Source organism: Phascolarctos cinereus, unplaced genomic scaffold (genome assembly GCF_003287225.1).
Source record: "Phascolarctos cinereus isolate Bilbo 61053 unplaced genomic scaffold, phaCin_HiC Scaffold_4;HRSCAF=312, whole genome shotgun sequence".
Taxonomy (NCBI): domain Eukaryota; kingdom Metazoa; phylum Chordata; class Mammalia; order Diprotodontia; family Phascolarctidae; genus Phascolarctos; species Phascolarctos cinereus.
Genome location: NW_027555847.1, coordinates 645,168,867 through 645,407,356, shown reverse-complemented (window position 1 = coordinate 645,407,356; position 238,490 = coordinate 645,168,867). Strand labels below are relative to the sequence as shown.

General features: G+C 37.8%; 2 protein-coding genes and 2 pseudogenes across 2 annotated transcripts; 3 read left to right on the top strand and 1 right to left on the bottom strand.

Moving 5' to 3' along the window:
• Positions 1 to 17,192: 17,192 nt before the first annotated feature.
• Positions 17,193 to 18,038, top strand: LOC110194593 (mitochondrial carrier homolog 2 pseudogene; annotated as a pseudogene).
• Positions 18,039 to 23,148: 5,110 nt separating this feature from the next.
• Positions 23,149 to 23,387, top strand: LOC110194594 (cytochrome b-c1 complex subunit 7 pseudogene; annotated as a pseudogene).
• Positions 23,388 to 70,290: 46,903 nt separating this feature from the next.
• On the top strand, positions 70,291 to 227,416 carry AGO2 (argonaute RISC catalytic component 2). Its single transcript, XM_020967055.2, is given in 20 exon segments — positions 70,291 to 70,741; positions 136,980 to 137,178; positions 149,027 to 149,147; positions 165,691 to 165,796; positions 165,799 to 165,874; positions 169,489 to 169,625; positions 170,763 to 170,897; positions 172,208 to 172,295; positions 174,313 to 174,460; positions 175,585 to 175,704; positions 175,875 to 175,997; positions 176,894 to 177,027; positions 181,996 to 182,180; positions 184,965 to 185,124; positions 195,360 to 195,450; positions 198,718 to 198,912; positions 203,586 to 203,720; positions 206,194 to 206,295; positions 211,407 to 211,606; positions 213,452 to 227,416. Coding segments are annotated over 20 exon segments (2,586 nt in total). The 5' UTR covers positions 70,291 to 70,719; the 3' UTR covers positions 213,561 to 227,416.
• A 5,971-nt stretch (positions 227,417 to 233,387) lies between these two features.
• CHRAC1 (chromatin accessibility complex subunit 1) lies at positions 233,388 to 237,707 on the bottom strand. The gene is made up of 3 exons (XM_020967068.2): positions 237,467 to 237,707; positions 234,774 to 234,900; positions 233,388 to 234,183 (listed from the first exon to the last, which is right to left on the bottom strand). Exons 1-3 carry the CDS (start codon positions 237,611 to 237,613, stop codon positions 234,032 to 234,034), a joined length of 426 nt encoding a protein of 141 aa, XP_020822727.1. The 5' UTR covers positions 237,614 to 237,707; the 3' UTR covers positions 233,388 to 234,031.
• Between the last annotated feature and the right edge of the window lie 783 nt (positions 237,708 to 238,490).

Genomic DNA, 238,490 nt, shown 5'->3' with positions numbered 1-238,490 from the left:
GAATCATATCTGGCTCTTTGGAATCACCACTTCTTTAATATCTATGTTATCCAACTATCTCTTTAACGATATGTTCTCAGGAATTGAAGTAAAGTTCAATAACCTGTACTTTATAGATATTCCCTCCCTTTTTGAAGAGAAATCAAGATAACATTTTCCCTTCTCCAATTTCATGGTACGTCTCCCGTTTTCCATGATCTTTCACAGATCACTGACAGTGCCTCAGTAATCATATCTGCCAGTTCTTTCAAGACCTTAGAATTCATTTGGGCCAAGTGTCTTGAACTCATAAAGGGAAACTAGGTACTCTCTGACTATCTCATCAACTCACTCTTTGTCATTTTTATTCTGCACTTTTCAATGTAGAGGTCATTCTCTTCTGCAGATAAACACAATAAGAATTTAACAAAAAGCCTTCTCTCTGTTATCAAATAATCAACATTTATTTATTATATTTATTATTATATATTATATTTATTATAATGCCTACTATGTGCCAGGCACTGGGCTAAGTGCTGTTATCAGTTATCATAGTGCCATCCATCCCCAAGCAAAGGTCCTTTCCTTTCCTTGAGCCTCCTTTTTCTCCCACTATAACTTTGAAAAAAACTGGGTTTGGCAAAAGATAATGATTTTTGATTTTTGAGTGTGATTTTTACAAGTTTATTTTGAGGTTCCAACTGGACATTCTGTTGGAAACAATCTGCTAACAATTGAAATTTATGATGGAGTTTGTAAGAAGGGTTGGGTTGGGGTCAGAAATAAAGGAAGTTAGGGGCAGCTAGGTGGCACAGTGAATAGGGCACCGGCCCTGAAGTCAGGAGGACCTTAGTTCAAATGTGACCTCAGAACAAACACTCAACACTTACTAGCTGTGTGACCCTGGGCAAGTTACTTAACCCTAATTACCTAAATAAAAAAGAAATAAAGGAAGTTAGAAAGATGAAGCATTGGTCTGTGAACAGTGACCCTTTTATTTATAAAGGACCCATGCCAGGTGATAACATGAAGAGCAGTGCTACAGGGGAAGAACCTGCTTTGTTTACTTCTGGCCTTACTGAGCTCTCTGTTTCTACTTGCCCTCCATTTTTCTGTGATTGCCCTTCCCTAATTTTTGAGTGAATCTTTCCAATTAATTTCAACAAATTTTGATAAGTATCTAATAAACACTGTATTAAATTCTGGGGATAAATGATAACCCCCCCCAAAAAAAAAAAGTCATCCTGTTTTTCCTTCTCTCCTGATTTTTCTTTCCTTTTTTTCTGACCTCTCTCTACCTCGGTCTGTCTCTACTACACTAACTAGTGCTAGAGATGCAAAGACAAAAATAAAAAAGCTGTCAAGGAGTTTGTGTTCTTTTCTGAACTTTTATTCAATTAACAAACATTTATTTTCTCACCTTTGAAAAACAAAACCTTTGAAATAAATATGCATGGTCAATCAAAACAAATTCCTGCTTTGGTCATGTCCATAAATGAATACTGCATTCTGCATCTTGAAGTCCATCACTTCTTTGTCAAGAGATGGACAGTATGCTTCATCATTAATTCTCCGGAGTCACAGTTAGTCATTGGATTGAATGAAATTCTTAAGTCTTTCAAAGTGGTTTTTCTTTACAATGTTTTTGTTATCATAAAAATAGTTTCTCATAATTCTACTCACTTCACTGTATATCAGTTCATACAAATTTTCCCAGGTCTCTCTTTCATTTTTATTTCTTATAGTTCAGTAATATTCCATTACATTGACAAACTGTAATTTGTTTAGTCATTCACTAATTAATGGACACCAGGAGCTCACATTGTAAACAGATGACATATATAAATATATATGTATATATTATGCATATGTATGCATATAATAAAACACATATGTGTGTATGTACACACAGGATATACACAAAATGAATACAAGGTAGTTTTAAGAGGAAGGTATCTCAACAGTTGGGGGAAATCAGGAAAGGTGATATGCAGGAAGTGATGTATCAACTGATACACTACAGATTCCAAGAGATGGAGATAAGGAGAGTATGAATTCTGGATATGGCAATGCAGAAGTATAGAGAGGGAAAATTGAGCATCCTGTTTGAAAAACAGCAATTGGCCACATGCAGAATACAGTGATGTGAAAGTAGACTAGGAAGGTCAGAAGGCACTAGGTTTTGAAGAATTTTAAATGACAAATAAAAGAGTTTAGACTTTATTCTAGCAGTAATTGGGAGCCACTGGAATTTATTGGGGGTCTAATACTGTCAGACTTCTGCTTTGAGAAAATTACTTTGGTGCCTATGTGTAGAATCCATAGCGCAGATACCTGATCCAGGAAGAACAATTAGGAGACTATTTCAATACCCAAAGCAAGAGGTGATGAGGTCCTGAACTCAGGCAGTGGCTGTGTGTGTGGAAAAAAAGAGAACCAATGAAAGATGTTTTAGAGAAAAAAACAAGATTAGATACATGTGGTAAATGACAGTGAAGAGTGAAAGATAAGCCAACTGTGTCTGGGCAGTCATAGGAATAGATATTCTAATGCACTAGAATTCAGAAGCAGCAGATTGATATTTTATGATATTTTATGATAATCAACAAACATTTATTAGGCACCTACTATATGCCTGGCACCATGGTAGTCACCATGGATATAAAGTCAAAAGTGAGAAAGTTCTTGCCCCCAAAAGAAGGAAGAAAACACATCAGGTGCCTGCTATGTGCCAAGCACTGTGCTAAGCACTTTACAAATATTGTATCATTTGATCATCACAACAACCCTGGAAGGTATGTGCTATTGTCCTCATTTTACAATTGAATGAGGAAAAAAAAAGTTAAGTGACTTACAAAGGATCACACAGTAAGTATCTGAATCCAGATTTGAACTCAGGTCTTCCAAATTCCAGGCCCAGCACAATATCTACTGTGCCACCTAGCTGCCCCCTCAATGGAGACTACATTCTATTGGGAGATACAATATATTCACAGATAAGTACATTCGGGATAGATACAAGATAAAAACAGTGATGGAGTAGGGGAGGGCAGAGGATTCAGGAAGCCTCTTGAAAGAGGTGGTACTTGAGTTAAACCTTGAAAGAAGGGGAGTTTCAAAAGGTAAAGATGTGGGGGGCAAGCTTTCCAAGCATGGAGAAAGGCTCAGAAATAGAAGACGGAATCTTGGGGTATTGTAAACAGCAAATAGGCTTACTTTGGATAGATTGTAGAGAGGATGAGGGGAGTACTGTGTGACCAACCTGGAAAGATAGGTAGGAGCCACACTGTGAAGAGTTTAAGTGCCAAACACAGAAGTTTGCATTTCATCCTAAGGGCAGCGGAGAGTTCTGAAACTCCTTGTGTGAGAGCGTAATGTGGTCAGACCTGCTTTTTAGGACTATCAATATGACAGCCACATAGGAGAAGAATTAGAAAGGGGATTGCCTGGAGGCAGGGAGACCTATTAGGAGGCTAGTGCAGTAGTCCAGGTAAGGGGGTAAAGGGCCTAAATTATGGTGGTTGTGTTTTAAGTAGAGAAAAGGCAATAGATGCAAGATATGTTGAGGAGATAAAATCAATTGGACTTGTCAATTGATTGGACGTAAAGTTTGAAAAGAAGTAAAGTAGTAACTCCTACATTGTAAACCAGGGTGATTGGAAGAAAAATGCTGCCATCTAGAAAAAATGGAAAAATTAGCAGTGAGGGGTTTAAGGGAAAAGGTAATGAGTTTTGTTTTGAATATCTGGGGGTATGAGATGCTTCTGGGATATTCAGATGGAGTTTTCAAGCCAGCATTTGGAGATGTTGATATGAGACTCATCTGCATAAAGATGATAAATAAATCTACAGGAACTGATAAGATCATGAAGAGAGTTTATAGAAGAGAGAAAGAACCTTAGAGCATGCCCAGACATAAATGTTGGGACATAGATGATGAACTTGGAAAGGAAACTAAGAAAAAATCATGAAAATTAGGAAGAGAGCTATGACAGAGGAGTGTCATGAAAACCCAAGAAGGAAGGAGTAGAAGTATACGGAAGAATGAAGGGTTGAACAGTACCAGATACTGCAGAGATGTCAAAAAGGAAAAGGACTGACAAAAAAACACCGGCTTTAGATGTTGTTAGTAACCTTGGAGAGGGCAGTTTGAATCAAGAGGTGGAAAAGAGATAACATATCATAAATAGGGCTGACATGTGAGTGGGAATAGAGAAAACATTCATTATAAAATTAGGAGAATCAGACTACGTGATCTTTGCTCTGATACTTAGAGATTGTAATTAGACCCACCTCATCGTTTTAAACACTCCTTCCCATTGCCTCCTCCTTTTCCTCATCAATTTCAACAGCTTTCATAGACAAAACTGCATTTAGAATACAAGGCAGAAACCAGGCACCAAGTTCACCTAAGTCTTGGTGCCTCTTCCAGAAAGCTCATAGTCCAGTAGGGAGGTAGAAATATATACAGACAACTACAAAACAAAATAAAGGAGCTTGCTCTGGGTTCCCTCACTTATGCAGGAATAGCCTCTGCCAAAGATAAGGACTCAGGCTCTATTTGAATCAAGGATGACAGAGTCTAGAATAAATAAGGCCAAATATAATAGATCTCAGACTCTGAGCAAATAAAAATGCCAATAAACAGTTTTTAAAATACCACCATCATTCACCATAAAGAAAATTAATACCTAAGATGTTCCTTGTCATCAAATGATTAACTGTCTCAAAAATATTGCTCTCCCTAAGACATCTGGATTTACCTTGTAATGGAGGGAACCTCCAAAATTTCTTCCAGACTGAGGGAAATTTGGGGTCAATTCAATACAACAAACTTCTTTACAGTGTTCACTATATAGAAAATACTATGTAAGGCACTAAGACTATAAAGATTTTTAAATGACACAGTTCCTCCCTTATACAGCTTACATTTTGGGGATAGGAACAAAAGGGGAAAAAATACATGTACATAATTAGGAAATTATGATAAGTGAGATGTATGGTATGTGGGATGTGAGGAAGAGAAAGGAGAGATTTAGGAAATTTTGAGGACGAAGTAATTTTCAGGTAGGGATATCAGGAAAGCATATATAACTATAGGACAGGTTCATCTTTCTCAGTTGCCATTGTGACATACAAGGTCCTGAACTACACACTCCAAATAATGTTAATCTGGGCACTAATAACTTTTCAAGAAATCAGGTACTAGTCACTTAGCTTATCTAAATTGAAAAGAAGACTAAAGTCAATACTAAGCAATCCCTAATCTACGTTATGGCTAGATTAATTCTCTAGATTTCAACTTTCCATGGATACTTGAACCAACAGGAGATAATATGGTAAATCATTTTTTTCACTGTTAACCCTGAGTTCAGGCTCATATCTTGATGGCTCATACGTTAAAATAGATATGGTTGATACGAGAAAACTATGGTTAAATGGCTACCTTAAAGCAGAATTTTTTTAAATTATAGGAATTTTAAGAGGTTGCCCAAAGATTATATAGGTAACAGGACCAAAATCTGAAACAATAGGTCCTATTACAACCCAGAGTTTTATGACCTCATGAGAACAAAGATTTGAGTTCCATATTATGGTCCAGTCGTTGTAAAAGCAATCAACAGCAATAATTAAGCGAGTATTCCAGAGCTACTCTGAATAAGGCCAGTGGCCAGAAAATGGGTTCTCACTAAGGATGGAACTGGTCAAGGTCAACCTAAAACTAAAATGGCTTCCAGAAGTGAGGCAGAGAGAGAACATCATTGACCATAAGTCAAGTTGACTCATGACATTGGGTACCAACTAGTTCCTAGAACAAGATTTGCTAATGATAATGCAAGATCACCTTGATCATAGAGCACTAGGTTGTCCTGTAAATGTCAACCATATATCAGAGAAACACCTTAGGGGAACACTGAAAGAATACCCTAAGGTTACTTATAGTCAATCTGTCCCCAAGCATTTCTAGGAATCCCACAGGGTTCAACATTAGATGCTTGGAACCCATGCATGGAAAGACATAGTTTGTGTCCATAGTAGAGCAGATTAAGACAGAGAAAACTATTATCAACATATTCATAGAAGCATATTGAAGGGGAAAGATGGGAAAGAGATTACGATGGAATACAGAATGATCTGGATTAATTCAGGAAGGTTTCCTGGAGGGCTTTGGGTGTTTTTTTATCAAGACAAAAAAAATTCATTAAAAACTTAATACGTGCCAAACTTGCATTTAGAAATTGTATAGAAAGCAAAATGTTTGAGGAGATATTTCAATGAAGATACAAAAACAATATAAAAACTGTCCCCAACCTAAAAAGAGGTTTACATTCTACTGGGTGATATATGTTCACAGATAAACAAAGAGACAATATATATTTACTTTAAAATACAATGATGGGGTGGAGGTACTCTAATAACTAGGGGAGTCAGGAAAGGCCTTAACTTGAAATAAACCTTGAAAAGAATTATGAGTCACAAAAGGTAAAAGTTTAGAGGGAGAACATTCCAGGCATGGGGAAAAGCACAAAGGTAAGAAATAGTGTGTCATATTTGGGGAAGGGCATGTAAGCCTAGCTTGGCTAGAATATAGAATGGGTAAAGGGGAGCCATGTGTAACCAGCCTGAAAACATAGTCTGAAACCAGATTGTGAAGCACTTTAAATGCCCAAGAAGCTTGTATTTCTTATCTTCTACAAGAGGCATCTCCCATTCCCCCTCAATGCTAATGCCTTTCCACCAAAACTACCTCCAGCATTCTTTGTATATATCTTATATGTACATAATTGTTTGTAGGTTGTCTCCACCATTAGAATGTAAGCTCCTTGGGGCAGCTAGGTGGCACAGTGGCTAGAGCGCCAGCCTTGGAGTCAGGAGGACCTGAGTTCAAATGCAGCCTCAGACCCATAACACTTACTAGCTGTGTGACTCCGGGCAAGTCACTTAACCCCAATTGCCTCACAAAAAAAAAAAAAAAGAATGTAAGCTCCTTGAGGGTAGAAACTATTTTTGCCTTTTTTTTTGTACCTTCAGAACTTGGCATAGTTCCTGGCATACAGTAAGGGTATAATAAATGCTTGTTGACTTGACTTAAGGTCTTCATTAAGCTCTGAAGCTTTCTGAGAGGTGGTATGATAAGGTCACCCTGCCCTTTAGGAATACTAAGTTGGCAGCCATTCAAAGGATGGATTAGAGAAGGGATGGACTGGAGACGAGGAGAAAAATTAGAAGGCTATTGCAATAGTCCAGATAAGAGGTGAAGAGGACCTGGATTAGGTTGATTCTATTGTAAGCAGAGAAAGGGGGATGGAAGCAAGAGATGTGGAGGAGGTACAATCAACAAAACTTGTCAGTTGGTTGTATATAGAATTTGAGAAGGATTAGTAGGGGTGACTTGAGCTTGAGACTTAAGCCAACATTTTTATAAGTGCTTTAAGGTTTGCAAAGAGTTTTATAAATATTATCTCACTTTATCCTCACAATCCTAGGAGACAGATGCTATTATTACCCCTATTTTACAGCAGAGGAAATTGAGGCTGAGAAAAGTTAAGTAATTCCTAGGTTATGAACCTGAGTGATTGCAGGAATGGTATTGTCCTCCACAGAAATAGAGAAGTTAAAAGGAGGTCTGGGTATAGAAGCAAATAAAAATAATAACTCCTGTTTTGGACATGTGGGTTTGCAGACTAACAGACATCCAGTTGGAGATGTCAAGCAGGCAATTGGAGATCATAGGCCAGAAGAGAACTTAGAAGGCCACCCCTTCCTTTTACAATCCAAACCCTGCATTTTATAGATGAGGAAATTAAGACACAGAGAGCTTAAGGAATTTGCCCAAAGTTACACAGGCAGTAAGTGCCTGACCTGGGATTTGAACATAGGTATTCTAAAAATGAATTTCTATGACCTTCCAGTTTAAGAGAGGAGTTCAACACAAAGCCCTGGGATTTAGTGATAAGCTGGAAAAGGAGACTGAAAAGGAATGTTTCTGACAGGAACTGTAACAGAAGTGTCCTGGAAACCCTGTGAGGAAAAAGCATCTAGTTGAGGGGGCCTGTCAACAGCATCAGCAACTGCAAAGGGGCTCTGAATGAACTTAGGCTCTAAAGGGAGACATGAATGTTGCAGAACAATGCAAGGTCTAAGTGCCACTCTATATTTATTTCATATCCTTGCCTTGTTAGGACAAAGTAAACCTGCTCCTTTGTTATATGTTCAGTGACTTCCAAGTACCTTATTTGGACTCAACACTAAACCTAAACTAAGAGGGTTGCCTACAACACCCCAGTATTGTTGTTTGTCCTTCATTCTCAAAGAGCCAATTACATCAGAAGGATAATGTCTTGACTTGCAAGTGAATTGGATTTAGTGAGGCAGAGCTGTGCAAAGTTGTCAGCCTCACTCTCTCCTCTAGAGTCATGGGAGTCCAGTGGCAAGGCATAGGTCAAGACAAATGGTGTTGACTAATATGGAAATGTTTTACATAATTACACATGTATAACCTATATCTGATTGTTTACCATGTGGGTGGAAGGGAGAGAGGGAGGGATAGAATTTGGAACTCAAAACTCTAAATAAAAATGTTTAAAAATTGAAGGAAAACAAGACAACGATTGGTGGTGGCCCCAGATGCAGTGGGAGATGATGAGCTTTTTGAGCTAAGGTCTTTTCCAGGTCTCAGTTTGTCTGAGGCAATGCCCATTCAATAATTAAAGGGTAGGTGAGAATTGAGGCAAAAGATGGCCTAGTTTGCCTTCACAAAGAATCAGTCTGGGAGGGGAAGATCCTCAGAGTTTCTGGCCAGAACAGTATTAATGTGTTGACAAAGTGTGAATCCTTTGCTACCACCTTATAAAGTGTGAAATTTAACCTGTTAGATGCAGGTGGATCAGTTGGTGAGTGGAGTGGGGATTGGAAGGGGCAGCTAGCCTTTGGAAATTTCCCTGGTTAGCTTTTTAAGATAAAAATAATTAATAAACTATAATGGCTCCTTCTTACTTGAAAGAGCAAATATGCACATCACCTTTCCAGTCCTTGCCCCTTATTCTACCACGTGTATTCTTTCTTTGATCCAGTGACACTGACCTCCAAGCTGTTCCACTAACAAGATGCTCAATCTCACAGCTCCCAGCATTTTCTCTGGCTGTCTCCCAGGCCTGGAATGCTCAACTCTGTCTACTGACTCCCTGGATTCCTTTAAATCACAGCTGAAATCCCATTTTGTACATCTTAATTCTAGTGCCTTCCCTCTGTTAATTATTTCCTATTTGTTTAGTTTAGTTTCCTTTGTATATATTTTGTTTGTATGTTGTTTTCCCCCATTAGACTGTAAGCTGCTTGAGGGCAGGGACTGTCTTTTGCCTCTTTTTTTGTATCCCCAGCATTTAGCACACTCTCTGGCACATAGTAGGTGCTTAATAAATGTTTATTGCCTGACTGACTCCACTTCTTAGAACTCTGAGATTCAGCTCATGTTCCACTTTCTATAGGAAGTTTTTTTCTAATGTTATGAGACTTAGAGCCACTCTTCTAGTCTACACTAGCATTGGTGGGTTAGGTTCAAAGAGCGAAGCCTACTACTGCTCTACCTCTTTTCAAGGCCCTTGGGCATCCACCTGAGGGGCTATGGAACTCTAATGTAATTTGTTTGAACACTCGTTCCCAGTGTATTCTCTCCAATATATCAATTACTTCTAATTATTGTCCCAATATGTTTGCCAGTGCCAATTAGCATCTCCCTAGAATAATTCAACCAATTGATATCTCCTTGATATTTGTCAAAAATCAATATCAATTTACTTTTACAAAGGGATATTTACTGAGAAGCTATAAGACTCAAAGTACAAAAAAATTTCCCCTCACAAACACAATAGAGACAGTCTCCTGGCTTTTCTGGCTTCCTTCAAGTCCCAGCTAATATACTACTTTCTACAAGAAGTCTTTCCCAATCCCCACTTAATGCTACTCCTCTAGTCATTTCCAATCTTTCCTGCATATACAACTGTTGTTCACTCATGTCAAACTGACTCCGTGGACCATACAGTCCATGGGATTTTCTTTTCTTTTCTCTTTTTTTTTTTTTGGCTAGGCAATGGGGTTAAGTAACTTGCCCAGGGTCACATAACTCGTAAGTGTCTAGTGTCTAAGGCCTAATTTGAACTCAGGTCCTCCCTACTCCAGGGCTGGTACTCTATCCTCCACACTACCTCGCTACCCCTAGGAGTTTTCTTAGCAAAGATACTACAGTAGTTTGCTATTACCTTCTCCAGCTCATTTTGCAGATGAGGCAAACAGGGTTAAGTGACTTGCCTAAGGTCACACAGCTAGTCAGTGTCTGAGGCTGAATTTGCATTCAGGTGTTCCTGACTCCAGGCCTGGTGCTCCATCCACTGTGCCACCTAGCAGCCTGTCTATATAATTGGTACACAGTATTTCCATGTTCTCTCCCCCATTAAACTGTGAGCTCCTTGAGGGCAGGAACTTTTTTTTTACTTTTTTTGTATCCTCAGCTTAGCACAGTGCCTGGTACATAGTAGGCAACTAATAAATGTTTGTTGACTTAAAACAAGAGGAGCTGAACATTCACAGACCACAAGGTAGCCCACATGGGGAGAGAGAACAACTGAAATGACCACATGGAATCCTGGTTCCACAGTCATTTTAAAAGCTTTTCATTATGAGACAGTCATCTGACAGGAAAACAGCAATCCCCTGCATAGGAACAGGGCTCTCCCTTTCACATCATTCAGCAGCATTTCCAGGAACCCAAATCCCAAGCCTCCAATGGTTTGGCACTGGGCTGAAAAAATTGCATGTGCCATACCCCTGTTGGCACAACAGATAGAGCACCTGGCCTGAAGTGAGGAAGACATGCATTGTCATCTGGCCTCAGACACTTCCTATCTATGCAACCCTCACAACTGCTGTCTGCCTCAGTTTCATCATCTATAAAATAAGGATAATAATAGCAGCTACCTTCAAGGTTGTTGTGAGGATCAAATGAGATAATATTTGTAAAGCACTTAGCATAGCACCTGGCACATAGTAGGCATTATATAAATGTTAGCCATTATTATTATCATACTACTCTCTCCAGGTGCTAATGTCCTCCCCACCCCTAATTACTTTGCATCTATTATTATATACCTATATATGTATCTGATATCTCACCAAATAGAATGTTCCTTGAACATAGGGAAAATTTTCTTGTTTTTGAATCCCTCTCTCCTAGGACAGTACCTGGCACATAATCAGCCCTTAATAAATGTTTGTTCACTGATTCATGTGACTTGCCCAGGGTCACACAGCTAATAAGCCAGATTTGAACTCAAATAGATGAGTCTCCTAATTCTAGAGCCAGCATTCTATCCACTGTGCTGCCTAATTATCCTCACTTTCTATTTATTATTTATTTGTTATTGTATTAATTTATATGTGTGCGTGTTGTTTCTCTGATATAATGTAAGCTCCTTGAAGTCAGGAACTGTCATTTTTATCTTTGTGTCTACCTCCATTGCCTAATGCAATATCTACTACAGCAGTAGATGCTTAATAAATGCTTGTTGATCTAGAAAGGAAATAAAGTAACAAGCTTTTATTAAGTCCCTACTATGTGCCAGGCACTGACTAAGTGCTTTATAAATGTTATTTCATTTGATCCTCACAACAGTCCTTGGATCATCATCTCTATTTTACAGATGAGAAAACTGAGACAGAGGTTAAGTGACTTGCCCTGGGTCTCACAGCCAGTGTCTGAGGTAGGATTTGAATTCAGTTTTTCCTGATTCCAGGCCCAGCACCTTATCTACTGCACCATCTACTTTTAGAAAAGGAAGTAGTTATTCCAAAAAGCCCAAATGACTTCTTCAAGAAAATACCATGTCTGGCTTTAAATCTTTTTTTGACAGAGTGGCTAAACTAGTAGTGAGGTGAATGCTATAGAAATCATTTCAGGGCAGCTAGGTGGTACAGTGGATAGAGCACTGGATAGAGCACTGCCCCTGGGTTCAGGAGGACCTGAGTTCAAATCTGACCTCAGACATATAACACTTACTAGCTGTGTGACCCTGGGCAAGTCACTTAACCCCATTGCCTAGCCCAAAAAATAGCAAAAAACAAAACAAGAAATGGTTTACCTAGATTTTTAACAAAACATTTGATAGAGTCATTCATACAATTCCTGTGAAAAAGATGAAGAGGTGTGAGCTAAATAACATAACTAGATTCAGAAGAGGCTGAATGGCCAGACACAAAGCATAGCTTTTTTAATGGTTCAATTTCAGCTGGATGGAAGGTCTCCAGAAGAGTATTCTTGACCCTGTGCTATTTCACATTTTTATCAATGACTTGGACAGAGACAAATGTAGATCATGACTATCAAATCTGCAGATTTCTTAGACTGGAGGGATAGTCAATACACTGAGTTGCAAAATGAGAATCCAAAAACACCTTGAAAGACTGGTTATCAAGATATTATTAGGAGATACTGTATTTTCCAGAGTTAAGGCCCAGCAAGCGAGCTGTGCCCTGTTCTTGGCGTAACAACAATCCTTTGTGCTCACCTTCTAGTTGAACTCTGGGGCAACTAAGTCACAGGACTGGTAGTCCCAGAGCTCAGGCAAGCACCAATAAGCTCATACATAAAGCCCTGCTACAAACGGACTTTTTATCGTCAGACATCCTTGCCTCACTGTTACTGTTGCACATCATCACTGTTGCTACCGTACATTGTTTGCTTGTCTAGCTGCAGGTATATAAATCAAGGTTCAGCCCTACTGCCTCGGGTCCCCCAACTAGGGGCGGGGCCCCAGCACATGTGTGCTTGCTTGCAAGCTATTTACCTCACTTTGAAATTAAACTTCTGTTTGACTCTTGACTCTCCTCCCTCTAGCCTGCTCTGTTCGGCTCCAGGCCCCCACAGGTTAGAGGCTGGTTGGGTCCAGGTGACACTAGAATAAGGGTTCTTAAACCTTCTGATCTTGGGACCTTTTTTATACTCTTATAAATTATTGAGGCTCTCCCAAAGAGTTTTCCTTTATGTGAGTTATTTACTGCATTAGAAATTAAAACATCTTAGTATATAATTATGAAAACAGTTTTGACCTGAAAAACATCTTAGGGACTCCTAGACCACACAATGAGACCCACTGGCTTAGAGCAGGGGTGGGGAACCTTTTCATGTTGGAAGGCTGCATTCATATTTAGTTGTAATCAAATAAGGCTGCATTCAAGAAATTTCAATTAGATATACTTAAAAATATATATTATTTTGTCAAAATCTAACTAGTATGTACTTAATAATTTCAAAAATGAAAACTATTTGTTAATTTTAAAGTTAACTAACCTTTTAATGACTTGTTATCGGCTTTTTGTTGGAAAGCATTTGAATATTTGGTTGCAGCATGGAGGTCTGCAGTTTTCAGCTGATCCTCTAGATGGGTCTCAGTAATTTGTGACCTTAAGGGTGTCTTGATTTGGGTTAGGGAGAAGAATGTAGATTCGCAGTAGTAAGTGGTTGAAAAGCAAGAAAGCATTTTTCAGGCATGTTGCTGAAGGTGTGGGTATTCTAATGCATTTTTCCATATTTCATGGGGCAGCTAGGTGACGCAGTGGATAGAGCTCTGGCCTTAGAGTCAGGAGGACCTGAATTCAAATCCAGCCTCAGACACTTGACACTTACTAGTTGGATCTTTCTTAACATCAGACAATGACTTTAAAATGTCATGTACTGAGAGCTCAATCAAATCTGTAGTTCCTTAGGTGCCTTGGTGATATCAACTAGGTGAGACTGAAATGCTAATTTGAGAGTGATGTCATGATTCCCAAAGTCAGTGAACCTTTCATTATATTTTCCAATTAATAGGTCTATGACAGCTGTGTAATTCTTCAAATGATTTGCACATATCATCCTGCTCATCAATGAGCTTTGCTAACTGGGGAAAACATTTGTCTGAAATTTCCTTTTGAAGAAGTGTTTTGAAAAAAGATAGCCTGTTTTTCAAAATGCTTGGATTTTTGCCAGATAACATATATAGACTTAAGTTTTACCTTGCAAAGAAATATTCAAGGCGTTTTGATTTTGACATAATATCACACAGAAATATAGCATTCCTATAGAAATCTTCTTTCAATAATTCACATTGCTGATTCTGTTCTTCATAAAATTTAACTATCTGTTCTCACAGAGATAAAATTTTGGCTAACACCTGTCCCCTATGATAGCCAAAGCACTTTAGAGTGATATGGCAAATCCACACTGAATACCTCATTCAACTTTAGCATGTTATGAAACTGACAATGCCGTGTTGCATTTGCACGAATATAATTAACAATACTTTTAACTTGTTGCAAAGTGTCACTTAAAATAGCAGCATTAGCACAGAGATTTTGCTGATGCAAGGCACAATGAAAAGAAATGAGGGCATCTGGATCTGTTAATACTTTTTTTTTATCTGTGCAATAAACCTTTCACGTTTTCCTGTCATGGAAGGTGCACTATCTATACATACACTCATTAAATTTACCAAATTCAGTCCAACTTCACAACATTTATCTTGAAAGTTATTGAAGATATCTATTCCCCATGGTGTTTGCAAGAGTGCCCAAAGTGAGTAACTCTTCATAGCAAAGAAAATCTTTTGTTATGACCTGAATGAAGCAAAAAACATGAGCTGAGTCAGTAGTATCAGTTGATTCATCCAAAACGATTGAGTAATATGTATATATTTCCTTTTGAAGTATTGCATGAAGTTGTTCTGTTAAGTTGAAGGCTAATTCATACTGCTGCTCAGTTATGGTTTCCTTGAAAGAGGCAGTTTGTACCTTGAAATGTTATCAGGGTCTAAGCATCCTACAACTTTGACAATGCATTCCTTCACAATTTCTACATCACTGAATGGCTTCCCTTTTTTCCCCAAGTATATAAGCTACTTTATAAGTTACTTCAATGGCATTCTTTCTAGATCTTATTGCTGTTTGAAAGAATTGTCTTTGCTTTTGCTTTTCATCTTTTAATTTCTGCAATACATCCTTTTGTGCCTCTCCCTCAAATCTAAAATCTGTGGTCCTTATGAGTGTTATAATGCTGATAAGCACTGAATTTCTTTAATGTTGATATTGGAGTATCACAAAGCAAGCAAATCATCTTATCTTCAGCAGAAACAAGATAACATTGCAGTTTCCAATCCTCATTAAAAAAATCTGTTTTATTCCTTTAGCATTCTCTTGGTCTTCTTTGACATGACGGGCTATTGAGCAGACGGAACTAAAAAATACTGTCAAACTGTGCAACTATTCATAAATTCCACTTCAAAAAAAAATCAGAGTGCACCATTGTCAAAAGCTGATAATAGACTGGCATACTCGACCCCCATAGACTCTCACCAACCAGCCTCATGCCCTAGTGGCACCAGTTAGGCAGGGGAAATTAGAACTAAATAGAGTGTAGTAGTCATCAATTTAGCCCTTATGACTTACAAATGTTCTAATTGTGCTAGTCAATCTGGGAGGATTATTTTGTTGAAAATTATTTTGCTCTTTGGTATTTTAAATACATTCATTTAAAAAATAAGATAGAAATGTAAAAGTTGAACAAAATGTATTAATAAAAATTAAAGGATTTGCTCTGTAAAATTTAGATTCAGTCAAAAGGCTGCACTTAAGAACCTAGAAGGCCCCATGTGGCCTTAAGGCCAAAGATTCCCCACCCCTGGCCTACAGCATTGTGTTGGATCTAATAAGATGAAATTCCATAGATAGGGATAAATGTAAAGTCTGGGTCCCTTGGCTTTGATTGGCTTCTGCACCCACCTAACACCTTGCATATCCTTCTCCCACACTTTACAGCTCTCCTTATATGTTGTCTTCCCTTATTACAATGGGAGCCCCTTATGGGTAGGGATCAGCTTGCTTCTGCAATATTTAGCAGGTACCTGATATATAACAAGTGCTTAATAATTGCTTGCAGGTACCTGATATAGAATAAGCACTTAATAATTGCTTTATCTATCTTAAATGATTGCCATTTCCTTTTTTTTTTCATCTATGCCAATCTGAAGAGTGTCAGGTGGAACCCCAAAGCTGTTTTAATTTGCATATCTCTCATTATTAGTGGTTTGGAACATTTTTTTCCTATGGTTGCAGATAAGTTGCATTTTTTTCTTTTAAGAACAACCTATTCGCATCCTTGGACTATTTATTGCTAGCCAGGAAGACCTGAGTTCATATCTGGCCTCAGACACTTACCAGTTGTGTCACACTGCACAAGTCACTTAATTTTTATCTGCCTCAGTTTTCTCAACTGTAAAATGGAGATAATAACTTCAAAGGATTGTTGTGAGGATCAAATGAGATAATATTTGTAAAACACTTAGCATAGTGCCTAGCACATAGTAGGTATATAATAAATGCTTGTTCCCTCCTTTCTTCCCTTTCTCCCCTTGCTAATTTACCATAGCTAGGAAGTAAATGAATTAAAGAAATGCTTTGATCCCAATGTATGTTTAGAGGTATAGAAAATTAAAATTATTGGTGCCCCAGTAATTTAACTCTCCATTCCCACAACTAATCCTAGTTTCCCAGTGCCACCTCTGAGGGAAAGAGATGTGCCAAGCCAAAACTTGGAATTCATTCTCCTATAACAGTAAATGTTTTACATGGTGGTTAGGTGTAGGTGAGATGGTACAATTAATGCTCTGCTTTAAGTATGTGATGGATTAAACAGGCTTTGATAAATTGGCCCAGGACCATAACCACCCATTGTTTCTATGGAAAAATATGGTCCCAATTTCAAACAACTGATTTCCAAATCAACTTTTGGAATTCAATCCATATGCTATAAACATTCTATAATATATAATATCTGAAAAGACTTTCAAAACTACTAAGGATTCAACAAGACACTGCTAGAAAGGAAACTGCCCACCTCCCAGCAGTCAGGTGTGGTATAAGTACCTCTTCTCTTTTCTCCTTTCACCCTTCCTGACCGTTCCTAATCTACTATCTTCTAACTCTGCATTCATCCATATTTTCCAAAAGAATAGCATGGGAGACTTTTTAAAATGTGTTGCTCAAACCTGAGTAAATGATATCTCCAGCATTCTTGTGATCTAGTCAAATAACCCTGTCAAAAAAGGAATTGAGAGCAAAGCCATTGGTTCTAGCATGAGATCCAGGACCCAGTTGGTTGCTTGCTCTGAGCATCCACGAGTGCCACCATGGCAGGGAAGGCCAGTCAGGTGTTGCTGGGCATGGACCTCATCATCCTCTTTCAGCTGCTTATGTATGTGAAAGTACTCATATAGATGGGATATGAGCCTTTCCCTCTAGCTGTAGGTAATGGAATCTGTCAACTCCTCTGGCCTCTTTTGTTATGTCCAGCATATCATGAATATCAATAGTAAATATGAGCTATTCAAAGGCTTAACTCCCACACTGAATTCTTGAGCCACTGGAATTGTGGTCCATAGTAGAGTTTTGCTTTGATACCAGGAATATGACAAAACTGAGGAGTTAAAACATGGATTTTCACCTCCTCCTACATAGAAAGATACCCCATCCAGCTTTGACAAGGTTGTCAAGGAGACTGCTCAATAGGTGATAGCTCGTTCTGCTGCTACCCTTGTCACACATTCCTTCCACATGATTACCCTGAGGTCTATAGTACAATTCAATGGAAGAGCGCAAATACTACATGACTCCATAATAACTGGGAGGAAGGCTGCCTAGGATTCTTTGTGAGTCTTATTCCTTGACTTTTGGGTAACATCATTTCCTTGTGGTTCTGTAATTCACTGGCCTACCTCCTTAATACCTATGCACTGGAGAGAAGGGTTTCCACTATGAATGAAATGAAGAGTTATTCCCAGGCTGTCACCAGATTCTTTGTCAAAATGCCGATCTATACCTTTGCGCTTGTCTTCAACTTTGTGGCTGTCAACAACTGTCAGCCATTTTTGTCCTTCCCAGTCCAAAGATTATTCTCTCCAATTCCACGCTTTTCTATCATGAAGATGTCTCACCTGACTTTCTTGCTCTTCCTCCTAAATATTCTCACTCTATAGTCCCAGGATAAGGACCAGTTTGAAACCTACAGAGCTTAGAGATTGCTTTTAAATGGTGCCCACAGTTAGCCTCAGAGTAAGAGAGTGGCTAATGTTCTTTTTTAGGGATATTAGCAGCAGCTCATGGCCTTCCCATCTCCTCAGAGCAAATAGCCTGCTTTTTGATAGTGAGAACACAGAAATACATAAAGCAATTTTTTTAAAAAAAGACCATAGTACAAAGGGAAAGAAAAAAATGTTTTAAAGTACAAGAATGAATTACTGAAGCCAAGATCATTTTTTAAAATCTGACCATTGTATCTGAACGGATGTCCCAGTCTCTTTTTTTTTTAGGTCAAATTTATTTTAAAATTACAGATGTATTTAAAAGCTAGTTTAACAAACACAGAATGTACAGGTCAAGAAAAGGAGGATTCTTCACAATCAGCAAGAATACTACACCCCCCCCCCAGATCCTCCCTCCCAAGTCACTCACTGCTCAGGGGCTAACAGCTAACGGCTAATGAGCCAGACTCTTCAGAGCATAGACTTCATGGCCCTACACCAGTTAGTTCTTCCCAATCAAACTGCCCTCGTTTCTTATTATTCTGTGAAGTGGAAAGTCAGAGTCTGGCAAACAGATCTGCTTGGTACCCAAGTCTTCACACATTTCCCTGTTCAGAAGCTTTGCTCTCTGTTCAGTGCTAAATCACATCTCTTCTCAGCCATTCACCCAGTATTCCACACTGGAAACTCTGGAGTTATCTTTGACTCTTCCCTCTCCCTCACATTTCATATCCAAACAGTCAGCTAGAAAAGTCAATATCATCAAAACTCACTTCCTCCTTGAAGTCCTTAATTTAATCTGAGAGGCAGCATGGTATAATGGTTAAAGAGCTGGCCCTGCAGTCAGCAAGACCTGAGTTCGAATCCTGCCTCAGACACTTGCTACCTGTCTGACCTTGAGCAAATCTCTTAACCTCTCTCCGCCTTAGTTGCTCATAATTGAGTTTCTTATTGTTGAGATCATAATAATAGCTAGCATTTACAAAGCATTTTAAGTTTTATAAAGTCCTTTACAAATATTATCTCATTTGATCCTTACAACAACTCTAAGAGGTAGGTGCTAATGATAGTCCTTATTTTACAAATGAGCAAACAGAGACAAACAGGTGAAGTGACTTGGCCAGAATCACACAGCCAGTCAGTAAATCCTAGGCAGGATCTGAACCAGATCTTTCTGACTTCAGGCCCAGTGCTCTACGCACTAGAAGTCCTAAACCGGTCTTTACAGTGAGACTGTAGAACTAAGTAGTTTGACAAAGGAGAACAGGAGTCAGGTGAGGCCTCTTCATGCCACTGGGGTGAAGGAGGGAATACTCTTTGTATTCCTGGAAACGGAGGCCCAAGGTGGATAAGTCACTTGCCCAAGGTAAGAGAAGGACCTTGAACCCAAACCCTCTGACCACAGAGTCACTATGCCATGTTGATAAAGGAAAGTGCTTGGCAAACCTTAAAGAGCCATACAAATGTTAACTGTTAGTTTTATTAATTACTACTCAACTGGAACCTTTCCATTTAGTCTAATATCCTTCCCTACATTTAGCATATAGTTCTAGACAACTTAGGTTACCCCTGGGCCAGTTAGCACAGCATGATGCTGAATGAAGCCGAGATGAAAGGATTACTCTTTACTTGCATGGTTGGCACCTCTGGTGAGAGGACTTGCTAAGCCCTTTTCAAGGCTGCCCATCCACCTTTGGGTGACTCACCCAACTCTCCCCTGTGGCTCCAAGAAGCTGTAGCATGGGCAGTGGCCACACCCTGGTAAATCATCTCAGCAGACTGGCTAAACCCGGCTTAGGGTAACCAACAGGCCTCAGAGCTGTTGGTGAGTTAGGGGAATGTCTACCTCAAGCATGTGAAGACTTTCCCTGGTAGAATGGGCAGATGAGAACAATCTGTTTCAACAGCAGTGAAGGCAGCTAAAGCAGAATGCTTAGAGCTTGGTTAGACATCAAAGACACCAAGGTCATCCACTGCATCCTGGGCCATCACCAGTCATCTTGACTTTTGTCTTACCACCGATTTTTGATGACTGGAAGAGAGAATGAGGCTGATAGCTTTGTACAATTCTGCCTCACTTAAATCCAATTCATGCATGAATCAAGACATCACCCTGTGATATCATTGGCCCTTTTCAAAAATGAGGACAAATAGTTACTTTTTAAGCAGAGAAATAAACAAAACTGTTCTGCATCCAGCCTACCATCTTAAAAATTTATGCTGCTAGAAGACTAAAGAGCAACTCAAGGTGTAGTCCCCCTCACTTAATTCAATTTAATTCAACAGACATTTATTTCGTGACTGTGTGTAGGAATCCTATGCCTTCCACTGGATGAAACACAAAGCTTAGATAAGGTTCAGGCCCTCTTAGTCCTGGCCCTCATACTCAGGCAAGAGAAATGAATGCATTTTCACCAACCTTAATAGTAACAACTCCCCAGAATGGAGGTTCCTAAAGGATATGGTATTTTTTTTTTCTGGGCAATGCCTCACATACAGGAAGTACTTAATAAGTATTCAGTGACTTGAGTTACCCAAGGTCACAAAGGTGATAAGTACCAGAGCCAAGATTCCAACCTAGGTCTTCTCATTCTAAATGCTTTGTCCCCCACTATGCCACACCTCTTAATTATTCAGATACTCTAAATTCAAGGTATTGTCATATAATTTATCAGCTGTTCTTTTCTAGAGACTTGTCTTGCCTATAAGTGAAATCAGATTAAGATCAGATCCAATTGGCAGCTCCTACCTAAAGGCAAGCCCCTGCCAAATGACTGCAGCTTCCTCACTAAAGCAATATCCCTTCAGACACTTAGGCAAGAATGTTCCTATTAACCTGTTCTCTTTATTCAGAAGCTCACCTAATTAAAACCTACCTCATTAAAGGAGCAGCCATCTTAACATTAAGTTAATGAATTTCAAAGCCCTTAAAAGATAGAAAACTTCAAGGCAATCAAGTATTATGTCTGATCCTTTGGTGCAATTGGAAAAAATAAAATCCTATCTTTTCTCTTAAACTGTTCACACGTATCAGGAGAGTTAACTCTTTAAGGTACTTTCAGAGGCTATTCAATTCATCATGTAGCACCTAATCCAGGGTGGATTACCCAACTCTCACTGTATTTGACAGCAGGGTCTCCCCAAAAGTAGCTACTTCTGTCCTCATTTCTAGGCAGGTTTATAAACCCAAATCAGCATGCTTGCCCATTGATTATCAACCAGAGTTAATTAGATTTTTAGAAAAGGTATTTACCAACCTGGTTTAGAAAGGAGAATTGTTACAAAAACAGCCTCCTAACTAGGGGTACACTCTCACCATGGAGAAGTACCCAGGTTTGGAAGGCACATTTAGCCAAAGAGTAAAGTCAAAAGTTTCTGATTACAAATTTTCTCTCTTCTTGGAGTCTTCATGAATTTCCCCTTTAAGTACAGCTTTCTGCTAGGGTTTGAGTGGCAGTGCCCTTGTAGAGTCCTGAAGCTGCTTTTCCTTGGCATGTTTACTTGGTCTCTCTGCCCTTGATGTAGCCTCTGCCAACAGCCACTGTTGTTCTGAAGAAGCTGCTACCCAATGACAGTGGGTGGGGAATTCCAACTCTTCTAACCTTTAGAAATTCACAGTCATCACCAGATCAATGGTGGGGGAGGGAGATCAAGGCAGAAAAATTCAATCCTTTCTCTCAAGGGCATTTCCTGCTTAGAAGAATTTCACTAGTGAATTTTACCAGCCCACCACCCCTCTGCTGGCATGCTGCTAGAATTCAGTATTTTGAACTGGCCTGTTGTATTACAGACATGGGCCCAGAGGTGTGCCTGATTCTTTCAGCCAATCACCAAGACATCTTATGTAGCTTCATCTGTCTTCATCCAATGATCAAAGCACTTCACTCCTTCCAAACTGATGGAATTATTTGTGTCTACTTTACACCTACGATCGATAGATTCAATACAACCCAATACGGCCCAATTTGTCTGGGCTTTCTGTGATTATACTCCCCCTCCCCTTCCTTCTATCCCCCTCACCTTAATCTAGGATTATAGATGAGAGCTGGAAGAGACCTCAGGGGTATCTAGCTAATCCTACTGTAAAATGGGATTGGTATAAGAAGTTCTAAACTGGTCTTTATATTAAGACTGTAGAACTTAAGTACGTTGACAAAGGAGAAGAGAGATCAGGTAAGGCTTCTTTATGCCAGTGTGTTGGAGGAAGGAATAATCTTCGTATTTTCATAAACTTGTCCAAGGTCAGAGATGGAACTTGAACCCAAACCCTCTGACCCCAGAGTCACCAAGCCACGTAGAAATGTCTACTCTCTTAAAGTAGTTAACTGACACAATTATCTAGGTCATCCAAAACCCTTCATGTGCAATGCAGGTAAGGAACACTAGGCTAGAAGGATGAATAGCCTCATTAACTCAGAGGAGAATGGGCCCGGTTCCAGGGCAGAGGGTTCAAATAGGGCAGAGAGGACTTCCAGAAAGCAAATGCAAAATGCTTTATTATATATCAGAGATAGGGATAAGAGCTGTAATTTCATTAGTGTGGGGATTGCCCCAGGAAACTTTTTCTTCAAAAGAAGACCAGCACCTTCTCTGCAGTTTAAGTTTTAGGGAGTTGCCTAAGCTATGAAAGTTTAAGTGCCCAGGGTCACAAGGCCAGCATGTGCCAAGAGGCAGAATTTGAGCCTAGATCTTTCTCTGGGGCTGACTCTTTATTGACTGCACTATGCTGTATGTATACATTTATATCTATCTATATAGATAATAGATGCATGCACATAGATTAAAACTTTTTGTTTCGGTGGGGGTTTTTTTTGAGGCAATTGGGGTTAAGTGAATTGCCCAGGGTCACATAGCTAGTAAGTATCAGAGGCTGGATATGAACATAGGTCCTCCTGACTTAGGGCCAGTGGGCTATCCACTGTACCACTCAGCTGCTCCCACATAGATTAAAACATCTCTCCAGATCAAGGTGGCGACACAGGTACCTACTATAGAATTAAGCCGATGGCTCCAGAGTCTTCGAAAGTGGCATTACAATGCTGCCGGATTCAACAAATTTGGATTAATGCATGATGACACACTTTATGAAGAAGAAGATGTTAAAGAGGCTCTAAGGAGGCTTCCAGAGAATCTGTATAATGATCGAATGTTTCATTCAAGAGAGCTCTGGACCTGACCATAAGGCGGCAGATATTGCCTAAAAACCAGTGCACAAAATATGAAGAGGACAAATTATACCTTCAGCCGTATCTGAAGGAAGTTATACATGAAAGAAAAGAGAGAGAAGAATGGGATAAGAAGTAATTACATCAAAAGAATCTATCAGTACGTTAATTTTCAAAATGTGTTCAATGAGTATGTTTGTGCAAAAGATGAGGTTAGCTAACCATTTGTAACTGTGTGCTACACACACATTTAATTTAAATACATGACTATCATAGGAACTTATGAACTAGAAAAAAAAACCTCAAGGCTACACTAAGACTTTTGAGAAGCCGGGTGGTGCAGTGGCTAGTGCACTGGGCTTGGAACCAGGCAGCCTCCATCTTCCTGAGTTCAAATACAAACTCAGACACTTACTAGCTACGTGACCCTATACAAGTCACTTAACCCTGTTTGCCTCAGTTTCCTAAACTGCAAAATGAGCTGGAGAAGGAAACGGCAAACCACTCCAGTATCTTTGCCAAGAAAACCCCAAATGGAGACTCGAAAGTTGGACACAAACTGAACAACAAGGAGAAGACTTTTTTTTCCCCAGGCAATTGGGGTTAAGTGACTTGCCCAGGGTCACACAGCTAGTAAGTGTCAAATGTTTGGTCTGAGGTCACATTTGAACTCAGGTCCTCCTGACTTCAGGGCCGGTGCTCTATCCACTGCACCACCTAGCTGCCCCAAGAAGAAGACTTTTGAGACACTTTTTGTCACCCAAAAGGCAATAAGCAAACTGTCTCTAATTAAACACACACATTATATGTGTGTAAGTAAATATACATCTGTATGACGCATATATTTATATACACATACATACAATATAATGTGTGTAATTGGAACCAGTTTGTTCATTGCCTTTGGAGTAGTAATTCTTTAGTGATTTTTTTTCTTGTCATTTCTTTGTGTCTAGAGCAATGGTAGATTCAGAGGCCTATGGATCTCAGAAAGCTCCCCCCCCAAACATACACACACACACACATACACACACACACACACTCAAAGCAGAGGTTTTATTTGGAGTTTTTTTAACTACCACCAAATATATTTAGCATCAAAGGCACTGATCTCCAGCAATGAGGAGAGAGTCCCGTACCAATGGGCTTTGGATTCAAGTTAGATAAGTGGAGTATTTGACCCTCAAGATCTCTGGAATGATTGTTTTCTCATTCAAGAGCTTATTTTTTCCTTCTTTTAATAAAATTCCTTTCTGTAATTTACATGTGGTAGGTTTTCTTGTTTAGGACATACAAGTCAGAGAGAAAATACCCCCCAAGTTCCTTCATGTCATGAGAATCTCTGCCATACAGGTTACACAACAGAAACTACTGGCTTCAACACCAGCTTCTCTATCAGCTACCACAGTAACAATGTTGTCTCTTCCTACCAGCTCCAAACAGTCACCAGCCAATCAGACCCACAGAGGCAGCCATAAGTACCCTCAACTTGACATACTCTCACTTCCTTGCTCCAGTCCCACTCTGTCTACGCATATCTTCCATTCTGTCCTCAGTATTCACTGCCCTCTGCTCACATCTGGCAATGCTGTGATTGTCACTTGCTTAAATGATCCAAAATAGAGTTCTAGGAGTTCTGTCCTTACCTTCTGTCAGACCAGCTGGCACCTCCACTTCTCACTGTGGTTCTGATTCTCTATAGAAATCCTTCCAAGATCAAAAGCCATTGGACATTACGAGTCTCTAAGCAAAACCTGCATTCTTGAGGGCAGACACTACCAGCCCACCAATTCTCCATGGTAATGACTTTAAGGAACGGGAATCTGTGCTGAAAAAAGGGTTACATTCAAATAGACTACCTGATTTAGTCCCTTTCAGATATTAATATTCATTCATGTCTAATTTAGGATTAGAGCAAGAAAAATGGGGAAGTATTGCTCAAAGTAGTCTCACAGAAGTGAAGCAATGTTATTCTATGCTTCCAGAAAGAGCATTTTCCTTGGGAATGATGTTCACAGTTGTGAAAAATCAAATTCAGATAAAGTCAAATGGTGAATTTTTTCCAACTAGCCACATCACTGTGATCATCATATAACCCAAAACCAAATTCTCACACTTGGAAAAGATCTCAGAGGCCCCATCTAGTTCAGTGTATATCTAAGCAAGATTCCCTCTAAACAAACCCTTTACTTGTACAAAAATATTTTTGTGATGGCTAAGAATTGAAAATTGAGGTGATGCCCATCAATTGGGGAATGGCTGAACAAGTTGTGGCATATGATTGTGATGGAATATTATTGTGCTATAAATAATGACAAGCAGGATGATTTCAGGGGAAAAAATAGACTTACATGAACTGATGCAAAGTGAAATGAGCAGAACCAGAATATTGTACGTAGTAACAGCAATACTGTATGATGAACAAATGTGAATGACCTAGCTATTCCCAGCAATAAAATGATCCAAGATAATTCCAAACAACTCATGATGAGACATGTTGTCTGCCTCCAGAGAAAGAACTGATATTGTCTGAATACAGTCTGAAGCATACTACTTTTTACTTTCTTTTTTTTTTGTTCAAATCATTTTATACAAAATGAATAATATGGAAATGTTTTACATGATTGCACATATATATTGAATTGCTTACCATTTTAGGGAGTAGGGAAGGGAGGGAAAGAAGGGGGAATAAAATTTGTAAACTTAAAATTTTTAAAAATGAAATGTTAAAAACTTGTTTTAACATGTAATTTGAGAAAAATAAAATACTACTAAAAATAAAATAAACAGACTTAAAATGTGGATCATACAACTTTTGCTCAAAGACCTCCAGTTATGGGGCACTCACCAACTCTCGAGGCAGTCCATTATACTTTTGTATAGTTCTGATTATTAAGAAATTTTTCTGTACCTCAAGCCTAAAACAGATGCTTTGAAGCTTTTATCTAATGTTCCTAATTCTGCCCTCTGAAGCCAAGCAGAGCAAGTCTTCTTCTACATGAGAACCCTTTAAGTATTTGAAGACAGGTTTCATGTCCCCTCTGGGTCTTCTCTCCTACGGGTTAAAACATCTGAGCCTCTTCAACCAGTCCTCATATGGCACAATCTCAAGACCCTTCACTGATTTGATCACCCTCTTCAGAATCTGGTCCACCTTGTCTGTGCCTTTCCTTAAAACGTGGATCTCATTAATGGACACAATATTTCAGAGGAAGGCTAACTATGCAAAGTACAGTGGGACCATCAATTCCTTAGTCCAAAGCTAATCAATGCAGCCAGATTGCATCAATTTTCTTGCATCAATATTACCCTTTTGACTCCTATTGAGTTTGCAGTCCACTAAAACACTAGTTGAGACAAACTGCTATTTCACCATGTCTCCCCAATATTGTATTTGTGAAGGTGAATTTTAAACCCAAGTGTTAGATTTAACATTTATACTGATTCATCTTTTTAGATTCACTCCAATGTTCTAGCTAGTCAAGATTTCTCTACATTTTCCATAAAAATGGTGTGAAAGACTTTGTCAAATGCTTATCAGAAATCCAGGAAAGGTGTATCTACTCCATTCCTCTGATTTACCAATCCAGTGACCCTGTCCAAAAAAGAAAGTAAAAAAGAAAGATGAAGAATACAAGGAGAAGGAGAAGGGGAGGAAAAGAAAGAGGCGGAGGAGAAAAAGGAAGAAGTAGGAGAAGGAAAAGGAGGAAGAGAAGAAGAGGGAGGAGGAGAAGACAAAAAAGAAGAGGAGGAAGAAGAGGAAGAAGGGAGGAAGGAGGAAGAGGAAGAAGAAGAGAAAGAGAAAGAAGAGGGAGAGGGAGAAAAAGAATAACTAGGATTTATATATTGCTTTAAGGTTCGCAAAGTGCTTTACAAATATTACCTCATTTAATACTCACAAGAACCCTGGGAGTAGGTGCTATATTTATTCCCATTTCACAGATAAGGAAAGTGAGGCACAGAGATGTTAATTGACTTACCTAGGGTAATATACTTGGTAATATCTGAGACACCATTTGAACTTAGATCTGCCCTGACTCTAAATCCTATGGCCCGTCTTTTCACCACCAAGCTACTAATGATCTCAATGTTCTCAATGAAATCGAGCAGGCTTTTTGTGATCTTTTCCAGAATCAGAGTTTCACCTGTTAATATGAAATTAAGAACATCAGCTTAGTAGCTTACCACTCCTAATAAGATCTAAAATCTTAACCCCCACCTGATGGGGTGCTAATGATGAACCTCTAAAAGGCCCCAAACTTTCCCATAAATTTCAGGAATCCAGCCCCTGAACCCATATCTCTGGCAAGCATCCCAAGTCAATAATCCTTTTAACTGCCCTTTCACCTGTGGCTGCTTGCCACTCCTTAATCCCATCCAGATCTTCTCACAGTCTTTCTGTATAAAAATCCTAATTTCATCCTCATCAAATTCTTAAAATCTGGCCCTCTTGTATTGATATCACAAATACCGAAGACTCACTAGTATTCTGGACTGCTTCTATTGGTGTTACAATAAACTCACTACTTGGACTAAAAGAAGGCTTCAGTGGTTGAATTCTTTTGAGGCAGACCCCCTCTGGACTCTTGCCCTTCGGGGTTCCTAGCACCCCTAGACTACAACACACCCAGTTTTTCCTGCCTGGTGTTTTTTCAGTTGTACCTAAGTAACATGTTGAGTAGGGTATTTCCCCCCAAGCATTTTGGTCTTGAAATAAAAGGGGCCAGGATGATTTCTGTCTTAGCTTTACTGAATTCACTTCCATCTCTCTGGACCCTTAATGACCATCACTTATCTTTATAGGCTCTGTGATTGTCTCCTAGCCACTTAGTTACACATCACCATTGCTGGATACTTCACAAGCTGGGGACCTGAAATCAAATGCTGACTTCACACTTTCTCCTGCACATCTCCATAGTCTTTTTTTTTTCATTTTCTCCTCTAGCATTTTTCTATGAAGCACAGTAATGCTCTTTTCAAATTTCCGTATCAGAGTGTAACATAAGAACAACTCTAGACAACTGCTTTTATGTCAAATGTCTTAGACAATTCATATCTACATTCTGCATATTTCTCTTAAGTCTAGAGATGGAAGTGAATTGCAGACAAAACAAAACAAAAAAATTTTAAAACAACACCAAAAAAATCTAGTAGAATCCTAGAAAATGCTATCTAGAATTCTGCCAGAAAATTGAATTCAATTTTCTAACAGGAGACTCCACTCTTCCCTTTTTTGAAAATTAGGCATTGACTCTCCTCTAATGTTGCTATATTTCTTCTGTCCTTCACCATCTTCCAAAGATAATTAAAAGTGAATACTATAAACCTCACTTCTATTTTCTATTTTTAGCGACAAATTTCATCTTTACCATCTTTACCTAAACATGCAAACCACATTGAAATATATTTCAGTAAAGCAGGTAAGTAAAACACCATAAAAGAGCCTTGGCAATTGGTAGGAGATAACAACAGCACAACTTTTGCAGTTTATCATTTGTTTAAAGAAATAAAAGGTTAATTTACAAGTTTTTTTTTAATGACTAAAGGTAACTCAGCAATATCTAGTTCTTCCAGCACCTGATACCTAGTGTCAAGCACATAGAAGACACAGGGATTGGAATATAGTAGGCACTTAATAAATGCCTTTTGATTTGACAGCCTGAGGATGGAGTTCATCTGGCCTACTGGCTGGAATTTATCAAACGCAGCTAAGTGCTCTAGTATTATTTCCCTATTTATTTGGGATATCAACTCCCTATTAGTCATTTTTTGTTCCGTCTTTTCGAAGTGAAGGATCATTTTCCTTGATGAAGAAATCAGTATCAAAATAAAATTTGCATACTTCTGCCTTTTCTCCATCATCTGTTACCATCATCCCACCTACCCTGAACATGGTGCTGCTCCTTCTTCGATCCTCCTCTTTTATCTTTTATAGTTAAAACAGTACCAATTATTGATGAAAGGGGAATTTAAAAAAAAACTTTATTGTTCTCATTTTTGTTACTAACCTAAACCTAACAAAATTTTGCTTTCTTTCATATGAATAATTATATAAGTTTCCTTAACTTATGTTTCCCCTTTGTCTGTGACGTGAGATTAGCTTTAAGATTACGCTTCCTTTCCCTTCCTTAGTTGCTGTCTCTTTTTGTTTTCTCTCTGTTCCTCTGAAATGCCTTCCTAAAACACTAAATGATTTAGCTAGGAAAGAATGCAAAGAGTTCTCACATTCTGTTAGCAATTTGTTTATCCTAAATTGAGAAGTACAAATTGTTCTAAATACTTATCTTTTCAGCTGGGGGGCTTGACTTCAAAAATTTCCCTGAAATGCATGTTTTTCTGTAGACTTTTCATAGAATCACAGAAATTCAGTGGCTAGGAAAGGACTCAGAAGGTCCAACTCAGACCTAAGCAAAAATCCCCTAGACAACATCCTCAGCAAGCAATAGCTGGCCTTTGTTGGAGAAGCCCACTTCATCCTACCTAGGCTATTCCACTTATAAATAGTTATCATCCTTTAAAAGTTTTCCCCAACATTAAGCCTAAATCTGTGTCCCACAAATTCTACCTGATGTTTGTAGTTCTTCCTTAGAGGACCAAGGCAATTCCTTTTCCAGGTGACAGCCCTTCAAATATTTGATCAGAGCTCCATGAGATGCACTCTCTCCCCTCCAAATCCCCCACCCTCGCCAATCTTCTCAGCTCCAAAATCTGAGTGTTTCTCAAATATTCACCTTTTGCCTTCAAAAAGGCTTCTAAATTTCACTAGGCAGATAATTCTGGGTTTGTGTCCTGTCCCCTGCTACTTAGTTATTTTGCAGTATGTACAATTATTTCTTCTTCTCCTTGAAAAGTTTACTGTGATTGTGATTATTGTTCCTAAGTCATTTATGCAGTTCTTTTGACAGCCTGAAGTATTTTTCCCTTATTATCATAAATTTAACTATGAGTCTATTAAATATCGGGATCTTCCTTGTTGGGGTCCTGTAAGTTCTTTTTATATTTTATCACTTTTTTTCCTAATTCTGGGAAATTTTCTTTGAGAACTATCTGGAATATAATGTTCACATTATTTTTTCTCAATATTCTGAGATGCTAGTCACTAATAGCTACATTGTGATGTTTCCCAAGCCCCAAGCATGTCATTTGAAAATCTGTTTTTTCAGTCGCATAATTCTATGATTTTTTTTGAGCCTGAAGTTATAGTTGTTCTGTGTTGTATGTGATTTCATTTTCTGTTGTGATGTCTGTAGTTGGTTGCTTTTATGAAATTCTTTAAAATTTTTATTTTTAGCCTCTATTATTTCCTTAACATTTCATTTGAGTTCATCCTGGGATTTTTAATTTTTTTCAAGCTCTTCTTTTTTATGATTTTCTTACTAGGAATGAGTCTTTCATCCATTTGAGTATGTTTCTTTTTTGTTGCCATGTATCTTTTCTTTTTCCATGTGTTCCTTCTGATACTTTTTCATTTGCATCATAGTGGTTTTTTTTATCATAACAATACTTACCTTTCCTTGTTTACTAATTTTAATTTTGTTGATGCTTATTTTCTTATAATTTAATTTCTCTGCTCAAGAACAGTTAATGTTTCCCTATTGCTTACCAAATGAATATGATACTCTTTGGCATTCAAATCCTCAGCCTGTCTTTTTAGCCTTCCTTCCTGATTACTATCCCTCAACATATTCTACATTATAGCAAACCTAAGTTATAGAATCAAGAGTTGGAAGGGACCTCAGTGGCCATGTAGTCCAATTAATCACCATTCCCTGTGCCTATCTTGAATTACCCTACTTCCATACCTTTGCTAATTTTGGTCCCTATATCCATACCTTCTTTTCTACCTTCCCCAACTGATAGCTTACCTGTCTTTCAAAGCCAAACTCAAATGCTATCTCCTCCATGAATTCTTTTCTGAATCTTTCTGGCCAGAAATGATTTCTCCCTCAACTGACATGGGTATATTATACTCCTCTTATTTATTTATCAGTCTAATTACATCATATTGATCCCATCTTTATCTACTAGAATGAAAATTCCTTGACAGCAGGGAAGTCCAAGTCTTAGCTTTCTTTGTCTTTCTTTTTCTTATTTTTATTTTTTATTATGAACTTAAAAAACAAAAAAAGGGGGAGGGGGCATTTCCATATACACAGCAAAACACAAAAAAAGGATTCCACGTGAAACTGTGAAACTGCATGTTACACTGCCTGCTTTTTTTTAAGTATATAATAAATTTGGCATGTTACTTCTAAAACTGCCCTGTGTGTCTGTGCTTTCTTCTAAACTTTTTTCTGTTCTCTTCTATGCCTCTCTTTTTAGGGGCATCACTACTGATAATCCTCTCTCCTCCGATCTGCAACACACACACACACACACACACACACAACACACACACACACACACACACACCCCAATTAAGTGTCAGAAAGAACAGCAACAACAAAAACCTCATAACAATAATAAGTATAGTCAAGCAAAATGAATCTACTTGGTGACCATGTTTGGATCCATCATTTCTTCTGTCAGGAGGTGGATAATATGCTTCATCATAATTTCTCTATAGAAAGGATTGATTTCATTGCATTGATCAGAGTTCTAAGTCTTTCAAAGTTGTTTTCTTTACAATTTTGCAGTCATATAAATATTCTCCTGGTATTCAATTTTAAAATTTAATTTTAATTTTCATTTCTGAATTCTCTTCTCTCCCCCTGCATACACTGAGAAAGCAAGAAAAATAAAACAAATTACTAATATGTATAGTCATATAAAAAATTCCTGCATTAGCCATGTCTAAAAAACAGAAGAGAAAGAGAAAGATGGAAGGAAGGAAGGAAGGAAGGAAAGGAGGGAGGGAGGGAAGGAGAGAGAAAGAAAAAGAAAGAAATGTGTAAATAAATACTGATTCCATCAGTTCTCTATCTACAGATGAATAGTATGTTTCATCTTGTGACTGATCATTTTGTTGATCACAGGATCCTAAGTCTTTCAAAGCTGACCATCTTTACAATATTGTTGTTCCTGAATAAAGTGTTCTCCTGATTCTGCTCACTTCGTTTTGTGTAAGTTCATACAGATCTTCCCGGTTTTTTCTGAAGCCATTCCCTTCATCATTTTTTTTAGCAAAATACTATTCCATCACAGTCATATACCATAACTTGTTCAGCCATTCCTGAATTGATGTACATTCTCTCAGTTTCCAACTCTTTGCCAGCATGAAAAGAGTTGCAATAAATATTTTTATAATATGGGTCCTTTTCCTTTTCCTTTGATCTCTTTGGGGTATGGAACTAGTAGGCTGGGTCAAAGAGAATGTGTAGTTTAATAGCTTTTTGAGCATAGTTCCAAATTACTTTCCAGAATGGTTGAACCAATTTATGATCCATCAATAATGCATCAAAGTACTTGTTTTTTTAAAGCCCTTCAAGCATTTACCATTTTCCATGTTTGTTAATTTAGACAATCTGACGGGTATGAGGTGGTACATCAGAGTGGTTTAATTTACATTTTTCTAATTATTAGTGATTTAGCACATATTTTCATATGGCTGTTGATAGCTTGGATTTCTTCTGAAAACTGCCTATTCTTCAAACATTTATCATTTAGGCAATGGCTCTTATTCTTATAAATTTGACTTAGTTTTCATACTGCTAGTTTTCATTGCACTTTGTGTCAATTCATACTGTCTAAGATTCTTTGAATTCATATCTTTTGTTATCCCATTCATTTGCCACAATTAGTTCAGTCATTTCCCATTTGTTTGATGTAATCTAAAATATCTCCTTAGAGTTCTTTCCTATTCCTCTCCCCTTCCCCAACCCTGTAGGATTATATTCAGCTTTACAAAATAAATTATTTTTGGTTGTTAGCCTATATCTTTTGACTTTTGGAATACTGTGTTATAAGATCTCTTCTTGATTATAGTAGAAATAGCCAAACCTTATGAGATCCTAACTATAGTTTCTTGGTACTTAAAGTGCTTCCTGGATGCTTATAGTCTTTTTTTTTTTTTGGTTAGGCAGTGGGGTTAAGTGACTTGCTCAGGGTCACACAGCTAGTAAGTGTTACGTGTCTGAGGGCAGATTTGAACTCAAGTCCTCCTGAATCCAGGGCCAGTGCTCTATCCACTGCACCACCTAGCTGCCCCTAGTCTTTTTTTTCCCCCCTGATGTGGGAGCTCTGGACATTCCTGGTACTTTAGGGTTCCTTTCAGGAGGTAACTAGTGGATTCTTTTTACCTTCACACTATCTTCTGGTTCTAACAGATCTGGACAGTTTTCATTTATGATTTCTTGAAATATTATGTCCAGGCTTTATTTTAAGCATAATTAATTATTTTAATCATTTCAGGGAATATAATAATTCCTAAATAATCTCTCTTTGATCTGTTTGTAGGCCAATTTTTAACTATCAGGTGCCTTGCATTTTCTTCTATTTTTTTTCAATTTTTCTAATACTTCTTGCTCTCTCATGAAGCCCATGATTTGTTGGTCAGTTCTAGTTTTTAGAGACTATTACTTTTGTAAAGTTTATAATTTCTTCTTCTAAGCTATTTATTCTTCTACTAATTTTTTTCCTCTAGAGCTTTTAAATTTTATCTCTTGCTTCAGTTCTTCTAGATATTCTTACAGTCATTATGAAAAATACATTTTTTTTTACTTTGACTTATTGACTTTTGTTTTTATAGAATTACTCATTCCTTCTTTTGGAAGATCTCTTCATCTGCAATAATATTGGATATTGGATGGTGTTTTCTTTGATTTATTCATCTCTCTAGCTTTAGTTCTTGAATTGGGACTTTGTATCAGGGTAAATCTCTGCCTCCTCATGCATTTTTGGGTGGAATAGTTAGCCCTGTGTGGTCTTGTTCTGGGTCATCTGGGTTTTTTCCTCCTGGAGGTAGAATCCCTTCATCTGCTCCAGATCTTTGAGATGCATATTACTGGATCTTCAAGGTCCTCAATGGTATTTCAGCACAGAATGCTAGAGACCACAGAGTCAGTGGATTTCAAGTATCCTGGTTTGAGCTCCATTCTTTGGGATTTCCAAGGTCCCCACCCTGAAGCTTTCTGACCACTCTAGGACTTTTTTCAGGAGAGGCCTCTGTTCTTCTTGCCTCTGTAAATAGAGGATGGCAGGCTACACATGGCTCTGACCATCTCTGATCACTGTAAGAGGCTGTGGGCTAGTTCTGTCTGACATTTGGTGTGGTTTTGTGGTGGAAATTAGGTATTCCATTGGATTTCTTGAACACTGAGTGCAAATTTTAGGTTTCTTGTTAAGGCAGTCATTTCTGCTGTGATCTTCTGTCTTTGTCTTTCCATCAGCTGTTAACACAGTGCGCAACGCACATACTTAGTAATCATTTGATGAATTATGCTACCTTGTCAAATATATTTTGTGGAACCCCTTCTGGCAGCCTTATTCAAAGATAGTAAGCTAAATTAGAAAAATTAGAATAGAGGCCTATTTATCTAAATCAAGCTGTACATAGAAAACTAATAGATTTTTTTTAGTCTAAAGACTTGAGTCAAAAAGTGTTGTTTTATACATGACTATTATTTAATGTATATATGGTAGGAGGAAGGAAATTATTTTTTAAGTAAAAATATTTTACAGAATAAAATCAGCATTGTAAGTGATATCAAAATATTATATCATTATGTTACTATCAAGGTAAATATTAATTCAGATCATAACATTTAAAAAATATATTCTTTTTGGAGACTATGTAAGAATATCTATTCCAAAAAGCAGTAATTGAGGCATTTGTTTGTTTTTCACTTGAAAAGTCATTCTCCTTTTAGGATAAGAACTAACAACTATAAACATTCTCAGGACCACTAATGTATTTGGATTTATTTAAAGCTGATAGAAGTAGAGTTGTGCTGGAGTCAGCTCATGCCAGCTTGCAGAAACTTACAAGAGCTGGTTGTTAGATTTTCAGTGTAAGTATTCATACCTCAGAAACTGGAAAATGCTACAAATCAGGGCTTGAGTTGTTTTGTTGATTGCCTAGACTTAACATGGTGATGGAGAAAATGTTAATAATATCAAAGTTTAAGGTGCATTATGTGTATGTATTTTTTTTTAGAGAGATCTGGTTGTCAAACATTTACCAGAATGCCCCTGGATAGAAGGATGCATAGCCAGGGATGGAATTAAAAGAACACACACATTCCTTTATGTCAGGTCACATGCTGAAGCATTTTAGTTTATCCTGGATGAAATATAAACCTGAAGCTCTGAAGACTCAAAACTTTTCACAAGAGTAGGAGTGTTAAACCCCACTGTTCTGGCCAGAATCCAAGTAGGATAATTTCATGCTGCTCTACTTTTAATTCCCAGCTGTTATCCTAACTGAACAAATTAATCTTTACTACTTCTACTAGAAAGAGAGAGGGGGTAGGAGTAAGGAAGAAGGGAAGGGAAGGAAAGGGAAGGGAAGGGAAGGGAAGGGAAGGGAAGGGAAGGGAAGGGAAGGGAAGGGAAGGGAAGGGAAGGGAAGGGAAGGGAAGGGAAGGGAAGGGAAGGGAAGGGAAGGGAAGGGAAGGGAAGGGAAGGGAAGGGAAGGGAAGGGAAGGGAAGGGAAGGGAAGGGAAGGGAAGGGAAGGATTGGGCATAGCAGAGGAGAGGAAAAGAGAAAAAGAAGAGAGGAGAGGAGAGGAGAGGAGAGGAGAGGAGAGGACAACTCCCTGAAGATGTAGTTGGATAGCTATATCTTTGCAACTTCTCTGGGACAGATATAATCTGAGATTTATGACTTAAGATTGTCCCCAGATTATCTTTCTCTAAAAGGGAATATTGGATTATCTTTGCACAAGACTTGTCCTGTGAAGCTATTTCCATTCTAAGGAGGGATTTTAAAGCCTTTTTATAAGAATATGTTCATTCATTTATTCATTCAATAAAAATTCAATAAGTGCCCTAAAAGTAAGGCACCATTACAAGTGAGGTATACAATCAATTAATCAATTTATTAAGTATCTACTATATACCAATCAATGTGCTTAAGTGCCAAGGATACAAAGGCAAAAGTAAAAATAGTCCTATTCTCACAGAATTTACATTCTGATGGAGAAAACATACATATATGCATATTTATATAAAAGGTATATAAGTATATAGATATAGGCTGGGCTTTTGAGCATGCTCAGTTTGCCTAGCATGGAATCCACTGTGATCCCTACCATACTTATAGTGATAGCCTTCTTGATTATCTGCATCTTTAAAATGGATAAGACCACCTCAGTTGCCATGTTTTCTGCTGGCACACTATTTGGCAGCTCTTACCAGCTGTGCCCAGCCTGGATGCCATGAACTAATGGACAAAAATGGAAGACTTGCTTTTCCCTTGCTTTTTATCCCAGCTCTAAGAATGAGCATGGGGATGTTTGTTTCCACTCTGTGTTGTTTACCCTCAATTTCAGATGCTGGAAGTGATCCCTACTGGACCATGGGAACCTTGGAGCCAGGCTAGCAGGCAGATTAGTTTAGCCAGTCAGCTTAGCATAGAAACCCTAAGAAGCCATGGTGCCTGGGATGCAAGCCTGAGGCATGGGTTTGGACTTAGAACTGAGACTGTGCTGTACAGGAACTGAGCTATGTTATGAACCTAATCTTCCTCCTCATCTCAGATATTGAGATGGTACAAGGAGGGAGAGGGATCATGCCCTCTCACCTGCTTGGGGAGTAAGTTGGTATATTTATAAATATAATGTGTGTGTGTGTGTGTGTGTGTGTGTGTGTGTGTGTGTGTGTAGACTAAACAATGTTTTGTTGGGAAACCTTATGAGTGTGAATATACATATATACATATACAAAATGAATACAAGGTAATTTGGAGAGGGAGGGCTCTAGCTCTTCTTCCCACTGATTGGAGGACTGGAGGGTGGAGTGCTAACCTCTTCCCAAAGCTTACCTTCATAGAATGCTATACCTAGACTCTAACCAACATTCCCTGTGTGGGGTACCCTTGGGAAGGTCTCCCCAGTTCCAACTTTCTTTTGTGCATTATCTTCTCCATTAGATTGCAAGCTTCTTGAGGACAGGGGCTGTATTTCTTTTTCTTATTTGTATCCCCAGCACTTAGGACAATGGCTGGCACATAGCAGACACTTAACAAATGTTCATTGAATTGAATAAATTAGATTAGAAAAAGTATCATGTAGAAGATGGGGCATGAGCTGTCTTTTTTTCTTTTTTAAATAGTATTTTTTTTCCAATTACACATAAAGACAATTTTTAACATTCTTTTCTAATAAAATATTGAGTTCCAAATTTTCTCCCTCCTTCCCCCTCTCTTCTCCCTAAGATGGTAAGCAATTTGATATAGGATATATAAGTGTAATCATGTGAAACATACTTCCATATTAGTCATGTTGTGAAAGAAGAAATAGAACAAAAGGAAAAAAAACTATGAAAAAATAAAGTGAAAATAGTATGTCTCAATCTGCATTCAGACTCCATCAGTTCTTTTTCTAGATGCGGATAGCATTTTCCATCATGAATCTTTTGGAATTCTCTTAGATCACTATATTGCTGAGAAAAGCTAAGTCAACCATAGCTGATCATTGCACAATGTTGCTGTTACATCTACAATGTTCTTCTGGTTCTGCTCACTTCATTTTGCATCAGTTCATGTAAATCTTTCCAGGTTTTTCTGAAATCCACCTGCACATGAGTTGAGTCCTAAAGGAAACTAATAATTCCAAGAGTAGTCTCCAAGTGGAGGTGAGGATCAGAACATTCCATCCACAGGGAACAGCCAGTACAAGGGTACAAAGACAAGAGGTGGAATGTCATACGTGAGGAAAAACAAGTAGGCCAGTATAACTGGACCTTACAGAGTGTGGAAGGCAGTCATGTGTAAGAAGATTAGAAAGGGACAATTAGGAAGGGATAATGGTTGTAAAGAATTTTAAATGGCACAGTTAATTTTTTTTTATCCTTGAGATAATAGGGAGGCACAGGATTTTATTCATTAGGGGAATGGTGCACTCAGACCTGTGACTTAAGAAAATCTCTTTGGTGCTGTATGGAGGATAGATTGTAGATGGAAGAGACCAGAGACAAAGAGGAGGCTATTACAAGAGTCCACACAAGAGTTGATGAAGGCCTGTATGGAATAGAAAGTTCCAGCTGACTTTGAGCCGACACTCAAAATCTCATGTCACAAGACCTCTAGTCCAGTTAGATACCATTCTGAATGCTGCCCAAACAGCAGTACCTAATACAGCCTTTTCACTTTGCATAGGTAGGTGTAGGTGCCACAACACATTATGAAGTTTCACTATTAAATTTGTATAACAGACTTATTAAAAAGAGACATCTGATTATTGCTTTGGACTCACAGAACTAACTGACATCATAGGAGGTGTCTCTGCCATACCTATGGCATCTCTAGAAGGTCTACCTAGAATAAATATATACGTATACATATACATATACATGTATACGTGTGTGAGTGTGGATTATTTTAAAATTTAGCATTGGGATTAGTTAAAATAAAGGCAGGAAAAATGTGTTGGGTTTTTTTAACGTGGAAATGTGTTCACATGTGGGATACTGATCTCTCTTTCTCCTCTGTTCCTTTTTGCAGTCCTTGAAATTTCTTTGTGATAATGCTTTGTGCACTCTAGCACCCACTGCTTCATCCTCTCAGCTATGTAAATAATTCATCTTCAGCTAAGATCCAACTCGAAAACTTTATATCCCAGGATAAGTAGAAAGTTCTCTTAATGGCTGCCATGCTGAACCCTAAAGCAGTGGCATAATTTCAAGGATAATAAATGCAATTTAATCCTCTTTTTCTGATCCTTAAATAACTCACTGTGGAATTACAGAATTTTAGAGCTGAAAGTAATGTTAGCATCATCTTTCTAGACCAACCCACTCATTTTACAAATGATGAAATTGAGACCCAGGGAAGTTCAGTGATTTGTTCAAGGTTTTAGAAGTAGTTAATATATAATGGAACCATGAAAACAACAACCTCACAAGCGAGGTATGAATGAAAACCCAACAGTAAGCACCTTGCCTTTTATGTGTCTGCTCATTCCCATCTGGAACTATGTGTGGCTCTAATAGATAAGCTTCTGCCATAACTTGCAAGGCTCCAATTCACTTTCTAGTCATGTCCAAACCATCTAGCTTTGCTTCTTGCCTTTCTAGTTCCCTTTATGTATGGTTTTAACCCATTAGAACGTTAAGTTTCTTGAGGGCAGGAACTTTATTGCTCATTTGTATCTGTATCTCCAGTGCTTACCACAATGCCTGGCATATAACATAAACACTGGTTAATTTAAAAAATCTATTATCTATAACCACCAAACTTCCAAATCTATTTTTTCCCTATGGGACAGAGGTTCTTAACCTTTTTTGTGTCATGCACCCATCTGACAGTCTAGTAAAATCTATGGCCCCCTTCTCAGAATAGTGTATTGGTTTTTTTTTTAATTCATAAGAGGAGAAAATACTAAGTTTCATTATGAAGCTAGTAAAATTAAAATTTCCAACTAAATTCACAGACCCCTTGAAATCTTAACCCCAAGTTAAGAATCCTTGAATTAGAATAAAATGACAATAACATAGCCATGTTCCAAGAACACGCTCCTAATTCCTAAACACCAACTAGACAGATAAAATTGCAAAGTACTTGTGTGTGAATAGCTACTGTCTTTCTTTCTCCTGCATCATCCAATACCCCTCTTTCTGTCCTCATGCTTTCAGTCACGGTCTGGACTTTTGGACCAACCAGACCTACTTTCCTGGAGCAGCCTCCTCCATTCCAGACCTTTCTGAAAACCGTCCTGGGGGAAAAAAATTTACCTGTCTGATAGCTTACTTCAGTACCCTCCTCTCAGTTGGCTCAGATTTGGCTGATCCAACAAATTGATTCATACTAACAAGGTCAGAGAAAGCATTTCCTGGTCTTCTTAGTCATTGGTACTCCAGTGTCTCACCCTATAGAAATTACTTTGTATTTATCTTGTATATATTTTGTATTCTTTTATATCCCAAGCACTCTAAGTAGAGTGAGTGCCTGGCTCAGAGGAGGGGCTTAATAAACACTTGTTCATTGAGTAAATGACAATAAATAGCCCTACATGATAAAATTTTCACCCACTTTCAGTGGATAAAAAGTACCTACAGAGAACTGAAATGCCTATGAAAAACTGTAGTAAATAAAGGCAATATCCCAGACTTCCAGAAAGATGGAAGCTTGGATCCTGGCTCTTCATGATCTTTCCTCAAAAGCAACAGAAATGACAAAAGGAAACCTCACAAAAGAATTACAAGTCACCAAAAAAGCCATGAGTAAAATGGTGAAAAGTTCCAACTAAAAATACATGCTAACACATCACATAGATGTGAATGCAAATGTATATGGATATGTGTGTGTGTGTGTGCTTATGTATATATACACAGCATGGTGTGATGGGTAGAGAGCCAGCCTGAGAGAAAACAAGAGTTCAAGACCTTTCTTTCACACATATTGGCTATGTGACCATGGGCGAGTGAACTAACTTCTCCCTATTTCAAGAAATTGTCTAAGACTATAAGTTGCAGACCAGTAAAGGAATTTCCCTCACCGTAACTTCCTTATGCCAATGAAATCACAGATCCAGTTCAAATATGTGTGCACATGTATACATACATACATAGGTACATATGTATGTGCATGCATACATACATACGAATAGGAGTGGGTGAGGGAGGGAGAAACGAAATGAAACTATTTCAGAAATAATACAAGAAGTAAAGCAAGATAAGAAATCCTGGAATATAAGATTAAATTGATAATAGACACACCTAAGGAATCAATGGAAGAACTGACTAAAGCTAAAAAATATTGGGATGATTAAAGGACATTAAATTGAAGAATAACTGAAAGCAGATAAAAAAACAACTCTAGAAATGAGATGACAAAACTCAGCAACATAGAAAGTAACAGAAAAAAAATCTGAAATTAATAGAGGAGTAGAAATCAGAAGATTAGATAATGCAGTTCAAATGGAGGGAAAAGCCAAGCTCAGAAAATAACAACTAGGAAAAGGCTAGGAAGTAGTGCAGATTACAGTGATGGATTTGGAGGAGAGATCAAGAAGAAGAAATCTCTAGATTACTGGAGTCCTACAAAATACCAAAGAAGAAAATTCTATAATCAGTATTTAAAAAAAAAACTATGCAAGAAAACTTTCCTAAACTATTAGAATATAAATGACTCTTGGCAAGCAAAAAGAAATTTCATACAATCCCAATAAAAAGAAACTCAAAATTCACCTTACTAAGGCACGTCATCCTCAAGCCTCAAAACTATAATAGGAAAAAATCATTAAAACTACAAATAACAAGATATTATTTATCATTAAACATCAAGCAGGGTCTCATAAGATCTAGAAAAGCCTAGATCAGTTACAATATGATGCACACATATGATTTTAAAGCACCCCAGAATTGATTTCCCAGCAAAATCTAATGATTCTCTTTGAAAATGAAGATGGACACATGACATTTTTTTTAAGTTACTAGTTAAAAAGTACATAAGTATGCTTTTCTGCTAGGCAATTGAGTTCAATAACCCAAGTTCAATAAATTAAAAAACATAAATTATCTAGGAAATAACTCCTTATTTGATATGAACTGCTGGGGAAACTGGTTAGAAGTCTGGGAGGAATTGGGCCCAGACCAGCATCTTATACCACATTCCACAATATATAGATAAGTGAGCTAGATACTAAAGACCAGAGGTGTCAAACTCACCTCCCACAGATGCACCCTAATACTAAGTATAGCGGAACCAGATTAAAATATAATTGGGAAATCTTTAGCAAAACAAAAGCATAAAACATATTAATATGTAGTTTTTAAGTTAATATGTGTCCTAAAGACTACACAATTAAAAAAATTAGAAGAGTAGCAAACCATATAACTTTCACAGTTATGGCTAGGGGAGGAATTCTTAGCCAAACAAGAGACAGAAACAATTACAAAAGATTAAATAGATAAATTTTATTACATGAAATTAAAAAGCTTTTGGCCAACAAAATTAATACATCTAAGAACAGAAACAATTGACTTTGTTAAAAAAAAATCTTTTTATCAAATGCCTCTGATAAAAGTTTGATCTCCAAGACAGAGAAAACTAACATCAATATTTGAGAACAAAAGCCATTCACCAATAGAGAAGTAGTCAAAGGAGCAATTCTACAAATCTGGACTTGATTGGCCTGGGGATGGTGCAAAATTCAAGCTCTGCCTCCCTTGACACGATTTCCTGGTGGCCACTAAGTATATTGACTCTGATTCTTGGTCACCTAGGGGCACAAAGGTCCCACCCATATGGGGTCAGTGCCCTTCAGATGGGGTGGATGCCTTAAAGACCCCTCAGGTTACCATATCTTACCCTGCTGAACAGATGCTTTGGGGGAGGACAAATGTCTACCAAAGCTCACTGCCATCGTAGCCTTGTTGCCTATCCTTGCTATGTTGGGACTAAATAAAACTCCTTTTGTAAACTGTTCAATGACCTATGTATTCCTCATTTAATCTCATCATCAAACCTGCACTAAGAGGGCTCACTCCAACACCCTACTCAGGGGTACCTCTAGAATCATGAGAGGAAAGATATTCTTGCTGTGAGAACTGAAGCTTATCTGTGAGAGGAATAGTTATTATGACAAAGATCTTCAGAGCTTACATGAACTATACTGTCCTCCTATATAAGCCCTTTGAATTTGGGTGCTATGCAAATACCTTAGTGACAACCAGACCTGGATTTTCAGCTTGCTTGCTCCTCCCCCAACTCCAATTCATTTATTCATTTTAAAAGCATTTATTAAGCCTCCGTTTTATGTAAGGCCCTATGCCAGCCATTAGAAAAATAAATGCAAAAAACCTAACAAAAAACCAGTTTCTGCTTTAAGTAGCTTACTATCCTGGGGGACAACTTAAGCTACTTAAAACAATATGCATATGAAGAATTCAATTTAAAACACATACAAAGTAAATACAAAGTTATTTGGAGAAAGGAGGGCACTAATGACTATGAAGTTCAGGAAGAGACTCATGTAGGAGGTGGCATTTGAGCTCATCTTTGAAGGAAATAAGGGATTCCCCAAAGAGGCACATGCCTGATGATTCAACCAGTAGACCCTGCCTTGGGCAGGATATAACAACATAATTGGATATGTAGACAATCCAAGGGATTCAATAAGTAATCGAAATAATTGCTTTAACATGATAATATAAACCCATAAATCATCTGTATCTTAATATATCATTTACAAAAAATCATGAAAAATTAATAGAAAGATAATTATACAGATGAAAAGAAATATAACAATTTGACATTAAATACCCAAGATAAATAGGAAGCTTTTATAAAGACAACTTTAAAGTTATTTTAACAAAAATTAAGGAAAAACTATTTTAAAGATATCTATTATACATGGTAGCTAGGTGACACAGTGGATAGAGTGCTGGGTCTAGAGTCAGGAAGATCCAAATTCAAATCCAGCCTCAGACACTCACTAGCTATGTGACCCTGGACAAGTCATTTAACCTCTATTTGCCTTAATTCATTGGAATAGGAAATGGCAAACCACTCTAGCATCTTTGTCAAGAAAACCCCATCCGAGGCCGTGAAGAGTAGGATACAACTAAATGAATGAACAACTATACTTGGGTAGGTAGTGCTAATATAGTAAAATGTTGCTATTTTCCCAAATGACTTACAAATTCAATGTGATACTAATCAAAATACCAATGTATACTTTGGAAGTAGAAAAATGATCATCGAATGTGTCAAAGAAAACTTGATGAAGGAGGCTTGTCCCAACAGATTTCCAAATATATTCTGAAGTGATAAACAAAATGGTCTGATTATAAATTTTTTTAAAATGATAGATCAATGTTATAGAATAGAGGCCCAGAAATAGAACCTTATATATAAGAGATTAAAATGTTTTCTTATGAAAGCAATGTCATAAAATATCAAGAAAAGCAATCATTCAAAAAATGAATTTTATTATAAAAAAGGACAGTACGGTGAAAAATAAGTTTGACTCACACGTCACACATATGCCACAACAAATTCCAGTTGGATCAATAATCAAAAATTTTTCATGTAAAAAGTTAACAGTAAAAATGATATGTTCATTAGTTGTGGAAAGAATAAAATTGTTTCTTTAAAATAAATGATTAGAGACAAAAATAGGTATATTTTAAAAGGTTTTTTACATAGACTAATTTAGATAGACTCTTTGACACTTCAGTGGTTTTATGATGTGAATACTCTCTCTAACAATGCACATAGAAACCCATCTGTGCCTATTAATCCAATAAGACTTTTGTTATTTATTCCCACAAATCCTCCATAGGAAGCACCTACAGTATAAGAGGGGTCCTTCTTCTTCTAGCTCTACACATTGCATGGATATCAGTTGAGCATATGAGCTAGATATTGGTTATCTCTCACTATCAGTACATGACCAGTCTATCATTTCCCCCCCAATCATCTAGATATTTGATGATATCTTTTATGATGCTAACTTCTCTAATATAATTCTTTTCTGGTAATATTTTGTAGCCTGCTCACATGTACCATATAGCTTTCCTGCTGTCTTGGTGACCCTAAAATTTAATTCCTTAGAGACTATAATATTCTTTTTTTCTCTTTTTTTGGTGAGGCAATTGGGGTTAAGTGACTTGCCCAGGGCCACACATCTAGTAAGCTTGACTCCAAGGCCAGAGCTCTGTCTACTGTACCATCTAGCTGCCCCTGAGACTATAATATTCTATGACACATAGTTACACATATATGCATTTGATCATATGAAAATAAAAATATTTTATACAACAAAAGGCAATATAACTAAATTTTTAAAAACATATTCCTAAGAAAACATCTATATTCCATAAAAAAGTTGATACAGTTTATATTATTATGTATTCCCAATAGAGAAAACTGTTCAAATTCATAATCGGGTTAACTGTTCTCATGATTTAGAACTGGAAAAGACCCTAGATACTGAGGACTAGGGAGGTTAAATGTTTTAGCTTACATTTCTATGGAAACAAATCACTTTTGATGCACACAAAGTTGGCAGAAATATTTAAAAACAGTAAAATTTACTGTTCTTTGGGTTGTGAGGAACAAGGAATGTCATTTTTTTTGTAAAACTGTAAATTGATAAAAAAAAAATTTTGGAGTACAATCTGCCAGTATTACAATAAAAGTTACAAAAAAGTAATTATATGCATTGATCCAGCAATCCCACTAATTAGGATGAGATAGTAATGATGTTACTTATTAAAAGAAAAAGAACAAAAGAATTCATTCACACAAAAGTATTTATAGCTCCTTTATTTATAATAACAAAATATTGGAAATAACCTATATGCTTGATGATTGAACAATAACTAGAAAAATAGTGTTATATTAATGCAATGTAATAGTATTTCCCCATAAAATTATAAACATGAAGTGTATCAAAACATCCAAAATAATGCAGAAGGAAAAAAGTAAAATAAAGAGGAAGTGTGATGTGGTAGTGGGAAAAGTCCTAGATCTGGAATCAATTGACCTGGGTTTAAATCCTATCTCTGCTGTGTACAGCCAAATCATTTCATCTCCCAAGGACTCAGTTTCCTCAGCTGTAAAATGAGGGTGCTGAGCTAGATGATCTTCAACATGTTTGGCATGTAGTAGGCACTTAATAAATCCTGGTTGATTGAATGATTAACCTTCTAGCTCTTGATTCTATAATACTATATGAACAGTAACCACATTGATCTCTGCTGGATAAAAGAATGAGAGCATGGTATAGTCTCAAAATCAAAACAACCTGAGTTCAAGGACAGTCTCTGACATATACTGGCTGTGTAACCCTAGGCAAAGCACAACCAGGTGGTGCAGTGGATAGAGGGCTGGGCCTGGAGTCAAGAGGACTCATCTTCCTGAGTTCAAATCTGGCCTCAGACACTTACTAGCTATGTGGTCCTGGGCAAGTCACTTAACCCTGTTTTCCTCTGTTTCCTCATCTGTACAATGAGCTAGATAAGGAAATGGCACATCATTCCAGTATCTTTGCCAAGAAAACCCCAGATGGGGTCACAAAGAATCTGAGGTGACTGAACAACTCTAGGCAAGTCACTTAACCTCTTAGTGTCCCAAGGCAAGTCTCTAAGAAAAAATTGTGGAACGGTTGCCTGTTCATCTTTATCCCTTATGATTTTAAACTTTGGTAAAGTCTAACTAGGGCACACCCTTACACATATCCCCATTCACACAATGACATGAAAAAATATGTATTATATATATATACACACATATACACATCCCTATATACATATACATACATACAAATATATGTATACATATAAACATATGTATACTCATCACATGCACATACATATAGGTAATGGGTGTTCAGCACATGCTTAAATTGCCTAAGATGATGTCACTCACATGGAAGATGCTAGGTGACTACTTTCAGGAGACAGGGGAACTGGAGGATGTGTGGACATTCTGCATTGATTAATATGATTACAAACAGTCTTTTTCCATTAGCTGCATAACTGAAACTGTCAGCATCTTTAAAACCTGCCTGACTCAGGAATGGGCAGGATTCAGGGATAGGTTTTTGCTGCATTTGCTCTGAGGGTGAAGGACTCCAGCCATACCATGTGGTAAGGGGGAGGGCTTGAGGGCCCATCTTCCCTACCCTCCCTTAGTCCGAATGGCCCTGAGGAACTAGCTATTGTCTTCAGACCTTTCATTTGTTGTTTTACATACGAGGTGAGGGCTTCTGATCTAGACTAAGCATGAATTATGGGTGCGTGGAAGTCCAGGAAATCAGGCTGGATGTTCAATGATGCCCTGAAGAGCACTGATCTGGGAGAAGCCTACTTCCAGCTTTGGGCTTGAACTTGAGAGACTAATGCTATGGAGGAAATGAGCTAAACTGTAAACATAATTCTCCACCCCAGAGGTGGGGGTGAAGGGGAATTTTGTCTCTTAAGGGGTGGGGAAAGTGTTTATGTGTTTGTTCTTGCTATATCTTTGAAGAAACTATCCCTTTATAACAGCAAGTCTGATATTAAGTGGTTAAATGAAATTGAAGTAGTAGTCACTAGCCCTAAAAGTGGAGGGAACACAGCCAGTAGGAATCTGAGCCAATTGCAAAGGAAATAGATTCCTCAACCCCCTCAGGGTACTGGAGATCCCTGAGAGCAGTAAAATGTGACAGACCTGACTGAGAGAGTGGGGCCAGAGTCATTCATGTTCTACGCATATTCACACACATGTATAATAACAACAGCTAGCATTTATATTGCATTTTACAATTTACAAAGCGTCCTACAATTATTATTTTCTTTTATCCTCATAATAGCCCTAGGAAGTAGGTGCTATTATTATTCCCTTTCTACAGATTAGGAAACTGAAACAGGAAGACATCAAGTGACTTGATCAGGCTTACACAGCTAGCAAGCATCTGACGCCAGATTTGAACTCAGGTCTTCCTGATTCCAAGTTTAGCATTCTTTCCACTGCATCATTTGACTGGATATTTATATATAAATATATTTACATAGACATGTTATTACAAATAATATTGTAACATTTATTATATAGTGTTATATATTATATATGCTATAACAAAAATGTTGAGTGTTTGGCAAATAGTTAAAATATTTGTTGAATTTAATTGAATAAGTTAACAGGTAGAATAGACACTGTAACGGGACACAGAGCAAAAAAGGTTGTTATTATTTTGTTTAAAATATGTATGTATATATAATGTATTCTTTTTTATCTAAATGTAAAGATTTCAGATTTTATTGTTTTATGTGAGATTTTGATAGTTTATTTCACTGTTCATATCTATTAAGACTATTATTAAGTTTGCAATAAAATTGTTTAAATAAAAAAAACAAGGTGCTTGCTATTTTATTACATAACAAATACAAACTTTTAAAGGCCTTGGTTTCCTGTCTACAAAAATAAGAGGTCATACTGAGCTAATACCCCCTACTCTACCTCAAAAATCCTGATCTGATGAACAGTAAAAAAATAAAAATATCAAAAGGCCAAAGTTCCCTGTCACTTTTCCCTGCCACTTCTAATTCAGCATAATTCGATGGGAATACAAACAAGCAAAGGTTGTTGTGAGAATCAAATGAGATAATAATTGTAAAGCACTTAGCATAGTGCCTGGCACATAGTAAGAACTATATAAATGTTATTATTATCCCTATTATTATAGAGGGCTTAACTATATAACTCATCAGGTCCAGGTGGCTCTAGCCAAGCCCAGCATATTGTTTCCCCCTGCCCTGGATCCTGCTGGTGCAGTGATGTCTGAATGCTGTCCTCTACTGGCAGAAGTGATCTTTCTATGGTTACTTACTCTCCAGTCTATCTTGGGTGTCTACACAGAATATTAGTCAGTCTGGGAGTGTAATTGGGTAATCAGGGGAGAAAGAACTAGCACCTCTGGTGTGAGGGCTTTCTGAGCTCCTTTCCCAGCTGCTCATCCACCTTTGGTGTCCACCTGGTACTCAGCTCTCATCTGTGGCTCTAAGAAGTTGTAGCATGCATAATGGCCATACCCTGGTAAGCCTTCTTGGCAGATGGGCTAAACTAGACTGAGGGTAACTGACAGGCTACAGCTTCAAATCTGTCAGTAAGTTGGGGGATATATTCCACAAGCATGTGGAGACTTTCCCTGGTAGAATGGGTAGATGAGAACAATTTGTTCCAACAGCCATGAAGGCAGCTGAAGCAGGCACTGTGGAGCACTTAGAACTTGGTCAGACATCCAAGACACCTAGGTCATCCACTGCATCCTGGGCCATTGCCAGTTATCTTGACTTTTGTCTTGCCACTGGTTTTTTGATGACTGGAAGAGAAAGTGAGGCTGACAACTTTGTGCAACTCTGCCTCATTTAAATCCAATTAACGCATAAATCAAGACATCACTCCATGATGTCATTGGTCTTCAAAAACAAAGGACAAACAACAACTCAGTCTGGGTAGGCTATGGGGCTTCTCTTATTCATTCATTGCTTTTCACAGACATAGCTTGATATTTGCAAGCAGACTTACTAGTTCCTTCTCCTAATCTATCTAGTGACTAGCCTGCAAGCACTCTCTGCTCTTATTTGAAGCTGCCCATCTTCCTCACCCTCCCACCCATCCCAGCTATGGTTGTTATGGCACAATGAAAAAAAAACACTGGTTCTAGAATCACACAGGTCCTAGATTAAAATCTTACTCTGACCCTGACTCTCTATATGACTTCAGGCATACCACTTAACCCCCCTCCACCTTGACACTCAATTTTCTTATCTGTAAAATGAAAGAGTTAGACCGAGAAGACTTCTCTGTTTCTCTCCAGCCCTAGATCCAATAATCCTGCATATTCTGACCACACCCAAAGGACAGTGTTCCTACATGGTATTAAAATACCTTTAATGTAACTACACTATTTCTATATTCAACTATTAAATTAAACAAATATGATCCAGATGTCTCCTTGCAAGGAATATGATCCATGGCTCCATGCAGCTGCACACAGCTCTCCTTTGGGGCTCACTCGGCTGCCTTAAATCAGATCAATTCACTGTCTCTCACTCTTTTAAATAGGTCGACTAATGTCCTGGTGTTCTGTTAATATACCTATAGTGAGTTTGGGTTGAACATCCCTTCCCCAACGTACTCCTACCCTGACTAGGTGCCATCAGATCACCCAGTTGTTTCCCAATACAGACTACTCTCAATAAACAACAGGAACACATAAACAAATTGCACTGGACTATTAATCACAAATTCTCTGAGAAGCTATCACCCCTATCCAAATGGAGATACATTTCAAAAATAATCCGAAAGATGAGCAATGCTTCTTTTGCTAATGTGTAATATATTGGAAGGTCAAATGTTCAGAGAAATGGATTTATACCAAAAACAACTAAAATAAATCAGAAAACAACATACTTTGTTTTAAAGCAAGATAAAAAAGTATTCTTTGAAACAACAAGAAAACACCTCTAGGAATTATGCTCTGTCTCATGTGTGATTGACTCATCTAACTGATTCATTTCTCTGATATTCTCTGCCTGAAATGTTCTCCTCCCCCTCTTCATTATTTGAATTTTTACATCAGAGAGAGACAGAGAGAGAGAGAGAGAGAGAGAGAGAGAGAGAGAGAGAGAGAGAATTTATTAAGCCAGGCACTGTGCTAAGAGGGAAGGGGGAGGGAGATACAAATAAAATCAAGCAAGATAACCTCTGCCCTCAGGGAGTTTACATTTGAATGGGAAATACGACACATAAAAGGGATATTGAAACTCAGGGGAGAAGATACACTCAAGATGGCATGGTTCAGGGAAGCTGACTGGTAAGGGAGATGGAGGCTTAGTTCTGGACAATATAAGACAAAGGCTCATCTCTTTAACAGAACACAGGCTCTGAACCCTGGTTCCCAGGGTGGAGTACTAGGTTTTGGCAGGGAGAAGTTAGAGATGAGGGTGGAGTGGAAACAGTATGGTTTGGCCAAGAAATGAAGAGCAGGTTTGATTCCCAGCAGAATAATATGAAAGTTCAACAGCCACCTCCTCTATTAAACTTTCCCTAATTTCCTCCATTCAGTAATGACTTTCTCCTCTAATTCTCTTATGAAATATTATGCATTGTAGCTATGTTAGTGTCTTATCCCCTACTGAACTATAAAATCCAGGAGGGAAAGAACTTTATCTTGTTGAAATTTTGTATCTCCTCTAGTGTCTGGAATGCTTTTTTTGCTTACTGTAAACACTTCATAAATGCTGAATGAAGGATAAATGAAGAAATAAATATAAATTGAAAATAACCTTTCCTTTCTCTGTGCCTTGCTTAATGACACTACACCTGTCTCTAAGTATTCGAAGGGTTGTCATTTAACAGAACAGACAGACATTCTACCTGGCCCCAAAGACAGAACCTATGATCAGTGTGTGGGAATTACAGAGGAGCATGTTTAGATTTAATGGAAGAAAAAACTTCCTAACAATTACAGCCTTACAGAACTAGAATGGATTTCCTTAATAAATAGTAGGTACCTCTTAATTGAAAATCTTCAAGTGCAGACTGGATGACCACTTTTGTAGGCTATTTTAGAGGGGATTTCTTTTTCCAAATATAGATCTGACTACATTAATTTTGAGGCTGCCTTGCAACTCTGAGATTCTCTGATTTTCTTTTTTTATGTTCAATATCTTTTTATTTTATTTTATTTTATTTTTAACTTATGGAATAAAACAAGCAATTCCCTTTACCTTTTTTAATTAATCAATTTTGATTTATTAACAATCGCTTCCATAAGCTTTGGAGTTTTAAATTTTTCTTCCCCTCCCTCCCCACCTTCCTCTCCAAGATGGCACGCGATTTGATATAGGCTACACATATAAATTCCTATTAAACATATTTTCACATTAGTGATGTTGTAAGGAAGAATTAGAACCAATAGGAGGAACCACCAGAAAGAGGAAACAAAACATAACCGAAGGAAAAAAAAATAGCAAATAATATTCTTCAATCTGCATTCAAACTCCATAACTCTTTCTTTGGATGTGGAAAAACAAGCATTTCCATAACATAGTATAATAATAACAACAACAAAAAAAAGATGATTGCACATGAAACTGCAGATCTATTATGTATAACTTGCTATTCCTTTTAAACATATAACAAAGTTATCATGTAAATTTTTTCTTTTTTTGTCTTACCCCCCCATATCCTCTGATTTTCAAAATTTTCATTTTACATAATTATTTGTGTGCTAGAATCTATAGTCTTTATGAACAGGAACTATTTTTTTAAACTCATTTGCTATTTTTAAAAAATCCCTTGAAGGTCCCTAATATAGTGTTTTACATGGTAGTCACTTGATAACTATTTGTTAAATTAAATTGTTGTATGTGAAAATAGAATACTTATTTAAAATATTTACTAATATATATATTATATATATATATAGTTATGTAACACCTTCTTCCAGAAAACTAGTGAGAACTCTGATTGCAATAACTATTGGATCATCTTATTGCTTTCCATTTATTGAGAAGATCTGTCTGGTCAAATAATATTTTGGGGCTGAATTTTAGCTCACTATATCAAACTGCCTATCCCCATATATGGTAGGTCCTTAATTTCCTGAATGAATGATTAGAAAGGCAGCCTGTTGTAGTAACATGAACAGTGAACTGGAAGTTAGGAATCCTGGGTTTGAGTCTCAGTTCGGCTATTTATTAGCTGTGTGACTTGAGACAAATATATTCCTCTCTCTGGATTTCAGTCTCCTCATTTGTAAAACCAGGGGACTTGACTATTGATTGGTCAACAAGCATTTGCCAAGCACTTAACTTGTGTGACAGGCACAAGTGCTGGTCATATGAAGAAACAAGTGAAAGTCTCTGCCCACAAGGAGCTTACATTCTAATAAGGGACAGAACAAGTATGTTTACAAATATATAAAGAGTATGTAGAAAATGAATACAAAGTAGCTTGTCTGTTTGTTTGTTTTGGCTGGGCAATGGGGTTAAGTGACTTGCCCAGGGTTACATAGCTAGTAAGTGTTATGTGTCTGAGGCCGGATTTGAACTCAGGTCCTCCTGACTCCAGGGCCTGTTCTATCCACTATACCACCCAGCTGCCCCTACAAAACAGTTTTTATAGGAAGTGCCCTAACAGCTGGGAAGGGGATCTGGAAAGACATCATTAGAAAGTGGACTAGATAATTTCTAAGTAATATTTTGTGATTTTCAAGGCATATATACAAATAAGGAAAGAATGGTTTTGTAAACTTAGAGCTACAGACTGAGATATATTGAGGCTATTTGTAAATTCCTTTTACACATAGGAAAAGTTATAAATAATAGTTACAAACAATTTACAATAAAGAATTGAAAGCTATTTTTAAATTATCCTAACTAGGCAGATCATTTTACAAGGCACTAATAGGTAAAGAAGAAGAAAACCAAATTCAGAAGAACAATATGTTCTTTGGAAGACTGGCCAACTTGTCAATACCAACAAATCAGATTGATTTGGACTAAACCAAAGGTTTACCATAATTTTCTTTCTGGACTACCTCCCCAATTCAACACTCTCAGGTTTGTAGACAGTGTCTTGAGGACAGTGATTATCTGTACCTTAGGATTCCAAGGGTACCCTATAAATCTGAATTCTTAAAACTATAACTCATAATCCCCCACCACTGAGCTTGTCTTTAATAATCAGCCAGTAGACAAGATGGCATAGCAAGGACAGTAGGTATAAAACATCCTGCCAAAAAACATAGGGTACACTCTCCCACAAACACACACAGTGCCCAGTGAAAGAATTGGCACAAAGTGCAATGATACTGAGGCACACAAGGAAGATATGGCCAAAGAAACTCATGCCTATGGTATTGCAGGGTCTGGATGATATTTCTCTTCATTCAGTTTCCTCACACTACTCTCCCTCAGCACAGCATCTCTGCTAGGTAAGTCACTTGACTCAGCTTCCTGAGCCTACTTCTTTCCACAGCTCTCTTCTTTGCTTTCAGAAATCACCTTCCTTGAACCTGCCTGCTACCTTGAAAACTGCCTTTCTTTGCATCCATCTGGAGAGCATAACTCTACTTCCTGCCTCAAAATGAACTGAACTTCTCTCTGCTAGATTTAGCATTTCTTACTGTGTGAGTAATTCTGCTGCAGGATTCCATAGCCAATTAGGGAAGGAGAGAAAATTCTCTTACTCCACCCTGTTGCCCTCTGTTGGAGTTGCAGAGGTCATATTCCACAGAGCTACTCCATACTTCAAACTCTAGAACTGTCTGAATAACTATGGGGCTAAACTTTTTTAAAAAAACCATTGGAAACATGGCTAATCTTTCCCCAGCCAATGGCCATCTTCCCTTCCAATTTAATCAGAGAACTTTTTTACACTGCATAGAGGGATGACAGTACATAGACATTTTTTCAAACTTGGTTAACAATGCCTTTTTATTCTCTATTAAGTGTGCCTAACTTTCTATGATTACATTAACTGGCTAGTGGTTGGGGAAAGAAGGACCCCTGTTATTAAAAAAAAATTGCTTCCCCCGGAAATCAGCTGTGCTGGTACTTTTTGACAATCTTTATTCTCAGTTCTAGATAGGTCTCTAGTGATTTAGGGAGGCTCAAGTATTATTCTTCCAAGAGCCTTCCCAATGCCTTCTACTAAAGGATTTCATTAAAGTTCATGCTGCAAAGTTGTTCTTTTGTTTGTTTTGCTTTTTTGCTTTTTTTGGTGAGGCAATTGGGGTTAAGTGACTTACTCAGGGTCACACAGCTAGTAAGTGTCAAATTTGAACTCAGGTCCTCCTGACCACAAGGCCAGAGCTCTATACACTGTGCCACCTAGCTGCCCCCATGTTGCAAAGTTTTAAAGATAATCTGGAAATTAACATTCTTCCATGAGGGTCCTTGCTGGCAGATGGGTCTGGAAGAATTATACTTATCATCAAACACGTGGGCATATAATTTAACAGAGACATCATATGACAAAGTTCTTATAGGCTATTGCTTATCTTGGTGCTTAACAAGGCCTGCTCTAATCTCAAAACAATAAAGTAAAATCAAATTACCCCCTTCAGAGGGAAAGTGTGGTTCCAATAGGGGTCCCAACAGAGATGGTAAACTAGGGTTTATTGGAAATCATCCAATCACTTTCAAATGAGAAAACCACCTTCACTGGTTGAAAATTGTTCTAGATCCCTAAAACACATAGACCACTCAAAATTTCCCCAGGCATCTTTGTAACACTTAGGGCAATCCAGATGGAGGTCCAAACTCACCTCTCACTCAGGCAAACTTAAAAAAAAAAATCAAACTTAGTAAAGCCCTAAAGGATTTCAGAAAAACTCCCAAAAGGGATTAAGCACTTAGGGTTGATTCTGAGGAGTTTCTAGGCCATCAGGGAAACCTTATCTTATGGAAGTACAGTCTGTAAGCATCTCAGATAAGCTATCTAGACTCATGTTACAATTAGGCAAGTAATTTAGATGGGCTTTAAAAAAGTGAACACGAAGGGGCAGCTAGGTGGCGCAGTGGATAGAGCTCTGGTCTTGAAGTCAGGACGACCTGAGTTCAAATGTGATCTCAGACACTTGACACTTACTAGCTGTGTGGCCCCCTAGGCAAGTCACTTAACCCCATTGTCTTCCCAGTGTATTTTATGCAAATTGTTAGGTACCAGTATTCTAGGGATTCAATGTTCATACTACTCATATCTGCTTTTATATTCATAAAATTGGGTACAGTAATACAACATATATCAGCACTTAGGAATTCACTGATTTTTTAAAGCTCTCTTGAACTGACTTATAAAGGAAACCCAACAGAACATCTGCTGTTTGATCATAGCTTAAAACAATAGAAGGAAAAAAATGATAGATTTTTCTCCAGTGGATCTGATGAGATCACCAAGTGATGTAGTACAGAAGAGAGAAGAGAAGAGGGCCCAGGCAAGAACACTGAAGAAAGCCTATAGTTGGGGAATGTGATCTGGAGGAGGGTCCAGTGACGAAGACAAAGAAGGAGTGGTGTGATAGGTAGAAGGAAAACCAGGAGAGAGTGGTGTCTAGAAAACCTACAGAGAAGACAGTATCAAGGAAGAGAGAGTGACAAGCTTACAAGGGGGCATCAAGGAGAATGAGGACTGAGAAAAGGCCAATTGTTGTCTTCCTTGACCTCTATACAACACTGGACACCATCAACTCTTTTAAAAATTAAAGAAAAAAGTTTTTATTCATTTTAAACTTAAATACAAAAAGACAAAAAAAAGAGAACATTTCCATGTACACAGCATAACATAAAAAAAGGATTCAATACAAAACCATGAATTTCCCTTTCATATTGTCTATTTTTTAAAAACTATGTAATAAATACTAGACATTGTTTTTAAAGGTACACAGCTTTTCTGGGCTTCTAAGTTTTCTTTTGTTCTATGCTGTGCACTTTTTTGTTTTTTTCTCCCTTCCTCCCCACCCTAGAGAAGGCTACCATTACACACTAATATGTGTGTATACATATATATGCATATTATATATATGTATATATAACTCTACTACACATATTTCTATTTATCTATTCTTTCTCTGGATGCAGATAGTATCTTCCTTTATACGTCCTTTGTAATTGATTTGAGTATTTATAATACTCAAAATGACTTAGTCATTCAAAGTTGTTCTTAGAACAACATTGCTGTTACTATGTAAAGCATTCTCTTGGTGCTGTTTATTTCACTCTTCATTATTTCATGCAAGTCTTTCCACATTTTTCTAAAATCAACCAGCTCATTGTTTCTTATAGTACAGTAGTATAGTATTCCATCACAATTATATACCACAACTTGTTTAGCCATTCCCCAATTGATGGGGATCCCCTCATTTTCCAGTTCTTTGCTACCACAAAGAGAACTGCTATGAATATTTTAGAACATGTAAGTTCTTTGGGCATAATTCCAAATTGCTCTCCACAATGGTTGTATCAGTTCACATTTCCACCAACAATGAATTAATGTCCCAATTTTTCCACATTCTCTCCAACACTTGTCATTTTCCTTTTCTATCATTTTAGCTAATCTGATAGGTATAAAATGATATCTCAAAGTTGTTTTAATTTGCATTTCTTTAGATACCATCAACTCATATTTTGTATTATAGCTAACTGTATTAATATCTTATCTACCTGCTACACTATAAGCCTTTCGAGGAACAGTATCTTACCTAGTACATAGGTACCTAATAAATGTTGATGTTGTTCTTAAAAATACTCCTTTGGCTATAGTAATGGCCCTATCTGGGTTCTCCTCTTACTTTTCTGACTAATCTTTCACTCTCTCCTGGCACTAATTCTGCCTACTTGTTCCCAACTGTGGGTATCCTCCAAGGCCTTATCTTCATTCTTTTGCTATTTTATAGCCACATTCACTCCTTCATTGAGCCTTATCTACAACCACCACTTCAACTATTACCTCTATGTATTTTATTTTTTTATTTTTCTTCAACCTTGACTTCCCCTATGCATTTCACTTTCCTCTCTCCAATAACTTATAAGTCATTTCCACTTGAATATATTGTTTATTTTTTACCATAAACTTAGTGTATCCAAAACCAAAATAATTTTCACTTTTGAGAGATTAAAGTGTAGTCTTCAGTTATGTAAAGAGCTGTAATTTGGAAAAGGGCTTAGATCTATTTTACTCCAGAGAGGATAACCAGGACCAACTAGTAGAAGTTACAGGAAGGCAGGTGTTGGTCCAGTCTAAGAAAAAATATTCTAATAATTGGAGCTGTCAAAAAATGCATGGATGTTAGAGAAGACATTCCTACATTAGGTAGTACCATTGAGGTCCCCTCTAATTCTATGTTGTTATGATTCTCCTAATTTGCGTTTTTTAGACTCTGACAACAGCAAAGCTGAGTGGTATGGTAGAGGCCATATGATCTGGAGTCAGGAGACCTAGGTTTGAATTCTGGCTCTGAATTCTTACTAACTACGTGAACTTGGGGAAATCCCTTCATATTTCTGAACGTCTGCCTCCTAATCTATAAAATGGAGATGATGATGATGATGACATTATAGAGGACATTTGTATAGCACTTCAAGGTTTGCAAGGCATTTAACATAACTCATTTAAGCTTCATGATAACCCTGTGAGGAAGATAACACAAGCATTATAATCTCCATTTTACAGAGGAGGTAAATGAGCAAGTGCCTTGCCCAAAGTTATACAGCTCAAGTTGGAGGCAGGATTTGTAGGTCTTCCTGAGGTAAGTCTTCCTGATTTGAGGTCCATCATTCTATTCTCTATGCTACCCTGTCTCTTGACAGTGATCACCAAATTCCTGAAGAAAGTTTTTACCTATTTCTAAACAGAATATCAGAGAAGTAATAATGACATGGACTTACTTAGTCCAATGCTGACTAAGTCACTTCAAAATTCATAGAGACAAAAAGAGCTCTCTAATAGATTTGGTCTGGGCTATGGAAGTGATATTGAGTGAGCTATATATGTGATCTAATTCAATGAAGTAGAAGTGTTTATTGAGCATCTATACTATGTCTAGTACTAAGTAGGGACGTAAGGAGGTATAAAAGAATTGCTATATTCTCTCTCCATAGTTGTCAAGATTCTATTGTTGTTACTTTTAAATCTAATAACTATGGTACATTTGGGTCCTTTTCCTTTGATCTCCTTTGAGTACAGAGCTACCAGAGGTATTGCTGGATCAAAAGGTAGGCACAGTTTTGTAACCTTTTAGTATAGTTCCAAATTGTTCTCCAGAATGGTTGGATCAGTTCACAGCTCCACCAACAGTGCATTAGTGTACCTATTTTCTTATATCCCTTCCAGTATTTATTTTTCTTTTCTGTCATCTTAGTCAATTTGATGGGGGTGAGATGGTACCTCAGAGTTTGTTTTAATGTGCATATCTCTAATTAATAGTGATTGAGAACATTTTTTTCATATGATTATTGATAGCTTTGATTTCTTCCTTTGTAAACTTTGTAAACTTTGTAAACTACCTATTCATATCCTCTAACCATTTGTCAGTTGGGGATTAACTGATGCAGAGCTCTTAAGAATGAAATGGTGTAAACAAAAAGAACAGCAGTTCTCTTAAGAAGGGAGTTAATTAAAAGGAACATGTTAATGCACAAAGAACTCATTAACGATGTTAGATTTTTATTTTTAATATATTTTGCTTATTTTATTAACTATTTCCCAATTACATTTTAAAAAAATTAACACTTATGTAAAAATTTTTTGAGTTCCAAATTCTCTCCCTCCCTTCCACCCCTTCTCTACCCATTGACAAGTTAAGCAATGTGATATCGATTATACATGTGAAGTCACACAAAACATATTTCCATATTAGCCATGTTGCAAAAGAAAACACAGGGGGAAAAAAATCAAGAAAGTAAAAAAAATTAGGCTATACTCAGAGTTCATCAGCTCTTTCTCTGGAGGTAGATAGCATTTTTCATCATGGGTCTTTTGGAATTGTCTTGGATCATTGTCTTGATCAGAGTAGCCAAGTCTTTCACACCAACTTAGATTTTTAAAAGATGTACTGATAACAGAAGCAAGTAAGAGTAATGGAGAATGAAGGTAAAAGTGTGGTACAACCCTAAATAAGTATAGACTCTTAAAATGAGCTGAGACTGTTCAGTAAAGTTAACAACAAACCCCACAGATTTTTTAAAAGATAGATAGATGGATAGCACTGATTATGTCTTTACCATGTACCAGGCACGGTACTAAGTGCTGGGGACACAAACAAACAAAACAGCCCCTACTATTAAAGAGTTTACATGTCAATAAGAGAATACAAACATAAAGGAATGCTGGGAAACAGAAATGGGAAAGTACAAGGGCAGGAGCAAGGCTTGAGAATCACAAATCAGGACAGCAACCTCCCAGATGGAAGTTTTTCAAAAACCATACTGAAAATACAAGAAGCATATTAAAAAAGGGATGAATGAGATGATGATAACAAATGATGGAGAAAAGGCAGAATTATTCAGTTTCTACATTGTTTCTGTTTTCTTTTCCAAGAAAAAGAGAGGCTGGAACATGTATGGCTAATAGTATCATGAAACTTGAAATAAGCAAAGAGGTATTAAGAGAGTACCTCACTATCTTGATGAGTTCCAATCAGGAGGCCCTGAATCACTTCATCCCAGGGTGCTTAAAATAAATTGTAAACGTGATTAGTGAGACACTGTCAGTGATCTCTGAAAGACTGGAGTAGGTGCCTAGGGACTGGAGGAAGGAAAAGCATTGCCCAATTTTCAGAAAAGGGAAGAGAGTAGAGTCTGATAACTCTAGGTGAAGTCAAGTAAGTTTGACTTCAATGCTGAACAAAATTTCAGAACATATGATTAAAAGGATGGAGAAGGAAGTGGTTAGCACAAAGTTCCAGCACGGCTTCTTTAAAACAGGGCATGCCAGACTAACCTCATTTCCTTTCTCGAAAAGATCATTAAGCCAGGAGATTGGAGATGCCACAGAAATAGTTTATCTAAATTTATTTTTTAACTTTACTTTGAATGCTTTACTGATATCCTTTATAATTATTATTTTTAACACCACAGTCAATTCAGGATATACTACCCTTATCCATACTGATTCCTCTCTGATAACAAAGTATAACACTCCATCCAAGGCTGCTTCCCAAATTGCATGGGTATTAGCAGACCAGATTACCAGAGGATGTCTATCTCTCCTCTCAATGTTCTAGGGGGAACCCTGAGGGATCAGGATTTCTAGTACTGTAGCTCTTTGTCACCCTGTCCAGCATGCTGTTCATTAATTATCACCTAGTTAATTAGCTTTTAGAAAGGGCATCAACTAAAGTCATATACTAAGGACAATTGGTACAGAAATATCTCTTAAAAGTCTGGGGCATATTTTCTCACAAGTACACACAGGTCCATTGGAAGAGTGAGCTCAAACTTAGAGTACGATGATGGTGAGGGACACGTGTGGGATATATGTGAAGGCAAAAGAATAACTCACAGCTCCAAGTTACTGGAAGTTCTTTTCTTTCTTCTCCGAATTCTCATTAGATTCCCTTTAGATGTAGCTTTCTGGACTCCGAGTCAGTACCCTTGTAGATTCCTGAAGCTGCCTGTCTTCAGTGTGTTTATTTTGTTCTGCATGAGTTTCTCAGCTCCGAGTTAGATGCATTATCTCCTACTGATCCAGTCTCTCTGATAACATGGTCAATGGAAAGTGGGAGGTGCAGGGTGAGGGGCATGCTTCCTCAACACGTTCCTGAAAACTCCTGGAAACTCCTGAAACTCAACTATTTCACTGCTGCACTGGCTAGCTGTACAGTATTTGTTACATATAGGACCAGAGGCGTGCTTTTTTCTTTTAGCCAATAAAAAAATATTTACTGCGTGGCATCATTTATTTTCATCTAGTGACAGTTTGCTGAATCTTCATGCAAGTCATGCCCACTAACTGGAGGTATCCCTTAAGGTTCTGTCCTGGGCCCTTTAGATGATCTCACTTGGTGATTTCATCAGTCCACAGGTTCAAGTATAATCTCATCTCCATGAAGAATGATTCTCAGTTCTACATGTTCAGTCCTAAATTCTTTCTTGACTTCTACTCTCATATCACCAACTGCCTCTTGGACATCTTGTTTGGTTGTTTTTTAAAAAATTATTCTATTTTTAATTTATGGTTGTTTTTAAAGACAAGGTCTCCCTTCTTCACCTAGCTACTCCTGAGTCTGATCCCATCTATCCATTTATCAACCTGTGCCAGTCAATTTCATCTTAGGCAACCTGGTGGTCCCCCCCATTCAGGGGCTCAACATATTTTTGTTGGACTTAGTACAGACAACTGATCAGCTTTGCCAATTACATCTTAGAATTTCTGAACTCCACCAGCCTTAGCCTCTTCATTACCTGGGATTACAAGTTTGTGCCACCATGCCCTGTCCTCTTAAATATATTGAACTGGACATCCTTATGATGAAGTCTACAGGTTTAGGGATGCTGGGACCCCAAGATCATTGCACGCAGGTCCTGTCCGAAAGAATTCAACCCAAGCTTTCTTTCAGTCAAAGACAAGGTTTATTAAAGATCTGCCATATTAGCCAGACTCTTGAGGAATCTGAGAGTCCATGAGGTATTGGCCAGATCCTAAGAATCTGAGCAAGTAGCTAGATTTTAAGAATCTAAGCATCTTAATGGAGACAAGATGAATCTTATATACAGAAAGATTATGAGAGGGATCTGGAAGTGGCCAAGTAGTCTATGAGGTAATAGAACTCCAGGGACCTGGACCACATGGTCAAGGGAGAATGGAGCCTAGATAGGAATAAGGGTGGGAAGTGGCCTGGGGCCATAGGGAGGTAAGACAATGGAGGGCTAAACCAGGTTAAGGGTAACAGAATTGAGAGATTGAGTGTAGCCACAATGAAAGGTCAGTTGCTGGGATTATAACCTCAGGCAGAGATTTGGCCATGTGGGAAAGTCCAGGGTTTTTCCTTTTTGGGTGTAGCTCCCATCCTCATCACTATAGGCATCTCAAACTTAACATGTTCAAAATACAACTCACTATCTTTACCCCTAAACCACCCCCTTTTCCCAACTTTTCTATTATGTTGAAGACATCCTTCAGTCACTTAAGCATGTATCCTTGATACCCTTGAGTCCTTTCTTACGTTCACTTGAGAGAAATGATTATTAATAACTAGTGATTTGGGGAAAGTCAGAGTTTCCCCTTTTTCTATTTTCAAGATCTCAGTCTCTGAAAGTTGAGTTAACCTTCTCTATCTGACCCCATCCAACTTTACAAGAAAACCCTAGTCTAGGGTGAATTCCATTCAATAGAGCTTGAGTGGAGACAGACCCTTTTGTCTAAATTGCCCAGGGCTGGGAGTGATCTGAGTCTAGAGATAAGTCTCTCAGTCCAAGGGTGACACAATGTCACTCTCAGCCTCTTTTTGTAATATTCATTCTCTCACTGTCAACCAAACAGGGTTGATTCCCATCCTAGGGGACACCTACTCTTTGAAGAATATGTAAACTGTGAGCCTGCCATCATGACTGTGTTCTAAGAGAGACTGCCAAATGACATCCTTTTTATTAATAAACATGCTGACCCTACTAATAAAATGATTTAATTACCCAGAAATTATGTCTCACAAACCTTTTTAATCACTACACACTCCACATATCCAATCTGTTGTGAAATCTTATCTTTTCTGCTTTCACAACATCTCTCATCCCTTTACTCCATTCACAGAATCACAACTCTCATACAGGTTCTCATCATTTCAAGCCTAGACTATTTCAATAGCCTTCTAAATGGTTTGTCTGTCTCAAGCTAGGAGGAAGAGATGAGGAGGGAAAGAATTCAGGTATAGGGAACAGTCACCAAAAAGGCTGAGAGTCAGGAGATGGAATGTCTTATGCAGGGAACAGCAAAGAGGTCAAGTGTCACTGGATTGTAGACTACTTGGAGGAAAGTAAGGTGTAAGAAGACTGGGAAGGCAGGAAGGGGCCAGGTTATAAAGAGCTTTAAATTTTATATTTGAACCTGGAGGTAATAGGGAGCCATTAGAATTTATCAAAAAGGGCAGGAGGATGACATGGTCAGATCTGTACTTTAGGGAGATCAATTTAACAGATGAGCAGAGGATGGAAAATAGTAGGAAAAGACTTGAGGCAGATCAATGAACCAGCTGTTATTGAAATAGTCTAGGTGTAAGGTGATAAGGGCCTGCACTAAGGTGATGGCAATGTTAGAAGACTTAAAGGAGGGCATATACAAGAGATGACACAAAGGTAAAATTGATGAGACTTGAAAAATGATTGGACATGATGAAATTGGTGAAATAGAGTCAGGAATCAAGGATGGTATATGTAGGTTGCAAGTCTGCAAAGATGGTGATAGCCATGGTTTTAGAGGAAAGATAATGAGTTTAAGATGTCTATGGGACATTCAGTTTGATATTTCTAACAGAGGGTTGAAAATTATAGACTGAATATCAGAAGAGAGATCTGAGTTGGGTAAATAGATCTGAGAACCATAAGTATAGACATGATGGTTGAATCTTTGGGATCTCATGAGATCTACAAATGATAGCATAGAGGGAGAAGAGAGGGCCCAGGACAAAGCCTCAGGGGACACCCACAGCCAGCAGGCTCAAATTGGATGAAGATGCAGTAAATGAGACTGAGAAGGAGCAATTGGAGAGGTAGAAGGAAAACTAAGAGAGAATATGAAGATGAGAGGATGATTAACAATGTGAAAGGCTGCAGAGAGGTCAGGAAGATTGAGAATTGAGAAAAGGTCATTAGATTTGAAAATTAAAAGATCACTGGTAACTTTGGAGAAAGTAATTTCAGTGGAATGATGAGTTCCAAAGCCAGAATACAGAGAGTTAAGAAGAGATGTGAGGAAAGAAAGTGGAGGCATAGATTATAGAGGGCTTACTCAAGCAATATAGATGTGAAAGGGAGAAAAAACATGAGACAATGGCTAGTGGGGAAGGAAAGATCAAATGAGGGTTTTTTGAGGATAGGGGCGACATGGATTTGTCTCTAGATAGAAGGAAAGCATCTAGTAGAAAATTAATGAGAGAATGGGAATGACAGAGTGGGGATGTGGAGGGATCTGCCAGAGAAGATGGGATGGGGTAGGATCATTTGTGCATCAATACATTGATCATGTTTGCCTGAGGAGAGGACAATAGCCACTGACCCTAATCTCTTGCTTCCCTTCCTGGCTGGAATCAAATTTTGCCCTAGATACTCTAGAGGTATCTATTTGGGCCTCCCTTCGATCAACTTCTAGACAGACACATGTGAACATACATATACTACATGAGTAAAATACAAAACAGCATACTCCCTTCTACCTCCATTTTCAACTCCTCTCTCTCTCTCTCTAATTTTCAATCTCTCAAAATCTATTGGTTTCTTTCATAACAGGACATCAGGTTTACCCCATACTTAAAAAAAACAAAAAAAAACCTTTACTAGATTAAACTATCCCTGCTAGCTATCATTATATATCTCTCCTCATCTTTTTAGTCAAACTCCTAAGAAAATGTTATCTACTTTCATTGTCTCCATATCATCTCCTCTTGCTCTCTTGAAATTGCTTACAATTTGGCTTCTGATTTCATTATTCAATTGAAATTTTTCTTTCCAAAGTTACCAATTATTTCTTTATTTAAAACCTAATGTCCTTTCCTCAATTCTCATCCTTGCTGACCTCTCAGCAGCATTTGCTACTATTGATTATCCTCTCTTCCTCGACACTCTCCCCTCTTGGGGTTTTTGTGATACTGCTTTCTCTTGGCTCTCCCTAACCACTCGTTCTGTTTCCTTTGCTAGATCACTATCTGTATCAATCTCTCTAAACTTGGGAGACCCCCAGTTTTCTGTCTGGACCTTCTCTCCTTTCTCCTCTGCTCTTTTACCTCTTCAGCTCCTATAGGTTCTATTATTATCTTTATGGACATGACTCACCAATGTATATATTAGTCAGTCTCTCTCCTGAGCTCTAGTTCTGAATAATAGAATTGCAACCAGTTGACAAATCTTGGCAACTCATATTTGCTCCTTTTCACTTACATAGCCAGCAGCATAAATGAGGCTCTCATTCCCTTTTGTCTGGACCTTTTCTAATAGCTTATTAATTAACTGTTTTCCCTGCCTTCTTCCAATTCTAATCCATCTTCCACAAGCTGCCAAAGAGATTTAATATAAAGCATAAGTCTGACCATGCCACCTCCTCCCTCAAGATCAAATATAAACTTCTCTGTTTGGCTTTGATAACTCTTCACAAGCTGGTATTCTCCTACCTTTCTAGTCCTCCCTTTTACACATTCTTTTCTTCCATACACTCTGTAGTCCCGCCACAGTGGACTACTTTCTTGTACATGGTGCTCCAAGAAGTAAGGTGATGAAATAGATAGGGCACTGGACCTGGAATTAGGAAGCCTCGAATTTACATATGGCTTCAGACACAAATTGTTTGACTCTGGGCAAGTCACTTAACCTGTTTCTCTCAGTTTCCTCAACTGTAAAATGGAGATAATAATATAGCACCTACTTCCCAAGGGTTGTCATGAGGACCAAATGAGGTATTTGTAAAGTGCTTAGCACAATGCCCGGCACATAGCAAGCGCCTAATAAATGCTCATTTCCTTCCTTCCTTCCTTCCACTTGTTTCTATGTCTTTGCACTGACTGTTCCCAGGGTCTAGAACGTTCTCCCTTTTCTCCTCAACCTTCTGGAATTCCTAGTTTCCTTCAAGATTCGGCTCATCCTCCACCTTTTTCATAGAATCTTTCCTGCCTCCTCCCCAACTCCTAATGGCTTCTCCTCCAAGGTTACCTTGTATCTACTTTATATGCATTTTATATGTATCTACATATTGCTATGTTGTCTTCCCTGTTAGAATGTAAGCTCAAGGAAAGCAATGACTTTCCCTTTTGCCATTGTATCCCTACGTCTTAGCAAAGTGCCTGCCACATTTGTTCAGTTGTTTTCAGTTGTGTCTGCCTCTTTGTGACCCTATGCTTTCTATCTCCCAGTTTGGCAATCCTAGAATCATCCTTAACTATTCCCTCTCCCTCAACTCCCATATCTAATTAGCTACCAAATCTTGTTGATCCTGCTCCACAACATTTCTCACATCCATTCCCTTCTCTTCATTCACACAACCTCTACCCCACTTTAATACTTCACCACCTCTGTTCTGTGGTAGGCTCCTAATTGACTCTCCTATCTCCAGCCTCTTCCTTCTCCAGTCTCTTGGAGTGACGTCTTAACTCATGAGTGAATTGGATTTAAATGAGGCGGAGTTGCACAAAGTCATCAGCCTCACTCTCTTACAGAGAAGGGCTATGGCCCTGGATGCAGTAGATGACCTTTGTGACTTGGATATCTGACCAAGCTCTAAGCATTCTACAGTGCCTACTTCAGCCATTTTCATGACCATTGGAACAAATTGTTCTCATCTGCCTATTCTGCTGAGGAGTCTTCACGTGCTCAGGGTAGACACCTTCTAACTCACTGATGGGTTTGAGACCTGTGGATTACCCTCAATTTGGTTTAGTGCATCTGCCAAGACAGCTTACCAGAGTGGCTACTATGCATGCTACAGCTTCTTGGAGCCATGGGTGAGATTTGGGTGAGTCAAGTGGACACCAAAGCTGGATGAGCAGCCCTGAAAAAGGCTCAGCAAGCCCTCACACCAAAGATCTGTGAAGAGTTGTAAAAGCCAAACAGAGAAGTTTACATTTGATCTTGAGGGGGGAGGTGGCATGGTCAGAATTATGCTTTACATTAAATCTCTTTGGCAGCTTGTGGAAGATGGATTGAACACCCCATCTACCTTCTCCAATCTATCTTCTACCTAGCTGCAAAACTGCTATTCCAAAACCATCTATAATCATCTCATTCCCTTATTCCCCATTTTTTTAGCTTTGGGAAACCGTAAGCTCCTTGAGGGTTTTTGCTCCCAGGCTTAGCACAGTACCAGACATAGTAATTATTTAAAAATGCTTATTGACAGTTGACTTTTTATTCAATACAACAAGTGCTTACTACCTGCCTGCCTAGTGTATGCTGTGTAAGTTACCAAAACATGACAGTCCTTATTCTCAAATAACTAACATTATGGCTAAGGAAACAACAAATGAAACAATTGCAGAACAGTATAAGTGGTAAATAAATATACGCAAATGACAACAGATATGGTATGGACAATAAATTCTAAGGATGGTCAAGGAGAGGAGAGTCAATGCTGGTAGAAGTTATTGAAAAAGACTTCATGGAGGATGTCTTCAGATGAATCTTGAAACTGGTAGGATTTGGATATAATGCTATCAGGACTTTCCAGGCAGGAAAATTTCCAGCCAAAGTAGGGCTATACACAATATGTAAGGGGATCACTAAGAACATCAGCTTGAGGGACATAGATGATAAAGAGACTTGAATGCCAAATTAAGGAAACAGGATCCTCGAGCTGGATTTCAGAGCGGAAGAGACTAAGAGTTTGGATTCTATTGAAAAGGTAGTAGGGAATCATTGTGGGTTCTTGGAGTAAGATGTAGGTTGCAGAATGGCATGGAAACTGACACAGAAAGATTAGGCTAGAGATGATGTGCAAGGTAGATCTGAGGAAAGAGAGACTATAACTAGAGAGAAGCTATTTTTAATTAACATTTTTTTCAATTAATAAGCATTCTTTTTTCCCATCTTTCAAACCCCAACTCAAAAAAAGGAAAACAAAACCTTTGTAACAAATACGAAGTTAAGCAAAACAAATCTTTTTATTAGCTGCATCCTAAAATGTATGTTTCATTTTGCATCTTGAGTCCATCACCTGAAGAATAACATCCTTCCTCATTGGTATTCTGGAATCATTGCTAGTCATTCCATTGAACTTTCAAAGGATATGAACAGATAGTTTTGTTTGTTTTGTCTTTTTTTTTTTTGCTTTTAGGCAATTGGGATTAAGTGACTTGCCCAGGGTCACACAGCTAGTAAGTGTCAAGTGTTTGGTCTGAGGCTGGATTTGAACTCAGGTCCTTCTGACTTCAGGGCCGATGCTCTATCCACTGCAGCACCTAGCTGCCCCAGAACAGATAGTTCTTAAAGGAAGAAATTCAAGTTATCAAGAGGGGATGCCCATCAATTGGGGAATGGCTGAACAAATTGTAGTATATGAATGTAATGGAATACTACTGTGCTATAAGAAATGATGAGCAGGCTGTCTTCAGAAAAACCTGGACTGATGTTGAGTGAAGGGAGCAGAATCAGAAGAACATTGTACACAGTAACAGCCACCTTGTGTGATGACTAACTTTATTATTAGACTTAGCCCTTCTCAGCACTGCAAGAATCTAAGACATCTCTAAAACCCTCGTGATGGAAAATACTATCCACATCCAGAGAAAGAACTATGGAGTTTGAATGCAGATGGAAGCATACTATTTGCTCTTTTTTTCTTCTGTTTTGTTTCCTCTTTCTTGAGGTTTCTCCTATTGGTTCTAATTCTTCTTTACAACATGACTAATGTGAAAATATGTTTAATAGGAATGTAAATGTAAAGCCTATATCAGATTGCATACTGTGTTGGGGAGAGAGAGGGAGAAAAATTTAAAACTCAAAAGCATATGGAAGTGATTGCTGAAAACTAAAAATAAATTAACAGAAAAATGCTCCAAATCACTAATAACGAGAGAAATGTATACTAAAACAACCGAGGTTCTACTTCACACCCACCAGATTTAAGTTGATTTTTTTAAAAATAGGAAAATGGGCTATTTTGGACTTCGCAGCAGGGTTAAGTTCTTAAAAGTCATTTGAGGTTGGTCCTATGAGAGATCCTTATCAGTTAGGCCCACAAAAGCCACTGCAGATCTGGCTTGGACTCTGCTTCTGAGTGTCTAAGGTGCTAATTTTAGCTTCTGGGTCTTCAAGAGTGGATTTGGGCTGAACCAGGAGGTGGCGTATTGGTCATGTGTTTGGTTGAGCAGGGTGTATGTATAAGTTAAAATACAGGACAGTTACAAAGCTTTATGACATCAATCAGCTCAGTGCATTTTCCAAGCTTGAATGATGAGCAGGAAATTACAGTTTGGGCTGTATACGTTTACTGTGAATTTTAGTGTTGCCTGCATTTGTGATTTTAAATAATACAGAATATCCTGAGTCCTCAGGTAGTTGGCTTGCCTAGTTGGCCCGAAGCTGTCGTTGTCTATTTCCTGATAATTCACTTCCCCAATCACCATCCTAGCCCTCCAGGGTCACATTAGACCCGAGCAGGAATGGAGGGGGAAGGATACTGGCAGAAACGTAGACTCCATAAAAGAGGCTCTACAGGTTGCAGGAAGACCCCAATTCTCTTTGCAGGAAGACCCCAATTCTCTTTGCTCTGCGGACTAGCCCAACCCTGTATCTTCTCCAGCCTTTTCCTCTCCTTCTTTCTCCATCTTCAAGGACACGGGAAAAGAGGTTACCCTTTCACCTTCCTACCTCATAACCCGCCGAAGTATTTCCCCGCCCCCGACCAGTCTTCCCCGCCAAAAAGGAAAAAAAAAATTCCAAGCCTGTCAGCTAACATTTGTCAGATCGCTCGGCGCGCTAACGTAAACCTGAGCTTCCATCAGGGGTGGCTAAGTTTAAACGTCTGCTGGCTGTAGATATCCTTTTTCCCTCTGCCCTTTCTCTCCTGCACACAACCGGCCCCCCCACCCCTCCCCGCCCCAGCTGCTTTGGGCTTTAGGCTCCTCCGCCTCCCAGCCTAGACCCAGCGCTGAACCTGACGCCGAGCCCCGCCTAACACTCTCGTCACTACCCCAGCCCCTCCTCCTTCCCCCACCCAGGCCTCACTCCCCCCTCAACCCCCCCTCGCGGTCGTCCCCCCCCCCCGCCTCCCGCCGTCTCCACCCCCGTATGGCCTCTGTGAAAACCCGGCGGTCTGTACAGTATAGCCCGCACTGCACGTTGCAAGCTCCCCTTTCTCGTCAGCCGTCACCACTGGGCATGCTCATTTAGTCAGGGCTGGGTTCCCCCCCTCCCTTCTTGGTCGCAAGTAGCTTTCCTTCCCCCCCCCCTTTTTTCCCCTCTTCTGCACTAGAACGGCTCCCCGGCTCCCGGCGGCTGGCCGGCCCTCCCTCCCTCCTTCCTTCCCTCTTCCCTTCCCTCCCTCTCTCTCCCCCTTCCTTCCCTCCCTCCTTCCTTCCTTCCCTTCCCCTCCACTCCTCTGCCGGCACAGTGTCGCGTAAACCTGTTTGGTGAGGCGCCCGCCTGAAGGCGCAGGGTCGGACCGCGCTCGCGGCTGCTGCGTTGGGGGGGCCCGATTCTCACTCCTTGGCTCCCGGGAGCCCCCCTGCCCAGGAACAAACATGTATTCGGGAGCAGGACCCGGTGAGTACTCTTGCTTTTTACTCAGGTTCTTAGCGTGGTTACCGGTTCGGGGTGGGGGGCTGTGGGGGCAAGGCCGTCTGGAGATGGAGGGGTGGTTTTCCCTTTTTTCTCACCCCCTTTTGAAACGTGTGGGGCTGTTGGCGGCTGGGGCTAGGAGGCTGAGAGCGGGACGCGTGCACTCACACTCACACATACACTCACACCTCAAGGGAGAAGCGAGGGGCTAGAGGCGCTGGCGGGGCGACTGGGGCAGGGGCTGAGTCTGAGCGCGCGCTCCTCACTCCTCTCGCTCGCGCACACCCCGGGAGCAAAGCGGAGGGCGCGAGGCGCTCGGAGGCGGCGGCTGTGGTGGCTGTTGCTGGGGGCTGAGAGCGGGGAGCGCGCACTTAGACACACACACATACACATACACACATATACACACGCAGGGAGCGCGAGGCGCTGGGCGGCTGCTGTTGCTGGGGCTGAGTGCGGGGCGCGCGCACTCATACACACCCCGAGAGCCAAGCACACCCCCGACTTTCCTCCTCGCACGCCCCAGGCCCCTGTCTCCGCTCCTCGCGCTAGTCTCGAGGGTGCGGCGGGCCATCCCCAGTTTTATGGGGTAGTCGGCTGAGGGTCGTCTTCCTACCTGGGTGGGGGGCGACAAGTGGCGGCCGCTGAGTCTCACATCCTTTTCCAGTCCCCAGGTCTCCGCCACCGCCACCACTTAAACCCACAGTCACTCATATACCTCCCTCCACTAGGCCGTCTCCTCCTCCCCTCTCCAGTTGCCTGGACTCCCTCCTTTTTAAAGTGCTCAGTAGCTGGGGAGAAAACTACAACAAATGGAGCCAGCATTTATTAAGCGCTTTCTATGTGTCAGGCGCTGGGGATACAAAGACAAAACCGAAATAGCCCTTTCTCTTACTCGAGGAGGGGACTCAGTTGTTTCTCCTCGCCCCACGGTGAAGACCTTGCACACCGCCGCCCGCCCTCCCGCTTTCTTCGCCAGACGTCTGGCCGTAGGGGGTTTGCAGCCCCCGCGGCTTCTGGGACTGCGCCTAGGCCCCAAGAGGAGCCTGAGGGGCTGAGGCAAGACTTGGGGAGAGCTGTATCCCTACTGTTGTTTCCCCTCAAAACACACAAACGTTTGGTATATCCTCCCTCCTTCCAGATGCCTGAACTTCCCCCCTGCTCCCGCCATGGGTCGGATTATATCCGTAGGCTCCGTATTTGGGGGCTTTTGGTCGGGGATCGGGGGAGGGAGGGAGTGGGAGGGTGGAAATTCCTTCTCCAGCTTTACTCAGGGTTTCCTTCCCGTCGCTGCATTACTATGTTGGTTCAAGTTCCTGTTGGGGGGGGCATAGTACTAGATTCCCAATGCCCTGCTCGAAGGAGAGAGAACGTATTGATTGTGAATCGTGATCTCGCCCTAAACCCTCTTGAGTGAACTCAGTTTCATGGTCTTTTTTGCAAGCGCTTTTCAGCTTCCCCTGTGAGGCAGGTCTGGAAGGGCTGAATTGTGGCTGATTCCTGTTGGTGGAGATTCAAACTTTCTCCCGATAGGGATTTGAAACCCTTAAAACGTTTGTCTATGTTTTATATATATCATCATAGTTCTAAATTATCTTGCGTTCTTCCATTAATGTGTTGCTTTTCCTTTTAGAATTTACTTGATGAAACTTCCAAGGCCTGATGTTTTCCTTTAGCGCCTCCTTTTCCTAGTTAGCCCTTTTTATTTTGTAGACAAGTTCTCAGAAGCTTGAAGCCATCACTGGCGGCTTAAAAAGGGAGAAGTAATGGGGGGTGGTGTTTAAAACTTTGATTAACAACTGGGCAAGGTGATTGTCAAGATTCCTTGCCTTCAGTCACCTTTTAAATGTCTTAATGCACAGTTCTGTCAAGTGGATCCACCAGCCATGTCCACTTTGTCTTCTCAGAGATGTTAGATCGTTCTCACCATTACCAAGCAGAGCAAGGATTGGTTCTGAGCCTTCCTCTATCTGCTACCACCTTAAATGTGCTTCCTGTTTCACTACACCTATTTAACACCCTATATACTACAGGTAGATTTTCTTGCTACACCGTGGCCTTCCACCTTAAAGCTTTTTTACTCTCTAGCTGTTTTTCATCCTTGCCAAAACGTGCTTCTTCCACCTTCAGAGCCCCACCTCAATATTTATAGCACGTTATAGTTTTACATATAGTTAGCCCTACATTAAAAAAATGTCGAATTTTTGTCTCAAACCTGCTTTATCTTAAGGCACCATACTAAACTTTAGTAAAAAAAAAAACCAAACCAAGAAACAAAACTCTCAGTAATTAATTATTGAAGGAATAATGATTATTTTGGTTTTAATACACTGGCATTTTTTTAAAGGTACATTAGATAATATCATGAATTAGTCATGTTCCAAACTTAAAAATGTGAAGGCTCTTGGAATATCTAAGAAAATCTTAGAATACTAAGATTTTAAATACTGCACTTCTCCAGAGATAGTCTTGAGACAACCCATAACATTGATTTGCAAGTGATTGTAATGTATGAAATGTTAAAAATTCAGTGTTTGTCAGGGAAAAAATTAGAAGTTCTGTGTGATGCTGTCTTGGTCAGTAGTAGTTTTGGGGAGAAGCAGAATTCAGCCTGCAGGTATGCATACCTAATCAGATAGCTGTAATTCAAATTATTTAAGGTATATGCTTTTAATTAAAGTAAGGTAGGGGTTTTTTAAAACAATTTTCTTGGTAATATACTAAACTTAGAAATTTGAATTATGAAAAAATGATATAACTTTAAAGTTTGAATTATGGAATAATTTAAGATTTAGTTTTATTTCTTCTACATAGACTATAGTTATAGATAATTCAACAAACTCTTGTCAAGTACCCCTGCAAAACAAGGCTAAGACTACAGTGGATATTGAAAACAAAAAGAGATCTTTGCTAACTTGGATAGAATAATTTCAGTTATAAAACTAGGAGTTAATTAATGAAAAACATGCAAGAGGTTTTCCTTCATAACATCACAGTGAAGTCCTATAGAATATAAAAATCAATTGTTGGACACTGAAGGTGAAGTCCACTCAGTATTTACTCTCTCCTTGTTTGGGGTGGGGGGAAGGAATTTCCTTACCCTCATTAAAGACAAAATGTAAAGTAAGAAAAATTTATGGAAGAATTTATTTTAAAATTTTGCTCAAAATAATTTTTTTCATTCTTATAAATCAGTCAAGTCTGATAGAATAAATAAATATTGTATGGCTAATTATTGAATATTTGCTACAAATAATCACTTATGATATTTGCTACACTTGGAAGCAGTCTAAACAGGATTATATTTTTTTGTTGTTGAGAAATACTGAAACATCATGGGTATGGTAGTGTAATTTAAATCCTTCCTTTGTGACCCATTCTGTAAAATACCCATTCCTTTAAGTTGGTGTCTATAAAAGTAGGAATGGACCTTTAGTGTTACAGATTTCCAGTGTGAGATTGTATCTTACCTCCTGTTACAGTGAAGCTAGTCTGAGAGGCACTTCTAGTTTCTAGTTGCCATAGTAAACTTTTCCTTTGGCTAATAATTATTTTGCCTCTTTGGTCCAGATGTAAATTTAGGGAGAAAATGTTGAGATGCAAGTTTAAATTGAATGGTTTGTATATTTCTTAGTATGCTAAGAGGTTTTTGGTTGTAGATAGCAGATTTTTCTCCCTGATTACTAGTTGTGTGGCATAAAGTAAACAGAGGTTGCCAAATTTCATTGATTGTATTGCTCATAGGTGGGTTAAAGGATATTGTAATCCGTTGTGTTGGCTTGATAAAATTTTGTTACTAAGAGTTTAATGTTGTGAATCCTTCTAATGTAACATTTATTATTTACCTGCTTTGCTTCAGATCTTAAGTTCTGTTTTTATGCTTTAATTTGTGCTAGAAGTAGTATTCAGATTTCATTTTTCTTTGCTTCTCAATTAAAATAGCAAAGGGAACAAACATTTGTTATCCATCACCTATTATGTGCCAGGCACTGTGCTAAGCATGGTGTAAAATTTACAAATATTATCTCATCATCATTGCTTACCACAATAGGTTTTTTAAAATTTACTCCAGATTTTTCTTAACATGATATTAACTGGTAATTTTTGTGGTATAGTAATAACAATAATAGCCAGCATTGTATAGTACCTACTACATGCCAGGCACTGTGCTAAGTGCTTTTACAAATAGCATTTTATTTGATCTTTAGAACAACCCTGGGAGGTAGGTACTATTATTATCATCTACATTTTATAGTTGAGGAAACTGAGGCAAATAGATTAAGGAACTTGTCCAAGATCAGCTGTTATCTGAGGCTGAATTTGAACTCAGTTCTTACTCAGTTCAATTTTCTGATTGTGGAGAATATCATTTTATTTAGCATTCTTATCAGCTAAAATGCTAGCTTTACAAGGTAAATTTGAGCAGTAAAGATTTTAATACTTATAAGCCTTGTGAATTTTTAAAAAATTAACTATTCAAATGTAATTAATTGATTTGGGTTTTTCTTATATTTTTAGGTATATTCAAATGTCTGTTTGTCTCACTAAAACTGCCTTCATATCTTTTTGTGGTGATTTTCAGGCTTGTTTAATTCGTTGAATACTTACCTCCCCTACTTCATCCTTATCCTCTATTCTTTTCCTAAACCTAAGGTTTTGTTATGAAGTAACTAAACTTGTTTTCATTCAGTTTGCAAAACAATAAATGCTTACTTTGTGTAGTGCATAATATTAGGGGCTTTGAGTTACAAAGACAAAAAAATTAAATCTCTGCTCTCTAGGAACTTACTTTTTACTGGGAGGGCACAAGTTTGAGCATTTTTAATCTTCTCTGATTGTTTTCCAATCTGGTTTATTTTAAAGACTTGTTAAGTACTCTTTTTTTCCCCGATGTTTCAGTCAGTAAAAACCTACTGTGTGCCTGGCACTGTGCTAGACCTAGGGATGTTAAGACAAAAGAGGTGAAGTGTTTACCCACTAGGAGCAGCTGACCTTCAATCTTTTCAAATAATATGTACCAAAAAAGTACAGGATATATAGGTTAACTAAATTCTAAGTAATTTGGGCAGGGGCACCACTTGGGGGTCAGGGAAGGGTTCTTCTTGAAGGAAGTAGCAGAGAGGCAATGGAGATTTATTAAGAGCGCAATATGTTCCAGGAAGTGTGCTAAATGCTAGCGACACAAATACAGAAAAGACAGTGCCTATCCTCAAGGAGCTTATCATCTAACAGGGAGTAGACAGCACCCAAAAAGAAGCTGAAAATAAGAAGAGGAATACAGGTGTCTAGGAAATAAAAAGATGGTTGGCCTGGGCCACCTCCTTAAATGGAGGTTTTGGAGCTTATGGGGGAAGGGATTAGGTATTTATATAGAGCCAACTATGTGCCAGTTATTGTGCTAAGTGCTTTACAGATATTAACTCATTCTACAGTCAAGGAAAGTGAGACAAACAGAGGTTAAGAGACTTGCACAGGGTCACACAGTTAGCAGGTGTCTGAGGGTGAATTTGAACTTAGTTTTCCTGACTCCAGGCCCAGTACTCTATCCACTTGTACTACCCACCTAGCTATAGCCTCAGTGGGGCAGAGGATATTAGTGAGGTGTGAGTACCAAGGCTTATTCAACTTATAGGATAAGATTCCCCAATGATGAGGTCTCTTCACTGAATTCTCTTACAGTAATTCCTATGCCTTTATTAGGAATGGTGTCTAGACCTCTGATTTCCTTGGTACAGGGAACTCTTTGGTAAAGAAACTCCCTTTATCAATCCAAGTTGATTAAGTGACATACTTAGAGACACACATCCAGTATATGGCCAAGGTGGAACTTTAAGGTCTGCTTTCTACCCATTGTCTATCAAGCTGTCTCTCTCCACTCTATTGCAAGCTCTTTAAAGTCAGAGACCCAAATAATTTATGTCACTGTCCCACATAGTAGGTACAATAAATGCATTGCATAAGTATGAAGCTTATAATTTTTTAAAAATCTGCTTCATTTCTTTTTGACCTAGATATTGGTTGGGGTTATGGAATGGTCCTATGATTTTTATGTTATATGGGGAACTCTGTAGTGAAGAAATTCCCTTTACCAATGCAGGCCATCACTTTCTCTGCAGTTGTTATGGTCAGAGAGTTTCCCTAGGTCATACAGCCAGTGTGGGTCAAAGGTGGCACTTGACCCCAAATTTTCCTGGTTCTAAGACCTTTCTTTGTCCACTACCTCCACAACACCTCTTTTGTTGAATGAAATTGATGACTGGTCAATTATTTGCAAATCTTTTCTCCTGTAGAATTGTCTCTAGAAAATCCATCAATTTCATAAATACTATCATTCATTATGATCAAGATAGTTAAAACATTCTTTGTAGTCTTTCTTAGTGTAGGCTTTGTAAGTTGGAGTATCCATGTAATGGAACTTGAGACATAGATTGTAACCTTGGAGTCTGTCCTGGGCCCTCTTCTCTTCTCTATATTACTTGGTGATCTCATCAGCTCCCATGGATTTAATTTCCATCTCTATGCTAATGATTCTCAAATTTACCTTTCCTGCTCCAATCTCTCTGCTGACCTCCAATCTTATCTTCAATTGCCTTTCAGATATCCCAAACTGTATGTCCAGTAGACATCTTAAACTTAGTATTTTCGAAACAGAACTAATTATCTTTCCCTCCAAACTCTCTCCGCTTCTACCTTCCCTATTACTGTAGAGGGAAAGACCATCTTTCTGGTCCCTCAGGCTTGAAACCCAGGAGTCATCCTGGATTCCTCACTGTCTCTTACCCTCCATATCCAAGCTGTTGTTGCCAAGGCCTTGATTTCACCCTTGCAAAATCTCTCCAATACACCCCTTTCTCTCCTCTGACACTGCCACTACACCCAATGTAGGTCCTCATCACCTCATGCCTGGATTATTGCAATAGCATACTGGTAGGTTGGCCTGCCTAAAGTCTCTTCCCACTCCCAGTCTATCCTTCATTTAGTCACTAAAGTGATTTTCCTAAAACACAGGTCTAATCATGTTGTACTCTTACTCAATAAACTCCAGTGGCTCCCTATTGCCTCTAGAAGTAAATGCAAAATGTTGCTTGGCATTCAAAGCCCCCTTTTACCTTTCCAGTCTTCTTATACCTTACTCAACCAACATGTGCTCTTGGATCTAGCAACACTGGCCTCCTGGGTGTTTCATAAACAGCATATTCTATCTTTGGCTCAGGGCATTTTCTCTGGCTGTTCCCCATGTCTGGAACACTCTCCCTTTTCTATTCCAACTACTGACTTCTTGGCTTCCTTTAAGTTTCAACTAAATCCTACCTACTACAGGAAGCTTTCCTCAACCCCTCTTAATTCTAGTGCCTTCCCTTCCGTTAATTATTTCCTATTTATCCTGTATATAGCTTGCTTCATAGAAATTTGCTTGTTGTCTCCCCCATTTGATACTAAGCTCGTTGAGAGTAGGCCTTGTCTTTTGCCTCTTTTTGTGTCTCTGGTGCTTAGCACAGTGCCTGGCACATAATAGGTGGTTATTAAGCATTTATTAATTGATTTAGAGCTTCATTGCTTTTTCTTGCACATTTGTAAATGTAGGTTGACTTCAATTAAATTGCTCTTAGCTTTTTCAGAGTTAGTGAGAAATGGTGTGAAAAAGCACTAGAGTTGGCTTTGGTGCATTGAATGGATCAAATGACAGGGCTGTATTCATGGAAACTGAATTAGGCACTTAATAAATGCATGTTTTCTTCCTTTGCTACTGAGTGATTTGTGTGGGCAAATCACTGAGTCTGAGAATGTTAGAGTTGGAAAGAACTTTGAGGATTATTTCATCCAACCCCTTCAATTTATAGATGAGGAAACAGATGAAGAGAATAAAAATGATGGCCTAAGTCACATAGCTAATTAATAGAGTAGGGGGACTAGAATTTAGGAGCCATTCTAGGCCTTTTGTCTTTGCTGTAATACCCAGTTATTTTTCACTTCTAGCCCTTATTTGCAAAATGAGGAGGTATCTTGGTCTATACTAACTCTGACCCTTGCAACATCTGAGCAGGTAGCTTCCTAGTCCTAAGCCTTAGTTTCCTTATCTGTAAAATGAATAGACTTGTGAGGATCAAATAAGATTTAAGTTTTAATGGTCTCCTACTATTTTAGATTCTGGTTAGACAACTTTCCTTGATTACTATTAACAATGAAGTGTATCTACCATATTTATCTTTTTCCCTTCTCACATGCTATTGTCTTTCATTACTTTCTGTTTGTTTTGTGTATTCTTATGTACTTGTTGCCTCCCCAATTGAATATAGGCTCTTTGAGGGCTGGTAATGTTTAATTTTTATGTTTTTATCCCCACTTCCTAGCACAATAAAGCTATTCATAACATGACCTCATCCTGTTTTTCTCTTCTTATATATTACTCCCTTCAATGCTATGGTCTAGCTAGCCGTAATTGCCTACTTGCTAGTCTTTCCTCACACAAGATTGTTCATCTCTTTTCTCCATGCCTTTGCATTAAATGCCCCTTATGCTTGCTATGCCCTCCCTCACTTCTACTTAGAATCTCAGACTTCAAGTTTCAGCTCAAGGGTCCTTTCCCAATCCCATAGCCGCTGGTGCTTTCCCCTTGAAGGTTACCTATTGTCTACTCTCTATGCATAGTGTGTGCATTTTGTGTGTGTGTGTGTGTGTGTGTGTGTGTGTGTGTGTACATGTACTTACTAATGTACATTTTGTCTTTTCTTCCCCTTGTATTTGCTTCTTGAGGAAGGGATTGGGCTTTTTTGTTTGTTTTGTTTTGTTTTTGCTATTTCTTTGTATACCTAGCTCTTAGCACAGTACTTGGCACATAATAAGCACTTAAATGTGTATCGATTTTTATTTCTCACTTATGCATCTGAATAGAAAAGAATATTAAGTTTCTGTCATAGCAGTTTTTAATTTGAACAATTTTATTAGCTATTATAGTTTTGCTCAATTTTTAAATTGAGCTTGCACTGTTTACTGAGTGCTAAATTGAATATCTTAGGCAGATTTTAAAAAATTTGGAACAATCGATGCTAATCTTGAAGAAGCTTAATTTAATTGGGCAGACTGGTACAATAGATAGAACCTTGGACAGGGAGTCTAGAAGAGCTGAGATCAAATTCTTCCTGTGCAGATTTCGGCAAGTCACTTAACCTTGGGCTGCCTCAGTTTCCTCATCTGTAAAATGGGGATAATAATAGCACCTATCTCTCAGGGTTGTTATAAGAATAAAATAAAATTTGTAAAGGTCTTTGTAAACTTTAAAGTGCTATACAAATGCAATTATTATGTCAAAATTAACATAAGGGGGTACAAATTAAATAATTCTCATTACGGTGGATTGGGGACTTTTTGTTTTGGAGTAAGTAGTTTGGGGCTAAAGTTTTGAATGTTGTGTCTTAAGTGGAAAGGAGATAAAGGAACTTCCCTGGTGAAAGGAAGGGAATATTCAAAGACACAGAAGATGGAATGAGGAAGTCACCTATGGGGGTGGGGATGGGGAATGATACTTTTAATACTTTGCACTTTGGTGGCTCAAATGGATAATTTGTACCTTGAAAATGCTACATAAACCTCACTTGTTATTTATCTAATCAGTGTGAGCATTCCCTCTGTGTGTGTGTGTGGGGGAAGGGATGATAAACAGTTGGGTTAGTGAGATTTGGGTAAGAAAGAAGAGGATTTAATCTATCTGGTAGAGGAACTCACATAATGAAAACTGAAGAGTCTTGTAAATTCCTTTTCTAGTTAGGGCCTGATGAGAAGAAAGATGAGATCTTACAGATATTTATTTCATAGTAACTTACTGCAGTTCAGTTACTGGTTATGTTTCACATTTTGAATTTAATAGGTTGACTGAGTGACAAGAAGGGAAAGAATAGGAGAAGAGATTCAACACTAAAGAGTGACTTTGAACTATCAAAAGCAAAACTGGTGTGCTTGGTATTTCTAGAGGAGGAGAGGCATGAAAACTTAAGAATTCTGGATGTGGCTAAATGGAAAATGTTTGTAATATGAATGTGATTACTCCTCATTTTTCTATTTAGCTGCTCTCCCCACAAGCTTAGAGCTCTGTTTCCTGGCATTCTATGAGGCAATCTTGGAGTCAAGCTGTTCTGGCCAGGTCCATGATGATACGCTCTCTTCTGTATATCTGTATATTTCAATTAGGAGGTGTTGATGGATATGGGAAGACAGATTATTTTTTACCTTATCAGTATGAAATAATATTTGAGTACTTAGTATAAACACAAAGCTTATGTGAGGTGTAATATCAAGCAAATGACTCTTGACAATTGTTAGCTTTTATTAAACTATGGAAGATTATATAAATGCTGACATAAATGTAATTCAGTGCAACATATAGATATTAATCTAACCATATTCATGGTTCTAACTTACTTTTGTTACTGGGATAGTCATGATGTTGGAATAATGCTAAATTACAACCACTGATACCAGCTGTTGGAACTAGTTCAACAAATTCAACATTTGTTGACCAACTGCTGTGTTCTAGCTAGTTAGAAAAGCTAGTGTTACTGTCAACCAGTTTAGGGTGTTGTGTTTGCTTTCGTTTTCTTCTTCAGGAAGATTGAAAGTTCTTAAATGTGGAAAACATTTCTCTCTGCAAATAAATAATAATAATAATAATAATACTACAATGTATTTGTATGGAGGTTTATGGTTTACAAAGGACTTGAATACTTGAATTCTGCCAGTGAAGCACTGCAATAACCATGTGAGGTAGGTAAGGGGGATACTATTATCTCCATTGTACATATCAAGTACAGATTTTTGTATAGCTGTATGGGCAGCTAGCTGGCTCAGTGGGTAAAGCATAGGCTGGGAATCAGAAAGAGACTCATCTTTATGAGTTCAAATCTGGCCTAAGACACTTAGTAGCTGTGTGACCCTGGGCAAGTCACTTAACCCTGATTGCCTCAGTTTCCTCAACTATAAAATAAGCTGGAAAGGGAAGTGGCAAACCACTCCAGTATCTTTTCCAAGAAAACCACAAATGATGTCAGAAATGACTAAAACAACTCAACAACAAGAACAGATGAAGAAACTGAGAATCACAGATTTAATTTAGTTTAATCAACATCTGAGACCACATCTCAGACCAGTGCTTATTCCACTATAACATGTGAAACATGAATGCTTTCTCAGATCTCCGACATTAAGGGACAGAATTGAGCTGTCTTCTGACCCCTCATTTGACTATTGAGATTTTGACACCTGAAATTCCTGCTCACTGGCGGGCTTCAGGCAGAACCTGGATGACTACTTGAGGATATCCTAGGAGTGATTAATGTAATTAGATAAGGGTTTTTGGAGACTCACACTTAAATAATTTCTGGGTTCCTTTCTAACAGAGATTATCATCTATGATTCTGTGGTTTTTTGGGAAAAGGTAATCAGTGTATAATATTAAGCTTTAGTAAAGTAACCATCAAGAGTTTTGAGGAGGATTGAAAAATCAGTATTGAATATGGGGAAGTAGAGGTTTCTTGCTGCCAGTTATGATGTAGTGGTAGATATAACATTCCTGCAGTGGAAAGAGCACTGGGTTTGTAGTCAGGACCTTGGTTCATATCTTAGGTTCAGTTACAGGTATGACCTGAACAAGTCACTTAACCTCATTACTCCTTCCTCTTTTGTCTAGAGAGGAAGTTGGAATAGATGACTTCTAAAATTCATTCCTATTCTAAGCCCTCTGATCCTAGCTGGAGGCTAGAAGATAGTATTCCATTTATAATGGGCTTAGGTCTTTATTATTATTATTTTTTAAGAGGCCATTCTTTGCCTCATTTTTTTTTATTAAGCCTTAATTACTGAGACCTGTTAAAGACCTTACTTAAAAAGGCCGAGGTGTACCCCCCTATATCCTGGGCCATCTCCAGTTGACCTGATCCACATCAGGCAACTGGACCCAGATGGCTCTGGAGAAGAAAGTGAGGCTGGTGACTTTGCACAGCCCTCCCTCATTTAAATCCAATTCACTTTCATGTCGTGGCATCACCTCCCTGATGTCATGATCCTTTTCGAGAAAGAAGGATGATCATCAGCAGCAGGTCTTTATTAGAGTTTCTCCTATAGCTTTAGATAGTAAGGATGAGATGATGGAAAGGTAGTATTTAACATTCTTGAAGAGAACCAAATCAATAAGAATTTATTAATCACATTTTATATACCAGGTCACTCTTCTAAATGCTATGGATACAAAGAAAGGCCAAAAAACACAGATCAAAAAAAGAAAAAAAAACACAGGCTTGGTTCTCAAGGAGCTCAGTCTAATGAAGGAGACAACATGTGAACAAACAAGATATATACAGCTTAAATTGGAGAGAAGACAGTGAGATTAAGGAGGACTAGAAATTCTTGTAGACTATTCTTCTACTTCCAGAAGGTGGGAGAATAAGGAAAAAAGATGGGGGTGGGCATGACACAGATAAAGAAGTCAGCATTCAGAAACCATTAGCCTCTTTTCAAACTATTTCAAGCTATTGCAGTAGTTCAGGTGAAGTTTTCAGAGGAAGTGAGCATGGGAGTGTGTCTTCAGAATGTCATTAGTAAAAAATTCCATCAAAGAGACAGTTCTGATGAAAATGAAAAAGGATGAGGAGGGACTTGTCTAAAGAGACCTACGTGTATGTATAGTAAATTCACTAATCAATTTAGATTTTTAAAAGACATGTACAGATATACAGGTAGTAGAGGTAAGTATGGACAATAGCATATAATTATTAAATCATGGCATGGCTCTGTACGAATGTTAAAGTTCAGAATGAGCTGAGGCTGTTAAGGAGAAAAACAAGCAATATTGGTGAAAGTAAGACAAGCACATAAAGGATAGAGCATCTCTGAGATTGATGGGATAACTGAATGGGGTGAGAAAAGGCAAGATGTTAGTTATTATTTTGACTCTCTATTTTATTTTCCAAGGCTGGAAAAAGCAAAAAAAAATGTTTAAAAGCTGCTCAAGACAAGTAGAGATTTAGCAAGACAGCACCTAGCTGGTGTTGATGAACCCAAATCACCACATTCAAACTACATCCCAGCATGCTGAAAAAATCAGTAGTTCTGATTGATGAACCACTATCAGTGATCTTTTGAAAACTGCTGGACGAAGAAAATCAGAAGCCAATGAAATTAACTTTGATTTCTGGCAAAATTCTAAAATGTATTATGAAACTAATGATTAACGTAGAAGCAGAAAAGGAAGTGGCGATTGCAAAGGTGACATGGCTTCATCAAGAACAGGTCATGCTAGGCTAACCTTATTTCCTTTTTCTTTCTTTTTTTTGACAGGATTAGTAGACTGGTAGATCAGGAAAATGCTGTGTGTAGAACTTAGCTAGATTTTAGCAGAACATCTCACAAAAATTTTTTAATAATATTTTTTCCAATTACATGTAAATACAATTTTAAACATTTATTTTTTTAAAAATTGAGTTCCAAATTTTTCTCCCTTCCCTCTCCCCCCCCAAAAAAAAACCCAGTAAGCAATTTGATATAGGTTATATGTCACAAGTGTCTTGTATTGTTCATGTAGATGGAGAAATGGAGGGAAGGGTTAGATAGTAGTTATATGGATTCAGAATGGATGGATTTCTAAGCATAGTGACTAATTTTTTTATGTCAGTTTAGAAGAAAGCCTGTTTGGCTTTGTGCTATTTAAAATTTAAAAGACTTTCTTCCACATCATTCCCCACCATCTTTGGCCAAGGTAACTTATCAGCAGCTGCAGAGGTGGTATTGGAAAACACTGGCAGTGTCCAGGAGGTAGGATAGAGATGTAGCTATCATTTGACAAATTTTCTTCATGAGAAGTAGCAGAGATGATGAAGAGTTGGAATTCTTCTGTGTTGGTGGGTAGGGAGAAGTATAGTTTCTTATGAACATTTAATCTTCAGTACCAGTATCCCAGGGTTTTGAGCACTCCCAGATCAGATTTTTATGGGAGAAAAGATGAGCAGGATTAATTAAGCAAGAGGGAAAGATGAGAAAATGGGGAAGTTGGCTTTAAGAAGAGTAGTGAAAACAAGAGAGAATGAGAATAGAGGGAAGGCTTTGAGGCCCAACTGGATTTGAGAATGAAAGGGGGGTGAAGAGAAGCTTGAAAACTTAAGAAAGTTAATGGAAGGGATCAGAAAAGGGAAGGGGAAAGGACAAAGGAATTCCTAAGTAATGAGATAATGGGTGTAAGGAAAAAAAACTGGGTTTGCATGTCTGATTCTTAGAGTATCCTCTGAGATAACCAATAGTCCATGTTAAGCCCCACCTCCTAAAGGCCTTTTGGTAATAATTGTTTCCAGCAATTTCTTTAGCAGTTACTACTTATTAAACACGTAACAATAACATCTTGTGTTGCTTATTCTTTAAAAAAAAAAACCTACACTGCTTTCTGCTCTATTAGATTGTAAGCCAGTTAAGGACAGACATTGTGTTTCATACCTCACTTTAGCCCCAACATCACTCAGTTAAAAAAAAGGCACTGAATAAAATCTTCATGTTGTTAATAACATAGTGCATCTCCTGATTATAGAATAACATCATTAAAAAATTGTTTTTAGTTTTCAGCTTTCACTTTTATAAGATTTTTGAGTTCTAAGTTTTCTCCCCTCCCTTTCCCAAGATGGCATGCAATCTGATATAGGCTATACATATACAATCATATTACACATTAGTCCTATTGTAAAGAAGAATTATAACTGAAGGAAAAAAACATAAAAAAGAAGAAACCAAAAAGAGAGAGAGAGAGAGAGAGAGAGAGAGAAAGAGAGATAATATTCTTTGATCTGCATTTAGACTCCATAGTTCTTTCTCTGGATGTAGATAGCATTTTCTATCATGAGTCTTTTGGAATTGTCTTAGATCCTTTGTATTGTTGGTAAGGGTTAAGTCTATCAAAGTTGGTCATCAAACAATGTTGCTGTTAGTGTATACAATGTTCTCATAGTTCTGCTCACTTCACTCAGCATCAGTTCATATAAATCTTTCCAGGTTTTTCTGAAGTCTATCTGTTCATCATTTCTTATGGAACAGTAGTATTCCATTACATTCATATACCACCACTTGCTCAGCCATTCCCCAACTGAAGGGCATCCCTTCAATTTCTGATTCTTTGTCACCACAAAAAGAGCTGCTATAAATATTTTTGTACATGTGGGTCCTTTTCCCATTTTTATTTAATCTCTTTGAGGTACAGCCCTAGAAGTGATATTGCTGGGTCAAAGGGTGTGCAATTTTCTAGCCCTTTGAGTATAGTTCCAAATTGCTCTCCAGAATGGTTGGATCAGTTCACAACTCCACCAACAATGCATTAGTGTTCCAGTTTTCCCACATCTCCAACATTTATCATTTTCCTGTTTTGTCATATTAGCCAACCTGATAGGTATGATATGGTACCTCAGAGTTTGATTTGCATTTCTCTAATCAATAGTGATTTAGAGCAGTTTTTCACATGACTATAGATAACTTTAATTTCTTCATCTGAAAACTGCCTGTTCGTATTCTTTGACCATTTATCAATTAGAGAAATGACTTATTCTTATAAATTTGACTCAGTTCTCTACATGTTTTAGAAATGGGGCCTTTATCAGAGATTCTGGCTGTAAAAATTGTTTCCCAGCTTTCTGCTTCCCTTCTAATCAAAATTATTCATTTTGCATTTCATAATGTTCTCTACCTCTTTTTTTTTAACCTCTTGTTTGGTCATAAATTCATCCATTCTTCATGACAGGTAAACTATCCTTGCTCTCCTAATTTGTTTATAGTCTCACTTTTTTATGACTAAATCATGTGCCCATTTTGACCTTATCTTGGTATACAGTGTAAGATGTTGGTCTATGCCTAGTTTCTGCCATGCCATTTTCCAGTTTTCCCAACAGTTTTTGTTAAATAATGAGTTCTTATCTCAGAAGCTGGAGTGTTTGGGTTTATCAAATAGTAGATTACTATAGTCATTGACTACTGTGTCTTGTGTACCACTGATCTACCATTCTTTCTTAGCCAGTATCAAATAGTTTTGATGATTGTTGCTTTATAATACAATATAAGATCTGGAATGGTTAGTCCACCTTCCCTACCATTTCTTTTGTTTATTTTCCTTGATATTCTGGACCTTTTGTTCTTACAGATGATTTTTGTCATTATTTTTTCTGTCTCTATAAAATTATTTTTTGGTAGTTTGATTGGTATGGCACTAAATAAGTAAATTAGTTTAGATAGAATTGTCATTTTTATTATGTTAGCTCTGCCTATCCATGAGCAACTGATATTTTTCCAATTATTTAGATCTGACTTTATTTGTGTGAAGAGTGTTTTGTAATTGTGTTCATATGGTTCTTGGGTTTGTCTTGGCAAGTAGATTCCCAAATATTTTATGTTGTCTACAGTTACTTTAAATGGAATTTCTCTTTCTGGCTCTTGCTGCTGGGCTTTGTTAGTAATGTATAGAAATGCTGATGATTAATGTGGGTTCATTTTATATCCTGTAACTTTGCTAAAGTTGTTAATTTTTTCAGTAGTTTTTTGGTTGATTCTTTAGGATTCTCTAAGTATACTAACATATCATCTTCAAAGAGTGATAGCTTTGTTTCTTCGTTGCCTTAATTCCTTCAATTTCTTTTTCTTCTCTTTTTGCTAAAGCAAAATAGTACCATTTTAAAGGAAGTATGGCAACTTTTGTTGTTGTTAAGTCATTTTAGTTGTGTTTGTTTCTTTGTGACCTCATTTACCATTTCCTTCTCCAGCTCATTTTACAGATGAGAAAACTGAGGCAAACAGAGTTAAGTGACTTGCCCAAGTTTACACAGCTACCAAGTGTCTGAGGCCAGATTTGAACTCACAAAGATGAGTTTTCTGACTCTAGGCCAGGGCATTCTATCAACTGCACCACCTAGCTGCCCCAGTATGGCAACTAATATGACCAAATTTAGGAAAAATTGAACAGTAGTTTCTTCTAACATCATTGTGTACAGAGTTAGAGTTGCTACAGTTAGCTAAGAGTATTGTGTGTGCTCTAGAACACTTTGCAACAACAGCTAAGAGATAGAAGTTTCTGTTTTTGTTTGTTACATGTAAAATCATAATAACATTTATGTAGTTTTTGTCTTTTGGAATTGTTTCCATTACTTTTCTTACATCTACCTAGTATGAGTTGAAATTGTTCTTTTAGAATGAGTCCAGTACTTTAACTGGTCATGGCCAATTTGTGGGATAACAGGAATTGTTATTCTTCAAGGTCAGGAAGATTATTTTTGGCCCATGTAGCTTTCAGGAAAGAAGTTTTTCATCTAAACATTTCTTTTCCATCAAAAGTTATGTGTATATACTTTCTATTCCTTAAAAAGAAAAAAAGCAGTGAAACCATGGTAGGGACCCAGAAATTTAATAAAATAATAAAAATAATTGAAATACACAAAAAGTATGCTTACTTAAATAATTCCTCTCTTCTTTGAACTTCTTTAGTATATTTTACCTCAGTTGCACTTGAACATTTTTCTTTGTGTCATAGCTTCCCTTGGACTATAAGCTTCATGAAGGCAAAGAAAGCTACCTTTGATGGTTATTCCCTGTGTAACCTTGATAAAGTCACTGAGTTCTTCTGGACTTTAAATCCCTCATCTCTAAAATGCAAAGAGTATCAAATCCAGAGCAATCAGGATTATTTACAGCTAAGCTTGTCTTACAGATTTCTTGCAATTCTGAACATAAATGTTTTTTCTAAAGTGTGCCATTAATGTACTGTTTTTCAATAAACACATTTTACTTTCTTTTTTTTATGTATCCCCTACACTCCTCTAGCACAGTGCCTTGTTAATATTTGATCATATTAAAGTCGATTAATAGATGTACATTGGAGGGAATTGTTGCATTGACCATAACACACACACACAGACTTAGTACAGTTTTATTTTTTGTTCCAGGCCTGTGATATCTCTGCTATAGGAACCTCCTTAGATTAATGTAGTTCTGCCACTATTCTGCAACTTTATAGTCCAAGTTGCTTTGGACACAGAGATTCAGTGACTTGGTCAAGGTCATATTGCCAGTGTGTGTCAGAGTTGTTACTTGAACCCAGGGTTTCCTGACTATTAGGAGGAACCTGTAGCCACTACTCCAAGCTACCTCTTATTTTAATGTGTGTGTTGTGTGTTTGTGTGTGTAATGCAACAGGCTTTGTTATGGCTCTTTTCTATCTAGTGAAGCTCCTTTTTCTCAGCTTCAGTATAATACTATTAGCATAATTAAGTAAAGGTAGGTCCATCTTCCAAAGGTGTTTAGTTACCAAAATACCAAAAGAGTTTTGTGTACACAAGGATTTACATGTGAGCCTGAAATCTACCTAATTTAGAGATTAAATTAAAATTCTCTCAGATTTAAAAAAAATGTTAGTGGCTCAGACTTAACAAAAACTAAGTAGTTTTACTTGTATGAGAAATCATTCTTAATAAAATGTCAATAGTTCTCCTTTTAAATGACTTCTGGTGGGATTTTTTTTGGGGGGAGGGGGGAGGTCTGAGTTATAACTTGAATTGGGGCATTGTTACAGTCAATTCAAATATTAAACAAGTAGCCTAGAGAAACAAAGCAGACACCAGGCACCATCGTGCTGTAATTCAATATTAAATGTTAATTCAAAACAGATGATAATGTATGGATGAGATTCATAACACAAGGCAGGGAAAAACACCCACAGCTAGACATGCACAAGAGAAGCTGCTGAGTGCAGTGGGAAAAACTCTGAATGTAGAACTATAAAGGTTTCAACTCAAATGGAAAGGCCCTATGATTCTAGTCCCAAGGGCGCAGTGGCAATGCCATCTTCTTTCATGTCATTTCCAATTATAAAAATGCATGTCCATTTCAGATGTTGAACTTTTTGACAGTGCCAAGGATTTTGGTGGTGAGAATTTTCTTTTTAAAAGCTGTGGCTACTAAGGAGGCAGGTGGGCTCTAGCACTGGGCTTGAAAACAGGGCCAGTAGTTGACAAAGTGCTTACATCCCCAGGAATCTTGGGCATAAGAGAGCTGGCTTGTCCCTTTTGGGATCCAGTGGAAGTTGGTAGTTCTTGGCCTCACCTTGCTCATACGGCTTCCTGTTTCTCCCTCAGGGTGCCCCAGTTCTTCAAATAAGTTGGCTTGCAGTAGGTTGTAGTAACTACTGTTTCTTCATCAAACTGTGTGCCCCATTGCTCTTTAATTAAAAGTCTTATTGGTCCAAGCCAAATAACTCAAATCCATCTTTGAATTATAGGCTAGTACAGTTGGAAAAAAGACCTTATAAAAAGTCCAGATCTTTTTGCATTAATGAGCCTGCTGTATTTAAATCTCTGTTGTTTTAATTATGCTGAAAGTGGTATTATCTTCTGTATCTAGGGAACTGAGGTTCCAGTTAGCCAAACTTTTTGATTATTAAGGTTTGAATTAGAATTCAAACATTAAGCACCTACTCTGTGCAAAGCACTGGGGATATGAGGACAAAGCATGCAACATATGTATGTTTATAAATGTATATTTAATATAGATAGGTATATACATATGTACATGTATATACATGTATATTTAATGTGTATATTTATATACATGTATTATATTTATGTGCACATATTTAATTTAATCTATATGTATGTGTGGCCATGAATCATAAGTATCTAAATAGTGACACTTAAAATTGCTTGCTCAGGTAATTTGGCTTAAAAAACACTACGTCCAACCATGTAGCTTATTTGAGGCGCATTCCCTCAACTAATTTTGTATAGCACATTATTTTAATTTTCCTCTCTAACATTGTTTCAGAGCTATTGTAACCTCTTCCCTCCCGGCCAGTAAAAAAAAAAAACCCAGCGAAAATACAAAAACAATGCAAAATCTCACCTTCCAGCAATTAATATGGGTTTTTAGAGAAAGAATGGAGGCAAGAAGTCACATGATAATCTAGGCTACTTGTCATTCGGGAATTGGATTTTGTTTCCTATTTTTTCTTTGGCAGCACTCGAAAATTTCGTGAGTAGCTATCTGGGGAATGGGGTATAGGAAGGATCCAGCCTTCTACTCTGCCATATCTGAACCAAGAGTTCTTCCTTTCCAGGAATACAAGGCAAAAAATTGGGAGTAAGCAGTGTGTAGAGCAGTGGTGTCAAACTGAAATAGAGATGGGGGCCACCGAACCATACATAGGGATCCCTGTGGGCTGCATATTGTCTTAGAAAACTACAGTTTACATATTCTTTTAAAAAATTACTAATCCATCAGCACATTAAAATCAGATAAGAACTACATTTTAAACTAGTTTGGCTGCACTTGGTGTTGTGGGCTACATGCAGCCTACAGGTTATATATTTGATATGTCTGCTGGTAGCTTTAGTTCTGAGGGATGCCATTTAACTAGGGTGCTGTAACCCTGCGCAAGTCTCTTAAGTTCTCTGCCTTCCATTTTCTTACATTTGAAAAATGATATGTAGTTCACAGTTGACTTCCTGATTGTCTGAAAGACATAGTGTCTGTGGTCAAGAACATAAAAATTTAATAGGAAAAGAAATATAGACAAATATGTTTCTATTTAATAATTATAGTATGTATATACAGGGCTATATAATTTTCATAGCACTTTTACATGCTAATCTGAGTTTTTCAAACAGGCCTAGGCAGGACAGGTATCAATTATTATTATTTGTTTTTCTGAAGAGAAACTTGAGGATGGAGGATTACTCGCCCAAGGTTGTGTGTCTAGTAAGTGGAGCTAGGATGACTCATACCTGGGCTTTCTGATGGTAAGTCCAAGGCTATAAGTGTAAACACACAAGTGTTTTGAGATGATGGGGTGATACATTATTGGGGGAGAATTTTTGTGGAGGGTAGCCTTTATGCTATAGTTCAAAGGGAGTCAGAGGTATACATTAGTTGCTGATCTAACAGTTTCCCTTATGGTGCTCCCCACTAGAGCTGCCACAATTCCTTTTCCTGCTGACATATACTGGACAAAATTAGGATCCCATGTCCTTCCTTGTGCTGAAAAATCACTGGTGAAGCCCTCTCCCAGCCTGAAATATGTAATTAAGCTCTTTGCTGTCCCACTTATCCCCCTACTACAAGTAACATTTTGGGAGATCCACTGTTAGATCTGTATGGCCCTGTCAGTTCTTGCTTTAACTGAGTGATAATATGTTCTTGATGTTCTAAGTTGGAACTTAGAATGAGTTTGCACGTAAGATAAATGCTATTCATAAGAGTTAGACTCTGCCCTCTACCTGCAGCCCCTCTGTTCTCTTAGCAGTCTCAGAAAAGAAAGTTCTTGACCAAAAGAAAGTCCTTGGCGCTGTCCAGTGATTATTCAATATCAGAAGCTGATATGATTTTATCAGTGGAAATGACATTAAAGATGGCATTACCATCTGCTATGCTGCTCTGCCCTAAGGACCCAGGGACCTTTTCATCTGCCTTGCAGCTGAAAATCTTCCATGTTTTGCCTCCCTTGTGAGAACAGGGACTGTCTTTTCTGTTTGTGTCCTCCAACATACTTGCACATAGTAAGCATTTAATACTGGCTTTTTTTCATTCATTCATTTATTCATTCAGGGACCATCTTTTCTGTTTGTGTCACCCAACATACTTACACATAATAAGCATTTAATAGAAGCTTTTTTTTCCATTCATTTATTCGTTCAGGGACTGTCTTTTCGGGTTTTTTTTATCCCCGGTGTGTAAAAATGTTCTTTTGTTCACTAATTTGCCAGTAGTTTTTTTCATGAAGTTTATTCAACTACGGATTAGGAAAGATTTCTTGGCAGCACAAGGCTAGTTTGGGTAGAATTAGGTATAGGTTGTGGTATAGCAGCAGACTCTTCTGGTAGGAGTGGTTTGAAAATAATGATCAGAAGTTTATATTCATTCTAGGAGATAATGTTTTGCTTCCTGATTGTTCTGAGTTGGTGAAGGAACTGGATCAGAGGTTCTTAACCTGGAGTCCCAGGACTCCTAAGAAGTCTGTGGATAGATTTCAGAGGGTCTCATGACTGGGATGGGAAAAAAGATTACATCATCATTTTCATTAATATTTAACTGAAATTTAGCATTTCCTTCAATTATTTGAAAACATTATTTTGAAAAGAACTTCATCAACTGACAAAGGGGTCTGTGATAATAAAGAAGAGATGAAGAACTTCTGGACTAGAATCATTCCTGAGATCCTTTCCAGCTTGGCAGTTCCACTGGTTCTATAATTCTAAGCTTTATTAGTTGAAAGGATGAAGATACCCTGAAGGAGGGCAGAGCAGGGAAAGAACCAGTAGAAAGAGAGAGATGGGAGATGGCAGATGGAAGATGGAGGTATTAGGACACAATTGATCTGTAGTCAGGGAAGATTACCTGGACCTTTGAGGAACTGAGGGCATCCCAGTGCTAGAAACTATGGATGTTTGGGAAGACAGGGGTAGAACATTCATTAAGTGATTATTACACATCATCTATATGACAGGCATTGAACTAAGCCCTGGGGTAGGGATCAGGACTTAGATCCACAATTTACTTTGTTGTAAAGGAAACTCCCAGATAAGGAAACTCTACTCCATAGAGCTATGCAGGTCTGTGCCTTCTCTGCAACTTATAGTCTTGGTTGCCTAGAGCACTGAGAAATTAAGCAAATTGCCCGGGATCACAAGGCCTGTGTGGAATTTGAACTTGTCTTCCTGGGTCCAAGGCCAGTTTTCTATCCATTACCAATTTATAATGCCACTTTGGGGATACAAAAACAGATTTAATGGCCCCTCCAGGGACTCAGTGGAGGGGGTGGTGGTGCAGAGGGTGGGACAATGTGAACACATAGGTAAAATGAAAAGTAACTTCTTGGGGAAAGGACACTAGCAGCTTAAGTGTGACAGTGGTGGTGAAACAAAACCTAATGTAGGGGATGGTAGTTGAGCTGAACTTTAAAGGAAGCTAGGGAGTCTAAATTTGGAATGAGGAAGGAGTGCATCCTCAGACATGACAGAGGACAACCTGTAGAAAGACTTTCAGGCTTAATGGTGTGGGAGATACACTAGAACTTTTTCCATGGAAGTGAAGCAAGGATGCTCATTCTCCTCGCTGTTATTTGGTAGAGTTCAAGAAATGCTAGCAACAAGGATAAGACAAGAAAAGGAAATGAAAGAGACTTAAAGATGTGTAGGAAGAATAGTAGAAAAGTCAATTTTACTAGAATTTAGAACAGGTGAAGGAGAGTATTGTGCAGTAAACCTGTGAAGGTAGGCTGGAGCCAGATTGTGAAGAGATTTAAATGTAAAACGGAAGAATTTGTAATTTATCATAGGGTCAGTATCCTAGAGCCATTGGAACTTATTAATCAAAGGACATAGTTGAACTTGTGTTTTAAGATTATTAAGTTGATAGCTGTATGAAAGAATAGCTTGGAGGAGAGAGAGAATGGGTACAGGTGGACTAAATAGGAGAATACTATGTCACCTTCACATTCCCAAAGGGCTATTGTTTTGTTGTTGTTGTTGTTGTTTTTTGCTTGGGCCCGTAGAATAGAAATACTGAATTTGGAGTTAGAGGATTGGATTTGAACCCCAGCTGTGCCACTTCCTACCCATGTGGCATTGGGCAAGTCACTTAATCTATGTCTCAGCGTCCACATTTATAAAATTTTGAGTTTGGACTAGGTGACCACTTCTAAGATTTGATCTCTTCCAGCTGTAAATTGATTATCCTCTAAACTAGCATTAATGGTGGAAACTATAGGGAGGCACATTTCAATTCCAGTATAAGCATTTCCTAGTGCTAAAAGATAAATAGACTGTATTGGTAGGTAATGATTTCCGTATTATTGGGGGTGGTCAAGCAGGGGTTGGAGGAGTCCTTGGGATGATATAAATAGATTAATGCTTCAGATACAGGTTTATGAGAGGGTTTTAAGGTCTCTTCCAAATCTGAGGGCCTTATGAATCTACCAGAGGGCTGTGATAAAGGGGAATGACATGGCTGGAGTCATAGGCTATGGAAAACTGAGCTGTGGTGTGACAAATGTTTTGAATTGAGGAGAGGCTCAGATAACTCAGTCACATTAGTCTAAGGAAGAAATGCCAATGGCTGAAATAAGGGATTTGGATGATTGATGGACTACTGTCATAATTTAAGAGCCTTAAGGTTCCCAAGCTAGCCAAGTAGATAAACTTTCTTGGCTACCAAAAGAACACTTCTGATAGGATAGGAGATTGTTTTTCAAATTTTTTCCTTAATTACTCTTTCCAGAAGCCTTTTAGGATAATTCTTTGAAGTACAGGAAAGATGTATTACAGGGCTGGGAAAAAATAACAGAATTAACTTGGCTTTGTATTATCCAATATTTTAATTAAAGAACAATAGTCAGTTAGGGGAATAGTTTATTTGAATTAAATGCTATTTTGAACAAAACCTATATTGGTTTAAGGTTTTATATTTTGTGTTACAGAGTCCCTCTCAGGCTGTGTCTGGTGTGTATTACAGAACAGACACAGCAGAACTTTTAATCCGCTGCAGGAATTGCCATTAACAATGCCTTTACTGTCAAGTCTTACATTTTCTTAAGAGAATCATGCTTACTACTGATGCCTCAGAGAATATCTTTCTGCTGAAGGATAATGACAAAAAATTGTTCAGACTGAGAAGAGAGAAAATAATGGCTCCTCTTATGCTATTGGCTAACCTCTTACCACTTAACTCCTCTCTCTGTGTTGGAACAGGGAGGGCTGCTTCTGTTCTGGAAATGGCCTGGCAAGAAAAGATTTTTGAGGGCTCATCTGAGGCAGTTTTCCCCAAAGCCTTGGCCTTCTCTTCCAAAATTTTCTTTCTTGTTTTGTATAAAGCATGTGTTCTTAACCTTTTAGTCATAGACCCTTTTGGTAAAGCCCTTCTCAGAATAATGTTTTTAAATATATAAAATACATAGGATCACAGATGAAACACAGTTATCAAAATATTAAATAAGCTTCAATGATCCCAGGTAAAGAACCACAGTCATAAGGGATTTTATTCATAAGGTTAGACAAAAAAGGGACTTAGGAGAACATTTTTTTCTACCCTCTCTGTACAGATGGGGAAACTGAGGCCTTTAGCAGTAAAATTGCTTATCTATTGTTTTCTGGTAGTCGTATAACAGCAGACTAAAACCTAGGTCCTTTTCCTAGCTTAGTGCTCTTTTTATTTTAACACCCTGCCTCAGTATATTTTCCTGTTGATTTTAGAAATTTAAATATTTGAAACTTGACAAGAACTTGAGGATACTTGGATTTAAAAAAAAAAAGCAACCTCAGGGGCAGCTAGGTGGTGCAGTGGATAGAGCACTAGCCCTGAAGTCAGGAGGACCTGAGTTCAAATCCATCCTCAGATCAAACACTTGACACTTACTAGTTGTGTGATTCTGTGCAAGTCACTTAACCCCAATTGCCTTAAAAAAAACAAAAAACAAACAAAAAAACCTCAGATTCTTACTAATTATGTGGCCCTAGGCAAATCACTTAACCTCACTATGCCTGATTTCCTCATCTCTAAAGTAAGGGTATTGGACTCCATTGTGTCTAAAGATCCCTTTCACATCTAATTTTAGTTTAATTTTAGTTCCTGGCGTCCTTTAAAGAAAACCACATTAATTTCAACATGTTATTCAATGCTAATGTCATTGTTGGTGATATTTCAATTAACATGGTGAGCTCTGATCACTGGAATATTTTAAATTCAGTTAAAATGTTCTGTTCAAATTCCTTACCTATGAATAGGTGCTGTAAGATAGAAGAAAGCTAGCTTGAACTTGGGGCTTCAAAAAAAAAATCCAAATGGTGGGTTTGCTTGCTGTCTGTTGGATACCCTGGACTTCTGAGGCTGATAAAGTTTTATCAGTTATATACTTCTGTTAGAGAAATCTGCTGACCTGTTTCCTCAGGTTTCTGCTTTAGGCCTGTTTATTTTGAAGACTGAGGATTTTTAAGCATTTGATAAAGGAGTCTTTCTTTTAGACTGATAAGGATATGTAAAGGATCTCTGGTGGTTTATTTGCAGAATCTCAAAACAGCATTGGATTGTGTGTATACAAGTAAATAATATACATATATACTAGAGGGGACATGACAGTTTTCTTGAAGTATTTGAAAGGCTGTCATTTAGAATAAAGAATTATGAACCATGCTTTTGAAATTGCAAAGAGGCAAACAGACCTGATATCAGGAAAGACTTCATAACAATTAGAGTTTTGCAGAAGTGCCTCACCAGATAGTAGCTTTATGGGGTATATAGTAGAGAGAATTGATGTTGTATTGGTTGGACTAAAATATACCCTGAGGTTTTCAATTGTAATCCTAGACAAAGGAAATCCGTATCATCACTTGTTCCTAGCATCAGATGGAAGGAAATCTGAAATTTCTACAGTAGTTTAATAACCACTTTTTCTGTGACATAAGACTAGTCTAGTCAGTAGTCCTACTTTAAGAAAACACAAAAGGTATACCTCTTGGGCCCTTTCTTCTGATTGGATGGTAGAGAGCTCCTCCCAGAACTTTCCATGTAAGGAGAATGCCCAAGGCCAGATATCTTAATTTTCTACCTGGATGTACTCCTCCCCATCATGGCCCAGAAAGTCTTTATCCTGGAAGATCACTTCAGTGGTAGAGCTTACACCTCATCAGTGCCCTCTGACCCTAGAGCCTCTCCCAGAATCTCCATTGAAAGAGGGCATTCCAGGCCAAATATTTCTTCATTTCCCACGTGGCTATAATCCTGGATTCTTCCATCTCTTTTGCAGCTTTCTTTTGTGTGTTGTCCTCCCCCATTAGAGTGTAGGCTCCTTGAAGGCAGGGTCTGTTTTTCTTTTTTGTATTTACAATCCAAAACTACAATGCCTGATAGAGAGTAAGTGCCTAATAAACATCTGTTGACTTTGAGGGTTCCTTGTAGGAGTTTGAAAAACAATGCTTTAGAACAAAATCAGGGTAAAACAACATTCTCCATTGTCACCGCTACTATTTAACATAGTCCTAGAAATGTTACCTTCAGCAGTAAGACAAAAAAATTGAGGAAATAACAGGCAAAGAAGAAACAAAATCAATTTTTGTAGAGGAGATGATGATGTACTTAGAATCCTAGAGAGTCAACTAAAACTTGATTGAAACAATAACTTCAATAAATTTGTAACATATGTAATAAATCTTTATGTCATCAGTATTTCTGTAAATTACCAATCAAACACAGCAGGAAGAGATATTTCATTTAAAGTTACTACAGAATGTGAAAAATACTTGGAGGTCTTCCTACCAAGTTACACAGAGGAATTATGAATACAACTGTAAAACACTATTTACAAAATAAAGACAGACCTAAATAATTGGAAAAATATTAATTACTCATTGGTAGGTTGAGCCAAAATAAAAAATATGGCATTACTACCTCAATTTACTTATTCAGTGCCACACCAATCAAACCACTAAAGGTTTACTTTATAGAAAAATAACAAAGTTCACCTGGAGGAATAAAAAGTCGATAGATTTTAGGGAATTAATTAAAAAAGTGGACAGGAAGGGGTGTAGCAGTACCAGATTGCAGATTATACTATAAAGCAGTAATCATCAAAAAAAATTTGGTTTTGAATTGATTAAGAAATATAGAGGTTGGGGCAGCTAGGTGGTGCTGGAATCAGGATGACTTGAGTTCAGATGTGGCCTTAGACACTTGTTGTGTGACCCTAGGCAAGTCACTTAACCCTGATTGCCCCACCTAAAACAAAACAAAAACCAGAAAAGAAATATAGAGATGAATTAAGAGTACACCATACAAAAGCAAATGAACCTAGTAGCCTAATATTTGGTAAACCCAAAGACTCCAGCTACTCAGGTAAAGACTATTTGACCAAAATTGCTGAGAATACTGGACACAAGTCTGGCAGAAATTTGGTTTAGACCAACACCCAACATGGTATACCAAAATAAGTACCAAAGGATATCACCTAGATGTGAAAAGTCACCTAAGAAACAAGTTAGAGGAATAAGAACAAATTACCTTTCAGCGCTATGGTTAAGCAAAGAGTTTATGACCAAATAAGGGATAGAGAGGATCATGAAAGATAAAATAGACCATTTTGATTATATGAAATTTAGAAGTATTTGCATAAATATCTGCAGCTAAGATTAGAAGGGAAACAGTAAACTGGGGAAAAACTCTTTGCAGCAAGTGTTTCTGATAAAAGTTACTTTTCTAAAATATATAAGGAATGATTAGAATTTTTAAGAATGAGAGCCATTCTCCAATTGAAAATAGATAATTCTCAAGGGAAGAAATCTAAGCTAACTATAGCCTTATTTTAAAAAATGCTCCAATTCACTAATAATTAGAAATATAAATTAGGATAATTGTGCTTCCATTTCATACCCATCAGATTGGAAAATGACAAGTGCTGGAGGGGCTGTGGAAAATCAGGTACATTGATTTAATGTTTGTGGAGCTGTACATTGTTTCATCCATTCTGGAAAGCAATTTTGAACTGTACCCAAAAAGTTACTAAACTTGAATACCCTTTGACCTGGAAATAGTAGGCATATACCCCAGAGAGATCATAGAAACAAGAAAAGGAACCACATGTACAAAAATATTTGTATTAGCCCTTTTTGTGGTGGCAAAGAACTGGAAATTAAAGGGGTACCCATTAAATGAGGAATGATTGAATACATTATGGTATATGAATGCAATGGAATGCTGTTGTGCTAGGTAGCACAGTAGATAAAGAATGGTGCACTTGGAATCAAACCCACATTCAAATACTGCCTTAGAAACTTAGTGTCTGTGACTCTGGGAAAGTCACTTAACAGCTCTCTCCTTCAGTTTCTTCTTCTGTAAAACGGGAGTGATAATCACACCTATCTTGCAGGCTTGTGGGATCACAAAATACTATCACAGGGGGATAGTTTCAGAGAAACCCAATAAGACTTCTATGAACTGATGCAAAGTGAGGTTCACAGAACCAGGCAAACAGTTGATGCTATAATATCATTATAGCAAAAAGGAACAGTTCTGGACAGTGCAATAATCAGCTATTGATGATAAATGCTCCTTGATTCATAACAGAGGTCATGGACTAACAACCAGAACGAAAAACATTTTTTGGATGATATAGGGATTTGCTTTGCTTGACTGCTTACTCAGAGAGAGAGAAATAAATTCTTGATAAATGAAAAAAATAGTAAAGAAAAAAGTAGATTTAATGATGTTTCCCTCCTTATTTGTGGAAATGTGATCTGTGGTTCCAGTGGAGCTATTTCTTCAAGATGCTGTCAAATAACATGTCTTCAAAGTTCACACTGATAGGGTCATCCTAATAGTTTAAGTCCTGATTGCTATTGAGGGGAGTGTTGTGCTGTGTTGGATGGAGCATTGCAGTGGGAATAAGAGTTCTAATCCCACCCTTGCCATTTGTGGCACATTGTGCAATAGATTTGGGCCTTTAGTTTTTTCTTATATAAAATAAGGGAATTGAACTAGATCAGATAGGTAAATAGGTAGAGCATTTATTAAGTGCTTGCTTTGTACCGGGTACTGTGCTAAGAGTTGAAGACACAAATGCAAGAAAGTAAGATGGTCCCTATCTTTATAGAGCCTACTTTCCAATAAGACCTGGAATTCCAATAGGATCTCTCTCTGGTAAAGAGGAGGATCCGGGAAAGAAGTGAGCATGGCTCAGTTTCCTTATGAAATGATGATCTGTAGCTGAATAAACAAGAGCTTGTCCATCCAAATGTATAAATCTTGGGCAAACACCGCAATGAGTCTGGCCCATAATTAAGCAGAAAGAGAGAAGGCCTTTGGAAAATTGCCATGTTGTTTCAAGGTGCTAATAATAACAACAACAACAAATATTTTTGTAACACTTACTGTATGTCAGGCACTGTGCTAAGAGCTTTACAGTTATTATCTCATTTAATCCTCCAACAACCCTGGAAGTTGGGTATTATTATGATCCGCATTTGAGGAAACTGAAGCAGACATTAAGTGACTTGTCCAGCCAGGGTCACAAAGCTAGGAAGTATCTGAGGCAGAATTTGAACTCAGGTTTTTCTGACTCCAGATGCAGTGCTCTATCCACTGTGCTACCTTTCTGCCCTGAAGCTTCTCCCGTTTTTTAACATCAGTAGTCTTCCAGTAATATATGACTGTATGTAATTGAATACTATAGTCTCCAAAGAATTAAAGATAAGGATCCCCCAAAAGGGAATGGTGTAATGGATAAATAGACAAATGCATTACAAACAAGAAATATAAAGTAAAGCAAGAGTAAAGGACATAAAAGAAAATTTTGATCAACAAAGATGAGCCAGTGATATATAGTAAGAATGAAGGAATAACTGGTGGACACCTGGAATGCTCTATCCATACCCTTTGGATATCAGGAGAGCTAAAGAAGGGATCCCAGTTGTATGGTTTTTTATTTTCAAATATTTAACATGAGCACTATAATAGAGATGACCAAAGGTCCCATAAAATGTTTCTTGTTACCTTTACATTTACAAAAAAAAACCAACTTTTTTTTTAACTCATGAACCATCCTTCCATTTTTCTTCCACTTCTTTCCAATACTAGACGAGGATCTCATGTTTAGAATACCAGTAGCTAGGTTAAAGTTTATAGATAATCTGAAGACAGTGATTTTTTTTTAGCACCCTTTGCCCCATTTCTTTGCAGCTGTCTTTCCTGCAGAAGGGGCCACACCAATATTGCTTCCTAAGGCTATTTTGAATTTTTCTTTGTTCCGTGGGTTATTCTCCCCAAAGAATTCACTAAATGTCCAGCTTATGGGTGAGAAACCTTTTTATACTTTTCTCGACTGATCCTCAAAAAGCAGACACAGTTGTTGGGATTATATACTGAAACAAAATGTTTTTTCTGCTTATTAGAACAAAATAACCAAACAGAAATCTTCTATACATCCAATATGTCCTGGTGCTTTTCTTCAGATAAATATCATTGTGGCTATATTTTTTAAATGTTCATTTTTGTAGTTTTAAAATGCAAATTCAACTCAAGCATGGAAAATATGAATGGTTTTGAAGAAGCTACAACAGGGCATAGTCTTTTTGTCTATGATTTCAACTTCTTTGGCAGCTTGTGAATCCCTTCTCAGAATAAGTGCATAAAATAAAATACAGGATTACATAGGAATCCAATTATGTTGAAACACAGTTATTCAGTTTTTAAAAAAAGTTTCTGGACCCCACATCAGGAACCTCTGCTGTAAAGTGTGTGTGTGTGTTTATTTTTTTAAATCATGTAGATAGATTGCACTAACTTCTTCCATCTTCCACTGCCTCTTGCCTTCAGCAAAAGCATATGTTTACATATTATGATAGCATCACAGATTTAGAGGTGGAAGGGAAGAAACTTGATCATCCGATAATAATAACAATAGCTAGCTTTTATATAATGCTTTAAGATTTGCAAAGCACTTTATAAATATCCCGTTTTATACTCACAACAGTACTGGAAAGTTGGTCCACTTGTCTCTATTTTACAGATGAGGAAACTTAGTCTGAGAGGTTAAATGAATTCTGGGGGGCACCACAGATATTAACTGTCTGAGACAGGATTTGAACTCAGGTCTACTTGACCCCAGGCCAAGGGTTCTATCCACTGTATGACACCAATGAAGGAACTAAGACCAGAGAGTTTAAATAATTTGCCCATGATTACGGATACTGAATGGCAGAGTTGGGATTCAGCTGGGGTCTTTTGGCTACAAATCCTGGGCTCTTTCCATACTGTATTATGCTACCTTTGTATATGGGGTGTCGATACAGTCTATAGTCATGGGACAGGGCCAAGAAAACTGACTTTTCAGGCATCAAACCTGTGGCCATGGCTAAGCTAACACTTCATCTATTAGATTGAATTAGCCCACCATAATAGTATTGATAATAAGTTTTGTTGATCATTTAAACCATCAAGTATTTATTCAGCATTATGCTTGGTATTGGGGTATACATAGACAAAAAACCTAAACCGTCCTTCTGATTTAGGAACTTAAGATTTTACTGGAAGGAGCAACCATGTGGGTAATACAAAATATTACAAAGAAACTTTGTGGTGGGTAGAGAAGTTGGGGGGCAGCTAGGTGGCACAGTGGATAGAGCACCGGCCCTGAAGTCAGGAGGACCTGAGTTCAAATGCGGCCTCAGACCAAACACTTGACACTAGCTGTGTGACCCTGGGCAAGTCACTTACCCCCAATTGCCTAAAAGTAAAAAAAAAAAGTTGGGAAGATCATTAACAACTAAGTGAGGAACAAGAAGGGTTTTTGTAAGAGATGGTCCTTTAGTGATCCTTGAACAGAGCTAATGATTCAAAGTGGCAGAGTAGAGGAAGTGGAAAGTGAAGTCAATCTGAACAAACATTTGATGCAGTGTCATGTGTAAGGGAATGCCAAGAAGGTCAGTTTGAGTGTAATGTAGAGTGTAAGCCTAGAAAAGGTAGATGAAGGGATTTAAATGCCAGACAAAATTTGGCAATTTTAGTTTGATCATAGAGCCCATAGTGAGCCATTAGAGTTTCTTGGTCAGGGAGCCATATTGTCAGATCTGTGCTTTAAGAATGTCACTCTGACCCACATATACAAAAATCTTTATAGCAGCTCTTTCTGTGATGGCAAAGAATTGGAAATTGAGGGGATGCCCATCAATTGGGGAATGGCTGAACAAGTTGCAAAGTATGAATGTAATAGAATACTATTGTGCTATAAGAAATGATGAGCAAATGGTCTTCAGAAAAACCTGGAAGGACTTGTGTGAACTGATGCTGAGTAAAGAGAGCAGAAGCAGGAGAACATTGTACACAGTAACAGCTACTTTGTGTGATGACTAACATTGATAGACTTAGCTCTTCTCAGCAATGCAAGGATCTAAGAGATCTCCAAAAGTCTCATGATAGAAAATACTATCCACATGCAGAGAAAGAACTATGGAGTTTGAATGCAAATCAAAGCATACTATTTGCTCTTATTTTTCTTCTGTTTTGTTTTGTTTCCTTGTTCTGGTGGTTCCTCTTATTGGTTATAATTCTTCTTTACGACATGACTAATACGAAAATATGTTTAATAGGAATGTATATGTAGAGCTTATATCAGATTGCATGCAGGGAGGGAGGGGGAGAAAAATTTAAAACTCAAAAGCTTATGGAAGCAGTTGTTGAAAACTAAAAATAAATGAATTATTTTTTTTTTAAAAAAAAGAATGTCACTCTGGTATTTGTGAGTAGGCTGGATTGGAGAGAGAAGAGAAAGTAAAATCAGATGAGAGTTGGAAAGGACCTCAGTGGCCATCTAATCAATCATATGACCCAAAGGACCTCCTGCAATGTATCCAAAAATTAGCCATCAAGCTTCTGCTTGAAGACCCCAAGAAGGAAGAATCCACTACTTTTGGGGACAGTTCATGCTACTTTTGGCTAATTTAAATGGTTTTAAAATAGCTTAAACTTCTTGATTGGCAATTTCCAGCCATTGCTCCTGGGTTCTGCCCTTTGGGGCCAATTTGAACAAGTCTAATCTCTCTTCTACATGACTCCCCTTCAGTTACTTGAATACAGTTATCTCATGCTCCTTCCTCAAGTCTTTTTCCTTCCAGTCTGAACATACCTAGTTCCTATAACAATTCCCATTTGACAGTGACTCAAGGCCCTTTTCAACATCCTCATTGTTGTCCTAAATGTGCTCCAGTGTCTTTAGCCTTCCTTAAACTACATGCTTACAGCTGAGCACAATACTGCAAACAAAGTGCAGGAGGAAAACCAATTAAAGAACCTGTTACAATAGTCCAGGCCAGAGGAGAGATGGCCTGAATTAGCGTGGTTTCATTTACACAAAGGAGTTGGAATCTGTGGGAGATGTTTTGGAGACAGAATCAACAAAACTTGGTTACCAATTGGATATGTGGAGTGAGGGTGTGTGAGGTGTCAGGGATTGCTCTGAAGTTGAGAACCTCGGTACCTGGAAGGGTGGTGGTCCCTCTCAACAGAAATAAAGGAGCTATGGAGAGAGATCAGGGGAAAAGTTAAGGAGTTCTCTTTGGGATGTTTAGCTTGAGATGTCTTTTGGACATCCAAGTGGAGATGTCCAACAGGTAGATTACAAGGTAATATGGGATTGAGGCTTAAGAAAGAGACTAGGGCTGAATATATAGAAGGGATTTCATCTGCATAGATTATTGAACCCCTGAAGAGAAAGTTAATTTTTTTTGGGGGGGGCTAGGCAAATGGGGTTATGTGACTTGCCCAGGGTCACACAGTGAGAAAGTTAATTAGAAAAAGAGAATACAGATTTGAAAAAGGCTTTGAACAGAGCCTTAGAATAACTCCATGCAAAAGCAAGTGAGACATGGATGGCATTTCAGAAAGAAAGACTTAGAAACAGTCAGGCAAGAGGAGAGGCAAGAGAAAGTATTCCTGAAAACCCAGTGACAGTTTCCTCTTACTGATAGGATTGAGAAAAGGCCATCAGATTTAAGAATTAAGAGATTAGTAATTTGGAGGAGCAGTTGACGTTGGAAGCCATATTGCAAGTGAGTGGAAGGAGAGGAGGTAGAGGCAAAGATTGTGGATAGTTTTTTTCTTGTAGTTTATGTGAGGTTGTTGTTTTTAAGAATGAGTATGGTTGTAGGCAGTTGGGAAGGAACCAGTAGATAGGGAGAGATTGACAAATTAGATAGAGAAGGGAGATGGAGAAGGGGAGCCAACCTGCAGGATAAGATGGGAGAGTATTGGATCAGAGTTGTGGGGAGTTGGCCTTGGAGAGAAGGTTCACCTTTTCAACACTTGTACTGGAGTAAAAGGAAAGAATTCGGAATGGTTTTAAAAGGTTAAGCACTACCACCACCACTCTCTTCCTGTTCTTCCTTCTCAACCTAGCTGCCCATAGAAGGACCAGGTACATCAGTTGATGCAAAAATATTATTTCACTTTGAAAGAAAATTTTTCATCCAATTATTTCTATTTTCTTTGCTGTATAAATGTAAAAAAAAATGAAGTTAATTGATGCAGCTTGGTCTTTTGAGGTGTTCTTAAGTTCGTGTCCATCTGTTAAAATGTGTTACTGGCCACTTTCTTTGAATTTTTTTCTATTGTGAATTCCTGTATGTTTTAGCTTGCTCTTTTCCCTATATTATAACTACTCTTTATGTGTGGTATCTGGTTTGGTCTGCCTATATTAGGCAGTTTTTTTCCCTCCCCTCTTTCTTTTCCATTTAAAGGCCTTTTAATTACGTTGTGAAACTCCAGGGAAATGCCTTCTTACCTGCTCTTCTTAGGTACATTCCCTTTCTGGCATGGAACTTGTCATTTCTGTATTTTAAAATGTGGTCCAGAAATCCAAATTCTAAAAGACCTCAGCTTCCCCAATGGATGCAGACGATAGTGCCTGAAGAACCTAGAAAGCTAAAGTTTCTGAGGTCTTCAGAAATATTTATAGTACTTCCATAATGTGCTTTATTTACATTTATTATTTTTAAATTTTGATCCTTATAATAATCCTGATAGGTAAGCAGGATGAATTATCTCCATTTTCCAAATGAGGGAGGATTGAAGCTCAGTATTATTCAGCATTCTGGAGGTCACAGGCATTATTACCATTATAGTAGGGCTTCAAGTTCAAGCTCATTGCCTTTGTTGCCCTAGTAACCAAGGACATGCATTTATATGGTGAATTTGAATGAAATCCATTGATTCTTTGCTACAATATCATACTACCTCTTACAACACCATGTTGAAATCTTCAATTATGAGGTTTGTGTATGTGTTTTAATATTTTAATAAAGCAATACAAAAATTTGCCACTATGGAAAAGGTCCCACACAGCATTGTACCACCATGGTACAATTTGCCACTATTGTATAAATGTAAATAAATATGTACAATAATTTTTTCAGAAGACATTTGTTAAATACCTACTGTGTTCAAGATGTTGCCCTAGGTATTTGGAGAGATGTAAATAGACACAGTCACTGCCTTCAGGGAGTTTGCAGTTTAATAGGAGTAATTAGGCTCCTATGCAGCAAGATGTGATATTTTATAGAAGTACCAAGTGTTCTTTTCTAACTGGAGGAGTATGGGGGGGATCTGTTAAGGCTTCACATAGTGAGCAGCATTTAAGCTATCTTTGGTAGCTTACCTATTCATTAAAGAATTATTGAGACTGAAGGGATGTAGCAAGGGAAGATGGAAAGAGTAAGTTTTTTCCCCCCAAAGATATGTGAACATGTGGCTGAAAAACACTGCTCCAGAGATTCAAATTCCACATGGCTTCTGACCTTGAGGTCAAATAGCTTCCCAAAAGGTGTTGTGTGGATATGAGAAGGTGCTTATATACACACCTTTTAAATAAAAAAATCTTCTCATTGCTAAATTTGGATTTGAGTAGAAATTTTCCATGAACAGGAAGGATAGTACTTTTTAGATTTACTGTCTGACGTATTTATTTCTTTACTGTAGTAGCCTACCACTGAATATAAAAATGTCAAAATGTGAATTAAGTATTAACTTTTTTTCATTCTTGAACAAAGTAGGTGGGAAGAATTGTCTCTATTTCACAAATTTATTAAATTTTGAAGTCACGTCTCTTTGAAACGATTGAGAGGACCTTGGACATTTTGTTGTTGTTTTTTTTTTTTAAAAACAACTTTGTAGTCAGTTTTCCTGACTGTTTAAAAATGTTTATCTGTAGAAAACCAAAATTTTAGTAATGATATATTTTAATATCCAGTTAGATATATCAGTAGAACTTCTATAAGTGGTTCCCTCAGGAACTTAAATTCATTCAAAGAAAACATAAATTAAAATGGAATTTATATGCACTTAAATTGTATATTTATCTGTTTTAAAAGGAAATTTTCTTTGGATGCCTATGTTTGCCCAGACATGTAGAGGAAATTATTCTTTTTTTAACTTTCAAAAGCTGCTCATTATTGTACTTAGGTTTGAAGTACTTAAAAGGAACATAGTAACTAGTCTTTAACTCCACTGTGTCTTTAGCTGTGAAGAGCACTAGAATTAGTCACATGGCTGTTGTTGAGAATCACATAAGATATATATAAACACTTTGTAACTATAAAGTACTATAAGTGTAGGTTATTTGTTATTATGCACAATATGCTATTAACAGGGTGTGCTATTTAACACTTTGGTTTCATTTTTCAACATGATACAGGGTGTCCTGAAAATCCTGCTGCAGTTTTAATAAGACTTTTGGACACCCAGTTATAAACTTTAGAAATTAAAAAAAAGCAGCACAATAATTTCTGAATACTTAAGAACCTTTTCATAAAAGCGAATTTTCTAATTAATTTCTTGAAATAATAACAACAATAATAATGAGGTGGCATGGCATAGAGGATAAAGAATTAGCCATAAAATCAGGAAGAACAGAGTCCTACTTCAAACACTCACACTTGGGACATGTCTTTTCAGTATTCCAGGTAATTCTTGAAGACTATAAAGTTGCAGAGATAGTGCCTGGTCAGGTCAGTAGTAATAATAGCTGACATTTACATGGTGCTTTATATTTTGAAGCTTAATCCTATGAAATGGGTAATAGGAAGACTTTTGCAAATGAGAGAAATGATATTTAGAGAAGTTGAGTCATTGAAGGTCCAACAACTACAAATGGTAGAACTGGAACAAACTTGTCTTCTGGCTGTTTCCACTGTCTCATTGTTGCCTCCCATAGTATGGTCATGAATATTTTATCTTCTTCAACCTTTACATTTGACAGGTATGAATTATTTAGCTAAGATAGCATTACAACATGAACTTGTCCTGGCATACAGCCCTAAAGGTCCCAACCCAGTCTCCAATCTGGACTCCTTCCCCAGTGCCCATAGGCCTCTGGCAGTCTCCCTTTGTTGACCTGGGCTGGACAATAACTTAGTGTGTTTTTTCTTTGGATTTCCCAGTCACTATGTGGGCTGTTGCTCTTCATTGAGTTTTGTTGTAGTAGCTGTGGGAGGGAAATGATCTATACTGCTTCTTCCTACTCTACCTTCTTTGCTGGTCCCTGGTATTTTGTTTTCATAAAAATATTACTGACAAAAAAAAACTTTGCTTGAAAACCTAGTGAGGAGGAAACCCTCTGTTTTTGGAGGCAACCCGTTCCACTTTATGACAGATCTGAATGTTAAGAATTACTTCCTTACATCAAACTTTAATCTGTCTCCCTTCACCTTCCATCTGCTGTCCCTAGTTCTGTCTTCTGGGGCTATAGGGACAAAGTCCATTCCGTTTTACAAGTGATAGCCTTTTAAATACTTGAAGATAGCAATGTGGTACACAAAACTAAATGCAAAATTCTAGATGTAATCTGACCAATTCAGAGTACAATAATACTATTATCTTCTTACCTAGGTTGGTTCTTGGAGCCAGAATATGATGTGTTGGGACTATACTCAAAGCCTTTCTAGCTTGGTAGACTCAGCCAGAGCTTGTGCTCCTTGGGTATAGCCTTTAGGAGCCCAGGATCACTTTCATGTCATAAGGCATTAGAATAGGACTTTTGTAAATATAGTTAATACAGAATTGCCAAATGTCATATGGCCTATAGATTATATCTTCCCCCTTTAATATGGCTAATATAAAACCTGAGTATGACCTATCAATAATATTATTCAAAGAGATCTCATTTTAGGATATAATTTAGGCCGATGTGTATTTATTCTCTTGATTCATCATTATTTTTTAAAGAACTAGGATATAATAAAACACACTTAACAATTGTTACTATCCTCAATTTTTTTTTATTTAGAAGGCACTACAAAATTCTGAATTGACTCAAGATCATTGTAATAAATTATCATTATATTTCCAAAATTCCAATTAATAGAGGACTTAGATGAGTATGATGCTATATAAGAGTTTGCTGTGGACATAATACAAGTAGATTGAAACATTTTTATTCCTTATAGCAAAAAACTTCAAATTGTTGCCCAGAGCTATAGCTTAGTAGTGTACAAAAGAATAAAAAAGATAATGCAAATAGAAGTACTTCTGAATTTGATATTTGTTCATAAGTACATTGATAATTCAGTACCCTGTCCACAGGAGCAGATTGACTCATCTATGCCTTCTCATAAGTTTTCTCAGTGTCTTTTCCATAAACCCTAAGTAGATCTACCAAGTTTTCTGGAGGCTATCTTTTGGTTCTTTTAATATTTTGTGGAAGCCTTGAAAATGGAACCCCTGGACTGTGTATCTCATTTCATACTCTAGCTACATTCAGTTCAATTCAATTAATTAAACATTTATTAACTCCCAACTATGTGCAGGTAGCATGCTAGGTTTTTGGGATATGAAGACAAAAATGAAACAGTCTTACATTGTACTGAACATTCAGCACAATATCTCTTTCTTTGAATACTTGTCCTTGGTGTTTTTCATGCCACTTTCATGCAAGTCATTATTGGTAAAATGTTGTCAGCATTACTTATACCCACTGCGGATCTTACTATGGTCATTTTGGTCACCTGTTATTCTTTCATTTGCTGTAACACCATCTTTTTTCTATTTTGTTTACATTACTCTTTTTAATATAAAATGATGCACTCATTGAACTGTATGTTGATCGGTTGTGAAATGCTGTTTTTAGATCTGGGAGCTACCATGTAGGAAAGATGTTGAGGAATTTGCACATTCTGAGGTAGTGACATGGTGAGGAAACTTGAAGTTCTATCATGAGCACTGGTTGAAGGAACAATATTTGGCTTTGAGAAAACTGAGGTAAGAATGTAACAGTGCTTTCAAGTATTAGTATTTGAAGAACCCTCAAGTGGAGCGGCTTTAGACTTATGGTCCCTGTCTCCAGGAGGGAAAATTAGGACAAATGGCTACCAAATATAGTGAGGCACATTTGACTAAGTACAAAGAAAAAAAAAACTTAGAGCTCTTTACAAGTGAAATCGATTGCTTCCCGAGATGGTGACCTCCCATTCATTTTGAGGCGCTAGAGCAGAGCATAGGAAAGGTGATCACTCCTGCAGGGTGTTGTATATGTTGTATTCATTAGTTGAGTGGGAGTTGGTACTATAATGCCTCTAAAGTCTTGCCTTCCTCCAGAATTCTATTATGCCTATTGAATTTAGAGAGTGATATAACATTGATAATACTTAAATTTCCCTTTGGGACAAAAAAGATTTCATACTTTATTTTGATTCAGTGTTTGAGTTCAGAGAGAAGTGGTCCTGAAAGGTTTTTTGTGGGGGAGGCGGGGAAAAGGGAATGTGGCCAGCGTTTGATTGGTATTCATTTCTGGGACATGACGACTTCACCATCCTCATTATTATACCATTTTGATACTTAGTGGTGTGACCCTGGGCAAGTCACTTAACTCCACTCAGGATGTTTCCTCATCTGTAACATGGGAATTATGATGGCACCTACTTCACGGGATATCAAATGAGACATTATTGTTTAATTCGGAGGGGGACAGTAAAAATAATGTGAATTGGATATAGTTTATGAACAGAAATTGAAGGAGAAAGAGACTGGCCCTATAAAGAGGAGGAAATATAGAAAAAAGCAAGGTTTAGGCCTTCATCTTGTTAGAAAAATCTGAAACAAAAACCTACTACAGTGAGTGAGTGAAGGAAAACCTTTATTACACTTCTCATGAGAGAAGTGGGCCCTGGTTCAGTGGTAGAATCAACTTTTAAACAGTTAGTAAGATCCATACTCCATCAGGGCTATGATTGGTCTGATTCATCTGAGTTACACTCTTCCTCGACAGCCCATCTCATGTTTGTCCATGTTCTTCCTTGTCATGCTAGGTCGTGCATCCCATGATCAAAAATGGCAGGTATCTCCACCCTTGAGGTGTGTCAGTTAATATTCAATAAGCTTATTAAGCAAGCACAGTGGAGAAAAGCCTTTACCCTGTGGAGGGCCCTTGAACCCGGTTGCAACTGGTTTAGCCTGCTGGGCTCTTTCTTAAGGAACTAGTTGTTTACAGAAAGTTTGGAGCCCTTTCTGATTGGTTGAGGGACTACCCACAAGATCTTGGAATTCCTTATCCTGCTGTGGAAGCCTAACTCCTGAAAACCTTTCTTACAATCTGTTAGGAAAATAAAAGTACAGGCTGCCAAGTGAAAAAACAAAAGACTGACTAGCCTTTTATCGAGCATGTTGTAAAGGGATTTTTGTTCAGCTTTGCAGCTATAGGTTGGATTAGATATCCCTTGAGGTCCCTTCTAATTCAGACTCTGTAAAGTAATGGGCTTATCATATATTGTCAGTGGCCTTATCCTGGCTCTCCAAACCACATTCAGCGAATGACTCCTGACCTGACTAAGCAACCATTACTATATATTGAAATTTAAATTGAGTCTAGCTTATGCCCTCTCAGAGATACTTAATATAAACTAGAAAACATATATATAGAAAGGTATACATCCACATAAAGTGAAACAAGCATATGCCAGAGAAAGTGCTATGCTGAGAATGGTAGGTTGTTTCTAATAATCTTTAGGCTTTTAAGATTTTGGTGTGTAGGCTCCATTGGTGTGTAAGCAAAATGTAACATCTTTGGGAGGATTTTGAACTTTTGGTGTAGTGATACAACATCAATTGTCCATTCTAAGTATCTTTGGTTGTAACATTTTGAGATTCCAAATATAATACTTGGAGAAATCACCACATAGGACATCTACACATATATAAACATATCTCCTTTCCCCTCTTGACTTATTTTGCCTTCTGGGGCATCAGAGAAGTATACTTACTAGAAGGAAGTGGTGATGTGCTTCTATTTCTTTCTCAGCGCCTTCCCTCCTTCATTTTCCATTTTGATGGTAGTGTTGTCAGTATAGGCTTCAGCCAGTTCATTATTTTTGTAGTCCCCCTCTGACTTTAGAAAAAAAAATCTCATTTGATAACCTGTGAAGTAGGTGCTATCATAATTCCCATTTTACAGATGAGGAATCATCTTGAGTGGGGTTAAGTGACTTGCCTAGGGTCACACTACTAAATATAAAAATAGGATAATAATGAGGATGGTGTCACCTTCATTCCCAGAAATGAATACTACTTTAATCTTGTTTTCAAGGTTTATGCATTGCATATATAAGCACATTGGATTAAATAAACCCAGGGCAGTCCAGCTCTCTTCTAAGGGCATGTGTTTCTCATGTTTCCCTTTCAGGCTAACCATCCCCTTATTATAGGGGCAGTAACCCAGGCCAGCCCACCAGTTGCCTAACTTTTAGTACTCAGGGGTAATGGGTGATCTGCTTTTTCTCTAAAGTTGAGAGATTATTCAGCGCAATTGTGTGAAACATGATGGGGTTACCAATTTAAACAGATATGGAGAGAGATGCATTCTGTACCACCCAGATAGTAACATGAAATATGGATTATTTTCAAGGTGGATAGAAAGGGTAAAAAGCTCTATTTAGTGAGAGCTTATACTCTGACTTGTAGCTATACACACACACACACACACACACACACACACACACACACACACACACACACACACACACACTTTCCTTAGCTTCCTTTCTGAAGGTTGGTTACCATCATCTAAAAATGATCAATCAATCCCTTCAGCTTAGGAACATTACTTTAAGACTGGTCTCAAATGGATTTGAACTAGCTAGAGGAGCAGCAGAGTAGGAAGGACACCTTATGTCTAGGAGGCAGGTTTATATGATAACTGATGCTAGCTGTATGACTGTGGTAAGATCATTTCCCTTCTAAGCCCGAGTTTCCTCATCTCTAAAATGGACATAGTAAGATTTGTATTACTTAGCTTATTGGCTACACCAAAAAAAGGCACTGGAGATAGAAACTTGTTGGTTTGGGGGCAGAGATCTCCCAGTGTTTTAACCTTTTTTAATGTCCTTCTACCTGGGGAAATGATGGAAGGGGGCTAATATGACTCAAACTGCCTTCAGCTAAGGAACTGTAGGCAGCTGAAGTCCTACAGGGGTGGGGAACTGATGGCAGAGTACTGCCCTGAAAAGGGAGTAACCTGGAAGCAGCAGCCTGTGGCAATAGATACTGGAAGACGGGAGGAACCTGAAAGAAGCAGGCCATACATGAAATCCTTAGCCCTTGACTCCAGGACCAAGCCCAAGAGCTATGTGTGTTGATCATGGACAAGGTTTATCTGTATAGATACTATGTCTTTTAAACCTTTCATTCCCAGCTGTTGTACTACAGACCTACAAGGGCTTCTATTTTCTCTGTCCTTTTCTCTTGCTTCTCCCCAATATTTGCCTTGTGCTTACTTTGTCTTTTTTAGTATCTCAAATGTCATTAACTATTGCATTGCTGAGCTATGTGTATCCTTGGTCAAATGCAGTGGAAGAGAGGCCATAAGGGAGCCCCTAGGAGGGAGAGAGACAATACAACTATGATATTTTGACATAATGGTTCCCTGAATTGGGGCTTACAGCCTTAAAAAGAGAATTATTGATTTCTTTTGTTCAGTTTTCCTAGGCTGAGGGGGACACTTGTTTTAGGATCTGTCTTTAGGCAGTGGATGAGTCAGCGTTCAGCTGTTTGCCCTGGAGGATGGAGTGGGGAACAATCTTTAGCTGGGGCATTTGCGTCCCATTGTTTCCCCTCTAGCCAGGTGCTGAAAGGAAAACTTACTCTGTAGGGAAGGAATTGAGGGAATGATTTAGCAGAGAAAGTCATCCCCTAGAGGAGGGACTGATGTAGTAGCTAAATTTCAGTAAGAGTTATAGCCCCCTACAGCCTTGCTCACCACTATACTATCTCACTGTCATAGAGCTACTTCATGAGGTAAGTGCTTTGTTAACTGTTGTTAACTTCAGTTAACTATGGAAAGATGCTCTATTTAAAGTTGTAAGCTGTTTAATGCTGAGCCATGTGCTGTATATAAGGTATCATAGAGCAGTAGAAAGACTTCTGGTTTGAGGGTTGGAGGACCTTGTTTAGAATCTTGGGACTTTACTTCTCTGTGTGACCTTGAACAAGTCATTTCTACTCTGCAGTTCTCATTGAATAATTAAGGGGTTGGTCTGAGGCCTCTCCAGCTCTAAATGAGTTCTAAATAATATCCTGTGATATTATGACCTACAAAATATTAATCTGAACATAAGCTCGAATACAATTTTGCAGACTGTTGGCCAATGGGATAAAAGTTCATTGGACCAGGAACCAGGTGGTCTGGCTTTTAGTTTTGCCTCCGTTACTAATTAATTATGTTGTGCTTGGTCACTTAACCTCAGTTGTACATACAGTTAACACACGTAACTTCCTTGGCCCTCAATCAGTCTATTCATCTAAAAAAAAAAAGAGTTGTATTGGATGACTCTGAAATCTCTTTTCCCCCCTCACTGATTTTTATGCACTACTTTTATGTTTATGTAAATACCAGTCTAACAAGAAAAAGTCTGTGTTCTTTCCCAGAGAGGTCTGTGTGAATTTGTAATCTGAAAAACCCAGTTCTGCCACTTACTGAAGGGTATGACTTTGAGCAGATTACTTCCTCTCTGGGCCTTAGTTTCCTCATCTGTAAAATTAAGAGCTTGGACTAGGTCTGACCTAAGTCCCTTTCGACTTTCAATTATGCAAATTCTGTGACTTTGCCAAGTAATCTCTTTGAGTCTCAGTTTCCTGATTAGTAAAAATAGGCTATTACTACTTGCACTATCTAGCTCCTTGGGTTTTTGTGAGATAATGTATGTAAAAGCACTTTGTAACCATAAAGTACTCTCTGAATGTAAGCTAAGCTCTAGAAAGTGTGGGCTCTTTCAAATTGAATCATTTCCCCAGTGCTGTCAAGAGATTGAGGTGGTATAAATAAATGGAATGGTTTTAATGTTTCACAAAATGATTCAACCGTGTATTCTCTGGGGAGAGAAAGATGTCATTGTGAATCAGCTATTTTAATATGGCAGGAGAGAGTCCCATATGTAACATAAATCATACTTTAATTCTACAGAATTTCAAGAGCCAAGAGGACTTTAACAGTGTGAAGACACCCATCTTTTACCGGTGATAATTATATCTTCTACATACCTTAGCAAATGGTCTTTGTGAATTTCTACAACAGAAAAGAATTTATCACTCAGTGACCAAGTTCTGTTGATGAGCCTCTGCATATTTAGCCAGGTTAATTTTTGGTGGCAGTTTTCCAGACCTGTACTTGAAACCTTTCTATCTTGATAGACCCTTTGAGCTAGTTCTATGCCATGGCTAAGGCATCAGTATATAATTTTAGTCTAAGAAAATTTTAATAACAAAAATGCCTTCTCTCTATTTGGAGCTTTATTGTTTACAAAGTGCTTTTATATTTATTGACTGGTTTGATCATAACAGAAGTCCTATAGAGTAGGTAGGGCAAATAAAATAATGACCATTTTTCAGATGAGCAAACTGAGAATCTGAAAGTTTGTGATTTGTCCAAGGTCACATATTTTATAAGTAGTGGAAATGGGATATAAGTCCAAATGTTGTGACTCCTAGCCAAATGGGCTACATTGTTTGGTTGCAAATGAATTTATCATGTAGCCTAAGATAATTTAATTTTTTTCCCCTCCTGCACACGGTTCTTGTATATTAATTGCCTTTAGCTGTAGTATAAAGCCACTGTGATTTTCTTCAGTTACCATATTAACAATATGGTAATTTTTATGCCAGTTCAGTTAAATGAGGAATATTATGAATATATTACTCTGTAGATCTCATAATGCTTTGCAGTTCCAAACAGTAACTGAGGGACACTTTCCAAGGGTTTCTTTGGATTGTTTGGAATTTGGAATGCATTTTCTAACAGAAACAATGTTAATAGTGGCATGGTTAGGGACTTAGACCTGTCTTCAAGCCTATTTTACAATGAAGAATAAGAGACAAACAATACAGTTGCAATATTCCTAATAAAACAAAAATAAATTGGAGAGGAGAATTTTTTTAATTTATTTTGAATGCTGGTGCTTGAGTATGTTTAATTAGATGGAGTAGATGGAAACTCTTGTGGAAAGTTTGAAGGGTACTTATGGACATGTTCAAGGCCTTTAGAGGATGATAGCACCAGGTCTTTGGTCTAATTTCACTTCAAAGATTATACTGTTCTTTTGTTTTCCATATGCCACATATCATTCCACTATTCTGGCTATGATTAAGATGGTTCTTTGTTTGACAAATGTAAGGGGGAGGGTTATTATTAAGGTGACTGGGTAAGAGTTTGAAAGGATGTATTAAGTTGGCATTAAATATAGCTGTGGATAGAGCATGGGAAGTGTACTGTCTCCCAGGGAAAGAAGACAATCAGCTACCTGTGTTAACCGCTAGGTTTAATCACTGATTCATTTAAGCTTGTTTGCCTTCTTTGGCTCTTGCATGCCAATGGCCATTTGTTTCCAAGGGCCATTTGAAAGTTGGGTACTCATAACTTGGGAGTAGTGATTGTATTAATGATTGTGATATTGGTACCTTCCTTCTGGAGCCTCCATTTTGTGGAAAGGCCCAGGTCAACTAGTCTTCGTTCCCTTCTTGGTTCTGGTCCTGACTTCCAAACCTTCAAACTATGGACCTCCTCCCTTTTAGTTCCTTTTTGGTTGTTGTTTTCCCCCTTTAGAATGTAAGCTCTTTAAGGGAAAGGACACTCTTTTTGCTTTAGTTTGTATCCTTAGTGCATAGTGTACATAGTAAGCACTTAATAAATGCTCCTTCTTTGTTTCCTTCCTTTCTTTCCATAATATTTGGTGAATATAATTACTCACCATTTTTAAAAGGCAAAAACAACAAAGTGTTGATGAGAGTGAGGGGGGAGGGGGAATATTTACATCAAATAACTGTGTCTAATATATGTAAGATATATAGGGAAAACACATAATAACATTAAAACACATAAAAAACCAAGAGCCATTCCACAATGCAAAACTTATGAACAAGCGGTTCTCAAAATAAGAACTGCAAACTATTAACTGTATGAGCACCTGCTCTGAGTCATTAGAAATAAGAGAAATGCAATTCAGAGCAACTCTTAGGTTTTACCTCTTACCCAGCAAATTGGCAAAGATGACAAAAGATGGGATCAGTCAGTGTTGATGGGGCTGTGGGAGGACAGGCAACACTAAAACACCATTGGTGAGGCTGTGAACTGCTCTAACCATTCTGTAAAGAAATTTAGAATTGTGACCAAAAAAATGACTAAAGTTCAAATACTCTTTGTCACAGAGATCTCACTGCTAAGGATATAACTACCCCCAAAATTTCAAAGGACAGAAGGAAATTTTCCAATTTTGACAGAAGCATTTTTGGTGGCAGTAAGGAGCTGGAAAATTGTCTAGGGAGTAGCTAAACAAATGGTGGTACGTGAATAGGTGTTATATCACTGAGTGAAAAGAAATAATGGCTATGAAGAATTCAGAAAATCATTGGAAAACTTACTTGAATAGACACTGAGTGAATTAATCAAAGCCAGGAAAACGGTAAGCACAATGACTGTAACAAAGCAAATAGAATTGAAAATGAAATGTAACATTGTATAGGGGCAGCTAGGTGGTACAGTAGGATAGAGAGCTAGCCCAGGAGTCAGGAGAACCTGAATTCAAATCCAGCTTCAGATGCTAGCTGTGTGACCCTGGGCAAGTCCCTTAACCCTATTTACCTAAGTTTCTTCATCTGTAAAGTGAGCTGAAGAAGGAAATTGTAAACCATTCCAGTATCTTTGCCAAGAAGGCTCCAAATAGGGTCCTGAAGAGTCATACATGACTGAAATGACTGAACAACAACAAAAATATTAATTCTAGTGATCAAGCTTGATTCCAGAGAGCATTTGAAAAAATGAATGCTGTCATTTATTTGCAGAGGTGTAGTTAGTGTGTGTGGGAGAGTGCATTTTGAATATTGCATATACTATCAGACTGTTGATATGTTAGTTGGGTTTGCTAAACTACTTACTTTTGTTGTTGTTAGAAGGGAAAACTTTCTAGGTAGGATAGGGAAGAGGAATATATTTGAAAATGAAGGTGGTGTGAAAACAAAATATATTAATACCTTTTAGAAAAAGGTATACCAAAAGACTGAATGTTAACAGCTAGATGGGATCTTGGGATGCATGTTATTCCGTGTCTCTTATTTTACAGATGGAAGGAATGAGGTCCAGGAAAATGGTGACTTACACTTATTCAAGGGTCACACAGCTTATTAGTTATTGGAATAAAGCCTTGTGACCCTGTACTAATTTTTCTTTTATAGTTCTTTGAAAAGCAAAAGTATAAAAGTAGTAGGTATATGTAAGCTTAAAATTGAATATAGATCAAAACTGAGAGTAATTAAAAGAATTTGACTCTCATCTTTCTATATGTTTTCTGTCCTTCCAGCCTGTGTCATATCTACCCTTTCTGAATATTAAAAAAAAAGAAAACCCTTTAAATTCAAATTTGGGAGGCAACTTAGCAGTTCTGAGGACTTCCTGAGAAGTTATTACTATTTGAATTCCATTACATCATTCAGCCTAATGATGAAAATTTGTATTAGGAGCTTTTATTTGGAAATCATTGGAGAGTAGCCAGTCTAAAAATTCAGTTATCTGTGATTTCAGTTTTTAGTTTATTTTTCCTTCAGTTAACTTGGTAGTTTTTACCATCTACAGGTTGTTCTATAGACACTGTTGAATTCTCTTAATGGTATTTCCAGCTGACAAAGGCAGATGTTCCTGTAAGTGTTCTTTTAGATACATACTGAGAATATTCCTGTTAATTATTTTACTAAACAGCTTGCTGTGATTATATGTTATATAGAGTGGGGCTTGTGGTATAATGGGAGGCTTGAGGAGTTAGAAGAATTTACATGTATTAGTTGAATAGGCCACTGTTTCTCCATTGGGGAAACTGATTTCTGAAGTCCTTTTCAGCTCTGAAATTATTTGTGATCTGTGTGAAATAGCTGAACACACATGGTGTTGTAGTGTAAGTTTCTTAGAGGTTAGCAGTTATTCATCTTTATGCATGGTTTTGTACAATATAGGTGCTCAATAAATATTGAATGAATGAGTTCAGTCAAATTGAGTGGACTCATGACTTCTGTGAGGCAGATAAATGTCAATAGAGGTAGAAATATAAAATTTATCAACTCTACTATTTTCAATAATCCTTTTAAATCACTTTCTCTTCCCTTTAATAATTTCCAAATATAATTTTAAAAACTCAATTAAAATTATATGAGCAAAGTAGTCAGTATTTTAGGCACTGTGTAAAATGTAGTCTTAATTTTCCATACTTTTTTGAGGGAAGGAAGGAATGCATTAGAAGCATGGGTGAAACACGTAGAGACAAGAGGTATTCAGAGGATTGCCTTGTACTAGGAACAGTAGGCCAACTTACCAGAAGTGTAGAGTGAACCTGGGTTCACTAGAGCCAGTCTGTGAAGGTCTTTCAATGACAAAGAAATCTATATTTTATATTAGGGGCAAAATAGACCCTGAAGCTTCTTGAGCATGGGAAAGACACGGTCAGTCCAGTTAATGCTTTTGAAATGTTAAATTGACAGCTGTGTGAAGGATGGATTGAAAATGGGAGAGCTTGAAGTCATGAAGTCCAATTCAACTCTTCAATCAATCAATAGCATTTAAGCTATTGGAGGCTCCTTGAAATGGTCTAAATAAGAGGTGATGAGGACCCAAACTTGGGTGTCTGTCTGTGGATTGAGTGGAGAGAAGGGGATGGATGTAGAAATATTGTGGAAGTAAAATCAAAACTTTGGAAGTGATTGGATATACATAGGTAAGTGGGAAGAGTAGAGAGGATCACTCTTAGTAGAGAGTGTGAATCTGTAACTAGAAGGATAGATATGCTTTCAGCAGAAATAGAAAAGTCAGGGAAAAGGTAAGGATAATGAGCTCTTGGACTTGTTTGGGTTTGTGGTATCTACTGGACATGATTCCATTTTAAATGTGCAACCTTCTAGCAAAGAATATGTTATTAGAGAGCTTTGCTTCATAAGTAGAGGTATTTCATTGAAAATAGCCTATTTTGCTGAGGTATTTAGTGATTCTAATTCTGAGCCACAGGTATGTTAATGTTGATATTTCTAAACTCTTTTGCTTTGTGCTTCTTGGGAGTACCTGTCTTTTTGAAAAGTGAATATGGCATGAAGAGCATAGATTTTCTGTCTTTTTTCTTCCTTTCCTCTTTGCCACCTCCCCCTCACACTGTATTTTTGGTTTTTAAAGAATACAAATTAAGTTTGTAATACACTGGGACACTTTATCTTAAACTGTAAAAACTATTCTGGAGAAGCTTTATATCTGACTCTACCAGGTGTTACCTCCACCCTTGGCTCAGGATACCATCCATACCAGTCTCCTCGGTCACTACTACTCCCATTACTTTTATTACTTTCTTATGCTGCTGCCCTATTTTCTTCATACCACCCAAATTCTCTACAAGTATATGGTTGTTGCCTGATTGATTTATTCCCTGAGCTATCTGGCTGTTGGTTTCTTAGTTCCTTGCTTTCTCTGAACCCTTTCCTTATATTTTTAGATATACGGGGTTTGATATCAACTCTCTCATTTTGCCTGCAGGGCAGGTCCTAAGCTTTTCCTTCAGACTATGTCCTAACTTCTCCTCAGGTCACAGTGAACTAGCTCTGTCTTCTCAATAACATTTATCGTAATTAAATTCAACCAACATGGGTTGAGATCCTGCTCTGTAAGACTGCTATAGGAGGATGCAAAAATGTACAAGATATGGTCTTTGTCCTCAAGAAACTTATTAATAGCTATATGGACATGCACACAAGTATGTATTACATTGCTAGATGTTAAGGGGGTGAAAAGTGCACTGGATTCATAGGAAGAAGAGATTGCTTTTTATTTGAAGATTAAGAGAAGGCTTCATGGAAAAGGCAATGTCTAAGTAGGACTTTGAATGATGGACAGGATTTACTTTTTAAGAAAAATTGTTATTATAAAATTAACATCAAAAAAATTGAAGATACATTCAAAACTATGCGACTTAGTGAAAACATCTGGGTTCCAGTGCTGACTTTTAACACTGACTAGTTGTGTTTAAGTCACTTAACCTCAGGAACCTTAGCTTCCTCATCTATAAAATGGAGATTTTAGTAGTACAGGCACGCATATTTGCTCCTTCATATTGTGTTTCAGCCCTCTGTTGTTCTGTACCTCCTGGGGCATATATTTGCTTCTCTTCTCCCCCACGCCTTTGTTCCCCAGGAATTGTTCTCTTACCTCGGCTCTGCTACTGCCTTTGGTAGAGGGATGGTAGCACACAGGTCACCCTCCTCAGAAACCTAAATTTACTCTCTTTTTGTAGTCACTGTCTTTGGTCTTTGTCTGTGGTGAGCTCTCTCAGCTCTGATTCTCTCATCTTTGTCATCTCTTCCTATTAGTTTTTAAAAGACAGTCAAGTCCAAGGGTGAAGCTTAACCATTACTTAGTCATCCAAAATGCCACAACTCCGTAAGTCATCTCCTCAATTGTCATGACTCAGTCATCAGGCAGTACCTAGGAAAAGAGTACTTCCTAATACCACAAAAAGTTCCAAATGAGGTGTTCATGAGGATGTTGTTAGCTTGTGTAGTCCAAAGTAAATTAAATTGACTAGGCCACTCCTACTCCCATATACCCTTCAGACACCCTTGGGCTCTGGTGGCATAGCTTCAGAAACCCGGGATCACCCTCTACCTCCATCCTCTGGTGAGGTATCAAAGGAAGACTTCAGCAAAGTTGTAGTCTTCATGACTAAATATAAATGTGAGTAACAGCTAGGTAGCACAGTGGGTATTGTCTGACCTGAAGTCAGGAAAACATGCGTTCAAATCCAGTTTCACCTGTCTCCTCTCAGGGTTATTGTAGGGATCAGTTGAAATTATTTGTAAAGTGCTTAGCACAGTGCCTAGAACATAATAGGTGCTTAATAAATGTTTGTTGCCTTCATTCCTTACCCTTCTTGGTTTCTACCATGGTCCTTAAATCGGTGTCTTGTAGAATAATTGATTTGTAACATTTGCTTCTTGATGTGGGAATATACAATCAATCAATCAATCAACCAATAAAATGGGGGAGGGAGATAGATATATGCGTTGTAGCACTAGCAGGCCTCTTTAGAAGGGGAGGAGAGTAGTGGAAGAAAAATAGAAAAGAGAATGAATATATTGCATACAGATTTAAAAGTTTCTTGCTTCAATACCTATTGGCCTAAGGGCTGTTACATATTTTTGTGAAATGACATTTGATGTGGTTTAACTCTTTTTCTTTCTTTTTTTTTAATATGGTTTAACTTTTTAAAAAACCTGGTCTAGAGATTAAAACTTTTGTGTATTTTAATAAGGCAATTAAGTAAAACAGTGGCTTGGGATAGTAGAAGGAGCACCAGACCTGGGTTTCAGTCCTGATATTGGCAGATTAGCTGGGTTATTATGAGAAAGCCACTCCCCTTCTCTGAGCCTTGATTTCCTCTTTGGTAACTGTGGAGATTATCCTCCTTGCCCCCACCTACCTTAAGGGTAGTTGTGAAGAGCACACCTTGTAAATTATGAATTCCATAGAGGAAAAAGTTAATCCCTCTCCCAGAGAGGAATAGTCTATCTCAGGAAATAGTCCTCTCTGCTTCACTTGAGCTCTTTGAGCAGTCATTGCTGGTCAGTTTTGTGGTAGAAAGGAATTTTTTCCCCCACTATAGGTTTGCCTTGGATGGTCACTTCCATCCATTACTACAATTCTGTCATCTCAATGGGAGTTGATATATTATGAATGTAATTTGTAGAGTTAATATATTGTCTTTAAATGTGTATGGTCTAAAATAAAAGCCCAGGAGGAGGCCATTTCCATATTTGTAGGTGCTGCCTATATTGGTGCTGAGCTGATAGTGTTTGAGAACCAGAGCGACATAGGCCTAAATGAGTTGTATTGGTTTGACATTGGCACCAATCATATCTTTGCATTCCACGCTTTCAGAGAAAGGAGTACACTACGTTTGTACAGAGTGTTATTATGAGTGTCCCATTTCTGATTCCAGACTCAGAAACCAGGTCCATTGTAAGCCTGCTTATATGATGAGCCAGAAATCAGGAAACAGGCCCTTGGTTGTCATGACAACCAGTAAATGCTGAACTACTTCCTCAGAGCTAGAATCCACATTGAGATGGAAGCCACCCAGAACAGTAATTTGAAGAAGTAGTCTTGTGTCAAGTTGGACAAGTAGCCTTGTCAGACATATACTGAGGCACACATAGCCCCTAACTGTTACTTCCTCTTCTTATCCAGGGACTTGTACTGAATATGCACACATTTAGGCATGTGCATATATTTTCTTCCTTGTGCCTCCTGGTAAATCTAAAATGTGTCGTGTGTGTGTGTGTGTGTGTGTGTGTGTGTGTGTGCGCGCGCGCGTGCGCATGTGCCACATGCTCTTGCGTGTGCTGGCTTTTGACTGGACCCATGATTTTAGTTGCCTAAGGAAACTCCTACCTATGTGCTTCTGTAGGTGAGCATAATTTTAGAGAATTGCCTTAAGCACTGAGAAATTAAGTGGCTTGCCATGGGACACAGCCAGCATGTGTCAGAGATGGAAGAACCTGAACCCAGGTCTTACTGCCTTTGATTCCTCTTCTGTATTCACCATGCCTCACTGCCTCTTTATTGAAATATCAGTTTCTAAATTTTTTTTTTTAATTTTTTGAGATCTGACTCACTGTTCCCTCATGAAGCACAAAACATCACAGGGCTGGCTGTTTATGCTATTGTTATTCCCTACTGTGTCAGAGCACTGTAGGACCATGAACACTTTTGAGAATCTGAACAGAGCACACGGGTGGGTACATAAAGGTGAGCAGCTTGTCTCTCAGTAAAGCATGACTGCGCAGCTATACTTTAATAGATCATCCTGGCCTGTCTCCAGGTTCCTGGGTATGTCAGTTGATCTTGATCTTACCTTGACTTTTCTCTGACAACTGTCTCTTCAGATTTCCTCCAGGTATTTTCATTGATTCCCAGCTTGCATTCCAGTCTTCCTGGCATTTTTAGAGCCCTGGTACAGATATAATCATTCTGCTACCTTCCTGGAGTTTCTGCTGGCTCTGCTGACCCAACAACCCAATTTTCTTTTCCATCTTAGGACTCCTGCTCTCTTCTGTTCTGACAAACTGAGCCTTTAGGAATCTCATTTCTTTACCCTAAAACTCTAGAGCAGAACTACTTTGGTTATTTGGTCCTCAGGGACATATTCTGCTCTGGAATTTCTGAGATCTCTAGTGAAGGGATGCTTGCTGGGCCATATTGTCCTTAAGGGGGGTCAGTTCCAGGATCCCCATGAAGGATTAGTATTCATCTAGAAGCACATTCAGAGGATCAAATTATGAACCCTGCCTATGACCCTTAAAACTCTACTTCCTTCTAGGAGTTCACCTTGTAATGGAAGAGACAACACATAAATAATTAGATGTGGGTGTGGGTGGGTTTATTTATGGTGTGATGTGTTTTTGAGGGGTGGGAAGGAGAGAAAATAATTGAATGAGAATGGGAATAATTTCAGAGGGGAAGGCACTAGAAGCTGGAAGGACCTGAAAAGTCCACCTGCAGAACATGGGATTTGAGCTGACTCTTTTAAAAGAAGCCAGGGAAACTGAAAAGTAGAATTGAGCTTTACAGGCATGGAGGGGACAGACAAAGCACAAAGGTGCTGATATGGGAGATGGATTGCTTTATTTGAAAAACAGCGAGTTGGACAGTGTAGATGCATCAGGCAAGGAGGGGAGTAGACTGGAAAGGTAAAAAGGACTTAGGTTATGAAGAGCTTTAAATGGTAAAGGAATTTATGTTTAATTGTAGTGGTAACAGGGAGAAACTATAGTTTAATGAGCAGGAGAGAGGCAGTAGGGGCAGAGGGAACATGGTCAGACCTATGCCTTGGAAAAATGAACTTTGGCAGCTTAGTGGAGGGTATATTGCTAAAAGGAGAGATTTGAGAGACCACTTAAACGACTGTTGCAATAGACCTGGCAGGAGGGGATGGGTGACTTAGGAGGATGGTGGTGCTCTTGACAAGTAATAAGGGAGTTTGGGAGGTGGGGGGGAAGAAACTGAGTTCTGTTTTGGAAAGTTTGAGGTAGCTACAGGACATGCTGTTCAAGATGTGAAAAAAGCATTTGGTGGTGTGGGACTGTACTTCATGAGAGAGACCATGCAGCTGGACATACAGATCTGGGAATTATCTGCGTAGAGATGGTGATTGAACACATGAGAGCTGGCAAGATCACCAAGTGAGAAAATAGAGAGTGAAAAGAAATGGGGGCCTAGGACCACCTTGGGGAAAACTACAATTACTTGAGGTAACATGGATGAAGCAAAAGGAGGCTGAGGAACAATCAGATGGATAGAGGGAGAATGAGTAAACAACAGTGTCACAAAATGGTGAGCACTGTGCTAAATGTTACAAAGAGCTCAAGAAGAATAAGGATTGAGAAAAGACCCATAGACTTGGTAATTTAGAAATTACTGGCAATTTTGGAGAGTGCAGGTTAGTTGAAAAGATTGGAAGCCAGAGTTCAGAAGTCTTTTAAAAGAATGAGAAAGGTGAAGCTGCTGTTTAGATGCTTTTCTCCATAAGTTTGGCCAGAAAAATAGTGGGTATCAAGTAAAGGTTTTTTGTTTGTTTGTTTGTTTGTTTTGTTTTGTTGTTTTTTTAAGGGAGACGGGGGAGTGATTGTAGGTAGCCTGGAAAGAGAATGAAGAACACATAGTGGAACCCTCCCTAGTAACAAAGAAAAACACTTAAGAAAACCCCATTGTTTGATAGTGTTTGCAACATACTTACAAATAGCTTGTACTGCTTTTTCCCCTTATATGTATTTCTCTGAATTACTTCATGTCTTATAACATAGAAATATTCCATTAGTCAGATTAACACAAGCATTTATCAGATGCTTACCAGGCATTGTGCAAAGCATTGGGAATGTAAATACAAGCAGAAAGATTCCTTGCCTTGTAGGAGCTTATATTCTAATGGAAGAAGACAACACATAAAGAACGTTATTTCCAGGCTTTTTTCTTGCTTTGTTTTGTTTATTTTGCTACTGCAAAAAAAATTAGGTGCTATGAATATTTCAGAATTTATAGGACATTACATTCTATCAAGGTGAACTGAGGTTTTCTGTATTATCTTCCTTGGGATTGCCAGATAAAAGGGTACAGACAGTTTATGTTTTGGCAATATGTTGACTTTTACGTGAGTAAATTTACACATATCTCATTGAATTGTGAGGGAGCATAGATAATGTTCCATTATTTTTTCTCCAGGACCTGGCTTCATTGGTTTTTCAGTTACTCAGATTTTTAAAAAATTTACATTGTGTATGTTTTCTTGATTCTGTAGATTTCACTTTGCACCCATTTATACAAATCTCCTGTACTATTTTGAATTCCTCATTTCTTGCTGCACGATAACGTTACATTTCATTCGCCCACCAAGGCTTTTTCAACCATTTCTCAACTGATGGATGCTTCCTTGGTTTATTTCTTAGCTGCCACAAAGAGTGCTGTGAATATTGTTTTTATGAATTTTTTTTAATGGAGTAAGAACTATAGAGTGGTTTTTCTTGAATAAGTTCAAATTACTAGCTTATTTAGACCCTATTTGTAAAGACTCAGGCTTTTAGTGTTGTTTCAAATAGATAGAGGAGATAATTTGTGGCAGGGGTGGTAGTCTGGAATCCTATTGATTTGCAGGCCCATATTGTGGTATGTTATGGAAAAAACTTTTGAGTACTGCTTTTTCTATTTCCCATTACTCTGTTGTTCTAAGTGAGATTCTGTCCCTTTGTTTCCTCCTGTCTCTTCTTATCTGAATGGAGGACCTAGTAAATAGCTTCTAGCTCTACTAATTTAGTTATTTTTATTGGACTGAATGTTGAAAACTAATGAGTTAGGAGAGTGTGGCCAGGAAAGGCATGCAACCCTTTCTTTTTCCTTTTCTTTAGAAGTATTGGTAACTTCAACCTTTGTCAGATGGGTTTGATGAGGATCAACTAGTGGTTATTTTTTAGAAGACTCATGATTGCAATGATAAATCTCTCCTTTTCATATGTCAGAAGTCCTGTATTTATTATATAGGCTTTCTTGAAATAGAAATTTATTGCTGTGTATTTTGAATCCTCTCTTATGTTCTGCTGTGCACATGGCAATACTTTTTTTTCTTTTCTTATTTTTTATTCAAGTTGTAGTATTTAAGTTTATAATGTTTCTTTTTCTTTTCTTGTTGTGTATTTAAGTTTAAAATAAATGAATAAAAAAAGAAAAAACCCTGAAAAGCCTCTTCATTTGACTGACTAGTTATACGATGTGACTTATGAATTTCTTAGGCCTTACCTTTCCCTCTTTTATTCTACCATTTATGAACATAAAGTAATAAGTGCTTTCCCCCCACATCAAATATACAAGTATTTATATATTCGAATTGAAATTTTGCAAATAGTCTCCTTTTGAGTTGTTGGGTTGTTTTTCCAGTTATATATTGTATTTGATGTTCAGTCATTTCAGTTGTGGCCGATTCATTGTGACCCCATTTGGGATTTTCTTGGCAAAGATAGTGGAATGGTTTGCCATTTCCTTCTCCAGCTCATTTGACAGATGAGGAAACTGAGGCAAACGGGGTTAAGTGACTTTCCCAGGATCACCCAGCTAGTAAGTGTCTGGGGCTAGATTTGAACTCAGGAAGATGAGTCTTCCTGACTCCAGGCCTGCCACTCTATCCACTGAGCCACCTAACTGGCTTTAAGAATTAACAAAGTATGGGGCAGCTAGGTGGTACAGTGGATGGATAGAGAACCGGCCCAGGAGTCAGGAGGACCTGAGTTCAAATTCAGCCTCAGATATAATACTTACTAGCTGTGTGATTGAGCAAGTCACTTAACCCCAATTGCCTCGCAAGAAAAAGAAAAGAATTAACAAAGTATGAAGCTGTTCTAGTGGTCCTGCCATTGTTTAAAAACATTTTTGCAAATCCTCTAAAAATAATTGCCTTCTGAGTCAGTTTGAGCCACATTTGCAAATCAGGCTCATTACTTTATAGTCATATCTCCATTTTAAAAAATCTAGAATCCTTTTATTTAGATTATCTATCACACTTTTCTTTGAGTAATGATCAGGTCTAAAAAGTCATGCTTAACCTCAAAAGGCGAGGATTTGTCCCTAAGGAAGAGAGAGGTTGTGAGATCTGACAGCAAGCTCCCTTCTTTCCATTAGGATTGCTCAACCCTGGCTCAAGCCCTTTGTAATTTTCATTAATTAACTCTTCCTGGGGCTATCGTTGCCTACATTATTCTCCCTCTCTATATGAGAGGGAAGAGTCTACACCTTTGCTTTCCTAATACAAATCTATGATCATGTCAAGTGCTAAAACACTCTGATCAGTTCTTACAATTCTTGTTGAATCAGTTATATTTATTTTAATGTCTTCCCTTTTATCCTTGTTTCCCCCACAGTGCATCACATATAGAATATACATATTCTCTCCATACATGTTTTTGGGTATGTATGTTTTTCCAATTAAAGAAACATTTATTGAGATTCTGAAGTCAGGACTCGGGGTTGCACAGAAAAGAGGACAGTAGTCTACAGTGATGTGTGAGTTTTCAAGCATGGGTAATTGGGGGAAGTGCTACCATTAAGAGAAAAGGAAAGCTAAAACAAGAAATATCTTAGTGCTAGACATGTGAAATTTGAGATGCTACTGGGACAGCATAGGTGTAGATGAAAATGAGACTCGAGAATCAGGTCCTGGGTTCAGATCTTGCCTCTGATGCTTACTACCTGGATGATTTTAAGTCACTTAAATTCCCCACGCCCTGTTTACTTATCTATAAAATAAAGGGTTTGGGTTAGATGATATCTGAGGTCTCCTCCAGCCAGCTCTTGTTCTGTGCTCCTTTGATCTGTATTAATCCCCAGCTCAAAAACTTTCAGTGGCTACTTTTCTACTGAGTCAATTCCCATCTACTTAAGATGACATTCAAGGCAGTCCATAATCCTGATGTCACTACCCCCTTTTCATCATAGCAGTCAAATTGCCACGTTTCCCAAAATCATTCCATGTTTTTTTTTCCTTTTTGTTCCAGTCCTTTATTCTCTTCTTTCTTCCCAACTCCATTCACCTCTCCATATCTACCTTCAGAAATCCTCTCAAGGCCCAAGTCCATATCCTCTGTAAATCTTAAAAGTGACCTTTCTCTCAAGTTCTCATAAAACTTTGTCCTTTTTATGTACTTTACCCTATTCCAACTTACAGTTATTTGAGCATGTCTTATCACCCCTGTTCTAAGTTAGCTTTTGTGGTAAGGAAGAGAGAGACAGAGAGAGAGAGGGAGAGGGAGACAGAGAGAGAAATGTTGCAGGCAGTGATTGAGATAGCATACTTTAGTAGGAAGCACATATTCTTAGAGCCTGTATGGGTGTAAGTGCTAGCTTTCATACTTTTTAAGCTGTGTAATTGTAACTATTTGATTTATAAAATATAATGACTTAATTTTACTTGTGATTACTACTTGATTTTTAGTCTTTCATTGTCTGTAATATGGGGTTATAATTGCACAACCTATGACAAACTTGAATAATTGCCACATGGAAGAAGGTTCATTGTTCTCCCATTGGGCAGAAGTAGGAGCAGTGTATAGAAGCTGTAAAGATGCAAATTTAGGCTTTAGGAGCAATTCCCTAATGCTCAGGGCTAACTATAGGTAGAATGGACTGCCTCTGGAGGCAGTGGTTTCCTCGTTGTAAAATATCTGTGGTTGGGTAACTACTGGTTCAATATGTTGTATAGGGAGATTTTTGTTCAGGTATTAGTAGAACTAGAAAGTTACTGAGGTTCCTTCCAGCTGTGAGAGTTGATCTGTGAAATGCCTTTTTTTTTTTTTGCTTTTAGGCAATTGGGGTTAAGTGACTTGCCCAGGGTCACACAGCTAGTAAATGTCAAGTGTTTGATCTGAGGAGGGATTTGAACTCAGGTCCTTTTGACTTCAGGGCTGGTGCTCCATCCACCATGCCATCTACCTGCCCCATGTGAAATGTTTTGTTAAGACTGTCAGGTGTTACTAACTGAATTACCTCACATAACAATGTAAATTAAATTTGGTTATGAAGGCTGATTAGGATTTGTTTAGGTGGAGAAGAGGTAGGAAGGTATCCTGCATAGAGAGAGAGAGCAGCATGTACAAAGACATAGAAGTTAGGTATTAAGAGACTGACCTGTCTAAAATGGAGATAGTCTCTGGGGAGTAATGGAAGATGAGATTAGAGAGACAAAGGGAGGCCATATTATACTATAATAAAAGATAGGCTAAGATATGTGTACTTGTTTCTGTAGTCTTTTTGTTGAATGGGAATGACATGTTGTGAATGGTTTCTTTTAATGGCTCTTCTTACATTCATTTCTCTTATTATGTATGCCCATTTTCTTCCCTCTTGTCCTGTTTAGACCTTTAATTTTTTATCTTTGAAACATATTTCATGTTGACCTTTATCTAATATTCTTATATGCTTATAGAGTTATAGCTGAGAACTAGCTGAGAAACCATCCATGCCAGTAGTTCTTATTCTTTTTTGTGTCATAGACCACTTTGGGAATCTGAAACCTAGAGACTTTTATCAGAATATTGCACAAAGCAAAATACATAGGATTACCAAGGAAACCAATAATTTTGAAATAAGGATGTAATTTTTTTTTCTTGTCTAATTTCACAGAGCTCTTGAAATCTCTCCTTGAAAATCTTTGGACTCCAGGTTAGGAACCTCTGGGCTAGACCAGCTTTTACAGTTGAGAAAACCGAGATCCAAAGACATGAAGTGACTTAGCTAAGGGTACAGCTTGTTGCAGATCTGGGGATCTGAACCCATGTCTTCTCACTCCATGTCTAGCATGTTGCTAGTCACACTATCCCAGGCCTACCTCCATTTTTGCGTACCAAGCCTTCCTGTTATTATCCTGTGAAATATCTGCTAGATCTTTTTACATGATACTTCACTGCTATTTGCATCTTGAGTGATTTCCGTTCATTCCTGTACTGTCATTCAGTTTAGTATTTTGTTTTTCAGTCTTCCTGCTTGTTTTGAGCTTTACTCTGGGGACTTTCCCTGCGAGTTGTAAAAATAGAACTCTTCATTGGCTCCAGGGACCAATTTGAGTTTTGTATTCCCACGGTAGTACGTAGAAAGTTCCCATCTTCCAGGTTTGATATCTATGGTGATTTCATGTTCCTAATGTCTTTTAATAACATGTATAGGGCCCATCTTTACATTAAACTGAAAGAACAAGGTGAAAAATTAAAATACTAGGTGAAAGAACCCTGAATGTATTGGAAATATGAGGGTGACTTCCTTTTGGGTCTAGAGATTAATAGCAGGTAAGCTTCCACCACCCCCACTTGGCAAATGTTATAGAATATTTGGGTCAAGTTGTTTGCTCAGTTTAATTTTTCTGCCACATTAAATGTGTGCCTTTCTCTCAGATGTGTGCCATGTAGTTCCTTTTTGTTCAATTTAGGGATAAACATAAGATCCTTAGAAAATAAAGCATCATTTAAAGCAGAGATTCTTAAACTTTTTGTGTGTTCTGTAGCCTTTTGACATTCTGGTGAAACTATGGCTCACTTCTCAGAATGTTCGTAAATGCATAAAATTAAATACATAGGATTATGTAGGAAGTCAATCATATTGAAATATGGTTATCAAAATATTTCTTTTAAAAAATGTTCACAAAATATGTTTAATAGGAGTGTATATATATAGCCTATATCAGATTGCATGCCATCTTGGGGAGGAAGGGGGAGAAAAATATAAAACTCAAAAGCTTATGGAAGTGATTGTTGATAAATTAAATTAATTTTAAAAATGTTCCCAGTCCCCAGGTTAAGACTTTCTGTTCTAAAGGCAGGTCTGTAAGTCTCTACAGTCCTCCAAAAGACAGTAGGAAAGCCTCTTCAGATGATTCTTATTGCTCCTACCATTTTAGAATGGCATTTTTAAACTTTTCATTTTTTCCCCCTTGTCTTCAATAAATAGGACTAGAGAAGAACTGTAGAGCCAGGCGTTTTAGACTTGGAAGAAATGTTAGAGATACCAACCTCCTTTTTCTACAGATATGGAAACTGAGTACCAGAAAACTTAAGTGACATTACTTACATGTTTTTAATGTATAAATAATCAGAACATACACCTTTTCAGATGTTCCAGGCCCAGTGTAGCTGCTATGCATGTCACCATCGTCATATAACTAGTTATTGGCAGAAGCAGAGCTAAAAACCTTACTCTTTGTTATGTTTTCAGATGGAATTGGCTGACAACATTAGCTACATAGGTGCGTGTAAGGTACTATAAGACATAAATGAATGAATGAATGAATCTCTTGGTGTCAGTATCATCATTCTAAGTACTTAACTAATCCATTGCAGTGTTCTAGACTGACCATCAGTAAGACTGAATTTTTCCATACTGAAGTTCTAAAATGAGAGGGACAGATTTTACCTAGTTTTGTATCTTTCTTTTGGAAACATCATTTTGAAGCGAAATTTTATTTTTCATCATACTAAACAGTGACTGTTAGAGGGATAGGAACTTCATTAAGACATTTACAGAGTCTGTATAGTCACTGTAGTTTCCGGATGTCCTGCATTTGGCTGGGTCAGAAATACCGTGAGAACAGCATGCATTATTTTTAGTACATAACTTTTATTTCCTGTAAATAAAATTAAAGATGCAAATGTATGAAATTGACCTTTTAAAAAAAATGTCTTATTTTGAAACGGATATATTTAGGTAGGTTTTACTTGGTAACTTGAGTTATTTAATTTATTTTCTTGTTCTTTATTTTTTAGAATACAGTGAAATACAGTCCATTTGAGTTCCACTAATTTGTGTTTATTAAAAATAAATTCGTTTATATGTGTACTTTCTATATAGGAAAGCTTCACTGTGCAAACTAATAGTATAATATCATGGGCATGTATTGAACCTACATGTTAAAACAAAGAGTTTTTAAAGAGTGTACTATATTGTTTATACTATAAAAATGTGCTGGTAATTTAAAATATATCCTGCCTATGCACTGATGCAAAGTCAGTAGGCTCTCTACATGACAATACTTCTGTTACTTCTTGTTTTAGTTACTATATGAGCGTGAACTGAATAGTTTAATTCTTTAAAAATATTTCAAAGCGCTATCTTTCCATCAGTTCAGATAGACCTTTCCATGATCTTGTCTGAGTAAGTGAAATTTACTGAAAATTGTCTTGCTCTAATGTTGATCCTTTTTTAAAAAAATCAAAATGAATAGAAAAAAAATAAAATATTTGGTATATGATTAATCAATGACTGTGGCTACTAAAGCAGTAAATTAAAACATGAAGCCCTGTTGTATTAGAAAATTATAGGAACCGTATTATATTAGAAAGTTATAGATATTTATCCTAGAGAAGAGAATAGAGGGAGAGCTTAATCACTTTCTTCAAATATTTAAATGATTGTCATATGAAAGATTGCATTTGTATAGCTCTAGAGCAGTAATCTCTAAACTATTTTGATTATGCATCCTAGTCAGTAAAAAATGACTGAGTATTCATCCTTGATATTTAGATACTTAATTGTACATTGTGTGAATGTATTACTAATAATTGCATTGTAAAGCTTATACAAAATAGACATTTAAACAGGATGAGAGTAATGTGAAATATTTGATCCTAACTTCATTAAAAAGAATTCCTTTGCATTCCTATGTATTTGATTTTATGCATTTAACAACATTATTTCACTGAGAGGTGGTCCCTAGACATCACCAGACTACCAGAGGTGTCCAAGATTCACGTGCAAAAATATTAAACCTCCTTGTTTTAGAATCACTAGAGACCCCTGAAGTTTATCGAGTAAGAGCTACCTTTTAAGAAAATTATTTTGGCAATTGTATGGAGAATAGCTTTTGGTGGGAAAAGACCTGAAACGAGGAGACCAGTTAAGAGGCCATTGTAATAGCCCAGGGGACAGGTAATATGGACTGGAATGTGGTTGGTGGCCATGTTAGTGGCAAGAAGGGAAAGGGAAAGGATGGAAGTGATGTTATGGATTTGGCAACTAAGTAGCTCTATGAGGTGAGGGAAAATGAAGAGTTGTGAATAACACCAGGGTTGCAAAACCTGTGTGAGTGGAAGAATTTCTCAACAGAAACAATGTTTTGGAGAGGAGGCTTAGGGCTTACAATAACCTATCCATGGCTGTTAATCCTGTGCTGGTTAAGATATACCAACAAGAATCAAAAAATGTAAGGGGGGCAGGGGGGGATTATTCTCTGCCATTGAAAGGTGCCTCCTGTAGCCATGAGATGTTGGGGAGTAGTGTGTAGAGACACTGGAGGTGGTATGAGGAATTTTGCATATAGCATCCTTGTGGTTTGGAGAACATTCTAACTGCTTTGAGGGGCCAAATCCTGAACACCCCTTTAGGTCAGTGGTGTGAGGTCAGAATTGGAGAATGTTTGAAGAAATGTTATAGTCTTGTTGAAGATAGGCCATGGCTCCCTGTGATTGTAGTTTATCTTCTCACCCTCTTGTTGATTGATCACTCAAACCTTAAGGAGTCAAGTCTCAGCCCCTATATGGGAGACTACTGCAGTAGAGGACTGAATGAGATATATTACAAGAAGGAAAACTTTAACTTAGTAAAAGGAAACATTAGCTTCCCACTAATCTGAGCATTATTAATGGTGGAATGTGCTGTTTTGTGTACTGAGGAGTTCAATGTCGCCAGTGCTGTTGGCACAGAGGCTAGATAATGATAACTTGTCAAAAATGACATGGGGTAACAGGTGACCACATGTGGAGTCAAATGACCTGAGGTTGAATCCCAACTCTGAGATTTCATTTTTTTGTGATCTTAGGCAGATCATTTCCCTTCCCATGGCCCTTAGTTTCCACATATGTACAGTGAGAGAAAGAGGATGGCCCTAGGTGGTCTTGATCATCATGAAAATAACTGACATTTGGGCAATACTTGAAAGCTTTTCAAAGCATCTTATGTATGTTATATTGTTTGATTTATACACCGTCCTGTGAGTTGTACAGCAGCTATTGTCATTTCCTATGAAGAAACTTAGGCTGAGAGAAATTAAATAACCTGCCCAACTTCACTTAGTTTAGTAAATGTCTGAGATAGTTTTTGTACCTTAAGATCTAAATCCTGTGATTCAGTGATTCATCCTTAAGGTAGTCCTAAATCTCATAAGATATTTAGGACTGATACAGTTATTGGAGGTCACCTTATCCAATCCTCTGATTTTATAGATGAGGAAATAAAGTCCCAGAGATATAAAATGACTTAACATGAGGCACAAAGAGTAAATGTCAGAGCCAAAGTCAGATTAGATAATATCCCTTTTATTCTACGAAAGCATATCAATTTAGTATATAAAAATGGAAAAGAGTTTGCCAAACTCTCATCTATTTCTGTAAAGGTAATATAAGAGTATAGAAGAAAAGAACTTAACTAGATAACCAGAATCTACTTTGAAGGCAGATCTTTTATGAATCATTGATACATTAAGATTCATGTTTATAGGGCCATCCACATTAATCTGTATGTAATAAGGATGGTAATGGTAATGAGATCTGATGTGTCTGTCCCTGTCATGTAGCCATGTGGTGCTTTGGGTGTTCTAAGAGGGACCAGTAGAGTGCAGGCATATCTAGAGGGTAAGAATATATTTGACAGGAAAGCTGGATTTTTTACGTTTTACACTTCTAATATATTTATCTCCCTACCTTTAGTGGTCCTATGGAAAATGCTATATTCTCTGTCTATCTGTCTGTCTGTCTCTCCCTCCCCTTCTTTTCTCTCCCATATGAAATTCTAATAAAATGAGGAATGGAAATTCCTCATGGAAATGTATTTATGGTAATCAGTAAATTGTCACTGGCCAAGCTGCTTCCCTTTTCTTAAGACATTTTTAGATGTCAAACTTGAGGATTCCTTGATCAAATAAGAATTGGACTAGATAGTAAATGACCCTTTCAACACTTGAGAGGGTAGGATTTTATGAAATCAAGGAAGTTATTTTTCCTTCTTCCATAAAATATTTGATTTAGATGAATTCTATATTGCTAATCTAATTATAGTTTTAAAAAATAATAATCTGTTTTAAACTTCACTAGGTAATTGTTTTTGTTTTTCTGTTTTTCTGTTTTTCAGCACTCACGGCTCCTCCAACACCACCCTCACCAATGCAGGCAACATACACCTTTAAGCCTCCACCTAGACCAGACTTTGGGACTTCTGGGAGAACAATCAAGCTACAGGCTAATTTCTTTGAAATGGACATTCCAAAAATTGACATCTATCATTATGAATTAGATATCAAGCCGGAGAAATGCCCTAGAAGAGTTAACAGGTATTACCATTATTAGTTTTAAGCAAGTGCTGTAGAAATGGAGTGTATTTTTGACCAAAGCATTTCGTGTAATGGCAACAATTTCTCAGAAGACCCTTCTGCTCCTTTACCAGAAAGTTTAAAAGTCATTCTGATAACTCTAAAATGTTTTCTCACTTGTGGAGGTCCCTTTTCAATTGAATGTCTTCAGCTGTGATGATTTTTTTCAGAGGTAAAGTACTTTATGAAACCTGTCCTTTGTTTTAGAGGGTTCATCCTGATGTGATGAATAAGACCTACCTAGCTAAATTGTTGACACTTAAAATCAGGGGTCAAACAGTCAATCAATCAATTATTATTTGCCATACCAGGAAAGGGGGAAAAGAGCCTCTGCCCTCATTCAAGTGGGGAGACAAAAATGAAATTAACTTCGTACGTATAAGATATATTCTTATTATATGTTGTAAATGTAAGGTAATCTCAGAAAAAGGCATTAGTATTGGAGGGAACTGGGAATGGTCACTTTTGGAATTTGATCTGGGTATTAAAGAAAACCAAAGAAAATAAGAGGTGGAAGTGAGTGGATTAGGCTTTGCAGTATATATAATCCAAAGTCATAGACAGGACATGGGGTATTCTGTTCGAAGAGCCACAAGTAAGCCAGTGTAGCTGGATTGAAGAGTTTGTAGAGGACAGTGAAGTGTAAGAAGATTGAAAAGGTAGGAGGGAGCCAAATTACGAAGGGCTTTATAAGCCAAACCGAGGATTTTGTATTTGATCCTAGAGATCATAGCAAAGCACTGGAGCTTATTGATTAGGAGGGTAATATGCTTTAGGAAAATATCACTTTGGCAGCTGAGGGGAGGATAGTTTGGATTGGGGAAAAGACTTGAGAAGGTCATTGCAATAGCCTAGGTGAGAGGTAATGAGAGTGCTGTACTAGGCTGATGTCTGTGTGACTGGAGAGAAGGGGACAAGAGTTTAGAAAGGACACGATTTGGCAATAAATTCAATATATAGGATGAGTCAGTCAAAGATGAAACTAAAGATATAATGCTAGGTGACTGGAAAGATGGTGGTCCTCTCAACAATAATAGAGAAGTTTGGAAGAGGTGAGTGTTTGGGAGAGGAAGATGATGAGTTCTGTTTTGGACAGCTTGTGTTTGATATGATTACAAGATATCCAGTTTGAGATGACTAAAAGGCAGTTGTAGATGCAGGGCTATAGAAAAGAAGCTGGGGCTGAATACATAGACCTGAGAGTCATTTGCATTTTACTGATTGTTGAACCTATGGAAGCTGATGAAATCACCAATATAAAAGGAGAAGAGAAAGGGACACAGGACAAAACTTTGAGGGACAGCAAGATAAGTGGGCTTAACATGCAGATTGTAGGTGTGACCCAACAAAGCAGGTGGAGGACAAGTGGTCAGACAGAGAGGAGGAAATCCAAGAAACAATAGTGTCATAAAAATTGGAGGAGAGAGTATCCAAGAATAGTGATCAACAGTTGCAAATGCTACGAGAGATTAAGAATAAGAAAAATGATGATTGAGAACAAGCTTTAAGGATTAATCATTGGTAACTTTAAAGAGGGCAGTTTCAGTTGGATGATGAGGTTGGAAGCCAAATTCCAGGGAATTTAGATGAGAGGGAAAAGTAGAGGTATCTAATATAGTGAGTGAGAGAAGAGGATATGGAGACATCTAGTGTAAGAGCATACCTTCCTGAAGTGAAAACACCAAAAGACAGTGCTTGTGGAAAAAAAAGAGGAAACCTGCGGTACTGGAAAGAACAATTGATTTAAGATTAGAAAGATGATTACAATGCTGACTTTGGAATCAGAAAGACCTGAATTCAGCTGCCTTGGATACTTGCTAGCTGTATGACTTTGGAAAAGTTACCCTCTCTCAATCTCAGTTTCCTCGTCTTCAAAATGAAGATGATAGTAGCATCTACCTTACAGTGTTGTGAGGACCAAATGAAATAGCATGTAAAGCAGTTTGCAAACCTTATTCTGCTAAATGAATTCTGGATGCTGTAATTATCATCATCTTCTTCTGTGTAAACCAAAGCCCTTCCATACGTTCTCAGTCTCTGTGATTGTAGTACCTGTTATTCTCCATGGCTGCCTTCCTGTTGTGCCCCTAAACATTTTGTGTGCCCTATTAGGTTTGGCTGTCACTTATCTGGATAGGTGGCCAGCCTGCCTCCTTTCTCTTGTCATATATGTCCTTGATGATATCATTTTTCATGCCATGTCTAATCTACAAGTCATCATTGGTAGCATGCTTCAGACTACAAACACCCACCATCTGTCTGCAATAAGGAAAAGACTTTACAAACCATAGACTGCTCTATTTAAATGTGAGTTATTAACATTTTTTTAAAAGATAGAGGAGATGTTCTTGTTCTGTAACATTAGGATGTGAAATTTGATGGAACAAGAAGAACTAATTGAGCATCTCAAGAGTTCTGCAAAAAGATTACTTGGATGATATCTTCCCCATATTGAATAAGAAACGGGGTACCCAGACAATGAGTACCTGATAGCCAGCTAGGGTATGCACTGCCTCTCTCTGTATTAATCTTCCATGCCTAAGTCTTGCATATTCATTAAGTTACTTTCTGATCCTAGCTTGTTTTTCCAAGTATGGGTCTCAAAGTCAGAGAATATGTTGAAGCTGACTGCTCTTTTGTTCTCTTGTTTGATAGAGATTTTTAAATTGACTTTTTGGTGTCCATTTCCTGTCCCATTTGGATAGTTTGGGCTGTTTTCCCAAGTTCTTATCCCTGATCACTAAAGTTATAGACCTGAAGGACATAGAGACCAAATCTTTTATGGATCTAGTGTTAACGAAGCCCCAAGCAAAGAGGCCAAGAAGCTAGCAAAATAAAGATGAACACCAATTTAATATCAACTTTCTTAACTCACTCATTTGACAATTGATACTTCTTACTTCAGTCGTTCTTGTGGATAGCTGTTGGTGGAAATAGATTGAAATATCTCCGTATCATACCTGAGTGGTGATTCAGTTTCCCTCTTTCTCCAACTCCTTCACTGTTCTTCTTTCCCTCTCTTTCCATTCCTCTCTTTCTCCCCCCTTTCCTCCTTTTCTCAATCCTTTCTTTTTCTTCCCTCTCTCTTCCTCCCTCCTTCCTTCCTCTATAACTTGTTACTTCAGGAGTTTCAGATAGAAAACCTTTTGGTGAAAGGGTTCTCAGAATTTAGTAATGCTAAGACATTAAATATTTTGTCAGTGATCCTTCACTAAAAGCCTTTCCATATGGGTGGACATGTAAGAGTTCATGTGTCTCTGGCTTAGTCTATGACAAAGTCAGGTCATCACCATATCTAATGAGGAAAGTCCTACTATCCTACCTACCTACTATCATACTAGGACTTTAACAAAGGACAAAATGAAAGCAATATCTTTAAATTGCTCTCACTTTCCTCTGCCAAATTGAACAAGGTAAGTAAGTAGTGTCCAAATATTATAAGCATATGGGAAAATCTTATACATGTAATTCTTTTCATTCCTAGGAAAAACATTTCTGTAGATGACTCCCAAGTTGCAAAATTGGGTGACTAAAAAGTATGACGGTGCCCTCAATAGTTAAAAGTAACTGATTAGTCTTTAAATGAAGTTTCTCAATATCATCACTTTATGTTTGACTTTTCTGCTAGGAAGTCTATAGAAAGAATTTAGAATATAGTATCCAGGAGTTAATCTCCTTTTTAAGAAAGTAGTGGGCTAGAAGTTAACAGCAATATCCTGTACCACTTCTTGGCACTCCTAAACTGAGAAACTTAGAATAAATAATCCCTAAAGTTCATTTAATTCTCAGATTCTATGAATCTACTCAAACCCTGATTGATAAATATCCCTTATTGATCATATAACTCCAATTCAATTAAAAAATTTATTCAGCACTTCCTTTGATAGGCATTGTATGTTATACAGAATTTACATATGACATGGTTCCCATCCTATCCTTATGGATCTTGCATGTAAATAAGAAACTGACTAGCTGTGTGACCTTGAATAAACCTGGGAGGTAAGTGTTATTATCATCCCTGCTTTACAGATGAAGAAACTGAGGCTGAGAGATGTTAAATGATTTGCCCACGGTCACATAGCTTGTAAGTGTCTGAAGTGGGATTTGAACTCTCAGGTCTTCATGGTTCAGCGCTCTATACATTGTGCCTTCTAGCTTCCTTTAGTGACATTTCCTATATGTTCATTGTTTTGTGATGAGGAGAAGAATATTGGGATGACTATATATTGAAGTAAACTTTACCATATTTTGTTTAATATAAATTTCAAATTATCTTAACCTACATTAAAATTCATCTTTTTAGTATATAGAATCTCAAAAAGTTCAATGAAGTTAAGGGTAGAATTTTTTCTTTTAATAGATGAAGGAATAAAAAAGCACTAAGAGCTGCCAATAAAATTTTTTAAAAAGGCAATCCTTGCCCTGAAAGAGCTTACTTTCTACCAAGAGAGTCAATATATAGTTTCCAGGAAATGATATTTTGGTTTGGAAAGTTGCAGGAATAAAAATCATTAAAACTATATTTCTGTCAGGAATCGAAAGAGGGGGAGGGGACAGTGAATGTGTCTGCTTAATTCCATTCCATCACCTTAAAGTTCAAAATTAAGACAGTTGAGAGGGCAGAGTTAGGTCCAAAGACTTAGTTCAGGGCTTTGAACTCAATAGTCTTTCAAAAATTGATGACTGACTGGAGTAGGTGTGAGTCTGGGACGAGGGCCAAGGGTAGGAGTGGAACTGAAATAAATTTAGGATTTTGAGTTTAGACTAGAGCCACTACCTTAACTTGTTTGAATAGTGAACAGAGTGTGACTCATCAGGGTCTATCTTGTGATTTTGTGTTATACATTCATATGAATCCAGGTCACTGTGTTGTACTGAGGCAGCTAGGTGGCACAATCAATGAAGTCAAGATGAATTGAGTTCAAATCCCACCATAAACACTTACTAGCAGTGTGACTCTGGGCTATTGGTGTAACTTCTATTTGAATCAATTTCCTCATCTATATAATGGGAATAATAATAGCACTTAACTGACAGGGTTGATGTAAGAACCCAGAAGGCAAAGGATTGAGAAGTAGAATCAAGGAATGTTCTAAGAGTTTGGCTGTGAAGAGGAGTGGAGCTCCAAAGCAGGTGAAGATTTCTGAAAAATGGAGACTTGGGAATATTTATAGGCAGCAGGGAAAGGGGCAGTCAATAAGGAGAGAAGGAAGATTAGAAATGATTGTGGGGCCAAGTTGTTGGAAGAGAAGATGGGAGAGATTTGGATTAAAAACCTGAGTAGAGGGGATTCAGCCTTGGGGAAAAGAAAGACAATCTCCTAATGCAAGGAGAAGCCATGGAGAAGCAGCTAATAGAGTGCTGGGCCTGGAGTCAGGAACACCTGTTCAAATCTAGCCTCAGACTAGTGTATTAAACAAGTTTCACTAGCTTTGTGATACTGGAATAGTTACTTAACTTCTGTTTGCCTCAGTTTCCTCAACTCTAAAATGATGATCATAATAGCACTTACCTCATGGGGTTGTTGTGAAGATCAACAGATGAGATCTAATCTGTAAAGCACTTAGTACAGGGCTTGGCACATAGTAGGCACTTTTAAATGTGTATTTCTTTCCTTCCTTCCTTCCAGATGGGGAATGAATGATGATGAAGGGTTCTTAGATATAGAATGGAACAGAAGAAGAAACAGAGCAAATCGTCTCTATTTTCACAAGATCCTTTGCTGAGAGTGGGCAGAGGGGATGATATAGGAAGATTAAGACAAGGAGTGGTCAATTAGGGAAGAGTAAAAAGATTACATTGTAGCAAAGAAGGCTTAGTTGAGATTAGAGAACAGAAATTTGTAGTGGTGCCAAACTTTACCTAAGAAAAAGCAGAAGAGACAAATGTCTGTTGACATCCCACCTGATCCTTTGACTTTGCCCTTAGAATGCTGGGCATAGGTAAGTTTTCATTTTATCTTGATCATACCAGGACTCAGATCTTACTTGTTTCCAAACCATATGCTTACCCTGTTCCTTCGCCCTGCCTCCTAGCTCCCCTTTGTGTTTCCTTTCTTCTAGCCATCATTAAAATAAAACAAGCAATGGGGGGCAGCTAGGTGGTGCAGTAGATAGAGCACTGGCCCTGGAGTCAGGAGGACCTGAGTTCAAATCGGTTCTCATAACAGACATTTGACATTTACTAGCTGTGTGTGATCCTGGGCAAGTCACTTAACCCCAATTGCCTTGCCAAAAACAAAGAAAGAAAGAAAGAAAGAAAGAAAGAAAGAAAGAAAGAAAGAAAGAAAGAAAGAAAGAAAGAAAGAAAGAAAGAGGCAAACAAACAAATTTTCCTCTTCCTTCTTCTTATTTACTTCTCAATCCTTTTCAGTATGGCTTCCTACCTCATCATTCTACTGAAACTAGTTCCTCCAGAACTACCAATAGCAACATCTTACAGTCTGTCTGTCTCTCTGTCTCATTTGCACAACCATCCTCTCTTCCTGGATAACTCCCTTCTCTGGGCTTTCATAGCACACCTATCTGTCTCCTAGGTTTCCTCTTCCTAGCTGTCTTAAGAATTTCTTCTCAGTCTCCTTTGCTGGATTATCATCCATATCCCACTCCCTAACTCTGAGTGTACTCCAAGATTCTGTTCCCTGCCCACATCTCTTACTGTGCTCTCACTTGGTGACTTCATCTATTTCTATGCATTTTAATTATCAACTCTATGTGGATGACTCCCAGATCTGTCCTCCCAGTCTCTTTACTGAGCTCTTGTCCCATATCACCAATTGCTTATTGAGCCTTTAAAAATGGGTGTATGGTGCTCTTAAGGATATCCTTTCTGTAATTTTGGGTGTCAATGATCTATGTCTTATATGGTACAAAGGCTCCTCTGGTTCTGCAAACAAATCTGCTTGACTCAACCATTTGTTTGATACTTCTTTGTTGGCATCTTGTTGATTGTATTTGTCACCCATGAAGGGCCTTTTGATTACATTCTTAGATCTTAGCTATTTCTTAGACTCCTTCCTTTGTGGTTAACATATGGTAAACCACTTCCAGTTATATTTGACAGGCCAATGCTGTGTATCTATTGGCTGTCTTTCTTCTTGTTCAGTGAAGTGATCGTGTCTGTTTGTTATAAAAACTATTTCTGTAGATTTTTTTTATCTGTTTATGTGCTCTTAGGAGGATACTCATTTACACTCTTTTGGGGGAGGGAATGAGGAAGTAATGATCTTTCTACAGCTACTGTAGAGTGATAGGCTTTATGTTTTATAAATACTATATGGTTCATTGTTAGGAGATATTCTAAATCAGTTATGTTTTATAATTTTGTAAATGTACATTTTTATTATTGTTATTAGTATGTCCCAGGGAAGGGGGAGAATGAAAAGTTAAGGCAAAAAGAGTCAAGATTAGGAATCAGATTGAAGAATCTAGTCAGAACTTGATTGAAAGCAATGGCTAATTGCTTGCATAAGGTCTTTACTGCCTACAGTCTTGGCACCAAGGCAACTATTTGGGGCCTGACAAGTATGTGTAAATATGTGTTTGGAAAATGCAGATGACTTTAATATTCCAACTTCTCCCACAGTTCTACATGGTTGCAAGGCCTCAATGCTCACAGAGTCTTAGAGGCCATCTTTTCCAAAACACTGGGCAATGTGACTGGCAAGATTCATTCAGCCCTCATGCCATTGTAAAGAATCTCTTGGAAGCTGGTAGTAAACAGGGAGACTTTTAAAATAACACTTGCCCTTCAGTGCCTAGGGTAGAAATTATATAGAAAAGAAATGAAGGGAAGCTACCATATCAGTTACTCTTGGCTGTGAGTATGGTAGGTAAAAGAAATTGATTTGAAGCTTTCCTGAAGCTTCAGCTCAAAATGTCATAGGGTGACCATGGCTCTGTAAAGAAATGACTGTCTCACTATTATTGACGTTGTTTGTTTTTATGTCTTATTCATTTCCATATACACCATTACCCAAAGGAGTGATCTCTTGTAATAAAGTATAGAAAGGGGGACAGTAATTCCTCAAAACCAACCAACATATTCCCTGTGTCTCACAATATGTACAGTCTTTGGGGTAAAATACCAGATTTTCATTCCTTTGATAATGTACATTTATAAAGCCAGTGTCTCTCAAAACATAAAAAGAGATCAGTTGTATATAAAGGCATGATTATAGCCGTAATCTGGCTGCCACTCATTCCCTACTCCCTGATTCCCACCCCCAACAACTGAACTCAACCAATGTCCTGCTTGAAAGCTACCTAACCCTTTCATTGTGCTCTCTGGATTGTTTGCTGCATAAGGAACAAACTAGCATTCATCTTTTCCTTTGTTGCTCCCTGTACCTTCTTGCACTCTAATAACATGGTTTCCCTGGCCACTCTTTTCAGAAGTGGTTGTACTTTTACTTATACCTCCCAGAATCATTGGACATGGTAGGAGAGCTGGGAAGTCCTTCCTCCCCATTGCCACTCCAAGCTCTCCCTTTACCACTATCATTCCATAATCTATCCTCCTTTGAAGTTCATTCAGTGCCTATTGATCAAATGAGATAATATTTGTCAAGTACTTAGCATGTTGGCTGGCATAGTAGGTGCTGTATAAATGCTTATTTCCTCCCCCCACCTCTTCCCTCCCAATCAAGTTTCTGGTGACTAATGTCTAATCGTTTAGACATTAGTCTAATTTTTTCTTCTTTCTTCAACAAGCTCAGTTCCTGGTTTATAGTTACTCTCTCTTCCCCAGTTCCTGCCCTCATACAAGGACACTTCAATGTTATATAAACACATACATACCTGTGTGAGAGAGAGAGAGAGAGAGAGTGTGTGTGTGTGTGTGTGTGTGTGTGTGTGTGTGACAGACAGAAACAGAGTTCTCTCAAATATCCTAAGCTCCCAGTTTTTCAACTTGCTCATTTCCCAGGACCTACTCCTCTACTCTACTAGTTCCACACAGAGATAATCATACCCTTAATCATTCCATCACCCACAAACACTCTACTTCCGTGTTTATTAGCTCTGAAATTCCCTTATCTGATCACATTCTGTTATAATTCCATTTCTTCTACCCTGCAACCCCAAACCTTGTTCTTCATTCTCACCATGACCTCTAATCCCTTGACCTCTTGGTTTTTTCTTAGATTATCATGCTACACTAACTACACTCTTCCCCCTTCCTCATATTGACAGTATGTTGTCCTCTTCTTTTGAATCCCTTGCCTTGTTATCCTTTTTGAAGTCTTACCCTGCCAACCCTCAGCTTTCGATTATTCCAACCATCCTTGGCCTTTGTTGGTACTCGTGTGCTGTTAAATGAAGCTGGGGAAAACCATGAAACCATGCTGACTCACTCTACAACTTTGCACAAGTTTATGTTAAATAATCTCATGTCGGCCCTCACTGTAGTATGGCAGTTTATACTTTCCTAAATGATTCACCACCTCACTTACCATACAGGCTTTTCTAAACATTTTTAGCCCACTTCATGCCTCCCCTACCTCACACATCCTCTCAGCTGAAAATCTTGCTACCTATTTCCCTGAAAAAAATTGAGGTCATTTGCTGAGAGGTCTTCTTCTCCTCTCCTCCTTATCTCATATCACACAGATGCCTTTCACTGCTATCTCTTCTTTCACCCCTGTCTCACATAATGAGTTGGCCCTTTTGCAAGGCAAAGCCCTCTACAGTGATCCCATTGAGTTCTATCATCTCCAGCAGATTGACCCCTTTATCATCTGTTATTAATTTTTAGTCTCTCTTTTTCTAAGCTGCTTCCCTATTGTCTATAAACATTCTCAAAAAACTCTCATTTGATCCATCTACTGCTCTCCCACATTATCATTTTATTTCTCTCCCATATTCTCCAGCAGTTTGCCTCTACTATCTGCCCCCCATTCTCTCTTATCTTCAGTTTCTTCCATCCACTGGCTCTTTCCCTGCTACCTACAAACGTGTCCATGTTTCCTTTCACCTCAGAAGACTCTTGCTTGATCGTACTATGTCATCCTATCTCTGTCCCCCTCAGTGAACCTTGAGAAGCCTGTCTATAAAAGGTGCCTCCATTTCATTTCCTGAACTCTCTGTAGTCTTGTTTCCAAACTCATCATTCAAATGAAATTGATCTCTTCAGAATTACCAGTGGTCTCTTAGTTGCTTAATGGCCATTTCTCAATCCTCATCCTTCATAACCTCTCTGAAGCTTTTGACAGTGTTCATTAGCCTCTTCTCCTTAATATTCTTTATGAGACACTCCTTTCTCCTAGTTCTCCTTCTTATTTGACTACTCCTCAGTCTCCTTTGCTGAATCCTGAGTCATATCAATTGTCCACTGATGACACTGGGTGATAACCCACAGTTAACTGTTGATGTCCGTTGAGGCTCTGTCATGGGTCTTCTTCTCTTCTACCTTTGTGCTATTTCGTTTAGTGATTTCATTAGTTCCCATATATACAATGATCATTTCTATGCAAATGATTTTTACATCTGTTTTTCCAATCCAGACCTTTCCATTGACCACTAGTCTCACATCTCCTGCTGTCTATCCATCATGAACTAGACATCCAATAGACATTTTAGATTCAATATGTTTAGAACTGAATTCATTTTTCCCCAAACCTTTTTCTCTCACTGACTTGTCTTTTGCTTTTAAGGGTACTGTCATCCTTTCACTCACCCAGGCTGGGGACCCAGGTGTCACCCTAAATCAGGCGTGAAGAACCTGTGGCTTTCTAGGTCCTCAAGTGTGGCCCTTTTACTGAATTCAAACTTCACAGAAAAAATCCACTTAATAAAAGGATTTGTTCTATGAAACTTGGACTCAGTCAAAAGGCTGCACTTGAGGACCTAGAAGGCCATATGTGGCTTCAAGGCCCCATCTCTGCCTTAAACCCTGTATTTACAATTTGCTGCCAAATAGTATTGATTCTACCTTCATAACATGTCTTATATAACCCTCCCACCCTGTCTCTTCTAACACTGTTACCACCCTGGTGCAAACCCTCTCTTGCCTGATCTATTGAACTAGCTTGCTGTTTGGTCTCCATGCTACAGGTCTGTCCCCCACTATAGTCCGTCCTCTACTCAACTATCCAATTGAACTTCCTAAAACACATTTCTGACCATGTTACCCCCTTACTCATTCAACTCCACTGGCTCTCAATTAGCTCCGGGATCAAATATAAAATCCCCTGGTTTTTAATGACCCTTCATAAACTCCCTTGCTACTTCTGCAGTCTTCTGCCTCGTACTCGCTGCAATCCAGTGACATTGGCCTTCTTGTTATTCCCCAAAAAAGATACTCCATAACCAACTCTAGGCATTTTCCCTGGCTGTCACCTTGCATGGAATGCTGTCCCTCTCGTCTCTGCTTCCTGGCTTTTCTGGCTTCCTTCAAGATTCACCTGATGTCCTATCTTCTACAAGAAGCCTTTTTCCCAATCCTCCATAATCTAAGTTCCTTCCCTCTTGGATTAGCCTCAGTTTCCTGCATTTATCTTGCTTGTGCATAGTTATTTGCATATTGACTTCTCCACTAAACTGTGAGCTTTTTGAGAGCAGGATTCATGTTTTTGCCTTTCTTTGTATCCATAGTGAGCACAGTACTCGGCACATAATTGGTACTGACTAAATATTTGCTGACTGACTGACATTAAAACAGCACAGCTCAATTTAACAGGGTGGTTAGATTTTTTAAAAATAGGTTGAAATTGCACTTAAAAGAAAATGTTACTTTACTTTGCTGTTGGGAGTGAGGGGTATGGTACTTATATTTTTATTGATGTTTTACCTAAATTCTGTTTTTGTTTCAGAGAAATAGTGGAGCATATGGTCCAGCACTTTAAAACACAGATCTTTGGGGATCGTAAACCAGTATTTGATGGAAGAAAAAACCTCTATACTGCGATGCCTCTTCCCATTGGGAGGGATAAAGTAAGTTTTCTTAAAAGTGAGTTTTGAATAAATCATTAAATGAGATTATGAAATCAATCAATAAGCATTTATTTATTAAGTCCCTACTCCCAATGCCAGTACTGTCCTAAGCACTGGGAATATAAAAAGAGACTAAAGACTGTCCTTGACCTGAGGGAGATCATGAAATGAAAATATATTTTCAAGTAGGGGTAGATTTACTGTTAATATTGTCAGTAGAATGGTTGACTCTCAGATCCATGTTCTATGTTAATGATGTTGATAAATTTTCTTTTTTTTTGTACTTTAAAAAAATTCCTAGGTCCTTGATGAGCTTACACATTTATATTGTGCTGTGTATTATTCCTTATTCCTTTCTCGTTAAACATATAAATGTTCCAACTGTAGCTGTCAACACTAGTATGTTCTGATAAGGTCCTGCTTTGTACTTGAATTAGCTTCTTTAAGGTGAGGGCTTGGTCTTGTTTGCAGGGTTTTTCATGTGTTATATACTTAATAATCAACTAGTAAGTTGGGTTGAATTGCATTGGAAACAGACAATGTGACCTGATATGACTATGTAGGTAGAAGAGAAGGAATGTGGTATAAGAATGTCCCCCAAATGCAGAAGCCAAGCATTATACACAAGACAATTTGGAATGCCCAGCCCAAAGGGATGCTTAGCCAACTAGAATTTTTTTTCGGGGCAGCATTATCCCAATTAAAATTGTGAAGCCCTTTAGAGTCTCCAGGAGCTTCTGGTGAAGGATATAATAGACAGGATCGCTAGTGGAAAGAGCATTAAGTTGAAATCGGTAGACCTGGATTCCAGTCTTACTAAATCTTATATAGTAGTGGATGAATTCTGAGCCTCCATTTCTTTATCTGTAAAATGATGATTATAAAGTGTCCATCTACCTTACGGGGTATTGATAAACATCAAATGAGAGAATATATGTACTTTTTAAAAATGTAATTTTATTTTATATTTTAAAATTACTTCCCATCTTTTCTCCCTCCCCATCTCCCTTCCCATCTCCCACTGAAAAAGCAAGAAAAAGAAGTACCCTCATTACAAACATGTATAGTTAAGCAAAACATTCTGAAATCAGTCATATCTCAATCTGTACTTTTGAGTCCATCCCCCATCTATCAGGAGGTGAGTAACTTTGTTTCATTAATCCTCTGGACTCATGATTGGTTGTTACATTGCTCAGAGTTGCTAAGACTTTCAAAGTTGTCTTTATCATATTATTGTTATATAAATTATATATTACTACATATATAATTATATATTATATATATATATATATATTGTTATTATATAAATTGTTCTTTTGGTTTATGTAATTCTTCCTCAGTTTCTCTGAAATCACCCCGTCATCATTTCTTTCATTACAACAAAAATACATATACTTTTTTTTCAAAGAAAATAAAAGCAGTGATGTGCAATACAAAGATATTGTAGTTATTCTCTAAGACTCAAAGAGAGGAGTAGGATGGAGGGAAAAGAAGGTTTCAGATTTAATAACAACAATAATAATACCTAATATTGATATAGCACTTACTATATGTCAGGCACTGTGGTAAGTGCTTCATAATTATTATCTTATTTGATCCTCAAACCATTCCTGGGAGGTAGGTACTATTGTTGGCCCCATTATAATTATACATGAGGAAAATGAGGGGAAAAAAGCCAAAACATTAAGTGACATGCCAATAGTCACATAGCTCATAAGTATGGTCACATTTGAACTCAAGTCTTCCTGAGTCTGTGCCTGTGTTCTATCCACTGTATCACATGGGTTTGGAAAAAAGTTAGGGTTCATTACTATGACCTGTTGGAGACTGATGGTAGAGCTGAGAGAGAGATAGGCCTATCTCTCTCTCAGCTCTACCTGAGAAGGTGTTGAGCGGACATCTGGGAGCTCTTCCTTTTGAGGAGAACACCCAGGGCATTGACCTAATCATTTTCCAACTAGCTGTTTTTTCCTGGACTCTGTAATTCACACCTTCTTAGATCATTTCTAAGGACTTCTTCAAGCCCCTGCACCAGTTACCTTCTCCTCCTCCCTTTTCAGTTTCTTGTTAGGAGTTGTCTTCCCCCATCAGATTATAAATTCCTTGAGGGCTTAATACAGTGCCTTACACTAGCAGGTACCTAATAAATGTTTACTGACACTGGCTTTTATTGACTGTACCTCATCTTGTTAAAGAGAAGCTCTTAAAAACCATAAACTAACTGCTGTCAAGTCTTTATAAATGCTTTATAAATTTATAAATAAATGCTGTCAAGCATTTATTCAGCACCTACTGTGTACCAGATGCTGTGATAAATGCTGGGGTACAAAGAAAGGCACGAAATAGTTCCTGCTCTCAGGAAACTCACAGTCTGATGCTGTATAAAATGTGAATTGCTATTTCTAGGCTGATGGGGAAGCATAGTCCATCTCTGTAGTGCTGATACTCTCTTGAAAGTACAGGTAAAAATTCCAGAGGAGGATCCAAGGGACCCACAGTATATTTCCAGACTATATGGAAAGTACTTTGTTATGAAGAACAATTTAAATGTAAGCTATTTCTGTTATTATTCATTTGGGAGGGAGGACAATGTAGAGCGTCTTGGGGCCGGGGATTATAATTGATTCCTAGCACCCACAGACATGTGGTTATGAGGGCACAAGACAACTAGGAATCCTAGAACTGATGAATTGGCGAGGGTAGCAATAATGTACTTGACTTCGAGTTAATTCCAAGTAGCATTGTAACTACCATACTCAGTGACTGCTCTGTATCACTTGTATTGTGTTTATTTGCACTAACTCTTGAGATGAGCACTTTGTAACCTTTAAACTGCTACAAAAATGAGCGTAGTATTTGCTTTTTTTCTTCGGACTTTGCAGCAAAGAACAGACATGGCGAGCTGTGTATATGAGAGAGTAGGTAGTTTCATATGCATAGAAATCAAACAAAATACGTCCTGGTGAAAAAAATAGATTAACGTTTCTCAAATGGGTTGTAAGTTTAGATGGCAGGGTTGGAGATTTTGATTGTGAATCAAGAAAATATGTTAGCATAACTAATTAAACTTCCTAATTAATATTTATGCTACATGAAAAGAAAACCTTTCTGTTTCATTTAAGCATTGATTTGCAAATATATAGTGTTACTTTTTTTTTTTTTACAATATGCCATTCAGTTGCCTAAAATTCCTTTCCTTTGGATCAAAGTTTCTCCCAGTGTATTGTGGGAAATTTTATGATGCCTTAATAGAATCTGAGAATGAAACAAGAAGAGGCTCCCCCAAGAGAATATCCAGTCCATTCCAATTTCTTCCCCTACTAAGTTTTATCTGCCCCAACTCTTTGCTTATTTTTCTAGGGGCTTCATTGCAGATTTTCCTTCTGGTTGAACTAATTGACATCAGTTATAGGAGTCTCCTATCAGCCTTTATCTGTAACTAACAGGGAGCTGTCACCAAGGGCATGTGTGGATTATGGTTGTCTTTTCTGTTAAACTAGTGTTATGTGAACATTTGGATTTGCACAAATAATAAATTGGGAGGCAATTTATAAAAAGGCTTCTTCATTTTTTAAAAGACTTGTCAAGAATCTAGCTGTAATACATACAGCCTAGTGCCTGAAGACTATATAAGCATTATATAATGTTTCCCAACTTAGAGGAAAATGTGAGCTGTTAAAAATTCTCTACCACAGACTACTCTGCCTTCTGCAGCCTTAGTGTGGTAACTGATGGCAGAGTCCAGGGGTTTTAAGTTTAAAAGTCTAGTTTTTGAAACCAGTAACAATATGCTGTATACTAATGGGTTACAGATTGACTACAGGGAAACATTACTCATGAAAGAGAGAGAGAGAGAGAGTGAGTGAGTGTGTGTGTGTGTGTGTGTGTGTGTGTGTGTGAGAAATCTCAAATCCAGATCCTCCACCCAGTGAGTACATTTTTGCCAAATCTGTCTGTCCTGTCCCTGCTTATCAACAAATTTAGGGGAGTATAAATCAGCTATCTTATAAAGGGCCCTTTATTTTGGGCCAGTTAGGGACCTGATATCCAAAGATAAAAGAAAATAATTTTTGATTGCTTCTAATACTTAGCATAGAGTGTATATCTTCAAGGGTATCTTCTTTCTGTCTTGGAGCAGCACTTATGTTTCTTCTCAGAGGTATAACCACTCCCAAGATAACCACGTTTTAAAGATCAGAAGTTTTAATTCTAATCACATTAGATCTGAAGTTTGCAACCCTGGGTCCCATCCTAAAGGGATCCTGATTTAGATTTGAGGAGGGAGGTCTGAAACTTGGATGGGGGTAAGAAATAGCTCTATTTTTAATATAACTCATTTCCTTCACAGTCCTATAAATTTTGTACATTAAATAAATGTATATGTACTCACTTATAGATTTATATATGTGTATGTAAATTTATGCAATAAAAAGCTTTATTCTCGGATATCCATAGGTTTGACCAGATATGGCACACACAAAAAGGGTAAATAGTTTGCGGATAAGAGGGGAATTGAGTTATTTTCTATGCTATGGAAATTGAATTATTGTCATGAAGTTTTCCTACATTTTTCAATCCCAGAGCTAAAGCCTATTTGCTACCATTGTTAATGAACTGTATTTTAAAATAGATTTATCAAGTCATAGAATGATATGGCATGAATTAACTTATCCCCTCCCCTCTTCCTAACTTTCCTACCCCCATCAAAATTACCACCATCCTCCATTCACCCAAACATGCAACCCAGGCATAATCAGGCTCAACTCCTTACTTTCTTATCACCTTACAGTATTTGTTCTATTGTCAATTCCAAGTAACTTCTCTCATGGCAGCTAGATGGCACAGTGGACAGAATTCTGGACTTGGAGTCAGAAAGACCCAAGTTCAACTATGCCTCAAACATTTATTAGTTATGTGGCCCTGGGCACAAAAACAAAACCAAACCCTGGACTCTGCCATCAGTCACCACACTAAGACTGAAGAAAGCAGAGTAGTCCCACCCTGAGTTTCCTCATCTGTAAAATGGAGATAATAATAGCAACCATCTTACAGGGTTGTTGTGAGTGTTAAATGAGGTAATATTTTTAAATGTGTTGCAAATTTTAAAGCTTATATAAATCCTAGATATTCCTCTACTTTAGTCTTGGATTATAACCTTTTCAAGTTAAATAATTTACCATCAGTGTAGTAGCTGACCATTTTCGTGCTCATTGAAAGCATCTGACAATATTGATGCTGAAAAAAGCATGAGAGTCCTGCTTCACTCCAGCAGTGACTGGAAAAGTGTGAGAGCAGCATCCATTATTCAGAACCCGTGCAAACATGCCATCATGGAACTGTCATGCAGTATTGATGAGCTTCTCTGGACAATCAAATTTTACCATGATCTTCCATAGGACCTCAAGACTGACAGTATCAGAGGTCTTGGTTAGGTCAAGTAATGTTTTGTACAGACCTCTGTTCTGCTCCTGGCATTTCTCCTGGAGTTGTTGGGCAGCAAACACCATGGCAACTTTCTCTGACCTTTCTGAAGCCGCAATGGCTCTCACGTAGATGACCATCTTCAGGTGTAGGATTAGCCTATTAAGAGGGACTCTGCCAAAAATCTTGCCAGCCATGACTGAAGAGAGAAACCTCACCGTGATTGTCATAGGAGAACCTGTTCCCCTTTCCTTTATAGAGGTAGACAATGGAAGCATCCTTGAACTCCTGGGGAAAACCTCCTCTTGCCATATATAACCTGGAAGACTTAAGTCAGCTTTTGTATGATCAAGGGATTTCTTGCTTTGTAATCGCCAGCTAGAATTGAATCAGCACTTTACTATACAAGAGGAGCCTAATGATATTCAAAACCTCTTCTTCACTTGGAAGTTTGTCTATAGAGGGGTTGATTTCAATCTGAGATATATGGTCATTGGCTTCAACATTGATGATGGTTAGTTGAGAACACTATGGAAGTGTTCAGCCCATCTCTCCAGGATCATGTCTTTATCATTAATCAATGTGGCTCTATCAGTAGAGTAGTTGAGATGCACCATAGGTCTTTGTCCCATAAATAGCCTTCAGGGCATCATAAAAGTGCTTTGGATTGTTACTAACAGCATAGAACTGAATTTCATCTCCCTTCTTACTAAGCCAAGAATCCAAGCTTTGCTTGCACTTGATTTTTGATGTATTTAAACAGACAAGCTAAGCTGCTGGTAAACTCTGTGGAGTTTTCATTTTTTATTAGCTTCAGAATTTCCCCATCATTTTTGTCAAGTTTTCTGGCCCAGATAATAAATGTGATACTGTGTACCAAATCTGTGAAAGCTCCCCACTCCTTTTATGCTCCATTGTTGCCAACCATGTGTTTGCTCAGCTTTCCCTCCAAGTTAGCAACAAACTGTTCACAGAGAAGCCCTTCAGTCTGTTGACATTACATCTTCTGGTAAGTCATCTTGCCTTGAGACAACTGCTTTTGTTGAAAGTGAATGTTTAGCTTGGAGAGGATAAGCCTATGATTGGTCCAACACTCTGCACCATACATTGCCTTTGTCATTCTTAGATCCTATCTCTCTCTTCTTACCATGACATAGCCTTTTAGATGCCAGTGTTTGCTGTGAGGTACATTCACAAAGTGTTATTGTGTTTAGGTAAATGGAAGATAGTATTGGTGATAAGTCTTTTTTTTCTTTTTTTATCTATCTATATCTATCTATCTATCTCTCTGTCTGTCTACATACATACATATAATTTTTCCCTCTCCAATTACCCTAATAATGACAAACGTATCATGAGTTATAAATATCATCTTTCCATGCAGGAATGTAAACAGTTCAACCTTAATAAGTCTCTTATGATTTCTCTTTCCTGTTTACCTCTTCATGTTCCACTTGAGTCTTGTATTTGAAAGTCAGATTTTCTATTCAGCTCTGGTCTTTTCATCAGGAATGCTTGAAAGTCCTCTATTTCACTGAATGACCATTTTTTCCCCTGAAGGATTATACTCAGTTTTGCTGGGTAGGTGATTCTTGGCTGTAATCCTATCTCCTTCGCCCTCCAGAATATTATATTCCATGCTCTGTGGTCCTTTAATGTAGAAGCTGCTAAATCTTGTGTTATCCTGATTGTGTTTCCACAGTACTTGAATTGTTTCTTTCTGGCAGCTTGTAATATTTCCTCCTTAACCTGGGAACTCTGGAATTTGGCTACAATATTCCTAGGAGTTTTCCTTTGGGGATCTCTTTCAGGAAGGGGTCAGTGGATTCTTTCAATTTCTATTTTGCCCTCTGGTTCTAATATCAGGGCAGTTTTCCTTGATAATTTCTTGAAAGATGATGTCTAGGCTCTTTTTTTGATCATGGCTTTCAGATAGTCCAATAATTTTTAAATTCTCTCTCCTGGATCTATTTTCCAGGTCAGTTGTTTTTCCAATGAGATATTTCACATTGTTTCTAATTTTTCATTCTTTTGGATTTGTTTTACAGTGTCTTGATTTCTCATAAAGTCACTAGCTTCCAATTGCTCTATTCTAATTTTTAAGGAAGTATTTTCTTCAGTAATCTTTTGAACTTCCTTTTCCATTTGGCCAATTTTTCTTTTTAGGGCATTCTTCTCCTCATTGGCTTTTTGGACCTCTTTTGCCATTTGGGTTAGGCTATTTTTTAAGGTGTTATTTTCTTCAGTATTTTTTTGGGTCTCCTTTAGCAAGCTGTTGATTTTCATGATTTTCTTGCATCACTCTCATTTCTCTTCCCAGTTTTTCCTCTACTTCTCTTACTTGCTTCTCAAAATCCCTTTTGAGCTCTTCCAAGGCCTGGGAGTGATTCATATTTTCCTTGGAGGCTTTGGATGTAGGAGCTTTGACTTTGTTGTCTTCTTCTGGTTGTATGTTTTGATCTTCTTTGTCACCAAAGTAAGATAATATAGTCTGATTCTTTTTGCGCTGCTTGCTTATGATCCTGGCCAATTACTTGAGTTTTAAACTCTTTGTTAAGGTAAGAGTCTGCTTCCAATGTGAAGAATGTACTGTCCCAAACTTCGGGGGTTTGTACAGCTGTTTTCAGAGATACTTGTAGGGTCCTGTAAATTTTCAGTTCTTGCAGGGTGGTATGATAAGGGGCAAGGTGTTTATTCCTTTCCTGGCCTGTGCTCTAGTCTGTTAGTGACCATAAGAACTCCTTTCTGTCCTGGAACTGTAAGGAGGGTTTCCTGGACACAGCCACTACAAGCTCCATTGTGCCAGCGCTCCTCCTCACCCCAGGATCTCTGCCCAGAACTGTGACCCAGATCCAAGCACGGGCAAAGCAAGATATTCTTGCCTCAGTACTGGCAAAGGGATCCCTGCAGTCCCCCTCTGATCAGCCACTCGATTCCCCCTCAGTCTGTGGGCTGGAAGCCGCTGCCCAGGGGCCCGTGCTCTGCGCTCTGGAACTGGCTCTGAGACCTAGCTCCTCTCTCAGCACTGCAGAAACACTTTTCCTCCTGACCTTCTAAGTTGTCTTTGGGATTCGTGAATTGAGGAGTCTGGAAACCACCACAGCTGCTGCAATTCAGTCCTCTGAGGTCTGCTGCAGGTTTGCTGCGGCCTGTGTACCCACGCCAAACTGCACTCCTCTACCAGCCCAGCACAATATACCTTTCTGATAATCATCCAGGTTGTCTTGGCTGGAAATTTGTTTCACTTTGTCTTTTTGTGGGTTCTGCTGCTTCAGAATGTGTTTAGAGCCATTTTTTATGAGTATTTGGAGGGGTTTGGGGGAGAGCTCAAGCAAGTCACTGCTTTCACCCTGCCATCTTGGCTCCGCCCCCAAGACTTATAAGTCTTGAGTAGTAAGTGGCCATTGTTGTTGCTGTTTCTGACTCCATTCCTCCAAGGACTACCTGCTACGTCTGATAGTCTGTGCCTACCCTGCATTGAAGTTTCCCAGAATTACAAGTTTGTCTGCTTTCATCACATTGATGGGGGTCTCCAGGTCTTCATGTAATTTTTCTTTGACCTCATCAGGGTTTCTCATGGTAGGAGGGATGATGTGTATTTGCCAGGTTCCTGCAAGTAGCAATTGCATTGTCATGAGCCTGTCATTCACTCCTTTTGGTAGGTATACAAGCTTGTTGATTGGATTAGTTTTTATTGCAAAACCTACACCAGCTTCATGGTACTCTCCGTCACTGCAGCCACTCCAGAAAAACATGTATCCAGCTCCAGCTTTGGTAAGCTGGCCTTCATTTGCCAGCCTTGTTTCACCCAGGGCTGCTATTTGGATGCAGTATCTGCTGAGTTCTCTCAACAAGGGCTGTTCATTCATCTTTCAAATCTACCAGATTTTGTGTTGTTCATAAGCATGGGCACATTCCAAGTATCAATGGTGAGTTGAACCAACTTGTGTGTGTGTGTGTGTGTGTGTGTGTGTATGTGTATGTGTGTTTCAATCATAGGGTGGGATCCCTACCAGCCATGTTAAGCAGGCCAGGATTGGGTGAAACAGACATTTTTTAGGCCATGTTTTCTAGCCCCTTCCTCACATCAGGAGGTAAGCAGTGCAGTCCTTAAAACATGCTGCTCAGACATCCATAGGACTGCCAAATCCCACTGCTGCTTCAGTCCAGTGAGATGACCCTAGGCCTTGGTTGCCTGAATGCAGGGTTGTGACTAAAGCTTCCATTGTATTTATATCTGCTTCTTCCCCTTGCCACAGGACTCTGAGGTGGGTAAAAATGGTAAAATGATATGGATGATATCTTTTGATGCAAGCACAAATTGGATTTCAGTGAGGCAGAGTTGCACAAAGTTGTTAGTATTACTCTGTCTTCCAGAGTCATTGATGTCCAATGGCAAGACAAAAGTCAAGACATCTGGCAGTGCCTTAGGCTGCAGTGGATGACCATGGAGTCTTTGATGTTTAATCAAGCTCTAAGCATTCCATAGTACTTGCTTCTGCCACCTTCATGATCTGTTGGAACAAATTGTTCTCATCCTCCTATTCTGCTGGGAGAAATCTTCACATGTTTGGGGTAGACATCCCCCTAAGTCACTGAGGGGTTTGAGACCCATTGGTTACCATCAACCTGGTTTAGCCATCTGCTGAAATGGTTTACTGGGATATGGCTACTGCTCATGCTATTCTTTCTTGGAATCAGATGGACACCAAAGATAGAAAATAGCCCTGAAAAGGATTCAGCAGCCCTCACCCCAGAGATACTAGTCTTCCCTGACACCCATACACCCCAATGTTTGTTGACTTGACAACTAAATCTGGGAAGAGACCGTAAAGATCTAATTCATTCTTTTCATTTAGCAAATGAGGGAACTGAGACCCAAAGAGGTCAGGTGATTTAAAAGAAAATGCTTTCTTATGTCATGGACCAGACCTTTATCACTCTATAACAGTGTCTGTATTTTTACTTCATGTTGCATCCATTGGAGAAAACTCAATAGTTAATTATTCCTTGGTACCCAGAGACAAAACATTATCTCCTGTGACCTCCAAATGTTACCTTATCTCATCCTCCCTGTCTTTATAATCATAATAACAATAACTAGCCTTTATATAAATTTTTTTATAGTTTCCCAAGCCTTATCTATGTTATCTCATTTAATGCTCAAAACTCTGAGGCAGATGCAATAATATTATAGGTATAATATTATCCCCATTTTACAGATGAAGAAACTGACTTGCCCAGGGTCACATAGATATTAAAGTTTGAAGCATGATCTGAACTGATGTTTTTCTGACTCCAAATCCAGCACTCTGTCTATATATTTGGGTAAGGTTGAACGGACAGTTTCTGTATCCCTGAAAAGATGTCAGTGTTATTGGAGAACCCCAGATTATTTTTCATCCTGGCAACAACAGTTCATCCTAGTCAAGTTAATCTTAATCTGTCCCAGGACATGATTTTGAGTTGGAATGTCCTTACACACTGGCTATTTCCCTGCTTCTGTGACTATTTCCAGGTCTTCCTTATCCTTAAAAAAGTATCTTATTATACTATAGTTCTAGATTACTTTTCCTTTTCAAGGGCAGCTAGATGGTGCAGTGGATAAAATACTGGGCCTGGAGTCAGGAAGACTCTTCTTCCTGAGTCCAAATCTGGCCTCAGACACTTACTAGCTGAGTGACCCTGGGCAAGTCACTTTACCTTGTTTGCCTCAGTTTCCTCATCTATAAAATGAGCTGGAGAAGAAAATTGCAAACCCAGTATCTTTGCCAAGAAAACTCCAAATGGGCTTACAAAGAGTCAGACATGACTTATATGACTGAACAACAACAATCTTCCTTGTCATTGCCAAATTTGTAGAAAAAGCTATCTGTGGTTCCTGATCCCATCACTGAACTGAACACCCTCTCTCTAGTTCTGAAAACAAAGTTTAAAATAAATAAAAGCAAATAGAGATGAAGTTGTAAAGGGAAGACAAGTAGGAAAGACAAGTTTGAAAGTAACTTTAAAAAATATATACTTTTTTTAAAAAAAGAAAGTAATATTAAAGGGAGACAGTCTCATAGCATTCTCTTTTTGTGTTTTGTGTGTACAGGGATGATCACGTGTGTATGTACATGTGTTAAAGCTAAAATAAAAATATATTTTCCAAGGAAAAGAAAACAGAAACATTTTGCTTAAAAGAAAAACATTCTAGGAATAATTTATTTTTTTAATATAGTGCAATTTTTATAGTTCTTCAAATAATTTTATAAATATTGCCTAGTATTTTTGTTATGTGGAATGAAATCTGATAGAAATTGGTAATTCATCTTGACTCCCAGAGGGGTTAAGTAACTTGCTTATGGTCACACAGACAGTGAATGTCAAAGCCCAAATTTGAACCTAGTTCCTCTGACTCCAAATGTAATACACTTTCCTTTTTACCATGTTGCCCTTCATTTCAGTTGGGCAGCTAGATGGTATATATGCCTTTGTGTGTATGTGTATATATGTTTGTATGGGAGTATGTGTGTGTGTGTGTGTGTGTGTTTGCACTTAATTGTTACCTAAGAAGGAAAGTAAGGTGGAAGGGGGGAAAAAAGAACAAAAGAAAACTTACAAGGAAGCAAAGAAAAGATGGATAGCCCTGAACGCAATGTGTTATATTTATTATATAGGCTTTCTTGAAATGAAAATTTATTCCTGTATATTTTGAATCCTCTCTTATGTTCTGCTTTACACATGGCAATGCTTTTTTTTTGTATTTAAGTTTGAATATTTAAGTTTGCTTCTTTTTCTTACTGTGTGTTTAAATTTAAAATAAATTAATAATAAAAATATTTTTGAAAATTCGTTCTCAATATGTGCTTATTATATTGTACTGTTGTACTAATGTTATATAGTTAGTATAAAATGTATACAAACAATTTTTATTTTATAAATTTTACAAAAGCTTTTTGTAAGACTAATATCAAGAGCATTTTGAACTTTTAAAAAAATATATCTTAATTTAACATAATTTGGAAGGTTTTTAAACAGGTTAGAAAATTATAAAGTGACATCATCTATGGCAATAAAAGCTTAGTTTTTTTAATGTCTTGCTAATCATAATGGGTTTATACTGTCATTAGCTAATATGTCAAGGCCCAATATATGCCCAGAGCAAGACTGATTGTTAACAATTATGGCAATAAATCTGTATTTCAAATAATTTGGATAATTATACATTTTTTCTGGTTTGTTATCTGATTAGAGCTTCATCTGTTCCTTCGAATAAGGCTGACAAAGAGCTTATACTAAAATAGCATAGCTCAATTCTCAGCTCTGCCATTTTTTTGTTATTCATTTGGGCCTGCATCATTAATAATATTTTTAATTCATGGTTTCTTTGCAAGAATGTTTTTAGGCCACTTGTCCATTTTATAAGGGTTATTCTAGTTAAAACGAGATAATGCAATCCATAATCCACTGAATTCGTCACATGTAAGCTGCAATATGTCACAATATGCTAAAAGAAAATTGAATGAGGGAGTTGTCAGCCCTTCCAAGTTGGTATGGAACTCTCATTCTTTTTTCAGGATACTTTGTATAGCACAACGTGCATCATGGTATGAGTGAGGGTTTTGGTGTCAGTCTGTATATTTAATAATTATAAATTTTAATTTATGGTTTTTAGATTAAAATAAATGTAAATACTTATAATATTTTCTTCCTGCCCCATGACTGATATCTTTTCTACTCCGTGGAATGTGTTCACCCCATATTCAAGAGTGCTGGATGAAATCATTGGGTGTATGAAGGTTGTATAGGTAGGTTAAGTTGGAGATAAATTGTGAAGGACTTTTAGTTAGGCAGAAGAATTGATATCTTCCTTCCCTCATTTGGAAATAGTTTGAGATGAGCAAGAATCACTTATGAATTTAATTATATTTTGTTTTTCTTATTTAAACTAAATTAATTCTTATAATCATAGATTTAGAAGTGGAAAGACCTCTGAGGCTATCCACTCCACTCATTTTATAGATAAGGAAACCGAGGCCCACTGTGTTATTTGTTCCAAGGTCATACAAATAATAGGTAGCAAAGCTAGGATTTGGATCAAGGTACTCTTGACTATAAATCCAATACTCATTCAATAGTACTACATTAACTCTTGAATTTATCCTTGAATTTTTCCTATATGAGGCTCATATGTTAGATTAACTGAGTTACTCTTTCCATCAGTGTCCATGCAACCTTTGTTAGACTGCTTAGGGATCATAGAACACAATTTGAATGGAAGTATGTATGCCCTTTTAAATCTAAGGTATTTGGGGTTTATTTTCTTTTGGATCTCAATCCTAGCGAAAGGAAGATCACTTCAGATATCAAAGGCAAGCAAAAGCCTCCTGTTGGTTGTTACACTTCATTTGCAGATTTGAGGTTTCTAATATCTTCCCAAACAGGAAATCCTAAATTAATTAAAAATTGACCACAGAATTAACTGTACCCTGCATTTTCATGTTCCAGTGGGCTTAAAACAGCACTGTTTAGATAAAGAGTGTGCCAAGTATTCCTAGAAAAGTTTAAATAAAAAAATGAGTCAGTGTCTTTTTCAAAAGCCTCCCCCAGTACACCTTGAAACAGAAGCAGGAATCCAGCAATACCACTACTAGGTCTGTATCTGAAAGAGATTTTTTTTAAAGGGAGAAAGAAAAGAAAAGGAGGAAGGGACTTATTTATAGCAGCTCTTTTTGTAGTGGCAAAGAATTGGAAACTGAGGGGATGTTCATCAATTGGGATGGCTGAACAAGTTGTGGTGTATGACTATAATGGAAAATTATTGTGCTGTAAGAAATGATGAGCAGGGTAATTTCAGAAAAACCTCCAAAGACTTATATGAACTGATTCAAAGTGAAGTGAGCAGGACTAGGTGAACATCAAACACAGCAACAGCAATATTGTACGGTGATCAACTGTGAATGACTTAGCTATTCTTAGGAATCTAGTGATCCAAGACAATTCCAAAGTACTCATAGTGAAAAATGCTAGCCACTTGCAGAGAAAGAACTAATGGACTCTGAATGCAGATAAAAGCATACTGTTTTTTGTTTTTTTTTAACCTGTGGGTCTGTGTCTTCTTTCACAACATGAGTAATATGGTAATGGTTTTGCATGATTAAATATATATAACCTATATCAAATTGCTTACTGTCTCAGGGAGGGGGGAGTTGAGGGACAGGGAAAATTTGGAACTCAATTTTTAAAAAGTGAATATTAAAAATTATCTTTACATGTAACTGGGGAAAAATAAAATAATATTTTAAATAAGTTAATAAAAAGAAGCAGAATCACTGTGGGTTGGCAATATTGTAGGTAGGAATAGTATTTTACATGAGGTTTGAACCAGGTAACCTTCCAGATTATTTTTCTAACCTCCACGTTTCTAGATGGGATGGAGGGGGGAAAAAAGGAATTACAAGGGATTATGTTTTATTAACCATATTAGAAGTATATGTGTACTTATCTAGAAATCAAATGTAACTGACTTTTGCTTCCACTAAGTGCCCCTTCTTGCACATTCACCCAAGGACTTGGGCTTCCTTTTCATTCACAGCCTTTTTATTGTTCAATCAGCAGCTGAGTCTTATGCTTTTTGAAGGGACTCAGAAATCCCTTAAAGTTGAACACCATCTATGGAGTTCAACAGCTTCTCTACAAGCCTCAGATAATTCTAAGACTACTGGTGCTCAAATTTCACTGTCACATTGTGACAGTTCCCTTTTAAATTTTATTAAAAATATATTCCTTTGGGCTTGGAATTTCTTTAAGTGTCTATCTCAAACTTATCTATATCCAAGGCAATGGAGTATGGAGGGAAAAGGACTGGATTTGTAATCAGGAGACTGATTAGATAGATCACAGAAATACTAGAAACGTATTGTATGTGTATTTGACATTCTTACCCTCACTTTGTGGACTGGATTATGGTAGCAGCTCATAACAGTAGGTTCAGAACTGTTTGAACGACTAGACTCTGTTAACTTCTCAAAGCTTGGCTTGCTTTTCCTCATTTTTAAATTGGATTTAACACTTCTACAACCCACCACACTGAATTATTGTGCAGATAATATTGAACAACTCAGCAGTACATTGGGTAGCAGTGAATCATGTGTTGGACTTGGAGTTGGGGAGACTTGAATTCACATCCTTCCTCAGCTACTTCCCAACTGTTTGAGTTATTTAGCTCTTAACCTTCATTTTCTTCATCTTGAAATTAGGATAATTATAGCATCTTTGAGAATCAAGTGAGATGTGTGTGTGTGTGTGTGTGTGTGTGTGTGTGTGTGTGTGTAAAGTGTATTGCAAACCTCAAAGCTGTGTATAAATGTTAGCTATAACTACAAATGAGATCAGGTGCATAAAAGCGTTTTTTGAATTGTAAAACACTGTAGATCAGTGGTATCAAATTCAAACAGAAAGGGAACTGCATATAAACTAGAAAACCTCAAATTAACATTATCTGTGGTTTATTGTGTTATATAATTTTTGTTAAATATTTTCCAATTATGTTTTAAGCTGGTTCTGGCTTACTTGGGCAGCATCTGTGGCCTGTGTGTTTCACATCTCTGTGATGGATGACTGTGCTGTTATGATTATTAAACTTCTCTAACCACAGTGTCTACCACTTAGTAGAAACTTAATAAATGCTTTTTAGCTGACTGGTTTAAAGCCTTTTCTAGTTAGTGTAAGTCACATTGATCTTTCCCTCCTTTCTTGGAATTTAGAGATGGAAGGGGGATGTTAGCTTAACTTCCTCTCTTTAAAGTTCCATAAGAAAGTAGTGTCTCCTATTATTACGTATGCCATTTGTATCTCCGTTATGATCCTTATCTCCAGCTGGTTTATGTATGGGCTGTCTTCCCAGTGAGGTTACAAATTCTCTGAGGACTCTGGTCATTTTTCTCTTACTGTCTCCCAAAAGCTCAGTATAGTGTCAGGAAGGCCTGTCATGGCCACTCAGTAAAGATTTATTCCAGTTGAACTCAGTTACCTTAGTTCTGGATTCAGACCTAGAGAGCTTCCTTCAGTAGCTTCAATTACCATCTCTGTTTTGAAATGGAAAGAATCATCTTGTTTGTTTTTAATATTGTTGCAGGTGGAGTTGGAGGTCACGTTGCCTGGAGAAGGAAAAGACAGGATATTTAAGGTGGCCATAAAGTGGATGTCATGTGTGAGTCTCCAAGCTTTGCATGATGCACTTTCTCTGGTCGCCTGCCAAGCGTCCCTTTTGAAACCATCCAGGCACTGGATGTAGTCATGAGGCATTTGCCATCTATGAGGTAAGACGACCTAGTGTGATTTTGTTTTTGAGTACCTGAAGGAATTTCATCTCCAAACTAGAATATTGCCTAAGAATTTTTTTAATTGTAAGTTAGAGTTGTAAGTTAGGTCAAGTTTTCATTTATTTAGTCTAATTAGTCAGGACACCTTAATTCATTCCAGCAGCTAAAGTCAGAGAGATCTACCATGTGGAAATTCTCCTTAATGCCTTTCAACAGGAGAGGACAATGAATTAAATCTTCTTATGCCTCTTTGAGTATAGAAAAAGGTACTTTTCATGAATTCAGGGATTACTCTTTCATACAGACATCTCTTACTTATCTTTAAAGGCCAAATAAAGCCATGATCTACCTCCTAGGAGCATTCGTGGGGAATCAATCATAAGCATCTATTGATGTCTCAAAGGTATACCCCAAACGTAGATTATCTACAAACTTAGAAAGATGATGATCAGTGTGACACCTTCTCTGTGCCCTCAGTACACACACACACACACACACACACACACACACACAGAGCCAGTATTGAAATGAGAGTAAGTGATTGACAACAGACAGCCCTGGATATGGCTCAAGGTAATAAACAGTCTCACACTTCTACATGTATAAAGGGATGTGGCTTTTCTGATTTCTGCCTCTGTATTCTGTTCTTCTTTTGGTTTAATAGATTGTTGGCAGATGGTCTTGGTGTCTTGCTTCAGGAAGGGTAACCATGATTCTGACAAGTGTGATGCATCTAAGACACACATTCAAAGCTGATATAAAAAGCTGTGAGCTTTTATTATGTGCTGAAAATTTTTCATATGAAAGTGACTGTTACCAGGCAGTGTAATAAGTTACGATTGGGACTGATACTGTCATGAAGGCCTGGCATAATCTTAAAATGCAAGATGCTTTACATCAAACTTTTCAACCCAAAAAATGGTAATGTGAAAATCTTATGTTCAAACACAGCTAGGTCCTGATTAGTACAAATAATGAGTTGTAGGAATTGATCACATTATTCAAATTCACATGGCATATTTCCATTAATATGAATTCTAAAACATGTGATCCACTCATTGGGACTTCATTGCACTTTAAAATACTCTCAAATTTCCATGATTTCATTTGCAATTCACAGTAATTCTGGGGTAGGCACTACAGGTAATAACCCCATTTTACTGATGAAGGCACAAAGGTTAAAGGACTCACCCTTGTTCAGAGAATATCACAGGTAGGATTCAACCCAAGGTCTTCCTGATTCAAAATCTAGCCATTCTGTGCACTGTGCTATACTGGCCTTTCAATGGATAATAAAAATCTGAAGCTACATATGCGTGGCTTACCCTTATTCATTTGGGCTATCTGTTTTCTCTGAGGTCAGCAGAGTGGCAAAGTAGCAAAAAGACTGATTTTGGAGTCAGAAATTCTTGGCCTGGTTCCCAGCTTTGATATGTAATATCTTTTGTGATGTTGGATAAAATACATTAACACCTTAGGACCTTATTTTCCTCATCAGCCAAATAAGGACAATGGACTAAATAAGGGGACTAAGATCCCTTCTATCTATAAATCTTACTTCTTTTCTTCCTTAATTGGATTTGGATCATTTCCTTTAATTCGTCCTTCCCCTTTTCTCCTCTAATTCCTTCTACTGTACTACCAGAGATGCTTAATGGTATGGGATCTAGGTATTAGAGACTTCTACATATAGCACAAGTGTTCTAAGGTAGAGTGGGCTCCTCAGTGAGTTCCCCAATGATGGGAGGTCTCTAAATAGAGGGAGGTTGAAGAGGGTATCCATTTTCAGGTATGGATTAATCTCTTATCTCCAGAATTTTTCTAATCATTCAGTGATCTAGACAGGGATTTTTTTGCTGGAGCTAGTTCAAACTGGCTCACAAAATAAAATTGTTAAGTCTAAAGTATCAACGTTTACAATATAGAAGTTGACAAATGGCTACAAATCAGGGCTTTATTGTTTTATTGATTTTTAGACTTAAGACTTAAGAAACTGATGGGAGGATATTAATAATGCAGATTAAACTTAAAAGTGTGTTGCAGATACTTTTTTTTTTGGAGATCTGGTTGTTAAACATTAACTAGCACACCCTGCCTAGAAACCCTTCTACAATATTTCTAACAAGTGAATACATATTTACTAAGTGACTACTCTGTGCCCATCCTGTGGTATAAGTCCTACTCTCTAGGAATTTATACATTCTGCTTATGGGGAAAAAAAATAAAAATAACAACAAAAATAAGTCCTTGGAAAGATAGTGTGCCTTAGTGGATAAAGTTGCAGGACTTGGAGTCCTCACTTACTAGCTATATGACTCAGGGTAAGTCACTGATTCTCAGCCCCAGGTTCCTCTTCTTTATACTAGAAATAATAATAGGGATTACCCCATAGGGTTGTTGTGACACTCAAAGGAGATAACATGTGAAGTGCTTTGCAAACCTTAAAGCAATATATAAATATGTACTGTTAGCTGTTAGATTCTGTTTTGTCAGTCAGGGAGTCCTTGAAGTATATTCCATCTGAGGTTACTTATGACTCTGACTCTATAGTTCTGTGATTCTGCTTATGAAGCAGCTAGAGAATAATACAAGAAAATATCCAAATGCAGATGTGTGCATGGACTTTGGGTGCAGGAGAGGATTGCCATGTGCAAGAAGGATTAGGCTTGATCTGCTTAATTCTAGAGTACAGATTTAGATTGAAGGGGGTGGTAGTTTCAGAGAGACTAATTTTAGCTCAATAAACAAAGGCCAATTAAAGCTTTCCAGAAGTGGCAGGAGCTACTACTTCTTGGAGGACTTCAAGGGGAGGCTAGATGACTACTTATGACCATATTGAATTCCTATGATTGTCAACTTCTTGGGGCTCTTCCTACTTAGAAATCATAAGAATTTGATACCATAGCATCAGTGCAGGCAGAAGTAGTTTCACATGGCTTCTCGAAGAATATAGAACTTGAAGAATGTGTTAACCCTACTACCATTTTTATCTACTTCTTTACTTCCTCATGACCCTACCTTTCCAGTTAGTGTAGCCACTAGAGATAGTCTCCCCATTTCCTAGTCTAGATTCACTGTTTCTTGGTCATTGGTAAACACTTAGGCCAATGTCAATTCCATTGAGATGAATACTGATAGCGTCAAGTGTCTGTGGCTGGATTTGAACTCCGGACCTACTGACTCAAAGGCTGGAGCTCTATCCCCTGCGCCGTCTTGCTGCCCCTGAATATCATGCCTTTGAACTTCATTCTCCTGGTTCTGAGTCCGTCCTTTCATGCCATTTGTCTTTTGCTATCCCTGCAGGTTACTTTGAGTCCTATTGATTCTATTACTTACCTTGGTAAGGCACAATTTGGGGTGAAAAAGACTAGCCTGGTTCTTATTCCTGGTATTTTAAAGGAAAATAGCAATTGCACTGTATTATCTTTTCATTCAATGTAAGAGGTGAGGGATCATATCATGTCTTATCAAAGGCTGGCTTCCTAGAAGGTGCTCGTTGATGAATAGTTGATGAATAGTAATTTTACTTTTCCTATATGTTCTGAAGTTGACTCTGTCATCTCATTTAAAAAGTAATTGGAACTAAACAGTGACTGATTTCTTGATTCCAGGTACACGCCTGTGGGCCGATCATTTTTTACTGCATCTGAGGGATGCTCAAACCCTCTTGGTGGGGGAAGGGAAGTTTGGTTTGGATTCCATCAATCAGTCCGACCTTCACTTTGGAAAATGATGTTGAACATTGATGGTAAGAATTTCTTTTGTGTTCTCACAAAGTGTTTATTCCTAAAGAGCTAAAATTTCATGACATTGTGGGTGGAGAGAACATCATTGCTAGAACTGGGCCACTTCTACTCCTGGTCCTGTGATCCAGGTTCCATTCTAAGCCTAAATTGTATGCCAAGATAAGTGGAGCAATGCATAACAGCACTGGATTTGGACTGAAGACTTGAGTTCAGATTTTCACTAGCTTTTGACCCTAGCCAAGTCATTTAACCTCTCTCTGCCCCAGATTCCTCATCTATAAAATGAGGATAATGATAGCACCTACATTTCAAGGTTGTTATGAAGAAGCAAGTTGGAAATCTTAAAGTACTATATGAATGCTATATTTTTATTTATTTTATTATCATTATTATTATTATAAATGAGGTCAAGGTTGTAGTTTGGTTATAGGTTTGATCTGCATAGTATATTAAAGGTAATATTATTTGTGACTCACCAGCTGGTTCTCTTCTTCATGACTCAATTGAACAAATATTTATATAATGCCTCATACATGCATTGCATTGTGAGAGTACAAAGATCAATAAAAGATTCCTGCCCTAGAGTGTAAGGAGCTTATTACTATCTAGTATGAGAGTTAAGACATAAATAACCTCCCCTTTTCACATTATGTGTTTTACTTATGTGACTCACATTAAAAAAAATACTATAAATATAGAGACATAGCATTATTACAAAATGTTATTGAGCCTAAGGGGACTTTGGAGATCTTCTAGACCAGGAATTCTGCTATCCACAGACCCCATAGATTTCAGGAGGTCTGTGAGCTTAAATAGGAAAAAATATTACATTTTAATTTTCACTAACCTCTAACTGAAATTTAACATTTCCTTCTATTATTTAAAAAAAAGCTTTATTATGAGAAGGGGTCCTTAGGATTCACAAAGGAGTTTATGACACAAAAATTGTTAAGAACCTTGGTCTTGACCAACCCACTCTATTTTTAGATAATGGCACAACTATTACCTTCAGTAAATTAAAGGCTTTTATGGTGTGGGAAAACAACATCAAAATTAGGGGGGAAAATTACATTTTTATAAGTGCCCAGTTAACACTGTAACCTAGGCCATGTCTTTCACATTTGTTTCTTTCTATATAGTTTCAGCAACGGCCTTTTACAAGGCACAGCCAGTAATTGAATTTGTTTGTGAAGTTTTGGATTTCAAAAGTATTGAAGAGCAACAGAAACCTCTGACAGATTCCCAAAGGGTAAAGTTTACCAAAGAAATCAAAGGTAGGGTTTACATATAGAAAGTACAGTGCTCCTGGGAAATGTCACTTTTATCTTTTGCTGGGATTTTGGTCTTATTCTGCTGAATTAGAATGTTAGGCATGCTCTCCATTCTGTTGAGGTTAAAACGTTCTAATTCTGCCAAACTTGACAGGCTCTACTTATCACCACTTTTTGTGAGCTGTTATTCATTTATGTGTTTTTATAGGGAGTTGGAGGTGGCAGTAGGAATTAATTACCTTCCACTGAAGATTAAATGAAATGCATGTTACAGGGTATGAGAGCTATATACTCAGTCACTTACTGAATAATCAAGTATTTATGGGAAGGGAAATGGGGGATAGAAGACTTTTCAGCTTTCTTGACAATGACCTACAAACCGTCATTTGTGGGGGAAAACTTGCTCCTATGTGAGTTAATAGGTTGTAAGTTTTCCTTTCAGAACCAAGTTCGTTCCTGGCAACCTTTTCAGGTCTGTAGCAGCATTCTTGTGATTTTTGGCTGTTTGTTTTTTATATCTACAAGATATAGAATGTGAGACATCAATATTGTAATTATAGATCAGATCATGTAGGCAAACTCCTCGCCTCCCTTCACCCTTCCATTTCTTTTGAAATAGTTCTTTCTTTTGGTTTTTATATTTATGTGATCATCTGTTGGGCAAAGAGGACTGAGAGAGAAATTTAAAATAAATTATAGTATATAGTGTGTTAGGACTGGACAGTAAATTGGCATTACCCAATTTCAGCCCCGTCATTGAGGGTTTGCCCTGTTTTTCATAGTGAGAATGCAACTCATCCTCTGAAAAAATTTTTATTTCTGAAGTCATCACAAGTGAATTTCTGTTCCAATTTCCACTTTTGCATGAAAGTGACTATAAGTTTTTGAGGGGTTTGTGTCTCTAGGGCACAGTCTTTAGCAGGTTCCTATCATGCTGGAAAGTTTTTGAGTAGAGGCACGGTAATATGCCACCAAGGGCAGCTAGGTGGTGCAGTGGATAGAGTACTAGGCCTGGAGTCAGGAAGATTTGTTCTCCTGAGTTCGAATCATGCCTCAGATACTTACTAGTCATATGACCCTTAGTTTCCTCATCTGCAAAATGAGATGGCTGATCATCACATTGTCCTTGGTATGTTGAATTTTTCTACCACTGTAACTCTTAAACAGTCTCCTCAGTTATAAAGGGGAATGATTGTTATCTCTGTCAGTGGAGGGACCATCAATGTGGGATCACAGAAAGATATATGAATTTGCCTTGTAGACTGTGAAGAGTTTTGAAGGGTCTTAGAAGTATGGCATTTTTGTTTTATTAGGTCTAAAGGTAGAGATAACACACTGTGGGCAAATGAAGAGAAAGTACCGTGTGTGTAATGTCACCAGACGACCAGCAAGTCACCAAACGTAAGACTTCTTCGTTTTACCTATATAGATCTTAAAATCAATGGAGATTGCTATTGCATGGGTTTATAAGGGCTTCTGAAATAAAAATTCCTTTTTTAAAAATTTATAGCATACTTTGGCCACACCTATATTCATCATAGATTCCGAGTTTTGCACAATAAATCAAAGTTAAATTAATTAGCAGGATACCAAATGTGTGTATGCATATGTGTATATACACATGCATGTAAAGAAAATTTCCTAAACCTTGTAAAATTCACAAAAAATAATAGATGTATATATAATATATACACAGAGAATATACACACGCATTTATCTCCATTTTCCTATTTGTGAATTTTGTAAGTTTGTGAAATTTTCTTCACTGGCAAAATGAGAAGAAACAGTTATTACTAGTGCCAAACACTGCTAGGTAATAAATCAAGCTTTTACCCTCTATAGTTAAGTCCTTGTTATAATGTTCTACTGTACTGAGGTGTGTGTGTGTGTGTGTGTGTGTGTGTGTGTGTGTGTGTGTTTATGTTGTGAATTTTGCCTATAACTATTATTGCATCATGGAAATGACCTTAGCATTTTCTAGTCTAACACTTGGCCAAAGCAGAATTACAATCACACCACAGTATTCATGACAGGTTTTATTTTCCTTCTGATTAAACACCTTTAGTATTGGGGAGAGCTTGCCTTCATTTTGAAACAGCCCAGTTCATTGTTGAAAAGCTCTAATTAAGAATTTCTTCCTTATATTAAACTGGAATTTACCTCCCTGTAATTTTCACCTGTCATTCCTAGTTAACTTCTGTGCTAAGCAGAATAAATCTTATCCTGGAGTCAGTAAGACTCATCTTCTTGGTTCAAATCTGACCGCAGACATTTATTAGCTGTGTGACCCTGGGCTTGTTACTTTGCCCTGTTTGCCTTAGTTTCTTCATCTGTAAAATGAGCTGGAGAAGGAAATGGCAAACCACTCCAATATCTTTGCTAAGGAAATCCCAAATGGGCTCACAAAGAGTTAGAAACAACTGAAAATGACTGAACTACAACCTCTAATTTCAGGGCCAATATTCTTTGCATTATGCACTGTATTGTGTACGGTTCCTACAAGGAGATGCTGTAAGCCTTGTATTCTCTTCACCCTGTCCCTTTTCTTCTAAGAGTCAAATGCTAAGAAATGCCTGGTAGTATGAATGCAGTGTGTGAATTGTTAAAATAAAAGCAAAAGTAATCTTTACTCGGCAATAGTAACTATTCTACTAAGAAGTAACTTCAAGCAACACAACTTTGTTGCAGCCACATTATAAACCAGCCTCCTTCCTTGGCTCTTTTCATTTAAACTCCTGAATAGGACAAAGTACCATACCATAGCAGTATTATACCCTTTCTGTATTAGGTGGCAATATTTCCTCTGGCTGGAAAGTGGTGCATCCTGGGAAATTGCTGTTGCCTGCCGTCATAAATTCATACACATGTTGAAGTCATGGTTTTTATAGTTTTTTCCCCAGTCATGTTAAATCTCCTTTCACAGGAACCATTTTAGTTATTTTAATTATTTCTTGTTGCTGGAGCTAGAGGTCCTGTATGAAAATATTTGCCCAATAAATGATTTACAAGACTGCAAAGTATTTGCTACTGGAAAAATTAATGAAGTTTCTAATGTAGCTTCCTTATGTAGTTCCATCTGCCCTGCTTTTCTTTGTATATGTGTGGTTTCCCTAGCTCATAAAACCTGAATTCTGTAATTCAGTGTAATTCCGAGGCCTGATTCTGGAATATTTTGCTTAAAATGTTTTACCTCCATTTGTGACTTCTCCAGCTCTTTCCTGCCCTACTCTCCCCATCCCTGCCTTAAAAAAAAAAAAAAGAGAATGGAATTTATCAGTGCCTAGAACTTAGGAGACCCTTAAAAAGTTTTTATTGCATTTATGCCTTGACTGTCTATAAAATATTTTCCCACAAACCAATTTTAATTCATCCAAGGAATCATGAGTAAGCTTACGACATGAACGTCTTTATTCCTTAGATTCCCACTTCAGCAAGAGAGTGGCCAGACTGTTGAATGTACGGTGGCACAGTATTTTAAAGACAGACATAAGTTGGTTCTACGTTATCCTCACCTTCCATGTTTACAAGTTGGACAGGAGCAAAAGCATACATACCTTCCCCTTGAGGCAAGTAATTTCCAAATTTCTTTGTGTGTATTCATCTTTCTAGGATCTACGGTGACTACCAAAAATTACAGATCTTTCAGTTTTTTGTGTTAACCATGACTGGACTTTGTATTATATCAAAATCCTTGGCCTAAGACACAGTAAATACTGAAATTGAAAAATAGAGGGGTTTTTAATTGTTTTGTGTATTTTGTTCTTTTTTTAGGATTGAGCAGGAGCTCCAGGTGCCTAAGAGTTCAATAGACTTGGGCCTTTGGAGATGATGGTCCAGAAAAAGGATACAAATATTTGTTGAGAGAGCAACTCTTTATTGAGGTTCATTGTGCTCAGTATTGTACTAGGTACCAAGAAAGGATCTAGAGAACTAGAGAGATTTCAACATGAAAGAGTTAGACTACAAACCCAGCAGAGATTACATGAAAGAATTTTATGTGAATTGCTATAAGCAATCTGTATATTCAGGAAAATGTAATTTGAAATTTTATAGATCACCTTGTTTTAAAAATGCACTAGGAAAATTGTTATAATTTAAGCTTCTTAAGGACAAACCTATGGTTTTGTATTTGTGCACCTCTCAGTGTTTGAGTGTAATTAGTTTAATCTCAATGCTGGAAGGTGTCATGGACCACCTTGACACTGTTCCCCTTCTCAGAATTATGTTCTGAAATGCATAAAATACATAGGAGTACTAAAATTCATGAAATAGAGAGGACTACAATGAAAACCCAGTTCTACTGAAATACAATAATTACATCTGGGCTCACATACCAACTCTCTCATTTTAAAGATGGACAAACAGGCTCAGAGTTTTAGAGGAGTAGAAGTAATCTAGGGGTAATCCCATTCCAATTCCTAGAATTAGGTAAATCCATCCCCTCTAATTCAGATGTGAATCTCAAGCGTGAAATCCCTCTGACATATTCCTGGTAGGTGGTCATCCAGCCCTGCTTGAAGACCTTCTGAGAGAGGAAATTCACTAACTTATAAAGCAGCCCATGTAATTTTGAGGGAAATACTGATTGTTATATTCTTCCTTATATTGAGATTGCTTGAATTTTTATTTTCCATAAGCTCCAAAAGTAGACTGAATACTACTGGTTTGTTTCTTTTTTTAATCTTCGTAGGTATGCAACATAGTGGCAGGACAGAGATGTATAAAGAAACTGACTGACAATCAAACCTCTACTATGATTCGGGCAACTGCAAGATCAGCACCTGATCGGCAAGAAGAGATCAGCAAATTGGTGAGTGATTATTTGCTTTGCTACATGGTCCCAGACCAGAGCCCGGTCAACTCTGTCTAGTTATTCAGAGCCTACTGCAATGAAATCCTTTGTACAGTTATGCATGGACATGCTCACGAGAAGAAATTTAAGCCTGCATCTGACCTTTTGTTTATTGTTTTCTTTTTAAGATGCGAAGTGCGAGTTTCAATACAGACCCTTATGTTCGTGAGTTTGGCATAATGGTTAAAGATGAAATGACAGATGTCACTGGCCGGGTCTTGCAGCCACCATCAATCCTCTATGGAGGCAGGGTATGTGACAGGACATAACTTGTGCATCATCTGGTCTCATTGGTATTTTAAGTGCACGCTCCAGGGTTCTTGGGGGTTATGATAGCTTAGTTTGACCTCTAATCTAATTCTGTCTCTCCTGGCAAAGAAAGGAAACTGACTACCATCAATGATGACTACCATCTTTTCTCATAGTTAATGTAATCCTTCCAAATTTTGAGCCAGTCCATGAAGTTGAAAATTGGAATTGCCTATATGGAACATCACCAAAAAAGAAGGGAATTTTCCTTGCCATGTGAATGTTAAATTTCAGAAAAATCTTTTGTGGGAGAGAAAGAAAGTTCTATAGGGAATCCGGATAATTTTGATCCTCTTCCCGAAAATACAGAATTATAAAGTATCATTCATAGTCTAATTTGTCCCCTTCCAAGGTAGAATTATTCTTTGGAAGCATAAACTATTTTGCTCTATATTGGATATGTGCATAATAATTAAGTTTGATGTTATCTTTCATTTTTATTCCTCCAGTAATTCATTTCTGTCTCTCCAAAAGATGGGTTCAGATACTTCCACCAGTCCTTAATAGCTGTGTGGCCATGGATACATCTAAGCCTCAGTTTCCCCATATATAAGAATAATAACGCCTATCCTCACAGTGTTGTTATAAGGAGCTATGAGGTGATGCCTATGAAAGTCCTTGACAAAGTATAAATTATGAGATTTCTGTTTCATTATGCTTAAATATAAGGTTTAGGAACAGTTGTGTTCTCTTGCTCTAATAATTTACCTCATGTTGGATACCATTTTAACACTTAAAAATTTTACAAAACTTTATAGACCATGTAACTAAGAGAGGCATTCATGGGGGTCTTTTTTCTTTCTCTTTTACAAACTTCCTCCCACCTTTTCCTTTACAGAATAAAGCAATTGCTACACCTGTCCAGGGGGTTTGGGATATGAGGAATAAGCAGTTCCACACTGGAATTGAAATCAAGGTCTGGGCGATTGCTTGCTTTGCACCTCAACGGCAGTGTACTGAAGTCCATCTTAAGTAAGTCCCCTAGACAGAACTAAAATGATGATCACTCATTGTTCATGCTTGAGGGCAGCAGGGATAACTTGGTTAATTTTCTCTGTGTGTTTCTTGGTCTTTATCAAGGGTGGTCAGAGGTGGGTCAAAGAGGTACACTAAACCACTTTGTGTAGACAGGGAGGGAAGCCTTTCTTTCAAGGGTTGTTATCACAGAGGGGAGTAGAAAGCATGTGTGGGCCATTTAAGTAAGGAGCAATTTTCACCGAAGTTAGCATTTAGGTTTGGAATGGGCTTTTTCTTTAAGCAACCTGAAGAATAAATGTAAAGTAAGTTATAAATAATTAACAAGGGGGGGAAAAATTTTATTCCTTAAGCAGAGAATGAAAGAAGAAATTATTGATAGAAACTAAAGGAAAAGTAAGGAAGATAGAAGCAGCAGAGAAAGACACTCTCCTGCCACTAGCCTGAATTTTCTGTTTCACCAAAATCTGGTCTGATTTCACACTTCCCATTATCCCCTTACCAACTGGGCAAGGCTTCTTGTGACCCCACCCTGTTCTGACAAAACCACCTATAGAGAAACCATCACTGGAAACCTGTCCAGATAATCTAGCTCTCCCACAGCAAAAGCTCCCACCTCTGTGTGGGAGATAATAGCCAGTGTCTTATTTGACTCTTTTAGGTATACACAATTAAATTGACTGCTCATAATGGTATATTTTCAGGACTATAGTAATTATTTTTCTTTTTTTTTTTAATTTTATTAATTTATTTTGATTTATCAACAATCACTTCCATATGCTTTTGAGTTGAAAATTTTTCTCCCCCTTCCTCCCCCCCCCTCCCCAAGATGGTGCACAATCTGATATAGGCTTTACATTTACATACTCATTAAACATATTTTCACATTAGTGAAGTTGTAAGTGAAAATTAAAACCAATAGGAGGAACCATCAGAAAGATGAAACAAAACTCCACAGAAGGTAAAAATAAGTGATAGCGATTTGACTTCCATAGTTCTTTCTTTGGATGTGGACAGCATTTTCCATCCCGAGTCCTCTGGAGATGTCTTAGATCCTCGTAATGCTGAGAAGGGTTCAGTTTAACAATCTTAATCATTGCATAATGTGCCTGTTATCGTGTACAAAGTCCTCTTGGTTCTGCTCACTTCACTCAGCATTAGACCATATAAGTCTTTCCAGGTTTTTCTGAAGTCAGCCTGTTCATCATTTCTTGTAACAAAATAGTATTCCATTACATTCATATACCACAACTTGCTCAGCCATTCCCCAATTGATGGGCATTCTCTTAATTTCCAATTCTTTGCCACCACAAAAAGAGCTGCTATGAATATTTTTGTACATATGGGTCCTTTTCCCATTTGTTTGATCTCTTTGGAAGTAATTATTTTTCCATAAGGCATTTTATCAACCCAAACTAGCTTTTTTCCCATCTACTGACTAGTGACTGCAATAATCAAAGTTTCAGAAGGATATGGTAGAGATTGAGTTTTGTTGTCTGAAATGATTTTTAGCTTGAGCAGAACAAATTTTGAAGGAAAACTAAAATTCTGACCTATAACCTTGGTAGAATGCCAGTATTCAAAAGTCTGACAAGTATTCCAAAAATTACATCTGATTAGCAATTCTTCTGAGGGATGCTTTAGCTGTATCTCAGAAATTCTGGTATATTCTTATTGTTATTCTATCTAACATGCTTATTGTTTCTATGATTTTTTTTCTTTGGCACACTCACACCCCTATCATTGAGGATGTAATTAAATAATTTGAGTCTGTATTTCTTATTTGTACCCTATATAGCTCAAATTCATTATGCTCTTTATTTTTTTATTTTCTTTTGGCTAGGCAATGGGGTTAAGTGACTTGCCCAGAGTCACACAGCTAGTAAGTGATATGTGTTTAAGGCCAGATTTGAACTCAGGTCCTCCTGAATCCAGGGCTGATGCTCTATCCACTGTGCCACCTAGCTGCCCCTCATTATGTTCTTTAAAGCATGTGTTGAATGTTTCATTTTTTCTGAATTTCATTGTGCCATAACACGTGATCTGTTTTTGTAAAGGTATCATTTGATCCTGAAAAATGTATATTCTTTAATCTTCCTATTCAGAAAACATAAATCTTTAATTCTAAATTCTCCAAAAGTTTAGTTCTATGTATTTGCTTTTGTTTAATATTTGTTAGATTTGTCCACTTCTGAGAGAAGAACATTGTGGAAGAATATTGTGGAACATATCTTCTAATGCAAAAATATTACTACTAAAGCCTTTTTAAAATTTATTTAACTTTACCATTGTGACTTTAGAGGCTATGCCATTTGGTTCATATGTATTTGACACTGATATTAATTCATTGTTCCTTTAAGCATGACTGATTAGAAATGTAAAGCATTTGGAGATGGTTTTTGAAAAATAATGATCATTAGAAAGTATTCCTTAAAGTAATTTGATTTTTAAAAGGCAGATTTCAATTTATAAATCTCAAATGGCTTCTGAATTTTGTAGCTGGGTGAAGAAATTTAGTATCTTAAATCAAAACTGAAATTTGAAAGATTGAAAGTAGAGATAGAAATTCAAATTAACAAAATTTTAGAAATGAAAAAAGATCTTATGTTTAGCTGGAGTTCATGGAAAATGACAGTTAAGGGTGTTGAAATCTCTAGCGTTGCTAAGGTGTCCATTCTGGACTGTTTCCTAAAGCTCATCCTTGATACTGTCATCTTGTTTTTATTGCCCTGAAGTCTATTCTCCCATACCCTAATAGAACAAAATCATACAGAGGGAATTTCAAATTAACGATACTCCTTGAATAACAGGACCTTTAATATATTGGAGTGACTAAAGTGGAATACCTATCAGGGTAGACCTGGGTTTTAAGTTCTTGTTTTACTTGTTTTTCTTTCCAAAGATGAAAATTGGTTTTTTCCCCACATACAGCCTTATCTCTGTATTTGGAGTGATGTACGCAATCCATACAGATATTTATAGTTGATTTCTGTGGTGCTCATGTCAAACTTGCTCAAATTATTTCCAAAAATCAAGGTTACTGGAAAACTATGAAGATAAAGGTTGAGAATCTTGCAGCAGTGGAAACAATACTTCAGATTCATATGGAACTTATTTTTCTAAATGGCTTATTGTTCTTTTAGGTATGCTTTGTTTCACATGAGAGGGATGCTGGGGAAAACTGTGATGATGTAAAAAACCAAATACATCAATAAAAACTCATTAAAGTAACAATAACAGCTCACAAGAGTCGTGAGATTCTTGTGGGAATCAAATGTGATACTATATTAGAAACACTTTGCAAAACTTAAAGTGTTATGTGTGTGTATATATGGATGTGTTAGCTATTATTATTGTTCTTATAAGCAAAATATAATTTTCATTGACCTTCCTTGTGCCCCAGTGAATTGAGCATTTTGAAAATGAAACTTCTTAATACTAAGTAATTCAACAGATGTTGATTAGGTGAGTACTGTGTGCAAAGTGAGAAATAGCATGCATGGAGCAGTAAATATCAGTGTTGGACTCGAAGTCAGAAAAACCCAAGTTTAGTTCTTGTCTCTGACTCAGACTAGCTCCTTGACCATTGGTTTGTCACTTAACCTCTCAATGCACCTAGTCATCTCGTCTTTGACTAAAAGCTACAGAACATTGCCAATTGCATTGAAGGATGGAATTTTCACCTGAGGAGTAGCCCACATTAATTAAATCCCAGGTCCCTTTTGTCACCCCCCCCAGTACATACATGTACAAATGTGCATGTACATACTGTGTAATATTTTTATGGCTTTGTGATGTCACTGATGAGGGTATTCCCTCTAGTAATGCAGGTCACAGCCTATCCATACATTCTCATCCCAAATGACTTTTGTTCATTTCTCGCATAAATGATCCAACATTTCAAAGTTTCCTCTAGGTCTCTTGACATTATATGGATACCAAAGTAACAAGCACAATGGCTGCCTGTTAATATATCTCCCCAACTCCTTTTTCAGTCATACGTCTTTCTGGTGATATCCTTTGGCGTATTTTTGCTCATCATAAGGAAAATCTTGCCTACTTGGACTATCAAAAAAACAGAGTGAGCTGCCTTATAGAATAATGAATTCTCCGTTCCTGGGATGATTTTTCCCTTTTTATTCTTTCCATTCCACTATCACTCTTTCCCACTGAGCAAATTAAATACAAAAAATAAAGTCCTTTGTTCATATGTGAATGTTCAACAAAACAAATGTCCACATTGGCCATATCAGAAAATATGTTTTACCATATATCACCTCTCTTGATAGGTGTTGAGTACCATCTTTTATCTTCAGTCATCTAGACTTTATGGTTTATAATTGTGTTAATTAGGGTTTTTAAAGGCTTTCAAAATTTTTGTCTGTAAAGTTGTTATTATTATAAAAATATTCTCCCAGTTGTGCTCACTTTGCTCTGCATCAGTTAATAGAAAAACATTTCCTCTGAAACAGTCTCTTTTTAACATTTCTTAATGGCACAATAATATTTCACATCATTGAGAGTCTTCAGGAAGAGGCTGGGTTTGTTGAGGTTGTAAAATTGGATTTCTGATTTGGATGGGGCTGGACTTTTGTGCCTCTGTCCCTTCCAACTCTATGAGTATGTGATACGATTGGGTTAATTGTGCATTTTTATCATCTAACTTTTAGAAGTCAATTTTAATTGTTGGCTTTGGCCAGAACTTGAGGATCCCCAGGTGGGTATCGCTTAGGTGGACACTATTGTCTTATAAAACTACTTTCCCAAGTAGGACTTTCTAAAAGTAAGTTGCTTGCTATTTAACGAAATACTGACACAAAGGTCATATATGTATATATATACACACACACACATATAATACTACATTTATAGGTGTTATGTTGATTTATATTTAATTATAATTAATTTACATATCTATATATAATTTTGATTCAGCTTTTTAGTATGACCATTCTTCTCCCCTAGGTCCTTCACAGAACAACTCAGAAAGATTTCAAGAGATGCAGGAATGCCAATCCAGGGTCAGCCATGTTTCTGCAAATATGCCCAGGGAGCAGATAGTGTTGAGCCTATGTTTAGGCACCTAAAAAACACATATGCTGGACTCCAGCTAGTAGTGGTCATTCTGCCTGGCAAAACCCCTGTTTATGGTGAGTATTTAGGGATCCTTCAGCCCTTTTATTTAAAAAATATTTTTCTTGTTTTAACTATCCATTAAAGCAGTAACTTTTTTTTTTTTGCTATATACATCTCTAAAAGGAGATGGTGTTGATTAAAGGACTGGATCACATTGCAGTTTTAGATTCTAAGGGAAAATACATTAGCATGGAAAAGGAGAGGATTAAATAAACTGAATATTCACTTTTAAAAATTAAGAACCCAACAAACAAACCCAAAAGAAGCACAAAGAATAAATCTTGAAACTTAGAGTATAAATAAATAAGTTGGGAACACAAAGGACTACAAATGATAAATGACTAAAATCTGGTTCTTTGAAAAGACTAGTAAAATTGATAAACTTTTAGCCAACCTGATTAAAAAGAAGACAGCAGAAAATCATATCAACAAAGTAAAACATGAACAAGGTAAAATCACAGCAAAGCCAGAAGGAATAAAAAGAATTATCAGAGCCTCCCACATGTACAAGTATGTACCCACAAAACAGAGAACACAAAAGAAATAAAGTACTGCTTTAAAAACATAAGATACCCACACTAATACTACCAAATAGAGATCTTGAATAATTACATCTAAGGAAATGAACTCATTGTAAAGGAACTAACAAATAAAAACTTCCCAGTCTTGCTGAACTTAATGGAGAATTTTAACAAACTTTTCAAAATACTAGTTTAACAGTACAATACAGAGGCAGCTAGGTGGCTGCATTGGATAGAGTACTGGCCCTGAAATCAGGAGGACCTGAGTTTAAATCCAGCCTCGGACACTTACTAGTTGTGTGACTAGTAAGTCACTTAACCCTGATTGCCTCAAAAAAAAAAAACCAAACCCAAAACAAAATACTATACAAATTATTCTCAAAAAAATTGATAGGCTGAGGGAAGAAAAGTGTTTACCTCTTTTGGTAGATGAGCCTTATGAAAGCCAAGTTTTCTTGCTTTGGGACACTTGTATAAAAAGCCCAGTGAAGAGGGAGCCCAACAGGCAGAGGAGTCTGGTAGTAACAGTTCATAAGATTTACAAAGCTCTTTCTTGACAACAGCAGTTATGGTTTCTCTGCCCCAGCATAACAAGGACAAAGCAAAATAGTATGGACCTAGTTTTGAATTCTTGTTCTGCTATCAGCTTACTCAGGACCTTGGAAAATTCCCCTCTTCTCTGTGAGACTTGGTTTCCTCCTCTGTAAAATGAGAGAGGGAGAGGTTGACTTACAATATGGGTTCTTAACCTGGAGTCTACAAACTTTAAAAAAAATTGATAACTTTCAGTATAATTGGCTTCTTTTGTAATCCTAAGTGTTTTATTTATATATATTTAAAAGCATGATTCTGAAGGCCTCCTTAGGGTTCATACTGCACTGCCCAGGGAGGGCCTAATGCACAAGACAAGTAAAGAACCTTTGCATTAAATTATCTATATCTACCTCCTTTCTGTCTCTAATAGTTTATGGGTGTAGAATATGCACCATTAGGTTTAGGTTGACATCACCTGAACACTCTAACCATTACGGCAGTCCATAAGTGGACTTTTAGATGTTAAGGGGCTCTCCCTGACTAGAAGCTTTCATGCAAAGGCTGGTTGACTACTTGTAGGCCATGTCTGAAACTGGCTTCTTATTTGGGTATGAGTTTGAGCAGACAGCCTTCAAGTTAAATAGGAGAACATTTCCCAGAAAGGTTTAACAACGTGCAGCAGAATCCCCCTTCTGGCTGTATCTGTAGCCCACAGAAGGGACCTTGATTCAAGCACAATGGTAATTGTTGTTATTTTATTTGGGCAGCAAATGAGAGCCACTCCAAGAAGTGGCATTAGTTCCCAGCTGTCATTTAATTTGAGATCTATATTCTCTTAGCCTTGTTTCATTCTCCCTTTTTAGACAAGAAAGAGTAGAAAGGCATGGTGATATGAGAGGAGATGGGGGCTGAGTCAGAAGATACGGGTTAATATGTTTGTTCTGCCATTGACCAGCTGTGTTAACTTCCTTTTATCTCAGTTTCCTGATCTATAAAATTGATATAATAATACACATACTCCCTTCCTTACAGTGTTCTGAGGAGAAAATGAGAATAATGTATGTGAGAACATTACATAAACGTAAACTTTAATTATCATGGTTGTACTGAAGGAGACTGGGAATTGAGCAGCAGGTGAATGGATTCCTTTAGGGCAAGAAGCAAATATGTCTTATTTAGTCTCTCTTTGCTATTTGTCTGCTGTCTTCCTCAAAGAACTTGTTTGCCAGATGTTTCATGGGGAAAGGCAGAAGTCATTTACAGGGGGTTGAATAGTACATAGAGAGCTCTCTTTAAGTCTTGACTAATGTTTTGTTTTATGCTCTTCTTTCAAGGGTGATGGTATTTTGTACTGCTATTTAAGCATTTGATTTTGTAATTAGACTTCAGGGGTATAAAATTGCCATTCTTAGTTTTAAATAGTGTTGATAGATATGTAGATCTATATGTATACATATATGTGTGTGTGTTGTGTGTGTGTGTGTATAAGTAAAATGTAATGGTGCTATTGTACCACAATTATTAAATGTAGCCTTGAGAAGAAAGACCCCTGAAATTAAACTGGCAATCTGGATTTAATTCCCAGTCCTGTCTTTCATCAGCCCTGTATCCTTGACCGACTTACTTTAGATGAGCCTCAGTTTACTAATCCATAAAAGAAGATGGTAGAATTAGTGTTCTGTTAGAGGTCTTTTCCAGCTCTGTCTGAATCACAGTGTGTGCTCTTACTTTTCCCTCTAACAGCGGAAGTGAAACGTGTTGGGGACACCGTGCTTGGCATGGCCACACAGTGTGTTCAGATGAAAAATGTGCAGAGAACCACACCACAGACCTTGTCGAATCTTTGCTTAAAGATCAATGTCAAGCTAGGAGGAGTAAACAATATCTTACTGCCCCAGGGAAGGTAAGGTGAATTTTTTAAAATGTTGTGTGCATGAATAGCCTAATTTCTCATGATGTTGACAAGGCTCTAGTAGTAATGGAATGTATGCTCTAGTCCAAGGACTTTACACGCTTATTAGTACTATTTACTATCTTATGAGGAATATTTGGCAATAGTCATTCTTAAAGACTCTACTAAAGCATTGAGGGACTTCTACACTAGTGGAGGGATCACCCACATTATTATGAAATAGGTGAATAAAATAGATATGTTGTCTGACCTTCCTCAGACAACATTTGTTGTGCAGCTCCTTAATGTATTCAGCATATAATATTGTACATCTCATAGTTATCTGGGGTGTGATGTGGGGAAACTCTTGGACAGCAGGGATCATGTCTTACCCAAATTTTGTATTTTTCCCAGCGTCAAGCACAGTATATATACACATATATATATATACATGCTGTATACACATACTGTGCATGTATTGTATTTAATAAATGTTTTATATGTGTTCCTGTAAGATTTTAGTCATGCATGTGTCCTAGAATGTTTTTTTGGTATTGTATATATCAAATAGGATTGATGATAGGTGGGAAAGGGCAGGTAAAATTAGAACATGAGGTTAAAATAATAATTCAAAATTAATCTTAGAATTTTGGAGTGAGATCTAGTCCAACTCATTCCTAGAGGGAATCCCCACAATATAATATATTCTACCAGAAGTCATCTAACTCCTTCTTCAAGGAGGAAGGACCCACCTCTACTGAAGCATCCAATTCTTCACTTTTACCTAGCTATGATTGTTAGGAAATTTTTCCAAACATCGTACCTAAATTTTCATTTTGGTAACTTCTACCCATTGCTTCTGGTTATACTGGGGCTGACCCAAAGAAGTCTGATGTCTCTTCCACCTGACAGTCCTTCATATGCTTGAAAACATCTATTATGTCTCCCTGAGTCTGATCATCTCTGGGCCAACCCTAACTATTTCCTTCAACTGATCTTCATGACATGGATTCCAAGTCTGTTCAACAATTTCATTTCCCTCTTCTCTGTGCCCTCCAACTTAACAATGTCAGAACTGAACACATTACTCTGAATATGTTCTTGCCTAGGTAGACTACAAGACTATCACTTCCTTATTCTTAGAAGCTGTGTTTTTCTTAATGCATCCTAACATCCAATTAGCTGTTTTTGCTACCACATCAAACTGGTAATTCATATTGAACTCTCTCAGTCGACTAATATTCCCATGTCTTTTTGAGAAAATTCCTCTTTCACCATAAACATCTTGGAGCCAAGCATAGATAGGGCTCTCCACTGGACACCATCTACCAAATTGATTTTGAACCACAAGCCCTATTTTTTCCATTCAACCAATTCTGAATGATCTAATGGTATTACCTCCCAACCCTTGTTTTTTTCTCCTAACAGCAGAAACATGAGATATTTTATCAAATGCTTTTTAAAAACTAAATTTTTCACTTTCAGTTCCATCCCTCCCTCACCTCGCCCTACAAGAGATAATGCTACTCATTATACATAAGATATTATGCAATACATATTTCTGCATTATCCACATTCTGGAAAGATGGAAAAAAAAGGCAAGAAAATTAAAAGGAAAAGATATGCTTCAATCTGCAGTCTGAGTCCATCAGTTCTCTATTTGTAGATGGATGGCATTTTTGATCATGACTCCGTTGAAATTGTGGTAGATCGTAATATCGTAATTGATCCATTACTAAGTCTTTCAGTTCTGCTCACTTCAGTTTGTATCAGTTCATGTAATTCTTCCCAGGTTTTTCTGAAGCTACCCTCTTCACCATTTCTTTAAGCACAAGTTCCATTACACTGATATGCCATAACTTTTTCAACCATTCCCTGACTGATGGGCATGACCTTAATTTCCAACTCTCTTTGCCACCACAAAAAGAGCTGCTATAATAATTATTTTTGTACATATGGGACCTTTTTCTTAATCTTCTTGGGGTATAGACCTAGAAGAGGTATTGCTGGCTCAAAGGGTTTTGTAACCTTTTGGGCATAGTTCCAAATTGTTCTCTAGAATGGTTGGTCTAGTTCACAACTCCACCAATACCACATAGTGTACCTGTTTTTCCACATCTCTCTAGCATTTGTCATTTTCCTTTTCTGTCATCTCAGATAATTTTTTTCTGAAGTCTAGGTAAACTATAGAATTGCACTCTTCTAACTGTGGGGGAGAGGGAAAGGATATAAGGTTAGTTTGGCATGACCTATTCTTGGTGAAGCCATGTTCTTTGTTAACACTACTTCCTTTTTGAGGAATATCTATTCATCATCTCTTTCATGATCTAATCTAATTTTCTGGAAACTGAATTCAAGCTCACTGGCCTATAGGTTGCAGGCTCTGCTCTCTTCCCTTTCTTTGAAAATCATATCTTTTTTTCTTTTAGTACTTGAGGACTGGCCAGGTGGGTTGAATTCCATAAAGGGTAATCAGGTGTACCTACCTCCCAGGGTTATTGTGAAGATCAAATGAGATAATATTTCTAAAGCATAGTGCCTGCCACCTGGTAGACATTATATAATACCTATTTATTTATTAAGTGGTACATTTTGATAACTCTTGGAAGATTCTTTATTATGCCTTGAATACATGCCCTGGAGAGGCAACAGACCTCTCTATTGATAATCATGTAGATAAATAGCTGTCTTCATTTGTAAGTCCTTCAAGAAGGAATCATCAGTCTTCTCTCTTTGCTTCTTCCTTGGATCTGTGACTTCCATGATTTTAACTATATTATTCCTTGAATGGCAATCTACCTTTTCTTCCTCAAAGCACACAATTCCCTCCGTTCTCTGTTTAACATTCTTACACTATTCAGCCTCCTTTCAAGGGCCAAATCACCTCTACCTCACATCCCTCTTTTTTCATCTTGGAAGGAACCCTTCCATTTCCTTTAGGAACATTTTCTTGTCCCTAATGACCTGGAGTGTGGAAAGATATGGAGTTCTTTCATCTCAGATTCTAGGAGAAGACTACCTCCATCTATTTGGAACATAGATTGTAGCCATTTGACAGTAGAAGGAATATTACCATTTTTGCATACCCAATGCAGGTCGTTTCACATTCTCCTTTCTCTCCATACTGCTTGAGATTGTCAACCTTGAGTGTTTTAAAACTACATGTTAACAGTCTAGAACTAACTCTGACCCAAACATATTACTCCTAATTGCCTTCTTAAGACATTTACTACCAGTTAATCACCTTTTAATTGCCTGACAGTGTACTTACTTTCCATTCATTTGTCTTTACTGACCAGTCCACTCCACCAATTTGTTTTACCCTCCAATTCCTTTTCACCTATCTTTTCTCATTTACCTTACTTTGCCAGGGTAAATACCTTCTCTTTCTTTAATCTTCCTCTTCAAGTCTTTATTATTTAGTCTACCTTAATTTTCTTTGACCTTGCTCTTCGTACTTCAACCTTCTCTCTCAAAAATGGAAATATGGGGGCAGCTAGGTGGCTCAGTGGATGGGGCACTGGCCCTGAAGTCAGGAGGATCTGAGTTCAAATCTGGCCTCAGACCAAACACTTGACACTTACTAGCTGTGTGACCCTGGGCAAGTCACTTAACCCCAATTGCGCCCCCCCCCCAGATGGAAATACAATTAGACAGCCTGCAAATTTTCCTGAATTTCTTCTCCTCAGTTTCTACTTTTGGCCTTCTTTACAAGTTCAAATGCCTCTAATCTTCTCTTCTCCCACTCCTTCTTTAACCTTCTACGAAGATTGAAGTGAATGCCAGAGTGAAAGTTTTTTTTTTCCCCCTAGGCCAACTTTGTGGTAATAGGATAGAATATACTCTGTCTCCCCATTCCCATTTGTTAAAACCCATTGAACCTATACTTTTTATAGTGCAGTAATTCTGTGTTCCCATCAATGTGCTCATTCCCTTCAGTAGTGCATATGGTAAGGTATCTTGATTAAAATCTGGACAGAACCATAATAATAACAATCGCTAACGTTTACATTGTGCCTTCTGTGTGCGAGGCACTGTGCTTAGCATTTTACTAATATTATCTTATTTGATTTGCACAAGTGATAAGTGCTATCATTTTCCTCATTTTATATTTGAAAAAAACTAAGGTAAACAGAGGTTAAATGACGTACCCAAAGTCACACAACTAATAAGTGTCCAGCCAGATGTAATTCAGATCTTTTGATTCTAGGCCCCACACTATCTGTGGTTTTGAGGGTCAGCTGTGATTTAGAGAGGGAAAAAAATTCTGATTCTGTAATGTACCAGGTGGAAATAATTTAATGTAGGAACACAGGGAAACTTCTGGCTTCATTCCAACTGAGATGGCTGTTCTACATTGGGGCTCGGGGGAAAAGATGAGCTATAGCATTTCTCTCTCCCATCTTTCCTTGGTCTGAAGCCTAGATGTTTGAGGGCAAGGCTTGCCCAGACTGTTGTGGTTTAGAACAATTTAGTGCTTGCCTTGAAAGTTGCTAACCCTTGAATGACCAAGGAAAAAAGCCTTGCTATTCAAAGACTTTTTAAATAGGCAGAATTATAGAATTTTAGAATTGAAAGACACTTTAAGCATCATTCTTCCCTGTCATTTCATTTTCTTTTATTAAATTCTGTATATGTCTTTGGTTTAGTGTTGTTGTTATTGTTGTTATTTTAATTTTCAGCTCCAAATTCTTTCTCCAGCCCCACCCCACGACATGGCAAGAAATACAATGCCTAGTGTACATATGAAGTCATGCAAACTTTTCCACATTAGCCACAGGGCCAAAAAAAAAAAAAGCTAGAAAAATTAAAAAAATATGCTTCAATATTCACTTGGAGTTCATCGGTTCTCTCTGGAGGTGGATCATATTTTTTATCATGAGTCCTTTGGAATTGTTGTGGATCATTGTATTGATCAAAATAGCAAAGTCTTTCATGGTTGATTATCTTAACAATATTGCCATTACTATGTAAAATGTTCTAGTTCTGCTCATTTCACTTTGCAGTAGTTCATATAAGTCTTTCCAGGTTTTTCTGAACCCATCCCTTCATCATTTTTTTTTTAATTTTTTTTTTTCTTTTTTTTTTTTTTTTTTTGCTTTTAGGCAGTTGGGGTTAAGTGGACTTGCCCAGGGTCACACAGCTAGTAAGTGTCAAGTGTTTGGTCTGAGGCCAGATTTGAACTCAGGTTCTCCTGACTTCCAGTGCTCTATCCACTGCGCTATCTAGCTGCCCCATCATTTCTTATAGCACGCTAGTATTCCATCATAATCATATATCACACTTGTTCAGCCATTCCCCAAATGATGGGCATCCCTTTGGTTTCCAATTCTTTGTGACCACAAAAAGCTGCTATAAATATTTTTTTATATATGTCTTTTCCCTTTTTCTTTTATCTCTTTGGTATACAGTCCTAGTAGTGGTATTGCTGGGTCAGTTTTATAGACTTCGGGCATAGTTCCAAATTGTACTCTGGAATGCTTGGGCCAGTTCACAATTCTACCAACAGTGTATTAGTGTCCCTATTTTTTTACATCCCCTCCAGCATTTGTCATTCTCTTTTCTATCTTGTTAGCCAATCTGATGGGTATGAGGTGGCATCTCAGAGTTATTTTAATTTGTATTTTTCTAATTATTAACATTTCATTTTCTAAATTAGGAAACCAAAGCCCTGAGTTGGATGGGGATTTCCTCAAGATCACACATGTTCAGACTATGTTATCCAAAAGAAGGGACTGAATCTGGTTTCCCGGTCCATTGTTCTGGGTTTTTTTTGTTTTGTTTTGTTTTTCATTTAAACATTTATTTCCTATCCCTCATAACCCCCACCATAAAAAATTTTTTAAAAATCTTTGTAATGACATATTTTACAAAAGTAATTCCTAATGTGTCAGTATTTAAATGATTAAAATTGATGAATCTTTGTTTGCAAATTGGACCATAGTAGTTCATTCTTAAGGATCCAGCTTCTCCCTATGTATGAGTTGCTCAATTTGCAGTCAAGACTGGACTGAATTTTCTTCTTTGATATACCTGGGTAACAGAAAGAGCCCTCACTGCCTTTGGAGTCATAGGACCTCAGGCAAACAACAGCCTCTCAGGGTTCTGGTTATCGTATGCCTTATGAAAGGATTGGACTGTGCGGGGTCCTTTCAGCCTTTCATCTCCTTATATTCCTATGAAATAGTAACCCACCCAACTTGGAGAAAGTTAATGAAATTAAAGCATTTGAGGACTTATTAAATGCTCAAGAAAGGAAGTAGAATTTACCTTCCAGAATGTCAATTAATCTTTTAGAGCTGTTAGAAGAACCTGGTTTGTCTTGAGGTTTTGCAACTGAAAAATAATGAAGATGTCAATGGAAAAGCACATTTCTGAAAATAGTTGCACTGTGTGTCTCTTCTTCTTTTCCCTCTTCCTCTCCTTGTGTTTATCTCTCTTTTTTTGTCTCTCTCAGTTTCTCACATATATAACTCACATACACAGAAGAAAATAATTTCAATTTTCACATTTATAACTCTAGCCAAAGCTCATAGTCTCCCCACCCCCTCTCAACCCCCCCCCCAAATAAAAAGTCTGGCTTTTGTTTGTGTTCAGAGGTTGTGTTCCAAGATGGTTTCAAATTAATACATGGAGTCTATTAAATATAACAGCCTGTGATGGCTCTTCATTGGAATTATCTGCTGACTGTATCTGCAGTCATCACTCCGCATCCAAACTGAGCCAGCTTCCTGTCTTACCCAGATAAGCAGTTTTTACTTGACTGAGTTTCAGCTGAACCAAGAGCAGTTGTCAGGACACATGATTAATGTGTAGGAAACGTGTTGCATAGACATGGAACTCATTTTCCCCTTCTTCCTGCTATGCTGTGCAGAATATAATCATTGTGCCTGAATGAACTGTTTTCTCAAACTTGGAAGGGGTCTTCAACTTATGGAATTAATAAAGGAGAATGCAAAAAATGAAAGGTTCTTGTTTTCATTCACCATATATTCATTAGGCAAATACTGCTAGGCAAGTTACCCTTCTATACAAACAATTTTTTAAAATGACCATGACCAATAGCAAGACAGTGATAAACAAAAAGGTTTGGAGATATTACCCTATTACCCTTTTAATGGATTCCATAGTTTTCATGTATTGGCGGAGTCACGTAACTATGGGAAACTTGATGGAATAATTATGATGAATAGGACCTTGTATTCTATATTGGGGCCTGTTTATAGTCACTACAGTAGTTGTTGCAAGTACTTCCTAATGCCTTATGGTTTGCTAGTGATAAACCTTTCTCTTCACCACTTTCTAAACCAGACATTCTTAGCCTAGCATGTGTGAAGCTTTTTTTTTCTTTTATATTTATTTTTAGTTTTCAACATTCACTTCCACAAGATTTTGAGTTCCAGATTTTCTCCCCATCTCATCCCTCCCCCACCCCAAGATGGCATGCATTCTGAATAACTTTCACCTAATTTGCCCTCCCTTCTATCTCTCCCCACTTCTCTTATCCCCTTCCCCTTCAATTTTCCTATTGGGCAGGATAGATTTCTATACCCCATTTCCTATATATCTTATTTCCCAGTTGCATGTGAAAACAAGTTTAAAAAAAATTTTTTTTTAACATTTGTTTTTAAAACTTTGGGTTCCAGTTTTTCTCCCTTCCTCCTTCCCCACCCACCCTCATTGAGAAGGCAAGCAACTAAATACAGGATATACATGTGTAGTCATGCAAAACACTTCCATAGTAGTCATGTTGTGAAAAACTAAGTATATTTCCCTTCATCCTATCCCATCCCCCATTTATTCTATTCTCTCTTTTGACCCTGTCCCTCCTTAGAAGTGTTTGCTTCTGATTACCCCCCTCCTCCAATCTGCCCTCCCCTCTATCTCTGCTCTCTTGTCCCCTTCCCCCCCTGTTTTCCTGTAGGGTAAGATGGATTTCCATACCCAATTGAGTATGTATGTTATTTCCTCCTTAGGCCAAATCTGATGAGAATAAGATTCACTCATTCCCTCTCACCTTCACCTGTTTCCCTGCCACTGTAAAAGCCTTTTCTTGTCTGTTTTATGCCCCATTCTACCTCTCCTTTCTTCTTCTCCCAGTATAATACTCTCTCACCCTTTAATTTTATTCTACAGATATCACCCCTTCATCTTCAACTCACCCTGTGCCCTCTATCTATCCATACACACACACACACACACACACACACACACACACACACACACACACACACACACATACATACATACATACATACATACATATAACTTTTTCCCTCCAACTACCCTAATACTGACAAAGGACTCATGAGTTACAAATATCATCTTTCCATGCAGGAATGTAAACAGTTCAACCTTAATAAGTCTCCTATGATTTCTCTTTCCTGTTTGTGTTTGTTCATGTTTCTCTTGAGTCTTGTATTTGAAAGTCAAATTTTCTATTCAGCTCTGGTCTTTTTGTCAAGAATGCTTGAAAGTCCTCTGTTTCACTGAATATCCATTTTTTCCCCTGGAGGATTATACTCAGTTTTGCTGGGTAGGTGATTGTGTGTAAACTTTTAAAAACTTTTTGATAGTTTTTAATCATAGGCGTTTTATTTTATTCATTTAAAAACATTATTCTAAGAAGGTGCCCATAGGCTTCACCAGGAGTTCAGTGATACAAAAAAGGATAAGAAACCTTTGCTCTGAGATCATCAGGGGATGCGGGGCAACCAGGTGGTTCTGTGGGTAGAGCACAGGGCCTGGGGTCAGGAAGACATGAATTCAAATCTACCTTCAGACTCTTAACTGGCTCTGTGACTGTGGACAAGTCACTTAACCCTCTGCTTGTTATAATTCATTGAAGAAGGAAATGGCAAACCACTCCAATAACTTTGCCAAGAAAACCCCGTATGGGATCATGAAGAGTCAGACAGGATTGAATGACTAAACAACAAATAACAACATCAGGGGACTCAGCCTAAGTGAGCAAGTGGTACTAAGGATGTAATGAAGTTCTTTAGTGGAAGGAATGACTCAGATTCTTTATGATGCTATAGTTGTTGGACAAAAACCTTACTGTTGCTTAGATACGTTATTGCCTGGAGTTTAGAACAGGTATTAGTAATAAATAGTGCTGGTGCATTTTAATTAATAATTAAAATGCCATCCTACTATGTGAAATTCTATTAAAACTTTTTTAAAAAATTTGTTCTTAAATGTAAGTAGCAAAACTACCCTAAACAATCATTTCATAGTACCATATTAGTTCAATTTTAATGGTAAAATCCCCCCCCCGCCATGTTATATTGTCTGTTCTTTGGGATAAAGATAGTCATTACAAGGGTTGTTTTTATTTATATTATTAATTATTTTATATATTCTCTTTGTTTTACGTGGTTTGCTTCACATCACTTCATACAAGTCTTATTGTGTTTTACTGGGAGTGGTCTTAAAGAATAACTGTTTCACCAACATATGAAGGGTAGGCCCCAGGACCTGAAATGGTGTAGCCATTAAGTGACATGTGTCTTGAATTTAGCTTTGGCAGAGACACAACTAGAGTAAGAAGGTATGTCTCACCAGCTTCATCTATGGCCAAGGACTATGCTAGGTCCCTAGGTTGGACATAGACATAGGTCACAAAAACTTTTGAAATAGGGTCCGACTGTGGTCTGGTGGCAAGAAAATAAACCGTGGGTCAAAAAAATCTGGTGGCAAGGCTACATTCCACTTTTGACTGTGTGACCTTTAGGCAAATCATTTCTCTTCCACAGAACTAGCCTTCTTTTGAACCTCAGTTTCTTGATCTTTAAAATGGGGAGAACCGCTTGTGATCTTTACTTCCTAGTGATGTTGTGATGCTCAATCAAGGTGACATATATAAAACTCTTGGCAACTGTCGAGCACCTATAAATGAGGTGCTTTGTAAACTAGACATTCCATGTCTTGCTTTAGTTAAGAGAAGGGAGCATATTGATCCATGGCTGGGCCAAGGATTTCCTGAGGAGTCTTGAATGTCCCAAAGACCAGATGAACTCCAGGGACTACAGCAAAATAAACATTCAAGTCATACTTAAGGTATTTCTATAGTGGAAATTCTTCTTAGCCCTCAGCAATCTCTCCAGGCGTATTTTGTAGATGCAAGTAATAACCTGAAGAAGGCACTCTTCCAGATGTTATAATATAGTGGGTATGGTCAGACAATGCAGATCTTAATATGTATTTTAGAGATTATTTTAATGATATCACATTCTTTTCATTAGGCCTCCAGTATTTCAACAGCCTGTCATCTTTCTGGGTGCAGATGTCACTCACCCCCCAGCAGGAGATGGAAAAAAGCCTTCTATTGCTGCAGTAAGTCTCTTATATTTCCTTTCTTTTCACCTCTCAGTTAAAGAGACTTCCTCTTAAATCCTCCTCTTACTTTTATTGTGCCTGTTACATTGTTTTCTGTAGCTGTCTAGTTACATGTCTCACACCCCATATTGGTCTGAATGTTGATCACTTTTTCACCAAATCTAGGTTGTTTAAAACTCATCTGGGACCCATAATTACACAAAATTCTGAAAAATCAGAAAGAATAAAAATATCATCTGTGATGAGAAACCTTTATTTTAATAGAAAAATGATTTTTAAACTCACTGTAAAAACTCTCTTATCAGTACATGAACACACCAACACCTCTACATAATTTTGTTTTCCTTTCAAGAACAGCACGTTTTAGTGATGTGGCTGCTATCTAGGCCAATACAGTTTTTGTAGTTTGGCAATTTCTTTGTAGTAGGGAGTGAGATGTTATATTTATTCATAAAGTGGATCATTATAAAATCACTAAAGTGTCAAAAATTTCTGAGTAATGACCAACAAAAAATGAATATGCCAGTGGATTGAACTAGGTGGCCACTTCCAATAGAAGGTCCTTCCAATACAAAAATTCTCTGATTTTATACTTTTACTGGTCATGAATCACAAGCATAATATGTTACCTTGAAACTGATCCATTTATGAATTTGAAGCATAAATTGCTTCCCCAAACGTGGAGTTGTCTCTGGTGCCCAGTATGAGGCTTGATTTCTAATCTCAACTCTTTCCAAGGTACCCTTTCTATACATAATGTTTCTTCATCTTTGAAATGATTGTGCCTTGGTCTAGTTAGCTAGCCATGTGCCGTGGTCTTATCAGCCAGAAAGAACCCACTTCTAACTTATGGGTGCCCCAAGCCAAAAAAAGCAGGCTAGAGACAGGAGAGTCAGGAATCAGACAGAAGTTTAATTTCAAAGTGAGGGAAGTGGCTTTCAAGCAAGGACACATACCAGAGTCCTGTCCCTAGTGGGAGGGACCTGCTTTAGTGTGGGGAGATCCCATGGCTATGCAGTGAGCTGTATCCTGGACATGAGGGGGAAGGCAATAATGTGATAAATTTTATTTGTAGCAGGCCTTCATGACCAGAAACAATTCTGGGATTTTGCTATAGCTGAGATCATACAGAGGGTAAGTGCAAAGGATTCTTGTTATGCCAGACTCAGGGTACAGTCTGCTTGCTGTGCCTTAGCTCTGAAAAACAGGGTGCCTCCTACTATCTTGACAGTTTACCACAAGCAGCTCAATTTCATAAAATGGCAATAGTAGTACCCGGCTCACAGGACTATTATGAAACTCATGTGCTGTCATGTGAATGTGGATTGTATATATTTTAGAATCCACACATTGAATTCCAAAGCTTATATGGCCCTCATAGGACAGACAATTCAGAATATTTTACCAAGCTAAAATTCTATCATCGAATCACAAAATCTCAAAGTTGGAAGGTCAATCAGAGCTCAATTTCTCCAATTGATATTTTAGTTATCTCTTCAACCTTCCTCTACAGCAAAGATCACTGACAGTCATCCAACCTCCATTTGAAGACCTGTAGTCATAGGGAATAGAGCAGCTAGGTAGTTCAGTGGGAGATCAAATCCAGCCTCAGGTATATACTAGCTGTGTGTGACCCTGGGCAATTCACTTAACCCTGTTTTTCTCAGTTTCCTCATCTGTAAAATGAGATGGAGAAGCAAATGGTAAACCACTCCAATATCTTTGCTAAGAAAACCCCAAATGGAGTCATGAGGAGCAGGACACAATTGAAAACAACTGAACAAGAACAGGATGAAGCCTAGAAACAAATAGTAATTTGGCTGTGAATTAGCCATTCAATTTTGCAGGCAGAAATAGGACTAGCACCTAAGTCTTAAGTTATTGCTGTTACTACTACATAATGCTGCTTCTCTTACTGAGCTCTCATTTTATTTTTTTAATAGGCAGAAATTTTGAAGATACATAACTATGAAGTTTTTGTTGGTTGCTATATTTGGGGGCATTATTATCTAAGTTCAGATTTTTTATAATATGGGAAGTAATATGTTTTTAGTCTCTTTCCTAATCCAAAGTTATTAGAAATAGGTTTTTTTAAATCTACTGACATTGTATTCATCCCAACATGAGCAATTTGAGCCTCAAAGCTTTTTTTTTTTAAACCTTGACTAATGGCTTTTTAATAGGTGCTAATGAGTTTACATTAGCAGATTTTCTTTTTAAAGTTTGGATTCAGAGAACCTGGTAAATAGTCCTGTAGTTTGTCTCATTATCACCTGGAAATAAGAAAAAAAAAATAACTGACTCAGACTGATTTTGGAAGATTTTTCTGAAAAGATGTAGTAATTTAGGCCCTAATTTTGTTGGGGAAGTTTTAGGTGGAAAAAAAAAAGTCATTTCCAGGAGTTGTTCTATTTTTCTGTATTATATTTGTTGGTTATTTCTCTGTATTATAATAAGATTTTCTTTTTCCTGAATAGCTTTTGAAAGTTAATGAATAGAAAGGCAGCATGTGAGCTTAGGGGTCAGGTCAAGGACTGCCAGTGTTACATTCACTGACGATATGACCTGAACAGTTGATTTCACTTCTTAGTGCAGACTAGATAGCTTTTCTTCTCGAAATTACCAACGAGTTGCTCATTTCTATCCTCAGAGGGAGTTCTATACACTGATGAAATCACAAACACCTTTCTTATTCCCCCACTCCATCATTACCCCTTAAATGTATAGATTTGCCATCCCTACCCAGTATAGAAGAAAAAGTAAATAATCACTTTGTATGACTATGAGGGTAAATTCCCACCCTTAAATATTCTTTCTCCTTCCCCTCTGCCTGTATATTACTGTGCTCAATACCAGATAAAGTTCCCATCTATCTGAAGTGGGTTAAACGGGCATGCTCAGATGCCTAAAAAAAATTTCTCTCCTTTTGCAGTGGTCTGTCACTCTTGGAGGGTGGGGAGGAAGAGGCCTCTGTACGAATTCTGTGTTCTTGTCATAAATTATTAATCTTAACATTCAGTGTGTAACGGCAATACTTGTGTGCTCACAGTAAAATGTGGAGGTCAGAAGCAAGGCTTAAGTTGTTCCGTTGGAGGGGAGGTTGGCATAGATATCCTCCAAGCTGCATTCCAAAATTATAACCTAACTATTCTTTGTAAAATCTGTGACTCTTACCTCTTATTGACAGCATAAAGTTACTCTCCTTTACTGGGATCTTTTGTGACAAGGCAGTTCTGAGAAAACTGAAATCTTGTTCTTTAACAGGTTGTAGGAAGCATGGATGCCCATCCCAATCGTTACTGTGCAACTGTGCGAGTTCAGCAGCACCGGCAAGAGATCATCCAAGATTTGGCTGCAATGGTCCGAGAGCTCCTTATCCAGTTCTATAAGTCAACACGCTTCAAACCAACTCGCATCATCTTCTATAGAGATGGTGTTTCTGAGGGACAGTTTCAACAGGTTGGGATAATTTTTCTTTTGCCCTATTCCAACCCTTTTCATTTTTCCATTGAATTTTTATGACTAATTTGACCATTGTTCGTGTAGTTTTTCTCATTACCTCATTATTTTTATCATTATCTCACATTTCTCTGTCACAAGAATTCTAAATCTTTTTTTGTGTCATGGACCCCTTTGGCAGTCTGTTGAAGACTGGCCCCCTTCTAAGAATAATGCTCTTAAATGCATAAAATAAAATTCATTGGATTACAAAGGAAACCAGTTATACTGAAATATAGTCATCAAAATATTTTTAAACTAAATTCACAGACACCAGATTAAGAACCCCTGCTTAAGCATTTGTATGCTTATTAAAGTGCTTTTCTCGTCATGCTATGAACTCTTTATTATAGTTTACTCTTGCTTAGAGAGGTAGAGGTTACATGGCTTCCATGTGGTCACAAAGCTAGTAAGTGGTAGAACAGGGAATCATAAAGGGTAATAGTCTATTTCTTGTTTACTCCTCTTAGACTCTTTGGTGGAGCTGGGGCAAGCCAAGCCTGCTTCCTTAAACTCTCTCCATCCCTCATGACATTCAACCTGATCCATCAGTTGGGGCTACTGGTCTTTAGAGTACTGATAAGCCAATGGCCTTCACTCCCCAGTGAACATTATGAGCAGTGATAATTATTCTCATATTCTTATCTCACTTAAAGGTTTACAAAACATTTTATCTTCTACCCTATGAGGAAGATATCATGAAGGTATCCTAAACAAGGAAACTGAGGTTGAGAGACCCTTCACCATTATGGTTGCTGTCCTATGAATCAGTGCCCTTCCTAAGATGGATTTCTAGAACAGAACTCAACCACAGATATTGATCACAACCCCTTTACAAGCTTCCAATCATTTTTGTGGCCAAAAAATCATCACCCTGTGACCAAACTAGTGAGGATTCTCTTCCAGCACTTCACTACTCTATATGATGAGTTTAGTTTTGGAAAAATTTGTATTTGAGATTGCATTGAGATACTCTCTGTAAAATGGAGGCAACAGAATCTGATCTAGTGAGAGTCAAATGCAGGCTTAATTTTAAAATCTCCCCCCAAAGTGACTTGCCCTTGGTTGTAATTTTAGTAAATATTAAGAATTGGATTAGTTCAAGTCTCTTTCCAAATTCTTCATTGCATCATTGCTTTATTCATATGTATCATCTATTGATATTAAGAGCATACTTGCACTGAACTTCAGAACTGATGATGGGGTTCCTGTAGGGTTCATCTGGGACAATGACCCTCAGTGATCCTCTACAGTTAGGAAACTATTGCAGTAATCTAGGCAAGAGGTGATGAAGACCCAAACTGAGCTGGTAATTGTGTGAGTGGAGAGAAGGTTCATATGCAAGAGATGGTTAGAAATGGCAAGATAAGGCAACTAATTAGGTATATGAAGTTCAAAAAATTGAGTGCAGGACAATGCAAAGGCTATAGATCTGAGAGACTAGAGAATAGAAGAGTTTGGAAGATGGGATGATATAAGGGGAAAGATAGTGGTTCAGTTTTGGATATCACTATTTCCCCCATAGAACTATTCACTTCTATCAGATTTCCCTTTTCTGTAGTTCTGATTCTTGTACAGAGTCTAAATGCACACACTTGCCTTTCATTTGTAAGTTTGTATTTTTCTTTTTAGTGAAGTACATTTGGTAGGTTTGTGGTTGCTTAACTTTAGTTCACTGCCTCAATTTCCTTCCTTGTAAAATGGGGGGCAACAGCATCTAGTCTAATGAGGGCTAGAGGTACTCTTAATTTTAACACCGCCCTCCCCCCTTCAAATCAGACTTTAAAGGACCTTCCTTTGTGGAGAAAACACTTTACTATTTCACAACAAGTGCTTGATGAGGCCATTGCAAGTCATTCTCTTTCAAAATGTGTTCATTTTTTTTTTTAACAGTTCTTTCTTAACATTTTTCCATCTTTGGGAAGCATTGATAAGCCTCTTCGTAGATGTATTTTATATACATAGTCATGGGAAATGTAGAATGTGGATAATTGTTTTAGAAGAGCTCTTCAGAACAGGGATCATCAGACAGATCCTTTCTAAACTCACTTGTGTGTCTATCTCAGAACATTTTGTTACACATAAAAGTGTACTAAAGGATACTCACTTGTTGTCTTTCCAGTGACCAACAGTATTAGCACTTCTAATAATAATAAAGCTAGGGCAGCAAGGTGGCCCAGTGGAGAGAGCTCTGGCCTTGGAATCAGAAGGATCTGAGTTCAAATCCAGCCTCAGACACTTGATACTTACTAGCTGTGTGACCCAGGGCAAGTCACTTAACCTTGATTGCCTCACCAAAAAGCAAAATAGTAATAATAATAATAAAGTTTCTAGAGCCTATGATTTCTTCAGGTCATCTCTCCCCTGAATCTAATCATAACCCCTATACAAGCCAATAGTCTTCAATATTAATGGTTGTGGCGCAAGTCAGCACTCTGGGGCCAAACTAGTGGGGAACCTTTTCCAACTTCCAAGTAGCCTGGTTTTGGAAGCTAATGCCTCCAGTTATCACCAGAACTATACTTGGAGCTTTTCCATCTTGAACTCCCAGGATTTCCATTCTGCTGGCATGACCTTCAAGAACTCAGAGTTGCCTCTATACAATCATGAAGCTTTAAAGGGAAACTTGCTGCTAATAATTCATCTATTCCATATCTTCCTGTTTATCCGTCTATATATCTCTAGAGATATATAAAGATAATGGATATGTATATATCTATATGTGTGTGTGTAAAACATAGATATGTGGATGAATGGATGGATGGATAGTGTCCAAAATGTCTTAATGCAGTTTTAAGTTTTAATAACTTTTAAACTGTTAAAGCTTAAAAACTGCAGTAACATTTTTGGCATGTCGTGTGTGTGTGTGTGTGTGTGTGTGTGTGTGTGTACACAACATTACATACATTCTTACATTTGATCTTCATAGCAATGCTGTGAGGTAAGCATGTAAATCAGGAATCACTGAATTTACAACCTATCTTAGTTGGAAAAGTTAACACAAGTTACCTTGTTCAACCCCTACAGGAATAGATATTCTCTTTCCAATATTCAGCCAACACTTGATGTCCAGTGATGTTAAATTCATCCCATACCTCCTCTCCAATTGCCCAACCTCCGCCCCCAGTGCACCATATAATTGTCAAAACATTTTTCCTTATATGGTATTGAAATCTGTTTCTCTACAACTTCTACTAGTCATTGTTCCTAGTTCTACCCTTTATAGCCAAACAGAGCAAGTCTTGTTTTCTCTTCCACATAACAGTCTTCCAAATTCTTAGAGAGCTATCATATTCACCAAGTCTTCTCCAGGTTAACAGCTCCTTCAAACAAGCTTTGTGGGGTGATTTCAAGACCCTTCACCATCCTGGTTGCCTTGCCTCGGTGCTTTTCAATATATCAATGTCCTTCTTAAAATGTGGTCCCTAGAACTGAACACAGTACTCTAGATCAGAAGTGTCCAACTTGCAGCACAGGTGAACCAAATTAAAATGTAATTCGGAAATATTTTAGCAAAATAAATAAAACTGCAATACAACATAAATGATATTCATTTCTAAGACAATGCAGTCCACTTACATCTGTTACTATTTACGTTTGACACCACTATAGAATGATTGCTTTTGGACAATTTAGGATTTGAGATTTCTAAATAAAGATTTCCATATGACAATCCAGAACTGTTGCTCTAACAGAGTACTAGTGCAAATATAAATTTGGAATCCATTTACATAAAGGTGATAACTTGAATCTGTGGAAGCAGGTGAAGTCACCAAGAAAGAGAATGTAAAGAAGAAAGCAGAAGCCAGGGGAGGAGAAAGTATCCAGGAGGAAATAGAATAGAAGGTTCAAGTGGGATTAGGACTGAGAGTAGGCCATTAGATTTAGTTATTAATAAAGCATTGGTAACCTTAGAGAAGGTATTCCAAAACCATCATCTTTTGAATATCCAATCCAGCCCAAATGTCTTCCATATACACTTTGTCCAGTCAGGATGCCTTTTCTGTCTTTGTTCTACCTGTATTACCAGTTGTATCTTCCCTTTAAACATAACTAGAACTATGCTATTAGAAATTTCAAGTAGGGTGGTTCCATTGTCCTGAATAGTGAAAAGTGTTACTAATCTTTGTAGATCTTTTCCATTTTTCTTCTCTTTGTTGCCCTCAAATGTCTAGTAATGACTTTCATTGACAGTCTTCTCGAGTTTTTTCTTTTTAAACTGGGTTTACCTTCCATAGCTTCTCTCTGCTTTATGAGATAATGCTTCTTATAATCTTCATTATCTTACAAAGGTGTTTGTACTGTCAGCCACTGTTACTTTTGGCTGCACTCTCTGTCTAGCAAGTAACCCGTGTGTTTCTATTTGCTGACTAAGCCAATGTATGGTGTCAGTGGATTTATTTTAAAACTTCAATATGAAATTATTATAATTGGTTTTGATGTTATTTCTGTTATCCATTTCCCATTTTTAATTGTCAGTTCTTTAATTCAAAATTGACTTTTTCAGTTGTACAATATGTCCTTTTTTTAAAAGTTGGAATTAACATTATTAAAGGATTTAGTGTGGATTCTGAGAGTTACTTAAAAAGCTCAACAATTCCTAATCCTGTCTTTTTCTCTTCCGTTTTACTTAGGTTCTTCATCATGAGCTGTTGGCTATCCGAGAGGCATGCATTAAACTAGAAAAAGACTACCAGCCTGGAATTACATTTATAGTTGTTCAGAAAAGGCATCACACTAGGCTTTTCTGTACTGACAAAAATGAACGGGTAAGTTGTAGCAATTCATCAGTGAAGAATTGGCATTGCTCCTGAGCTCACCAAATAAAGACAGATCAGATTTTCCACAAGTGTAAGACTTAGGAAATATGAATCATCCATAATTTCATGTAGTTTCCAGTCTTTTTTTTTTTATATACCTAGCATGCCTTTATCTCTAGCCTTAAAATTGATGATACATTTATTGACTGTACCTCTGCCCTACCCTTAGGCTGTGTACCACCCCTGCACAGAATAAACTTTTTTCCATACCATTGAAGCAAAATTGTTATCACATGTTATTTCTAAATGAGCTCCCATCTATCTACTTGCCAAGAATCTGACCTTTAAAAACTAGAGAGGATTAGGATGGGATAGGATCCATCAGTTTGTGAATACCTGGTGTAGTAGAAGGATAAAGTTAATTTGTATTGGATCTTTTCTTATGTCTGGAAGCTTTTAAATTACAGGCGTCAAGGATCAACTCAGCCTCTTATTTCACAGGACTGTTAAATGTTACAACCCAAATGCAGGGCCAACTATGTTCTATTTCATCACTATTTGGGAACTCCTAACTGACTCTGCCATTAATTACTTAATAAGCACTATGCACCAACATATTCCTACTACTATGTTCTCCTACTCTTGAGTTTATAACATTAGTAATAGTGGTCATTTTGCAATTGCCTATAAATCAGCTAAAAACCATTGATGGACTTTTAAAAAAACATGGCATCAGGCAGAGCATTGTTGGGGGAAGAGTCTCGTAAGTATGGTACTTAGTACTATCATGGTGTAGTGGATAGAACACTGGACTTTTTAAGTTATAAGGACTTGAAGTTTCCTTGAAGTTTATTAGCTGTTTGACCAAGGAAACAAGCCACTTCATCTCTGTGCCTCAGTGTGAAACAGTGATGATTTTACTTGTCCTAGTTATTTCAGTAGTTAGTTATGAGTAAAACCCTTTATCAGCTTTAATTGCAAACATTAATGTACTACTTCTTCACATGAAATACTGCTAATAGTGAACTTTAATTTTAGTTTTGTGGAGAAACTTGTGATGCTTGAAAGCACTATTCAGTTACCCATATGCAGTCCAAACTGCTCATTTCCTCCTCTTTCAAATCTGGGCTCAGCTCAGATCTATTCACATTCTGCCCAAATTGTATGCAGTGATAAGACCAGTTCATACGGCTGTGCATCCAACTAAATAGTTATACCCTGAACAATAGGAATTCTTTCTCCACTTGGTTTTTCCTGTATGAATTGTTAGGCCAACCTCCTAAGTGATTGGGAATCTCATTTAGGAGCCTGTGCACTGTTTCTGGGCTTGACACAATCAGCAGAATGTTAGCTGTAAACAGGAGCATCTGAAGGACCTTGTCATCTTTAGGGGAATCCCTTTTCTGTTTGGAGAGGTAGTATACTTTGTATTTTATACCTCACTTGATATTAATATTAAAACTGAAAATTAACTTTGGTAGCATTGCTGTTTTTGTGTTGGTATAACCTAGTCATGAGCACTGTATATTCCTCTAGCTCTTTAAGTTATTTCTTTAAGGAATACTTTGTATTGCACATGTAATGTATAACAGTTGGAGGTTTTGTGCAGAACAGTATTTTAGGAAGGCTAATCTGACAATGATATATAGGATAGATTTGAGTGGTAAGAGACTTTGAGGCAAGATGACCAAATTATAAAGCTAATGAGACACTTCAGGCATCAACATTAGAGAAGTGATGGGGTAGGTATATTTTTAAGGAATAATTGAACAAAATATTTTGACTAACAGTGGGGAGAAGTGGAAAGGGTCCAAAATGATTTGAACATTTTGAAATTCTTTAATGTTGTACCACTATCTGTACCTCAAATTGAGCATTTTAATCTTTGAATCTAAATTAAAGCTTCTTTAATTCCTCCCTTTGTGTTTAATTTTTTTTTCATTTTTTCTTTGCTTAAATAGGCTTATTTACTCTTAAGCTCATTCTTACTGTTATTCCATCAGTAGTGTTACAATACCTTTTAATGGTCCTAAGGTCTTACTAGAAATCTATTCTTAATTGTGTCATTACTCATCTCAAATAGGATATTCAATATTGAGGGACCAAGTAGGTTTGATGTTTTAACATGATTTTCCATCCTGAGGTAGGATTTTATGAACCCAGCACGTCAAGTTAAAAATGACCATACATGATGGAATTGCTGCTATGGTTTTCTGAGTATAAATTGTACAATACAAAAGGCTACTAGCCTTTTAGTCCTGGGGTTTTCTAAGAAATCCTGAAAAATAATTATAATCAATCTACTTAGTTTTGGTTTGGAAGTTTTTAAAAATAAAACATTTGACATTAGAATTCTTTATAATTTAGTATGTTCTTTTATATATCTGTGTATGTGTGTGTGTGTGATGTGTGTGTGTATTTTTAATGTATGACTTAGCTCTGTCCATTTGCATTACTTAATATTACTCCTCTTTTACTGTAGGTTGGAAAGAGTGGAAATATTCCAGCAGGGACAACAGTAGACACCAAAATTACCCACCCATCTGAATTTGACTTTTACCTGTGCAGCCATGCTGGTATTCAGGTAGGGCCAAGTATTTCTGGCTTTTTGAGTGACTTGAACTATAATGTTTAACAGTGATCACTTAAATATGGCAGCTCTGGATTAATTGTGGAGTTCCCTAACCAAATGATTGTTGAATGTCTACACCATATGAGAAATGGTTCCAACCATCTAGGATCTTACTGAGCTGCTCTTCGGGCAGTGAGGCATGTTTAAGGGAAAAAAACAAAAAAAACCCCAAAACCTAGTATTTATTCATTATGAGCATGAATAATAGACTATCCTCTTTTTAAAAAAGAAAACTTTACCACTGAAAGACTACGTTGTGTCATATACCTGTGCCTCAGTTGTTTCATCTATTCATATAAAGTTTAAAAAAGTATTTTTATTTTTAAAAACTATAAAGTAAGGAAACTAATGTAAATGATGAAGTCATTTGATTTAACCAGTATTTATTCTGCAATTAGTGTGTGTGTACCTAGCCTTGTAGTGAGCACTATGGTAGAAACGAAAGAAGAATAAGGCACAGTCCCTAGGCCCCAGGAACTTTTACAGTTTGGTTGAGGGGACAAGTAAGGATAACTTCTGCATTCCTAGTTATGTAATCATGAAGGAATTCTAAAGAAGAAAATATTTCAAGAGGGACACCTGCCTATATTCAGATAACTAATGGGTTGTCATATGGAAGAAGAATTGTTGTTTAGTCATTTCAATCATGCCTGACTCTTAGTGACCCCATTTTGGGGTTTTCTTGGCAAATATACTGGAGTAGTTTGCCATTTCCTTCTCCAGGAAGGAGAAGTAGACTTGTTCTAAGTGGCCCGCTAGAGCAGTCCTAGAATGGATGGATAAGATGGTAAGAGAGGCAAGGATAAAAAATCTAGAATCTGCTTCCAAATTACATAATGAAAATTAGACGGAGGCATATTTCAGCTCACCAAAAGGAAGAGTTTTCTAACAGTGATAGTGGCTGCCTCAAAAAAAAGAGTAATGGCTTGATGGCCATTTCTAATGGACCTGGTTAGAAGGGATTGATTATTTCTAGGAATGCATTACATATAATAATTTGTAAGGCTCCCACCTCATCTTAAGATTCTATGATCCCTCCATAAGTGGCAAAAATAGACCATTATTATACTAACCCTAACCATGCCAAGAACACTTCTGGAATGTTTCTAGTGTTAAATAATAATTCAACAAACATTAGGTAGGAACACTATGCTAGGTATTGGAGATACAAAGACAAAAATTAAACACCTCATTTGGGAATAACAATTGTGGAGGATGGGTTGGAGAAGAGAAAGACTAGAAGGAAGGAGATGAGTCTAAAAAGTTGCTGAATTATTTCTGCATCTCTAATAGTTCCCATATGTGTCCTCTTCTCTCTACTCACAACCATAATCCTAGTTTAGACCCTCATTACATCTTCCTAGAGTTTTTTTTTTCAAGTGAGGCAGTTGAGGTTAAGTGGCTTGCCCAGAGTCACACAGCTAGGAAGTATTGTGTGTCTGAGGCTGGATTTGAACTTAGGTCCTCCTGACTCCAGGGCCAGCGCTCTATCCACTGCACCACGTAGCTGCCCCATCTTCCTAGATTTTTACCAAAGTCTTACAGTTGGTCTCCCTGCTGCAAGTCTCTCCCTATTCCAATTCATATTTCACACAACCACCAAAGTGATTTTCTTCAAATGAAAGTCTGACCACTGCCTCCTGTCAATCAAATCAATCAGTCAATCAGTAAACATTTATTAAGCACTTGGTAAGCATTTATTTATATGTGCTAGGCACTGTGCTAAACACTAAGGATACAAAAGACAATCCCTGCCCTCAAGGATCTTACAATCTAATGGAGGAAATAATATGCAAACAAATATAACAAAGCAATCTATGTATAGGATTTATATGAAATAATTAACCGAGGAAAGGCACTAGAATTAAAAGCATTTGGGAAAAGTTTCCTGTAAAATGGCTGTAGCTACCTCTTACCTCAAGAAGCAAGTATAAAATCCTCTGTTTGCTATTTTAAGCTTTTCGTAGTACAACCTCACGCTGCCTTTCCTACTTTATTACACATTACTGCCAGCCACAACCCTTGAAAGTCTAAGGCAACGAAGCTGTTGTTAGAATTCTTGTTTTCCTTCAAGACTCAGCCCAGGTGTTTTCTTCTCTGTGAAGTCCTCCCAAAGATTAACTTGTGTGTATTCTGAATGTACCAGTATGTACATATTGTCTCCCCCACCAAAAATAAGCTCCTTGAGTGAATTGGCTGCTTTGCTTTAGTCTTTGTGTCTCCAGATTTGGTGATCACATATGCCCAGTTATTTACGTATTATCTCCCCATCAGATTGTGAAGTCCTTGATTGAGGGTAGGTGCTATCTTTATCATTCCTGGTATCCTCAGCACTTAGCATAATGCCTGGCACACCTTAGGCACTTAATAAATGTTTGAGTCAGCCTGGAGTCAGGAAGATCCCAGTTCAAATGTGATTTCAGACACTTAAAAGCTGTGTGACCCTGGGCAAGTCACTTAACTCTATTTGCCTCAGTTTCCTCATCTGTAAAATGAGCTAGAGAAGGAAATGGCAAACCACTATTGTATCTTTGCCAAGAAAACCCCAAATGGGGTCACAAAGAGTCTGACACAACTGAACAACAGCAAATGTTTGTTTATTATTAAGTAAGCACTTAATAAATCATTATTGGATGATTGATCTTGTTCAGTCATTCAGTTGTGTCTAACTCTTCATGACCTTGTGCACCTTAGCACATCAGTAATGTCCATGGGGTTTTCTGATCTAACCGATTGCTAAGTCTTGTCAGTTGTACCTCTAGATCCTCATTATCTCCTGCTCTGATATTATAATATGTCTTGTTATATATTTTGTTGAATATTATAATAGGATCTTCCTGTTTCCAGTTTCTCCCCCTCTCCAATCCATCTGCTACATAATACCTGCCAAGCTGATATTCCCAAAACACAGATCCAATCATGCCTTTCTCCTACACAGATAGAGAGATGTCTCCCTGTTACCTCTAGGAAAACATAAAATTCTCAGCCTGGCATTTAAAGCCCTTCACAATCTGTTGCCCATATGCCTTTTCAGTCTTACTTCATATTACTAACCTTCACTACACTATATTCGTCAAACTAGCTTGCTAATTGCTCTTCATACAGAATGCTCCATTTCCCACGTCTTGCCTTTGTACAAGTTATTCTGTGTGTGGGGTGCAATCCCTTCTCCCTTCTACCTCATAGAATTCCCAGCCTCCTTCAAAGTACAGCTCTTTCATGAGCTTCATAATCATCTATTACATGAGGCCTTTCCTGCATACCTCTCCTAACCAGTTGTTAGTACACTCTTCCTCTTGGAAATACTTTGTATATATTTTTATATTTACCTGTGTACAGATTATAGTCTCCTTTTCTTCCCTGCCCCCCTCCCCTCCCAATAGAATGTAAACTCATTGTGGTCAGGGAGAGTTTCATTTTTGGCTTTGTTATCACCAGCACCTAAAGTGGTGCCTTCACATAGTTGGCACTTAATAAATTTTATTGAATTTTTTCTCCCAATAAAGTAGAAAGCAAGACCTGTTTAAGAGAGAAAGTATGGTCTAAGTGGGTTAAGGAGAAAAGAGAGGGTATGGAATTGCTACTGTGGAAAAGGTGATAATGGAAGACTACAATGATTTCTTTGCAACAGTGATAGCCCAGTTAAAAAGAGATAACTTCTCAGTTTTTCCAGCTATTCTCTGATGCATCATGGGGGGAAGGGGCAGAGAAAGTGGATTGGGGTGGGGTGGGGAGGTTGAGAGGGGAATAGTATTTAGTAAAGTGTGACTGGCAAAAGGACAAGGGATTTTAAAATAACAGAAATTGTAGAGTTGATCTTGTCAAGACTGTGAAGAGAGAAAAATGAGACCTGAACAGGAGTGATAAATGGTTCAGGAACAGAGATTCTCAACCTTTTGTGTATTAAAGACCCCTCTGGCAGTCTAATGAAGTCTGTGGACCCCTTCTCAGCATAATATTCATAAAATGCCTAAAGTAAAGGGCAGCTAGGTGGTGCAGTCGATAAAGCAATTGGTCCTGGAGTCAGGAGAAACTGAGCTCAAATCTGGCCTCAGACACTTAATTAGCTGGTGACCCTGGGCAAGTCACTTCACCTCAATTGCTTCCCCCCAAAAATGCCTAAAATAAAATACATAGGATTGTTAAAAGAAGTGATTTTTTAAAAAACTCAACATTATCTGAGTTAGTTCCTTGGCTCAAAACTTTTTGTTCATATCAACAAATGTTTTCATAAAAATAAGTTCATGGACCCCAAGTTAAGAGCCACGGAATGACTTTCACAGTAAAAGCATAGAATCTCTATAGGACTTGTAAGGCAAAGGGATGGTAGATAGATGGATAGATTGGAATCATGATACAGAGAGGAATTTTCAGAGTTCCACAACACAGGTACAGTCCAGTCATGGTTGGTAGTGAAATCAAGGGGCATGCCTACCTCTGTGGGTGAGTGGTATAAAACAGTAGTGTCAAACTCAAACAGAAATGGATCTCTGCCATTACATACTGACTTGAAAAAAAACACACACAAATTAACATTATCTACATTGTACTTTTATTTATTTTATTAAATATTTCCCAATTAGATTTAATCTGGTTTGCTACTTCAGGATTCTAAAGTGAGGTTGTACATCTGGGAATTGAAACAGTTAATGAACTTAGAAGCCAGGGTAGGTTGTTGAAGGTGACAGATCCATTTTTATATTGAAGTTCCTGTGCCTGAAGGTGGAATTGGGGAAGAAAGGAAGACTTAACCAGGTGCTGAATTGTTTGATGATAAAGGAAGGAAAAAATATCTAGAATCCAATCGATCACTGCCTCAAGGATCTGAACCAGGTGATAAAGACTGGCTAATATAGATTGTATGAACTGGACAATTGTTGAGTAAGGTGGCAATAACAAAAATGATTTGGAGATGATAGTGGAGGAGGAAAGAATATGTCTACTCTTCTTCTTGGTCTAGTGTGTAATAACTGTAAGAATTGTTTCCTCTCTAGACAAGTGCTTTTTGCTTTGTTTATTTTTAAACTGGAGTTTGACTTGAGAAATCTATTTTTAATTTTTAGGGAACAAGCAGGCCTTCACACTATCATGTCCTTTGGGATGACAATCGTTTTTCTTCAGATGAATTACAGATTTTGACTTATCAACTGTGTCATACCTATGTGCGCTGCACACGCTCTGTCTCTATCCCTGCACCAGCCTATTACGCGCACCTGGTGGCCTTCAGGGCCAGATATCATCTGGTGGATAAAGAACATGATAGGTAAGTAGAATTCCCCTCCCCATTCAGTCAGTATTACAGGGCTGTAAGCTTCGTGACTCTTGGTCAGAACCACCGGCTGAGTTGTAAGAGGAAATGAGAAATTCTGTATCAAAATTGACTTTTTTCCATGGTCACTTTGAAATGGTATTATTTTAAAACCATAAATTGGCAGCTCCTTTTTTGATTCTCTGTTAACCACCTCCTAATTTATATATACCTGCAAAATTAGGAGAGAATCCAGCTAATTTGAAAATGTCCTAAAAATCTTGTTTAAAAGAATTTTTTTTTTATTTTTATTTTTTTGCTTTTTTGATGAGACGGTCGAGGGTAAGTGACTTGCCCAGGGTCACACAGCTAGTAAGTGTCAAGTGTCTGAGGCCAAGAAATGAGTTTTTAAAAAATCAACAACTCAACATTATCTGGGTTATTTCCTTGGCTCCAAAACTTTTTGTTCATATTAACAATCTGAAGGTGATGGCCGGCCTAATAGAATATTTGGGGTTTTCAGTATTCCTTTTGAAAAATTAAATTTCAATGCAACGAGAAGAGCTCAGCACTAGGAATCAGAGACCCAAGTTCACATCCCAGCTCTGCTATCAGCGGCCTTTGGCAAATCACTTATCTTACTTGGTTCCCATGTGTATAAGTGAAGTGACTGGACTGATCTTTCAGTTCTGGCTTATTATAAATATACTCATTTGTTGTGTTTTTCAGTCATTTTCAGTCATGTCTCACTCTTTGTGACCCCATTTGAGGTTTTCTTGGCAAAGATACTGAAGTGGTTTGCCATTTCTTTATCCTGCTCATTTTACAGATGAGGAAACTGAGGCAAATAGGGTTAAGTGACTTGCCCATGGTCATTGTCTGAGGCCAGATTTGAATTTAGGAAGATAAGTCTTCTGATTCCAGGATCAGCTCTCTCTATTCACTGTACCATCTAGCTGCCCAGAGTCTACTCATAGTAACCTTTAAAAATAGCTTCAAAATGTCTTTTGGGCAACAGCAACATTCTCCAAACTTACCAAATTCAGTGCAAACCTTGATGTTATGTATGTCACAATTTTAAATCTTCCTTAAGCCTTAGTTTTGGTTAGGCTTTCTTAATTTGAGACCCTTACACTTATACTAATTTTCTCAGCCATCAACCCAACTGGATTTGGGGTGGGGGTGGGGCAGCTATGAGGTTTTTTGGCTCCCATTACTGGGCGTTTTTTTGTTTTGTTTCGTTTTTTTATCATGTACTCTGAGGTAGAGGTGAGTATCAAACTCTCAGAAGCCTTCCTAATGGCTGAACCAGATTTTAAAAATTGGGAAAATATTTGAGAAGATAAATAAAAATAAAATATAACATATAATGTTAATTTATGCCAGCCAACAGGGATCTTTTTCTGTTTTGAGGTTGGCACCCCAGTTTAAGGAATTTCCTTTTCTCAGTCACTCTGGCCTTGGGCTAGAGAATTCAGAATTATATATAACGGTAGAGCAGGAAAGTACCTCAGAGGTCGTCTAGTCTAACCTTGCCTCAGTTTACAGATAAGGAACCTGAGGCTTAGCAAGTTTAGCTGACTTAATCCAAGATCACAAATTTAATTTGTGGCAGAGGAAAGACTATATATCAAGACCCTAGGACTTCTGATTCTCTGCCTAGCACTCTCCCTGCTACTAAATAGACTTTTTGTTTCTCAGTTCCCTTTGTACCTCTCAACCCCTCACTATGATACAGTTCTCTCCTTTGGTATCCTCATGCCATGTCCAAGTCATTTGTTACTTGTTTTTGTTTTCCACCATGGGAAAGTCACTTTTAGGATAGACTGAATGTTTGTTCATCTGTTTCCTCCCCTTTAGTGCTGAAGGAAGCCATACGTCTGGTCAGAGTAATGGCAGAGACCACCAAGCACTTGCGAAAGCAGTACAGGTTCATCAGGACACGCTGCGTACCATGTACTTTGCTTAACATGTTTTAGTGTTTAGCGATTTAGTACAGAGTTGGATTCACATGAGACCAGCTACACTCAGACCAACCGTTGCCCAGCCCTCATGACAGCCAGCAAGGAGCAGGATGCATCTAGGTTCTTTTCCATGTGCAAGAAAGAAAGCCGTCCCTGAATTAAGACTTGGATTTTGAGCTGCAGACCTGTAAAACTCCCCTCCCCCTGCCCTCATCTTTCACCCCTATCCTCTACCCTTGCCACTGTTGGAAATGTGGTTTGCCAAAATCTATAGGCTGCTTTTCAGAATACAGCCCCAAGTTTCCTAAAATTAATTCAAGAGCTATTATCTCAGGGCTTTAAAAACAAACAAAAAAAAACCACACACAAACAGACTTTATTTTACCTGTCATTCAATTTACTTGTGAACAATCTAATGCACCACAAAATTGATGGGATTCAAAAGCTGTGACTTTCCTTAAAGAGTACAAAGGAACAAAAACAGAACACTATTCTGGTTTTAAAGCCTTGGCTATTCCATATGCATCCACTAGTTTTATTTTCAAAGGCAAACTAGTTTGCTCCCATTGTAACTTATAACCAACTTTCTACTAAGCAAATGGCAGATTTATTTTCTGAGCTTTGTTCTCCAATGCCTCCTTTTCTCCTGCGTTATTGATGTTTTTATTAGATTAAATACAAACCTCTTGCCAGAAATAGGACATGTTGAAAACTTTTAAGAGGTCCGAGCAATTGGCAGATAAGTGCCATTTTAATAAAATTTTGTAGGAAAAAAAAAAAAGAAAAAAAGTACCGACAGCTAATCATAAGATTTGTCCTCTAGGACTGTGATACTTACTTTCCAAAGTCTCTAAAGAATACGGGTCTGTGGTGATAAATACAGTACAATCCTTTTTCACTGTTGAGTCTTTAATGTAAAAAAAAAAAGATTATATATGGTTAGCAGTATTAATGTGATAGGTTAGGCGCTGTTATTTTATTTGCCAAGGGGTGCTCCTCATATATTCTGTTTGACATATCAAGAGCATTTTGGATTCTAGAAATGAAAACCACATCATGTGGATACTGATGTCTGAGTACAGGAATATGCAATTGACTTTAATGTGACAGAGCTCAGAGAGGCATATAATTAGTGTGGATAGTTTAACCTGCAGTTCCAGAAAGAACAAGTGTGCCCGCATCACAGCGAGCGGCGTTGTTTCCATGAGCAGTTCTGATGGGCACATGCCCTCCCTTCTCCATGGGTTTAAGCACAAAATGGAACTTATGTATTCTTTTGGTTATTGGGAAGCCAAAATATGTTGGTGTTCAGGAGAGCAGTTCTGTTTTCTGGTTTATCATGGAAGTGTCATGGAATCTATGCAGTAAAATATCTAGGAAAAAATTGACGTTTCCTTGCAGAGAAAGAGTAATCTCTCTGTTGTGCATTAAGTCAATAGTAAGAGAGATTCGGCCATTCTCTTAAGAGAAGCATTAAAATTGATAAGTATGAGGCATGTATATTTCTGTCAGGGTTTGCACACTGGGGTCACTTGCATTTATTACATGTATAAACCATTGCACTAATAGCGATATATCATGGACAATTTTGAGGGGATACAAACAAGAACACTGTTTTGTGCTGATTTGCTCTTTTCCTGTGCGATATTTTAAAGCAACTGATCCACGTTAAATGTGTAGACATAGGAGAAAAGTAACCTTTGCTTCTTCACCCATTAAGCTTTCTCATTTTGTTCTATCATTGAACCACATTTACCTCCAGCCAACATGGCAGGCAACCAGCTTATTTGGAGCTATGGACTGGACTGTGGTGTAGGCTCCTAAGTTCTCTGTATTTGTTATTTTACTGGCTATGAGTTTGGGGGATTTAACCACACTTCAAGTTATAATGAACACCTTGCCCATGTTATTTTGGCTGAAATAACAAATGGATGAGTGTCATTTACATATCTATGTATGTATATGTGTGTGTGTGTTTGTGTGTAGTGTGTGTGTGTGTGTGCTTATCTTCTAATGGCATTAGTCTTATCTTGCTGTTTAAGTCATTTGCTGTATCGTTTTCATTTTATAAAAAAAAAAATTGTTCCAGAAGATTTTACAGGAAATGTTGCCATTTTCCTTCCCTTTTAATGGTGTGTGGCACTTAACTTATTTTGAGAGGGGTGAAAATTCATTCTTGGCTCAAGTTTTAACCTGAGTTAGAGCCTAAAGAGATAATCCTTTCTTGTACCAAACTGGTGGGAACCAAAATCAAATTAGTTCCACCCTTTTCTGAAACCACCTGTGGGCTCTGTTGAAGTTCATTAGGTTTGGGAAGAAACCTGCTTTTCACACTGATTGAAACTGCAAGGGAATATTGAGGGAAATGGACAACAGAAAAGGGGGTGGGGGATGCCTTTCTAAGCTAGAAGTACATTTGTAATTGCCAATCAAGCACAGACTAATAGAGACTTCTTCTAGGATGTTCCTGTCAATATTTCAAAGGGAAGAATATTTTCTTAAAAGTGGGCCTAAAGGACTTTGAGAATTACTCTATAGGTCTGTGCTGTAACTGCTTTTGTAAGACTTTTTAATATACAAAGCATTAATAGACCAAAATATCTCCAATATGTTTGTAATTCTTTGGTTTTACAAAATTAGAATGGCTCTAACTAGAACAGTCTCTCAGGTAATAGTTTGTTTTGTAAAAGTTCACCAGTTATGGGGTTTTTTCGGGGGGAAGGGAGGGAATATAAATTTTTTAAATAATTTCTCCTATAAGTGATGAAGAAAAAAATCTCTAAACTAACAATGAATTTCATGGCTGTATATAGAATTTTTTGAGATGAAATTCAAAATTAAGACCCTCTTTACATGGTGGCCAAAAGATATTCCTTTCCAAACAGTTATTTCTGGTTGTGTTTCTACATAAAATGCCCCCAAGATATTGTGAACAGGTGAACTGTGCTTTACCCAAAGTGGTGTTGCTAGTGAGCACACCCATTAATTTCCTTAAAGTGAATATTCCCTTGTTCTCATCATTTGTGATTCTTTTTTCACCTGGCAGGGACCCCTGATTCTTTCTTTGCTTTTTTGCCCTGCCTGTCTCAAATAGGTGTACCTCACTTTAAGTAAACTGGGTATGTGAACAGTGATATAAAATTTCCAGTGTAGATATAAAAGATAAAGTTTATCTAATTGCTTTAAAAAAGGTTTCACAATAGAATTCTTTTTACTGTTCACAGTAAGATTCCTTTTAAGCATTTGAAATGTTTTGGTTTACAAACATTCTTATTTACACACATTAATGATGGTGATACCTCACACTTATATAGTGCTTTACAGTTTACAGAAGTGCTTTCACATCCATCTCATTTGATCCTCACAACAACCTAGTGAGGTCAATAAGGACAGGTATTATTGTACCCATATTACATATGAATGAACTTGTATCAATAGCTGTGTGAAATGACTTGCCCAAGGTCACACAGCTAGTAGGTAGTAGAGCCAAACTTTTAAGTCCAGGTCTTCTGACTGTAGTGCTCTTTGCAGAAATGTGTTGTTTCCTAATTCTGCCTACCACCCATAGTTAATGATCTGTAAACCAAGACTTAAGTAGACTTGGGAAGCCTATTTAAAGAAGCCAATTGGGAGTTGGGGGGGGCGGGATTCTTTTGTCATCAAAAATATTCCTTACTCATCTTTGGTAAGTCTGGGTTTCCGTAATCTAAGTTTTATAAAGCTAAAATTAACTTTTGGCATTTTCAGGATTATGAGTTGCTTTCTATCTGAAGGCATCTTTTTTTTTAAGGTAGTTGGGGTTAAGTGACTTGCCCAGGGTCACACAGCTAGTAAGTGTCAAGTGTTTGGTCTGAGGCAGGATTTGAACTCAGGTCCTCCTGACTTCAGGGCCAGTGCTCTATCCATTGCGCCACCTAGCTGTCCCCGGGCATCTTTTTTGTATGTAAACTTGTGACTCCATGGGCCTGGTGTCTCCATTTTTCCACTAAAAATCACATTGCCTTTATATAGTTTTTTTTGCACCCACTCAAAACCACAGGGGCACTCAGAGCTGAAATCATTTATATCATAGCCTCAATATGCACTTTGGTAACATGGCTTAAAATCATGTCTATCTGGGCCCAGCTGTGGCCAGTAATAATTACTAATGTTTACCCAAGCTTTTGAGTATTCATAACAAGAGGCCTGTTAGATTTTGTTCCTAGGTGGGTTTTTGTTTGTTTGTTTTGGTTTTTTTCTGTTTGTTTGTTTTGGTTTTTGTTTTTTTAAGAAAAAAAGTTTTTTAATTAAATGCAAAAATTGCTATTTATTTCAACATAACGCCCTAGTTTGATTTGGCCAAAGGGTCTATTCCATTTCACAGCACCTAAGTTATTATAATATAAATTTTTATCACAGACTTTATGCTTTAGCTTAGCATGGGTCCTTTTAACTTCTATAAAGGGAAACACCAGAGTGTAATTTTGCAAGGACAGAGCACTAAATAGATTGTTATTTTTCTTACCTACATGGAGTTGTGTAATTTTTCGTCACTCTGTAATGATTCAAATTTCCCTCCTGAAATATTTGCCTGTGCTTAGTCTAAGTAATGCTAAATTTAGACCAGCTGTTTTTTTTTCAATAGAGATAGTGTTACATTAAGGCTTCTTTAAGCATTTGTCATAGAATGCTAGAATTGGAAATAACCTGGGTCAGCCTTCTCATTTGACAGATGAGGAAATGGCCTCAAAGAGGGAAAATGATGTGACCAAAATCATACTGTAAGTGAGAGGCAGAACCAGGACTAGGACCCAGGTTTTCTGATTTTAGTTGCATGCTTTTACCACTGCATCAATGAGGCTCTATTAGATGGTGTCTGGTGCTAAACACCACATAACTTGTAGTTGATTTCTCATGTTATCGTAGGACTTGGACCTGAAAAGAAACTTACAGATCATTTAGTCCAACTCCCTTCCCTTCTCTCCTGCTCCCTGCCCAGAATTCTACCAATGAAAAAAAATTGAAATCTTGAGTGGTTGTGACTTTTCTGTGGTCACAGCAATAGCAGATAGCAGAGCCAAAATTCAAACTTAGGTCTTATCTAAAAATCCAGAATTTCCCCCCCTCTCTCCCACTTTATCATGCTATAATAACTAGGATCTCAACACTTCTCATAGTTTCAGATCTCTTCGGTGGTAGCAGTAGATTTTTTAAATGGGTATTTCCCTGTGTTTAGTATAATTCAGTTAGTGTATGTGGAAAAGTTTGGTTACTGACTTAATACAGAGGGCCATTTTGGTGGCCTAGACAAGCCATAAGAAATTTTTATGTGATCTCTTCTGATCTTGTATCTTTCTCCCACAAGACAAGGAATGTACATCAAATGAAAATTTCCTTCTCTTCAGGCTACTCCCTTTCAAAATACAACTTGCATTTATATTTAGGTCCTTCCCAAAGCAAACTGCTCCCTAGTAATTTCACTGGCTGTTTAGGCTGGCATAAATTTTTTTTTTCAATTTAAACAGTACACTTCTGACTTTTATATTGTGGGTGTTTCTCCATGTGCCCCAAAATACACACATGCTGTCTGTTTTATAAGCAAACCTTCAACTCAGAATAATTGCACTGATTTTTTGAGAACTTCCTTTTACTTGTGTCAGATCTTTGTCATCTGCTGTAGCTATTTGAAAAAGACTGTATATAATGTTATGAATTGCAGAAATAGAAATGCTATCGTTGATGTACTTTGTTTTTGTGATACTGCCACATTTACAGTATTAAGATGTTAAAACTGTGTGGGTTAAAATTCCTTTTTTCTCTTCAATTCGTGTCTGGTGACATTTCATGAAGGATGGATTTAGCTTGTTTCTTTAGAAGGATATTTTTCAGTCCTCATTTCTAATACATTTTCTCCATTAGTTTTAAAAAAAAATATTTAAAGAAGATTGTAAAGCTTTTGAACTTTTTTCCTTTTATGCTTTCTTTAGTATTATTTGTGGCTCCAAAGCTTATTTAAGCCACTTCAAGCACTTGGTCAAATTTTATAGGAAGGTAATGTTCACAAAAAAATTGGATAGCTCTCTTTTACCTATTTTGAGTCAGTCATAATCAAAAGCTATGGGTTTAGCATTCTGTTCAAATTGCTTTTTATTTAACCTGTAGATGCTAGAGATCCCAGAATTACAGTATTGCTCATATATATGGCATATGATCTGATAGCTACATATTTACTCTAGCTCTAAGAGGTTAACTGATAAGCTTGTCGTTACGTTCAAATGTCTCAGAAACTTGAGTGGTTTCTGAATTCTAAAATGTTTTTTTTTTTGCATATGTTGATGTGACATGGACTCCGTTATGTTCTTTATAATCCTACGTGTTTGGATATGTTTTTGCCATTTAATTGTTAAAAGTGAATGTATTGGTTTGGCCAAATCACTACAGTTGGTGATTTCCAAATATCTCTTAGATAGAAAGCAGATACAGATAAAGGCTACCTCTGAATTCTTAAATAGATTCATGTTTGCTCTTCAAAAATATAACTCAACACTGAAAATAGCCAAATTATTGCCTAAATAAACTGAATTGTGATCATTCAGTCCTGACTTGCAAACTCATGTGCCATACTGTGACCCTTCAGTAAGCACTCATCATCTCTCCAACTGCCTCAGAAAGCAGGAATGGATAGTGTTGAAGCCTTTTCTGTCCAAGCTGTTCTCCCAGAAATCAGAGCAGCTGCCCTCGGAAGGTTGACACATTTGTTTGGATTCAGGCTTCCATGTGGCAATATTTTGAAACAGCCAGCACTCTTCTGATTAGGGTTTCTTTTCCTGTTTCAAACACAAAAGCACTTTTTCTCCATTCCATACTTATAAGTGGGTTGACAATTATTTCTACCCTCAGTCCTCCCTTACCACCTCCCCTACCTATAGATATACCTTCAAGTCAGCTATTAAAAAAATTTTTAATAACTATTTTTTTTAAAAAAAAAACAGAAGATAGACACATTGATTTTGCATGATAAAGTGTAAAGTTAATCTTATTTCCTACTCAAAACTAAGCAGAATTTCACCAATAAAAATCTCTTTTTTTTCCTGTCCCGTATCTGCTAAGAGATAGGGCTTTTTATTTAAAAGAAATGGGGGGTCAGGTAGTAGTGGGGAATGGTGGGTAGTCAATATTGGGGAAGGCCTTTAGGGCCTTATCTCAAATCTTGAAATATGAATGTACCCTAAAGGTGCTTTGAATGCTCAGACACAAAACTCTAGAAAGTCTGTGCTAGTACAGTATATTCTTTTTGTTTACAGTAAACCTAAATAGGCTTCCTTTTGCTTAACTCCTTTACTGTCAGGAATTTTCTCATTTATGTGTGCACAGAATTCTAGCTTAGTGTTTTAGTATGACTTATTTTCATAATCAGCAAAGCATAAGGTAGAATTTCATGATTTTCTCCTAATTTTGTGGAATTGAGAATGGTCACTTAAAAGTTCCTGTCGTTGAACAGTGTTTTCATAAAGAAGTTTGGACGGGTGGCATGGCTGTGATCTGATGAAGGACAAATAGAGAAAGCTCCTTTGTTTAAAAGCTCTTAATTCTCTGTTGACATTTTGGAATAGAGTCCCAAGTATAGTATTAGCTCAAATTACTTTCTTAAAACCAATTCTTTTCAAGCCTTTATTGCTCATTTTGGCCACACATGCACACATCTTAATCCTGAAAGAGCTGTGTCTTTAGCATGTGTGTTACATATTTATTTCTTGCCTGTCTTACTTAGAACATGGTGGTAGCACTATAATATTATACATAGATTATGATGTAAAGAATTTAAACTTTTTTTAGCATGGACCCCTGGGCTTTTCTCTTTAAGGCCTTTTTGAGTAATCCATATTAACATTTGTTCTCTTGTCTCTGTGGCTTAGAAGGCCAAAGAGGTCTAGACTAGATGATGTTTCTTGGAGACAAATACTTTTCCTTGTTTTATGAATGGGGACTTTTTTTCCAAATTCAGATGTCGTTGTTGCAAAGGTCTGCCTTTGGAAAGGCCACTTATCAGAAACTCTGAAATTGGCCTTTCTAATTATTTTTGATTTTGTGGAATATTAGAATATCCATTCAATTCAGCATATACAAGGCACCCACTCAGTCAAGCATTTTATCAAGCACTTACTATGTGCCAAGACCTTTGTACAAGGCCTTGTGCCAGCACTGGGGATATAATTGTCCACGATGTAAAGAATGCTGATTTCATTTATTTGGCTATCAGTGTAACTGCACCTTAGGAGAAAATGGGGGTAAGTTTTAAGGACTTGGGGGTGTGTGTGTTATTATCTTGAATATTGTGTTCAACTAAACAGAATCATTGCTTCAATGGGGGTGGTAGGTGAGCACCTCCTCCCAAGGCCTTAGGTGAGTACCACTATCATTTCTCCTCTTTTCCACATCATTGTGTTAGAAGACCTGATCTATACAAAGCAAGATTCAAGCCCTGAATCACTGTGCTTTTCAAAGTTGGGCCCTTGATATCCTTTCCAAAAAATTTGGGGAGGTGGGTGTACAGAATGGGAGGCTATTAATATAATGGGAAAGTGTCAGTGTACAAAATGTTCGACTCAAGTTTGAAACTACTTGCTTCCTAGCTTTATTTTTTTTAAAAAATGGTCCTACAGAGGCCCCAGGTCTGTGGATTTGGGATGCTAGCTGTTTCACAATTGGAATTGTCTGATGTTGTAGGTGCCTGCTTCCTTCAGTCCTTCTGACAAAGTCCAGGCTCAGTGGGTTTCCAGGACATTGCATGACCCATCTTTTAACCAGGTATTGGCCAGTAGTCATCAGTTTATCCATCTCCCAACCAATGGGTGGTTATTTTTGTTCTCATACCTAGATGAGTCATGGAAAAAGCAAATAAAACAATAATTATTTTATGCGCAGGGGCAGGTATATTACATTGAGGTCTGAACTCAGAGTCAATGAGTCTAGAGTTAAAATCCTGCCTGTGACACTTATTATGCACCCAAATGACTCTGGGCAAGTTACTTAAAACTATGTATGTGCTTCAGGCAACTCTCTAGGACTTATATACTAAACTATTGGCGGCAGTAGCTCCTTTTGTTGTGGAAATCACAAATCCTATAGATATTCTTGTTTATATATGTGTGTATGTATAATATATGTCTATGTATGTGTGTGTATGTATATATATATACACACACACATATATATATATACATACACACACATATACAAATACATAGATTTATATATATATATATATATATATATATATACACGAATGAACACAGTCCCTTGTGTCTTTGTAAAATGCTTCTGAAGACCTCAGCTGTAAGGTGCTATTTAAGTATGTACTGAATACTATTATTCTTTACTGTTTGGGGTTTAACTTAGTTATTGTTCATCCTGCTAATGGTGAATGTTTTTTAAGTTACTTATTTACTTTAAGGGTGGCAGGGGTAAATGAGTTCAGAAACAACTCCATCTTTTCACATCTGAAATCTGAATTGTGTTTATTTTTTAGGATCAAGTATTAGCAAGTTCTTGGCTCTGGGGCTGATTAAAATTCAAAATTGACCAACTTAAATCTGGCTTAGTTCATTTTAAGGGAATAAACTGTTTAGTTTGCTTATAAAAAAGGACTAATGATGTTTATTCTTTTCTATCTCTTGCCCCTCCCCTCTACCAGAACCCCTCAACCCCAAAGGCCTTTTGGCTCTAAGAGAGGAAGTCATTTGTTAATTAATTTAGTGACCCTTCTTTCAAAGCAGAGTGTATAAGTAAGACCAAAAGCTTACAGAGCAGCTGATTGACTCTATACATAGCTCTCTTTATGTCAAGAGTTAATATATGTATATACAAGATTTGAGTCCTGGGTCTGCTTGGGAATTTTAATATAGCTGAGGAACGTATAAAAGCATAAGTGTTTTATAATTAAAGAGGAAAATGGGTTTTTATGAAAAGCTGTTCTTTAAGTTTACAGTGAAGAGAATAATTATGTTTCTGTGCAACAAAGTGGTTAATTACTCATGCAAAAAAGAGAATGTAGTATTTTAAAATCCAGACTTTTCTTACCTCTAGTACACTTCAGGTTACTTGACTGACATGTACGGAGGGGTTTTAACCCTTAGTTTTAACAGGTTTTCTAGTTTTATTTTATTTTTATAAAATAATCTAAAAAGAACCAAAAATTAAACTCTTTCATATGTGGCTCTAATCCCCACCCCCACACCACACCTCACTACCACCCAGAAGCATTTTAGACAACATTTTGAATCAAAATGTTTTCTCAACATTTAAGGTTTACTATTTTCTAAGAATAGAGCAGCTAAAAGGCCTCATTTCAAGTGGTACTAAATATATATGGATTAGTTTCTACCTGTTCCGTGGATCTATATGAAGATGTCTTGTGCTTGCAATATAGAGACCATACAGTGCTGTTTTGTAAAACTGACAGTTCTTATATAAATTGCTTTATTTATACGCATTTGCTTTCATGTATAATTTTCATTTACTACATGGTTTATAAAAGTTAAGTGTAGCATATTACAGTACATGTTAAATAGACTTGAGACTTCATGTAGTTGAATACATTGTATGTATCCTAAACATGTTAAATAGCTTGCATGATGCTCATGTGGTGACCCCACTTTAAATTAAGCCTTAATATGATGTTAGGTTTGTAAGCTTCAGAGTATGCAAAAATACTAGAATGAGGGAATTGGCCTGTTCAAACCAAGAAGATACATAGTAATTCAGAGAGGCTTCTCACCTGAGATGTAAAGGGAAATGTGTAGGCCTAGAGCTTTCTATCTATACTGTGACCTACCTAGCCACTGGCTATTGTCGTCCTTAGATCTGTGTAAAATGGGCCATTGTGCATTTCTATGGCAGTCAAATAGAATGTCAAGTTCAGAAAATTCTTGGCACTTTTTCAGGGTTTTTCTTTTCTTCCTTTTGGTCTCATTTTGCTTTAGTCTTTAATTTTTCCATTCAGACATTTATTTATGCCTGGAGTTCTGATGTAGTGTATAAACCCTTTTTGCAAACCTGTTCAAGTTCTAAGCTTTCTTCATATAGTGCCATCTGTCGTCACTTCTACATACAATTTTACACTGAATTTTTTTTTTAATAAAACATTTTCAACTTGAGGTAAACAAAGTGGAGGGGACCCAGCTTTCTTTCCAATGTGGATCTACCTCAGTTAAACAGTTGGGTGCTATTTAAGAAGTGTGGCGATGAGATTGGAAAAAGTGACCAAACAGTAAGGTATGACTGTGCATATACATCTTGACAGTTCTTTGGAAGCCAGACTTTCTGTTTAATGACTATCTCATGTTTGAGTTCTCTATTCTTTGTGCCTTTTGGTTTGAGTCCCAATGCATTTTTCAAAATCAACATAAGAAATAAACTTATTGCCAGTGAGGAAAAACAAGCCAAACTGGCTGCAACATTTAGCTATTTTTTTCCCTATCCAAACACAGTAGACTTTTTATACAAAGAAAAAAATCAAGAAGCAAAATTCATACTTCTCAAACAATAAAATCCCCAACTCTGCTATGCATATGTTTAAAGCAAACTTTTGATTTTCAGTGGTAATGAAGAGGTTTTTGAAAATCAGATCATCTGACCTAGATATAAATGTCAACCTCTTACTCTGGTAGACCATACAAGAGCCCCTATTTAAGGAGTAATATATGGCCTGATTGAAGATTTTTCTCCTCTCCTATCCCTGCCCTCTGGAAGATCTAATAAATGGTGATATAAGAATATAGAGCTGGAGGAAACTTTAAAGGTCATTTAGTTCAACCCCTCATGTTACAAATGAGGAAACTGAGGCCCAAGGAAGCTCAAGTGACTTGTCCAAGTTTACACAGATGACAGTAGTGGACCTGAGATTTGAACCCAGTTTCCTAATTCTCAAACCCAGTGCTTTTTGTCTGGAGAGGCAGGGGGCCTGATTAAAAAACTGGGTCAAGGTAACCAGTGACCGCAAGAGTTGGCGTGTGTATATGTACATATGTAAGGAAAGGCGAGAGTACAATGTAAGGAAGAATAATTTTCCACATTTTTATATTCAGCAATCTAGAACTCTACTTTTTTTCTATAATGTATATCTTTTTTACTTAATTCTTTTGGGAAAAACTTTTAAGTTGTATTATACAAACTGTCTTCAAGCCTTTTACTAATTCGACTTTATACCAGTAACAAATCCAGAGTAGGAAACTTTCCTGTAGCAGTTAGTTTTACAATTTTTAAAAGGTCTACATCAGAGTTATAAGAGAACCGACATTCCTTAGTGGCAGAACTTTACAAGGTTCTGTAAGGCTTTTGCTGCAGAGACTCAGTGGGTCAATTCCTCTGTTAGTGTTTTTATAAAGAAAATAAAGACTCCATCAGGTCTATACTTAAGCTATATTTTATAAAGAGTAAATCATCCTTTAATATGCTGCGTGTAAATGATCAGCATTGTTGCACTTTCTCAGTAATAATGTATGCCCTACAATTGGCTCCTAGACAGGGACTTTAAAATTAACTTGTTTTGTGTGTTTGTGCGCGTGGGTGTGTGTGTGTGTGTGTGTGTGTGTGTGTGTGTGTGTGTGTGTATGTATGTGTGTGTTTTTTAACATAACAGTAGTACTTTGGGGCAGATGATAAAACTTATAGGTACCTCAAGAAATTAAGAGCCTGAATATGCTGCATTTTGTTTCTTTCACTTTTACATGTAGCAATGTGTTCGCTTTCATTACCTTGTTTAGTCTATGAATTGCTAACTGTGTTGCTTCTAGGATTCCCAGAGGATGTTGCAAGGCTTTTTAAAAGTTCATCTTGCAGGTTGTAGTATCCTTTTAAGTTTATTCAAATGCAGTCGCTTTTTCAAAGATGTCACTCTGCATTGTGTAGTGTAGAAAAAGATGTTTTCACACAAAAGGACTTGAGCAAAAGGATACTGCATTTATAAACAGACAATAATGTTCCTAATCCCTTCTGCTCATGCTGCTTTCTTGATTCTTTTCTCAATATCATCAAAAGGTTGGTAGCTGGTTTCTAAATTCAAAAATTAAAAATCACAACTATTTTGAGAAACACACACACATATCACATCACATCACATCACATCACATTACATCACATAGCTCAAAGTTTCAAAAGAGCCTTTGCAAAACTTCAATTTGAGCAAGTAGCCCCAAAGGTCAATGCTGCCATTAGATTGCCTCATCAGCCTAGTTAATCTAAAGACCTAGTTTCCTATGTGGTCCTCCTTCAACTGTGTTCCATTAAATTCAACCAATGTTATAAGTGTCTATCATATGCAAAGCATTGTGCTAGACGCTGGGGATATAAAAACAAAACAAAACCCCTAGTTCCTGCCCTGAAGGAGCTTACATTTTACTTCCCCTGCATTTCTTAGTCCCCTGCCTCCAAAGTCCTCACCCGAAGAAAAAGTGAATCCAAAATAAGTAGAGATGGGGAATTGTCTGGTTTGAGAAAAGAGAAACTGGTGAAGAAAGCTCTAAGGCTGTGAAACTGAGCATCTATTGTCATGTTTAAGCTTTGATGGGTCCTTTCAAGCTTGTTTTTTGCTTCCTAGGTTAAATAGTTTGCACTACTTTTGCAATAAATTCATGGAAAAACTAACAGTTAGTTTGTTTTGTTTATTACTGTGTGTGTGTATATAAACTAATCCTAAAGAGTTAGCATAGTGTTTTTTTCCACCTCCGTACATAATTCTTAATATGCGCAGAATGCTGTAAATCTGATAAAAAAAAATATGATGTGAATGATATTTTATAAAGTTATTTTGTATGGTGTCAATTTTGTTTTGCCTCATAGTACGTCAGCAAAAAAAAAAAAATAAAACTCATATTTACGACTATTTGTTTGAAAGATCCTGAATTATTCAAATATTCACTTGGGTACTTTCACACAGGTGGAAATTGAGAAATTTAAAGAATTATGTTAAGATAGAAGTATAGATTTCCTGTGCTAGCAACTCTGATATTTAAGAATATACCAAAGTCAGGAGTCACTTGTGAAAGGTAAAAGGTTTTCCTATTAGTAGATGGAGTGAGAGTGAGATGGAATGAAATTGAAAGAATGGATGAAATAACTGTGAAGAAACACCATTGCAGAGACCCACAAGATATAATTTCAGTCTAATATTCAATCTAATATAACCGAATTGTCAACATAGTTAACTAGTCTACTATTTCCCAGTTCATATGTTTGCACACTGAAATTTGTTAACGTCTTAAATCTTTAACTTAAATTTGTTTAAATTTTTTACCATAAAATTGGTCAACATGGGGGGAGAAATACTGCTAATGAGTACAATGTTAATCAAGTTTTGATTCTATTACAGTATAGAATAACTAAACCTTAATAGTACAGGATACAATTTAAGGTCATCATCTCTACACCAACCCTTTATAGAGAATGAATGAAAAAGACATTTATATTAAGGGCCATACTATGTGCCTAGCATTATAGATGCAAATAAGCATGAGAACAGAAAATAAGTTCTTACTCTCAAGGGATTCACTTTCTAAATAGGAGAATACGAAGTTTCAGCTACAAATTATATGGAAAGGCAGAATGGTCCTTAGGTTGCAGTAGCAAGGAGATAGTAATGTATATTTAAAGTGATTTATGCTGATAAAATCTCATGTTGAACCATTTTATAATGCCAAGGATTTGGGTGGTAAGAACTTTCTTTTCTGGGTCTACAGAACAGTTGGCAAGACACAAATCTACTGGGGTTGATTCCCTGGATAATGGCTGGGGGTGGGGAGGGGTAAATTGGAAGCAGGGCCCATGGTCAGGGGGCTGTTGCTATTCCTGAGCTCAGGGTCTTTGGCTGTCTCTGGGTATGATTAATCTAGCTCCCGTTAGAAAGTAAGGAAAGAGACCCATTGATGTGATGTCATCATGTAGAAGATCTGTTTTAAGTCCCAGCTTTGAATTTAACTAGATGTATGGCTTTGGGCAAGTTTTTTCATCTCTGGATTTATTAGCTCATTTGGAAAATGAGATGGTTGGATTAGAAAACGTCTTATTTCCCCAGGTCTGATCCAAGGCCAGTACTCTTTACCATATTGCCTCAACTATTCTTCCTTTCCCTGGCCTCAGATGATGACCCACCCTCCACTACTAAATTTTGCCTAGTCAATCAATCAATAAACATGTATTAAGTGCCTAAAGATACTGTGCTAAGTTCAGACTTATCAGTTTTCTAGCCTTTGGGCATATGGAATAATAATAAAGACTTAACAAGTCCACAAAAACCATCACCACTAGGGAAAGAATAACTCAAAATATTTCCTACTGATTATGGGTCCATTTTCTCATCTTTATAGTAATATGGTATGTAATCAAGTAAGCTGATAGGTGATCATTATGATACTTATATTTACTTTGCTATATAATTGCACATCAACTAGTAATTTTCATTGAGCAGTGTGGAAACCACAAAGAAATAGGTGCTTTACAAAGACTTATCATTTCAGAAGATAAGACATACACAAAAAACAAAGTGATCTGTGATATATGATTCAAACAGTACTACAGGATTTTAGGGGAAGAAGTAATTGATCACTGAAACTTAACAGAAGGTAAAGTCCAAGGTTTAAAAAAAAAGTTGCTAAAGGAGAAGGGGTTGCATAGCAGTTCCCATGAAAAAGACTTGGGAGTATTCCTGACTGAATGGTGTTAATACTGTGAGGGTCAATGGAATGGAAAAATCGTTAAGTGCTTTTTTTTTTTACCAACAGAATTTCTTTGGGCCAGTCACTTAACTTCTATTTTCCTCAGTTAATGGGGATAATAAATAGCATCTACTTACCTAGGTTATTGTGAGGATCATATGAAATGATATTTGTAAAATGCTTGGTACAGTGCCCAGCCCACAGTAGGCGCTACATAAATGCTAACTGTTATTGCTTACTATGTGCCAAGTTCCATGTTAAGTGCTAAAGATACAAAGAAAAAGTAAAATGCTCTGCTCTCAAGAAGCACACATTCTAAATGGAGATAACATATAGGAGTTCTGCTACAGGGTAGATAGAAAGCCCTAGAGGTCCTTGGAGTGTACTGATCACTCCTCTGTGATATACTCTTCTCTGTTTTCCAGACACCACTCTTTCCTGATTGTCGTTCTACCTGACTGCTCCTGTCTCCTCTGCTGGATCGTCCTCCAGATCAAACCCTCTAGGTTTTCTTCAGGGTTCTGTCCTGGGCCCTCTTCTCTTCTTTCTATGCTACCTCACTTGGTGCTCTCATTGGCTCCCATGGATTTAATGACCATCTCTATGGTGCTGATTCTCAAATCTACCTATCCTACCCCAATCTCTCTGCTGATCTCCAACTGCCATTCAGACTTCTCAAACTGGATGTCTGGTAGAAACCTTATGTCTAAAAAGGAAACTCATTATCTTTCCCCCTAAGCCCTTCCCCCACACACACACATATACATATCTTCCCTATTACAGTAGAGAACTCTACCATCCTCCCAATCCCTCAGGCTCCCAACCAAGGAGTCAGCCTGTATTCCTCACTAGTTCTCATCCTCCAAATCCAATCAGTTGCCAAAGCTTGTCCATTTCACCTTTGCAATATCTCTCCAACATGCCCATTTCTCTCCTCTGACACTGTTACTACTCTGAAACAGACTCTAATCATCTCACACCAGGATTACTGCCATAGCCTGCTGGTGGATCTGCCTACCTAAAGTCCCTTCCCATCCCGATATACCCACCTTTCAGTCACTAATGTGATTTTCCCAAAGCACAGGTCTAAGCCCCTATTCAGTAAACTCCAGTGGTTTCCTATTGCTTCTAGAATCAAATGCAAAATTTTAGATGCTTGTCATCTAAAGCATCATAACCTTCACAACCTAGTTCCCTCCTACCTTTCCAGTTATGTTATATCTTAACTCTTCAATTGACACTGGCCTCTTGGCTGTTCCACAAACAAGACACTCCATCTCTCAGGCATTTTCTCTGGCCTCTATGCCTGGAATGCTCTCCCTCCTCTGCTCCAACTGCTTTTCCCTGGCTTTTAAGTCCCAAAAAATCCCTTCTTTTACTGGAAGATTTCCCCAACCCCTCAACTCCAGTGCTTTCCTTCCATTACTTATCTTCTATTTATTTTGTATATAGCTTTATGTGTGTGTGTGTGTGTGTGTGTGTGTGTGTATGTACACACACACACATAGATACAGATAAACAGAATGTAAGCTCCCATTACATGTCAGCTCTTCGAGCTAAGGGAATGTCTTTTGCTTCTTGTATCTTAAGTGCTTGGCACGGTGGGGGTTTAACAAATGTTTGTCGGTTGGTTGCAGTACAGGGACACATGACAAAGTCTGGGAGTCCAATTGCAGATGGCAGTACCTATGAGTCCAGAGAGTACAAAGGCAAAAATGAACGCAGGATCATAGGTTTACTGCTGGGTGTTTAGAGACCCTGTCAGGATTTTTTTGGTCATACTACTAATATCTGTGACAAGGTATGACATAGTCTCCTTGTGCTCTGATCTCTTAAGACCACATTTGGAGTGCTTTACCATTTTCAAGCAGGGAACTGCTAAAATGAAATAGGTCAGAGGAGGGCAACCAGAAAGGCTGAAGAGGTGGCCCTTCTTGCCCAGGCCAATCCCTCTTCATGTCCCCTTTGTTCCATTTTTTCCAGCAAATTGCCCCCAGAATCACCTCCTCTTCTCCCTTATCTTCACTTTCTTGATTAGCTCTTTTTCCATTGACTGCAAACACATTCATGTTTCCCCCATTATATAACTCAACGGCCATCTAGTTCAATGCATAGCTGAAAGGACTCCCTATTATAACATACCTGTTAAGTGGACATCCAGCCTTGGCTTGAAACCTTTTCATAAGAGATAACACATAACCTTTTCAGGTAATCAAGGCTCTAAATGTTAACCAGTTTTTCCTGATATTAAGCCCGTTTACCTCTTTGCAACTTCCTTGCACTGCTTGCTCCTGACAGAACAAAATAATCTAATGTCTCTTCCACCTTGAAAGTGGTTACAATACTTGAAAATAACGATCATTCTCTCTCTCCTCCCCGTCTTCCCCCTCAAGACTAAATATCCCCAGGTCCTTCCACAGGTGCTTGCATGGCATCCTGGTTGCCTTCTGTATAGTCCCCAACTTTTTAATGTCCAGAATTAAACAGTGCTCAAGATATGGTCTAGCCAAGGCAGAATACAGAGGAACTATCACATTATTTTTGGAAGCTGTTTCTCAATGTAGCCCAAAATGGCATTATGTTCTTTTAGGCTGCATCTTCACGCTGCTGATTCATTGGGTTTGCAGTCCACTAAACTCCCAAACTATCTAAGCATGCTTCTCTCATCCTGTATTTGTAAAGGTGCTCACAACCAAGATTCTGCACTAGTGAAACAGAAACCAAAGGAAATGGGTGAAAGTGACAAGAATACAGATTTCAATGCAATCCCCCATCACTAGAGATGTTTAAACACAGCAGGATGTTTTAGAAGATGATTTATAAAGGACTATTGATTCTCGCTCTGGGTTGTAGCATTTTGTTCTTCTTTGTGGGTTGGTCAGGTTCAATGGGACTGAGCTCTTTTAAAGGATGGTAATCTAAGAAGGTCTTTTGAGCAAGGGGAATGCAAGGTACATAGCACCTTAGAGTCAGGAGATATAGATTTGAGTCTGCTTTGTCAGGAGCTGTCTGTGACTTTCCTGATTAAGTCAGCAGAACAAATCTTATATGAAAGCATACTGTAAAGTATAACACACACTACAGATATAGGGTGATATTATTATTATTATTGTGGGGAAGGGACAATTTGGGCTGAAGCTAAGGATTCACATAACAGTATAGTGAGGGAGAATGCTGTCAGTAGATGTGACCTGCTCTGGAAGACATTGAATACTACCTTATTAAGTCTGGAATTTATTTTGAAGTGGAAAGTTGTTCTTAAAAAATTTTCTTTTGCACAAGGAAGTGACATGTATTTTAGGAAGGGTTAAAAGGTGTGTAAGGATTGCAGAGTAAGGAGGCTAAGAGCAAAGAGATTAATTAGGAAGCCATTACAGAACAAATGTAAGATGAGGGCCTGAGTTAGGAAGGCTAAAGTGCAAATGGCAAGTAAGGGACATGACATAAAGGTAGAAACAAGAGGCCTCATTCACCAACTGAATACCTGCAAAGGCTTAGTGTTATCCTGGGACCTAAACAAAAACACAGTTAGCTTTTTCCTTTTAGGAATTTATAATCTAAAATAAATGTCACAGATATAGATATCAGTACTAAAAGATATAAGTTGAAAACTTCACAATATATAGAAAGCCTGTGTGTGTAGTTCTCAATTATGTACTCAATCTGAAAGAAAAGGACTTGAAAAGAATTTGTTTCAGTACACAAGCTTAAGACCTTTCATAACCTCTGCCAATGGAGAGGGAAATATTTTAATTTAATTTTTTCAATTACTAAAAATCTATTTTCTTTCTTTCCCTCCTTTCTTCCTTGGAAAAAAAAGAAAAGAAAAACAAAAGCTTTGTTTTGACTACGCATAGTAAAGAAAAACAAATTCCTACATTGGCCATTTCCAAAAAAATGTCTCATTCTGTACACATAGAGTCCATCACCTCTCTTTGTCAGGAAAAGCATTGCATGGTTCATCTGAAATCATGCATTTGATCACTGTGTTGATTAGAGTTCTTAGGAAATATTTTAAAATTTCATTTGTAACTAGGATTACCCCAACAGAACCTATTAGAAATCCTCCTGCTATTTCTCGATTCTATGTTTAAGGTTCTCTAGCAAGTGAGCCTTTTGAAAAAAAGCAAATGAAGCAAAATATAACAGTAGTCCAGGGCTGTCCTGATTTATGGACCATTTTATTAGGGGGAAAATTATGTACAATTTTTAAAAATACAAAATTGAAAAATCTTTCATAGTAAAAAATATAGCACTCTTTTATCAAAAGGTAAAAATTTCTTACTATACAGAAATGAATATGTAATATGTTATGTACTACACATTTAACTGAAAATAAACTACATATTCAACTGAAAATAAGTATGGTCCACAAATGAAATAATTTCATAATATACATATATTAATTTACATTTACTATCACTAGAACTTAAATCTATATCAATTAATGAAAAAGAAGAGCATTTCATGTTTGTTTCCCTTAAGAATGTAGAAGTTCAATGCCAAATAAGACAAACAAGATATCAGAATAAATATACAGCTTAGTGACACCTTGAAATGTAATGTAAATTAGAGGTTTTGGTTTTACTTACTCCTCAAGATAGAGTGGATAGATGGATTGGATATAAAATTCTATCCTAAAAATAATATGATCTATTGGGAGTCATAGAAAAGTTATGGGAATAAAATTTAACAGCTCTGTATTTAGTTTAGGAGAAAGGGAGCAAGTGCAAAAGCATGGTTGGTAGCACAATTTAGGTTAATTATAAAGTGTTTCATTTTATGTTTTAAGATTCAGCTTCTTCATCCTCACTTTCATCATCTTCATCTTCATCTTCCCCCTCCTCCTCCTCCTCATCTTCTTCTTCGTCTCCTTCACCCTTTTCTTCTTTAAGCATTTTCAGGTATTTGCTGGCTAAAATCTTCTTTGGTAATATATCTTAAAATAAAAATTGTGGTATCAGCAAACAGTTGTAGTAGACAACCACAAATGCAAATTTCAAAGAGTACCAACTCCTGTTTAAAATGCCTATTTCTATCAGCTTGTAAAGAATGAAAGAATTTAGGGCAGACATTTGGAAAGCAACATAAGAAAAAGAAATGTTAAAAAATATACCTATCACTGACGGTAGACTATACTACTGAATGCCTAGGCAAGCTACTCTCACTGCTTCTAAAATACAGACAGAATATGTACTGCCTTTAGACAATTCTGTAACAGTGTACACAAAGCTAAAATATTTTAAGCTGTGATGCCATATGATAACAAAAAGCAAAAGCAAAGCTTTTGCTAGGGCTGCAAAGAATAGTTTTGATCTTTTTCTGCTGAGTAGAGGCTGAATACTCTGATCTGCTGAAATACCTGTTCTGCTTGCCAAACCTGTCAAGCATTCATCTACCTGCATACATGCTATATTTAGAAACCTGTGGCAGTCTCAATCAGAAAAGGTTCTATTTTCATGACTGTAATATGAAACTCAAACTGTAAACTACTAGACATGTTTACAGGCTGCATCAAAAGCTAAGTACCTGCAAGAAATTGAAAGGTTTCCGACTCTTCTGCAGTATTTGATAAGTCACTGTAAATAAGTGCTTTCTTCTCTTTTCCACTGCCATGTTTATAGGAATAGGTGGCTAGATACTGAACAAAGAGTTCCTAAAATGAGACGGGAAAAGATTAAAATTCAAGAATCATTCTGGTACTTTACATTAGTGCCTATTTTAAATTCAAACTAAGTTCAGAAAACCTCAAGTTTAAATTACATTATAGGCTTTAATATCACTACAGGAGGCACAAGGACATTACACTGTAGTTATCACTTTGATGTTGAGAAGTGTAGCAAATGGTCATTCCACAAAAATGTATTTTAGATTTAGTACTTTAATCAATTATTATCAATGACTGACTAAAAATAAGGGCAATGAATCAGAAATTCAGCCAATGATCAATTACCTAGAGTAATGGAAGAGAAAAGTAATGTAGATTATTAAAAAAAAATCACATTTGGCTCTAGAGATGCAATTTTTTTTACCTTCCATTTGAATATGAGTATATCTGAAGCTCTGGTAATTCACACCACTGCAAACCAGATAATGAAGCCAATGAGTTGGGAGTTGTAAAGCTGGCCAGACTTCTTGCTCCCAGCTCAATTCCTCCATGCTGAGGATAGACAAAAATATCTCTTAAACTGATGCAAAGCACCAGCCTGAACTGTGCTGCACTCCCCCAAAGCTTGGCTTGTCTAGCCCATACTTTCTCAGTCAAGGAGGTAATTAAGGAGGTTTTAGCTTTAAAAGCTAGTAACCCAATAAAGTAAGGACCCCCACAGGTCCCCTGCTTTCCAGCTGCTGCTGGATTAAGCTCATATCAGCAAAGGAGCTGAAAAAAGTCTCTAGTCCAAGCCTTCGTGGTAAGGCCTTAAAATGAATAAGGTGAATAAACCCTATAACTATCTTGAGAAATGGCAGTAACAGGACAAAATTAAACAGGAACCCATTAGCAATGACAAGTTCTAATCAAGAATACCACAAGTGGACTAGGAATCAATTCGGAAATACTTTAGGGGGAAAAAAAAAGATTCTGTGTCAACAAGCACAAAACACTGTGAAAACCTACATTTTTCAACACTAGTCAAGCACTGTTTAGTTTTGAAACCCACTAAAAAGAAAGAGTTCAGAGTAGAAAAAGTGATCATTAAGGGTGAGATACATTTTAAGAAAGATTAAAGCTATTATGATTTGACAGAATGTATACAGCAACCACTACATACAAAATTCCTACAATTCTTTCTCCTTGTAAACGCAGAAAATACAATTACAGCAGGAGGGAGGAACATCTTAAACCTACAGATTGTTAGACACCGATATAAGTTAATAAGAGAAGTTACAGAGTATAATGGAATTTCAGGGTAAATTTGGGGTATAGCTCTGCAGGGTAAATATAAAGATAAGATTGCCAGTAAGAATGTGGATTGCAAATATAAATAGCTTACTAGCTGTGTGAACCTGGGTGAGTCACTCAATTTCTATGTGCTTCAGTTTCCTCACTTGTAAAACAGGAATAACACCACCACCTATTTCTCAGGGTTGTTGTGACGACAAAATTAGATATTTGTAAAGGGCTTGCAAATCTTCAAGCTTCATATAAACGCTAGCCAAGAGGCCTCGCTACGTCTACTAGACTGTCTCTGCTTTTTTACTCCAGCCATAAGGCCCGTGTCTGTCCAAAATCACGGAAAAGTTACATTCTTCCTCTTAACTTTACAATTCAGATTTGTTCTCTAGATTCATTCCGTTCAGACGCGTGCCTTGGAATAGAATTTCTAGGCAGACATAACACAGCTGCAATGGGTCACATTGCATTTGGCCAGGCGAGTCAAGGGCACTTCCAACCAGTGCTGAGGAAGAGCAGAACCTTAAACTTGAGATCTCAGCAGGTAAAGGTCACTCACCCTCCCCCCCAAAAACAAAGCAGAAAAACAACTCATGGATTGATTAATGCGGGCTGACTTTTTTGAAAGCTTTTACCTTAAAAACCCATTATCTTCTGCAATTTCCCTCACTAACCTATGTCAGTATCTTCCTAACAACCTTTATGCTTCAAATGATCTTACTATCTAAATCCCTCCTGCTGTAATTTAGTTCATCTTTTCTGATGAACTATACAGGGGTGGAAGGAGAACCAATCACAGCAACTCTGTATTAAATGGTTTCCATCCGACACGCTTGCAAATATTCTGAACCCAGAACTTCTCCCCACCTTGGCTGTCTCATTTCCCCTGCGTTTTTCCTCCCTGGGTTAGGGTGTCTAGGGTTGCTCCACTTTGGTCTATTGCAACACCATTTGGGGTCCCCCGGGACCTATAGCTCTGCACCCAAGCAGAGCCAACAAACGACTGAAAACTCCGGAACCGCCACGCGGGATGGTTTTCTGCCAAGGCTCCGCCCTCTCCGAATCCCAATGGCCGTCTTTTTTTTTTTTAATTATTTTTTTTTATTTTTTTAAAGCGCATCCCTTCCGAAGGCTCCGAAAGACTATGGGCCAACTGCCCGCGACAGGCGTTCGTGCTCGCGCTCGCGTTAAGCCAGGTAGCGCGCGCGCGCGCGAGTCCGCCGCCGTGGCTCCCAGGGGGCGGCGCGCGAGACGCGGCCGTTGGAGGGAGCTTGGACGCCGCCTCCTTTCCCCCTCCCCCTTCGCTTCCTCCCTTGCCTCCCTGACTCACCGTGGCCTTGGCCGTGAGCACAAGCGCCTCCTGATTGATGCTGGACACCTCCGGGGAACTCTTCATGATCACCCGAATGCGAGACAAGGGTAGCGAGACCAGCCTCTGGTCGCTGCATTTCTCTTTGCAGCCAAACCCATCCGCCATCTTGCCACCCCCGCCCCGGCAGCAGTGGCAGAAAATCGCGCAGCCGCCACTACTCTTGCTGCTGCTGCCGCCGCCGCCGCCGCCGCCGCGGCCCCCGCGGCCCCCGCCCCTTCCGAGATATCCGCAGGGCAGTTTGACAAATAAAGTTCATTGAAAGGGAGCCTTTGTGGGCCGTGGCCTTATGGGAAGCGTAGTTCTCTAGAGGCGGGACCACTGGCCTCAGCAAAGGGCGGGCCCGAGGGAGGTGACCACAAGTCCCATAATGCTCCGCGCCGCGCCGCTGCTCTCGTGGCTTCGGTGAAGGAAGGAGACCGTCAGACCCGCGTGGGTAGTTCGAAATCTGAGGCTACGTTTCTCTGGTCCCGGGAGTCGGTGTCCGAATTCACGTCTCAGCATAAGTTCCGGACGTCAGATATCTGCGGGTCTGCTCTGAGAGAACTGCTGTAGGATCTGTTGTCGTCTTAGTCATCATAGTGTTTGATTTTTCCCAGCTGTAGCACCTGCAGGCGAACTGACCTCAATGACCGAGTACATCAAATCCTAAAACTTCCGCCTTGGAAAGGACCCTAGAAGCGAACCATCTGTTAATTCAAAAAAAGAACAGAACCAAGCATCCAAAGTCCCAGACCCATTTTTATGTCATCCTAAAGAGTAGATGATTTTGTACGAATTTCATAGTAGTTAGTGTTAGAAGGGGGGGGGAAACTGAGGCCCAAAGAAAAGAAATTACTTGTCCGGGTCATCAAAAAACCTCTCGATCCATCCAACCCCGCTAGCTATGGTCCTATATCTCTCCTCTCTTTTGTGGCTAAACTTGAGAATGCAGTTCTACAAACGGTTCTTTCATTTCCTTTTACTCTCTACAGTTTTCGACCTC

Coding starts and splice junctions, on each gene's coding strand:
- CHRAC1 (XM_020967068.2), bottom strand. CDS start 237,613: ATGGCGGATGGGTTTGGCTGCAAAGAGAAATGCAGCGACCAGAGGCTG. Junction 234,901..237,466: donor TGCTCACGGCCAAGGCCACG/GTGAGTCAGGGA, acceptor GTCTCATTTTAG/GAACTCTTTGTTCAGTATCT. Junction 234,184..234,773: donor AACCTTTCAATTTCTTGCAG/GTACTTAGCTTT, acceptor TTTTATTTTAAG/ATATATTACCAAAGAAGATT.